Here is a 248,905-nt window from a genome sequence, read left to right as displayed (position 1 = left end):
TAAAATAAGACACTATCTTATTTTTGGGGAAACAGGGTAATTCTTCTAACTCATGAACACTGCTACCCAAATTTTACTCTTGAACAAAACCTGGATAGTTGCTACTAATTTAAACTGAGAAAGACAATTATAAACTCTAATCCACTCCAAAGAAAATGAAGAACAGAACTTGAAAGTATTCCTTCAGGAGATACTGGCTTGGGTCACAAGAAGTCTTGATTTTGCATACTGTACCCAGATACATTTCTAAAAGTGAATATAGATAAAAGGAAAAAAAATCATCTTAACATACAGTCTACTTTGAGTTTACAAAGTCTTTGAAACATAATTCAGATGACCTTTGCTTACCTACTTGTTTCTTTACTACTGGGTGATGACCAGGAACTAGCCCTTAATATTAAAATATTCATTGTTTCAACATTTCAACATTTTCTTTCTATTTTTTGTACCCTTTCCGAAGATACTGCCTGGACCAACTCCCCATATTTGTACTCTCTGGTCTCACTTGTTTTCTAAAAATTGATTCCTGAGTGGCCAGAGAGTAAATAAAATAAGAAAAAAGAAAGGCATTGTAATCATGAGTGTTATGTCTAACTTCCTTCCTCCTTCCTCACCTTTCCACTCATCTCCCCTAGCACATGCACTACCAGTCTGCCTCAGAAGTCATAATGCTGAACCTCTTTCTTTCATTACATTCCCATCACAAATCCTCCTAATTTTACTTTTTGTATCATCAAATGTCACCAAGAAAATCCTGATTGCTTTCTAAAATATCTGACCTTATTTCCTGTGTATATCTCTTACTCTTTTGTAGGCTTACGGAAGTAGTTGTCACCCCTCCTGTGACTCATGAAAGTAATGATAATAGGTGAGTTGACGTGACTGAAGTAAGTGGTAAAAGGTTTTATGAGTGTCCATGGCAATACCAGGTTTCTATCATATTTATAAGTTTCTCTGCGCAAATTTCTTTCTTCTTGGACCAAAGCGGAAAATAAGACCAGATCAGGTGAGGAACACATCTTACTCATATACTGTTTGTCACTAGTGAACCAAACCCTGATAAAATCAGAATGATTGCCTGTGTAGGAGCCAAAACCCTTAGGAACCTAACTAAACACCTAGGTGGGATGTAAGAGAGGAGAAAATCCTACTAGGAAGACAGGATGTGGCAGCAGTAGACAGGGAGCAAAGAAGCCCTCAGAGCAAAGATAGGAGCTAAGAGACCCTATGTCTCTGGCTTACTACCCAGAGTTATTTCTCTGTGATCATATGAGTCTGGTATCCTAAACCCAAACCCACCATCACTTAAGATGGAACTCCTACCTCAAGCTTGCAATAACTTGATTCTATTTGAGTGGGAGGAAAGATATCTATGACTCATGAAGACCTTGAAGGTGAAAGAGGGACTTGAGAATTAGGAAATTAAATGGAAAACAAATGATTATCTAAAAACTGAACTTGAATTTGGAGAATAATGAAGCTCAAAATGCTCTTTTATGTTATAATTAGACATAATTAGGTTCAGAAATTTTTAAGTAATATTAAAATCATGATCTATTCAACTTTTTTACAGGACTGATATTTTTCATTACACATGTATAAAGACTTCTTTCGGGGGAAATATGAAATATCAGCTTCCAAATAACTGATTTATATAAGATGTTTTAAGGGAAAATAAATGTGTTATTTATAGATTAATGTTAGGCAGTTAGGCAGTCCAAAATAATTAAGTGTATGAATTTACATTATTCCTAATTATGTATGTATTAAAACTTTAGCATGTATCCAAATAAATTGTTATCAGAAGTATCTGATGGAATCCACAATGAAAGGTGATGTATATATACACATGAATGAAAGGAGAGAAGGGGTGGCAAGACTGAGATTTATGATATTGAATCTCAGAATTATTCTTAGGAAAACAGATTCTTGGACACTGATTCTAACATTCATTTTAAAGAGGTAGAACTTCCAATGAGCTAAGTCGTACTTACTGTCTCTTTTAGCCTCCAAACAAGTTACTGTTCAAATACATTGGTCAGAATATGCCTTCCTGTGGAAAATCTCTAAGGATATACTTTGTATTTCCTCATGTTTATAGTGAAACAGAACAAGTCTCCACTTTTGAGAATCTTGATGAAGATGTTCAACATCTTGCTTCAAATGAGTAAGTCAGTTTGAAGTTTGGGGGGAGGGAGCCATTGATGTATCCTTTAACTTTGCAAAGACAGAGTTTGTACTGAGGCAAGAAGGAACAAGGAAAACTGTAGGAAAATATCACAACACATGTCAGGGAGAGTACACAATAATGACTCTAACTGAATTTGCACACAGGTGACATGTTTGCAAAAAGTGTCTCCACCTATTTGTTACTCAGCAATGGGCTCACTGTACAATTGGCACAGATGCCAATATTATGACTCCTATTTGGGGAAAAGAAAAAGCTTTATTGCTAGCTAAGTGGCAAGGAGGCAGAAAACCATGCTCAAATCTGTCTGTCCAGGCAGGTGTGAGGTCAGTTTTTGTAGGGATAGGGCAGCAATGAGAGAGAGAAGAAAATGCAAGGAGGCATGATGTGAATGGGTAATGCCAAGATGCACCCGGGGATCTTTGGCTCTTACACCCATATTGCAACTCAACAGTGTACTCTGCACATCTTAATTTTTCCCCTGTTCCCTGATCCAACCACTGACATCCACCTGTGATTCACTTTCTTTTACCTGCGTGCTCTGGAGTCACTTGTTCAGCAGGCATTGTTTATGTGTGTGTACTGATTTAACCTCACTTGTGTTTTGAGGGTGTGTTATACTTGAAAATAACTCATCATTTCCCTACATTTTTTTACTGACAAAATTGAACCAGACTGAACTATTGAACTGGTTCTGTGGTAACAAATGTCCACTTTTTGTTCTTCATTCTCTATTCTGGAGGGAAAACGCAGCAGAGACCACTGCAACTACTCCCTACTTATTAGGATCATGGATATCTGGAATGTAGGAATTAAATTGTTCAGTGTTCATGTACAGGACTTTCCTGTTAATACAAGGTATTAGCTCTGATTGATTACACAACTGACTTCTGAATGCTGATTGGCTGAGGTAGATGAGCTCTGATTCTTGGTTCAGCACAATCTTTGGAGACGTGTTAAAACAGGCCTGAGCAATTTTACCTTTTTGAGCCAGGTACAATAAAGTTTATTAATAAGTAATCTCTCCTTGTAAAGAGCCCATAAAATATTTTCGATTCATATTCTACTATTCATTTATGAATTTTTTATTTCCCTCTTCATTTAAATGCTTTCAAATTTCTATTTCTAAGTTATTATGGGGGTACAAGTATTTTGTGTTACATGGATCATTTATGTGTTGACTAAATCATTGTGTCATAAGTGTGCCTGGCACCCAGACAAGCTTCATTATATTTTTCTTGTCTTTCTGTCACAAGGACATTTTATTTATTTATTCTTCTATTTTTTTTTTAATTAAATCGTAGCTGTGTACATTAATGCAATCATGGAACATCATACACTGGTGTACATTTCATATACTATTTGAAATATTTTCATCAATCTGGTTAACCTCAGGTGCTTAATGGAGGCTGGGGCGGTTCACTCAATTCCAGCCCTGCCCCGATTGATGTTGCTGACAGAACGGAACAATTTCGCAGAATTTGTATCTATCCCAGCTATATTTCCCTGTGGATCAGATGCTGTTTGAGTTCACAGAAACTGTGACTCAGCCCCGGTCTGTGCTGTTGCCTGGAACTGGCATGTCTGTCTCGGCTGCAGTCTGTGTTGGGGTGGAGGTGGTTAGAGCTCCCACTCAGCTTTTGGTTTCCCACCTGCCTTTGTCTCAGCTATGATCCCCTGAGGGCTAGGTGCATCTTAGGCTCACTAAAGCAGTCCTTCTGCTTATCCCCACCCTGGGAGTATGCCATCTCTGTGCACACGTCTTCTATTCTCTGTTCCCACTGCACCTCACCCAGGTACCACCTCAGGCATACCCTTTACTCATGGGGCATGTTTCCATCCCAGATATGTTCCACCAGTGGCTGCCATCAGAGAAGATGCCCATCTTCCTCTGGGTACCCAGAGAGTCAGGGAGTATCTCTTCAAAATATCCCCAGGGGTGTGAGCCCTATTGTTCCTTCTGCTGCTGCTGTTACTCTGTGCCTCAGGGCACTGCCTCTCCTTCTCCCATAGGGTTCCCACAGCCTCAGTTCACCATCTTCTCCTTACTCCCGTGCCATAGAATCAGCACAGACCAGCTACAGCCCATGCTCTGTACACACCTCTTGAGAAAATGCCCAAGAATTTGGACTCCATGGGGGCAGGCTTCCAGACCTCAGGGTGAGAGTGGAGGGGATTGCTGGGAGTTCAGAATTGCAGGTAGAGAATATATACAGTTTTATACCTGGCAGAAGAGTGCCATGGCACATTTGTGAGTCCTCCCTAGGGAAGGAGTTCCAGTTTTTAGAGGGTCTCTCCCATGGGATAACATAGGAGGGGATCTGAACTCTGCTCACTTATTTGTATAGAGTATACTGTGAGCCATTCTCATGGGGGAGGGGACTCCTATCCCCTTGGCCTTGGATTTTTTACCTATTGTATGTTTCCTTGGGGTCACAGCTTGCCTCAGCAGGGTTGATGTGCATTCTTCAACCTTCTCTCTTGGCTCAGCTCCAAACTTCTGTCCTTTAAGTCTCCTTCTGGACGGGAGTCTCTGTGGAAAGCTGACTTCGATCAGCCAACTTGCCTCCATGCGCGCATGCACACACACACACACACACACACACACACCCCGAATCAGTTTTCATATACTTTGCAGTCTGTATTAGCTTCCTTGGGCTGCATAGCAAAACTGGGTGGCTTAAAATAGAAACTTCTTGTCTCTTTGGGTTGGAAATCTGAAATTAAGGGGTTGGCAGAGCCATGCTCCCTCAGAAACCTGCAAGGAAATTTTTCCTTGGCACTTCCTCACTTTAGCTGGTGGCTTACAATCCTTGGCCTTCCACAGCTTGTAGCTACATCACTCCTGTCTCTGTTTCCCTCATCACAGGTGTTCTCTCTGTGTCTCTGTGCACTGTGTATCACACATGTCCGTCTGCTCTCCCTAATATTTTTCTTTAGTCTTCTCACTAGCATCTTCAACTGGTTGAGTGGTCTTCGATTTGTCTCATACACACATCTTTATAAACTGCTAAGAGTTTTAAGTATTTTGAACAGTCTTTTAGATGCACATGTAATTTTATATTTTTACTAAAATCACTGAGGAGCTGTTTTTGACCTACCTATGAGAACCTAAAGACTGAATATTAAACTTCCAGTATATACCTGCCTAATAATTCCTTATACTTGTAGCTTAGAAATAGCCAGTCTTGGATGTGAATTGAGAAATGTTTTCTTCTTTAGCATTTTGCAGTAGTACCTAACAATTTGATTGAAGAGGAAATGAAGACATTTCCATAAGGTCAAGGAACAGCATAGTGGTTAAGAGTGCAGGCTGCTTCAAATTCCACTTTAGAATCAATGCAGTGTGACTTTGAACCAGGCACTTAACCTGCATGTGCTTCAAAGTCCTCATCTTAACACAAGGAATTAATAACAGTAACTACCTCAAGGGTTGTAATGAGGACCAACTAAGGTCATATATGTGAAGTATTGCGATGATTACTGGCACTAAGTAAATCTCATTTAAATGTTACAAGAAATATCAGTTCTATGAAATTCTTTAATTCTGAGAAATTAATCTTTATACATTAAAACAGATTTTGTCTTCCCCATTTTCACTTTTCATTTCTTATAGTTTCATAAACTAGATGTTAGAGTTCTATTTCTAACCTTTGTATCACTAGGTATTTCTTTTTTTTTTTTTCATTTTTTCTGCTTTTATTGATTTGAAAGATGTTTTTATGCACATTCCTATACATGTCTTCTGATGCACACAAATTTAATGGTATACACATAAGAGTATCAGGTTCACAGAATATATGCATATATAAATTTACTGTGTAATGTCAAAGTATTTTCCAAAGCGATTATACCAATATAATTTCTCTACTTTTTAAAATTTATTTATTATTAAACCATAGTTGTGTACATTAATGCAATCACTAGGTATTTCTTTGATATGTACTCACTCTTTATTAATTTCAAGTATTTTGGGGGGTACAATTTATTGAAGACCCTGTCATTTCCCAATGTGTGTTTTTGACATCTCTGTGGATAATCAGTTGGCTATAGGTATGCAACTTTATTTCGTGGTTGTGTATTGTTTTCCATTGATCTATGTGCCTCTTCTATGCTGGTACTATGCTGTTTTGATTACTATAGATTTGCAGTATATTTAGAAATCAGGTAGTGTTGTGTCTCCAGCTTTGCTCTCTCTGCTGATGACTGCCTTGGCTATTTAAGGTCTTTTGTGTTTCCATGTGAAATTTAGAATTGTATTTTCTATTTCTGTGAAGGATGTCATTGGTTTTTGATAGGCATGGCAATGAATCTGTAGATTCGCCCTGGGTATTATGGTCATTTTAATATTAATTCTTCTAACTCTTGAAAACTGCTACTCCAATTTTACACTAACAACACCTGACTAATTGCCACTAATTTAAACTGAGAGATGCAGTGATGGGCCCCAGTCCACTCCAGAGAAAAGGAATAACAGAACTCCTATCCCCCAGGAGATAGTGGTTTGGGTCACAGGAAGTCTTGATTTTGCATACTATACACAGATATCTTTCTAAAAGTAAATACAAATAAAACAAAAAAATTTTTCTTAACATATCATTTACTTTGAGTTTACAGAATCTTTGAAACTTCATTCAGACCACCCTTGCTTACCTACTTGTTTCTTTTTTACTGGTGATGACCAGTAGAAACTAGCCCTTAATATTAAAATATTTATTGTTTTGACATTTCTTTATATTTTTTATACCCTTTCAGAAGCTACTACCTAGACCAACTCCCATACTTCTACTCTCAGGCCTTGCTTGTTTTCTCCAAATTGATTCCAGAGTGGCCAGAGAATAAATAAAAAGAGAAAAAAGAAAGGTGGTGTAATCATGAGTGTTATGCCTAACTTCCCTCCTCCTTCCTCACCCTTTCACTGATCACACAAACACATGGACAGCCAAGTCTCCCTCAGAAGTCTCTATGCTGAAACTGTTTCTTTAATTTCTTTAATTCCCAACACAATTCCTCATAATTTAACTTTTTGTGTCACCAAATGATGTCAAGAAGAGCATCCTTATTGCCTTCCAAAATATCTGAGCTTATTTCCATACATATTGTTTACTCTTTTGTAGACCTGCACAAGTCCTTATCACGTCTCCAGTGACTCATGAAAATAATGACAATAGGTGAGTTGACTGAAATAAGTGGTAAAAGGTTTTATGAGAATCCATGGCAATACCAGGTTTCTATCACAGTTATAAGTTTCTCTCTGTAAATTGCATTTTCTATGGAGCAAAAGGGAAATAATAAGAACAGGTCAGAAGAACAATATGTCTTATTCATAAATTGTTTATAACCCTAAGACAGCTGTCAGAATGATTGCTGCTGCAGGAACCAAAACTCTTAGGAACCTGTCCGAATGCCTATGTGAGCGTCAAGAGAGGAAAACAGCCTACTGGGCAGACAGGATTTAGTGGCACTGGACAGGGAGCAGAGAAACCCTCAGAGCAAAGACAGGAGCTGAGAGAACCTATATCTGTGGCTCAAAACCCAGAGTTCTGTGCGATCATATGAGGCTGGTACCCTAAACCCAAAACCACCATCACTTTGGATGGAGCCCCTATCTCAACCTTGCAGTAACTTGATCCTTTATGAGTGGGAAGAAACATATCCATGACTCGTGGACAGCTGGAAGGTGAAAGAGGGGCTTGAGAGTTAGGAAATTAAATGAGAAACAGAACTGATTATCTACAAACTGAACTTGAATTTAGAGAATAATGAAGCTCAAAATTCTCTTATATGTGATGATTAGGTTCAGAAATTTTTAAAATAGTATTGAAATCTTGATCCATTCAACTTTTTACAGGACTGACAATTTTCATTACACACATAATAAGACTTAATTCTGGGGAAAAATGAAATATCAGGCTCTAAAAAACTGGTTTACATCAGATTTTTTTTCAGGGATGACAAATGTGTAATTTGTAGAGTAATGTTAGGCAGTTTGATTCAAAATAATTAAGCATATGAATTACCATTATTCCTAATTATGTACAGATTAAAACTTTACCACATATCCAAATAAATTGGCTTCAGAAGTATCTGAAGGAGTCAACAATTAAAAGTGATGTATATATAAATATGTATGAAAGGACCAAAGGGGTGGCAAGCCTGAGATTTATGGTACTAAGTCTCAGAATTATTCTTGTCAAAACAGATTCTTGGACACTGATTCTAATATTCATCTAAAATGGTAGACCTTCCAATGAGGTAAATCATGGTTACTGTCTCTTTAGTGTCCAAGCAAGTTACTGTTCAAATACATTGGTCAGAATATGCCTTCCCGTGGAAAGTCTCTAAGGATATACTTTTGTATTTCTTCATGTTTATAGTGAAACAGAACAAGTCTCCACTTTTCAGTATCTTGATGAAGATATTCAACATCTTCCTTCAAATGAGTAAGTCAGTTTGAGGTTTGGGGTAAGGAAGCCATTGATGTATCCTTCAACTGTGCAAAGACAGAGTTTGTGCTGAGGCAGGAAGCAACAAGGAGAACTGTAGGAAAATATCACACGCATGGCAGGGAGAGTACACGATAATGACTCTAACTGAATTTGCACACAGGTGACATGCTTGCAAAAAGTGTCTCCATTTGTTACCCATCAGTGGGTTCACTGTACAATTAGCACAGTTGCCAATATTATGACCCCTCTTTGGGGAAAAGAAAAAGCTTTTCCCCTGACCAACTGGCAGAAAGAGGGCATCACTCAAATCTGTCTGTCCATGGAGGTGGGAGGTCAGGTTTATTAGGGATGGAGCAGCAATGAGGAAGAGAAGAAAATGCAAGGAGGAATGATGTGAATGGGTGGTGCCAAAGTGCACCCAGGAATCCTTGGCCTTTAGACCCATACTGCAACACAACAGTGTACTCTGCGCATCTTATTTTTGCCCTGTTCCCTGATCAACCACTGAGATTACACGTGTGACTGACTTTTTCTTACCTGCTTCCTCCTTCCTCCAGCACACACATTGCTGATGTGTGTGCACTGATTGAATCTAACTTGAACTTTGCGGATGTGTTGTACTGAGAAACAACTCATCATTTCACTACATTTTTTCTTACTGACAAAGTTGAACCAGACTGAACTATTGAACTGCTTCTGTGGTAACAAATGTCCACATTTTGTTCTTCATTCCCCAGTCTGGAGGGAAGTGCTGTAAAGACAGTCTAACATCTCCCTAGTCATTAGGGTCATGGATATCTGGAATGTAGGAATTAAACTGTTCAGTGTTCAGGTACAGGACCTTTCTACTAATACAAGGTATTTAGCTCTGATTAGTTGACACAACTGACTTCTGATAGATGACGTAGCTGAACGCACCCCGGCTGAGGTAGGGAAGCTCTGTTTCTTGGTTCAGCACACTCTATGCAGACATGTGTTAAAATAGGCCTGAGCAATTATACTTTTTGGTGAAATATATAATAAAGTTTATTACTTAGAATATCTGCCAGTAAAGACTCATAAATCTTTTAAATTCATATTCAGAATTTACTTTCAAATATGTTTGTTTGTTTTTTTGTGTCTTACCTTTAATATTTTGAAAAAAATTTTTTTTTCAAAAAGTGTTATGTGGGTACAAATATGTTGGGTTACATGGATCATTGTTATAATGCCTGAATCACAGTTATCAGTGTGCCTGGCACCCCAATAGTCTTCCTTGCACCTTTCAGGTCTCTGTCACAAGAACATTTTAAATCCTGTCTGATGGTCAACAGAAAAATAACTGTTAGCATGTTTTTTTATGTACTGGAAACTTTTTCATTTGTTAGGTTAACCCATAGCTATATTGTAGCCTCTTCCCCGTTTTATGATAGAAGCGAGAGAAATATTTTTTTATTAGCAATTTCACTACCTTCTTCGAATAGTTCAGTGACCTTTGATTTCTCTCATACATACGTCTCATAAAGGGCTACGAGTTCTATGTATTTGAATAGTCCATTGGATGTACATGAAATTTTATGTGTTTACTGAAACAGCAGAGGAACTGCTTTGTATTTACCTGTGACTAAACTATGAACTGAATATTAAACTACCAGTTTTCATCTGCCTAGTAATTGCTTATACTTGGACTTAAATTGTGAAGTGTGGTTGTACTTGTGGATAAGACACATTTATGTGCTATAGGATTGAGTCAGTAGATGCTGTAAAGGCCTGTGTTAATTGACTCCCATGTCAGTAAGAGGCACTTTCAGAAGGAACAAGCACAGTGTTGTTACAGGGATCCTTGGTCAGCTCTGCCCCTCAGGGGAAGCACATCTGAATGCCCAGGTAGTGTGTGTGGTGCTGGAACTTTCAGGCCAGTCCTCATTCTCTGTCCTAGCAGAGGTGAATGGGGTGGTGAGGCTGGGCAGAGCAATCTTTGGTGAGCTTGCCTGCAGTTTGGGACTATAAGCATCCTCCACAATGCCTGGCTAGTTTTTTCTGTTTAGTAGAGATGAGGTCACACTATTGCTCAGGCTGGTCTCAAACTTCTGAGCTCAGGCAACCCTTCCACCTTGGCAGGAGGCTCTACAACAGCTTGTAAGGAATCTTTTTTAGCTGGTTTCAAATGTGTGCTCCTAGTTTCTAGGAAAAACCGCCATGGAGGTCTGGAAGGCCTCCAGCTCAAGAGCTTGCTGGTGGTGGGTGAGAACTGGGCATCTGTGATTCACAATGTGGCTGTCAAGAGAGCATCTGGGTCTTCCCCAACCCCACTCCCCTGTATCCCTCCAGTGTCTCTCAAAATACCTCCAGAGTGGCCTGAATGTTAAATAAATTGAAAGGCCAAAGAAAGGCTCTATAATCATAACTGTTATGCCTAACTCCCTTCCTCCTTCCTCACCTTTCCACTCATCACACAAACACGTGCACAGCCCAGTCTCCCTCAGAATTCTCTATGCCAAAACTGTTCCTTTAATTCCCAACACAATTCCTCATAATTTAATTTTTTGTGTCACCAAATGATGTCAAGAAGAGCATCCTGATTGCCTTCCAAAATATCTGAGCTTATTTCCATACATATATTTTACTCTTTTATAGACTTGCAGAGGTCGTCGTCACGTCTCCAGTGACTCATGAAAATAATAATAGGTGAGTTGAATTGACTGAAATAATTGGTAAAAGGTTTTATGAGTATCCATGGCAATACCAGGTTTCTAACACAGTTAGAAGCTTTTCTCTGTAAATTTCATTTTTTTGGAACAAAAGGGAAATAATAAGAACAGGTCAGTAGTTTATCCATAAACTGTTTATTCATAAAGTGGTCAGAAGCTTATTCATAAACTGTTTGTAACCCTTGTACTAGTGGCCAAAATCCTGAGACGACTATCAGAATGAGTGCCTGTGTATGAGCCAAAAGCCTTAAGAGCCTATCCAAATGCGTATGTGGGAGGCAAGAGAGGAGAAAATCCTATTGGGAAGATGGGATGTGGTGGCATAGACTGAAAGCAGAGAAGCCCTCGGCACAAATAAAGGGGCTGAGAGACAGTACATCTGTGGCTCACGACCTAGAGTTCTATGTAATCATATGAGGTATCTTAATCCAAACCCGCCATCGCTTTGGATGGAGCTCCTACCTCACGCTTGTAGTAACTTGATCCTATATGAGTGACAGGAGGATATCTATGACTTATCAAGAGCTCAAGAGTAAAGGAGGGACCAGAAATTAGGAAATTAAATGGGAAACAGAAATGATTATCTACAAACTGAACTTGAATTTGGACAACAATGAAGCTCAAAATTCTCTTATACGTGATGATTAGGTTGAGAAATTTTTAAAATAGTATTGAAATCTTGCCCATTCAACTTTTTTTATAGGACTGACAATTTTCATTACATACATAATAAGACTTAATTCTGGGAAAAATGAAATATCAGGCTCTAAATAACTGGTTTACATGAGATGTTTTTTTCAGGGATGACAAATGTGTAATTTGTAGAGTAATGTTAGGCAGTTTGATTCAAAATAATTAAGCGTATGAATTACCATTATTCCTAATTATGTACAGATTAAAACTTTACCACATATCCAAATAAATTGGCTATAGAAGTATCTGAAGGAGTCAACAATGAAAAATGATGTATATATAAATATGTATGAAAGGACGAAAAAGGTGGCAAGCCTGAGATTTATGGTACTAAGTCTCAGAGTTATTCTTGCGAAAGCAGATTCTTGGACACTGATTCTAATATTCATCTAAAATGGTAGACCTTCCAATGAGGTAAATCATGGTTACTGTCTCTTTTAATCTCCAAGCAAGTTACTGTTCAAATACATTGGTCAGAATATGCCTTCCCGTGGAAAGTCTCTAAGGATATACTTTTGTATTTCTTCATGTTTATAGTGAAACAGAACAAGTCTCCACTTTTCAGAATCTTGATGAAGATATTCAACATCTTGCTTCCAAGGAGTAAGTCAGTTTGATGTTCGAGGGGAGGGAGCCATTGATTTATCCTTCACCTTTGCAAAGACAGAGTTTGTGCTGAGGCAAAAAGGAACAAAGAGAATTGTAGGAAAATATCACAACACACGGCAGGGAGAGTACACGATAATGACACTAACTGAATTTGCACACAGGTGACATGTTTGCAAAAAGTGTCTCCATCTATTTGTTACCCAGAAATAGGCTGAGTGTACTATTACCACAGACAGCAATATTATGGCACCTGTTTGGTGGTGGGGGGAGCTTTTTTGCTGGCCACGTGTTTGCTCTGGAGTCACTTGTCCAGCCGGCATTGTTTGTATGGGAGCACTGATTTAACCTGATTTATACTTTGAGGGTGTGTTGTATTAAAAAACAACTCATCATTTCACTACATTTTTTTACTGACAAAGTTGAACCAGACTGAACTATTGAACTGGTTCTGTGGTAACAAATGTCCACATTTTGTTCTTCATTCCCCAGTCTGGAGGGAAGTGCCCCAAAGACCACTCTACTCCCTGCTGATTAGGGTCATGAATATCTAGGATATAGGAATTAAACTGTTCAGTGTTCAGGTACAGGACTTTCCTACTAATACAAGATGTTTAGCTCTGATTAATTACACAACTGAGTTCTGATAGGTGATATAGCTGAACACTGATTGGCTGAGGTAGATGATCTATGATTCTTGTTTCTGCACAATCTTTGAAGACATGGGTTAAAATAGGCCTGAGCAATTTTACTTTTTTGGGCCAGGTACAATAAGGTTTATTGATAAGTAATCCCTCCTAGTAAAGAGACCATAAAATCTTTTTAATTCACATTTTAGTTTTTCTTTTATTTTCTTTCTTTCTTTCTTTTCTTTTCTTTTCTTTCTTTCTTTTCTTTTTGTAGTTTTTGGCTGGGGCTGCATGCCACCTCTGCCATATGGGGCCAGCGTCCTACTCCTTTGAGCCACAGGAGCCACCCTTTATTTTCTAATATATTTATACTGAACATTAAACTTCCACTATATATCTGCCTAATAATTGCTTATGCTTGCAGCTTAGAAATGGCTAATCTTGGGCTTAAATTGTGAAATGTTTTCTTCTTAATATTTGACACTAGTACTTAACAATTTGATCAAAATACAAATGATGACAATCTTGTAAGGTCAAGGAAAACATAGCATTTAAAAGTACTGACTGGTTCAAATTCCAGTTCAGCAAAGTCCTCAACGTGACCTTGGGCATGGCACTTAACTGCCTGAGCTTCAATGTCCTCATCTAAAATGGGGAATTAGTAATAGTAGCTATGTCAAAGGTTATAATAAGGACAAACTGAGGTCATATGTGTGAAGCATTTGGACAATGACTGGCATTAAATAAATACCATTTAAACATTATAGGAAATATCACGTCTGTGAAATAATTTAATTGTGAGAAATTAATTTTTATATTTTAAAACATAGTCTCTCTTCTCCATTTTCATTTTTCACTTCTTAGAGTTCCATAATCCAGATGTTGGATTTCTTTTTCTATCGTTCACATCACTTAGTTTTTCTTTAATAGCTTCTCTCGTTATTCTGTTCAACTAGTTTGAAAGCACCATTTTTTGACAGCCAATTTGCATTACAGGAATCTGTGGAAAATTAGTCAGCTATAGTTGTATGATGTTATTTCTTGGCTGTCTATTATTTTCCATTGATCTATGCACCTGCTTTTATGCTAGTACTATGCTGTTTTGATTACTGTAGCTTTGTAATATATTTAGAAATAAGGTAGTGTGATGTCTCTAGCTTTGCTCTCTCTACTGAGGATTGCCTTGGCTATTTGAGGTATTTTGTGCTTCCATGTGAAATTCAGAATTGTTTTTTCAATTAATGTGAAAGGTGTCATTGGCTTTTGATAGGGATTGCAGTGAATTTATAGATCACTTTGGGTAGTATGGCCATTTTAATAATATTATCCTGTTTCCCCGAAAATAAGAGATCCTCCGAAAATAAGACCTACTTACAGGAAAGATAAGACGTCCCCTGAAAATAAGACCTAGCGCATCTTTGGGAGTACGCCTTAAAATAAGACACTATCTTATTTTTGGGGAAACAGGGTAATTCTTCTAACTCATGAACACTGCTACCCAAATTTTACTCTTGAACAAAACCTGGATAGTTGCTACTAATTTAAACTGAGAAAGACAATTATAAACTCTAATCCACTCCAAAGAAAATGAAGAACAGAACTTGAAAGTATTCCTTCAGGAGATACTGGCTTGGGTCACAAGAAGTCTTGATTTTGCATACTGTACCCAGATACATTTCTAAAAGTGAATATAGATAAAAGGAAAAAAAATCATCTTAACATACAGTCTACTTTGAGTTTACAAAGTCTTTGAAACATAATTCAGATGACCTTTGCTTACCTACTTGTTTCTTTACTACTGGGTGATGACCAGGAACTAGCCCTTAATATTAAAATATTCATTGTTTCAACATTTCAACATTTTCTTTCTATTTTTTGTACCCTTTCCGAAGATACTGCCTGGACCAACTCCCCATATTTGTACTCTCTGGTCTCACTTGTTTTCTAAAAATTGATTCCTGAGTGGCCAGAGAGTAAATAAAATAAGAAAAAAGAAAGGCATTGTAATCATGAGTGTTATGTCTAACTTCCTTCCTCCTTCCTCACCTTTCCACTCATCTCCCCTAGCACATGCACTACCAGTCTGCCTCAGAAGTCATAATGCTGAACCTCTTTCTTTCATTACATTCCCATCACAAATCCTCCTAATTTTACTTTTTGTATCATCAAATGTCACCAAGAAAATCCTGATTGCTTTCTAAAATATCTGACCTTATTTCCTGTGTATATCTCTTACTCTTTTGTAGGCTTACGGAAGTAGTTGTCACCCCTCCTGTGACTCATGAAAGTAATGATAATAGGTGAGTTGACGTGACTGAAGTAAGTGGTAAAAGGTTTTATGAGTGTCCATGGCAATACCAGGTTTCTATCATATTTATAAGTTTCTCTGCGCAAATTTCTTTCTTCTTGGACCAAAGCGGAAAATAAGACCAGATCAGGTGAGGAACACATCTTACTCATATACTGTTTGTCACTAGTGAACCAAACCCTGATAAAATCAGAATGATTGCCTGTGTAGGAGCCAAAACCCTTAGGAACCTAACTAAACACCTAGGTGGGATGTAAGAGAGGAGAAAATCCTACTAGGAAGACAGGATGTGGCAGCAGTAGACAGGGAGCAAAGAAGCCCTCAGAGCAAAGATAGGAGCTAAGAGACCCTATGTCTCTGGCTCACTACCCAGTGTTATTTCTCTGTGATCATATGAGTCTGGTATCCTAAACCCAAACCCACCATCACTTAAGATGGAACTCCTACCTCAAGCTTGCAATAACTTGATTCTATTTGAGTGGGAGGAAAGATATCTATGACTCATGAAGACCTTGAAGGTGAAAGAGGGACTTGAGAATTAGGAAATTAAATGGAAAACAAATGATTATCTAAAAACTGAACTTGAATTTGGAGAATAATGAAGCTCAAAATGCTCTTTTATGTTATAATTAGACATAATTAGGTTCAGAAATTTTTAAGTAATATTAAAATCATGATCTATTCAACTTTTTTACAGGACTGATATTTTTCATTACACATGTATAAAGACTTCTTTTGGGGGAAATATGAAATATCAGCTTCCAAATAACTGATTTATATAAGATGTTTTAAGGGAAAATAAATGTGTTATTTATAGATTAATGTTAGGCAGTTAGGCAGTCCAAAATAATTAAGTGTATGAATTTACATTATTCCTAATTATGTATGTATTAAAACTTTAGCATGTATCCAAATAAATTGTTATCAGAAGTATCTGATGGAATCCACAATGAAAGGTGATGTATATATACACATGAATGAAAGGAGAGAAGGGGTGGCAAGACTGAGATTTATGATATTGAATCTCAGAATTATTCTTAGGAAAACAGATTCTTGGACACTGATTCTAACATTCATTTTAAAGAGGTAGAACTTCCAATGAGCTAAGTCGTACTTACTGTCTCTTTTAGCCTCCAAACAAGTTACTGTTCAAATACATTGGTCAGAATATGCCTTCCTGTGGAAAATCTCTAAGGATATACTTTGTATTTCCTCATGTTTATAGTGAAACAGAACAAGTCTCCACTTTTGAGAATCTTGATGAAGATGTTCAACATCTTGCTTCAAATGAGTAAGTCAGTTTGAAGTTTGGGGGGAGGGAGCCATTGATGTATCCTTTAACTTTGCAAAGACAGAGTTTGTACTGAGGCAAGAAGGAACAAGGAAAACTGTAGGAAAATATCACAACACATGTCAGGGAGAGTACACAATAATGACTCTAACTGAATTTGCACACAGGTGACATGTTTGCAAAAAGTGTCTCCACCTATTTGTTACTCAGCAATGGGCTCACTGTACAATTGGCACAGATGCCAATATTATGACTCCTATTTGGGGAAAAGAAAAAGCTTTATTGCTAGCTAAGTGGCAAGGAGGCAGAAAACCATGCTCAAATCTGTCTGTCCAGGCAGGTGTGAGGTCAGTTTTTGTAGGGATAGGGCAGCAATGAGAGAGAGAAGAAAATGCAAGGAGGCATGATGTGAATGGGTAATGCCAAGATGCACCCGGGGATCTTTGGCTCTTACACCCATATTGCAACTCAACAGTGTACTCTGCACATCTTAATTTTTCCCCTGTTCCCTGATCCAACCACTGACATCCACCTGTGATTCACTTTCTTTTACCTGCGTGCTCTGGAGTCACTTGTTCAGCAGGCATTGTTTATGTGTGTGTACTGATTTAACCTCACTTGTGTTTTGAGGGTGTGTTATACTTGAAAATAACTCATCATTTCCCTACATTTTTTTACTGACAAAATTGAACCAGACTGAACTATTGAACTGGTTCTGTGGTAACAAATGTCCACTTTTTGTTCTTCATTCTCTATTCTGGAGGGAAAACGCAGCAGAGACCACTGCAACTACTCCCTACTTATTAGGATCATGGATATCTGGAATGTAGGAATTAAATTGTTCAGTGTTCATGTACAGGACTTTCCTGTTAATACAAGGTATTAGCTCTGATTGATTACACAACTGACTTCTGAATGCTGATTGGCTGAGGTAGATGAGCTCTGATTCTTGGTTCAGCACAATCTTTGGAGACGTGTTAAAACAGGCCTGAGCAATTTTACCTTTTTGAGCCAGGTACAATAAAGTTTATTAATAAGTAATCTCTCCTTGTAAAGAGCCCATAAAATATTTTCAATTCATATTCTACTATTCATTTATGAATTTTTTATTTCCCTCTTCATTTAAATGCTTTCAAATTTCTATTTCTAAGTTATTATGGGGGTACAAGTATTTTGTGTTACATGGATCATTTATGTGTTGACTAAATCATTGTGTCATAAGTGTGCCTGGCACCCAGACAAGCTTCATTATATTTTTCTTGTCTTTCTGTCACAAGGACATTTTATTTATTTATTCTTCTATTTTTTTTTAATTAAATCGTAGCTGTGTACATTAATGCAATCATGGAACATCATACACTGGTGTACATTTCATATACTATTTGAAATATTTTCATCAATCTGGTTAACCTCAGGTGCTTAATGGAGGCTGGGGCGGTTCACTCAATTCCAGCCCTGCCCCGATTGATGTTGCTGACAGAACGGAACAATTTCGCAGAATTTGTATCTATCCCAGCTATATTTCCCTGTGGATCAGATGCTGTTTGAGTTCACAGAAACTGTGACTCAGCCCCGGTCTGTGCTGTTGCCTGGAACTGGCATGTCTGTCTCGGCTGCAGTCTGTGTTGGGGTGGAGGTGGTTAGAGCTCCCACTCAGCTTTTGGTTTCCCACCTGCCTTTGTCTCAGCTATGATCCCCTGAGGGCTAGGTGCATCTTAGGCTCACTAAAGCAGTCCTTCTGCTTATCCCCACCCTGGGAGTATGCCATCTCTGTGCACACGTCTTCTATTCTCTGTTCCCACTGCACCTCACCCAGGTACCACCTCAGGCATACCCTTTACTCATGGGGCATGTTTCCATCCCAGATATGTTCCACCAGTGGCTGCCATCAGAGAAGATGCCCATCTTCCTCTGGGTACCCAGAGAGTCAGGGAGTATCTCTTCAAAATATCCCCAGGGGTGTGAGCCCTATTGTTCCTTCTGCTGCTGCTGTTACTCTGTGCCTCAGGGCACTGCCTCTCCTTCTCCCATAGGGTTCCCACAGCCTCAGTTCACCATCTTCTCCTTACTCCCGTGCCATAGAATCAGCACAGACCAGCTACAGCCCATGCTCTGTACACACCTCTTGAGAAAATGCCCAAGAATTTGGACTCCATGGGGGCAGGCTTCCAGACCTCAGGGTGAGAGTGGAGGGGATTGCTGGGAGTTCAGAATTGCAGGTAGAGAATATATACAGTTTTATACCTGGCAGAAGAGTGCCATGGCACATTTGTGAGTCCTCCCTAGGGAAGGAGTTCCAGTTTTTAGAGGGTCTCTCCCATGGGATAACATAGGAGGGGATCTGAACTCTGCTCACTTATTTGTATAGAGTATACTGTGAGCCATTCTCATGGGGGAGGGGACTCCTATCCCCTTGGCCTTGGATTTTTTACCTATTGTATGTTTCCTTGGGGTCACAGCTTGCCTCAGCAGGGTTGATGTGCATTCTTCAACCTTCTCTCTTGGCTCAGCTCCAAACTTCTGTCCTTTAAGTCTCCTTCTGGACGGGAGTCTCTGTGGAAAGCTGACTTCGATCAGCCAACTTGCCTCCATGCGCGCATGCACACACACACACACACACACACACACACACCCCGAATCAGTTTTCATATACTTTGCAGTCTGTATTAGCTTCCTTGGGCTGCATAGCAAAACTGGGTGGCTTAAAATAGAAACTTCTTGTCTCTTTGGGTTGGAAATCTGAAATTAAGGGGTTGGCAGAGCCATGCTCCCTCAGAAACCTGCAAGGAAATTTTTCCTTGGCACTTCCTCACTTTAGCTGGTGGCTTACAATCCTTGGCCTTCCACAGCTTGTAGCTACATCACTCCTGTCTCTGTTTCCCTCATCACAGGTGTTCTCTCTGTGTCTCTGTGCACTGTGTATCACACATGTCCGTCTGCTCTCCCTAATATTTTTCTTTAGTCTTCTCACTAGCATCTTCAACTGGTTGAGTGGTCTTCGATTTGTCTCATACACACATCTTTATAAACTGCTAAGAGTTTTAAGTATTTTGAACAGTCTTTTAGATGCACATGTAATTTTATATTTTTACTAAAATCACTGAGGAGCTGTTTTTGACCTACCTATGAGAACCTAAAGACTGAATATTAAACTTCCAGTATATACCTGCCTAATAATTCCTTATACTTGTAGCTTAGAAATAGCCAGTCTTGGATGTGAATTGAGAAATGTTTTCTTCTTTAGCATTTTGCAGTAGTACCTAACAATTTGATTGAAGAGGAAATGAAGACATTTCCATAAGGTCAAGGAACAGCATAGTGGTTAAGAGTGCAGGCTGCTTCAAATTCCACTTTAGAATCAATGCAGTGTGACTTTGAACCAGGCACTTAACCTGCATGTGCTTCAAAGTCCTCATCTTAACACAAGGAATTAATAACAGTAACTACCTCAAGGGTTGTAATGAGGACCAACTAAGGTCATATATGTGAAGTATTGCGATGATTACTGGCACTAAGTAAATCTCATTTAAATGTTACAAGAAATATCAGTTCTATGAAATTCTTTAATTCTGAGAAATTAATCTTTATACATTAAAACAGATTTTGTCTTCCCCATTTTCACTTTTCATTTCTTATAGTTTCATAAACTAGATGTTAGAGTTCTATTTCTAACCTTTGTATCACTAGGTATTTCTTTTTTTTTTTTCATTTTTTCTGCTTTTATTGATTTGAAAGATGTTTTTATGCACATTCCTATACATGTCTTCTGATGCACACAAATTTAATGGTATACACATAAGAGTATCAGGTTCACAGAATATATGCATATATAAATTTACTGTGTAATGTCAAAGTATTTTCCAAAGCGATTATACCAATATAATTTCTCTACTTTTTAAAATTTATTTATTATTAAACCATAGTTGTGTACATTAATGCAATCACTAGGTATTTCTTTGATATGTACTCACTCTTTATTAATTTCAAGTATTTTGGGGGGTACAATTTATTGAAGACCCTGTCATTTCCCAATGTGTGTTTTTGACATCTCTGTGGATAATCAGTTGGCTATAGGTATGCAACTTTATTTCGTGGTTGTGTATTGTTTTCCATTGATCTATGTGCCTCTTCTATGCTGGTACTATGCTGTTTTGATTACTATAGATTTGCAGTATATTTAGAAATCAGGTAGTGTTGTGTCTCCAGCTTTGCTCTCTCTGCTGATGACTGCCTTGGCTATTTAAGGTCTTTTGTGTTTCCATGTGAAATTTAGAATTGTATTTTCTATTTCTGTGAAGGATGTCATTGGTTTTTGATAGGCATGGCAATGAATCTGTAGATTCGCCCTGGGTATTATGGTCATTTTAATATTAATTCTTCTAACTCTTGAAAACTGCTACTCCAATTTTACACTAACAACACCTGACTAATTGCCACTAATTTAAACTGAGAGATGCAGTGATGGGCCCCAGTCCACTCCAGAGAAAAGGAATAACAGAACTCCTATCCCCCAGGAGATAGTGGTTTGGGTCACAGGAAGTCTTGATTTTGCATACTATACACAGATATCTTTCTAAAAGTAAATACAAATAAAACAAAAAAATTTTTCTTAACATATCATTTACTTTGAGTTTACAGAATCTTTGAAACTTCATTCAGACCACCCTTCCTTACCTACTTGTTTCTTTTTTACTGGTGATGACCAGTAGAAACTAGCCCTTAATATTAAAATATTTATTGTTTTGACATTTCTTTATATTTTTTATACCCTTTCAGAAGCTACTACCTAGACCAACTCCCATACTTCTACTCTCAGACCTTGCTTGTTTTCTCCAAATTGATTCCAGAGTGGCCAGAGAATAAATAAAAAGAGAAAAAAGAAAGGTGTTGTAATCATGAGTGTTATGCCTAACTTCCCTCCTCCTTCCTCACCCTTTCACTGATCACACAAACACATGGACAGCCAAGTCTCCCTCAGAAGTCTCTATGCTGAAACTGTTTCTTTAATTTCTTTAATTCCCAACACAATTCCTCATAATTTAACTTTTTGTGTCACCAAATGATGTCAAGAAGAGCATCCTTATTGCCTTCCAAAATATCTGAGCTTATTTCCATACATATTGTTTACTCTTTTGTAGACCTGCACAAGTCCTTATCACGTCTCCAGTGACTCATGAAAATAATGACAATAGGTGAGTTGACTGAAATAAGTGGTAAAAGGTTTTATGAGAATCCATGGCAATACCAGGTTTCTATCACAGTTATAAGTTTCTCTCTGTAAATTGCATTTTCTATGGAGCAAAAGGGAAATAATAAGAACAGGTCAGAAGAACAATATGTCTTATTCATAAATTGTTTATAACCCTAAGACAGCTGTCAGAATGATTGCTGCTGCAGGAACCAAAACTCTTAGGAACCTGTCCGAATGCCTATGTGAGCGTCAAGAGAGGAAAACAGCCTACTGGGCAGACAGGATTTAGTGGCACTGGACAGGGAGCAGAGAAACCCTCAGAGCAAAGACAGGAGCTGAGAGAACCTATATCTGTGGCTCAAAACCCAGAGTTCTGTGCGATCATATGAGGCTGGTACCCTAAACCCAAAACCACCATCACTTTGGATGGAGCCCCTATCTCAACCTTGCAGTAACTTGATCCTTTATGAGTGGGAAGAAACATATCCATGACTCGTGGACAGCTGGAAGGTGAAAGAGGGGCTTGAGAGTTAGGAAATTAAATGAGAAACAGAACTGATTATCTACAAACTGAACTTGAATTTAGAGAATAATGAAGCTCAAAATTCTCTTATATGTGATGATTAGGTTCAGAAATTTTTAAAATAGTATTGAAATCTTGATCCATTCAACTTTTTACAGGACTGACAATTTTCATTACACACATAATAAGACTTAATTCTGGGGAAAAATGAAATATCAGGCTCTAAAAAACTGGTTTACATCAGATTTTTTTTCAGGGATGACAAATGTGTAATTTGTAGAGTAATGTTAGGCAGTTTGATTCAAAATAATTAAGCATATGAATTACCATTATTCCTAATTATGTACAGATTAAAACTTTACCACATATCCAAATAAATTGGCTTCAGAAGTATCTGAAGGAGTCAACAATGAAATGTGATGTATATATAAATATGTATGAAAGGACCAAAGGAGTGGCAAGCCTGAGATTTATGGTACTAAGTCTCAGAATTATTCTTGCGAAAACAGATTCTTGGACACTGATTCTAATATTCATCTAAAATGGTAGACCTTCCAATGAGCTAAGTCATGGTTACTGTCTCTTTTAGTCTCCAAGCAAGTTACTGTTCAAATACATTGTTCAGAATATGCCTTCCCGTGGAAAGTCTCTAAGGATGTACTTTTGTATTTCGTCATGTTTATAGTGAAACAGAACAAGTCTCCACTATTCAGAATCTTGATGAAAATATTCAACATCTTGCTTCAAATGAGTAAGTCAGTTTGAAGTTTAAGGGGAGGGAGCCATTGATGTATCCTTCAACTTTGCAAAGACAGAGTTTGTGCTGAGGCAAGAAGGAACAAGGAGAACTGTAGGAAAATATCACAACGCACGGCAGGGAGAGTACACGATAATGACTCTAACTGAATTTGCACACAGGTGACATGCTTGCAAAAAGTGTCTCCATTTGTTACCCAGCAGTGGGTTCACTGTACAATTAGCACAGTTACCAATATTATCACCCCTCTTTGGGGAAAAGAAAAAACTTTTCCACTGACCAACTGGCAGAAAGAGGGCATCACTCAAATCTGTCTGTCCATGGAGGTGGGAGGTCAGGTTTATTAGGGATGGAGCAGCAATGAGGAAGAGAAGAAAATGCAAGGAGGCATGATGTGAATGGGTGGTGCCAAAGTGCACCCAGGAATCCTTGGCCTTTAGACCCATACTGCAACACAACAGTGTACTCTGTGCATCTTATTTTTGCCCTGTTCCCTGATCAACCACTGAGATTACACGTGTGACTGACTTTTTCTTACCTGCTTGCTCTGGAGTCACTCGTCCAGCACACACATTGTTGATGTGTGTGCACTGATTGAACCTAACTCAAACTTTCCGGATGTGTTGTACTGAGAAACAACTCATCGTTTCACTACATTTTTTCTTACTGACAAAGTTGAACCAGACTGAACTATTGACTGGTTCTGTGGTAACAAATGTCCACATTTTGTTCTTCATTCCCCAGTCTGGAGGGAAGTGCTGCAAAGACCACTCTAACTACTCCCTAGTGATTAGGGTCATGGATATCTGGAATGTAGGAATTAAACTGTTCAGTGTTCAGGTACAGGACGTTTCTACTAATACAAGGTATTTAGCTCTGATTAGTTGACACAACTGACTTCTGATAGATGATGTAGCTGAACGCACCCCGGCTGAGGTAGGTGAGCTCTGTTTCTTGGTTCAGCACACTCTTTGCAGACATGTGTTAAAATAGGCCAGAGCAATTTTACTTTTTGGTGAAATGTACAATAAAGTTTATTAATACCTGCCCGTAAAGACTCATAAATCTTTTAAATTCATATTCAACTTTTAATTTCTAATATATTTGTTTCTTTTGTGTGTCTTACCATCAATATTTTAAAAAAATTTTTTCAGATAGTGTTGTGCGGGTACAAAAATGTTGTGTTACATGGATTGTTGTTATCATACCTGAATCACAGTTATCAGTGTGCCTGGCACCCCAATAGTCTTCCTTGCACCTTTCAGGTCTCTGTTACAAGAACATTTTAAATCCTGTCTGATGGTCAACAGAAAAATAACTGTTAGAGTGCTTTTTTATGTACTGGAAACTTTTTCATTTGTTAGGATTAACCCATAGCTATATTGTAGCCTCTTCCCCCTTTTATGATAGAAGCGAGAGAAATATGTTTTTATTAGCAATTTCACTACCTTCTTTGAATAGTTCAGTGACCTTTGATTTCTCTCGTACATACATCTCATAAAGGGCTACAAGTTCTATGTATTTGAATAGTCCATTGGATGTACATGAAATTTTATCTGTTTACTTAAACAGCTGAGGAACTGCTTTGTATTTACCTGTGAATAAACTATGAAGTGAATATTAAACTCCCAGTTTTAATCTACCTAGTAATTGCTCATACTTGCAGCTTAGAAATGCCTTATCTTGGACTTAAATTGTGAAATGTGGTTGTTCTTGTGGATAAGACAAATTTATGTGCTATCGGATTGAGTCAATAGATGCTGTAAAGGCCTGTGTTAATTGACTTCCACGTCAGTAAGAGGCACTTTCAGAAGGAACAAGCACAATGTTGTTACAGGGATCCTTTGTCAGCTCTGCCCCTCAGGGGAAGCACATCTGAATGCCCAGGTAGTGTGTGTGGTGCTGGAACTTTGAGGCCAGTCCTCAGAGGTGAATGGGATGGTGAGGCTGGGCAGGGCAATCTTTGGTGAGCTTGCCTGCAGGCTGGGACTATAAGCATCCACCACAATGCCTGGCTAGTTTTTTCTATTTTTAGTAGAGATGAGGTCTCACTCTTGCTCAGGCTGGTTTCAAACTTCTGAGCTCAGGCAACCCTTCTGCCTTGGCAGGAAGCTCTACAACAGCTTGTAAGGAATCTTTTTTAGCTGGTGTCAAATGTGTGCTCCTAGTTTCTAGGAAAAACCGCCATGGAGAAGGTCTGGAAGGCCTCCAGCTCAAGAGCTTGCTGTTGGGGGGTGAGAACTGGGCATCTGTGATTCACAATGTGGCTGTCAAGAGAGCATCTGGGTTTTCCCGAACCCCACTCCCCTGTCTCTGTCCAGTGTCTCTCAGCAGGCAGTGCCTCAAATAGACTGAGCTCCCCCACAATGGTCTTGTGGGATGAGTGTTTTCCTGTCCAAGTTCCCTTCCTGACTACGCCTGGCCTTCCTGTGGGGGGAGAAGTGCTGTACGAGTGTCTTGTGGCCAGAAATCACACTGCACTCTTTTCCATTCAACACATGTGTGTTCCTTCATTTCCTAAGAGCAGTTCACCATTCTCACCTCAGTGCCCCGAAGCAACACTATCCAGTACCCGAGTTATGGGGTCTGGCCTGTGGGCCTGTCCCCAGGTCCCTGAAGATCAGTTCCTGACCTTGCCTGGGAGAAACATGCTGGTCCCACATTGGCCATGGTCTGGTCCCAAGCAGGCGTAAGGTTCCTCCACTCAGGGTGTGTCCTGCTCTGAATGAGCAGCTGGATAACAGTGCTGGGAGGGCTGGTGAACAGGGAGCTCACACTCCAAGCACCCCTCACTTCTCTACAGAACTTTAGGAGGAAGGTTTGAGCCCCCCCACCCCGGAAGTCCTAGTGTGGGGTGTGCCCCAGCAGAGAAGAAGCTGCCGCTCCGAGGGCTCTGGCTCAGTTGCCTCTCTTGGCAGCCCTGGGAAGGATAGACAGAGGAAAGAGAAAGAGTCTGAATAGGGGAAATCTAGGACTCTGGTCATCTCTGTCCTTTTCTTCAGAAGGCAGCCTGCCCAGAAGTCCAGGCTCTTGGGTCATGCAGATCCCCCCAAGCTTATGAGCCCCCTGTGGCTCCCACAGTCTGGGCTGGAGTCAGGAAATAATTATGTGAGAATGAGCAAGATGAAGACTGAAAACTGAGCTGAGGAAGCCCGTGGAGGGTGGGGACAAAGGTACACAGTGGGTGGACAGCCAATGGTGTCTGTCATCTAAACCAGAGTCTGTGGGAAGGAGGAGCATCCTGAGGGGAGCTGGCAGGCTGGTACTTTGTCCTCAAGCATCTCTCAGGTCACTCATCGCAGCAGCTGTTTGGTCATGAAGGTAGAAAGAATGGCAGAGAACACTGGAGGGAAGGACCTTCATCATCGTTACTGCTTCTCCCTTGCTTCCTTCCTTTTATTTCTAGGGAACACATTCAACCACACTCACATACACATGCACATGTGCTCACACACACACACAAACACATGCACACACACACAGAGACACATGCATTCCCCAGAGGCTGGCTTACAAGTGTCACTACACTAACCTGCAGCTGTTCTTCAGCTCCCGTCATATCCTCTCAGAATTTGACATTTGTGACTTACATTTTGTGCCTTGAAATTCCTATCGGGAAAGATGATTTTGTCTACATTGTCTGACCGTATTCTTTGTGTATATTTTGTTTGTTGACAGAAATAAAAATGATTCATTAAACTTACCATCATCCTAGGAGGTCAACAATAGGGGAGTTGATTTTCTATCAACCGAGTTGAGAAACCATTTTGGCGTGATCATGACAATACGGACTAACACGACAGCCTGGAATCCTCTGTATGTCTCCTATTTCAGCTTTGGATGTAGATGGGAAAAGGAGAAACAGGTCAAAAAACACTTATTCCTCATGGTCTGTTTGTGTACGTTAGAGACCAGCAGCAACTGCCTGTAGGAAATTATCAAAGTACATGTGCATGAGACTCAGAGTGGGCCAAGGAGGGAGAGAGTCCTATGTGGAAGTAAACAGGTCATGACAGTGAGCAGGGAGTAGATGAGCCCTCAGCAGAAAGAAAGGAGTATCTGTATCTGTCCTGTATCTGTCCCTCACTCCGCAGAGCTCTGACATCATGTGAGCCTTTTGCCCCAAAGCGAAACCCACCATCACACTGGAAGGAGCAATCACTTCTAGCCTTCAGCTGCTTCAAGCTGTCTGGAAGGCAAGAAGGACAATCATGATGTGTGAATGTAAAGAGGTGACGGAGGGACTTATAAAGCAGGAAACCAGATGGGAAAACAGGGCTGGTCTGGCAAAAACATACTCAAATTCAACATGCTTTTTCTATTCTCTCAACAACAATCATGTCAGGAGACTTGTGTAAGCAAATCCATAGATGTTTCTCCCCACAAACCAAGCTAATAGTCACTTCTGCAGTGGACACCAGTACACATTCTCCAGTTCAATTCTGACACTACCTGGACATGGTGTCCAGATCTCACAGGGTGAGGGCTCAATTCCACAAGACTGTCTTCCAACCAGCTATAAGTTGGGTCTCCAGAAGTTCTGACTCAGCAGCTTCAAGTTGGGATTGCCATGATTCCAGTTTAGGTTTGGTAATTTACTAGAGTAGCTCACAGAACTCAGGTAACCACTTATTGTGCTTATCAATTTATTTTAAAGATATTCTTACAAAGGATACAGATGAAGAGATGTATAGGATGAGGTATGAGGAAAGGAACAGGATCTTGCGTGAGTGCCATGCAGATGCCTCCCTGCAGGAACCTGCACAGCTTCAGCTACCCAGAAGCTCTCCAAACCACGTGCTCTGATGCCTTTTATAGAGATTTCATGGGATCGGCAATAGTGAAGCATAGACAACCACGCCAAAATGTGATTGGATAAAAAAGACATCTCCTAATGTACTGAGTGGGAAACCAGTAGGGCCTGTCCATTCAGATTCTTCCTGGTCTCTCTGTGCTGCATTCTTTTGTCCAGGGTGTGGAGCAGGACCCTCTATGCAATGACCCTCCTGTGACCCACAATCAGATTAGAGTCCTGGATTGGGCAGGTGAAAGGAGGGCAGGAGAAGATCAGAAAGTGAGAGAGAGGTATTCTGATTGCCAAGGCCTGATTCTGAGACCTGAAGGACCCCAGTATAACAGAAGCTTATAAGAAGGGCAATGGGACTTATGTTTATGTGAACACATATGTCATATATATGTACTTATGGTATATATACACATGTATTTATATGTCATAATATCACAGATGGGTACCTACAAACTGAGGTGATTTAGAAATAAACTTCACCACAAAAGGCTGTTATACATTCAGGTTAGATTTAGTGGCAGAAATGTTCTTAAATCACGATTCATTTAGATTTTCTTTATAGGCCTGAGAAATTCATTTTTACAAAGAAGGTCATTTTGACAAAGTCTCATTTCTTTCTTTTTTCTTTTTTTTACTATTAAATCTTAGCTGTGTACATTAATGCGATCATCGGGGACCATACACTGGTTTTATAGACCATTTGACACATTTTCATCACACTGGTGAACATAGCCTTCCTGGCATTTTCTTACTTATTGTGTTAAGACATATACATTCTACATTTACTAAGTTTCACATATACCCTTGTAAGATGCACTGCAGGTGTAATCCCACCAATCACCCTCCATACACCCACCTCCCCCCACTCTCCCTCCCTTTCCCCCTTCCTCCTATTCTTAGGTTATAACTGGGTTATAGCTTTCATGTGAAAGCCATAAATTAGTTTCATACTAAGGGTGAGTACATTGGATACTTTTTCTTCCATTCTTGAGATACTTTACTAAGAAGAATATGTTCCAACTCCATCCATGTAAACATGAAAGAGGTAAAGTCTCCATCTTTCTTTAAGGCTGCATAATATTCCATGGTGTACGTATACCGCAGTTCATTAATCCATTCGTGGATCGATGGGCACTTGGGCTTTTTCCATGACTTAGCAATTATGAATTGGGCTGCAATAAACATTCTGGTACAAATATCTTTGTTATGATGTGACTTTTGGTCTTCTGGGTATATGCCTAGTAGAGGAATTATAGGATTCAATGGCAGATTTATTTTTAGATCTCTAAGTGTTCTCCAAACATCTTTCCAAAAAAAAAAAGTATTAATTTGCATTCCCACTAGCAGTGTAGAAGTGTTCTCTTTTCCATGCCAACATCTCTGGTCTTGGGATTTTGTGATATGGGCTAATCTTACTGGAGTTAGATGATATCTCAAAGTAGTTTTGATTTGCGTTTCTCTGATGATTAAAGATGATGAGCATTTTTTCATATGTCTGAAGGCCTTGTGCCTGTCTTCTTCAGAGAAGTTTCTCTTCAAGTCCCTTGCCCATGCAATGGGATCCCTTGTTCTTTTCTTGCTTATATGTTTGAGTTCTCTATGGATTCTGGTTATAAAACCTTTGTCAGAGACATAACCTGCAAATATCTTCTCCCATTCTGAGGGCTGTCTGCTTGATTTACTTACTGTGTTCTTGGCTATGCAGAAGATTTTTAGTTTGATCAGGTCCCAGTAGTGTATTTTTGAAACTCCTTCAATTGCCCAGGGGGTCCTCCTCATAAAATACTTGCCCAGACTGATTTCTTCAGGGTTTTCAATGCACTCTCTTCTAGTATTTTATGGTTTCATGTCTTACATTTAAATCTTTAATCCAGTGAGAGTCTATCTTAGTTAATGGTGAAAGGTATGGGTCCAGTTTCACTCTTCTACAGGTTGCCAGCCAGTTCACCCAGCACCATTTGTTAAATAGGGAATCTTTTCCCCATAAATGTTTTTAGTTGACTTGTCAAAGATCAAATAATGGTAAGTACCTGGGTTCATCTCTTGGTTCTCTATTCTGTTCCAGACATCTACTTCTCTGTTTTTGTGCCAGTACCATGCTGTTTTGATCACTATCAATTTATAGTATACTCTGAGGTCTGGTACCATGATTCCTCCTGCTTTGTTTTTATTTCTGAGTAATGTCTTGGCTATTCGAGGTTTTCTCTGATTCCATATAAAACGAAGTATTAATTTTTCAAGATCTTTAAAGTATGACAGTGGAGCTTTAATAGGGATTGCATTAAAATTGTACATTGCTTTGGGTAGTATGGACATTTTAACAATGTTGATTCTTCCCAGCCATGAGCATGGTATGTTTTTCCACTTGTTAACATTGTCAGCTATTTCTTTTCTCAGAGTTTCATAGTTCTCTTTATAGAGATCTTTTACATCCTTTGTTAGATAAACTCCCAAATATTTCACGTTCTTTGGCACTATTGTGAATGGAATGGAGTCCTTAACTTTTTTTTCAGCTTGACTATTGTTGGTATATATAAAGGCTACCGATTTATGAATGTTGATTTTGTAACCTGAGACAATGCTATATTCCTTGATCACTTCTAAGAGTTTTGTAGTAGAAACCCTGGTGTTTTCCAGATATACAATCATATCATCTGTGAAGAGCGAAAGTTTGATCTCTTCTGACCCTATATGGATACCCTTGATCGTCTTTTCTTCCCTAATTGTGGTGGCTAAAATTTCCATTACAATGTTAAAGAGCAATGGAGACAATGGGCAGCCCTGTCTGGTTCCTGATCTGAGTGGAAATGATTTCAATTTAATTCCATTCAACATGATATTGGCTGTGGGTTTGCTATAGATGGCCTCTATCAGTTTAAGAACTGTCCCTTCTATACCAATTTTCTTAAGTGTTCTGATCATGAAGGGATGCTGGATATTATCAAAAGTGTTTTCTGCATCAATTGAGAGAATCATATCGTCTCTGGTTTCTAATTTGTTTATGTGCTGAATTATACTTATAGATTTACATATATTGAACCAGCCTTGAGACCTTGGGATAAAATGAACTTGGTCATGATGTACGGTGGTATGGCCTGAGAAACTGGGGGCCAGTTTGGTGTGGTGAGGCTAAGTGGTTCTGTCTTGTTTTCAGCTGGTCTCTGTTTGACCCTAGTGAAACAGTTACTCTTGATTGAAGTCTCAGCTATGGAGAAATACCAGCAATTAAGTCACCCAGCCCAGCACAGGCAACAATTGGAAAAGGAAAATCAAACCTTCCTACAACCACACACCAGGGCACCACCTGAATAGTCCTCGGGCGATTGGCACAGTTAAAAAGGTCCAAATCAATTCTCAGTCAGCACCTGTCTCAGGTGGGAGAGTTTTAAAGGTCTGGCAACTGGATCACAGGGGTCTGGTGACTACTCAGATATGGCTTGCTCTGGTGCTCCGTGGAGTCAGGAGGACCCACCCAGCAAATAGATCAGTCTGGGAAGGTTGATGCCTTTTTCCCCACCTTGCACCTCTGTCACACCCAGTTGCTGACAGCCCCGCAGGGCTGTGACCCTGTTGCCTGTAGTGAATAGATACTCCAGGGGTTTGCACCTGCCTGATTCACAAGGAAATCTATTCCTGCTCAGCCAGGCCATGGCACTCTGCCTCTATCTAGCAGGAGGAAGTGAGGCCTGACAACCTCGGGTGCTTAATGGAGGCTGGGGGGTGTTCACTCAGTTCCAGCCCCACCCCTGATTGATGTTACTGACAGGACAGGACAGAACAGAACAATTTTGCAGGAATTTGTTTCTGTCCCTGCTAAATTCCCCTGCAGAAGAGAAGCTGTTTTGAGTTCCCAGAGCCTGCACCTCAGGCCCTGTCTTTGCTCCTGCAGGTTTGTATTCGGTTACCTGTCAGTTCTAGCCTCCTGAATTCCTTTTCTATAGACTGACAATCCCCTGAGGGCCGGATGTATCTTAGGCTCAGTAAAGCAGTCCTCAGGGTCAGCCCCACCCTGGGAACTTCCTGGCTCTGCGCGTGCGTTTCTAGTCCCCACACTCCACCCAGGCCGGTACCGCCTCAGGGAAACCCTTTACTCACGGGGCCTGCGTTTTCATCCCAGGTCTGTTCCATGGTGGTTGCCACCTGAGTTGATGCCCGGCCTCCTCTGGTTGCCAAGGAGACAGGGGGTGTGTCTTCGGAATATCCGGGTGTGAGCCCTATTGTTGCCAAAAGACAGCTGCTGATCTGCACCTCGGGGCACCGCCGCTCTGGTGTGGTTCCCTCTCAGCCGATGTCCTCTCTTCACTCCCGTCCTGCAGAGTGAGAACTGACCAGTTGCAGTTTAGGCCCTGTCCACACCCCTCGAGAAATCACTCAAGAATCTGGACTCCAGGGGGACAGGCCTCCATACCTCAGAGTGCAAGTGAAGGGGAGTGCTGGGAGCTCAGAGTTGCAGGTAGAGAATATATACAGTTTTATGCCTGGCAGGAGAATGCCGTGGCACGATAGTAGGGGAGGTAGTTCCAGTTTTTAGAGGGTCTCTCCCATGGAGTGTAGTGGGAGGAACTTTGAACTCTGCTCATTTGTTTGTGTGGCACTTTGAGCCGTTGTCATTGGGGAGGGGACTCCTCTCCGCTTGGTGATGGATTTTGTACCTTTTGTTTGTATCCTTGGGGCCACAGCTCGCCTCAGCAGAGTTGATGTGCGTTCTTCAACCTTCTCTCTTGTTGCAGCTCTAATCCACCAGGTTACTTGCTAAATTTCTGTCCTTTAACTCTCCTTCTGGATGGGAGCCTTTGTGGAAAGCTGGCTTCATTCAGCCATCTTGTCCAAAGTCTCATTTCTAAGCAAAAAGTGAACTACCTGTTTTCAAATATCTAAATTACATGTGAAAGTTTTTTAGGATTCATCTACTCTATAAATTTCAGGGGTAATGTAGCTAATTTGAATGAAAAAGTCTGTGAATCAGAAAGTGTTTGACTATATACAATTTACTTCTTCAGGGATGAACAAATTAATATCACCCACCTATGATGGAAATACAGGCTTTAAATCCACCAGTTAATGCCTAGAGTAACTAACTATGTATCCAAAAGAAGTAAATTTAGAATATTTAGAATTATGTCTCTTTTCTGACTGTATTCTTTTAGAATCTCTTGGTGAACATGACAATGATTTATAGAAAGTAATATCAGAAACATCCACAAAGGAAAGGTGAGATATATGGATCAATATGTACACATACACACACACTTATATAAATACAGTATATAAATATCTATACACCTTTATAAATATAAGTATATATGTAAATATATAATGATATGTACATATTAGAATAGCCTTTCTTGGGGACTCTTTCTAAAGTATTGGCAACATAAACTTCTGAATGTGACATCCTTTCCTTTGTGGATCTAATTGATTAAAAGAGGTACAACAGTTCTGATGAAGCAGACCATTTTGTCCTATGCAAGTGACAAGTAGCCAAAACTTTTAGAAAACTGTCAGATTTCCTCTTCATGTGGCTCACCTTGACGGGGCTGTAATGATTTCTAGGGCTGCTGTAACAAAGTGTCTCAAAGTGAGTGGCTTTAACACCAGAAATTTATGATCTCACAGCCCTCAAAGCAGGAAGCCTGAAATCAAAGTATCATCAGGGCTGGCTTTTCATGAGGGCTGTAGGGAAGAGCTGGTCCATGCTAGCTTTCACTGGTTGCTGGCAATCTTTGGTATTCCGTGGCATGTTGACATATAACTCTGCCTCCTTCTTACCATGACATTTTCCTAGGTGTGCCTCTGTGTTTACATTTTCCCTTTCTATGAGAATACTAATCATATTGGATTAGAGGCGCACACTTGACCAGTGTGACCTCAATCTCAACTACACATTTACACTTACTCTATTTCAGAATAAGGTCACATCATGAGTAACTGGGATTAGAACTTCAATAATTGAATTTGGGGGAACTGTATTCAATCTTTAATAAGGACTAAGTGAGGAGAAATCCTATTTGGAATTAAGAAAGCCTCAGATGGCTGAAGCAACATGAACATTGTAATCAACTTGCCCAAAGTCCAAATGAAGGCGAAAATTCACAAGCATTAATCATAAGCAGAAGCTCTCCTATGAGGATTTTCGGGTGACAATGGAGCTTTCAGTGAAGACACTACAAGCCAGAAGAGAATGGGCATCCATATTTAATCTCAAACAAAACAACTGCTAGTGGAGGATTCTGTATCTATCACTTTCATTGATTTAAGACAATTTTGGGCTTCTTTTACCACTTTTTCCTCAATTCTATTCTTCTTATTTGCCATCCATATTCTGAATTCCATTTCTGACATTTCAGTAACTTAATGGGTGCAACTTTCTTCTGTAGCTTCACCTTGGGGGAGTTGATCTGCACTGATTTTTTATGTTGCCATGGTTGTCTTTTTTGCTGGTTCCACCCCACGTGTATTTTCTATTTATTTTCTTACTCTAAACTATAGTGTTAGGGTATCCCTAAATTGTTGTCAAGAGATATTCTGGTTGGGTTTGATTAGCCATTTCCCAAGAGGCAATGGAGGGCAGAGTCTGGGCCAAGCAAATGACACTCTGTTCTGTTTGATTTGGTGACATTCAGCAGGGTCTAGGGCCATTTGGATGCTCCATCAAGTAGGATGGGATGCTGTGGGCACCAGCTTCTCCAGAATGCAGAGCTCTTTACACCCTTTCTAGGAGCTGCCAAAGTGAAGTGTCACCTTCTCGTTCCACCTGCTGCCCAGCAGAAGTTCAGGCTTCTTAACAGCCAGATCCATTAGGTTGATGTCGGTTTCAGAGGCCCCAGAGACACCAGAGTCCACCATGCCCCTTCCCCACCTGAAAATGCAAAGTAGAAGTTCCCTGTTCTCTCGGCCCATCCAATGGGCTTTAGGACCAGCCAGATGCCAGTCCCATGGGCCAGTGTTAGTTGTACAGGTCCTGAGGACACAGAGTTCACCAGCCCCTTTCTAGACCTGCCAAGAACAAAGCAGTACTTCACTGCTCTGCCAGCTGCCAGTGGTCTTCAGGATCCTTCTGCTGCCAAGGCTGGTGGGCTGGTGTCAGTTTCAGAGGTCCACTTCATCTTTGGCAGTGTTTCTAGTCTGCTCACTGTAGCAGCTGTAGTTGACTTTTCACCTTTTACATTCTGTTGGATGTAGGAGAAATAGATTATAGATGAATGCTTCCTCTTATTAGTGTGCTTCCACCCTTAGTTACTAGCAGAAAATACTTAGTAAACACAGATTTTCTGTGTGCAAGACTCTACTATCATGGAACAGGAAAGACAGAATCCTATTTGGAGCAATGAAGAGGCAGCAGTAGAGTCCTCAGCAGGGAAAAATGGAGCCGATAGCCCTGAAAGTGTCCCTAACCCCCAGAGTTCTGCCACCATGAGACGCTGGTGCCCTAAACCCAAACTCTTATCACTTTGGATGGAGCCCCTGCCCCTGCCTCAGGCCTGACTATACGTAAAAGCAGGGAAGACATTTACAATTATGAAAGTAAGGAGTTGATGGAGAGACTTGAGAATCCAGAAACTAGATTGAGTAAAAGGAAATTGTGCCCAGAAACTGCAGTTGAATTTAAAATAAATCCCAAATTGTGTTCACATTGTGGTTACCCTCAATAGTAAAAACCCGATATTAAATATTTAGTCATTAAATGTTTTCACAGGCTTAAGACATTCATTACAAACATGCAAAGATGCATTGCTATGGAGAAGGACATGTAAGTTTCCAGATAACTGATTGCATGTGAATTAAGGATAAACCATTTTATAAGTTGCATGGTAATTTAAGCTACTATGAACAATAAAGTTATGTCTAGGGAGTAACATGTTGTCTTCCTGTGGCCCTTTTAATTCTTTAGAGCTATTCAAAGTAAATTGAAAGGCATATCCACTAAAACAAGGTAAGATATTTGAAAATAAGCATATAATGTATATCCACATCTATAAACCCATGCATTCATTCACACATGAATGCATACACATATACACCACAGAGAAATTTTGATGGGGTGATATTCCCTCTGAGCAGTATTCATGGGAATACAGAGTTCCCTCAGTGAGTGTTTCTTACGTTCTCTCATGGTAAGCTTCTGTATGGAGTATTATTTGTCTTTTAAATAGAGGTAGGAAAAGGAAGTCAAGGTAGGAAAAGGAAGTCAAGGAAAAGGAAAACAAGTCATAGAGGAGGAAGTCTTTTATACCTAGTGTGTGACACCCTAGGTTACTGTGTATGAGACTATACCAATGTGGGCCGCAGAAAGAGAATCCTATCTGAAGGAAAGAAGAGCCAGCAGTGGACAATGAGCAAAGGGGCTTTCAGCAGACAAGAAAGGAGCTAGCAGACCCTAGAATTGTCCCTCGCACTCCAGAGCTCTGCAGCCATGTGAGGCTGGTGCCCTAAAATCACACCCGCATCACCTTGGATGGAACTCTGTGTCAGGCCTGCAGTTACCTGACCATATGTGAAAGCAGGGAACGCCTTTACATTGTGACACTGAGGAGTTGATGAGGGACTAGAGCAGGGGTTCTCAACCTGTGGGTCGCCACCCACAGGAACTGTATTAAAGGGTTGTGGCATTAGGAAGGTTGAGAACCCCTAGACTAGAGAATCAGGTAAAAAAGGATTTGTACCTACAAAATACAGCTGAATTTGAAATAAATTAAAATGCAAATGTGTTGGCATTGTGTTAGCTTCAATAGTCAAACCCTGAACTTACATCATGAGTACTTAAACACTTTTTTTACAGACTTAAGATATTCATTACAAACATGTAAAGATAAATTTCTTGGGCAAAGACATACCAGTTTCTTAATAACAGATTCCATGTAAATTAAGGGTTAACTACTTTGTAACTTACACGGAAGTTTTAGCTGATTTGAGCCAAAGACTTAAGTGTGGGGAGTAACATGCTATCTTATTCTGTATCATTTTCATTCTTTAGTGCTGTCTCAAATGAATTAAAAACAATATCCTGGGGTGGATTCACCAATGTAACACAGGATAGGAATAAACATACAAAATATATAACAAGTAAGGAGTTGATGGAAGGACTTGAGAATCAGGAATTTATTTAGATATACTTGTTAATACTTGTACTGTATAATATTTAATATATAACAAGTAAGGAGATGATGGAAGGACTTGAGAATCAGGAATTTATTTAGATATACTTGTTAATACTTGTACTGTATAATATTTAATATATAACAAGTAAGGAGATGATGGAAGGACTTGAGAATCAGGAGTTTATTTAGATGAGCTAAAAAGGGTCTGTACCTATCAATTACATTTGAATTTGAAATTCATTTACCAAATCCTTTCATATGTGATTAGGTTAAATAAAAACTGAATTTAAATCTTCAGTCTTTAAATCAATCACAGGCCTAAGATTTTCATTACAAACATAGAATCATTTCTGTGGATAAATTTTATAAAAGTTTCCCAAAAGCTTTGAGTGCCTGTGGCTCAAAGGAGTAGGGTGCCGGCCCCATATACTGGAGGTGGTGGGTTCAAACCCAGCCCCGGCCAAAAACTGCAAAAAAAAAAAGTTCCCCAAAACTAACTTACATATGATTAAAGATCAACCAGTTTAGAAGATGTTAAATAATTATACGTAATTTGAGGCAGAAAGTTAAATCTAGAAAGTAACATGTTGCTGATTTTTATTCTTAATTCCTATAGCTCTGCCTCCCATGAATATACACCAGCACCCCTTGAGGAATCTATTTTGTCAGAGAACTATGAGATACTATTAAACCAATATAGATATATTAGTAGATTATATAGGCATCTATATCAATAGGTATACTATTTTATAGATGTGTTCACACTCATATGTGAATCAACTTGTGCACACACACAATTAAACACAGAGAAAGAAAAAGATTGAGACTTAGAAGTTCATCATCAGGAGTATCCATGGCAATGCAGACTGTCTTTAATGCTCTTTCTTTGGTGTGACACTGTAGAATGTATAACTGCCTTTCTATTTTTCATGGATCTCTTTTGTAAAAGAGAACCAGATAATTAGAGGAATGCTTCCTCCTCTTAGTATGTGTTGGACACCCTGAGTAACCAGCAGCCAAAATCCTTGGGAAATTTTCAGAATACCTGTATATGAGACTTTACTAGAGTGAGCGGAGGCAGGAGATAATTCTATCTGAAGCAAGGAGGAGGAAGCAGGAGGCAGAGAATAGGTGAGACGTCAGCAGAATTTAACATAGCTAACAGAGATTGGATATGTCCCACACCTCGCAGATCTCTGCCACCATGGAAGTTGTTGCCCCAAACCCAAAAGCAACATCGTATTGGAGGGAGCACTGATGTAGACCTACAGCTACTTGACCCTATCTGAGGGATAGGAAAGACAACCATGTTGGACAAAAGAAAAGAGAATATGGAGAGACTTAAGAAAGAAGAAGCTGGATGGAATAAGAGGAACGGGTTCCTATAAGCTGAAGTTAGATTTAAAATAAATTTCACCATAAAAGCCTTTCATGCATTGGTTCAGGTTCATTACTAAGAAACTATTTCAAATCTTGAGTCATTAACTCCTTGGAGAGGTATAAAATACTTTGTACAAACATATGAATTATCATTTCTTGGGACTACGACATAGACTGACTTACATGTGAAACTTTTAAGAGTCAGTATACAAGATGAAGAATAACTAAAACTAATTTGAATTAAAACAGGAAGTCATGTGATGTCTCATTATATATCTTCTTAATCCTTTAGTAACCTCTCTTATGAAATAACGTCAGAGAGCTCGAGTGAAATCACCACTATAAGGTAAGATATAAATGAACTAATACATGTGTATGTCTTCTTTTCTTTTTTTTTGACAATTTAGCTCAATTTTAATAAAAATGTTTCCCAAGCATTATTTTGACCAGATACCCAGGTTTAAGTTAACATTGACAGTGTCCATTTATATAACCACACTTGAAGTTGTTAAGTACTTAGCCATTTTCTAATATTAGCCTATTTTCTATACTGCTTATTCACATATATGCCCATTGACAAATGGAATGTCTGTTTACATTTATTGGTTTGTGAGTGTTTCTGGAAAACTGCAGTAAGTGTGAAGACCAATTTCCATGCTGGCATTGCATGCATCCAAATATTAATAATGCACAGAGGCACAGAATTAGAGCAACAAGAGAGCATATTCAAACACTAGCACACCCCATTCCCCTTTTTATTGCTTGTTTTGCTTAGTACTTTTTAAAACAAAAGAATCCCGAATTCAACGTTCAACTGCCAAAGGAAGAGTAACAGCAGGGCACATACTTAGGGCTGGAATGAAATTTTAAGCACTAGCTGGCGCAAAACAGTAGACATTGGTTTATATATATATTTATATATGTATGTATATTATGATCTTAACTCTTCTCAACCAGGGACTTTCAAACAAATTGATAACTCACATCAACATGATTTAGATTGAAATACACACAAGAAAAACAATGTGTTCTTTGGGAATTTAAGAACTCAAGAATACCCAAATTTGAATTCAGGTCTTTAAGTGAGAAGCTTGTACTAAGCAACTATGCTACATTTCTGCTGCAGTAATTTATTTTAAACGATTATACCTGGACTATTCTTGGTTTCCTCCAGCAAAATGTATAGGGTACAAACCGGAAGCATGCCAGCCAGTTAAGGGTATTATTAATAATGCATGACTTTTATACTCTGAGTGCATGTATTAAAAAAATCGAACCAAGGAAAATAAGATATTAAGGGCCTCTTGTGCTTTTAAATTAAAGAAAAAAAGGTACCCACTAATTTCCTGAGATATAGCAGGCTTAGTGGTCCTCTATTATGTAAGATTTTTAACACTGGAGAGAGAAGGGAAAAATTATCCACTACCCCTTTCCAGAATTTAAATAGATGGCAGCAGACATTCTTTAACCCCAAAACTATGGCAGCAGTTCAAATGTGACCAAGGTGAGTGTAGAATGAAGATGTTCTAAACACAGCTAGGGCTCAGCAATTCTAACACACTAAAATCATGATTACATTTTGGAAGAAAATGCACAAAAACCAAATAGGAATTTTGAGATTTTCATTTGATGGTAATCTTAAAGCTATTAAATTCACAAATACGCTAATTTAAATACCAATCCTATTTATCTAAAACACACATTGCAAACATACAAATATCTATTCTCTCCACATGTCAGCGCCCATTCATATGGTTTGGAAACGGGGAGAATAGGTTCCCCTTAAGTTGCAAGTCAGCAGGTGTTTCTTTACAGTTAACTTTAGCAAAATTCATACAAAATAGTAATTAACAATGATCTTCTTGTTAACTCACAAGGAAACACCTTCAAAACTGCATTTTGTTAAAGTTTCTAAAATGTACTAAATGTAGATTAAAAATGTAGAAAAATTGAACTACACAAATATTGAAAAGTTAAAAATTCCTGGTATTTTTTATTCCTGGTACCACTGCCACAATTTACAGGGCAATATACCTGATGTAATGAAAAGAAAAAGAAAAAGACAAAGCTACAACAGATAAAAGACCTCAGGAATGTACATCTAATTGACACTACATTGCATTAATCAATAGCTGCACTTTTTGCAAACTGTGGCTATGACAGTCCTGAACAAGAAGGGTTTCCTGTTTAAGCTGCAGTAACTTTTCTGACTATGGATCATCGTTCCTTCTGTGGCAGATTTTTACAGTTCCTCTAATGCATTTGGGACGACTGTCTCAAAGTAACCTGCAGCTTTCCTGACAACTCCTCGCTCTCTCTCCTGCTAAGAACTGTAGCCCTTTTATGTTGTTTTTAGAACCTTCTGCTACCCTAGCCACCACTTCCACCACCAGATCCATAACCACCACCATATGGACTGCCCGAGCTTCTTCCACCAAAACTGCCCCCTTTCATGGGTCCATAATTTGATTGCTGTTGTCCACTATAATTTCCAAAATCATTATAGTTCCCACCACCACCATAGTTACCACCTCCAAAATTTCCTCCTTCATTGTAACCATCATATCCTCCTCCACCACCATATCCGCCACTTTGGTTTCCATATCCTGGTCCACCACCACCATAGCCCCCTCTACTACTGTAACCAGGACCACCGCCATAGTTCCCACCGTCACCTCCAAATCCATTGTATCCACCATCACCTCCTCCATAACTACCTCTGCTGCCACCACCTCCACCACCATATCCTCCTCTTCCACCAAAGTTTCCACCACGGCCAAAATTACCTCCACCACCTCCAAAGTTTCCTCCCCGACCCATAAAGTTGCCAGATCCACCTCCACGACCTCTTTGCCATCCAGCAGACTGCATCTCTTGTTTAGAAAGGGCCTTTTTCACTTCACAATTATGCCCATTAATAGTGTGGTATTTCTGAACAACAATTTTATCGACAGTATCATGATCATCAAAAGTTACAAAAGCAAATCCTCTCTTTTTTCCACTCTGCCTGTCTTCCATAACTTCTATGGTTTCAATCTTGCCATACTTTTCAAAGTAGTCTCTCAAATTATATTCTTCTGTATCTTCTTTAATACCACCAACAAAAATTTTCTTCACTGTGAGATGGGCACCAGGCTTTACAGAATCCTCCCTAGAAACAGGTGTCTTTGGTTCCACAACAGCCCATCAACCTTGTGTGGTCGAGCACGCATTGCTGCATCCACCTCTTCCACACAAGAGTAAGTCACAAAACCAAGGCCCCCGGGACGTTTTGTTTGGGGATCTCTCATTACCACACAATCTGTGAGTCTGCCCCATTTCTCAAAATGTTCACTTAAACGATCGTCTGTAGTTTCAAAGCTCAGACCACCAATAAACAGTTTTCTCAACTGCTCTGGTTCCTTTGGATCATGGCCCTCCTCCCCGGCGGCGGCGGCGACGGCCGGAGTCGGGCTGGGCGCCACCGGGCGGCGGTTTTACCTCCGTTTTGAGACCGGACTCGCCTCTTCCAACTCGAGTTCAATATGGGACGGAGAGGAAGAGCACATGTGTATGTCTTCTATATGCCCATATATCCTTGCGTTCATACACACACAACCTACAAGAGATTGAGATTTGGGATGTTCACCGTTAGAAACATTGAAATACAGTGTTTCTTGCTAGCTGTTTCTAGTGTCCTGTCACGGTAAACTTCTGTGTCTTTCAAATCTTGATATGAAGATTCTCTGTCTTTTGAATCTTGGTCTAAAGAAGAATAAGCAGTCAAAGAGGGAGCCTTCTTACTCCTAGTCTTCATCCTCAGTTACCAGCAACCAAAACCCTTAGAAAAGTATCCGAATGTCAGTGTATGACACCCTAGGAGAGCTAAGGGTGGGGAGAAATCCATTTGGAGAAGAGAAGAAGGTTCAAGTACATAGGGGACAGGGAGAGTCCTAAGAAGCAAAGATTGAAGCTAATAGACCCTGGATGCATCCACCACTCAGTAAAGCTCTTGCTGGTGACCCCAACCCAAGCCCACTAGCACACTGGATGGAACCCTTATCTCAGGTGTGTAGTTACTTCGCCCTCCCTGAAGGGTAGGAAAGACATCCATGGTTTGTGAAGATGTAGATATGGTGGATCCCCTGGAGACATGAAATTAGATGGCTCAGGAGAAATGAGTATCTACAGACTGAAGTTCAGTTGTGAAATACTGTTACACATTGAGATTAGATTAGATTGTGTCGTAAAGGAGTGTACCTGAAGTATGAGGCATTAACTTTTAGATAAGTCTAAATTTTTCAGTGAATTCTTAAAAATTTAGTTAGTCCACTAGTTTATTAGTTAAAGAGTAATCGTAGTTGATTTGAACCAAGAATTATATCTGGGAAATCATGTGACGTGTATATACCATTTAATTATGTTAGCATTGCCTTCAATGAAATGACCCCAATAACTTAACAAAACCATTTGGGAAAGAGGACATGTAAATAAACAAATACAGATACAGTGAAACATCCCTAGTTGAGCACTTACCTACATTGACCACCTCCTTAAGGTGACCTAATTTTCATAGACCAGACATGCACCACATGTACATATCAGTACAGAAGGCCACGTTTCTTATGTTGGCCGCATCCATGTATTGAAGAGTTGGTTATAGTCCCTGGGGTAGTCAACTTACAGAGGTTCTACTGTATGTATAAACACATGTATCCATGTAAATGCACATATAGACACACACGAAGTCTTCATGAAGAAAAAAGAGATTCATATTTGTGAAATTCATTGCCAGGAACATCCATAACAATACACAGTGTCTTAGAAAATGTTTCCTAACATCAACTTACATCAGAGAATAGTATAAACATAATTTTTATATATACAGGGACCAAAACAATTGTGTGACTTGCTTTATTGTGATGTTAGCTTCACTGTGGTGGTCTGGATCCAAACCCACAACATCTATAAGGGTTTCCAATATTTTCTCATAGCAGCCGAATTAACTGAAGAGAAATCACCTTTCTTTTTCTTTTCCTTTTCAAGTATAGTGTAAATACAATTATTTCAAGGTCTGCCTCCTGATTTATACATTATTTTTAAATTTTAATTCATTGTTTAGGCAAAGCGCCATCCGTAACCTATAACAATTCTATGTCTTAAAAGATTTAGAAATTTTCTAATAACTCATTTATATATAAATTTAGGATCACCAGTTAGAAATGGTAGAATAATTTGAACCTGAAAGTTAAGCCTAGGAAGCCACATTGTGTGTGATTGCATTTATTCCCAAGTCCTGTAGCACTGTCATGTATGAAAGTCACATTGTGTTTAACTATATTTTTTTGATTTAAATCCTATAGCACTTTCACATATGACACCATATCAACAATGTATGATGGAACAACCAGTGAAACGTGAGCTATATTTTATTAAATAATTATAGATGTATGAATAAATAGATTATATAGGTAGATAACTCAATAGATGTACTAGGTATAAACATATTTACACTCTTATCAACACATGCACATGTACATTTAAACACAGACAAAGAGGAACATTGAGATGAAACAGTTGTCTGGAGCCTCCATGGCAATACAGAGTGTCTTTGACACTGTTTCTTAGGTGTCACCCTGTAGAATGTATAACTGCCTTTCTATATTCCACGGATGGATTTGGTAAAAGAGGACCCAATAACAAAAGGAGTGCTTCTTCCTAGTGTGTGCCTGATACACTGAGTAACCACCAGCCAAAATCCTTGGGAAATTTTCAGAATGGTTGTATATGAGACTTTACTAGATTGGGTCAAGGGCAGAGATAATCCTATTTGGGGCTTAGTGGAAGTAGCAGAAGACAGAGTATAGTTAAGACTTCAGCAGAACTTAACATAGCTTATAGAGCCTGGATGTGTCCCACAACCCCCAGATCTCTGCCACGAGGGAAGCTGTTGCCCCAAACCCAAAATCAAAATCATTTTGGAGAGTACCCAGACACCCTACAGCTTCTTGACTATTAGCTGAGTGGCAGGAAAGACAACTGTGGTAGGAAAAGAAAAGAGATGACGGAGGGAGTTAGGAAAAAAGAAACTGGATGGAAGAAGAGTTATGGGGTCCTATGAGCTGAAGTTAAATTTAAAATGAATTTCACCATAAAATCCTTTCATACTTTGGCTCAGGTTCCTTACTAAAAACTATATTTAAATCTTTAGTCATTAAATTAACACTTTGGAGAGGTTATTACTTATTATAAACATGTGAAGTATCATTTCTGGGGAATATGACATAGTAGATTCCAAATACCTGACTTACATATGAAGCTTTTAAGGATTGTGGAAATCAGGAAATCATGGGATGTCTTACTGTATACCTTTTTAATTCTTCAGCACTGGTGATTGTCAGTGGAAATCAGATCCAAGCAAATTCATCGAAGCAAGGTAAGATATCAGTGAATTAATACATGTATATTTGTTCTATATACCCACACACACATGCATTCATACACCCAATTTAAGAGATTGACATTTGGGATGTTGACTTGGATGAAGCATTGAGGATACAAAGTGTTTTTATCTGTTTCTAATGGTAGCTTTTTTTGGTGTAATATTCTTTGTCTTTTGAACCTTGGTATAAAGAAAAAGAAGAGGTCAAAGAGGAAGTCTGCTTACTCCTGGTCTTCATCTTTTAGTTGCCAGCAACCAAAACCCTTTGGAAAGTGTCAGAATGTCTGTTTATGACACTCTAGCAGAGCAAGCCACGGGCAGTGGAGAAAATCCATTAGGTTGAGTAAGAAACAACTATACTGACATCGGAAAACTTTGATAAGTTTTTTGATAACTCTAAAGTTTTAGATTAAATTCCTTTTTTGTTAAAGCCTCTTTCTCTTGCCCAGACTGGAGCTCAGTGGTACAATCATAGCTCATAGTAACCTCAGACTCCTGGGCTTAAGCAAATGCTCCTGTTTCAGTCTCTCAGGTAGCTGGGGCTAGAGGTACATGCTACCACATCTAGCCATTTCCTTTTTTAAAATTTTTTAGAGCCAGGGTCTTGCTATAAAAGCCAGAATGGTCTTGAACTCCTGGTCTCAAGTCATCCTTCTATTGTAGCCTTCCAAGAAGCTAGGATTCCAGCCAAGAGCCACTGTGCCCTACTTTTATACATTGAATTTTTAAAGGCCAGTTTATAAGTTAAAGAGTGATTGTAGCTGGTTTGAACCAAAATCTAATGTAGGAAATCATGCAATACACACACACACACACATATATATATATTTTACTTCATTAGCACTGCCTTCAGTGAAATGACATTAGCAAATCAAAGGAAACACCTATGAAATGTGAGATCTAAATAAAAAAGTATAAACAGATATATCCATGTAAATAAACACACACACAAAGCATACATATACACACAGAAAAGAGAGATCAAGATTTGGGGAATTCATTGTCAGGAGCAGCCACAACAACACAGAGTGTCTTAGACCCTGTTTTTTAAAGTCTTCTTTTGTGCTATACTATCTATAAATATCTTTCTATCTTTTTTGGATATAGTCGGATAAAAAAGATACAGGTTGTAAGAAGGATGCTTCTCATTCATAATTTGTTGGTCACCATTAGTCACCAGTAGCCAGGAACCTTGGGAAAGTATGAGAATGATGCCCTGAGAGAGGGGGCCAAGACAGAGGAGAGTCCTGTGTGTAGCAAGGAGAAACAAGCAGTAGACAGGGAGCACAGGAGACCTCTGCAGAAAGGAAAGGGAATAGTAGACCCTGGAACTGTCTCTCTGCCACCATGTGAGGCTGCTGCCCCAAAGGCAAAACCACCGTTACATTCTATGGAGCCCCTGTCTCAGGTCTGCAGTTACTGGGCTCTATCGGAGGGACAGGGAAGATGCCCACCACAGGTGAGGGACTGATTAATGGTAGGTGGTGTTGGGATTTGGGAAGGCACCGGGCAGGCAAGATGTGTTCCCACAAACTGAAGTTGAATTAGGTATAAATATTATCACAAATAGTGTTACAATTGGGGTTAGGGTAAAGAGTAAAGACATGTATGTCAACTTGAATCACAAAGATTTTCACAAGCCTGAGATTTTATCAGTCACATAAAGCTTCATTTCTGGAAAAAAAAATACCAAGTTTCAAAAACTAATATTAATTTTAAGGCAACTAAATTATAAATTATATGATGGTTATAGCTACTTTGTATTAGAAAAATAAGTCTAAGAAGACATGTGGAAGTCATTTTGTAACCTGTTAGCTATGACCCAATTGAATTATAAAAGAGTAATCTGCGGTAGAGTCATCAGTGATGGGTGAATATCAATATATTTATAGAGGGAGAGGAAGGGAAGATAATGAGATTTATAAAATTTATTTACAAATGACATACTAATTAACCACAGTAATAAAGAATTGAAATTCAATTTTTATTTTTATTCACTAGGCTCTTTTGCAAGTCCTGAGATAATCTTTGCATAATACATATGAGGGTTAATGTTAATTTGGAAACCAGTATATCATAAAAATTATGTAATTAATTGACATACATATTTAGAATTCAGCCACTTTTTAGAGAAGTAGGTCTTTGAAAGTGCTTGGCTCTGACATGTTTTTAAGTTTGTTTTGGGTTTGTTTGTTTTTGTTTGTTTGTTTGTTTGTTTGAGACGGAGTCTTGCTCTGTTGCCTGGGCTAGAGTGCACTGGTGTCACCATAGGTCATAGCAACCTCAAACTCCTGGTTGCCTGGGCTAGAATGCACTGGTGTCACCATAGGTCATAGCAACCTCAAACTCCTGGTTCAAGCAATCCTTCTGCCTCAGCTTCCTGAGTTGGTATAAGCATGGACCACCATGCTCAGCTAATTTTATTCTTCCTTTTTTTGTTTAGAGACTGGGTCTCACTATGTTATTCGAGCTGGTATGGAACTCCTGCCCTCAGGTGACCTTTCTGTGTTGGCTTCGCAATGTGCTAGGATTACAGTCCATGAGCCACCATGCCCAGCCTCACATGTACCTTTCTTTTTTTTTTTTCATTTCCTTCTCAAGGGAGGTGATGACATGTATATTTTTGAATCTGTATAAACAAATAAGGCATTTCAAAAGAACACAAAATTATTAAAGCTGTAAGTAGAGCAATAAAACTATATTTTAATTGGTTGAAGCACAGTAAAATATAAAGAAAATGAAAGAAATAAAAAACAGACTCTAAGTGATCTTTGGTCACTCAGCAATCAACCTGTCTCATATTTGTGCACTTGGGAGTTCTTATGCAAAAGGAGTGTATGGAAATAGAAAAAAGTAATGAAATAATGGGCTGAAAATATTCGTCATTTGATTAAAGTTATAAATGTATGAGTGAAAATAAGGGGTTCGCTCAGTGCCCACAGCACAGCGGTTACAGCGCCAGCCATATGCACAGAGGCTGGAGGGTTCGAGCTGGGCACCTAGGCCAGATAACCAACAATGACAACTGCAACCAAAAAAATAGCTGGGCATTGTGGTGGATGCCTGTAGTCCCAGCTAATTTGGAGGCTGAAGCAAGAGAGTCACTTAAGTCCAAGAGTTTGAGGTTGCTGTGAGCTGTGACACTACAGCACTCTATTGAGGGCAACATAGTGAGACTCTGTCTCAAAAAAATAAATAAATAAGGGGTTGATAAACCCCAAGCTGCATAAGTCAAACACCAAACAAATAAAAACACATCAGGGTATAGTATACTCAAATTACTTAAAACAGCTCATAAAGAGAAACTTAAAAGCAACCAGAGTGGGAAAAGGCATATGACATAAAAATATAAGCAGGCATGAGATTTCCCTTTAGAATCTATGAAATGCAGAAGATAGTGATGAAACACCTTTAAGGTGCTGAAAGAAAAAAAGGGTTAACCTAGAAATCTTTTATACATGAAGCTCAAATGAAACTTTATTTTTTAGATGAAGCAAAGAGAAAATTTGTCACTGGGAAGCCTGCATTGTAAAAAATATATATAAAAGGAAAGTTTTATTTTTAAGTTCACATTGATATGAGAGTACAAATAATAGGTGCCTAATTTGTATTTCTTAGGTCAAGTTCACGTTGTATTTGAGCTCTTCACCCAGGGGGTGTGCTGTAATACCATTACATTGTGCACCGTAGGTGACAGCCTACCAATCCACCTCTCTCCTCCCCTTTCACTTTACTATTGAATACACTGGAAACCTGCTTTTCCCTTCTTGTGATACCTTACTAAGACAAATGTACTTCAACTCCACGTAGATAATTACAAAAGATGTAAAATCTCCATCTTTTTATGACTAAATAATATTTCATGGTATACATATACCAGTTTATCAATCTGTTAAAGGGTTGATGGGCAGTTGGGCTTGATTCCACATCTTAGTGATTATGAATTGAGCTGCAATAGACATTCTAAATGTTTATCTATAAATGTCCTTTTGATTAAATGATTTTTTTTCTTCTGGGTGGTTACCAGTAATGGATTGATCCTGCAATCCCATTACTAAGGATCAGGCGTCCTCAGACTTTTTAAACAGGGGGTCAATTCACTGTCCCTCAGACCGTTGGAGGGCCGGACTATAGTTTAAAAAAAAAAAAAAAAAACCATGAACAAATTCCTACGCACACTGCACATATCTTATTTTGAAGTAAAAAACAAAATGGGAACAAATACAATTCACACCGCTTCATGTGGCCACAGTTTGAGGACCCCTGATCTAGATATACTTTTAGCTCTTTGAGGATTCTACATACTTCTTTCCATGCAGGTATATTAGTTTGCAATCCTACCAGCAGGGTAAAAGTGTTTCATTCTCTCCACACCAGCATCTGCAGCTTTTGGATTTGTGTCATGGGCTATTTTCACTGGAGTTAGGTGATATTTCAGAGTGGCATTGATTTGCATTTCTCTAATGATTAGGGGCAATGTTTTTCATGTGTTTTATTGTGCTGGTTAGCCACATATAGAAGACTGAAACTGGACCTGGACCTCTCACCACTTACACAAATTGACTCTCACTGGATAAAAGATTTAAATGTAATACATGAAACAATAAAAATTCTAGAAGAAAGTGTGGGACAAACTCTTGACAAAATAAGCCTGGAAAAAGATTTTGTGAAGACCCCCTTGGAAATTGCAGCAATACCAAAAATAAATAAATAGGATATGATTAAGCTAAAAAGCTTCTACACAGCCAATGGTACAAGAAGTAAAGCAAACAGACAGCCTTCAGAATGGGAGAATATATTTTCATGCTAGTAATCTGACAAAGATCTAATAACCAGAATCTACAGAAAACTCAAACTAATCAACAAGAAAAAAGCAAACAATCCCATTTAGAAGTTGGCAAGAGACATGTACATTTTTAATCCTACCACTGACTTGAATAAAATGACATCAGTGGTGCAACTACTTTGATATATCTTTGATCTATCTCACCTTTAAGTGATAGTGTTATAAAGGACTAGTGATGTCATTTACTTGGGTCAGTGCTAAAGGATGACTATTCATGATATATAAAAAGATAGATAGATAATAGACAGATAACAATATACAGAGTATATGTACAGGCAATCCTTGCTTTGTTTGCTCTTTCACTTTGCAGATCTTATGTTTTCTATAGATAGGCTTTTTGGCAATCCTGTATTGAACAAATCCCTTAGTGCCATTTTTCCAACAGCGTGTACTCACTTGGGGTCCCTGTGTCACTTTCTGGTAATTCTCATACTATTTTAATCTTTATCATTTTTATGTCTATTATGGTGATCTGTGTTAAGTGATTTTTATAATTGTTTCTATTGTAATTGTTTTGGAGCACCGTGAACCATGCCAGGATAAGATGGTGAACTTAATCGATCCATGTTGTGTGGGTTCTGACTGTTCCACTGACCAGCTGTCCCCTTGTATCTCCAATTCTCCTTGGAACTCTGTATTTGAACATTGTAATTAGGCCATGTAATAAGCCTATGATGTCCTGTAGGTTTTCAAGGGAAAACAGTCACACGTCTCTGACTTTAAGCCAAAAGCAATAAGTGATTGTGACGAAGGCATGTCAAAAGCCAAGATAGGCCAAAATCTAGACCTCTTGTGCCAGTCAGCTAATTTGTGTATACAAAAGAAAAGTCCTTTAAGGAAATTAAAAGTGTTACTCCAGTGAATATATAAATGATAATAAAGCAAAATGGCCTTATTGCTGATATGAGGAAAGTTTTAGCAGTGTGGAGAGATGATCCAATGAGCCATAAGGTTTCCTGAAGCCAAAGCTTGATCCAGGACAAAATCCTAACTCTAATTTTATTAAGGCTGAAAGTGGTGAGGAAACTTCAGAAGAAAAGCTTGGAGCTAGCAAAGGTTGGTTCATGAGGTTTAAGGGGAGAAGCTCTCTCCCATAGCATAAAAGTATGAAGTGAAGTGAAACAACTAGCACTGGTGGAGAGGTAGCAGTAAGTAATCCAGAAAATATAGTGAAGATAATTGATGAAGGTGGCCACATAAAACAACAGATTTTCAATGTAACTGAAATGACCTTCTACTGAAAGAGGACTACATCTTTCCTGGCCAGAGAGGAGACGTTAATGTCAGGCTTCAAAACTTCAAAAAATATGCTGACACTTTTTGTTAGGGTCTAATGTAGCTGGTGACATTAAGTGGAAGCCAATGCTTTTTGACCATTCAGAAAACCCTAGTACCCTTAAGAATTATGCCCAAACTCTTCTGTTTCAGCTCTTTAATGGAAAATCAAATACTTAAAATGGTTTACTGAACATTTTAAGCCCACTATTGAAACTTACTGCTCACAAAAAAAGTTTCCTTTCAAAATGTCAAAATATCACTGTTCATTGCATCTTGTCCCCAGCAGCCCTCAGGGAGATGTACAAGGAGATTAATGTTGATTTCGTGGCTATTAATACAATATCCACTGTGTAGCCTATGGATCAAAAAGTGGTTTTGACTTTTGTGAAATACATTTTCTAAGGCTGTAACTGTCAAGGTAATGATTCCTCTGATTGATCAGGGCAAAATTTAAAAATTTACTATGAAGATTTTATTTAAAAATTTACTGTGAAGATTTTCAAATTTATTCTATTTGAATATTGAAAATCTGTTGTACAGTTTACCATGGTAGATGCCATTAAGAACATTGGTGATCCATAGGAGGAGGTCAAAATATCAACATTAAGAGGAGTTCAGAAGAAATTGATTGCAGTCCTCATGTAGAGCTCCAGAGGATTCGAGATTTCAGTAGGGGAAATCACTGCAAATGTGGTAGAAGTAACAGAACATGATTAGAAGTGGAGCCTGAAGATGTGACTTAATGGCTGCATTGTCCTGATAAAACTTGAGCAGAGGCAGAGAAATGAAACCAGTGCTGGTGGAGAGGTAGCAGTTGCTCTTGCTGCTTCTGGATGAGCAAAGAAAGTGTTTTCTTGAGATGGAATCTACTCTTGGTGAAGATGCTGTGAACGGTTTTGAAATGACAACAAAGACTGTAGGATATTTCATAAACTGTGCTGATAACGCAGCAGCAGGGCTTGAGAGGACTAACTCCAATTTGGATAGAGGTTCTACTGTGGACAAAATGCTACCAAACAGCATCACATCACATACTACAGAGAAATCTTTTATGATGTGAAGAGTCAATCAGTGAAGCATACTTTATTGTTTGTCTTCAGCAAATACCACCCTGATCAGTTAATAACCAACCAGTAACATCAAATCAGTGCTCTCCACCAGCTAAAAGATTATGGCTCACTAAATTGTCAAATGATCCTTAGCCGTTTTTTAGCAATAAATTACTTTTTGTTGTTGTTGTTGTTGCAGTTCCACTGGGGCCGAGTTTGAACCCACCACCCTCGGTGTATGGGGCCAGCGCCCTGCTCACGGAGCCACAGGTGCTGCCCTAAATTCCTTTTTTTTGAGACAGAGTCTCACTCTGTTGCCCCAGGATAGAGTGCTGTGGTATCATAACTCACAGCAACCTCAAACTCTTGGCCTCAAGCAATCCTCTTGCCTCAGCCTCTCTGGGTAGGTGGGACTGAAGGGGTGTGCCACCACATCCAGCTACTTTTTCTATTTTTAGTAGAGACAGGGTCTTGCTCTTGCTCAGACTGGTATCAAACTCCTGAGCTCAAGCAATACACCCTCCTTGGCCTCCCAGAGTGCTAGGATTACAGGCATGAGCCACTGTGCCCAGCCTATAAAATCCTTTAAATTAAAGTATATACATTATTTCCTTAGACGTAATCCTGTTGTACTCTTAATAAACTGTTGTATTGCTTAAATTTAACTTTTGTATGCACGGGTAAAAAAAAATTTTGTGGGACTCTCTTAATGTGATATTTATCTGTGTTCTGTAATTGAACCTCCAGTATCTTGAGATATGCCCGCATATGCATTCTTTATATATTCCTTATATATAATTTTACATTATATTCTCTCTCTCACACACACACAGAAGGAGAGATTAAGAAGAAGAGAGAAATATAAAAATTCAGTGTTGAAATTATCCATGAGGAAAGAGTTTTCTGGTTAATAATTCTAAAATTCTCTCTTAAAAAAATAGATTTTCTAGGGAGCTAAGTTATGTATTTTATATTTTTTAGATTCAGGGAGTTCCTGTTGCTCAAATAAATTGATCACATCACTATTTCAGGTAGCAAACATCTAATGATATATTTTTGCATTTGTTTGTGGTTAAAGTATATCAGAGGGACTCACCGGACCCGATGAGAATGAAGCTGGTAGCCAAGACAAGGCAGATGAGTAAGTCAATTTGAAATTTGCAAACAGAGAACCTTTGATAGATCTCTTTGGGATGCCAGGACTCATATTAAGACAAGAAGGAAAAAAGACTATGGAAAGATATCAAAATTTATGGGAGGGTGGGCACACAATATTTACTTCAATTGAATTTTCAGACAATTGCTATGTTGAAAAAAATGTTCCATCTTTTCAGAAGTCAATGTTCTACTTGAAAATTTGAAAAAGGTCCATAAAATAGAGTAATTTTATTGAACGTTTCTTTCTTAACAGATGAATGTAGAATGCTACTTACTCTTAATTCATACTGGTCTTTTCTCATTTTCCCTGGATAGCCTCTGATTCCCTGTAGATTTGTAGATTTTGCTATGAGCACATGAGACTCAGAGAAAAGGTGAAAATGTTTAGCTAACTAAAAGCCTCTTCATGCTCATTGGGAATTTGTTAATGTTGATTGGTTTCTAAGTATTCTTACCTGAAGTAATTCCTGCTGCACTGTTCTGAAGGCATTTTAGCATAGATTCATTATAGTGAAACAATTCATTCTTAAAATCACTTGCATCTGAACTGCACAAATATTCAGGAGATTTTTCTTCTCCCTCTCTCTTGTCCCATTCCATAACCATTCATCAGCTTTGCCAATGTTGGAGAGAGAGAGCACTACCAAAGGGGAAATTAACTGGAACACTGTTGCAATTTGTTGGTGTCTACACAAAGATGACATAGGAAACAAAGGGGGGCAACTTAGTGAATACAAACAGTTCTTCAAATGACCCTGAATTTCCATTTTCTAGAACATTTTCATCATGAATAATCAATGAATAGTTCATTCTGCTACTTAATTAAATTTTATGACTGAATATTAGCTGAATAGTTCTGTAACAGAGCTGCCCGGGGATAGGACAAAATTTAGACAGATTGAGAAAGGGAACAATTACTTTCCTCTTCCTCTACTCCAAAAAAAAAAATAAAATAGGTTTTCTTATGTTTTATTTCCTATTCAAATTACAAAACTTCATTGCATGGATCTAGGACACATTTGCAGTAGTCCCCATGAGAAATGTTGGTGTTTCAGCCCAGGGGGATGATCTTGGCTTTGGCATCTGATCGTCTCTTGACACTCCGCAAGTCAAGTTTAAACCTCTTTAAACTTCAGATGATTCAACTGTAAACTGGCGATAATTCTAGCTATGATGTCCGTTTGCTGGGTGTTGTTTTGTAACAAATTCATAAGACAAGTAAAATTAACATCTGTATAAAATATAATAACAAAGCATAAAGTGCTTTGAAAATCATCTAAAACTTAGTGTTTTATTCACATATATTCTAGATAGAAAAGTGAAAAGAACCTTATGAAACAAAAAGGTAAAAATAATAGTTATTGGTGAAAAGTATTTTTAAATACACTTTTGAAGAATTTTTTGTTAAAATTATATTGACGAAGACCTTAGTGTTCTGTATTCCTATATGTGTTAGAGGAAATCTGTGATGAATTTTATTTTTATTTCTTTTTGCAGGGGGAAGATGAAGAAACTCTTGCGATTAATTATGTCATCTTACGCATTTGGGTATGTGAGACTCTAGAAAAGGACATATGTTAAACACATAGGGCATTTAATGTCAGTATTATTAGTGAGAAAGGATTTGAAAACAATAAAGCCGAAAGCATTTCCTCTGGTAGTATGTTGCCAAATGACCCATGTGCCCCGTTTAAGGTAATTTCATTTATCTTGGAATTTTGTTTTAAGTGGGACATTAAGACTTGCAAAGATATGGCATTTGCCTAAGACTAATAGTCACATATTAATGTGGGGTTTTTTTGCCTCTTAAAGTAAAACTAATGAAGCAATCGGGGTTCAAATTCTGTAAGTGTTTTATTAAATATTCACCTGGAATCACTTAAATTCTAGAAACATTGTATTCAAACTTCTTCTCAACATGAGAGTAAGATTTCATGCCACGCTGCAGATTTGCACAGTATAATCACTTTCTTTTGAATTCATAATATTTTTTATTAAATCATAGCTGTGTACAATAATGCAATCATGAGGTACAATGTGATAATTTTATATACAGTTTGAAATATTTTTATCGACTGGTTAACATAGCCTTCATGGCTTTTTCTTAAATATTGTGTTCAGACTTTTATATTCTACATTTAGTAAATTTCACCTTTACCCTTCTGAGATGCACCATAGGTGTGGACCCATTAATTACCCTTCATCCACCCATCCTCTCCTCTCCCCTCGCCTCCCTTGCCCCTTTCCCCATATTCTTGTGCTGAGATTGGGTTATAGTTTTCATATGAAAGCCATAAATTAGTTTCATATTAAGGCTGAGTACATTGGGTACTTTTCCTTCCATTCTTGAGATACCTTGCTAAGAAGAATATTTTCCAGCTCCATCCATGTAAACATGAAAGTGGTATAGTCCCCATCTTTCTTTACGGCTACATAATATTCCATGGTGTACATATACCACAATTTATTAATCCATTCATGAATAGATGGGCACTTGGGCTTTTTCCATGACTTAGCAATTATGAATTGGGCTGCAATAAAACATTCTAATACAAATATCTTTGTTATACTTTGATTTTTGGTCTTCTGGATATATACCTAGTAGAGGAATTATAGGATCAAATGGCAGGTCTATTTTTACATCTCTAAGTATTCTCCAAATCTCTTTCCAAAAGGAACGTATGAGTTTGTATTCCCACCAGCAATGTAGAAGTGTTCCCTTTTCTCCACATCTATGCTAACATCTCTGGTTTGGGGATTTTGTGATATGGGCTAATCTTACTGCAGTTAGATGATATCTCAAAGTAGTTTTGATTTGCATTTCTCTGATGATTAAGGATGATGAGCATTTTTTCATATGTCTGTAGGCCCTGCGCCTGTCTTCAGAGAAGTTTCTCTTCAAGTTCCTTGCCCAGCCTGAGATGGGATCACTTGCTCTATTCTTGCTAATACGTTTGAGTTCTCTGTGGATTCTGTTTATTAAAGCTTTGTCGGAGACATATCCTGCAAATATCGTCTCCCATTCTAAGGCCTGTCTGCTTGCTTTACTTACTGTGTTCTTGGCTGTGCAGAAGCTTTTTAGTTTGATCAGGTCCCAGTAGTGTATTTTTGATGCTGCTTCAATTGCATGGGGGTCCTCCTCATGAAATATTTGGCAGATCACTTCAAGATTTTTCCCTGAACTTTATTCTGGTATTTTGAGAGTTTCATGTCTTAAGTTGAAATCTTTGATCCAGTGAGAGTCTATCACAGTTAATGATGGAAGGTGTGGGTCCAGTGTCAGTCTTCTACAGGTTGCCCGCCAGTTCACCCAACACCATTTGTTAAATAGGGAATCTTTTCCCCATTGAATGTTTTTAACTGGCTTGTCAAAGATCAGATAACGGTAAGTAGCTGGGTTTATTTCTTGGTTCTCTATTCTGTTCCATACGTCTACCTCTCTGTTTTTGTGCCAATACCATGCTGTTTTGATCACTATCAAATTATAGTATACTGTGAGGTCTGGTAGCGTGATTCCTCCTGCTTTGTTTTTATTTCTGAGTAATGTCCTGGCTATTCGAGGTTTTTTTCTGACTCCATATAAAACAATGTATTATTTTTTTGAGATCTTTAAAGTATGACAAAGGATATTCCATAGGGATTGCATTAAAGTTGTATATTGCTTTGGGTAGTATAGACATTTTGACAATGTAGATTGTTCCCTGCTATGAGCATGGTATGTTTTCCCATTTCTTAACATCTTCAGCTATCTCTTTTCTTTGATTTTCATAGTTGTCTTTATAGAGATCTTTCACGTCCTTTGTCAGGTAAACTTCCAAATATTTCATCTTTGGTGCTACTGTGAATGGAATAGAGTCCTTGACTGTTTTTTTTGTTTGTTCGTTTTTGCTTTTGTAGAGACAGAGTCTCACTTTATGGCCCTCGGTAGAGTGCCGTGGCCTCACACAGCTCACAGCAACCTCCAACTCCTGGGCTTAAGCGATTCTCTTGCCTCAGCCTCCCGAGTAGCTGGGACTACAGGCGCTCGCCACAATGCCCGGCTATTTTTTGGTTACAGTTTGACCAGGGCCGGGCTTGAACCTGCCACCTTCAGTATATGGGGCCGGCGCCCTACCGACCGAGCCACAGGCGCTGCCCCCTTGACTGTTTTTTCAGGTTGGCTATTGTTGCTATATATAAAGGCTACAGATTTTTGAGTGTTGATTTTGTAACCTGAGACATTGCTGTATTCCTTGATCACTTCTAAGAGTTTTGTAGTAGAATCCCTGGTATATTCCAGATATACAATCATATCATCTGCGAAGAGTGGAAGTTTGATCTCTTCTGACCCTATATGGATACCCTTGATTGCCTTTTCTTCCCTAATTGCAATGGCTAAAACTTCCATCATAATGTTAAAGAGCAGTGAAGACAATGGACAACATTGCCTGGGTCCTGATCTGAATGGAAATTATTTCAGTTTAACTCCATTCAATACCATATTAGCTGTGGGTTTGCTGTAGATGGCCTCTATCAACTTAAGAAATGTCCCTTCTATACCAATTTTCTTAAGAGTTCTGATCATGAAGGGATGCTGGATATTATCAAAAGCTTTTTCTGCATCAATTGAGAGAATCGTATGGTCATTGCTTTTTGTTTATGTGCTGAATTATATTTATAGATTTACGTATATTGAACCAGCCTTGAGACTGTGGGATAAAACCCACTTGGTCATGGTGTATTATTTGTTTCACTCTGGATTCTGTTTGCTAGGATCTTGTTGAATATTTTGCATCAATATTCATTAGTGATATTGGTCTATAATTTTCTTTTCTTGTTGGGTCTTTTCCTGGTTTAGGGATCAAGGTGATGTTTGCTTCATAGAATGTGTTGCGTAGTATTCCTTCTTTTTCTGTATTTTGGAAAAGTTTGAGCAATATAGGTACTAGTTCCTCTTTAAAGGTTTGGTAGAATTCTGATGTGAAGCCATCTGGTCCCGGGCTCCTCTTTATAGGGAGATTTTGTATGGTTGATGCTATTTCAGAACTTGATATAGATCTGTTCAACATTTCCACTTTATTCTGGCTAAGTGTTGGGAGGTGGCATGCTTCCAGTTATTCATTGATTTCCTTTAGATTTTCTTATTTCTGAGAACAAAATTTCTTGTAGTATTCATTAGGGATTTTTTGAATTTCTGAGGAGTCTGTTGTTATTTTGTCTTTACCATTTGTGATTGATGAAATTAGAGATTTTACTCTTTTTTTTTTTCCTGGTTAGGTTAGCCAAAGGTTTATCTATTTTATTGACCTTTTCAAAAAACCAACTTTTTGATTTATTGATCTGTTGTATAATTCTTATGTTTTCAATTTTATTTAATTCTGCTCTGATTTTGGTCATTTCTTTTCTTGTACTGGGTTTGGGATTGGCATGTTCTTCCTTTTCATTTGCTTGAGATGTCCCATTAAGTTGTTAACTTCCTCTCTTTCCATTCTCTTAAGGAAGGCTTGCAGTACTATAAATTTCCCTCTTAGGACTGCCTTTGTGGTATCCCAGAGGTTCTGATAATTCATGTCTTCATTGTCGTTTTCTTCCAAAAATTTGTTAATTTCATTCTTAATCTCATCTATGACCTAGCTATCATTCAGCATGAGGTTATTTAGTTTCCATGTTTTTGTATGAGTATACAGATTCTTCTTGTTTCTGAGTTCCACTTTTATTCCATGATGGTCCAAGAAGATGTAAGGAATAATTTCTACTCTTTTAAATTTGCTGAGGTTAGATTTGTGACCTAAAATGTGATTGATTTTGGAGTATGTTCCATAGGCTGATGAGAAGAATGTGCATTCAGTCTTGTTAGGATGAATTATTCTGTAGATGTCTGTTAAATCCAAACATTGAATAGTTAAATTTAGATCTAAAATTTCTTTGCTTAGCTTCTTATTGGAGGATCTATCCAAAACCACTAAAGGGGTGTTAAAATCTCTGACTACTATGGAGCTTATAGGGATGGAGCTGGATGGAAATCAACTTGCTCATGTCCGTTAGAGTTTCTCTTATAAATTGAGGTGCATTTTGGTCGGGTGGATAAATATTAATAATTGAAATCTCATCATATTGAGTATTGCCCTTAACAAATATGTAGTGACCATCCTTATCTTTCCTTACTTTTGTTGGTTTAAAGACTATTGTATCTGCAAATACAATTGCAACACCTGCCTTTTTCTGTTTTCCATCTGCCTGGAATATAGATGACCATCCCTTCACCCTGAGTCTATATTTATCTTTTAAGATAAGAGGAGATTCTTGTATGCAGCAGATATCTGGTCTGAGTTAATGTATCCAGTCAGCCAACCTGTGCCTCTTTAGAGGACAATTTAAGCCATTCACATTAATTGAGAGTATCGATAGGCCTGGTAGAATTTTGGGTATCAAGTTTTTCGAAAGACCAGTGGACATTTTTAATCCTTTTGCCACTGTGCAAGTTGGAATTTGATCAGAAGTTTCAGAGTGAGTTTACTTTTATGGTGGAGAATGGTGCTGGTCATTATGGAGGATATGTCTGAAGATATCCTGGAGAGCTGGTTTAGTTATGGCAAATTGCTTCAACATGTGAATGTCACTAAAATATTTAATTTCTCCATCGTAAATGAAACTCAGTTTAGCTGGATTCAGGATCCTGAGTTTGTTTTAGGAGATTAAAATTTGATGACCACCCTCTTCTAGCTTGAAAGGTTTCAGCAGAGAGATCTGCAGTCATTCTAATATTCTTCCCCTTGTAGGTTATTGTACTTTTATGTCTGGCTGCCTTCAGGATTTTCTCCTTCCTATTAACTTTAGTGAAGTTAATTATGCTGTGCCTGGGGGATGTCTTATTCGGGTAGAGTCATGCTGGGTTCTGAAACTGCCTGCTATCTGGATTTCAGGATCTCTTGGCATGTCTGGAAAGTTCTCTTTCATAATCTCCTGAGGAAGAGCCTCTGTGCTTTGTGAAGCTACTTCATCACCTTCAGGGATCCCTATAAGGCAAATATTAGTTGTCTTTGAATTATCCCAGAGCTCTCTGAGAGAATGATCTGTTTTTGCTGTCCACTTCTCTTCCTCTTTGAGCATTTGGGATTGTTCAAAAGCTTTGTGTTCAATGTTGGAAATCCTTTCTTCTGCCTGTTCCATTCTGTTCCTGAGGGATTCTACCATATTTCTCATATCATGTAAGGCTGCAACTTCTTTTCTCAATGTGTCTAAATCTTTGATAATTTTGTCTTTGAATTCATTGAATTCTTGAGACATCTTCTGAATTAATCCTACAATTTCTAAATCCATATTTACTTCCATTCTGTTGATCTTATTTGCAATCCAAATTCTAAATTTGATTTTGGACATCTCAGCCATTTGTTTGTGAGTGGGATCCTCTGGTTTGGCTGGTTTGTCATTCCTTCGGGGAGTTGAACTGTTCTGGTTATTCATGTTGCCAGAGGTTTTTTGCTGATTCTGCCGCATGATTGTTTTTCAGTGTTTACCTAGATAAGCAGGTAAGGTGAAATTGGATTGGAGACTTCTGGGGTGGTGGTTGACCAGCCCTTCACCTAGGAACTGGGACTGTTCACTGCAGCTTTTCCTCTATAACTTTGCAAAAGGCTTGTACAGTACTACAGTCTGTGACTTTAGAGGCCTGCTTGGTGTGGTGGGGGTAGGTGGTTCTGTCTTGTATTCAGCCGATCTCTGTCCAGTCCTAGTGAATAAATGACTCTGGATTGCAGTCTCAGATTTGGAGAAACACAAGCAACTAGGTCATCACTTCCCCCACCAGTAATACCTGGAAGAGGACAATAAAACCTTCCCACTACAGAAAAACTGGGTACCACCTTGGCAGGTCCTCAGGTGATTTGTCCAGTTCAAGAATTCCAAACCAATTGTCCCAAACAGCACCCACTCTCTAGCTGGAGAGTTCAAAGATCTCCAGCAACTAGACATTAGGTGAGTACTGGTAGCTCAAGTGTGGTTTGAGTGCCTCTGGTGCTCCAAGGAGTCAGAAAGGTCCATCCAGTAGGATATTTGGAGCAAGGGGGTTGATGCCTCTTTCCCCACCTTGCTCACCCTTCACCACCAGACTCTGGTCACCCCAGTCTCTGGTAGCCCCACCAGTAGTCTCTGTTAACCCAGTTTTGATGGCCCAGTTTTGTCCAAAAAGCAAATGTGCCAAGGCTATGTGCCTGCCAGAGTCAAAATAAGGACACTGCCTCCTCCTTCGCATGGATACCACAGTCTGTCACCATACAGCAGGGGAAACTGAGGTCCGCCTGCCTCAGATGCTCAATGGCAGCTGAAGAAAGTTCCACCTGAGCTCAATCTAAACTTGAGGATATCCAGACAGCAAAAGAATTTCTCCCTCAGCAAGTGCACCTTTGTTGCCACTGTTCTGCAGCTCTGGTATCCCTACAGGGTGAAGTCTGGTTCCCTCTGGCAGGCAATAGAGTTGGGGAGATGACTTTCCAGAATTATACCCCAGCAGGATCACTCTATTAATGCTGATGTTGGGTGGGAGGTGTCTACTCTTGGGTTCATGCACCTCAGGAGTTTCCGAGCCTCCACCGGCAGTGCAGAAACCCAAGCCTCTGTCTGCTGCTGAGATACACTTTACCTGGGCCAAGTCAGTCACCTTTCCCTCTATGTCTTTCTGTACAGTTACTGGATTCACAGATGCAGCACAGCTGTACTGCTTCTGTCTATGCAATGCCCGATCCTAGCCAAGAAGTGCAGACAATCTGTTTTCTGCAGGGGTTGGACTTCTAGACTGCCAGGCCAGCGGGGAGGGGTAGGCAGGAAGTTCAAGGTGGCAGGGAAAATATTTGTTCAAACTTCCTACCAGACAAGGGAATTTCTGGGCTTACAGCAGGGGCTCGCTGGACAAGGAGTCCCAACTTCCAGCAATTCCCTCCTGTGGGGTGAGGAAGTAGAGCCTCAGTTCATCGCTCATTAGCAGAAATCACACAGCAAGCAAGCAACTCTCTTAGGTGACGGGATAGCCACACAACCTCTTTGGGATAAGATCTGTACCCGAAATTAGTTTCTTTGGAGTCGAGACTTGCCCCAGCAGGGAAGATGAGCAATTATCTATCTCATCTCTCAGCTTGGCTCCCTTCCTTCAGCTTTGTTGGGTTCTTTCTGGCAGTTATCTCTCCCTCTGGACTGGAGCTTCTGTTGAGAGATGGCTCCAGCCAGCCATCACCCCCATTCTCCCTTGTTCTTATTGAATGTGAAAATTGGAGTTAGGGAAAGTAGCTGACCTGAAGATTTAGCAAAACCCAAAACACACTGAAACCAAATGAGCAAATAAACAGATAAAAAGGCTACCATACACACAAGCCCACAGATGCATGAACAATCAGAAACACAAATATACAGACAAAAACTACAACAAAAATAATGATATAAAATAATTGGAAAAAAACTCTAAAAATCTGATCTAGCACTCTAAGCAACTATAAGAAGAGAAGAATAGGAAGAAAGAAAGGAAAGAAATAGTATTAATAAAAAATTTTAAAAAGAGGAAAAAAATTAACAATAATTCCTCCAATAAAAGGATGAAAAAAAGAGAGAAAAAAAAAGAAATAAAAAGGCACCAACTAAAAAAATATTATTCTTGTGTGTATATATATGTATGGTGTAGGGGTCAAGTTTAGTAGGAATGTATTTATATTGCAATATATTTTCTGGACATCAGGTAGTGCTGTGAGTTGGTCCCAGGCTTATACCTGATTCATAGTTTACATTGTTACCACGGTAACCACCATACCTGGCCTGTAGCCATTTTTAAGTTTCAATATATGTCTGTTTCCTAACTGTTGCCTAACTTCAGCTGTTCTGTTCCAGATGGCCCCCCTATCTGACCTCAAAACTCTGTGCAGGATTCCATGCTTCACAAATCTTTCCACTCAGCTCCCAGATTCTCCGGGAACTGGGAACTGGTATTGTCTGTGTGGGAGGGGCTGTTTGCCAATGGCTGCTGCTTCAGTGGCGCTAGTGCTGAGACCTTTCAGTATGTTTCCGTGGCTCAGAATCTCATTTTTGAGTCCAGCAACCCGCCAGTTCACTGCACACCCCAAACTGCTAATCCACACCAATATTCCCTGCCTGGAATGGTCCGGTCTATTCAATCACACCTGTTGTTCCTAGAAAAGGTGTCCGCCATTTCTGACATTCAAAATGTATGTTTCCTGTGGGATCCTTTCCCCTTAATTTTCTATCAGGCTGCCTAGCCCCTGCAGCTCTGAACGGCTCCCCTTTCTGGTCACCAAACTCCGCTCAGAAATCCACACTGCATTGAAATTTTCATCAAATACCTAGGTTTCCCCATGAAATGGGAACTGCAGACCTCTGTGGGAGAGGGGCTGGCTGCCACCACCAGCCGCTGGCACAGTAGGGGAAATTTCTACAGCAGAGTCCATGGCCTTGGATTAGACCTCAAAAACAGCAATCCACCAATTCGCTGCACAACTCTAGCTGCCTATCCGCATGAATATTCCACAAGGGTAAAATATCTAGAGCCGCCTCGCTCTCACCTGATGATTTGAGAGAGATAGGCTAAGCATCCATCCTGTCTGCCATCATGCTCTGTCTCCGATTCACAATATTTTAATTTCAGTTGCAATTATAAAAAAGTACTTGGAAGACTGATACATCTTTATAGATTATGCAAAGAGATAAGCAATTTATGAAGAATGTGTTTAGACTATGTAAGAGAAAGCCTCAGGAGGCACTTTAGAGTTTAATAATGTAACTATTTAAGACACTGAGGTCTTTCTCATGTGCCCATGACTTTGCCAGACACACCTATGAATTTGCTCACATACTTGTTGAAAATCTCACTCATGAAAAGATCTTACTGATCAAAGTGGTCTTTTAAGGGCTTATGTTAGTCATGCCCTCTTTTGTTTCTTATTATTAAATTGTTAAGAATTATCCAGATTAATGAGGTTTTCTTTATTATGAGAAATTGGTATAAACTCCTCCTGAAATTCTCAAATCTTAAGAAGCATTTACAAACAGGCATATGAAATTCTAATTCAGATTTCCTGTTCTATCTTGGAGTGTTAGTCAGATGTGACTGCTATTAAAGAGTATGATAACGTATTTGGAAGTGGTTTGATGGGACTTTGATTTGCTAACAACTGCTGCTTCTGTTGGGTGAAAACTGAATGATTTTTCTGTGATTCTAAGGCAATACAGTTTTTTCCAGCCACTGAAAAGTTTAATGCTAAATGACATTTTGGTAGCTGCTCATTGGCCTAAATATATTCTAACAATAGGGGCAAAAGCACCTTTATCTTTATTCTCACTCTTTATTTATTGCAGACTATTTGGAGCTCTGCTTATCTTATTGGATGTGGCTCTCGTACTTACAGACCTAATGTTTAAGAATCAAGTTTCCATCCCTATGGAATGTCGCTTTGTTTCTATGGGCATTGCTGTATTTTTTTTTGTCGACTTATTAGCTCGAACATTCGTAGAAGGGTAAGTTTGAATACTTTTCAACACACAAAGACATTTTGTACTGTTATAAAAAGCATCTCAAAATGACCTGCTAATTGCAGGTCAACCCAGCCAAATGTGTCCCTCTATCAAAATAATTTTCTGTGGTTGGGCACAGTGGCTCATGCCTGTAATCCCAGCACTCTGGGAGGCCGAGGCAGGTGAATTGCCTGAGCTTATGAGCTTGAGACCAGATCTAAGCTAGAGCAAGACCTTGTCTCTAAAAGTAGCTGGGCCTTGTGGTGGGCACCTGTAGTCCCAGTTACTCGGGTGGCTGAAGCAAGAGAATCACTTGAGCCCAAGAGTCTGAGGTTGCTGTGAACTATGACACCATGACACTCGACCAGGGGCAACAAAGTGAAACTCTGTCTCAAAATAAATAAATGTTCCTCAAAAGTGTGGTCCACGGTAAGCAATAATTCAAATCCCAATTTTTCCTAGACTGTGCTTTCATAGTATAATTGTTGCAAATGTCCCTCAAGTCTCTAACAGTGTATGTGTATTCTTGGTGGTTCCTCTGATACATGAAGTTTCAAGGGATTTCACAAAGAGGCCAGGATGCCGATGTGTCTACATGCACATCATGATGAGGAACATGCATGAATTAATTACTTGATGAATTAATACGTTCACTAAGAATAATCATCCCCTCCTCAGTGCAAATTGAAACTTGCATTAAGGAGCAGACATCTGAGGCAAGCTCACACCATCAGTGAGACTTGACAAGGAGGCAGCAGCTGATTTCCTCTGCTTGCCAACTTTCTGAGAAAGTGGGGGGTGGCAAACCCTGGGGCTGGACAGCTGTGGGAGTCAGGAGCTAGGTTCCCCAGCCTCACTTCCTCCAAGGCACCTCAGAAGGCAGTTTGTTTCCTTTCCTACTGATTTTCTGTCCTCTTGCCATGAGCCAAGGACAGTTACCCACTGTCAGCTCACAGCCTGAAAGGGGTTGCTCTAGACTTGGAAGCAGCATTTCCTGAAGGCCTAGTGCCTATATCTAAAGGAGCCAGTGTTGGAGGAGGGCATGGTGGATAAAAGTCCACCTCTGCCCAGGGAAGGCTATATCAAACTATCAGAATTCCATTATGGGTACAAAGCCAAACCGTGAATTTGCTGGCTAAAATAGTGGTCCTTTCTCCCTCTCATAAACTCCCTTAAACAATGCTCTGCTCCAGCTGCTGTAGGGCTGTGACATAGTTGGCTTCCATTACCCAGTAGTACTGCCCAACATCCCATCTACATGAGGACAAGATCTGCCTCTTGCTCAGTGGTTTGGCTGTATGTCTTACTATAATTTCTAGATGGATGCTTTTGTCATTAACTATATGTATCAAATGCTGAATACAAATTTACTATTTGAAAACTTTCTGTTAATGTTACATTATTTCTTTTAGCTTAATCTGGAAAATGCATTTTTAATTATTCATTAAAGTAGAATTCTTACTGGAGATGAGTCGAGTAATTAATGGTCTTAAAAATATTTCTATTTCTTCTTGGGGGGGATGAACTTATATTTACTTTTTATGTTACAGAAAACAGCGTTATTTTACTGACCTCTTTAAAATCTTGGATGGTTTCATTATAGTCACGATTCTCGTAATTGACATCTTTTACATTGCTCAGGACACCAAATCCATCAGATACATCCCCAGGTATGAAACATGTAACTTAACTCTCCACGTTTTTCTCTTTTTTGCATTTGCCATGGCTTTTACTCTACAGAATATTTTTAATCGAATATTCTCATTCTGATTCTATACCAGATAGGCTACTTTTTCATGGCTTTTATTCTATAGAATCTTTTTGGTTGAATATTCCAATTATGTACCAAATAGGCTACTTAAAAACGAAATGTTTGGATCAATTTCCACATACTTTGAAACTAAAAGACTGTGGTGTTTAAGGGGCAGTGGGGAATTTATATAAAAGTTATGGTTAGTTGGATAGAAAATGAAGTATACAAAGAGGTATACAAAGGTGGGCACTTCACCTCTTCTACTAACTTATACAAAATTTCCATTGGTGATTCAATCACAAATTCCTTACACATGAAGTTCTATCTGAGTGTTTCCTGTAGCCAAGAGAGTATTAATTTGAGCATATACAAAATTTCAGTGATTCAGTCATGATTTTCAAAAACATACCAAATAGAAAACCAGGTGGTGACATGGATATCAATGTAGCAGTAGAGTTTTACAGTCTACTTGTGGTAAAATTGAAGAAAGTCAAGGCAAAGTTAGAACTCTTAGGGATCAGGAAACTAAAAGGTGTAGGAGACAGTGATGGCATTCTCTCCCTCTCTTATTCTTTTTTACTATGAAAATGAGGAAAACTGAAGACAAAACCGAAACTGGGATATAAATGTTGGGTGGCTCATTGACCTTATTCATGAGTCAAATAGCTGGATTCTCTGTACCTTCATTTCCCAGGACCACAATTCAGGTCCTCAACTAAACATTTTAGGTAATAAGTTTGGGGGGTTGTTTGAAAATAACTTAAGCCAATATAGTATGCTGACCAGCAACCTCAGCATTACTTGAAAGTTTTCTAAAAATGTAACAAGAAAAATGCCCCAGGTTCAACCCCAGACCCACTGAATCAATATCTCTGAGACCTAGCAATCTAGAGTGTATTAACCTTTTCCAGATGACTCTTATTTTGGCATGCTGAAGTTAGAGAAGCACTAGTCCAGTCCATCAGTTCTCTGCTGTGGAATTTCTGATGGTAGGACAGACACCAGCTAGCCCACTTGGGAAGTATCTCAATCTGCTGCCTACCTGAAATGCATTAGCAGCTGTAGTGACCCTGTTACTAATCATTGTAAAGCTGAACAAGGACCTTCCATTTATTTTGATGGGGACAAATTACAAATGCTGGTCTTACACCAGAAAAGGCAGATTTATACATTCCAAGTGTCTATTGTATTACTATTTCTCTAGACTAGAACTTTTCAATTTTAGCATTATTGACATTTTAGGCCAGATAATTCTTTCTTATGAAGTTGTGTGGAAGAGGACTATTTATTGTATGTTGTTTAGCAGCATTCCTGGCTACTGTCCTCTAGATGTAAATAGCACCACCCTCCTCATACACCCAGACAGCAGTTGTGATAACCAACATGCCTCTGGATGTTGCCATATATCCCCTAGTCAGAAGAAGCAGGGATCATTGCCCCTGGTTAGCAACCACTGCTTTAGACTTAGTCCATATTGAAAAAAATCTCATTTCTCAAGCAAAAACAGATCTCTTAAATTTTCTGTTAGGTGGCCAGTTCTATTACGACCACTGTGGATTGTAGTTATGATACGAGCATTTTATCAAACTTGGAAAAAGAAACCTGAAGAGAAGCTGGTCAAAAGGACAGTAAGTAGTCAAAATATGTTTATAGTTCAGAAAAATGTTTTATGTTTTGTAACATACTGTCAAGTGTTGATATATATGCCAAATATCTTTTTATTTTTATCTTGATTTATGTTTTACAAATAAATGTTTTTAACTGTCAGATATCAGGAAACAAAACTCAACATACAAAAGAAGAATTCGACCTCGATCTGACTTATATTACTGGTATGTGAAGCTAAATACTCATTTACTTGTATCAACTTCATTTTTTACTTGTAATTGTATTTTGACTTCATTTTTTGACTTGTATAAGCAATGTTCTTTCAAGGTATGTTTTATGCCAGAAGATATATATATGTATAGATATATAGATATAGATATAGATATATACCACTATGGCAGTGAGACATACTTTTAGCTTAACTGTTGCAATGGAAAATATTCATGTCATCTCAAATCAGGGGTACTTGGTCTTAGCACCGGAAGTAGAATGGATTTTTGGCTGATCATTTGAGTTCATAAAGTATTACCTTCTTCCAGTACTGATCCTGCATCACAAGGATATCGGAGAGATCTCTTCTCTTATTACAAGCCCAGAGAATGAGGTTACTACTTTGCAGATTGCAGATTCCCTGAGTCAGGGGTCCTGTGTGGAGTCAGAGTGCTGAGAAGCACCCTGGATGTGCCCACCATCATTTGTGCTTAAAACTCTCAGATGCTCTTTGGCATTTAAGATATGAAATAAAGGGCGGCGCTTGTGGCTGAAAGGAGTAGGGTGCTGGCCCCATATGCTAGAGGTGGTGGGTTCAAACCCAACACTGGCCAAAAATTATAAAAAAAAAAAAAAGTACAGAAAAAGATATGAAATAAATTACAACCACAGGAGATATTTATACTGATGCCAACCTTATACTGATGCCAACCCAATTATGTGGCACATGGCTGCAACCAATTGAGTTTTTAAAACATCATAATGAGGGTGGGCAGAGGCAAGATGGCCAACTAGAGCCAGTTTTCCACAGAGGCTCCCATCCAGAAAGAGAATTAAAGGACAGACGTTTAGCAAGTAAGCTGATGGTTTGGAGCTGAGCCAAGAGAGAAGGTTGAAGAATGCACATCGACCCTGCTGAGGCAAGCTGCAACCCCAAGGATACAACCAATACAAAATCTATCTCCAAGTGACGGGTGTCCCTTCCCCTGAGAACAGCTCACAGTATACTTTCTACAAACAAACAAGCAGCAAACATCCTCCCATTTTATCCCATGGGAGAGACCCTCTAAAATCTGGACCTCCTTCCCCTACTAGGGTGCCATGGCCCTCTCCTTCCAGGCATAAAACTATATAAAACCGTACATATTCTCTTATCTGCAATTCTTAAGTCTCAGTACTCCCCTCCACTCTCACCCGGAGGTCTGGAAGCCTGTCCCCAATGGAGTCTGGAATTTTGGGAATTTTCTCCAGAGGTGTGGACAGGGCATAGGCTGTTGCAGGTGTGTGCTGATTCTGTGGGATGGGTTGAGGAGAAGATGGTGGACTGAAGGAACTGTGTGGGACAGGAAGAGGTGGTGCCCCATGGCACAGAGCAGCAGCAGCAGGAACAATAGGGCTCACACCCCTGGCGATATTTTGGAGAAACACTCCCTGTCTCTCTGGGCAACCAGAGAAAGCCAGGCATCTTCTTTGGTGGCAGACACTGGTGAAATAGATCTAGGATGGTAATGCAGGCCCCATGAGTAAAGGGTATGCCTGAGGCAGTACCGGCCTGGGTGGGGTATGGTGGGGACAGAGAATAGAAGATGTGTGCGCAGAGATGGCATACTCCCAGGTTGGGGCTGAGCCGAGACTGTTTAAGTGAGCCTAAGAAGGACCTGGCCCTCAGGGGATCAGAGATGAGACAAAGGGAGGTGGGCAGAAGCTGGAACTCAGAGCTGAGTGTGAGCTCTAACTGCACCAGCCCCAACACAGACTGAAGCAGAGACAGACACACCAGCTCCAGGGACTGGCACACACTGGGGCTAAGTTGCAGTTTCAGTGAACTCAAACAGCACCTGGTCCACAGGGGAATATAGCCAGGACAGAATCATAAATTTGGCAAAAATATAAGTTTCAGCAACATCATTCAGAAGTGGGGCTGGAACTGAGTGAAGTGCCCCAGCTTCCATTAACCACCTGAGGTCGTCAGGCCTCAGTTCCCCCTGTCAGATGGTGGCAGAGTGTGGAGGCCTGGCCAAGAAGACATAGATCTCCCTGTAACTCAGCAGGTGTAAATGCCTGGAGCATCTGCTCTTTGGAGGGAACTGGGTCACAGCCATGCAGGGCTACCAGTGACTGGGAGTGACAGAGCTGCAAGGTGGGAAAAGAGGCATTAAACTTCCCAGACTAATACACTTGCCATGGGTCCTTCTGACTCCATGGAGCACCATAATAAATCATACTTGAGCTGCCAGCAGATGCCTGCTATCTAGCTGCCGGAGACATTTTGAACTCTCCCACTTGAGACGGAGTGCTGACTGGACCAATCACCCAAGAACTATATGCAAAGTTGTACCCTGGGTGTGTGGTTGTGGGAAGGTTTGATTTTCCTTTTCCAGTTGTTGCCCATGAGAGGCAGGATGACTTAATTGCTGATATTTCTCCACAGTTGAGACTTCAACCCAGAGTAACTGATTCACTAGGGTAGTACAGAGACCAGCTGAAAAAAAGACAGAGCCACTTAGCCCCACCACACCAAATTACGTCCCCAGTGTCTCAGGCCATAGCACTGTATGGGTCTTTTGCAAAGTTCTAGGGAAAGATGTACAGACACGAGTCCTAGCTCTGGGGAAAATGGCTGGTTAATCACTACTCCAGGAGACCATCAACCCAACATCACCTTATCTGCTCATCTAGCCAAATGGTGTAAAATAATCATGGGGTGGAATCAGCAGAAAAACTCCAGTAACATGAATAACCAGGGTAGATCAACACCCCCAACAAATTATACAACTGAAGATCCCATTCATAAACAAATGGCTGAGATGTCAGAAATCAAATTCAGAATCTGGGTTGCAAATAAGATTACTAGAATGGAGGTAAAGTTGGAATTAGAAATTCAAGGAACATTTCAAAAGTTGTCTCAAGAATTCAATGAATTCAAGGACAAAATCACCAAAGATTTTGCACATTGAGATAAGAATTTGCAGCCCTCAAAGATCTGAGAAATACAGTGGAATCCCTCAGAAACAGAATGGAGCAAGCAAAAGAAAGGATTTCTGACACTGAAGACAAAGCTTCTGAACACTCCGGATCATCCTCTCAGAGAGCTCTGGGATGATTTGAAGAAAACTAATATTCACCTTATAGAAATCCCCGAAGGTGACTAAGTTGCTTCATAAGGCACAGAGGCTCTTCTTTATGAGATTATGAAGGAGAACTTTCCAGATAGGCCAAGAGATTCTGAAATTCAGATAGCAGACTATTTCAGAATACTGGCACAATTCAACTGAAATAAGACACCATCCAGGCACGTCATAATTAACTTCACTAAAGTTAACATGAAGAAATTCTGAAAACAGCAAGATGTAAGAAGACCATTAACTACAAGGGGAAGAATACTAGAATGACTGCAGATCTCTCTGCTGAAACCTTTTCAAGCTAGAAGAGGGTGGTCATCAACTTTTAATCTCCCTAAAACAAAAAAACACTTTCAACCCAGGATCCTGTACCCTGAAAAACTGAGTCATTTATGATGGAGGAATTACTTTAATGAAATTCACATGTTGAAGAAATTTGACATGACTAAACCAGCTCTCCAGGATATTCTCAGACCTATACTCCATAATAACCAGCACAATCTTCCACCACAAAAGTAAACTCACTCAGAAATTTTTGATCAAATTTCAACTTCCACAATGGCAAAAGGATTAAAAATGTCCACTGGACTTTCAAAAAACTCAATACCCCAGATTCTACCAGGCTTATCAATATTCTCAATTAATGTGAATGGCTTAAATTGCCTTCTAAGAGGCACAGGTTGGCTGACTGAATACACAAATAGGCCAGATATCTGCTGCATACAAGAATCTCCTCTTACCTTAAAAGATAAATATAGACTTAGGGTGAAGGGATGGTCATCTATATTTCAGGCAAATGTAAAGCAGGAAAAAGCAGTGTTGCAATTTTCTTTGCAGATACAAGAGGCTTTAAACCAACATAAGTAAGGAAAGATAAGGATGGTCACTTCATATTTGATAAGGGTAGAACTTAACATGATGAGACTTCAATTATTAACATTTATGCACCCAAACAAGATGTGTCTCAATTTATAAGACTCTAACAAACATGAACAACTTGATTTTCCCCATCATCATAATAGTCAGAGATTTTAACAATTCCTTGGCAGTGTTGGAAAGATCCTCCAAAACGAAGCTAAGCAAAGAAATTTTGTACTTAAACTTAACCGTTCAAAATTTGGATTTAACAGACATCTACAGAACATTTCATCCTAATAAAACTGAGTACACATTCTTCTAATCAGCCCACAGAATGTACTCCAAAATTGATCACATCTTAGGTCACAAATCTAACCTCAGCAAATTTAAAGGAATACAAATTATTCCTAGTATCATCTCAGACCATCATGGAACAAAAGTTGAACTAAATAACAAAAGGAATCAGCATACTCATACAAAAATATGGAAGCTAAATAACCTTATGCTGAATGATAGCTTGGTTGTAGATGAGAATAAGAAGGAAATTACCAAAATTTTGGAAGAAAAACGATAATGAATACATAAATTATCAGAACCTCAGGGGTATTGCAAAGGCAGTCCTAGGAGGGAAATTTATATTACTGCAAGCCTTCCTCGAGGAAGAGAATGGACAGAGAGGAAGTTAACAACTTAATGGGACATCTCAGGCAACTGGAAAAGGAAGAATATTCCAATCCCAAACACAGCAGAAGAAAAGAAATCACCAAAATTAGAGGAGAATTAAATGAAATTGAAAACAAAAGGATTATACAACAGATCAATAAATTGAAAAGTTGGTTTTTTGAAAAGGTCAATAAAATAGATAAACCTTTGGCTAACCTCACCAGGAAAAAAGTGTAAAATCTCTAATTTCATCAATCACAAATGGTAAAGACGAAATAACAACAGACTACTGAGAAATTAAAATAATCCTTAATATTATAAAAAGCTCTATTTTCAGAAATACAAAAATCTGAATGAAAGAGACAAATACTTGGAAGCATGCCTAGACTTAGCCAGAATGAAGTGGAAATGTTGAACAGGCCTATATCAAGTTCTGAAATAGCGTCGACCATACAAAATCTCCCTAAAAAGAGGAGCCCGGGACCACATGGCTTCACATCAGAATTCTACCAAACCTTTAAAGAGGAATTAGTACCTATATTACTCAACCTTTTCCAAAATATGGAAAAATAAGGAATATTACCCAACACATTCTATGAAGCAAACATCACCTTGATCCCCAAACCAGGAAAAGACCCAACAAGAAAAAAAATCACAAACCAATATCACTAAAGAATATTGATGCGAAAATATTCAACAAGATCCTAGCAAACAGAATCCAGAGTGAAACAAATAATGCACCATGACCAAGTGAGTTTTATTTCACAGTCTCAAGGCTGGTTCAATATACGTAAATCTATAAATATAATTCAGCACATAAACAAAAAGCAATGACCATATGATTCTCTCAATTGATGCAGAAAAAGCTTTTGATAACATCCAGCATCCTTTCATGATCAGAACACTTGAGAAAATTGGTATAGAAGGGACATTTCTTAAACTGATAGAGGCCATCTACAGCAAACCCACAGCCAATATCATATTGAATTGAGTTAAATTGAAATAATTTCCACTCAGATCAGGAACCAGCCAAGGTTGCCCAATGTCTCCACTGCTTTTTAACATATATGGAATATATATGGTATATATTTAGCATATAATGGAAGTCTTAGCCATCACAATTAGGCGAGAAAATGTGATCAAGGGTATTCATATAGGGTCACTCTTTGCAGATGATATGATTGTATATCTGGAAAACACCAGGAATTCTACTATAAAACTCGTAGAAGTGATTAACGAATATAGCAGTGTCTCAAGTTACAAAATCAACACTCATAAATATGTAGCCTTTATTATATGCCAACAATAGTCAAGCTGAAAAAACAGTCAAAGACTCTATTACATTCACAGAATTGCCAAAGAAGATGAAATATTTGGGAGTTTCTATAACGAAGAATGTGAAAGATTTTTATAAGGAGAACTATGAAACTCTATGAAATGAAATAGCTAAAGATGTTAACAAATGGGAAAACATACCATGCCCATGACTGGGAAGAATTAACATTGTTAAAATGTTCATATTACTCAAAGCAATATACAATTTTAATGCAATCCCTATTAAGGGTCCACTGTCATACTTTAAAGATATTGAAAAAATAATACTTCATTTTATATGAAATCAGAAAAAAAAACCTCAAATAACCAAGATAGTACTCAGAAACAAAAACAAAGCAAGAGGAATTATGGTACCAGAATTCAGACTATACTATAAATCGATAGTGATCGAAACAGCATGGTATTGGCACAAGAATAGAAAGGGAGATGTATGAAATAGAATAGAGAACCAAGAGATGAACCCAGCTGCTTACCATTATTTGATCTTTGACAAGCCAATTAAAAACATTCAGTGGAGAAAAGATTCCCTATTTAACAAATGGTGCTGGGTGAACTGGCTGGCAACCTGTAGAAGACTGAAACTGGACCCACACATTTCACCATTGACTAAGATAGACTCTGACTGGATTAAAGATTTAAACTTAAGACATAAAACTATAAAAATACTAGAAGAAAGTGCAGGGGAAACACTTGAAGAAATCAGTCTGGGCAAATATTTTCTGAGGAGGACTCTACCCCCCCCCCCCCGCCAACCCGGCAATTGAAGCAGCATCAAAAATGCACTACTGGGATCCGATCAAACTAAAATGCTTATGCACAGCCAAGAACACAGTAAGTAAAGCAGGCAGACAGCTCTCAGAATGGGAGAAGATATTTGTAGGTTATGTCTCTGACAAAGGTTTAATAACCAGAATCCACAGAGAACTCAAACATATTATCAAAAAAAGAACAAGTGATCCCGTCTCAGGCTGGGCAAGGGACTTGAAGAGAAACTTCTCTGAAGACAGGCGCAGGGCCTACAGACATGAAAAAATGCTCATCATCCTTAATCATCAGACAAATGCAAATCAAAACTACTTTGAGATATCTTCTCACTCCACTAAGGTTAGCCCACATCACAAAATCCCAAAACCAGAGATGTAGGCATGGATTTGGAGAAAAGGGAACACTTCTACATTGCTGGTGGAAATGCAAACTAATCTGTTCCTTTTGGAAAGATGTTTGGAAAACACTTAGGGATCTTAAAATAACCTGCCATTCAACCCTACAATTCCTCTACTAGGTATATATCCAGAAGACCAGAAATCATATTATAACAAAGATATTTGTACCAGAATGTTTATTATAGCCCAGTTCATAATTGCTAAGTCATGGAAGAAGCCCAAGTGCCTATCAACTCATGAATGGATTAATAAATTTTGGTATATGTACACCATGGAATATTATGCCACCTTAAAGAAAGATGGAGACTTTACCTCTTACATGTTTACATGGATGGAGCTGGAACCTAGTCTTCTTAGCAAAGTGTCTCAAGAATGGAAGAAAAAGTATCCAATGTATTCCACCCTACCATGAATCTAATTTATAAGCACCCATACTTCCATATGAAAGCTATAACCCAACTACAGCCCAAGATGAAGGGGAAAGAGGAAGAGCAGGGGAGGGGAGGAGTGAGGATGGGTGGAGACAGGGTAATTGGTGAGACCACATCTACGATGCATCTTACAGTGGTACATGTGCAATTTACTAGGTGTAGAATATAAATGTCTTAATACAATAACTAAGAAAATGCCGTGAAGGCTATGTTTAACCAGTTTGATGAAAATATTTCAAATTGTATATAAAAACCAGCACATTCTACCCCATGATTGCATTAATGTATACAGCTATAATTTAATATAATTAATTCATTAAATATTTTTAAAAACAACATGCAAGGTTTCTGGTCAAATATTAAACAACTTAATATTTGATCTTGATTATCCTGAATGTGTATTAACTGGGTTTCTGTCAACTTCAATTTTTAAAGTTCTTTTCTATGAAAAAAGAGATTGATTATATATCAATTTTATGTTTCTATATTGTTTTACCTCTAATGACATTTGTGACAGTGTTAGCTTTGACTTTCAGATCATATTATTGCCATGTCGTACCCAGCCGCAGGAAAGCATTCTTTATACAGGAATAAAATGACGGTAAGGATATTTATTTCTAAGTGAATGCACACTATTTAGTTTAAGGTGTTTTTTGTTTTAGCCAGAATCTTGTTCTGTTGACCAGGTTTGAGGGTACTGAGGTTGTTATAGCTCACTGCAACCTCAAACTCCTGAGCTCAGGTGATTATCTTGCATAAGCACTGAAGGCCAGACTGCCTGGCACCCACTTCTGCCTTTGATCCCATACATTAACCAGCAAAGTTGCCACTTGCCACACATACTTCTGCGGATCTGAAGACCAGCCTACCTGGTTCTCACTTAGCCAGTGACGCTACCCCCATGACTAGTGGAGACACCACGCTCAGTATATGACCCCAGCCTGGAATCCAGCTGACATGGTATCTGTGGCCCTCAGCTAAGCCACACCACTGCCTCCATGAACATCCACAGTTTAGGACACTGATACTTATAGAAACTGATAATGTTAATTACAACTGAAGAAATCACATGAACACTGTACACACCTACAGCCAAGGCAAAGGCACCCTACCCATATAGGACAAAACTGAAGGCAAAAAAATCCTCATCTATGAAAACTAATTGATAAAATTGGAGGAGGCAACTGTTTCACCAGATGTGCGAAATTAATGGGGATACAAGGAACATGAAATGCAATGAAATATTACACCTCCAAAGAAACACAATACTTCCCCTATAATAGATTCATAGTAACAAACTAAATTGCCTGAGAAGGAATTTTTAAAAGTGACTTTAAGGAAACTCACTGACATACAGGAGAATACAGATAGATAATATATTACAAAATTAGGGAAACAATTCATGATCTGAATAACAAATTCAACAAAGATAGAGATATTATTGAAAAAGAACCAAACAAATGTTGGCACTGAATAATTCAAGGAATTAAATAAAAAAAAAAAAATTACCATCAAGAGCTTCAAAATCAGCTATACCAAGCAGCAGGAAGAAGTTCGAAACATCAAGACATGTCTTTAAAATAACCTAGGTATCACAAAAACAGAAAAGAATAAGAAAGAATGAAGAAAGCCAATGGGAATTATGGTACACTATTAGTCAAACAAATATTTGCCTTTGGGGGAATTCAGAAGGACAAGAAATGAGAAAAGAGATAGAAAATTCTCTCCAATAAAGTAATAACCAAAATATCCCAAGTCTTGGGAGACATATTGACATCCAGATTGAGGAAGCACAAAGTTTCCCAAATAGATGTAATCCCACAAGTTCCTTTCTGAGGCACACAATAGTCAAATAGTCAAAATCAAAGACAAAGATTTCTAAAAAAAAAAAAAAAAAAAGCAAGACAAAAGCGTCAAGTTGGGCGGCACCTGTGGCTCAGTGAGTACGGCGCCGGCCCCATATGCCGAAGGTGGCGGGTTCAAACCCAGCCCCAGTCAAACTGCAACAAAAAAATAGCTGGTTGTTGTGGCAGGCGCCTGTAGTCCCAGCTGCTCGGGAGGCTGAGGCAAGAGAATCGCATAAGCCCAAGAGTTAGAGGTTGCTGTGAGCCATGTGACGCCACGGCACTCTACCAAGGGCGGTACAGTGAGACTCTGTCTCTACAAAAAAAAAAAAAAAAAAAAAGAAAGAAAAAAAAAGTGTCGAGTCATATATAAGGGAATATCTATTGGACCAGCAGTAGATGAATCACAGGAAACCTTACAGGCCAGGAGAAAATAGAATAATGCAAAGTACTGACAGAAAAAAACATCTAGCCATAATCCAGAAAATACTATTTCCAGGAAAGCCATCCTTCAGTAATGAAGAAAGAAAAGTATTTTCCAGAGAAGGAAAAACTGAGGGAACTTATCACCATTGGACTATTTAATGGTGTCCTACATCTGGAAACAAAAGAATGATTACCATCATGAAAACATGTAAAAGTATAAAACTCACTGAGCAGATATACAAATGAGAAAAAGAAAGGAATCAAACTTTATCACTACAGAAACCCACTAAACTGCAAAGATAAATGATAGTAATTGAAGAAAGAAATAAAGGATATACAATACAACCACAAAGCCAAGGAATGACAGGAGTAAGTCTTTACCTATCAGTAATAACTGTTTTTTTTTTTTTTTTTTATTGTTGGGGATTCATTGAGGGTACAATAAGCCAGGTTACACTGAGTGCAATTGTTAGGTAAAGTCCCTCTTGCAATCATGTCTTGCCTCCATAAAGTGTGACACACACCAAGGCCCCACCCCCCATCCCTCTTTCTGCTTCCCCCCCATAAACTTAATTGTTATTAATTGTCCTCACATCAAAATTGAGTACATAGGATTCATGCTTCTCCATTCTCGTGATGCTTTACTAAGAATAATGTCTTCCACTTCCATCCAGGTTAATACGAAGGATGTAAAGTCTCCATTTTTTTTTAATGGCTGAATAGTATTCCATGGTATACATATACCACAGCTTGTTAATCCATTCCTGGGTTGGTGGGCATTTAGGCTGTTTCCACATTTTGGCGATTGTAAATTGAGCTGCAATAAACAGTCTAGTACAAGTGTCCTTAAGATAAAAGGATTTTTTTCCTTCTGGGTAGATGCCCAGTAATGGGATTGCAGGATCGAATGGGAGGTCTAGGTTGAGTGCTTTGAGGTTTCTCCATACTTCCTTCCAGAAAGGTTGTACTAGTTTGCAGTCCCACCAGCAGTGTAAAAGTGTTCCCTTCTCTCCACATCTATGCCAGCATCTGCAGTTTTGAGATTTTGAGATGTGGGCCATTCTCACTGGGGTTAGATGATATCTCAGGGTTGTTTTGATTTGCATTTCTCTAATATATAGAGATGATGAACATTTTTTCATGTGTTTGTTAGCCATTCGTCTGTCATCTTTAGAGAAAGTTCTATTCATGTCTCTTGCCCATTGATATATGGGATTGTTGGCTTTTTTCATGTGGATTAATTTGAGTTCTCTATAGATCCTAGTTATCAAGCTTTTGTCTGATTGAAAATATGCAAATATCCTTTCCCATTGTGTAGGTTGTCTCTTTGCTTTGGTTATTGTCTCCTTAGCTGTACAGAAGCTTTTCAGTTTAATGAAGTCCCATTTGTTTATTTTTGTTGTTGTTGCAATTGCCATGGCAGTCTTCTTCATGAAGTTTTCCCCAGGCCAATATCTTCCAGTGTTCTTCCTATGCTTTCTTTGAGGATTTTTATTGTTTCACGCCTTAAATTTAAGTCATTTATCCATCTTGAATCAATTTTTGTGAGTGGGGAAAGATGTGGGTCCAGTTTCAGTCTTTTACATGTAGACATCCAGTTCTCCCAACACCATTTATTGAATAGGGAGTCTTTCCCCCAAGGTATGTTCTTGTTTGGTTTATCGAAGATTAGGTGGTTATAAGATGTTAGTTTCATTTCTTGGTTTTCAATTCGATTCTAAGTGTCTATGTCTCTGTTTTTGTGCCTGTACCATGCTGTCTTGACCACTATGGCTGTGTAGTACAGACTAAAATCTGGTATGCTGATGCCCCCAGCTTTATTTTTATTCCTAAGAACTTCCTTAGCTATACGGGGTTTTTTCCGGTTCCATACAAAACGCAGAATCATTTTTTCCAAATCTTGAAAGTACAATGTTGGTATTTTGATAGGAATGGCATTGAATAGGTAGATTGCTTTGGGAAGTATAGACATTTTAACAATGATGATTATTCCCATCCATGAGCATGGTATGCTCTTCCATTTGTTAATATCCTCTGCTATTTCCTTTCTGAGGATTTCATAGTTTTCTTTATAGAGGTCCTTCACCTCCTTCGTTAGGTATATTCCTAGGTATTTCATTTTCTTTGAAACTATGGTGAAGGGAGTTGTGTACTTAATTAGCTTCTCATCTTGACTGTTATTGGTATATACAAAGGCTACTGACTTGTGGACATTGATTTTATATCCTGAAACATTACTGTATTTTTTGATGACTTCCAGGAGTCTTGTGGTTGAGTCTTTGGGGTTCTCTAAGTATAAGATCATGTTGTCAGCAAAGAGAGAGAGTTTGACCTCCTCTGCTCCCATTTGGATTCCCTTTATTTCCTTGTCTTGCCTATTTGTATTGGCTAGAACTTCCAGCACTATGTTGAATAGTAAAGGAGTAATCACTTTTAATGGAAGCAGACTAAATTCCCAATTAGAAGACCTAGGCTTGGCTGAAAGTATTTTTTTCAACGACAAAACTATATGTTGCCTACAAGAAACTCATCTGACATGTAAAGACAAACATAGATGGAAAAAGATATTCCAAGCAAACATGAAGCAAAAGTAAGCAGTAGCAGCCATACTTACATGAGATAAAATAGATTCTAAGTCAAAAACTGTAAAACGTGACAAAGAAGGTTATTATATAATGTTAAGGGGAAAACTTAGCAAGAAAATATAATAATTGTGAATACTGGGTGGTGCCTGTGGCTCAAAGGAGTAGGGCACTGGCCCCATATGTTGGAGGTGGCAGGTTCAAACCCAGCCCCAGCCAAAACTGAAAAAAGTAAATAAATAAAATAAAATAAAATAATTGTGAATACTATGTATATATGGCTCCAACACTAGAGTAGCCAGATATATAATAAAACAAACATTATTAGATGAAGAGGAAAGAGATATTTCATTCAAGAGTAGTTGAGGCTTTTAACACTCATTCTCAGCATTGGGAAGATGATCTAGGCAGAAAATCAACAGAGACACAACAGATTTATTTACAGTGTAGACCAAATGGACCTAACAGACATACAGAACATTTCATCCAATAGCTACAGAGTGCATGTTCTTCTCATCAGCATACGGAACATTCTCCAAGATAAACCATGTGTTAGGTAATAAGACAAGTATCAACAATTTTTTACAAATTTGATTCATATCAGTTATCTTTCCTGACCATGATGAAATAAAACCACATGTAGAAATAATAATGAAAGGAACTTTGGAAGTTATACAGATACATGAAAATTAAGCAATATGCTCCTGAATAACCAATAGGTGAATGAAGAAATGAAGAAAGAAATTTAAAAACTCAAATTAATCAACAAAAAAGAGCAAACAATCACATTTATAAGTGGACAAGAGACTTGAACAGAAATTTCTCTAAAGAAGACAGGAAAATAGCCAAGAAACAAATGAAAAAATTGCTCCTCATCCCTAATCATCAGAGAAATGCAAATCAAAACCACTCTGAGATGTTACCTAACCCCAGTGAGAATAGCCCTGATCACAAAATCCCAAAGCTGGGTGGTGCCCGTGGCTCAGTGGGTAAGGCACCAGCCCCATATACCGAGGGTAACGGATTCAAACCCAGCCCCAGTTGAACTGCAACAAAAAAAATTGCTGGGCATTGTCGCAGGCACCTGTAGTCCCAGCTACTTGGGAGGCTGAGGTAAGAGAATTGCCTAAACCCAGAAGTTGGAGGTTGTTGTGAGCTGTGTGGTGCCATGGCACTCTACTGAGGGCAATAAAATGAGACTCTGTCTCTACAAAAAAACAAACAAACAAAAAAATCCCAAAGCTGCAGATGCTAGCATAGATATGGAGAGAAGTGAACACTTTAACACTGCCGGTGGGATCACAAACTAATACAACCTCTATGGAAAGAAGTATGGGCAATCCTCAAAGAGCTTAAAAGTAGACCTTCTATTTGATCCCACAATACCATTACTAAGTATCTACCCAGAAGAAAAAATATCATTTCCTACAAGGACATTTGCACCCGAGTGTTACTGCAGTTCAATTCACAGTTGCTAAGACATAGAAGAAACCCATGTGCCCATCAACCCGTGAATGGATTAATAAACTGAGCTATACATATACCATGAAATATTATCCAGCCATAAAAAGATAGTTACTCTAAATCTTTTGTATTAACCTTGATAGAGTTGGAGCACATCCTTCTTAGTAAAGTATCACAAGAATAGAAAAGCAAGTATCCAGTGTACCAACTCCTAATATTAAACCAAAAGAAAAATAACTACACACCCATACAAGAGAAAAACACAAGTATATTCATGTGTGGGGAAGGAGGGAAGAGGAAAAGGGGAAAGGAGAGGAGAGCGGGGATGGGTAAGATCTCACCTAATGTGCACAATGTGAGGGACTACAGCATACCCCCTGGATAAAGGGTTTAATTACAACTTGAACTTTTCCCTGGAAATGCTAACAATGGACCCTAATTATTTGCACCCTCATATTAATGTGAAACAAACAAACGAAAAATAAATAAAAATAGAAACTCATGGGCGGCGCCTGTGGCTCAGTGGGTAGGGCGCCGGCCCCATATGCCGAGGGTGGCGGGTTCAAACCCAGCCCCGGCCAAAGTGCAGCAAAGAAAATAGCTGGACGTTGTGGTGGGCGCCTGTAGTCCCAGCTGCTCGGGAGGCTGAGGCAGGAGAATCACCTAAACCCAAGAGTTAGAGGTTGCTGTGAGCCGTGTGACGCCACGGCACTCTACCCAAGGGCGGTACAGTGAGACTCTGTCTCTAAAAAAAAAAAAAAAAATAGAAACTCATGATGCCGTGGAATGCAGCAAAAGCTGTACTAAGAGGTGTTTTTCTTTTTTTTTTTGTAGAGACTGAGTCTCACTTTATGGCCCTCGGTAGAGTGCCATGGCATCACACAGCTCACAGCAACCTCCAACTCCTGGGCTTAGGCGATTCTCTTGCCTCAGTCTCCCGAGTAGCTGGGACTACAGGCGCCTGCCACAACGCCCAGCTATTTTTTGGTTGCAGTTCAGCTGGGGCCGGGTTTGAACCCGCCACCCTCGGTATATGGGGCCAGCGCCTTACCGACTGAGCCACAGGCACCGCCCCTAAGAGGTGTTTATAGCACTAAACACCTACACCAAAAAAGTAGAAAAATTAAATAAACAACCTTACAATGCACTTCGTGGAACTAGAAAACAAGAACAAACAAAACTAAAATTAATGGAGAAAAGAAATAGGAAAGATTAGAGCAAAAATAAGTGAAATTGAGATTAAAACAATACAAAAGATGAACAAAATGAAAAATTTGTTTCTTGAAAAGTTAAACAACATAGATAAACCAATGTTTAGACTAAGAAGGAAAAAAAAGATAAGACCCAAATCAATAAAATCAGAAATGAAAAATGAGGTCTTTCAGCTGATAATACAGAAATATAAAGGATCAGGCCAGGCACAGTGGCTCATGCCTATAATCCCAGCACTCTGGGAGGCCAAAGTAGGTGGATTGCCTGAGATCACGGGTTCAAGACCAGCCTGAGCAAGAGGAGACCCTGTCTCTAAAAATAGCCAGGCACTGTGGCAGGTGCCTGTAGTCCCAGCTACTCAGGAGGCTGATGACAAGAGGATCACTTTAGCCCAGGATTTTGAGGTTGCTATTAACTATGATGCAATGGCACTCTACCAAGGGTAATAAAGTGAGACTATCTCTCTCTCTCTCTCTCTCTCTCTCTATATATATATATATATATATATATACATATATAAATATATATATATATTTAGAGTACATATGTGTATGTTTATCCACATATATACACATATATATACACACACATATATAAAGAATTATTAAAGACTATTAGAAACAACTACAGGAAAACAAATTGGACAACCTAGAGGAAATGGATAAATTTCCTACCAAGACTGAACCAAGCAAAAAGAGAATATCTGAACAGGCCAATAATGAGTAACAAGATTGAATCAGTAATAAAATCTTTTATAAGCAAAGAGGAGCCCAGGACTAGATGGCTTCACCACTAAATTCTGCCAAACTTTTAAAGAAGAACTAACACTGATTCTTTTCAAACTAACCGCCCCCCCCCCAAAAAAAAAAAAAGTCAAAGGGCAGGTAATTCTTCCAAACTCAAATCTACAAGTTTACCATTAATCTGATTCCACAACCAATGAAAAACACAACAAAAAAAGAGAGACTAGAGGTCAGTATCACTGATGAACATGGATGCAGTAATTCTCAATAAAATACTAAGAAACCAAATCCAACAGCACATCAAAAAGCATGATTAAATGTTATTTATCCCAAGGATGCAAGGGTGATATGATATATTCAAATCAATAAATGTGATACACTGCATCATCAGAATGAAGGACAAACACCACATGATCACCTCCATAGATGCAGAAATGGCACTAGGTAAAATTCAGTATCCATTCATGATAAAAGCCATCAACAAATTAGGTATAGAAGGAACATACCTTGATTGATACAGTAAAAGCCTTATATGCAAACCCACCAGTAGCATCACACTGAATGGAGAAAAGCTGAAAGCTTTTCATCTAAGAACTGGAACAAGACAGGACGGGCACTTCCTCCAATTTTTTTTTTTTCAATGTAGTACTGAAAGTTCTACCAGAGAAATCAGGCAACAGAAATAAATAAAGAACATCCAAGTTGGAGGTAAAATAGTCTCTGTTTGCAGATGATATAATCCTCTGCATAGTAAAACCTGAAGATGCCACCAAAACAAAACAAATGATCAACTTAAAATGTTTACGCACATCTAAGGATGCAATCAACAAAGCAAAGAGACAAACTTCAGAATAGGAGAAGATATCTGCAGCATGTTACAACTCCCAGAAATCACTAACAAGCAGAATCTCAAATCATTAATTTATCAGATACTTTTTCTGCATCTATGAAGAATATCAAAATGTTTTTCTCCGGCTACCCTGGCTGTGTTTCAAGGCTATGGCAAAAGGCAAAGTCTAGAATAGAATCTCACAGGTGTTTTTGCAACCTCTGCTTTGTGTCATCCCATTGAACAATTCAACTCACATGCTGGAGCTCAAAATGAGAGAGGGAAAAATAAGGTGAAGAGCAAGGGCTTGGGTGTAGGGAAAAGTGAAGAACTGAAACTATTGATGGAATCATTCTCCCTTATTCTCAGGAAGGGACATATTTCTATTCATGAAACGACTTTACAAACTATAACTAATATACAGAGACTCAGGAGTTGAGCAGCTGTATAAAAATCCATTTGCAATTTGACTGAGGTCCATTAGATGGATCATTCTACTTCAGGGCAGCCATCCCCAAATTTCCAGAATCCATCTTTTATGAGTTAAGCATTTTTTGATTGCTAATATTGGTTTTTAGTAGACTGAGATGTCAGTTAATGACAGCTTATCTAAATTGAGCGAATTTTCTTTGGTTAGGTTTTGTGGTGACAATTATCAATTTAGCAACAACACTTGATATTAGATGGGATGTTTTGTTAAAAGCCAAAAAATGTCATGTGTATGTAAATCAAAATGAAGACATTCGTCTTGGCTTCTGGGGTGAGGGAGTACTACTTAAGTTGTTGCTAATGAGTTATTTTGTTTCTTATACTATCCATAGTTCTTATTTCGTTAACTTTACTGACAACTATTTTCCCCTTTTGGTCAATTGTTGAGGCATTTTATAAACAGAAATTTCAAATTTTTAGGAAGTCAAATCCAAACCTATTGTCTGTATCTTGATTCAACACTTCTTCCTCATCTAAAAGCTTCAGTCATGTTCACTTAACTTTCTTAGAGATATTTATAGTTCTAATACTTGATTTTTAAATACATATGAATGCTGTGTAAGAGATTCCATGAATTTTTGAATTGTATAAGACTTTTTATCCTTTCCCCACTCCACATGCTATGTACAGGCAGTGTTCATCTTTTTTACTTTCCTCGTGATAGGGATAACCACTTTAACAAATTGATCACTTTAATACCTTAAATTTTTCTCAATAGTAAGCCAGTAATCATTGCTGTGATGGTACTATACTAATCAGTTTTTAAATTTTGTAAGTCACTTTTGTGGTTGTACTGAGGTATATATGTATGTGTGCGTATTTCATATGGATAAATTTTCTGAAAATATTGTTGGATGAGTATGGCGATACTTACTGTATTTTAAATAATAATCACTATTTCTCATTTTGAAGAGATATAAAGAGATATATCTTTGCATATATGTTCTTTGCACAGATATATGTGTATACATATACAGAGACAGGTATACATTCGTTTTAGAAAATGAGAAAACACAGATGAGCCAAAAGACTCTCCATATTGTTAACACTTATCTAAAATTTGATGTTTATCTTTTTCTATCATGCATACACGCACACATAATCATACCAATATTTTTTGCATTTATGTATTTGCATAATGTTTAGATATACCGTAATATCCAGATTGTTACATAAAAGACATATCTGTGCAGACTTAGATTTAAGTAAGAACCATATCTTACTGTGAATTAATAATTCCAAACAAATTTACTTAAATTTGCTAGTTGACCACCCAATTTCCTTCTCTGGTAACGTTAAAACAGTGCATCTTGAGAGTACAGGCTAATCTAAGTAGCCAAGCACACTTTGTGGTCTGAAAAACACTGTGGGTTAGGTATGACTTGGAAATAACATAACTTCATAGTCCTTGAATCTCCTCTAGAAGATGCCAATGAGAGACAAATGAGTAGAAAGTAATAATCATTTTAGATTATTCCTAGGAAATGTCTTCTGTTGGTGCCATGTGGATATGTAAGATATGCATCCATCTTTTTTAGGAAGTTGTGCGGTTCCTGGACATGAAGCATCCAAATCACTATCAAGTCTACAATCTGTGTAGTATGTACCTGACTTGATGTTTTGCCACTGTAGATAGAAAACAGGTTGCTGCCTGTAAGAAGATATTATTTTTCCATTGCTTTTAATCATAAGTATTTGGTGCTGTTGGCAAGTGAGTTCAAATATTCCCATCTTGCACAAGCCCCATTTAGAAGGAAGAGTTGGCCCAATAGCACCAAGTACCCTATGAGGGAGGGAGGCCTTGTGGGACCAAAGAGTCTGAAGGGGAGGTGAACCATTTTAGGGAAGATCTACTCTAGTGATATTAGGCTTAGGAAAATCTTGCTGTTGTTCCCGTCAGATTTCTTTATGAGGACATAGAGAATTTAACAAATGTGTACCCTAACCCAGTAGAAGTGGACTGTGATGAGAGACTCTGGATGGCAGAAAAATACGAAAAAACAAAAAGCCCAGTAGAAAACAGATTGCCTCCTAGTTTACCACTCTGTCTCTCATGATTTTTTCCCTCTACCTGTATATTATTACTACATAGACATTTTCAGGGTGGTGGGGGTGGGGCAGCAATTTTGGTCAGCTATCCTGGCTTCTTTCCTTGGTTTCTAATTACCTGTGGAGTGAGTAGTATGCTGGAAAATTAAAAGTAAGTCCTATTAAGAAAACAAGTTGGACTTAGGTAACCTGAGACAAACTACTACTATTCTTATGTTTTTGAGGTCTTTGTATTTGTTTTAGAGCAGCAGAAACCACTCAGAAATTTCCTTTCAAGGTAGATAAGAAATTTCTAATAAAAAAATTTTAAGTATTCGTAACTTCTTCATTTACTATTTTATTAGGTATGGAGATACAACATAACATATGTATTATTTATTTTAGGTGAACGAGGTTATAACCCTAAACACTTCCATCATAGGGTTTGTAGACTCATGATCGACGACCATAATGTCCCCACTCTGCGGTAAGTGCTAAGTCAAATTGACTATCAGAAGAGGGCTAAATACACTGGGCTTGACTTTGTGGAAATATTTTAACTTACCTAAAAATCTTCTATTTGAAATCAGTGAGATGTTGGTGTTCTCCCAGGAAGTTGAGAAGTGGTTGGCCCAAGATGAAGAAAATGTTATCGTGCTCCATAGTAAAAAAGGCAAAGGTAATATTTTTTTTCATCTCTGTCTTTCTAAAGACATTAAAGAGCTATATGAAAGTACAAAAATGAGGAACATATTACTATTAATAAGTGTTAATAGTTTTAGCATTTGAAAATATTAGTGTCATTATGAAAGGAAGGGAAAGAGAAAGGAAAGGAAAGAGAGAGAAGGGACGGGAGGAGGAAAGGAGGAAGAAAAGAACAGTGTGAGGAAGGGAAGATGGTAGAAAAGGATAAAAGGAACCAAAGAAAGTTTAGCATATTTTCTCTTGTTGATCAACTATTTGGGTTTCCTATTTATTGATTTTCAAGTTCATATCACTAAAAATACAAATTGTATTTAAGTGTCAATGCAGATTATTTTAGTTAAGGTTCTTTGATTTTTCATTAATAAAATTGTATGTATTTATAGCATACAACATGGTGTGTTGATGCATGTATACATTGTGGAATGGCTAAGAAAGCTAATTTACATACACTGATTATTTTTTTGTGGTGAAAACATTTAAAGCAAATTTTTTCTTAAAAGTTTTCAAGTATATAATACATCAACTATGGTTACCCTATCGTACCATCAATTTACGGAATATATATGCTTCTTGTCTAGCTGAAAATTTGTATCCTTTAACCAATATCTCCATAATTCTCCATTTTACCCCCAGCCACTAGTAATCACCATTCTTTTTTCTGCTTCTATAAATTAGGTTTTTTAGATTCCACACACAAGTGAGAGCATGCAGCATTTGTCTTTCTGTGCCTAGCTTAGTTCACTCAGCATAATGTCCTTCAGGTTGATCTGTGTTGTCTCAAATGACAGAATTTCCTCCCCTAAGATTGAATAATATTTTCTTGTATATATGCACCTCATTTTCTTCATCCATTCACCCATTGATGGACACTTAGGCTGATTCCATATCTAGCTATGGTGACTAATTCTGCAGTGAACATGGGAGTGCAGATGTCTCTTCAACATGCTGATTTCATTTCCTTTGGATATATACCCAGAAGTGGAATTTCTGAATTGTATAGTTGCAGGCAGAATGGAGACCAAAGACTCCATTTTTGGCAAGGGAAAACACCCCCAGAAAAAGGCAAAAACAGAGAAATAAGCTGAGCAAGGAGGAATAAAAACAGGTCTGCTAAACCAGCTGCTAAATTCTGAGCAATTTCCTGCTTTTCCTAGAAGCCTGGCCTACAGGGGGATACAGCTTGCAAACACTCCTCCTGAATCTGTGAACACTCTAAAGAAACGATGGCCACAGAGGAAGCTGCATGCAAGTCCTGGCAAGAAACATTCACCAGGCCATCTTCTGCCCAGTCAGTAGCCAAACCAAATACACATTGTAGGGATTTGATCTCTGCCAGGCAGAGATCAAGGGAACAGCTTGAGCCCTGAAATATGGGTAGGAGAGCTTATATTCCTTGTCACAGAGGAAGATGCCTCTGGGTGAAGAACAAAAAAATTCTTCTGTCCCATGGATTCTTCAGAGGAGACAGATGCCACTGGTGGCGTTTTACTTCACAGTGAACTAGTAGGGATTAACCCCCCACCCCCCAAGGAATCTGTGTGTGTGACCACAGACAGGAGGCTGCCCCCACACAAAGGCTCAGGTTTCGGATTTCTCAAGTCCGCTCAGACCCTTAAAGTTAATGTTTGTAGAAACAATAGGAGCTGATGTATTTATTCAGAGAAAATGCTGCTGTTTTTGTTCTCTTCCTCAGTTTACCTTCTGGGATAATGAGGAAATAGCCTTCTATAAAAGCTGAGAGAAGCAAACACTGAAGACCATTTGCTGCAACCCCACTAACAGGCGATCCCCCCGCCGTGTCTCCCACCTTTAAAAATTCTATTTTGTATGGCCTGTCTTTGTCTCTTGCTGCAAACATCCACTTATGTACAACTTGCAATAATGAGTGGAGGCTATTACAGACAATAGAAAAATATACCTATTCTGACTTACATACAAATTCAACTTAAGAGCAAACCTACAAGACCTATCTTGTAAATAACCTGGGGACTGACTGCATAAGTGTTCCTTTTTCTCTGCATCTATTGTTTTTTGGACTTTTCAATAAAAGCCATTCTAACTGGCATAAGGTGATAACACATTTTGATTTGCATTTGCATTTCCCTGATGATTACTGATTGAACATTGGACATTTTCCATATGTTTATTTGCCACATGTCTATCTTCTTTTGAAAAGCTTCTATTCATGTCTTCATGCACTTTTTAAAGGGATTGTTTTTTTCCTTGCTGATTAGCTTGAATTTTTTGTAGATCCTGGTTATTAGCCCTTGATTTGATGTATAGATTCCAAATACTTTTTCCCATTCTGTAGGTGGTCTACTTGTTTGGTTGATTATTTCCTTGGCTGTGCAGAGGCTTTTCTTTTCTCTCCCACCCACCCCTGCCCCCAGTGGTAAGAATTACATTTGACAGAAAGGAGTACAGAAGGAGTGAAAAGTACCACAGCTTCTGGCAAAGGGGAAGACCCAAGTCAGAAGTCTTCCATGCAGAAACTTTTTAATTTAATGAAGTCTCATTGGATTGCTTTTGTTGTTGCTGTGATTGCCTTTGGGGCCTTCTTCATAAATTCTTTGCCTAGGCTAATATTTAGAAGAGTATTTCCAATATTTTCTTCTAGAATTCTTGTGGTTTCATGCCTCACATTTTATTTATCCTGAATTAATCTTTGTGAGTGGTGAGAGATATGGATCCTGTTTCATTATTCTGCAGTGGCTATCCAATTTTCCCAGAACCATTTATTGAATAGAGTTTCTTTTCCCCAGCTGCCTTGTTATCTGCCCTGTTAAAGATGTTGCAGTATGTAAATGGTTTCACATCTTGGTTCTCTGTTCTGTTCCACTGGTCTATGTCTCTGTTTTGTACTAATTCCATGGTGTTTTGGTTAGACCCTTAAAGTTAATGTTTGTAGAACAGTTTGAAACCTGGTCATGTGATGCCTCCAGATTTGGTCTTTTTGCATAAGATTGCTTTGGCTCTTCGGGCTCTTTTGGGCTCTTTTGGGCTCTTTTCTATTTCCAAAATCACAATGTTGACATTTTGATGGGAATTGCAGTGAATTTGTAAATTATTTGGGGTAGTGTGGACATTTTCACAATTTTGATTCTACCAATTCTTGAGCATGATATGTTTTTCCATTTGTTTGTGTGATATCCAATTGTTTTCTTTGGTGTTTTAGAATTGTCTTTGTAGAGAACTTCATTTCCTTGGTTAAGTAGATTCTTAGGTATTTTATTTCCTTTGTGACTATGATGAATAGTATTGAGTCTTTGATTTGATTCTCAGCATGACTGTTATTGGTGTATAGAAGTACTAATGATTTATATATACTAACTTTGTAAGCTGAGACTTTGCTGAATTTATCAATTTCGGAGCCTCTTATTGGAGTAAGATCTTATTGACCATAAGATCATATGGTCAGCTGTTCTTTGCAATTCATTATTTTTTTATCCACCCTAGCACTAGCTAGAAACTTTGATATGGTGCAGAATTAGAAATGGCAATAGCAGGCATGTATATTCATGCTGTTCTGTTCTCCAAGGAAAAGCTATCATTGTCTCTTCAGCTGTTTTAGGTTGTGCTTGTCTGCACACACATGCTACCCTTTTCTTTCAGTGTGCTGCGGTTTTTTAATTACAAGTAAGTGTTGACTGCTATAAGAAGATTTTTCTAAATCTTTGTGATAAAACAATTTTTCTTCTTTTTTCTATTGATATAGTTAATTTCATTGATTGACAATTAAGGGGTAAGCCAACTTACATTCCTGGAATGAATGCAGTTTATTATTTACTTATTTACTAGAATTAGTAAATACTGAACTCTTATTTATTTTAGTATTAATTGTTATATATTTGTTATATTTTCCTTTTAATAAATGGCTGGATTCTGTTAATATTTTGGTTAGGATTTTTTATTTATGACATCAGTGTGATTGGCTATGATTTTCATTCCTCATAATTTTAAATTTTGGCTTCCTAAAATGAGTTATATTATTTCCTCACTTTTAATTCTCTGGCTGAGTTAGCATATGTTGATTTTTCTTTCTAGTCTCATTTGTTTGTTTATTTATTTCTTTTTATTAAATCATAGCTGTGTACATTAATACGATCATGGGGCACCATACACTGGTTTTATATACCATTTGACATATTTTCATCACACTGGTTAACATAGCCTTCCTGGCATTTTCTTAGTTATTGTGTTAAGACATTTATATTCTACATTTACTAAGTTTCACATGTACTCTTGTAAGATGGACTGCAGGTGTAGCCCCACCAATCACTCACCCTCGGCCTATCCTCCCTCTTCCCCATATTCTTAGGTTATAATGGGGTTATAGCTTTCATATGAAAGCCATAAATTAGTTTCATAGTAGGTCTGAGTACATTGGATGCTTTTTCCTCCATTCTTGAGATGCTTCACTTAGAAGAATATGTTCCAGCTCCATCCATGTAAACATGAAAGAGGTAAAGTCTGTATCTTTCTTTAAGGCTGCATAATATTCCATGGTGTACATATATCACAATTTATCATTCCATTTGTGGGCACTTGGGCTTTTTCCATGACTTAGCAATTATGAATTGGGCTGCAATAAACATTCCGGTACAAATATCTTTGGTATAATGTGATTTTTGTTCTTCTAAAACATTCAGTGGGAAAAAGATTCCCTATTTAACAAATGGTGCTGGGTGAACTAGCTGGCAACCTGTAGAAGACTGAAACCGGACCCACACCTTTCACCATTAACAAAGATAGACTCTCCCTGGATTAAAGATTTAAACTTAAGACATGAAACTATAAAAATACTAGAAGAAAGTACAGGGAAAACTCTTGAAGAAATTGGTCTGGGTGAATATTTTATGAGGAGGATATCCCGGGCAATTGGTCTGGGTGAATATTTTATGAGGAGGATATCCCGGGCAATTGAAACAGCTTCAAAAATACACTACTGGGACGTGATCAAACTAAAAAACTTCTGCACAGCCAACAGCACAGTAAGTAAAGCAAGCAGATGGCCCTCAGAATGGGAGAAGATATTTTCAGGTTATGTCTGTGACAAAAGTTTAATAACCAGAATCCACAGAGAACTCAAACATATAAGCAAGATAAGAATAAGTGATCCCATCACAGGCTGGGCAAGGTATTCGAAGAGAAACTTCTCTGAAAAAGACAGGCGCACGGCCTACAGACATATGAAAAAATGCTCATCATCCTTAATCATCAGAGAAATGCAAATCAAAACTACTTTGAGATATCCTCTAACTCCAGTAAGATTAGCCCGTATCACAAAATCCCAAGACCAGAGATGTTGGTGTGGATGTGGAGAAAAGGGAACACTTCTGCACTGCTGGTAGGAACACTTCTGCACTGCTGGTGGGAATGCAAATGAATACATTCCTTTGAAAAGATGTTTGGAGAACACTTAGACATCTAAAAATAGACCTGCCATTCAATCCTATAATTCTTCTCATTTGTTTATTTTTATTTGGTCACCTCTGTCTCTGAGGTTTTATTCATAAAGTCTTTTCCCAGACCAATATCTAGAAACATCACTCCTATTGTTTTTTTCAAGGAATTTTATAGTTTCAAGTCTTTGATCAGTTTGATTTGATTTTTGTGCAGGGTGAGAGGTGTGGGTCTAGTTTCATTCCTCTGTACGTGGATATTCCATTTTCCCAGCATCATTTATTAAAGAAACTGTCTTTCCCCCAGTAAGCATTTTGGCACTGTGTCAAACATCAGCTGGCTGTAGATCTATGGACTTATTTCTGAGTCACTTATTCTGTTCCATTGGTCTGTGTCTGTCTTTATGCCAGTGCCACACTGTTCCATTGGTCTGTGTCTGTCTTTATGCCAGTGCCACACTGTTTTATTCAATATTACGTTGTTATGTATTTTGAAGTCTGTATCTTAGTCTATTTCTGTTACTGTAAAGAAATACTTGAGGCTGGGTAATTTATAAAGAAAAGATGTTTACTCGACTCGTGGTTCTGCAGAGTATACTAGAAGTATAGTGCTGGCATTTGTATCTGGTGAGGGCCACAGCTGCTTCCACTTATGCCAGAATGAGAAGGGAAACCAGCATAGCCAAACATCATGTGAGAATGGGGGGCAAGAGCCAGGGGAAGCTTTCAGGCTCCTTAATAGCCAGATCTCTGGGAAACCCTTGTGGGAACTAACAAAATGTGAAATGTGATCTAACTCAGTTCCTCCTACCTGCCAGGAGGCTATTAAACTAGTCATGAGGGATCCACCCTTACGATGCAAATACCTCCCATTATGGCAAACTTCCAACACTGGGGGAAAATTTTCAATATAAAATTTGGAGAGGATGAATAAACCAAACTATAGAGGTCTGGTCATGTGATGCCTCCAGCTTTGTTCTTTTTTGTTCAGGATTGCTGTAGCTATTGAGGGTCTTTTGTGGTTCCATACAAATTTTAAGATTTTTTTATTTCTATGAAGAATATCATGGAATTTTGATAAGGATTGCAGTAGTGTATCTGTAGATTTCTTTGAGAAGTTTGTAAATGTAATTTTAATTCAATTTTCTGGACTTATTAAAGCTTTCTCTTTAATCTTTTTTATCTTTTTTAATTTAATATTTTCCATTTAAGTTTTTATAAATTATTGACTACAGTTATTGTCACCTTGTTTTAAAATGTCTACTATTTTGGTCATTTTCTCCCCCTTTTTATTCTGAATATTTGTGCTTCTCCTTTTAAAAGTCAATATTAAGCTTTTACACAGTGAGTACAACAAAGGGACCCAGAAGCAGCAAAGGGGATGCCATTGGCAATGTTTAAGCAAGGCTGTTCTGTCCAGCACACATGGAGATATATCAAGAAGTGAAGTGAAAAAGAGTGAAAGGAGTGGTTCTAGGACTGGACATCATGAAGGATTGAAAGGGCAGATATATTCCTTCATTCATGCATTGATCACCAGATACGGTCTAGTTCCAAGAGTTGTAACACTATGCAGAGAAGTTTACTTCCCCCATGAAAAACACAGTTTATTGCTTATGAAGAAAAAATAATGCATATTTTGGGTGTATACACATACACACACACACACATATAGTGTATGTGTGTCTTTCTAAAAAATAAGACAGTAAGGAGACCATACAGTCAGAAGGGGGTTGCTAATTAATCTGTAGATGGTTAAGGAAGGTATCAGCAGTAAAGTGACATTTGCACTGAGATATAATACAAAAATTATAATGAGAATGTATGTGTATTGAGACTAGAGAAAATAAAGGGTATTATAAGTACCATACCAAAGAAATACAGGAAAGAATCTACCATGAAATAGAAAATTCATGTTGGACCTGAATGATTATGCTTCTTCATCTGTGTGCACGTGACCAATCTTTTTAATTATATCTCTGTTGTATTTTCTCCTTTAATTAACCCCCAGGGTAGTGGCTTATAGTTGGGGGCATCTACCACTTCCTAACTTTCAGAGTTAGAAATTACATTATTTCTAGGCTATCAGAACCTCTTATGTTCTCCACCAAGGGGAATAGCCAATGACATTGAGTTATCCTTTTTAGAATTTTGTCCTGCTAGGGATTGTAAATTGGGGGGATTATAAGAGGAATCTTAAAAAAAGAAACATTGAATGTTAATTCCACTAAGTTGAGAAGCAAATGCCTTGAGCATCCCAAATAGTGTTCTTGACATTGGTTCTTCACCAGTCCAGTTTTGCTTTGACTGGATCACTTACACCCTTTGGTAGCCATATCTTTGATTGCAATTTGTCTTCAATATTGCAGTGGTAGAGTTATGCCTCATCTCATTTTATAATTCTTTTTAAAAAATGCTTCAATGCCTTTATTCCACTTGTTCAAAATTTCTTCTGAAAGGTTTGCTCTTCTCTGCAGCTGCTAAGGGTGCAATAATATTGGTACCCACTGAGCAACAAGCTTGCTCAATATTAGTATTTTTGTCAGACTCATGAATCTAGAGTATACGTTCTGAATTGTGGATGAGTTATGGACACAGCTTGATTAATAGAGTACTTTAAAATTGTTCATATAACCCGGTATAGGAGAGGTGAAATTTTACCTTTACCCTTTTAGAGATTTTGGGTGAGCTTGAGAATTAAATTCACATAAGACAAATCAATAGCAGAAAACCACATTCGGCAGTGGCTACCCCACCTCTGACAGAGCACCTGTAACAATAAGGCTGCCTAAATCTCTTTCTGACAGGGGGCGATTTCAAAGGGGACCATTAGGCCAGGGCACCTAGGAGCAGCTGCCCTGCCTTAGACAGAGAATCTACCCCACCCAGGCTTCCATGGAGCATAGGGACTCACTTCCTTTCTACTAAAACAACCAAGTAAGAAAGATCCTCAAGAACAAAAGCTACTTCTGCCCTGATGGAAGGTGAAACTAGCAGTCATCTCTCCAAGCTGCAAGCTGCCTGTCAATTCTTATAGAAACCTACTTTCCATGGAGGGAACACCCTGACAAAATCATACCTCCCCTACTATAGCCAGTCATCCACAGCCCACACCAGTCTGGTGGCTCAACATACAGCAGATTTCACTGCCTCCACCACATCTGCTGCAGCTAGGACAGGGTGGAATCTAAAAATTTAGTTTATTTTATACTCCTGAAGTACAGAGACAAATGCCATTGCCAAGCAAGGGAAGAGTGAGCAGCTCATATGTCCCACAGCTGCCCACCTATGTTAAACTCATCAAGACAACCCAATCCCTACTATCACATGCTCATAGAACATCTGCTCTTATCCTTCCTGAGCATTCTTCTGGAGCAGGAGAGCACCCCACCTCACACCATCACAGCCAACACATGAACACAGAGAGGCTTAAAAGCAAGTATTCTAGCTTGGTCTCAGTCTGGTGTCCCTAGTTCTCAAACACACCATTCGGAGGACTGGAAACTGGGAATTTCCTAGCCTTATTCACCACTACTGGGGCTCTCACAGGGTCTGAGGTGCAACTAACTCAAACTGCAAGAAATACCATAGTGGACACCTACCTGCAGGCACTGAAAGGCAGCATACCTCTATCTGTCTACACTGCACAGCAGAGTTCCTAGGAAAACAGACTAGTTGAACTGCAAAGGTATCTCTTTTGAGCTAAGGGTAGAGATTCCAGATGAGAAGAAACCAGCATAACTCTGGAAATATGAAAACAGCAGGCTATTTCATCACTCCAAAAGTTTCATACCAACTTTCTAGCAATGGACTCCACCCCCCCCAAATGATTTAAATTTGAATGTGTAATTCACAATATGGATTGCAAGTAAGATCAATGAGATAGATGAGAAAGTTGAAAACCAACACAAACTGAAGAGACATAGATAGTTTAAGAAAAACCTAATAGACTTCTGGAAATTAAAGAATCATTTAGGGAAGTGCAAAATCCCAGGGAAAGTTTTAACAATAGAACAGACCAGGGACAAGAAAGAATTTTAGAGCTTGAAAAGAAGACATATGAATTAACCCAGTCAGTGAAAGATGAAGAAAAAAGTCAGGAAGACTGAACAAAGTCTTCAAGAATTATGAGACTGTGTAAGACACCCAAACATAGCAATTATAGGTGTCCCTAAGGGAGAAGAGGAAAAAAAAAATGCACAAAAAACCTATTTAAGGGAATAAGAAGGAAAACATCCTTGACTTCCCAGAGATTTAGACATCCAAATATAAGTAGACCATCAAACTCCTGGAAGATTCACTGTGAACAGGAATTCTATAAAGCACCGAGTCATCAGACTGGCAAAAGTCATAGCAAGGAGAAAATGCTACAAGCTTTCAGGTGAAAGCATTAACTAACTTGAAAGGAAAACCCATCAGAACAAAAAAAGATTTCTCAGAAGAAATCTTACAAGCAAAAAGGGCATTGGGTTCTATTTTCAGTTTCCTCTAACAGAATAGTTGTTAGCCAATAATTTTGTATCCTGCAAAACAACAACGACAAAGCTTCATAAATGAAGGAAAAATAATGTCTTTCCCAGACAAACAAAGACTATGGGATTTGTTACCACTAGACTTAACCTATAAGTGACCCTTAAAAATGCCCTGTTCATCAACCAGAACCATCAATATCCCCCAGTGTAAAAACAACCCAAAGCAAAAATGCACAGCTGTTATAAAACAGTAACACAAAGGAGAAAACAAAGAAATTAGGTACTAATCAACATAAATAGTACAGTATGTCACATATTAATGTTAACATTGGCTGTAAATGGTTTAGATGTCCTAATTAATAAATAATGATTGGCAGAATGGATAAAAAACATGTCTCAAATATATCATGTCTCCAAGAAACCCACTTATATTCTGTTCATTCACATACATGCAAAATAAAAGGGCAAAAGAATATTCCATGCAAATGAAACAAAACAAGCAGTAAAAGTTATTCTTATATCTGATAAAATAGATTTAAATCAACAAAAGTAAAAAAAAAAAAAGACAAATATAGCCAATATATAATGATAAAGGTAGCAATTCAACAAGAAGATGTAACAATCCTAAAAATACGCACACCTAACCTGGGAGCTCCCAGATTCATAAAACAAAAGCTGCTAGACTTAGGGAAAAAAAGAAACAGCAGCATCCTAATATCTGGGCACTATAACACAACATTGATGGAACTAGAAAGATGATGGAGACAGAAAATCAACAAAGAAACACTGGAGTTAAACGGGACCCGATGACAAATGGATATAACAGACGTTTATAGAACATTCTAACAAAAAACATAGAATATACATTCTGCTTATCAGGACCTGGGACATATCCCAAGATAGATCGTATGTTAGTCTCAGCAAATGTTAAAAAATCTAAATCATACTATGCATCATTAAAGACCACAGCAGAATGACATTAGAAATCCCTCAAGAGGAATTCCCAAAATGACACAAACACATGGAAATGAAACAACTTGTTGCTGAACAATCCTTGGATCGGTGACAAAATAAAGATTGATAGCAAAAGTTTTTGAATCAAAGGATGAAAGTGACACATATGAATAAAATCTCTGGGATACAAAAAAATAGTGCTAAGCAGGAAGATCATAGCATTAAATGCCTACACCAAAAGATGGAAGGATCACAGATTAACACCCTAATTTTAGTTATCAAGGAACTAGAAAAAGAACAAACCCAACTTAAAGTTAGAAAAGAAAGAGAAGTAACAAAACTCAGAGGAGAACCAAATGAAACTGAAACTAAAATAGCAAGACAAAGGGTCACTAAAACAAAAAGTTGCTTTTTGAAAAGATAAAAAAGATAAAATAGGTTCAGCACTAGGTAGATTAACCAGGAAAAGAAGAGAAATTATTCAAATATGATTAGTTAGAAATGAAGGAGTCGTCATAACTACTGATACCACAGAAATACAAAGCACTATCCAAGACCACTATGAAAAGCTCTATGCCTACAAACTAGAAAATTTGTAGGAAATTGATGAATTTTTAGAAACGTGTACAATCTCTAAAGCTTGAATCAGGATGAAAAATAGAAATCCTGAACAGATACATATCAAGTAGGAGCTGAAATAGTAATAGAAAATCTCCCAACATAAAAAAGCACATGACTAGTCTAATTCACAGCTGAATTCTATGAGACCTACAAAGAAGAATTGCTACCCATCTACTGAAACTATTCCATAACATTGAGAAGGAGGGCGTCCTCCCTAACTCATTCTAAGAAGCCACTATCACCTGTAACCAAAGCCAGAAAAGATCACATACAAAAAAGAAAACTATGGACCAAAAACATTCATGAATGCAGAAGGAAAAATCAACAAAATGCTAGCCAATCAAATCCAACAGCACTCCCAAAACATAATTCACAACAATCAAGTGGGTTTCAACCCAGGGATGCAAGGATGGCTTGTTGACATAGCAAATTCATAAATGTGATTCACAATAAGAACTGAATTAAAAACAAAAACCTGGGGATCATCTCAATTGATGTAGAAAAAGCATTTGATAAAATCCACCACTTCTTTCTGATAAAAATCCAGAAGAAACTACACATAGGAGGAATATTACTCAAAATATCAAAAGCCATATATGATGCATCAACAGCCAACATCACAGTGAATGCAGAAAAGTCAAAAGCATCTCTCCTAAGAACTGGAACAAGACAACGATGCCCACTGTCACCACTATCATTGAAGTCCTAGCCAGAGCAATTAGGCAAGAGAAAGAAACAGGGTCCATATTGGAAAAGAGGAGGTCAAATTATCTGTTTGCCTCTGACATGATCTTATATCTAGAAAATCCTAAAGATCACTTTGAAATAATCCTAGAACTGATAAATAAATCCAGCAAACCCTCACATTATACAATTAATGTACAGAAATCAGTGGCATTGATATATACTAATAACAGTCTTTGGTACTCAAAGAACTCAGTACCATTAACAATTGCTTCAAGAAATGAAATGAAATGCCTAAGGATATACTTCACTAAGGAGGCCAAAAAATCTCTGCAATGAAAACTATGAAACACTGATGAAAGGAATTATTGACGACATAAACAAATGAAAGAACATCTCATATTTATGGATTAGAAGAATCAGTATTAAAATTTCATGGGGGAGGGGCAAGATGGTCAACTGGAGCCAACCTCTGACAGAAGCTCCCATCCAGAGAGACGGATAATGTCCAGAAAGTACCCAAGTAAGCTAAAGACTAGGAGCTGAGCTGAGAGAGAAGAGTTATAACTGTAGGTCACCTCTGCTGAGGCAAGCCGTGACTCCAAGAAAGCAAACTTCAGGTACAAAATTCATCCCAAAGGAAAAGTGGCCATCCCCTCTCACAAGAAAGCTGTGTGGTTGGTTGGTTTGTTTTTCTTTTACTCTTTGTTTTTTCCTGTAGGTTTTCTACAGGTGAGCAGTGAACTGAGGACCTCTTCTCTCACCCCACATGTGAGAGCTGTAGGAAGTGGGGTCTACTTCCCCAGACAGAGCATGTTGTGACCCTGAGCACTCTCTTGCCAGGCAGCAAAATTGAACTAATATTTTCCCTGCCATTCTGAAATTCCAGTCCACCTTCCCCCCTTGTCTGATGAACCAGAAGCCTAACCCCTGCAGATTGCAGGAGGAGGCTCATGAGGAGTGGCCCCCGCCCTGCTAGACCAAGTAACCTTCCCCCACCTGGCCAGAGCCCCCCTTCAGCCCTGCTAGATCTGTGTATCCTGTGCCCCGCCCCCCCCCCAGCCTTTATGAGCCTCCTGGTCACATCCTGCCTGGCCAGAGTCATGAGCCCACCACTCTCCTTGCCAAAGTCACCAGGAGCCAGGAACTGCCAGAACTGTGTGCAGCATCCCCTGCCCTGCTACTGGATCTGTGTGTCCCATGCTCCCAGAGATGTCCCTACAACCAGAAATCCCTGGCTGTGGCAGTTGCCTGGGAGCTGTGCAGGGTCACTTTCCACAAAGATCCAGCAACAATAGAGTGATTCTGCTGGGGTCTAATCTTGGAGTGACACCTCCCCAACTCTGAGGACTACCAGAGGAAACCAGAACTCGCTCTATAGGGATACTGGTGCTGCAGAGTGGCAGGGGCAAAGGCGTGGTGGCTGAAGGAGAAAAGCATTTGCTGACTTGTTACACTCAAGATTAGACTGAGTACAAGTGGAACACATGCCAGTGGCTATTGAGTACCCGAGACAGGTAGGCCTCAGATTCCCCAGCCGGCTGGTGGCAGAGATAGTGGCCAGGCCATGGAGGCATTGACCTTCCTTTGACTCTGACAGGCAAAGCCCTGGCACATCTGCTTAGTAGAGGGAGCAGGACCTCAGCCCTGTGGGGTCACCAGTGACTGGGCATGAAAAAGGAGCAAAGTGGAGAAAGAGATACAGCCCCCTGGTCCAACTCTGCTACTGGGCAGGCTTTTCTGACTCCACGGAGCACTGGAGTGAGCCAAATTTGAGCAGCTAGTAGACCTTCGCTATCTAGTTGATGGAGACCTTTTGAACTCTCCCACCTGAGAGTTTGTACTGACTGGGTCAATTGGTTTGGAACTCCTAAGCTGGGCCAATCACCCAAAGACCCTCTTAGGTGTTACTCTGTGTGGTAATGAGAAGGGTTGATTTTCCTCTTCCAGTTGTTGTCCATGGACAGTGGGTTGTCTTAGTTGCTTGTATTTCTCCACAGTTAAGATTTCATCAGAGTCACTGATCCACTAGGGTCAGACAAGAACCAGCTGAATGCAAGACAGAGCCACCTGGGTGGCGCCTGTGGTTCAGTGAGTAGGGCGCCGGCCCCATATACAAAGGGTGGTGGGTTCAAACCAAGCCCCGGCCAATCTGCAACCAAAAAATAGCCAGGTGTTGTGGCGGGTGCCTGTAGTCCCAGCTACTCGGGGGTGCTGAGGCAAGAGAATCACATAAGCCCAATAGCTGGAGGTTGCTGTGAGCCGTGTGATGCCATGGCACTCTACCGAGGGCAGTAAAGTGAGACTCTGTCTCTACAAAAAAAAAAAAAAAAAAAGACAGAGCCACCTAACCCCACCACACCAAGCAGGTTTCCTCCGTCTCAGGCTGTAATACTGTACGGGTCCTTTGCAAAGCTATAGGGGAAAAAGCTGCTGCAGTCATCAGTCCAAGATACTTGACAAAGGTCTGGTTAACCACAACTCTGGGAACTCCCAATCCAATTTCACCTTACCTACCCATCTAGCCAACCGTGAAAAACAATCATGAGGAAGAATCAGAGGAAAAACTCTGCCAATGTGAATAATCAGAGTAGATCAACTCCCTAGGAACCATGTGGCAGACACACCACAAGATCCCATTCATAAACAAAGGGCTGAGATGTCAGAAATTGAGTTCAGAATTTGGATAGCAAATAAGATCAACAGAATGGAGATAAAGATGGAATTACAATTTCAAGGAGTAATTCAAAAGATGTCTGAAGAATTCAATGAATTCACAGACAAAATCAACAAAGATTTTGACACATTGAGGCAAAAGCTTTCAGCCTCTAAGTACTGAGAAATACAGTAAAATCCCTCAGTAACAGAATGGAGCAGGCAGAAGAAAGGATCTTGAAATTGAAGACAAAGCTTTTGAATGCTCCCAAATGCTCAAAGAAGAAAAAAAGTGGAGAACAAAAACGGATCATTCTCTCAGTGAGCTCTAGGATAATTCAAAGAGATCTAATATTCAGCTCATGGGAATACTTGAAGGTGATAAGGTTGCTGTGAAGGATACAGATGCTTTACTTTGTGAAATAATCAAAGATAATTTTCCAGACATGCTAAGAGATTCTGAAATTCAGATAGCAGACAGTTTCAGAACACCAGCATGACTCAATCCAAATAAAAATTCTCATAGACACATTATAACTAGCTTCACCAAAGTTAATATGAAGGAGAAAGTTCTGCAAGCAGCCAGATGTAAGAAAACCATAACCTACAAGGGGAAGAACATTGGAATGACTGCAGATCTCTCTGCTGAAATCTTTCAAGCTAGAAGAGGATGGTCATCAATCTTTCATCACCTTAAACAAAATAACTTTCAACCCAGGATCCTGTATCTGGCTAAACTGAGTTTCATCTATGATGGAGAAATTAATACTTTAATGACATTCACATGTTGAAGAAATTTGCCATAACTAAACCAGCTCTCCAGGATATTCACAGGCCTATCCTCCATTATAACCAGCACAATCCTCCACCACAAAAGTAAACTCATTCAGAAACTTTTGATCAAATTCCAACTTACACAGTGGTGAAAGAATTAAAAATGACCACTGGACTTTAAAAAATCTCAGTACCCAAAATACTATCTGGCTTATCAATACTCCCAATTAATGTGAATGGCTTAAATTGCCTTCTAAAGAGGCACAGGTTGGATGACTGGATACAAAAACTCAGGCCAGACCTTTGCTGCATTCAAGAATCTCACCTTACCTTAAAAGATAAACATAGACTCAGGGGTGAAGGGATGGTCATCTCTATTTCAGGCAAATAGAAATCAGAAAAAAAGCAGATGATGCAATTTTATTGGCAGATACAATAGGTTTTAAACCAACAAAAGTAAGGAAAGATAAAAATGATCACTTCATATTCATTAATGGAAACACTCAACATGATGAGATTTCAATTATTAACATTTATACACCCAAGCAAAATGTGCCTCAATTTATAAGAGAGACTCTAACAGACATCAGATTGATTGATTTCTGCTTGATTTCTTCCAGCACCATAATAGTTGGAGATTTTAACACTCCTTTGGCAGTGTTGGATAGATCCTCCAAAAAGAAGCTAAGCAAATGAATTTTAGACTTAAACTTAACCATTCGACATTTGGATTTAACACACATCTACGGAACATTTCATCCTAACAAACCCGAGTACACATTCTTTTCATCAGCCCTGGATCATCCTCCAAAATTGATCATATCTTAGGTCATAAGTCTAACCTCAGCAAATTTAAAAGAATAGAAATCATTCATTGTATTTTCTTGGACCATCATGGAATGAAAGTTGAAATCAGTAACAACAGGAATCTGCATACCCATACAAAAACGGACACTAAATAACCTCATGCTGAATGATAGCTGGGTCATAGATGAGATTAAGAAGAAAATTACCAAATTTTTGAGACGAAAGGATAATGAAGACATGAACTAGCAGAACCTCTGGGATACCAAAAAGGCAGTCTTAAGAGGAAAATTTATAGTGTTGCAAGATGAAACCCGCACATTGTGCCCCTTGATTTCACTATGTACACAGCTATGACTTACCAATAAAAATAAAAAAAAAAAAAAGAATGGAAAGAGAGGAAGTCAACAACTTACTGGGACATGTCAAGCAACTGGAAAAGGAAGAACATTCCAACCCTAAACTCAGCAGAAGAAAAGAAATAACTAAAATTAAGCAGAACTATATGAAATTGAAAACAAAAGGATCATCAACAGATCAACCAATCAAAAAGCTGTTTTTTTGAAAAGGTCAATAATATATAAAACTTTGGTTAACCTAACCAGAAGTAGACGAGTAAAATCCCTAATTTCATTAATCAGAAATGATAAAGGCCAAATAACAGACTCCTCAGAAATTCAACAAATCCTTAATGAATATTACATAAAATTCTATTCTCAGAAGTATGAAAATATGAAGGAAACAGATCAATACTTGGAAACATACCACCCTCCTAGACGTATCCAGAAAGAAGTGGAAGTGTTGTACAAGCCTAGAACATGTTCTGAAATAGCATCAACTATAAGAAATCTCCCCAAAAAGAAAAGCCCAGGACCAGATGGCTTCACATCAGAATTCTACCAAACCTTTAAAGAGGAACTAATACCTATATTACTTAACGTTTTCCAAAACATAGAAAAAGAAGGAATATTTCCCAACACGTTCTATGAAGCAAATATCATTCTCATACCCAAAGCAGGAAAAGACCCAACTGGAAAAGAAAATTATAGATCAATATCTCTAATGAATATTGATGTAAAAATATTCAATAAGATCCTAGCAAACAGAATCCAACAACACATCAAACAAATTATACATGACAACCAGGTGGGTTTCATCCCAGGGTCCCAAGGACAGTTCAATATACATAAATCCATAAATATAATACATCACATAAACAAATTAAAAAAACAAACCATATGATTCTCTCAATAGATGCAGAAAAAGCATTTGATAATATCCAGCATCCTTTCTTGATCAGAATGCTTAAGAAAATAGGTATAGATGGCACATTTCTTAAACTGATAGAGGGCATCTACAGCAAACCCATCTACAGCAAATCCATTAAATATCGTATTTAATGGAATAAATGTGAAATCATTTCCACTCAGATCAGGAACCAGGCATGGATGCCCACTGTCTCTGCTGCTTTTTAACATTATAATGGAAGTGTTAGACACCACAATCAGGCAAGAGAAGGCAATCAAGAGGATTCAGATAGGACCAGAGGAGATCGAACTGTCACTCTTCACAGACGATATGATTATATATCTAGAAAACCCCAGAGAATCAACTGCAAAACTCCTAGAAGTTATCAAGGAATACAGCAACATCCCCGGATACAAAATTAACACTCACAAATCTGTAGCCTTTATATATACAAACAATATTCAAGGGGAGAAAACAATCAAGGACTCTATTCCCTTTACAATAGTGCAAAAGAAGATGAAATATCTGGGAGTGGCCCACATCACAAAATCTCAAAACTGAAGATGCTGGCGTGGATGTGGAGAGAAGGGAACACTTTTACACTGCTGGTGGGACTGCAAACTAGTACAACCTTTCTGGAAGGAAGTATGGAGAAACCTCAAAGCACTCAACCTAGACCTCCCATTCAATCCTGCAATCCCATTACTGGGCATCTACCCAGAAGGAAAAAAATCCTTTTATCATAAGGACACTTGTACTAGACTGTTTATGGCAGCTCAATTTACCATTGCCAAAATGTGGAAACAGCCTAAATGCCCACCAACCCAGGAATGGATTAACAAGCTGTGGTATATGTATACCATGGAATACTATTCAGCTATTAAAAAAAATGGAGACTTTACGTCCTTCGTATTAACCTGGATGGAAGTGGAAGACATTATTCTTAGTAAAGCATCACAAAAATGGAGAAGCATGAATCCTATGTACTCAATCTTGATATGAGGACAATTAATGACAATTAAGTTTATGGGGGGGGAAGCAGAAAGAGGGATGGAGGGAGGAGGGTGGGGCCTTAGTGTGTGTCACACTTTATGGGGTCAAGACATGATTGCAAGAGGGACTTTACCTAACAATTGCAATCAGTGTAACTGGCTTATTGTACCCTCCATGAATCCCCAACAATAATAAAAAAAAAAAAAAGAAATATCTGGGAGTGTACCTAATTAAAAATGTGAAAGATCTCTGTAAAGAGAACTATGAAACTCTGAGGAAAGAAATAGCTGAAGATGTTAACAAATGGAAAAATATACCATGCTCATGGCTGGGAAGAATCAACATTGTTAAAATGTCTATACTACCTAAAGCAATCTACAGAGTTAAGGCAATCCCTATTAAAGTACCTCTGTCATACTTTAAAGACCTGGAAAAATTAGTACTTCATTTATATGGAAACAGAAAAAAACCTCAAATAGCCAAGACATTACTCAGAAATAAAAACAAATTGGGAGGAATCATGTTTCCAGACTTCAGACTATACTACAAATCGATAGTGATCAAAATAGCATGGTACTGGCACAAAAATAGAGAGGTAGATGTATGGAACAGAATTGAAGACCAAGAGGTGAACCCACTCACTTATCATCACTTGATTTTTGATAAGTCTATGAAAAATATAAATTTGGGGAAAGATTTCCTATTTAATAAATGGTGCTGGGTGAATTGGCTGGCAACTTGTAGAAGACTGAAACTGGACCCACACCTTTCTCCTCTAACAAAAATGAACTCTCACTGGTTAAAGGACTTAAACTTAAGACATGAAGCTATAAAATTTCTTATAGAGAGTGCAGGGGAAACACTTGAAAAAATTGGCCTGAGAGAATACTCTATGAGGAGGACACTCCAGGCAATTGAAGCAACATCAAAAATACATTACTGGGATCTGATCAAATTAAAAAGCTTCTGCACTGCCAAGAACCCACTAAGTAAAGCAAATAGACAGCCCTGAGAATGGGAGAGGAGTTTTGCAAGCTGTATTTCTGACAAAGGTCTAATAACCTCTCTGTGGTCTAATATCCACAGAGAACTCAAAGTAAAAAAAAAACAAGTGATCCCATTTTATTGTGGGCAAGAGACATGAACAGAAGCATGCATGGTCTATAGACACATGAAAAAATGCTCATCATCTTTAATCATCAGAGAAATGCAAACCAAAACCACTCTGAGATACCATCTAACTCCAGTAAGAGTAGCCCACATCACAAAATCCCAAAACTACAGATGCTGGCATGGATGAGGAGAAAAGGGAACACTTCTGCCCTGCTGGTGGGAACTCAAACTAGTGCATTCCTTTTGTAAGGAAATTTGGAGAACACTCAGGGATCTAAATGAAGACCTGCCATTTGATCCTGCAATTCCCCTTCTAGGTGTATATCCAAAGGACCAAAAATCATTTGGCAATAAAGATATTTGCATCAGATTATTCATTGCAGCTCAATTCATAATTGCCAAGGCATGGAAGAAGCCCAAGTGCCCATTGACCCATAAATGGATTAATAAATTGTGGTATATGTATACCATGAAGCATTAAAAAAAAAAAAATGGAGACTTTGCCTCTATTTTTTTTCATTTTTTTTTTTTTTGGCTGGGGCTGAACCCACCACCTCCAGCATATGGGGCTGGCGCCTTACTCCTTTGAGCCACAGGGCCGCCTGAGACTTTACCTCTTTTGTGTTTACATGTATGGAGCTGGAAAATATTCTTCTTAGTAAAGTATCTCAGGAATGGAAAAATATATATCCAATGTACTCAGTAATAATATGAAACCAATTTATAATCACTCATACTTGCATATGAAAAATGAAACACAACTACAGCCTAGGATGAAGGAGGGAAGGGGAGGATAAGGGGAATGGAGGGGGATAGGTTGATAAAGGGAGGGTTAGTAGGGGGACCACACCCATGGAGCATATTGCAAGTACAAGTTGGATCTATCAGGTATAGAACACAAAGTCTTAATGCTGTAATTGGGTAAATGAGGTGAAGGCTATGTTGATTAGTAGGATGTAAGCACTCCAATTTTTACAAATAATCAACACATTGAATCCCATAATAACATAAATGTATTCATGATCTATGTACAAATGACTTAATAAAAATAAATAAAATAATCCTACCAAAAAAAAATTTCATACTGCTCTAAGTGACTTATACATCCAACATAATTCCATCATAATACCAATGTCATTTGTCACAAAACTTGACAAAGAAATTCTACATTTCATTTGGAATGAGAAAAGAGCCCAAATATTGCATGTAATGAATCTGACAAAGGGTTCATAACCAGAATCTACATAGAACTCAAATTAATCAATAGAACCTTCCCTGAAGAAGACAGATGGATGGCTAAACAAGCATATTAAAAAATGCTCATCATCCCCATGCATCAGAGAAATGCAAATCAAAGCCAACCTAACTCCAGAAGAATAGACCATATCACAAGGTCCCAAAGCTGCAGATGTTTCTGTGCATGTGGAGACAAGGGAACATTCTTCTACTATTGGTGAGAGTGCAGACTAATATAACCTCTATGGAAGTATGGAGAATCCTCAAAGAACCAAAAACAGACCTTTCATTTGATCCTGCAATCCCATTCATAGGCATCTATTCCAGAAGAAAAAGAATCATTTTATCATTAGGACATTTGTACGAGACTATTTATTGCAGCTAAATTTACAATTGCCAAGATGTGGAATCAGCCCATGTGTCCATTGACCCATGAATGGATTGGCAAACTGTGGTATATGTATACCATGGGATACTATTCAGCCATAAAAAGAATGGAAACTTTACCTGGATAGAGTTGGAGAACACTCTGTTTAGTAAAGTATCACAAGAATGAAAAAGCAAGTATCCAATGTATGCAATACTAATATAACGGCAGCAGACAAACTAATACTTACCCACATGATAAAAACTCAATTTTATTCAAGTCGATGGGTGCAGCAAGGAGGAAAGGGGCAGAGGGGAGGTTGGAGGGGGATTGGTGTTCTCCCAACTACTGGACACAATGTAAGGGTATATGGCGCACCTCCTGGACACAACTATAACAGGGACCTTACCTGACAAATGCAAACATTGTCACTTCATCATTTGTTGGTTCCTCATAGTATTCTAGAAAAGCAATTGGGTACTTAAAATTTTTAAAAGAGTCCAAATAGCCCAAGCAGTCCTAATCAGAAGAAGCAATCCGAAGACATCACATGACACAACTTCAAATCATACTAAAATACCATAGTGACTAAAGCATACGGCACAGACATAAAGATAAACATAGAGATCAGTGAAACACACTAGAGACCCAAAAAGAACCATATAGCTACAACCATCTGATTTTTAATAATACAGACAACAACACGCTTGGAGGACGGGTTGGCCCAGTCAGTAAATGGTGCAGAGAATATTAGGGATCCACATACAGAAGAATGAAACTTACCTTGGGGGAAAGACTCCCTATTCAATAAATGGTGTTGGGAGAACTGGATGTCTGCGTGTAAAAGACTGAAACTGGACCCACACCTTTCCCCACTCACAAAAATTGATTCAAGATGGATAAAGGACTTAAATTTAAGGCACGAAACAATAAAAATCCTCAAAGAAAGCATAGGAAAAACACTGGAAGATATTGGCCTGGGGGAAGACTTCATGAAGAAGACTGCCATGGCAATTGCAACAACAACAAAAATAAACAAATGGGACTTCATTAAACTGAAAAGCTTCTGTACAGCTAAGGTGACGATAACCAAAGCAAAGAGACAACCCACACAATGGGAAAGGATATTTGCATATTTTCAATCAGACAAAAGCTTGATAACCAGGATCTATAGAGAACTCAAATTAATCCACATGAAAAAAGCCAACAATCCCTTATATCAATGGGCAAGAGACATGAATAGAACTTTCTCTAAAGACGACAGACGAATGGCTAACAAACACATGAAAAAATGTTCATCATCTCTATATATTAGAGAAATGCAAATCAAAACATCCCTGAGATACCATCTAACCCCAGAGAGAATGGCCCACATCACAAAATCTCAAAACTGCAGATGCTGGCGTGGATGTGGAGAGAAGGGAACACTTTTACACTGCTGGTGGGACTGCAAACTAGTACAACCTTTCTGGAAGGAAGTATGGAGAAACCTCAAAGCACTCAACCTAGACCTCCCATTCGATCCTGCAATCCCATTACTGGGCATCTACCCAGAAGGAAAAAAATCCTTTTATCATAAGGACACTTGTACTAGACTGTTTATTGCAGCTCAATTTACAATCGCCAAAATGTGGAAACAGCCTAAATGCCCACCAACCCAGGAATGGATTAACAAGCTGTGGTATATGTATACCATGGAATACTATTCAGCCATTAAAAAAAATGGAGACTTTACATCCTTCGTATTAACCTGGATGGAAGTGGAAGACATTATTCTTAGTAAAGCATCACAAGAATGGAGAAGCATGAATCCTATGTACTCAATCTTGATATGAGGACAATTAATGACAATTAAGGTTATGGGGGGGTGCAGAAAGAGGGATGGAGGGAGGGGGGTGGGGCCTTAGTGTGTGTCACACTTTATGGGGGCAAGACATGATTGCAAGAGGGACTTTACCTAACAATTGCAATCAGTGTAACTGGCTTATTGTACCCTCAATGAATCCCCAACAATAAAAAAAAAAAAAAAAAAAAAAAAAAAAGAACTCCATTTGGGGGAATATAAACATAAAAAGTCAAAGCCTTTGTTGAATGTCTGAAGGTTAGAGAATGAATGTTTACGTTTGATGTTACAATAAAATATTTAAGGTGTGTGTATATAATTTTTACGATTCCCTGCTTGAAAGGATGAGAAGGCTTCTACTATGTCAACAGTACAATTATCCCACAGCCACAAGAATCTACTCATGATATGCCCTTAATTGATAAAGAAACTTTTCAGAAGTTTCTTCCAACTGGGAAAAGAGACTCAGAGATGTCCTCCAAAATCCAAATGTTAACAGTAAATGGATCACTTGAACCCAGGAGGGTGAAGTTCCTGTGATTGAGGCTAATGCCATGGTACATGAGCCTGGGCAGCAGAGTGAGACACTATCTGGAAAAAAAAAAAAGTAGCTTTTCTATATTACAGCGAGGGATGGTACAAACTCCTTTCTGCAGTTCATTAAAGATTTTTAAAAGGATAGAACATAAAATTTTTTGTACATCTGGTAAAAAGTGTAAGTTTGGAATTATATAAAATGATTAAGTCCATTGTGTACTGGCTAAGACAAAACCTACAGATCATTGTAGAAATAAAAACGACAATGTTATTTATTCTTCTTTATTGTTGGGGATTCATTGAGGGTACAATAAACCAGGTTACACTGATTGCATTTGTTAGGCAAAGTCCCTCTTGCAATCTTGTCTTGCCCCCAAAAGGTGTGGCACGCACCAAGGTCCCACCCCCCACCCTCCTTCCCTCTCTCTATTTTTCCTTTCTCCACCCCTCCCTCCTTCTTTCTCTCTCTGCTCTTCCCTTCCCCCATCCCCACCATGATCTTAATTGTCATTAATTGTTCTCTTATCAAAATTGAGTACATAGGATTCATGCTTCTCCATTCTTGTGGAGAATTCTAAGAATAATGTGTTCCACTTCCATCCAGGTTAATACAAAAGATGTAAAGTCTCCATTTTTTTTTAATGGTTAATAGTAGTCCATGGTGTACATATACCACAGCTTGTTAATCCATTCCTGGGTTGGTGGGCATTTAGGCCATTTCCACATTTTGGCGATTGTAAATTGAGCTGCAATAAACAGTGTAGTGTAAGGGTCCTTATGATAAAAGGATTTTTTTCCTTCTGGGTATATGCCCAGTAATGGGATTGCAGGATAAAAGGGGAGGTCTAGCTTGAGTGCTTTGAGGTTACCCCATACTTCCTTCCAAAATGGTTGTGCTAGTTTCTAGTCCCACCAGCAGTGCAAAAGTGTTCCCTTCTCTCCACATCCACACCAGCATCTGCAGTTTTGAGATTTTGTGATGTGGGCCATTCTTGCTAGGGATAGATGATATTTCAGGGTGGTTTTGATTTGAATTTCTCTGATAGGGATGATGAACATTTTTTCATATGTTTGTTAGCCATTCATCTGTCTTCTTTAGAGAACGTTCTATTCATGTCTCTTGCCCATTGATATATGGGATTGTTGGCTTTTTTCATGTGGAGTTATTTGAGTTCTCTATAGATCCTAGTTATCAAGCTTTTGTCTGATTCAAAATATGCAAATATCCTTTCCCACTGTGTAGGTTGTCTATTTTCTTTGGTTGTTGTCTCCTTAGCTATACAGAAGCTTTTCAATTTAATTAAGTCCCATTTGTTTATTTTTTTTGTTGTTGCAATTGCCATGGCAGTCTTCTTCATGAAGTCTTTCCCCAGGCCAGTATCTTCCAGTGTTTTTCCTATGCTTTCTTTGAGGATTTTTATTGTTTCATGCCTTAATTTAAGTCTTTTATCCATCTTGAATCAATTTTTGTGAGTGGAGAAAAGTGTGGGTCCAGTTTCAGTCTTTTACATATGGATATCCAGTTCTCCCAACATCATTTATTGAATAGGGAGTCTTTCCCCCAAGGTATGTTCTTGTTTGGTTTAACAAAGATAAGCTGGTTGTAAGTTATTGGTTTCATTTCCTGGTTTTCCATTTGATTCCAAGTGTCTATGTCTCTATTTTTGTGCCAGTTACCATGCTGTCTTGACCACTATGGCTTTGTAGTACAGCCTAAAATCTGGTATGGTGATGCCCCAGCTTTATTTTTATTACTAAGAACTGCCTTAGCTATACAGGGTTTTTTTCTGGTTCCATACAGAACGCAGAATCATTTTTTCCAAGTCTTGAAAGTACGATGTTGGTATTTTAATAGGAATGGCATTGAATAGGTAGATTGCTTTGGGAAGTATAGACATTTTAACAATGTTGATTCCTCCCAGACATGAGCATGGGATGTTCTTCCATTTGTTAATATCCTCTGCTATTTCCTTTCTGAGGATTTCATAATTTTCTTTTCTTTTTTTTTTTTTCTTTTTGTAGAGACATAGTTTCACTTTATGGCCCTAGGTAGAGTGCCATGGCATCACATAGCTCACAGCAACCTCCAACTCTTGAGCTTGAGCGATTCTCTTGCCTCAGACTCCCAAGTAGCTGGGACTACAGGTGCCCGCCACAACACCCGGCTACATAATTTTCTTTATAGAGGTCCTTCACCTCCTTTGTTAGGTATATTCCTAGGTATTTCATTTTCCTTGAAACTATGGTGAAGGGAGTTGTGTCCTTAATTAGCTTCTCATCTTGACTGTTATTGGCATATACAAAGGCTACTGACTTGTGGACATTGATTTTATATCCTGAAACATTACTGTATTTTTTGATGACTTCCAGGATTCTTATAGTTGAGTCTTTGGGATTCTCTAAGTGTAAGATCATGTTGTCAGCAAAGAGGGAGAGTTTGACCTCCTTTGCTCCCATTTGGATTACCTTTGTTTCCTTGTCTTGCCTAATTGTATTGGCTAGAACTTCCAGCACTATGTTGAATAGTAAAGGTGACAGAGGACAACCTTGTCTGGTTCCAGTTCTAAGAAGAAAAGCTTTCAGTTTTACTCCATTCAGTAAAATATTAGCTGTAGGTTTGTCATAGATAGCTTTGGCCAGCTTAAGAAATATGCCACCTATGCCTATACTCTTCAGTGTTCTAATTAGAAAAGGATGCTGGATTTTATTGAATGCTTTTTCTGCATCTGTTGAGAGGATCATGTGGTCTTTATTTTTGCTCTGTTAATATGGTGGATAACATTTATGGACTTGTGTATGTTAAACCAGTCTTGCATCCCTGGGATGAAACCTACTTGATCATGATGTATGACTTTTTTGGTGATAAGCTGTAATCTATTGGCTAGGATTTTGTTGATAATTTTGTGTCTATATTCATGAGTGAAATTGGTCTGAAATTCTCCTTTTTAGTAGGGTCTTTTCTTGGTTTTGGTATCAGTGTGATGTTTGCTTTGTAGAATGTGTTAGGGAAGATTCCTTCCTCCTCAATTTTTTGGAATAATTTCTGCAGTACAGAAATAATCTCTTCCTTGAAGGTTTGATAGAACTATGGTGTGCAGCCATCTGGACCAGGGCATTTTTTGATCGGAAGCTTTTTTATTGTTTCTTTAATCTCAGTGCTTAAAATTGGTCTGTTCAGGAGCTCTATTTCTTCCCAGCTAAGTCTAGGTAGAGGGTGTGATTCCAAATATTGATCCATTTTCTTCACATTGTCAAATTTCTGGGCATAGAGTTTCTGATAGTATTCAGAGATGATCTCTTGTATCTCTGTACGATCAGTTGTTATTTCCCCTTTATCATTTCTGACTGAGGTTACTAGAGATTTTACTTTTCTATTTCTAGTTAGTCTGGCCAAAGGTTTATCTATTTTATTTATTTTTTCAAAGAAACCAACTCCTTGTTTCATTAATTTTCTGAATGATTCTTTTGTTTTCAATTTCATTGATCTCTGATTTAATTTTGGATATTTCTTTTCTTCTACTGGTTTAGGCTTAGATTGTTCTTCTTTTTCCAATTCCATCAGATGGCTTGTGAGTTTGTCGAGGTGCTCTCTTTCTGTTTTTTGAATGTAGGCAACTAAAGTGATAAATTTTCCTCTCAAAACTGCTTTTGCAGTATCCCAAAGGTTTTGGTAGCTTGTGCCTTGATTGTTGTTGTGGAAATGTTATTTTTCAAAAACTCAAATTTTGTAATGCAGGACAAAAGATGAATTATATTTGAGGATGGAATGACATGAAGCAGGAAATCAAGGGTTTGCTTTCAAACACTACAATGGAAAAGAAAAAAGAGAGAGAGCGCAAAGAAAGGAGCGAAAAGAAGAGAGAAATTCAATACATAAAGCACAATCCTGATAATTATAGGAATAGGAATATAGGAATAAATATAGGAATAGATATGAGAATTAATATATTGTTCTCTACTTTCATATGTTTGGAAACTTTTGTAACACAATTAAAAACTCAGAAGTGGGAGGAATGAGGGTTATTGAAAATCCGAGATGGTGTTTGGAGCTCCAATCCTGTGTTATCTTCCATAGGTACTACTTTTATTTCTATTATTTAGAGAAATAGGGTGTATAATTAGTGTTTAATAAGTAGTGATTTAGCTATACAGTCCTAGAACAAAGCTGGTTGCGTTTTCCCATTATTGTAATCTTTAGCAATAGAGAATCAAGAGAAATGCAACAAAGTGAAACTCTGTCTCAAAAAAGAAAGAAAGAAAGATACACACATGCACACATATATCATGCCAATAGTTAAAACACCAGATTCCACGTATGACCACAAAGTAGTGAATCTTGGGCATTTCTGAATTGAAATATTTTGGACAAGTACTTTCAAGGTGAAAGAATATGGATCTAAAATGCACTCTTTGAATATGTCTGAGTGTATTTTTATACCAAGTAGTATCATGAACAATGGTTCCTTGACCCAACTTCTTTGTTTTCTAGGAAGAACTGGAATTATGGCTTGTGCCTACCTCATTGCAAGAGGAATATGTGTAAATGAAGAGGTATGAAGGATGTTACTGCACTCTGTGTCTTATGCTGTTTGAATTTGTCAGTTCTGAAACATCACTGGTAGGATGTTAAGATGTTTTCTTTAAGTCACGGTGCTTAAGTGAAATAGTAGCTGGGAAAGCAGTTTTGGAAAAGTCTGGTTTTGATACTTCCCTGTTAGCATGCACTAGTTCTTAATAGTAACTGACTCAAGAACCTCTTGCGTTGGGCCAGGACTAAGGTGTGATTGGTGAGGCAGAACATTAAAGGGAATGTCAAAATTCGTAACAATTAAGATAAATAATATTTTAGTGTAGTATTGTAAATATAAAAATTAATGCCAAAAAACACTCTTATGTCTACAGTGTTAACACTTTAAATAAGGACAGCTCTCAGTAGGGCAGGATTATGGTGAAATGAAGAAAGCCACGTTATGCAAGTAAAAAAAAAAAAAAAAAAACGCATCTCGGTAGTCAAGATGCTTCACTTGCCTCACCCTAGTCCTAGTCTGCTCTTACTGCCAGTAAATTGACTTTTTCTTCCTCATGAGAATAACACCAAGATTCATTAGAACAAAGTCTCTCCTGAATTAGCTTTGCATAGTCAACATACATGGGATCTGTGATCTTTGGAAATTTCTGAAAGGACAAGGTGGGCTATTTCTTCTTCTTAAATCAGGGTTTCAGTCCTCTTTCTGCCATTAGCTTGCTGAGAAGTTACCACTTCCAGGACACACCACTAGCAGCTCTGTTCAAGTTGCTTAACCTCAGTTATGGAGATGAGGAGAAGATTTGGTGTGATGCCCAGCACTCTAATTCCACCTCCTTCAGCTCTTCTAATCAGAGACACAGGGGCCTTTAAATTGGGTGTTTTTCAAACTATTGGTCATGATCTATCAGAGAGTTGTAAAATTAACTCACTAGGTTGCAGCTACCATATTTTAAGTAAAATGGAATAGAGAAGAATATGAAATATTAAAAAGTACATGTGGATGTGTGTGTGTTCTAGGTTATTTATCTTTTAGAACTGCAGCTGAAAAAAAATACAAAGAGTTCCAAAGCCACTGATCCAGAACCCTAGCTCCCTCTAACGGCTGTGCCGTCTTCACGACAAGCTGCTTGGTTATCATTAGGTCTCAGTCTTCGTGTCCATAAGATGGAAAGATGGGAAGAAGGGTTGGAGCAGATGATCTCTAAAGTTTTTAGAGATCTCCAAGTACCATGTTTTATGCCTGTTTGAATGAGAGAATCCCTGGATGTAATTTTGCTTTGTTATTTTGGGCAGCCTCTGCCCAGAGACCACTATTTAAGGAAATCATGTGCCCTTAGAAACTTTAAGAATGCCTAATATAGAGGAAAAAAGAGTCACGATGAACCATGGTTGAATTGTCCCCTTTTATTACAGGACAGCCTTCGTTTTTTTCAAGAACGACGAACAAGTGCATCAAACACCAGTAAATCTGGGAGCTTCGAAACCCCTTCACAGGTAAGTTTTCTTTTTAAAAATGTAGGTTTTGTTAAGGGCATGGACTAAGAATTGCACCTGTTACTTGGTTTTGTTTTGGACTCTTCTCCTGTGGTGATCAGCAGTAGCTCTTAGGCCTCCATCTGTCCCGGGTGCCAAGACCTGCACCTCAGGTGCTGCCCAAGCCTTGCACTCTGGGTTCTCAGAGCGTCCCATTTATTATTTTTTACTGATGATTGTTTACAGAGTTCAGGAGTTGATTCCCTTCCCAAAGAAGGAAGGCCCAATACCTAAGGCTCCAGACCCCTCAGGATTATCTAAAGTCACCAGCCCTGGGTTTCTCTGTAAAGAGGAATTGCGGCTTTCACAAACCCTTCCAGGGCAAGTCATCCTTGGAGAGCATCACAAGGACTGTTTGGGGATGCTTCCCTTGTGTGTTTGTGTATGTGTTGGAGAGAGGTTGCATTTTTGAAAGAGAATGAAAAAGAGAAACAAGCACTTTTCAAAAACTCTATTATACCTTCTGAACATGTTTTTTAAAAATCTATTATACCAGATAATGTTGTACTTTATAAATACTTCATTTAATATTCATAACAGCTTTGTAAAATATATGCTGTTCCCCTAAGTTTTCTTATTGAAATATTTTATTGTGAAGTTTAAAAACATATGCAATGGTCAAGAGAATCATTAATAAACTCCTTGAAGTCATCACACCTCTTGAACAATCAGTCTGGCCTGCAACCAGCCACATTTCATCCATTCCTGTCCCACTCCACTCACACCCCCTAACCTTACCCTCCACGCTTTCATTCCTTAAACCTGGATTATTTTGAAATAATTTCCATCATCAGATCACTTTATCCCAAAAGTATTTTACTGTGACATTTAACATACATATAAATACTCTTAAAAAACCCCAAACTTTAATAAATAGTATACCTGAAAAATATTTTAGTAATAGCAAATTTCTGGTCCATGATTTTCTGACATGAAAATTTAACTTGTTATGTCTTGAAGTCTTTTGAAATGTAGTTTGTTTCAATCAGGATCAAAACAAGGTCCACATATTTCACCTGGTTGCTATGTCTTGTATCTCTTCTAGTTTATGGATTTCCTACCTCTGTTTCATTCCTTGTGATTTTTTTATTGAGGAAACCAGGACATTTATCCTATAGACTCTACCACATTGTAGACTTTGTCAAATCATTCTCGGGGTTATTTTATTTATTATCTCATTTAGATTCTCAGTAACTCTGTAAGTACTCCACTATGATTTACATTTACAAACTGGGAAACTGAGGTTCATAGAAATTAATTTCTTGAACTAAGCACTCAAATCCAAATCTGTCAGACTCTGAAGCCCTTGATTTCCCATGCTGTTCTCAGCTTCTCCTCTGTACTGCACCTGAAATCAAAATGAGAACTGGTTGGGAATTCTTAAGTAGATTTGGAAATAGCTGTGAATGAGTTTTTCTTGAAGTGAAGTGTTGGGAGATAAATAAGCCCCTTAGCCCTGTTAGAATAACACTGTAATTACTTGCCATAGACCTTTAAAAATAAGTCCACTTTTCTCCCCCACCCACGACAAAAGTAACACAAAGATAGCTGTAGACCCTAAGCTAAAAGTATCACATGAAGTTACAAAAGCATAGCTTGGATAGTGCCATTTCCATGCTCCAAATCCATAATGTCTCCCAACTACCAATGGCAACTAAGTATCTCAACCTGGCTCTGAACATCTTCTACAGTGTGATGATTCCAACCTTTCTTCCACTTTGTGCATTGACGTTTCCCACACTCTGACATGTCTAGACTGTTTGCTGTTTCCTAGCCTCTGGACACTTTGCACCCTGATGCCGTTGCTCACATGGGCCTTTCTCCTGGAGTCTCTTTCCCTTCCCAGTCTGAAATAGTCTCTTGCTATTTTTTTTCTTTAGTTCCTATAGCCCTTCGTGTTTCTTTTAGGGACTAAGTCACTTTACTCTCTTTTGTAGATATTTGCTGTGGTGACTTCTGTATCCCCTTTAAAATCCAGGCCCCATATCTATCCCCTTTTCCACTTGCATCCCAAAGTGCCTTGCCACTGTTCATAATATTGTTTGTAGTGAGTGCTTACTATCTGTCAATTGTATTAATTTTTGTTAAGAGCCCTTGTTGTCTTGAGCTATAAGAGAAAGCAGTGTGGGAGCTAAAGCAGCTGGAGGTCCTCGGGGCATCTGGTGGCCACCACGGGCGTGTTAGATGTAGCTCACCCAGCACTTCTCCCTTTCTCTGTTTTTATGCAGTTGTGCATACTTTCCATAACTTTAGGCCAGAACTGGAACACCATCGGCTGCAATTGAATCTCTTCTGACCCACTGAGTTAGTATTGCAAGGACTGCATTGCTGCAGGTTGGAGAGCTATATTAGCAGGGCCCAGGACACAGTGCCCTCTGTGGCAGGGGGTGATTCTCAGCTGTCACCACATTCAGACCCTGCATTGTGTGTGTCCTACTGATTACTGTTTATCCATCTCTAAGTTAAGAACTTACATGAGTCTTCCTCTGGACTGGCCCTTGCTAGGGGAAAGTATGGCAGTTAATTTTATTAACACTTCTCAGTGGGTAGGGAAGACTCTGAGAACTTCTGAGCCCAGTCAATTCAGTACCAGGACTCTTCAACTCCTTTAAGAAAGATTCAAAGGCAGCCATTGTCAACATTCAGCCACGGGAAAAAGCCAAGGCTAAAAGAACTCCAGGGCTTCCTTGTGAAAACAGAATTGAGGAAATGGCAAGTGAAGAAAGTCTAGCTAGCATGAACAAAAGGAGAATGACCTGAGAATGCTGAGTTTTCACATGTATCATTCTCCCAGGCCCAGAGAGCTACTCTCCACAGAACCACAGACCTTCTCTATCTTGACACAGCTAAGCTCCTACCCCATACGGGTAATGCTGTGGCTGAATTCTTGCTGACTCTGATCAGTTGCCCTTTCAGTCATGAGCAGCCTGTAAGCCAAACGTGGCTCCGTCATTGTTACTTCCGCACAGTACTGACCTTTTTGGGTTTTAGCCCCCAAGTTCCATCATCACTCATGAGGCAGCCTCCATAAAAATCCTGACTTCTATAATGGTACCCAGTAAATGTTTCCTTAACTACTTACTGCCTTTACAAAAAGAAAAAAGTTAGGAATGGTGACTTCAGACTTTTCATCTACACTGACACTGAGGCCTCTTTTTCTTTGCAGCGTAGATACATTGCATATTTTGCACAACTGAAAAATATTTACCAACTTAATCTGCCACCACAAAAAACGCTACGTATTAAAAAAATCATCATTTATTCCATTCATGGTAAGTGCTTTTATGCATAATTGAAGAATTGAGTGGGAGGGCCAATGTTTCCACTACCTGGAGGGTTTTGCTCATAGTTGTATATACAGATGATCCTCAGTCACAGGTGTTTTTTGGTATATCTTCACACGGCAATCCTTGCCCATATTGCTAACTCTTAGATGTCCTTTGTCTTCTTTTTTCCATCACCAAATTTGGGGGCTTGATTTCTGTTCTGTCTTCATTGCTCAGGCCAGGCTGGACCTTTCAGGGTGTAGCCTCTGATGGAGGAGAGGGGAAGGGCCTAGGTGCCCTTCAGACTCCTTGTTTCTCATAACCACCTCCAGGTCAGGGTTCCTCTTGGTGGAGGTGTCCCCTATCATTTTCTTACCCACTCCTTTCATCACCCTGGGCTTCCTCTTCCCTCTCTCCTCCATCTGTAACCCTCTCACCACCACCCCCCCACACCAACTCCATCAAGATTTGTTGAATGCCCAAATAGCAAATTAACTTTATTCTATTTGTTGCCACATAAACCATTTTATTCTATTGTTTGCCTCATACAAATGCTTGCTTTGGGCCAGGGCCTGTGCTGGTCTTTCCCTGCAGAGAGGAGAACTAGGGACATAGATAAAAACCCATGGCAGCAAGCTGGGATCCACAGTGCTGGGATCAAGGAAAGCCTCCTAAGAGGCAGCACTTAGTTTCTCTGAGCCTGACTCTACACAAATGGAAAGACTCTACACCCCCTTCCACGCTCACCAGGCCCAGCAAAACGAGGTAGGAGGGGGCTCTATGGAGGTGTCTCTCAGCCCCCTAGTGGTTACCAAGTTTTACCAGTAGTAACATTTTCAGTAAACTTCTAAAGAGCTAACTATTCGCCTGCTTCCAGTCAGGAGGCAAGAAACTTAGTCAAGTTATTTAACCCTGGGCCTTGGGTGAGCAGTGAGAGGGACTGTCCCTCCAGCCCCACATCTACTTCCCCTTCACCTGCCTCACTGACCCTGCACATCCACTCTCTGGGGAGGTGAGAAAGCAGGGACGTCTCCGTCCGTGTGGAGAGGATGGGGCTTCGCCACTCTCACTGCCAGCAAGGGACTAAGGGGGCTATACTTTTGAACCCTTCAAAGCAAACTTCTTGGAACAGCCGGACTGTGGACAATGAAGAAGTACCAGGACACTGGAGTCCACCCAGACAGCCCAGTACTTTTAGCCTTCTATGAGGGCTAAAATGTGTAGTAAGATCCACACATATTTTCTTAACATTTTGTCCAACTATTCAGAAATAAAAGAAGTTTCTGTTTTTTGTTTTTTGAAGTTTTTGGCCAGGGCTGAGTTTGAACCTGCCACCTCCGGCATATGGGGCCGGCGCCCTACCCCTTTGAGCCACAGGCGCCACCCCTGAATAAAAGAAGCTTTTAAAAGATAAATTAAAACTTCTTTGTCAAAAAAACGCACTTGTTCATTAAAATGTAAAATGCTTTCAAAAATAATTAAATATGTTTATTTTCCCCCACACAACTGTCATGACTTCTGGATGTAGTGAGGAATTTTATTGGATTCCACAAACAGATTGCATCGGTTTCTGACTTCTAAGATCAACTTCACCCAGTAGCATTGTTTCTATGGAATATTTTGGTCTGGAACTCCCAAGCGGCATTGTGCAGGAAGACCCTTGAAAACCAGCCTGCTCTGGCAGGAGACTGCCTGCGTATATAAATGAGCAGCTATTCTTGAAAAGGTTTTGCAGACTGGAACGTCCTGTGCAAAGTCCATTAGGAGAGCTTTATGGGAAATGGATGGATTCTGATGTATAGGGTCATAGTGGAGCCTAGTGGCTGACCTCACTGGGAATCCCAACTGTTGTTGGACCTCCCAAGGGTAGAGGTGCCGGACTTGTGCAACAGGTGGTAGAAAGTGGGGACAGCAGAACTTGCACCCCTCCCCTTCCACACCCTTCTGCAATGTGAGTGGCAACACAGTCTGCTGTTGGAGCAGCTTCTCCCATGAAGAAACTGTAACCCAACTATAAATCCAACATGGAGGCATGACATCCTGTATGTACCTGACTATATACTCTGCCTCTTTCCTCTTGGTTAATGATAGGAGTGACAGTATCTAAACAAACCTTTGTGAATATTTAACTATTCTATGCAGGCAAAAAGGCATTTAAACTAGAGAAGTTTTAATGCCTTTCTCTAATATGAACAATGAGAACAGAATTAGTGTTTCAAAATTTCAACCTTAAAACTGTGCTTAATGAGTTCTACAATTATATACGTTGTCTCAGTTTGATATTATATCCTAAGACTGTGATGTTTCTCTTAATGGTATTGTGAATTTTATTTAAATCCTGTAGAGACATTGTTCATTCAAAAACTGTAAGGTGCAGACCTGAAGAACAGAGGAACTACCCCAAATTTATAAGCAGTCCAGATGAAATCCAGTAGAGGGTTGCACGGACTTGATTTCTCAGCCTCGGGCTAATGTAAAATAGAAGATTGTAATAGTCCGATCTGACATTCCTCAGGAAGACTTGCAGACAGAACATTGAGCTTGTGGCCTTAGCTGTTCAGTACTGTGCAGGTCTTGTCTTACAGAGACTTCATAAGGCATATACAGCAAGTTAAAATTCCTCGTGCACCCATACAGATAATCAGGCCAAACCTAATGAGACTAGTCTTACCTGGAAATAAAAATACTCTTCCTTTGACATTGTCATCACAACTCAGAGAGAACGTGAAGACCACCAGGCAAAAGTGTGAAGGACTCGGAAGTGGGTGGTATCTCGTTTAGTGCAGCCTTCCAGGTTGGTCCCCGGTTTCCACCTTTAATTGTCTTTGAGCTGTGTAATAATTCTGGAAGTTGTACGAAACTGATATATGATAGTCCTTCCACATCTGATGTTTTGCTTTCTGGGGCTTCAGTTACTCATGGTCAAGTACAATCCCAAAATAGATGAGAACACAAAACACTAAGATATTTTTTGAGAGAGGTCACATTCATATAACTTTTATATCATTATAATTTTGCTTTTCTATTGAATATTGTTGCTAATTTCTAAATGTACCTTATTTATACATTAAGCTTTATCATAGACATGTCTACATAAGAAAAAATATAGCATACAGAGGATTCAATACTGTCTATGCTTTTAGGTATTCACAGGGGATCATAAAATGTATTCCCTGTAGATAAAGGAGGCTTCCATAATTTTCATTAGTAGAAATGCCAATTATATATGTCAAGTGGAATACAATTGATTATAGACCCATTTTTAGCACATGCTTTAAAAATGCAAGCTACAAGGCAATGCTATGGCATGCAACTATGTCTATAAAACAAAAGGGGAATTATATGTATTTATTGTGTTTTTACAGATGTAAACCTCTTGGAGGATATATATACATATTTGATTACACACATAAATATAAAGAGAAAATCGGCTATATATTCAGAGCTGAGGAACTAAACAGGTGGAAAGCTAGGGAGATGGAGCCTTTTTCTTCATGGTTTTTAGTTTTAAATCATGTAAATATATTTAAATGATTTTAAAATGCTGACATGTGTAGAAATTTAAGCTTATAAATCAAAGCTCTTTTCCTGTCATGTGGTAAGTGTTCAGGTAGGTGAGATCTGCATCTCACTGCTCTCATGTAGAGCTCGGCAGTAAATAGTTTTGCACCTGGAGTGGGACAGAGGGAACTGAGGAGGCAGGAGACTGTGATTCCCAATAGTGAATTAATAACATAGCATTAGAGAAAACAAAATGAAATAAAAAGAAAATGAGCAGGACATGAGACTCACAACCAAGATTGATCAATATACTATGTTATTAGAATATTTTTTAAAAGCCTTAGTTTTGTGAATTAAGTGAAATGTACAGAGTTGAAAGGAAAGCAATAAAAATTCATTGGAGGCTTGAGAGATCAGTTCATTGAGGAAATGCTAAAGGATCATTTGAATTGAAAAAAAGGACAACAGACCATTTTTCTGGAAATACAGGCTGACCACCACAAAAATACTTGGAGATAACAATTCTATATTTGGGTAGAGATTGCATTAGGATCCAAACATAAAGTAGGGCAAGAAGAATTTAGACCACTGCATTTATTATTAAGAATCATCATGGTTAGGCCAGATGTAGTGGCTCGCTCCTATAATCCTAACTGTCTCGGAGGCTGAGGTGGGAGGATCACTGTTGGGCCCTGCCATATGCCTGAGGCCTAGTGCAACTTCCTGATCTTGACTAGAAGTAGATCCATCCAGCTACTTCCGCATAGCAATGACTCAGCAAGGCCCGGCCTGAAACTGCCTCTACCTAGATACAGCCAACGTGGCATCATGCCATTGGTCCAACCCTGTTACCACCCATCACACCACCTCAGTCCCCGCCCCTTCCACATGCCCTATATAAGCAGCTGCTTGTCGCAATAAAGTTGAGTTCCTGTTTCGACAGACTCCCGGCTCTGTGTGTTCCTGATCCGGCCGTCGTGGCTCACCATCCCGCTCAGCCCCGGGGACTAGATTGGGCTGGCCCCGATCTTCCCTCAACTGCGACTGCCGGAGAATCCGGCAGATCACTTGAACTCAAGAGTTGGAGACCAGCCGCATCAAGAGTGAGACCACATCTTGACAAGAACAAAAAATAGGACAACAAATTGGCCGGGTTTGGTGGTACACACCCGTAGTCCCAGCTACTCAGGAAGCTGAGCCAAGAGATTTGCTTGGACCCTGGAGTTTCAGGTCTTGATGAGCTAAGATGATGCTACTGCACTCTAGCCTGGGTGACAGAAAGAGATTCTGACTCAAAAACAAAGAAACAAAAAAAAAATGAAGAATCATCATGACTAAAAGTCTTAAGAAAGTAGCACATTAGCAAGAAAGATTACAAGTCACCTTCTCTCTATTTTTTTTTCTAGAAAGGTGAAGGGATGCCATTTTTTTTTCTTCTCTCTCTAGTCTTATCAATTCACCTTTAGGAGACAGGATTGATTTTTGAAGTCTGTGTCTTAAAGAGAAAAATCTATAGAAGATCAAATGATTAAATATTAACATACTAATAGCTGTGATAATGTTTCTGTCTTTATTTCATAATGTTAGCTGTTGAGATGTTTTGATCTTTTTTCTAACCAGCCTAACTGTGAATTCATTTAGGTGTTGGACAAGGCAATGGCAATGATTTAAAATTGCAAATACTAATGCAGAGGAAGATCATCTTAGCATCAAAAAACTATAAGGTAAGAGAAAACATGAGCTGAAAATTCTGGTGTTTGTTTTAAAGCTCTTTGCCAAATCAGTATTTTGACCTCCACACCCCTTTACTCATCATAATGAGATGCCCTGTTGCTTCCTGGTTATCATCAACTTAGTGTCACTGGGGTTTGTATGCAAACCAGAGATATATCGACCTCATTGCTCAAAACAGTTTTGTCAGGGTATTTTCCAAAAGTATGTTTCAGGTCAGACTTTCGCCTTGCCTTTTACTTTCTTACAAATGCTGAGCGCGTTCCCAGGAGACCATCAAGGTTTTAAATTCACACGTCTGGCCACTTTTAGGCATATTCTCTTCTTCTGGGTCATTTTATATTTTTTTATATATAGCACAGACTCTAAAATTCCACTGTGCGTGAAGACCACTTAGGAGCTTGTAAAGATGCACATCCCTAGGTCGTACCACCAAAGTGTGATTCAGAAAACTAGAATGGGGCCCGGCGACCTGTAGACTTAGAAATGTCCCAAGTGATTCTGACTCAGGTTCTCTGGGACGGCACTATGAGAAACAATGCGGGGTGAAGGGGGAGGTGCGGGGAAGGTGGAGGGTCTCTTTATTCAAAGCAATGTTTTGCTAAAATGAAGAAATGCCTAAAACTACAGATGTTTTCTAAAAGAAAAAGAAAGCTTCCTTCTTAGGTCTAAGAACCACAGACATTCATAATTTCTTCCTAGGCTTTTTGCCTCAAATTCTCCCCTGACCAACCCTATTCTCTCCCCTTCCTTTCTTGGCTTCTGCATATTGAAAGCATTCACCCAGGCCAGATCCTGGGTTTTCTTTTCTTATTGTAGCAAACACTCCATTCTTGCCTATTCTCACCCATCTCACTCGTCTAAATTATTTGCTCTCTCATTTTCTGAGCAGACATTTATGAATACCCACTGAGTTGTAGATGCAGGAGCTACATGGACAGTGTCCATTCCAACAATTTAGACACATTACATGATCCAAATGTATCAAATGAGCCTTTCCTCTGATTCTGTAAATGTCACCAGCATTCCTTCAATGGGGTCTTCAAATTTTTTGGTACCTTTGATTCTTTCTTTGGCCCCTATTATGTAGTTAGTCACCAATTCTTGTTGAATATATTTTTGAAATTTTTCTTCACTCTCCCTACCTTTCTGTTCCCACTGCCACTACCTAGCCCAAGACCTCATTTTCTCAGGCCTAGTTTTCTTTGAAACATGCATCCTGAAATGTTGCTTACATTGTGAAAAGCTGTAGGTAGAGCAAAAGACACACTGTGTGCTGTGGTCAAAGAACCAGCACATCTCAAGAGTTATGAGAATAAATTAGATAATATGTATGAATTTGCTTTATGAACTATCAATCAATAAATAAACATTGTATGTGATAAACATCAGGCCACTTTGTCACATAAGAAATGCCCCAGTATGTTCTTCACCAACTTCACTCTTACTTCCCTGGCTTTCCAGCTCTCCAGATATAATAGCCCTATGATTCTTCTGATTATTTTCATCAGTAACTTGACCTGCAGACTCCATTCCAAATGGACTGGCTCATCCAGAGTGTTGGAACGCAACTCTTTAATTTTCTTTGGGCTTCTTTGTTTGTTTGTTTTGGTCTTTTCCTCTCTTTTAACTAGAGTCTATTTTCAGGGCTCCTCTATCATGCCCAACTCAACTTCTATCTCCCTGATGAAGCTTTCAGATTGAACACTTCCTATTAATCACACACACATACACGCACACACACCACTACATAACAGCACACCCAGTCTTGAACATATAACTTGCCAATTGTACACCACTCTACTATTGTTCCTTATGTGCACAGCTCCCTGAAGGGACCAACTAAATCTGCACCTTCTTATATGTTTTTCACAGGGCCTAGCATGGACCTTCCTCACTGTAGGTGCCATTATTATTTAATCAATATTTTCCCAAATTAGGCCTCAACATATAAAAAGTAGGTGACATTTATAATAACAGCACTAAGCCATAAAATTTAATTGGCTAAACTCTAGTAGAATATTAAATACTTAACTTTTCAAAAGATTCTTCAGATTATTTTCATCAGTAACCATTAAACATGTTGGCCTTTACAAATTATGAACAATAGTATTTCAACTTTATAGAAAAGATTATTAATAATTATTTATACATGTAGTAAATGGGCTGTGAGATCAAAAGTACTTGATAAGTATAGGTGAAAATGATAAGTGAAAATGGACTTCACTGATATCATCAGTAGGTTTATACTTCTGAATTCTATGGTTTTATTCACAGATACTTTATGACATGGAATCCAACAGAGTAGTAATACATTTATTCCACTGTCCACCTCTCTCTGATGATGTTAAAGTTCAGTTTTTCTCCTCTTCTGTGAGTAATCAAGAAACAGCCTTTGCCTTTGTTGTTGTCTGATGTTTTGACTGATTTGGGTTTGGGATTTCCTTTGCTACAGTTTCCAAAAAGGGAAATAACAGATGTCAACCCCTTGCCAGGGAGGGGTAGTAAAAAAACAAATTAGATCCAGAACAAAATTTTTATAAAGAAGAATGTATTTAATTAGAAAAATCAATTTATGTGTGTTAATATCCAAAAAGAAAAAATACAAAATTCATCTTTATAACAACTTGCTACCCATAATTTATAAACTACTTTAAAGTAAGAGAGATTTGACTATCCTCTTAGTTGATATGACAGTGTTGTAAGTAGTATTAATTAATGCCATATTTACTCTATGAAAAATGAGAATGTCTTTGATTGTCCTTACTCTGAATATAATTGTATAATATATACTCACCAGTCATAAAATTTATACCTGAACATTCTTCTGTATATAACAGATTTCTAAGCCTTAAGAGTTTAATTTCTTTGCTATCTGTATTAAAATGTCAGCCAGAACTGCCAACAGGTAACTATGTTGATCAATTTAAAAAGAATTTCCTATGCCTTCCTTCATCCTCTGTATGGTGGCTGCTGAAGGATAATCTATCATGTATGAAGTGGTCAGCATAGTGAAGCAAGTGACCTGGATGGTTCCCTCATCACATGTTTCCCTTGAAGATTGCAGTCACTGAATTCTTGCTTGAACAGTGGCCTCTTAGCAAAAGCAATGGTGTAAAGGTCACTGGCCGCGAGGCCCTTGGTCGTATTCAGGCTTTGTGATTATCAAGGGCTATGAGGTGAAAGCACTTTAAAATTTTTTTAGGTGTTTCTGTCATCACCAATAATGTTGGTTAATTATTAGGTGTAACGGCTCCTTGTAGAAATAGATGATAAGTATTGTGTGTTCTTCTAATTTGGTCATGAGGTCTCTCTCTGGACAATGACTCTACGATCTTGCCCTGTTCAATGTGGCTCCTGGTCAGGTAGTCGTGGGTGTTCACAGTGTGCTTTTCATGGGATACTTTTTATCCTGGCGGGAGGTTCACTGCCTAGTGTCTGGCCCTTAACCACGCGTCCCTCTCACAGAAATTTGTTCATGAAAGCCACCCTGCGGCTCTCGGTCTGGCTCATGTTCAGTTTAGTCCTACCGAGACAGCCACTGACTAGGAGGAGAGTTGGGTGTAGGTGTGTGGGTCAGATGAAACAGCAGGCAGCACAACAAAAGACGTGAACTAACAGAAGCGGTTTTTATTACTTACAGACCCCAGAGAGAAGAAGGCTGCACACCTTCCAGGGCCAACTAGCAGGGTGGAGCCATCCGGGACAGCTGAGCTTGGCTAGTGCACAGGGGGCAATGGAGAGAGAGGGACCTGAGTGGTGAAGCCTTTATTGGGGTCTAAGATGTTACCTGAGCGGGTTTCCTGTGTGGAAGGGTCTAATTGGTGGGTTTAAGGCAGGCAGGCCCAATTACGTGGAGTCACACTGTGACTGAGAGGGGCTCACTGTGACACATCCACATAGCCCATGTGGAGTCTTGGGGGTCTGTGGGGTAGGGCAAGTAGGTTGTACTAGTTCTCCCACAGGGAGGTGATCACCAGGACGTGGATGTATAAGGCAAATATCTTGATAAATCCCATTGAGGAAATGGGATAAGGTAGAGATCAAGGGCAACTGACCCTGGCTTCTACTATGAGAAACTTGGATAGATTTAAAATAGATGCTGAGGCAACAAAAATCAGAAAAATTTGAAACAATTATGTTGTGGCATATAGAGAGAGACATATTGTAGATTCTGTTTAGCACTATCTGAACCAGATTAAAAGATGAATGTCTAGATGTATAAATATCTATCATAGAAAACTACATTTCCTTGAAAATGTTGATAAAAACAAGAGAAATCAACCGCTTGTCTTAAAGCTATATTTGTGACTTGATTGTATTGTTATAAGCTGCAGAGTGCTCCATATATAATTGCTATAATTGTTTGACAAATTTATGAAGGAATAAAGAATGTAATTTTAATCCTTTTAGAATGGTTAGTTCTCAGTATTGATGTTCTTATGAAAATAACCGTTCTTAATCACATCTTTCTAGAATCTTCCTAAATGCTACGACAATTGTGCATTCTTCTTTTGGTTCCACACATCTTTCATAAAAAAGAACAGGTATGGATATAATATAATTCAGTAGACACAATCTCATCTTGAATATCTGTGTATAAGGCATAAGGGCATGTCTTTGACTGGTGGTCATAAGCTCAATTCATAGAAAAGGTCAAATCCTTGAGTTCCCACTCTCCATTGCCTTACTCCTCTTACTCGAGTTATTTTAAAATACAATTGTTCTGACTGAGGCAAGAGAATCGCTGAAGCCCAAGAGTTGGAGGTTGCTGTGAGCCGTGTGAAGTCATGGCACTCTACCGAAGGCGGTAAAGTGAGACTCTGTCTCTACAAAAAAAAGAAAAAAATACAATTGTTCTGAAACCAAGATAGGCTGCATTGTCCTCAGGGTCCATAGCATAGTATTATAATCAGGCTGGGCATGGTGGCTCATGCCTATAATCCGAGCACTCTGTGGAGCCAAGGCAGGAGGATCACTGGAGCTCAGGAGTTCCACACCAGCCTGAGCAAGAGCAAGAGCCGGTAAAGTGAAAACAGAAAAATTAGTCAGGAGGGGCAGTGCTTGCCTGTAGTTTCAGCTACTGGGAAGGCAGAGGTAAGAGGATCATTTGAGCCCAGAGTTTGTGTTATTTGAGCTTTAGCCTAAGCAAGAGAGTGAGAGACTGTCCTAAAAAAATAAATAAAATAAAAATATATATATGTAAAAAACATATATGTTTATATATGTTAATAAATATATGTAATATATAACGTATGTTTATATGTGTGTTACTAAATATATATAATATTAAACATATATGTTTATGTATGTTAATAAATATATATATATATACACACATACATACATACGAACACACACACATATGTATAATAATCAGATCTCAAGTGTGATAAATTCTTCCCATGAAAGTTTAATATGAGTCTGCTTAGTACCTTGAATGTGGCAAGCCCCCAGTAGGTGTTGAGTTACTGATGACTGACCACCACCAAACTCTATGCTGAAGTAAGGCAGGATCTAGGGAGACTTCAGCTTTCTTAAAAGCTCATCTGAGGCAGAAGTTACAAGACACAATAGGCATTAAGGATGACTGCAGAAAAAATCATTAAGTGATGGTCTCCCACTTAAACATGATTTTCTAATAATTATATTATGAAACCTTTTTTTTTTTAAGTACTCACTAGGAGCAGTGGCTCCTGCCTATATTCTTAGCACTTTTGGAGGGTGAAGTAAGAGGACTGCTTGAGGCTAGGAGTTCGAGATGACAATATAGTAAGACCCTATTTGTACAAAATGTAAAAAACTTGGCTAAGCATGATGGTGTGTGCCTGTAGTCCCAACTACTCAGGAGGCTGAGGTGGGAAGATTGCCTGAGCCCAGCTGTTGGAGGTTGCATGACTGTGCCAGTGATCTGGGTAGAAGCGCAAGACCCTCTCTCTAAAATGAACAAACAAAAACTAATTATTAATTGTATTTGAAGAGTTTTATTCCAAAGGACCTTCTGCCACATCTGGAAACTCATTCCTAAGTCTGCAAGTTCTCTACTTTAAAGAGCATTTGTACTGTGATGGTGAAAATTGAGATTTTTGGCATCACCACACAATCTGATGCAAAAGGAAAAAAAATTAAAGTTTAAAAATTATTTACTTGAAGAAGTGGCTGTGATTGTATGTGGCATGAATTAATGGTTGTTGTTACATCCAAACCTGGTTATTTTCTTCAAGTCTGATTTTGATTTAATAACCTCCTGCATCAATTGAGGCAACAGTAAATTACATCTGGGCTCCCTACATGAAAATCACATACACTTAATGGACTTTCATAGAGTAACCTTTGTATTTCATGACAAATTTTGACTAATTTTGTTCCTGGATGCATATAACAATAAACTTTGACTTACAACATGAGCAAAGCTCAGCAAATCCGTAGTGAGAGTAGATTTGTTGCTGTACTTTAAAAGTGGTCCTTACTAAAGTATATATATTTTTTCCTTTAAAATACTATGGTCATGATTATGGATGTAGAGGCTCACCCCTTTAATCCCACAACTTTGGGAGGCTGAGGCAGAAAGATCACTTGATCCAAGGAATTTGAGGATGCAGTGAGCTATGATGAGGTCACTGTGCTCTAGCCTGGGCAAGAGTGAGATTCTGTCTCAAAGCAAACAAAAAAAAAAAACACCGTGTCCCTGGCTCAGCGCCTGCAGCATGGTAGTTATAGCACCAGCCGGTGCCACATACACTGAGGGTGGCAGATTCGAACCCAGCCTGGGTCAGCTAAACAACTGCAACCAAAAAATAGTTGGGCGTTGTGGCAGCACCTATAGTCCCAGCTACCTGGGAGGCTGAGACAAGAGAATCGCTTAAGCCCAAGAGTTGGAGGTTGCTGTGAGCTGTGACGCCACGGTGTTCTAACCAGGGTGACATAGTGAGATTCTATCTCAAAAAGAAAAAAACATGTTCCTATTGGAGAAGCAACAAGTTAGATCATTTTTATATGAGTTTCTAAATTTATATTCTACTTGGTAAAACTGTATTTGTTAGTCATGAGATTGTTGTTTAAACAAAACTGCCAACTTCCATCATTTAAAAGTGACACAGTACTTTATTCCTGGGTTTTAATACACATCTACTTTCTGAATGACTTCTGTCACATATAGAAATTTAGATATTTTATTAAACCAGAATGTCCTTAATTTCATAAAAGACAATGTTAAAAGAATCCATAACATGTGTTACTGACCATAAGATACTCTGCATCTCACCAGAAAGGTGGAAGGCGCCAACTGGGACACCAAAAAAAGGGGCTGCGGCTCTCTGGTCATGGCGAACAAGTCCTTTTTTTTAAAGCTGTAACAAGGGTGTCCCACTGCATGGCTTTTCAGTTAGCCTAAAATAGAATGTGTAATTTCTTTTTTCTATTCGTAGGCTTTATCTACCAAGAGAGCAACTGGATAACCCACACAAACCAAAAACATGGACTGTTTACCAGCCGAACTTTGCGGTTGAAGTATATTTTGAGGACGTCTGATGCAAAGTTATATTCTATGGATTTTATTTTAGTTAAATATTCTAAACAAATTTCTATAAATTATTAGGCCAATTTTTCCTGATGTTTACAATAGAATATATACATTAAATAATTTCTCTTCCCTTCTTGAAATTGTTATACTGGTCTTTTCATAGATCTTTTTGTTTATAATTATGTTTACTTTGATCAGTGGTTTGGGAAAGAATTCTTAATAATTTTACCTGTAGGAAGTTTACAAAGATAGAAAAAAAATCACTGAGTTCATATTTTCACACCATTGCAAGATTAATGTGATTATGTTCAGAGAATTCTAAGGGAGTGAGGTTGCACATTTATTAATGGTTATGTGAAAGAGGGGCTACAAAAATGCAAAGCTACAACAGTGACATTAGAAATCACTGAAATATGAACATTCAAGCAAGGGATAGGCATTTCCATTGCTTTCCAAGCCTCAGAGGCAGTAGTACTTTTGCTGCTAGGCTGCCAGATATAATGGGTGCATCTGTGCTGGAGCCAGGCCTTGCTGTGCCATCCTCTCTCTGTCTTCTGTTGCCTAAGGTAGATTACTCTTGGAAAGTAAGATAGCCTGTGTGTCTCAGTTTTCTCATGGGTAAGGTGGGGATTATGATGTTGTGACTGAAGTAGGTTAAGGCACATAAAAGTGTGGAACAGCATAGGACACACAGTAAGCATTCACTGGGCGTTGGCTATCATTTTCATGATAGTTATGTTGCTAGAATTAGACTGGAGAAAAAAATATATAATAGCAACTAATTGTCTCCATCCACCAGGTAAGTGCCTGATATAATCAGAAAAGTTCTAGATGAAGAACAAGGACATCTGGGATCCAGTCCACATTTGACTTTTATTAGACTTGTGACCTTACTGTGTATTTTGAAATTTGGTTTCCTGTCACTAAAACAAGGGGCTGTACAGGAAGCTCCCTGCCCCCATTCACTTTTCAGTCTATGGTCTTGCCCGAGTGGCTCACAAATCCCTAATAGCCTAGTTTTTGTTTTGTTTTGTTTTAATGCAATACTATAGTATTACATTACCTAGTTTTTGTTTTGTTTTGTTTTTTTGATGCTTTATAGGAAACTATTTTTTGAAAAAGCCATTTTCCTACCCCAAGACACACTGGATGTGTTTTCCCTGATTCTAACAGGGCAAGGAATGTAGCTGAGAGATTGGGTGGACTGGGCTCGGGCACCCTCTTCCCTGCCCAGGCCACCCTCTCCTCGTTCCCATAGCACCTTGTCTGCCTGACTGCCCGCCCACTTGCCCACCCACAAGCATTTTGCAGCCCACTCTGGCCTCCACCTAGGGGCTGAGACCACCTTCTTCCTGCCTTAAGAACGCCTTTTTAGTATCATCATCCCAGTCTGAGGGTGTGCTGGAGTGGGGAAGGGAGTCTTACCCCACAGAACATGGAAGACTCTGAGAGATCATCTAGTGCAGCCTCCTGATGTTACAGAGCAGAAGACAGATGCCCAAAGAGGGACTTGCTCAAAGTCATACACCCAAAGAGGGGACTTGTCTGAGGTCATACAGCTGCGGCAAAACTGGGACTGCAGCCCTGTCCTCAGCATGCCTCACTGCCACTCCCAGGGCAGGGGGCCCCATAAAAACACAGGTCATATCTTAAGTGTGCATCTGGCTCCCTGACCAGCAATCACCTTTGGGGGCCACCATGTAGGAGGAGAACTTCTGCCTGACTCCATGCCTTAGGACGACAAACACCCTGCCCACACACAATGGCCCCATTCAAGGATGGAGGTCCTTTACTGGCCCCTGACCCCTTCCTGGCCTGGGAGCCTGGGAAAAGGGGTGGCCTTGGGAGGAGCTATAAGAGCATCACCTCTTTCTGCTGCTTCCCCCCACCTCTTTTTAATGTATTACCTTTTTTAATGTAATACTATAGTATTACATGTTAATACAATACCAAAAAGAAAAAAAGTCATCTAGAATCCAACTAAAGTGAAAGCTGGAAGTTTTCTAAAAGAATTCTTTCAGAGATACTTCACAAAGATTTTCTTAGGCAAAATTCTGATCAACAAAAAGCTGGGAAAATATGACTACATTTACCAAGCTAAAGAAAAGAACTGCAAGAGAATAGTGATATCAGCTCTTCTAATGTTTGGCTTTGCTTCTAGGAATTATTAGATGAAAAACAGGGCAAAGGAGGGAGGAGGAGGCAGTGGAAGGGGACAAGACAAAAAAAGTACAACTTGTATGTTATGTGTGGTTGTTATTAAAATAAAAGGAAATGTAATCACCAGCTTTATTGAAGGAATAATCCAACAAATACCCAGAAGAAATCTGCCCCAAGATTTTTTTTTATTTCCAATATAGACTTAATCAAAATAATCATGTTGTATCAAAAAAATTTCCAGTGAGATGGCTGCCTCTATATCCTCCACTGTTAGTGTTAGATATTAGCCCCTCTGATCTGCACGGTCCCCTGGCTTGGTAATGTTAACTAAATATTAAAACTGTACACTTTTCCCTTGAGAAAATGAAAGGGAGAGAGCACATAGGAAAAGATGTCACAAGTGTTTGTCAGCCCTACTGTAAATATTTTATGAATGAATCAGAGAAATTGAAGATGAAAGATGATCCAGTTTGCCAGTACCCTGATGTCTACTGCTATATACCTTGGAGCGGTTTGTCTGGTCTAGTATTTCATGACTCATATTGTAAGGAATTTATCACTTCTGTCAAAGCTACTTTCCAGGTGGAGACTCTTAGCTGCTAGGAAAATTTGTCAAATTCCTCTTGCTTTGTTTAATTTTCTCATTAGTCTCACTTGATTTCACTTATTTAATTGCTTATCTTTACTGTCTTTTGATATTTTATTGATTTACTGTCTTCGGATTCTTCATTGATTTCTACGTCTTTCCTATTTTTTTCTGTTCAACCAGCTCTTCTTTCTTTAGTTGTTGCTGGGAAGAAAACAAAAAACAAACAAAAAACTCCACCAATTTTGACTCATGGATAGGTAAGAAGTGACCATTTGTTCCATCACCAAATTAACAACGGCAGCAGCAACAAAGGCATGAAGTGAACACTTACTCTGTCAGGTGTTGTGCTGAGTACTTTCCATACATTATCTCATGTAGTAAGCACCTACTGTTTGCCAGACAGTGGAGATACAAGTTAAATATGATCCTGCAGTTGGTGTCAAGGAGCTTACAATGGACTGGGAGAGATAATGTCAACACAGCATACCTCACACAGGGAGCCGTCTTCAGAGTCGTACCAGAGTGTGAAGGATGGGGGTCCACCCCAGCAGTGAATAGAAAGGGCAGGGAAGTGGTCATTGGCAGGGAGGGTGATACCCCCAATGAGATGACCTCTAGGCTGAATCCTATAAGAGTTAACAAGGTTAAAAGGAGTGTAGAGCTGGACGGATGGTTACTCAGGAAACTACATAAAGTCTAGTATTTCTAAGTTGAAAATTATGAGAATTGTTGGGAGATGAGGTAGACAGGACAGAAACTGGAAAGTTTGACATTACCTGGTAGAAAACTGGAAATTTGTTCTGGATTTTAAGCAGTGGATAACAAGATTGCTGTGTGGAGAGCACATGGGAGTGGGGACAGAGGGACTGTGATGTCTTACCTGCGGAGAGGATTAGTGATGGAATTCCAGGATCACATTACCTCTTCTTGGCTGCAATATCTTTAAGGCCATCTGTCTCCTGTGGTCCTAAGTTATTAGGAAATTACTCACAAACTATCTTCTGAATCTCTGAGTAGATTTTCCAGTTACCTTGATACAAAAGTGGGTAGCAAGGAATGTAGGTTTGCTGCAGCCCAGTGGTGTTATATTCAGTGATGGAAGTGATGGTTACTTATTGACAACTACTACATTTGGGGGCAAGGCTTATATGCTCCTAACTGCATATGTGGGAGAGAAATAAGAACTACCGTTTACTGAACCTCCACCCTGTGCAAATCCCAGGGCATTAACGTTCATTGTATCTACAAGATGGCAGCAGAGAGTCGACCTTCTGTGACTTAGGCAATACCAATGTCCCAATCAACATCCAACAGCAAATAACCACTTGCAGAAGTGATCCTATCTGAGAAAAGAATTATTTATATTTTCCCACCCAACCTAAAAGTAATACAAAATAAAAGAGGGTTAAACCTGAGGTCAGTTCTGGCTCAGGTCTATCAGGTGGTGATTGTCACCTGAAGTCTCAACTGAGTCAGGAGGCCCCATTGCTGGTGAGGCTCACTCACAACAGCTGGTATGTTGGTCTGGCCATTGGTCCTTCGCTGTGGGCCTCTGCACGGCCCCTCAGAGCCCTGTGACACTGAGAGCACTTGCCATGTAATGCCTGACTTCCTCAGGAGAGTGCAATCCAAGAGAAAACCAGGAGCGGGGCAATGTCTTTTACCCTCCTAGGAAGCACATGGTAGCACTTTCACCCCACTTCGTTCATTAGAATTGAGTCTCTAAGTCTGATTCAAATTAAGGGAATAGGGAAAGTTTACTCACTTTTTGAAGAGAGGAGTTTCCAAAAATTTTGCATGAAAATTCAAATCAGTGGTTCTCAATCTTCCTAAATGCCTTTAATATAGTTCCTCATGTTGTGGTGACCCCCCAACCATAAAATTATTTTCATTGCTTTCATAACTGTAGTTTTGCTACTGTTATGAATCATAATGTAAATATATGATACGCAGGATGTATTTTCATTGGTTGCAACCCACAGGGTGAGAACTGCTGCTTTAAATCATCATACCATGAACTGGAGCAACTTATTTAAAGTCCTTGTGATCCAGGTTCTTCATCAATAAAATAGAAATCTTATTAGTATGTGCCTAATAGAATAAGATGAATTTAACATAGAGACTTAAAATAGTGCAGGGTATATGGTATGTGCTTAAAAAATATTAGCAATCATGATGCTGATTAATACTGTACTGTATTTTGCTGTATAAAATGTGCTCCCAATTATAATGTGCACCCATGTTGTTGATGTAAACTTTAGGAAAACTTTCCTCAAGAAAGGAGCCAGCTCTCACCTGGGAGAGACACAACTGAGGAGGGCTGTTATTAGTTTACATTTCAGTTGCCCAAACTAGACTCTGTGATTCTTAAGATCCAAGACTATGTCTTAGTTTTCTTTCATTCTCAGCATCAACCCTAGTGCTGGGCATATAGAAAGCATTCAATAAATAGTATCTTAACCTGTGCAGGCCACTCTAACAAAATACCATAGACTGATGCTTAATAAACAGAAATTTATCTCCTCATTATTCCAGAGGCTAGAAGTCTAATATCAAGGTACCTGCATGGTCAGTTTGTAGTGAGGACTCCCTTCCTGGTTTGTAGGTGGCCACCTTACTGCTATATCTTCACAGGGCAGATGGGGGTGGAGGCCTTGAAGAGAGAGCAGCTCTGTGGTGTTTCTTCTCATCAGGGTGCTAATCCCATCATGAGAGCACCACCTCATTGTCTAATCTAACACTAATTACCTTCCACAGGTCCCATTCCCAAATTCTGTCACACTGGAGGTTTGGGAATCAACATGTCAATTTGGGGAGGACATAAAAAATTAGTCCATAACAAATGGGTATTGAATACAGGAAAAACACTGTATGTGTCTAGAGGCAAAACATACAATAACTAAATTGAAATATTCACTAGAGAGATTTGACAGTGGACTCAAACAGGCAGAAGAAGAAATCAACAAACATGAAGACAAATCATTTGAAATTATTGAGTTTGAGGAGCAAAAAGAAAAAAAAGAATGAAGAAAAATGAACAGAGCCAGAGAGACTAAGGGGTACCATGAAATAAGTCAATATATGCATTATAAGAATTGCAGAAGGAGAAAGAGAGAGAAAGGGCCAGAGAGATTATTCACAGAAGTAATGGCTGAAAACTTCTCAAATTAGAAGAAAGGTATGAATATATTATACAAATCCAAGAAGCTCAGTGTACACTAAGTGGGATAAACAAATAGAACCACATTGAAACACATCATAATCAAATCGTCAAAAGCCAAATACAGAGTACCTTGAAAGCATCAAGAGAAAAGTGACTCATCCTATGCAAGAAAGCCTCAATAAGTAGATTTCCTAGCCACAAGGAAGGAGGTGATATATTCAAAGTGAAAGAAAGAAAGAAAGAAAGAAAGAAAGAAAGAAAGAAAGAAAGAAAGAAAGAAAGAAAGAAAGAAAGAAAGAAAGAAAGAAAGAAAGAAAGAAAGAAAACTATCAAACAGCAAATTTTTATATGACAAAACTGTCTTTTGAAATGGAAAAATCAACAGATTCCTAAACAAAAACTGAGGGAGTTCATTACCATAGAATTTTGCAACAAGAAAAGCTAATATGAGCTCTTTAAGTTGAAGTGAAAACACACTAGACAGAAACTCTAAGCCATTTATAAATATAAAGTTACCTAATAAATAAATATACGGATAAATACAAAAAACATATTAAAATTTTGATTTGTAACTCCCCTTTTAATTTTTACAGAATTCAAAAGACATACACATACTAAGTCGTTATAAATCTGTTAATCAGCAAAGAGTATTATTATAAAAATGGAATTTGTGCTATCAAGTAACAAAGTGAGAGGTAGAGCTATAAATTAGTAGAGTTTTTGTGTGTGGTTAAATTTATATCAGTTAGCATTCTCCAGAGAAACAGAACCAAGAGAAGATTATAGATTAGATAGGTAGATGATAGAGATAAATATTTTAAAAGGAGATGTATTATGAGGAATTGGCTCTCATGATAATAGAGGCTGAGAAGTACCACAACCTGCCATCTGAAAACTTGTGGTATAATACTGGCCCGTGTCCAAAGGCCTGAGAATCAGGGGAGTTGATGGTGTAAACCTCAGTCTGAGCTCAAAAGAAGACTGATGTCCAAACTCAAGCAAGCAGACAGGAAGAAAAGGGAGCAAATTCAACCTTCCTCCACCTTTTGTGCTATTCAAGTCCTCAACAGATGAGATGATGCCCACCCACACTAAGGAAGGCAGTCTACTTTGCTGAGTTTACCAATTCAAGTGTTGATCTTACCCAGAAATATCCGCACAGACACACCCAGAGATAATGGTGTTGGTCTCCTTGGGACTTCCCCTGTTTGCTTTTCTGGGTCTGCTCTTTCTCATTTTCCTCCCACCCTTAGGAAAAGACACAGGTAGGAAGGAAGACCTTAAAGAGTAATTTCCTGCATACCCATACAAAAACATGGAAGCTAAACAACCTTATGCTGAAGGATACATGGGTTATAGATGAGATTAAGAAGGAAATCACCATATTTTGGGAACAAAACAACAATCAAGACATGAAAAAAAAAAAAAAACAATCAAGACATGAACTATCAGAACCTCTGGGATACTGCAAATCAGTCCTAAGAGGGAAATTTATAGCAATGCAAGCCTTCTTCAAGAAAACGGAAAGAGAGGAAGTCAATAACTTAATGGAACATCTCAAGCAACTGGAGAAAGAAGAACACTTCAACCCCAAACGCAGCAGAAGAAAAGAAATAACCAAAATCAGAGCAGAATTAAATGAAATTGAAAACAAAAGAACTACACAACAGATCAATAAATCCAAAAGCTGGTTTTTTGAAAAATCAATAACATAGATAAACCTTTGGCCAACCTAACCAGGAAAAAAAGAGTAAAATCTCTAATTTCATCAATCAGAAATGGTAATGATGAAATAACAACAGACCCCTCAGAAATTCAAAAAATCCTTAACGAATACTACAAGAAACTCTACTCTCACAAATATGAAAATCTGAAAGAAATCGACCAATACCTGGAAGCACACCACCTACCAAGACTTAGCCAGAACGAAGTGGAAATGTTGAACAGTCCTATATCAAGTTCTGAAATAGCATCAACTATACAAAATCTCCCTAAAAAGAAAAGCCTGGGACCAGATGGCTTTACGTCAGAATTCTACCAAACATTTAAAAAAGAACTAGTACCCATACTACTAAACCTCTTCCAAAATATAGAAAAAGAAGGAATATTACCCAGCACATTCTATGAAGCAAACATCGCCTTGATCCCCAAACCAGGGAAACACCCAACAAGAGAAGAAAAATATAGACCAATATCACTAATGAATATAGATGCTAAAATACTCAATAAGATCCTAACAAACAGAATCCAACAACACATCAAAAAAATTATACACCATGACCAAGTTGGACTTTTCCTGGGTCTCAAGGCTGGTTCAATATACATAAATCTATAAATGTAATTCAACACATAAACAAACTTAAAAATAAAGACTATATGATTCTTTCAATTGATACCGAAAAAGCTTTTGATAATATCCAGCATCCCTTCATGATCAGAACACTTAAGAAAATTGGTATAGAAGGGACATTTCTTAAACTAATAGAGGCCATCTACACCAAACCCACAGCCAATATCGTATTGAATGGAGTTCAACTGAAATCATTTCCACTCAGATCAGGAACCAGGCAAGGTTGCCCATTGTCTCCATTGCTCTTTAACATTGTAATGGAAGTTTTAGCCATTGCAATTAGGGAAGAAAAGGCAATCAAGGGGATCCACATAGGGTCAGAAGAGATCAAACTTTCACTCTTCGCAGATGATATGATCGTATATCTGGAAAACACTAGGGATTCTACTACAAAACTCTTAGAAGTGATCAAGGAATATAGCAATGTCTCAGGCTACAAAATCAACACCATAAATCTGTAGCCTTTATATATACCAAGAATAACCAAGCCGAACAAACAGTCAAGGACTCTATTCCTTTCACAGTAGTGCCAAAGAAGATGAAATATTTGGGAGTGTACCTAACAAAGGACGTGAAAGATCTCTACAAAGAGAACTATGAAACTCTAAGAAAAGAAATAGCCGAAGACGTTAACAGATGAAAAAACATACCATGCTCATGGCTGGGAAGAATCAACATTGTTAAAATGGCCATACTGCCCAAAGCAATATATAACTTCAATGCAATTTCTATTAAAGCTCCATTGTCATACTTTAAAGATCTTGAAAAAACACTTCATTTTATATGGAATCAGAAAAAACCTCGAATAGCCAAAACATTACTGAGCAATAAAAACAAAGCAGGAGGAATCATGCTACCAGACCTGAGACTGTACTATAAATCCATAGTGATCAAAACAGCATGGTACTGGCACAAAAGCAGAGAAGTAGATGTCTGGAACAGAATAGAGAACCAAGAGATGGATCCAGCTACTTACCGTTATTTGATCTTTGACAAGCCAATTAAAAACATTCAGTGGGGAAAAGATTCCCTATTTAACAAATGGTGCTGGGTAAACTGGCTGGCAACCTGTAGAAGATTGAAACTGGACCCACACTTTTCACCATTAACTAAGATAGACTCTCACTGGATTAAAGATTTAAACATAAGACATGAAACTATAAAAATACTTGAAGAAAGTGCAGGGAAAACTCTTGAAGGAATCGGCCTGGGTGAATATTTTATGAGGAGGACACCCCAGGCAATTGAAGCAGTATCAAAAATACACTACTGGGACCTGATCAAACTAAAAAGCTTCTGCACAGCCAAGAACACAGTAAGTAAAGCAAGCAGACAGCCCTCAGAATGGGAGAAAATATTTGCAGGTTATACCTCTGAGAAAGGTCTAATAACCAGAATCCACAGAGAACTCAAACATATTAACAAGAAAAGAACACGTGACCCCATCTCAGGGTGGGCAAGGGACTTCAAGAGAAACTTCTCTAAAGAAGACCGACGCAAGATCTACAAACACATGAAGAAAAGCTCATCATCCTTAATCATCAGAGAAATGCAAATCAAAACTACTCTGAGATATCACCTAACCCCAGTAAGAGTAGCCCCCATAACAAAATCCCCAAACCAGAAATGTTGGCATGGATGTGGAGGAAAGGGCACACTTCTACACTGCTGGTGGGAATGCCCACTAATACATTCCTTCTGGAAGGATGTTTGGAGAATACTTAGAGACCTAAAAATAGACCTGCCGTTCGATCCTATAATTCCTTTACTAGGTTTATACCCAGAAGACCAAAAGTCACAATATAACAAAGACATCTGTACCAGAATGTTTACTGCAGCCCTATTCATAATTGCTAAGTCATGGAAGAAGCCCAAGTGCCCATCGACCCATGAATGGACTAGCAAATTGTGGTACATGTATACCATGGAATATTATGCAGCCTTAAAGAAAGATGGAGACTTTACCTCTTTCATGTTTACATGGATGGAGCTGGAATACATTCTTCTTAGCAAAGTATCTCAGGAATGGATGAAAAAGTATCCAATGTACTCAGCCCTACTCTGAAGCTAAATTATAGCTTTCACATGAAGACTATAACCCAACTATAGCACAAGAGTATGGGGAAAGGGCCAAGGAAGGGGAAGGGAGGGTGGAGGTTTCGGTGGAGGGAGGGTAATGGGTGGGGCCACATCTATGGTGCATCTTAGAATTGGTACAGGCGATTGTACTAATGTACACAGCTATGATTTAACAATAAAAAAAAAAGAAAAAGAAAAGAGTAGTTTAAGAGACCCTGTTGGGCTTTGAAGAAGCTCTTGACAAGTGGTCAAATAAATGGGACAGACTCACCAACCCAGGAATGGATTAACAAGCTGTGGTATATGTGTACCATGGAATACTATTCAGCCATTAAAAAAAATGGAGACTTTACATCCTTCGTATTAACGTGGATAGAAGTGGAAGACATTATTCTTAGTAAGCATCACAAGAATGGAGAAGCATGAATCCTATGTACTCAATTTTGATATGAGGACAATTAATGACAATTAAGGTTATGGAGGGGGAGGAAAAGCAGAAAGAGGGACAGAGGAAGGGGGGTGGGGCCTTGGTGTGTGTCACACTTTATGGGAGCAAGACATGATGGCAAGAGGGACTTTGCCTAACAATTGCAATCAGTGTAACCTGGCTTATTGTACCCGCAATGAATCCCCAACAATAAAAAATAAATAAATAAAAAATAAATGGGGCAGACTGCAAAACTGATGGCAAGGTGGGATGGAAAGAAAAGAAGGGAGGCAGCAGCCAGAGAAAAGAAAAGAGAGAGAGAGAGAGGAGGGAAGGAGGCAGGGGAAGAGCAAGAGCGAGGCAGAGAGAGAGACCTTGAAAAAGGTTTCCAAAGAAGGCGTCTCTATTTGATGTCTTTTCTGAGAAAAAACTGGTTTTGATTTTGCCTCTGGAGTTGATGTCTTTTTTTTTTCTGACTTTAGCACTAGTCCCTTTGGCAGTTTAGAGCTGGATTCCGTACATGGTTGCGGGAGTATCAACTGAAGGCACTATTTTAAGAGGCAGGCCGTCTGGGAATAACAGTTTTTGAAGTAAGATGCTTTCCCAGATACAGATTTTGTAGTGTGCATTTTTAGAGTAGCTGAAAGTAATAAATGGGTAGGTATATATTTTACACTAAATTTTCAAATTGCGCATTTTAATGAGTCACGTGATGGCTTACCATTTTTTGCACAACCTTAGCTGGAGATGTTTTTCCATTATCAATCTGAAAGACATTTAGGGATTTGTTCTAACTCTCTGAGATCATAGACCTTTTCAAGAATATAATAAAATTGACGCGCCTACCAGGAAAAAAAATGCACAGACATCCTGTGTACCAGGCATTATCACAGTGGTTCTCAAGGAGAAGAGAGAATATGCCCCCAGGAGACATTTGGCAAGGTCTGGAGATACTTTTCACTATCATAACCCATGACTGGGAGATGTTACTGGCATCTAGTGAGGACACATCAGGGATCCTGCTGAACACAGTGCACAGGACCATCCCCAGAATGATCTGGCCCCAAATATCAAGAGTGCCAAGGTCAAGAAAATCTGTTTCAATGAAATGACAGGTGGTTTTCTATATCCCGAAGCCCATTCATAAATCTCGCATTCAGAATCCCCAATTTAAAAGTTTTTTTGTTTTTTAACTTCAGTTGTTTTAGTTTTTCTTGTATAAATCACTGGTTATTGGGCTCCATGGAAGCATAATAATGACTGGTCTGACTTCCATTTAGATGCCAAACCCTTAGTGCCACACAAACCCATCATATCTTTATAATGTGACAGTAGAAGATATCATATAAAGACAAAATGATAGTAGTGTGATTTAACCTCACTTTCACACATCCGACTCTGGACATTGGTCTAGAACACTTTCTCAAGTTTAGAGGAGCTGTAAGCACTAGAGAAAGATGACTGGAGAGACATTAATGACCAACATGGGTACCACAGAGAGAACCCTTGCTGTGTACTAGGACACAGAAGTTTCTAAATAGATTACCTATATAGTCTCAAAAAAGGAAAAAGAAAGCTATGAAGAAGATACAGTTATTATTTTACAGAGAGATTAAGTAGTTCTCCGAAGAATTTAGCTCTTGTATTATCTTCAGATTTTCTCTTAGACTAAGACTGATAACCCTTCCCTGTGTAAGTCACTGTAATTACCTGCCAAACTATTCCTACTAAGTAGTCTTTTGCCATCAAGGAGTGAGACCCACAGCAAAACAGATCTCAGAGACCTTATGCAGAGCTGAGGGGAATCCATTCTCAAGTAGACTGTGGATGTGCAGGCTTGCATTGTCTAAACAGTGTATTATAGAAGATGGACCATCCTTCAGTGTGGAAATAGAGACAGGTAGACCTACGAAAATAGATTATGAAAACTCTCTTCTTAAAGCGTTTTGTTAGTTTTGTTTTAGAGACAAGGTCCTACTCTGTTGCACAGGCTAGAGGACAGTGGTGCAAATATAGCTCACTGCAACCTCCAACTGCTGGACTTAAGCGATCCTTCTGTCTTGGCCTCCCTGATCTTTGGAATTACAGGTGTGAGCCATGCACTGAGTCTTCTTTTTTAAAGTCTAAACTTTGAGCAATTCAAAGAGACAGAAATTCTCAGTATTATAAAATGGACTGGTAGAAAAACATTCCCCTTCTATGTACAAACCAGTAAGAGTGATATAAAAAGGTGGGAAATAACAGCAGAGAACTAGTAGACAACAAAAGCAGACTCTAAACGGGGCCAGGGAAGAGATATTTCCCTTAACTTCTGGCTGTGGAACTCATCAGTCCTTAATCAAGGAAAGAATGTATCATTTGTTCCTTTAAAAAGTGCTGTAGGGTGGCACCCGTGGCTCAGTGGGTGGGGTGCTGGCCCCATATACCAATGTGGATTCAAACCCAGCCCGGGCCAAGCTGCAACAAAAAAATAGCTGGGTGTTGTGGGGGGTGCCTGTAGTCCCAGCTACTAGAGAGACTGAGGCAAGAGAATCGCCTAAGCCCAGGAATTGGAGGTTGCTGTGAGCTGTGTGATGCCACGGCACTCTACCAAGAGTGGTAAAGTGAGACTCTGTCTCTACAAAAAAAAAAAAAAAATGCTTTGAAAATCTCAAGAAATGCTTGACCAGCTGAAAAGCTATAATCACAGTTTTCGATATAGATGCAGTGGTAAAGGTTTAAAATAAGTAGTTGGAGAGTTGGAGCTCATGGTAAATTCCTCTTTATTGGCCATTTTCTTCCTTCCTTCATTCCTAAACTCCCCTTTCCCTTCACAAATCCTATCCTAAAACTACTTTAAAAAGTCATTGCTCTGATATTTTACTGTGTTGTGTGCATTTTATACATAAGTAAAAAATAAATCTCTGTGGACAAATGATCTCTCAGGAGTCCCAGTCTTCATTTCAAGTAGTCTAAAAAAAATGTCGTCTTCCTAAAGGGATTTGGATATGTGTCTTTTTCAAGGATTCACTGGCTCAAACTTCAGTCTGCTCTTTAAAAATATAAAATGAGACCGGCACGATGGCTCATGCCAATAATCCTAGCTCTCTGGGAGACTGATGCAAAGGATCCCCTCAGGAGTTTGAGCCCAGCCTAAGCAAGAGCAAGACCCCATCTAAACTAACAATAGAAAAACTAGCCAGGTGTTGTGAAAGGTGCCTGTGGCCCCAGTTACTCAGGAGGCTGAGGCAGGAGGATCACTTGAACCCGGGAGTCTGAGGTTGTTGTAAGCTAGGCTGACATCATGACACCGTAACCCAGGCAACGACAAGAGTCTGTCTCACAAAACAACAAATAAACTAACGAACAATAAAATAGATATTTAAAATATATTATTTGACTATGTTCCAAAGAAATCTTCTTTACAAACAGCAATTTTTCATCTTTTTAGCATGAGTTCTATATCATGAAGAGAACTTGGAGCTAAAATCCTAAAATAAAAAGCCTACCTAACCACTGGTCTAGGAAACAGACATACAGTGCACTGCTTCACTGTCTTCGGAGAGGTTATTTTTTCCAAGAGGAGTCTGGAAATTGGCTGCAGCCATTATAATCAAATTTCACAGTGTTCATCAGCAAAAAGACCCCTACATGGAGGAGTCAAAGACCTGAGTTTAAATTCAAGGCTTAAATCTCAAACATATTATTACTCAGACATCACTTCTTTTATAACCTGTTTACACTTGGAAGTGTCTCTATGTAATCAAATTATTCATCGTCACACCTGATCACTTGCCTGAGATGACATGAATCAATTCCCTATTCTAACAAGAGGTAGAGCTTGAAAGGATGATAGTGCTTAGATTAGAATGTGATTTTTCCTGAATGTTAACTATTCCTTTCTTTATACCAGAAGCCACCTAGTGGCAGAAATGCATCAAAAAGGAGATTAGATCTTCAGAATTTTTCTTTTAGGTATAACAATTTACATCAGAGCCCAGCTTAATTTTGTCTGACCTTTTTGTTAATAAAGACTACTTAACATGAGAAATTAACATAAACTAAACCATAGCAGTTTGGTTTTTTCATTTTAAGAAAAAAGGTGATATTAGCATAATTAGGGATTCAAAAAAGTTGACATCGCTTTCTAAAGTTGAACAGGTATAGGTACATCTATTTAATGACCTTGAAGCAAATTCTTAATTAAAAATTCATCATCATAAATTTGTATCAGGCATGGCAAAATATGTAGAGACATACTTCATAAGTACTTTTTATTTTGATGTAATTTTCTGTCACAGGCAGGCAATTTATAAGCTTTTCATTATTAATAACATCAATAATGATGCTTATCCTTTACTCTATAAAAAAAATAGGAAATAGGTTTTAGACACGGAACTCTGGGAAGCCCACCTGGATTTGTGTAAGAGAGAAAGAGAGCATTTGTCTTTGTCCAATGCCACTCATCTGATACCACCTATGCTTTCTAGGCCAGAGGTCCCAAAGGGACGTGGGATCTGGTTTAGAAACTCTGCCAGGGTGACAAGATGTGGCCTCTTTCTGTTCTAGACATTTCTGAGACACATAAACTAGGATTTGAAATCCTCTCATCTTAAAGAGCTCCCCCACACCTTGAGGAAAGTGAAAATTTCCTCTACTTCAAGGTTATTAAAATATCCTGTTCTCACTCTAGCAGATGTAAACAGTAGGACTATGCTCAGTAACATGCTGTCTATATTTTGTCAGGCCTCTCGGGACAAGATCCTGAGACATCACGGAGGTTGCTGGGATGGGACCTCCCACTGTCACTTCTTCCTCTGCTCTTCTCTCCCCTGGTAGAAAGTGTCAGCTGGTTTGGGGGGCTCTGTTCCCTGACTTTAGGATGGAATTACTTGTTCAGAATGAACTACTCTGTCTCTGCCTCCAGGTAGCTCTTGGAACAGACTGGCTGCAAACTGCAAACCGAATAACCCTAAAGGTCAGCCATTCATTATGAGAGAGGTAATCATTCAGAATCATCTGCCTATTGCTGGAGAGTGAATCACATTTTGCTAACCAGTCGCCACTGACAACTTTGCTCTCAAATCTACCAGGATAGAGTCTCACCTGACTTAGGTCTTGCTGTTTCTGTGCAATTATTGCCTTACACTGACAAAAAATTACATGGCATTAATATCTAAAATTAATCAATGATTACTCCAGCATAGTGACAGAATCCTGCTTCAGAATGCCATTGGATTTCTCATTAATATTAATTTGCAGTTTGTAGATAAATGGCTTCACAACTGAGCTCCACACATCTGATTCAAATATTGATCAACTGAGCTGTAAATCTGTGTGCATGAAGGAAATTGCTTTCAACCATCTGTGTTTGCTTTTATGGTCTTTTTAGCATTTTCAAAAGTCATCTTATTTCAGTAATAACATATACTTCTTCTTAGTAGTTTGGCTATTATGCGAATATTTGCCAATTTGCTGATTAGCATAAATTTGTCTTTGTCTACCATGAATGACATAAATTTTCCAATGATTTCTTTATCTAAAGATATTATAAAGTTGATATCCATATTATCATCATCAACCATGATTTACTGATATATGTTAAGAACCTGGGACTGACTTAAGAATACAATTTTCCTTAAAATAGGAAAATGATGCATATTGATCAGAAATTAATAGGATACTTAATTTGAATTGTTTTTCTTGATTATGGTAATTAACTTTCACTATGTTTAAGATAGTAACACACCTGTCATGTTTTTAATATCACAGAAAAATGTAACACACAGCCCACATAGCAGTAAGATCCACCACTGCTAACTGGTTGTTTTGGTACTTTCAAAATGTAAAACTTGCTTTTTTACAAAGGAACAATTACTTTCACCATTAACAAATACTTATTAAACATAAAGCATTACACTAATCGCTGCTTTGGAGTATATAGACGAATAACACGTTCTTCGACCTCCCGCTGTCTCCCAATTAACAAGGAAAATAGGTGAGGCATGTGTGCAACAACCAGGATGCAAATTCCACTTTTTATTTATTTTCTTACAAATAAACATGCGATCGTATAAACCAGAGGGTGACAGAGAAAGCAAGCAAAGTTACTGTAGAGATAAGCTTCTTTTGGATGTTGTTATATTTGGATATTCCTTCACTGGCAAGCCCACTCCTTTCACATTACAGCAGAATGCAGACGTTAGTTTGTATCCGAGTCCTGTGGAGGATTTGTTAAAATATAGATTTGCTGGGGCTCACCCAGCCTCAGAGTTTCAGACTCACTGGGTAGGTGGGGTGAGGCCTGAGAATTAATATTTCTAACAAGTTTCCAGGTGATCTTAAGTTCCCTGCCCAGGGACACCCACTTTAAAACCCATTAGAGACTCTCAAAATTGCTCAGTAGTGACAAATTACACAGAGTGTGTTTCCTTATCTTTTTAAAACTTTTTCTTCCCTTCTTCTCTTCCTCCTTCTCTCCTCCCTTGCTCCCTCCGTACCTTCCCCCTTTCTTTCTTTACTTCTTTCTTCCTTCATCCCTCCCTTCTTCTTTCCTTCTGCTCTCCCTTCCTCCTTCCTTTCTTCTGTCCTTCTTTCCTCTCTTTTTTTCTTGCCCTTCTCTTCCTCTTTCTTTTCTTTGTGACATAAGGGAATTTTCTCTTCCTCATTCTTAAAACTCTCAATGGCTCTGTGCCTACAATTAAATCCTAATATCAGGGAGGTGCTTGTAGCTCAGTGGGTAGGGCTCTGGCCACATACACCCAGGCTGGCGGGCTCAAACCCACCTGGGCCAGCTCAACAACAACGGCAACTGCAAAAAAAAAAAAATAGCCAGGTGTTGTGGGGGGCATCTGTAGTCCCAGCTACTTGGGAGGCTGAGGCAAGAGAATCGCTTAAGCCCATGAGTTGGAGGTTGCTGTGAGCTGTGACGCCATGGCACTCTACCCAGGGTAACAGCTTGAAACTCTGTCTCAATAAATAAATAAATAAATAAATAAATATAAGATAAATGTATTGATTAGATAAAGTGGAAAATGAGTTTATACTCTTTCATTTGATTCACTTACGGACATAAGAACTCCCCTCCATGTACACACCAGGTGAGCTTCATCAGATATCCAAAGGAAGCAGGGTTTAGAACACTATTGAAGGCTGCTTCTGACAGAGCCAAAGCTCACTGGGAGCTATGGATGGCTGGAGAGGGGCTGGCACAAGGCATGACCCTGAGTTACTGTGACCTGTGTTCCTCTCTCCACATTGTGGATCTTTTCTTATTTTTTTTTTTAATTTTTATTTTTTATTGTTGGGGATTCATTGAGGGTACAATAAGCCAGGTTACACTGATTGCAATTGTTAGGTAAAGTCCCTCTTAAGCAATTTCAACACCGTATGCCATTTTTCACTCTCACTATCCATAATTAATACTCCTTTGTGTTTCCCTAATTGGAATGGGAGAACACCACAAATAAGTATGAAGCACCTTCCAGCAATATTGGTTTTAACTAAAGTATGCATTGTCACATTATTTCTCCGAAAGACACTAATGCTGAGTGTGTCAAGACACTCATGGCAGAGTATGAGAGTGTGTTTTATACTTTTGTGTTGGTAGGATATGAATAGTCCTAGTTACAAATAATGTTTGCAACTATTTTTCTGATTGTCGAATGGGGAAAACTTGGTGTGGAAAATGGTAAAACCTGTCTTTCAATAAATTACATAACTTTTATTGCCGAAATTCCCCCAACTATTCATACCAATGGAGGATGGCTGGAGGATTTCCCACTAAGTTAATGAGTTTAACATTTCTTACTGTGAGCAGAACAACTTCCTCTAAAGTAAACTTGTACATAATCAATTACTGAGCTAGTTCCTATGTAAAAGGATGACCAACCCTATCAAAATCTTAAACCTAGCAACACTGAAAATTGTTTTTCATTTTTAAAATGGTTTATAGGCTTTAGAGTCATGGTGTTTCACTGCACCAAGTCATAGACTTATGCTCTCAAAAGGAGTTTTACTTTGATGTTCTATCAAAAGGAGAAGCCTCTTCCTCCACGTCTCCAGCTGGCTCCTGCTTTACTTCTTCTAGTGAGAGGGAATTTATGGTCATTCCAGTATTGGGAAGCTCTAAATGATAGAAAATCCTTGCTTTCTGAAGATTTCACAATAATGCTCATTTTTCTGCCATGAGTCATGTCTCTCCGAGTGCAAAACCCAAGTTGTTTCATTATATCGCACTGCCTCCCAGTGAATACCTACCGTATGCCTAAATGTTTACAAGGTTATTGTTGGTCACAGTAAAATTAATGAGATCCAGTGCCTCTCTTAAGATATTCATAATCTTCTGGGCACAGTGGTTCACAGCTGTATTCCAAGAACTCTGGGAGGCCAACGTGTGTGGATTACCTGAGCTCAGGAGTTCCAGACCAGCCTGTGCAAGAGCAAGACCCCATCTCTTAAAAAAAAAAAATAGCCAGGGATTGTGGTGGGTGCCTATAGTCCCAGCTACATGGGAGGCTGAGTTAAGAGGATATCTTATGCACAGGAGTTTGATGTTGCTGTCAGCTATGACATCACAGCACAAGAGCAACAGAATGAGACTGTGCCTCAAAAAAAGAAAAAAAAAAGATGTTCTCCTAGATGAAATAATACATGTGCATAATATTTCTAATTCAAGTGTGAAATAAAACCTAAGTTTTATGAAGCTTTTTTCAGATGAAGTAAAAAGAATGATACCCAGGTGCAAGGAAGCTTCATTTAGGAGAAATTAGTAGCTGGCAATACAGATGTAAAGGGGACAGACCGGGAACATTCCAGGTAGAAGAGAGGGCATGTGCTATGCTTAAAAATCTGGGTTAAAACTCCCTGGAGTAGGGCAGAAGATAAACAGGGCAGCAGTGAGAGCTGTACTTCTCAGATGGGTTTGGGCTAAGTTATGGAGCACCTGGGATCTAGAGACAGCAGTATGGATTTGATTCACTACACTAGCAGAGTTAAACAGTCCACCCGTTAGAGACAATATGACTTTTGAACTCTCTCTACTTGAGTTTCCCCAGACACCGCAATATATCTTGATGTGTATGTGTGTCATTTTACCTGGGTCAGTTAATTTGTGCAAAAGCAAACATTTACTGGGACCCAAAGTGCACCAGGCACAGTGCTGAGGGCTTGGCCTTGATGCTTAAGGAAATGGACATTTGCTTTCCAAGCCAACAGGTGAGTAAACAAATAAATTCATTGCACCATGTGTTCTATCTACTCCTCTCATTAAAAACAACACATACATGAAAAATATTCTCCCAAAGTCTGTTGTCTAGGTTTTGTTCATGTTCTTTAGATTAAAAAAAATTAACATCAAATTTCAGAAGTTTGTAGTATAACTGAAAAGGTTAAATGCATATAAACAATTTCTTCACTCATTGGATCACATTATTTGATAACTTGTCTCAAATAGGATTTCTTTTCTTTACATATATATGTTATATATATAATTGTTCTTTTCTTTACATATATACACATGCACACATATTTTATATATATATATATATATACATATATAATTGTTCTGAGAGATGTTCTTTCTATTGTGTATCTTAGATCTAAAGCAGATTGGAACAACACTTAAGTTATCAATCCATGCAGGTTTCCCTTCCTCCAGGTCTAGTCTGCATTTGGGCTTCCCACAAGTGCCGTCCTCTGGTTTTCCTCCCCTGTGTCTGGTTTTCCTTCCTGGCTATGATCTCTGCCCAGCACTGGTCGTCACTCTCCCAGACTCTACTGCATTTTATAGACACTCAGCCCTTGTCCTCATGCCTCTCAGGAATGATTTCAGAAGTTCTCCTCCCACTTTTATTCCCTGGTACCAGGCATCCTTCACGTTGCCCTTAGCCTCCTTAATTCACCCTGTTTTTCTGCCCGAGTAAACTCAGAGATGCAGCCCTCGACGAACACCAGGCCTCCCATCCCTCATACTAAGATATCTGAATTATTATTATAATAATTAATGTCTTTCATAAATAAGAATGGGGAATTAAAGTCCATTCACTGTGATGTAAATTGTTCTAGGATGAGGAAAGAGCTACAGGAATCTTTTCTCTTATTTAGTTAGTTGTTTTTTTTTTAATTTTTTTATAATAAAAATCTTTTCTCTTAATGAATGATTCAAAACCTTTGCAACACTGCAAGTGAGGCCAACAGACACCAGGGGGCGGGAGAGACTTCTTTTTCCCTCTGGAAAAAAGACCAGCACCAGCATTCCCATTGCTCCTACCTATTTCTTCTACCAATGACATCTGTAATTGTTTTTTCATAGTTTATGTATCTTTCTCTTGTGATTCTTGATTTTCTCCCCTGCACTGTGAAGAAATCAAATTGGTCATGCATTTGCTGAGAATAAAACATCTAGGCCAACAGAAGAGTATTCGTTTTGGTTTTCGAGACAGAGTCTTACTCTGTTTCCCAGCCTAGCTCACAGCGACCTCAAACTCCTGGGCTCAAGCCATCCTCCTGCCTCAGCCTCCTCAGTAGCTGGGACTACAGGCACCCACCACAATGCCCAGCTTGTTTTTTTCTATTTTTTAGAGACCTGGTCTTGAACTTCTGAGCTCAAGGGATCTGCAGGCCTCAGCCTCCCAGAGTGCTGGGATCAGACATGAGACATCACACCAGGCTTGAAGAATATTTGTTACACATGCTCCCAAGGCAGGGGCTGACACCTGCTGCACTGCAGCACCCTGGTACTTCAGAATATTAGAACATGTTTAATAGGCTCTTTAGGATCCATAGCATTCAACATTTTTAAACCACATATACTTAACGATTAAAAACATTGAATGTGCATCTACATGCTGTCTTTTTCACTGTTCCCCAAGCCTGGGCTTAGGACCCTCTGGTTTCCACAGGATAGCAGGCCATGATATTCTGCTTTGCTGCAGGTGTCAAGCATACTGGGTGGGATTTTAAAGTCTTTATCTGGTCCTCCATTCAAATTCTCAGAACAAAATTAATTTATGAGAAACTTTCCTTCTTGTGATGATGGAAAAAAGTTTCCAGAGAGCAACGTGGTGAATAGAACTTAACTGCATACTGTCCACAATTAATTCTTTTGGCTTAATTTTAGTGACTGTTAAGGAATATAAAAAAGATTGACAGGCTTTTCTTTCATCCCCAACCTCCTGCTTCTTAATTCTCCCCTCTTGAGGATTAATTAACTCAATGGGGGTTTGGGGGAACTGAATTTTCCTGGTGACAGGGACTATTGCAGCACCAATAGAAATATAATTTGAGCCACCATGTTTATAATCTCTAAGTAGCCGTGTTAAAATTAATCATTCCAACATGTACTCATTATAAAAATCGTCACCTAGGCCAGAGTGCAGTGGTGCGATCATAGCTCACTTTAATCTCAAACTCCGGAGCTCAACAGATCCTCCCAGCTCAGCCTCCAAAGTAGCTGAGACTATAGGCACACACCACCACACTTGCTTAATTTTTGTCTTCATTCTTATTTTTTGGTGTGTGTTCTATACTTACAGCACATCTCAATTAGGGCTGGCCACATTTCAAATGCTTACTAGCCCGTTTTGCAGGTAACCACTGTATTGGGCCTAGAAGTCACGGTGACAGCCTTGCAGATCCCCCTGCGTATTCAACCAACAAACCATCTAGGCCGCATTCTTAGGAACACAGGACAAACAGTGGATGGAGTTCAGAATGGGTCCAGAGGCAGAGCTTACGGCTGGGTTTTGCTGATGAGGGTAAGTGGAAAGCCCCGTGTTAGGCCCGGGAGGTGGGAAGAGGCCATCTGCAGGATGCAGGACAACTTGGTGGAGAGGAGGATTTGATCCAGGGCGACGGTGACCTTTGGCTGACTGTTGCTCCTTTTTTGTCTTCTCTCTTCCTTCCCGTCTTGACTTCCAACCCCTACCTCCCAGCGGTGGTCCTCGGCCTGCCCAGCACCCAGGCCGCGGGCGCCTGCAGCAGTGCTGACCACGGCTGCTCGGTGCGCTGTGACCGCACCGAGCAGGTGCCAGGTGAGTTCCCGTGCAAGGCGGTGTCCATCGACCTGGACAGGAATGGCCTGTGGGAGCTAAAAAAGTTAATCTCAAAGAAGTAGAGAGTAGAATAATGGTTATAGAAGCCTGGGAAGGATGGGTGGGGGAATAAAATGAGATTGACCAATGGGTACCAAAATATAGCTAGATAAAGAAATAAATCCTAGCGTTTGATAGCACAGTAGGGTAACCATAATGATCAATAATTTATCATATGTTTCAAAATAGCTGGTAGAGAAGATTTGGGATGTTCTCAACACAAAGAAATGATAAATATTTGAGATGATGGATATCCTAATTACCTTAATTTGATCATTACACATTGTATACATACATGTACCTGTATACATTCACCGTGTAACTATGTACTGTTATTATGGATCAATACAAAATAAAGTATGGCTAGATTAATGGAATGATCCATGGATAAACTTTTCTTCATGCTAAGGGTCTTAAACAATAAAAAATAAACAATTGGCAGGTTTTAACTGAGCCTTTCAAACTCTTTTTATGGAGAACAATGAACTTGAGGGGGAGAATACAGACCTGAGAAATCACTTAAATTTGTCATGTCTATTGTAAAAGGAACTTTTGATCTCCATTCTATATTTCATAGAGTATTCCTGAATACAAGTAGATAATTCACTCAAGTCAAACAGCCAGCAAGGAGCACCCCTTTCCTAGGGTCTGCAGGGCTCATTTCCATCTTCTAATTCCACAATCTTTTAAATATCTAACAGCTAAATTTCTCTCTCTCTTTCTCTCTTTGAGTCTCACTCTATTGACCAGGCTAGAGTGTGGTAGCATCACCCTAGCTCCCAGCAACCTCAAACTCCTGGGTTTGAGTGATCTTACTGCCTCAGCCTCCTAAGTAGCTGGGAATACAGATGCCTGCCACAAAGCCTGGGTAATTTTTTTTTTCTCTTAGTAGAGATGGGATCTCATTCCTACTCAGGCTGGGTCTCAAACTCCTATGCTCAAGTCATCCTCCTTCCTTGGCCTCCCAGAGTGGTAGGATTACAGATGTGAACCACTGTGCCCACCCCTGAAAGCTAAATTTCTTGATACCCATTTTAAAAATAACTTTAAAACAATTAACTAAAAATTCTAATATAGAGAGTAAAATTGTATCACATTTTCTCACATATTTTTCCCTTGTGTGTGCCATTCCTCAACTTCAAGGGAAAAAAATATTTGGAACATAATCCACTACCCAATCCCCTCTCACATACTCTTTTCTTGTCCAGTTTTAAAATAGCAACTCCAGCTGCTGGTAAACAATCTTCGGGGATTTTAAGGCCACTAATCAATTTCACAGCTGGAGGCAAAGCACTCTGCTTGGAAATATTTTTCACATGACATACAAGGTGCTCCAACCTCATCAGGGCAGCCAGAGGAGGAGCAGGGGCGGCTGCCCGCCCAGCCCCAGAAAGTGAGAAGCCCACAGGTTGTCAGTGGCTGGTCACCACTGGCCACTGGCGCCAGTCTCAGTTGCTCCTGCCACCTCAATTGCTCACTGCCTTTTCCCACTCTTCACTTTCTCCTTCCTGCCTTTTCCCACTCTTCCTTTCTCCTCATTTTTAACAAACTGAGACAGGGAACAGGGAAACTCCAACTGTTCCAGGAACACCTGGGAAGAGAGAGATGGGAAGCTTCCTTGTGCCTCCTTTCTGTACATAGAGCAAGCCTCAAACATAATGCATAGAAAGAAGAAAACTCAAAGTTCCTCCTTTGGAATGACACTTTCTTTTGCCTAGTTCTCCTCCACCTTCATGAGAAGGGTATGCTAGAATACATATTGCTGGGCCTGGAGTCCAGAGCTCTGGCTCAGCAGGTCTGGAGCAAGGCCTGAGAATCTGCATTTCTAACCAGTTTCCAGGCGCTGCAGATACTGCTGGTCCTGACACCACTTTGGGAACCACTGACTTTCTCTCATTCACATCCTTACACGACAGGTCGCCTCTTTGGTGCTTCTCTACAAACACACCACTGCACTCCCCGGCCCTTTCCCTTCTAGTGGCAGCTTGGTCTAAACTGGGGAGGGTGGCCCACTAGGACTTCCCACGGCCAGATTATGGCTTTTGCCTAATTGTAGAGCAAATTGTGTCAGGACAGTAGCAGAAAGGGCTGTATTATAAAATCATAATTTTAAGAGATTCTCTTTCTTTAAGCTGGGGAACACATATCATTGATATGTTTCATTAATTCCGTAAGCTTTTATTGAGCATCTGTGTGCCAGCGTGTTATGGGATTATAACCTTCCTGCCTTTCAGACTATTTTTCTAGAAAATAAAGTTTTTAATACTGTATAAACATAGCAGTTTTCAAATGGAAGCTTCTTCTTCATTTCTTACCCAAAATAAAATGTCCATCATGCCAGAATGACTTTGCCATTCTTGCAGGAGCTCATCCCAGAGATGTAGCATAGTGATTAAAAACATGGTTCTGGAGTGAGATGGACCCCAGTCTGGGCCTGAAGAAGCTCCAAGCCCTCATGAGCCTCAGTTCTTTCCTCACAGAGATGAACCAAACCCACACTTTGGCTCCTTCTAGATGTCCAGGAGGTAAAGTTACTGAGGCCAAACCCAAATGTCATAACATGGATTTCTGGAATAAAATAATAAACCTGATGTTGTTATTAAAAAGTGTTCATTAACTATATCAGTTATCTATTGACACAGTAATGCTATGTAACCAGAAACAACAAATTTCAGAGGTATATCTAAACATTTATTCTTTGCCATTCTATAAGTCAGTGGGGTGGTTCTGCCCATCTATGCCTGATCTGTTAGGCTCTCTCAGCTCCTGTGGCCACAGTCACTTGGCAGGTGGGCTTGGAGCTGGCTCACATAGGATGTCATCAGCTGCACCACTCAACTCTGCTGTGTGAGGTCTCTCAACCTCGAGCAGATAACCAAGCTTGCCCTCATGGCATGAGAGGGTTCAAAGAGTGAACAGAAGCATGCAAGAACTTTTGAGAATTGGGTTCAGCATGAGGATATGGGTCATTTTTGTTGCATTCTTTTAGCTAAAATAAGTCACAAAGCAGCCCAGATTTGAAGTGTGGAAAAATAAATCCCATCTCTTGATTGGTGGGCCTCCAAAGTCATGTTACAAAGGCCTCAAATGCATGGAGGCATACAGAATTAGAGCCATTTTTGCAGTCAACCAATCATATTAACATGCTTTTATCATTAAAGTTTTATTATTAATTATTAATCAAATATTATAAGTTCAATACCATGGACAAGAGAGATTAATTTCTCCACCTGTCAGCTGCTAGATTTCTCATTCAGTAGCTACCTACTATACATAATAGTAGAGCCCACTTTCAACTTGGATTGGTAGAGAATTGAGGTACTAGAGTAGCTCACTTTGAAATAAATATTCTACTCTTCTCTCTTTAGACTTTATTACGTACAAATCAAATAGGATTTATCATGGACCATCTTATAGAATGACTTGGGAAATTTTCCTCCTTGTTGAATTTTTAAAAATTTTAAAATTTATTTTTTATTATTTTATTTATTTTATTTTTTATTTCATTTGAGACAGAATCTTGCCTTGTTACTTGGGCTAGAATGCATTGGCATCATCATAGCTCACTGCAACCTCAAACTCCTGGGCTCAAGTGATCCTCCTCCCTTAGCCTCCCAAGTAACTGGGACAACAGGTGTATGCTACCATACCTGGCTAATTTTTCCATTTGTAGTAGTGATGGTGTTTCATTCTTGTTCAGTCTGGTCTCAGAATCCCAAGCTCAAGCAATTCACCCACCTCAGCCTCCCAGAGTCCTAGGATTACAGGCATGAGCCACCACACCCAGCCCATCTTGTGAAATAAGTGTCATGATTAACATGCTGATTTTAAAGCAACCATAGATTAAGCAACATAATACTTTTAGAAGATTATAACTTAAATAAAATTAAAACAATAAATATAGCTTTGAAATATGACTTTATTTAATGTTAAGAATCCTAGTACACCAAAACAATTCCACGTAGTCTAGAATTATAAGTTATTCTACTAATATTTATTATTCTGCCATATATTACCATTTAAATTTGCACAAATATTTGTTAACTCAAAAAAGGATATTTATCCTAAAGCTGACATGCTTTCTTTTATATAAAACGAAAGGCTTCCACACTCACTAGCATTATGATAATAAACATGATTCATTTTCAAACAGACTGATAGAATTCCAATATCTAAACACTTAAAGCAGATTTTTCACTCCAGTTTCATGTAGAATACTTGCCTGTATTTGAAAGCAAATGCTGCATTTTAATATTTACAGCAAATACAAATGTCACACCATGTTTGCATGACTGATGTTATGATGAATAAATACAATGCAAGCAGATGACCACTGATCATACACAAGTTTAGGGATACCAGAAATATCACTGAAACAGATTTCCAAAGTGGAAGCCAAAAGCAAATAGCAGGATTTCAGCTCAACACTCAGGCCAAAGCTGAGCTCCAGGTGTCCCTATGACCCTGAATGGTGGTTAGAAGATTAATTGGGGCAGTATATGTAGAGAATACACAACACACAGTGCTCTTTGATAAACACTACATATTATTTTTCACTCTTTTGCCTTTGGTCAGAATGAGTTATGAATATTGTATTTTGACTCCTAGTGAAACTTATTAGCAAGGCTTCTTGAATCAGAGCAGAGATGAGGTTAAAGACAGGGAAGGCCTGAGCAAAAAAAGGATGCCTGGTGCCGTGGAGACTGAAAGTTGTATAGGCTTTTTGTCTTAGTTATCCAAAACCTACACATTTCACTCAGTTGAAATTCTCGATACCACAGCATCATGACAACTAATTCACCTCTTTTCAGGTGTATGTTGTAAATATGATTAAACTCAGGACAGGACAAAATGTGTGGAATCTGTAGATGGAATCTTAGGATTATTTATTATGATGTTTTAAAACAAAAATGATAACTATTAATTTGGAATATAAAGTATATGCTCTTGTATGGCCCATTCTAGGCCTGGAATATTAGGATTTTAAATAGATAATGTTTTTCTACAAATAGGTTCGATTTCGGGATCAAGTTGAAAACCATGACTACAAGGACAGATGTGTATTATTTTGGCTACTGAAAAGCTATTAGTTTCTAGATATATTACTATTGTATACTATAATTTATTACATTATATTTGTGGGGGGGGTTGTTTGTTTGTTTTGAGACAGAATGTCATTCTGTCACCATGGGTAGAGTACCAAGGTGTCCTAACTCACAGTAACCTCCAACTTTTGGGCTGAAGAGATCCTCTTGCCTCAGCCTCCTGAGTAGCTGGGACTATAGGCACCCATCAAGACACGTGCCTAGTTTTGCTGTTTTTAGTATAGACAGGGTCTTACTCTTGCTCAGGCTGGTCTTGAACTCCTGAGCTCAAGCAAGCTACCCACTTCAGCTTCCCACAGTGCTAGGATTACAGGCGTGAGCCACACCATGCCTGGCTTATATTTCCGATTAAGTTGTAAAGAGTATAAAGCAAAACATGTACATTAGCAGCTCATTCTGAATAAGAAACTGTGTGGTCTGTGCATGATACAAGGATAAATTAGACTAAATTCTTGCTGTCAAGAAGCCTGTATCTCAGAGGTGGCAAATTGAGAAAGGCTACCTGAAATGGAGAGTATAATCCCAATAATCAGACTGCTGCTGCCTATGAATGATCCCATCTCCTCCGCCTTCACCCCCAGCTTTTTGTCCCTTGCCTCCATCACCTGTCCATAAATCTTGACCTGCTGGCATTTCAGGTAAGCAGAGGATGTCATTCTAACTTTGTGGTCTTCTTCCTTCTGATCTCATGCATTGCTTTTCTTCTATGGACATAGTACATATTCACTGGTATAATGTCAATGCCTTTCTTTTGTTTCAATCTAGTGCCCTGAAGGCTCTAGCTGATGTAATTGATTGTAACAATTGATTTGCTCAATTTAAACATGTCATGTCTCACTACCAACTTTTAGCCAGAAGATGGAGTGCAAGAGCCAAAGCTAGGAAATCTTGGGAAGTTTATGACTTATTTATTTTCCTCTGTATTTAAAAAAGGGCTAAAATTTTATTCTTCAATTTAACATCCCAAGTTCAGCTTCCTAAATATGTGAAGTTATCCAAGACATTAGGAGTGGGCTACCCAAATAAACATATGATTTAGATTAAATAATTTGTTGAAAACAAGGCAAAAGCATAAATCAATTAATGACCCGTACAAGAAGATGGGTTTGAGTTCTGTTCTATTAAACAATGTACAAATGTATAATTAGTAACACTGATGATTCTATCAGCATGTCTGTATGACAGAGTCCCAAATCAGTCCCAAATTGAGCAAAGTTAATTCAATTTTATGAGTTACTATGGGCATAAAATAGATTGCCAAAAATGTTAAAAATTAGTAAATCTAGTAAATGGGTTTGGTATATATGAGTTATTTGTACTATTTCTTTTTGCAACTTTTTTTTGAAATTATTCAAAAGTAGAAAGTAAACACCAAAATCAGATTTTCTAGTTCATTTTAGTCAATCAGACATGGCATGATTTTTATCATGTGGCAAAACTAGAGCCTTTAAACTGCCCTTTACCTACTTCTTAGAGGGGAAAAACAAGTGTTGAAATTTGCTGAGGTCCATAGCCACTCGTGAAATTAAACTCAATTGGCACATCAATGATCAGAATTCCAAATTTTCTTTTTCTTAGGAATCCTAGAATCCCCCATGAGTTGGAGACAAGGCAAACAATGTCAAAGAATTTCCAAAGTGGGGTGGCCTTTACCTACTGTGACACTGAGGAGGCTAATCTGGATCTGCTCTTGGACTTCCCTGGTAGTCTTTTAGAAAGATTTCCAGTTTCCTCAGCTTGCTTCCTGTTCATGACTCAGCCGCTATGATGCTAAACCTCAACAATTGGAAGGCTTTAAAGTACACCAAGCCCCCATCTTCAGCTTCACCTTCAAGACTATGAAAACAGGACCCACCAAAATGAATAAAACAGTTTAGTAGTTAGTGCTGTGCCATGGAGCTGGTCACCATTCGTTACTGGGAGTTGGAACCATCATCCTCTTCCTATCAAGCAACATATAGACTATATCTTCTCAAAAACAAAGCTAAGTTTGGCAGCCCCACGCAGAGTCTGGAAACGTATGAGTGAGTTCAAAAGGAAAAGTTTTTGTTTTTGTATTTTGGGTTTTTTTTTCTCTTGGCTTGTTTAGTTGTGTGGTTTTTGTTTATTTGCTTGCTTCTTACCATCTTTTATGCATTCCTTACTGTGGGATATTGAATGCTCAAGTGCCTCTGAAATAGAACTATAGACATTGGAAGTTCAGTCTCATGAGCTGAGTTTGCCACTCCTGTGGTTTCAGCCCCCAATATCATGACTGACTGCATTGAATCCAATTGGCAAGATTTCTCCAAGTCAGAAGAGATAGGGATTTTACTGCAGCCTGTAAATATGACCGTTTATTAATACAAACATAGTTATGTTCCTATTCATTCAGTGCTCATATAAACTGTCCCATTTGCTTTACCCACTCTATTTAATGTAAATTGCCCACATCTGAAACTAACTCTGGCAGCATTTCAGTGTGCAGGAGCTGGAATTGCATTACTCCTACAGATTCACCTGGTCTCCTTCACCCCCCTGTTTCTCACCCTCTTAAAGTGAATATTTAAAATGCATACTATTCCAGAGTTTTAATTAAAATGCTATTGGAAGCCAGGTGTAGAAGCTCACACTTGTAATCCCAGAACTTGGGGAGGCTGATCTGGCAGGATCACTTAAGACCAGGATTTCCAGACTAGCTTGGGCAACATAGAGAGATCCCATTTCTACAAAAGAATTAAAAATAGTTAGGTGTGTGGCACACACTTTTAGGCCCAGGAACTAAGGAGGCTGAGGATGGAGGATTGCTTGAGCCCAGGAGTTTGAGGCTGCAGTAAGCCATGTGGATCAGGCCACTGCACTCCAGCCTGGGTGACAAAGTCAGACTCTACCTCAAAAAATAAATAAACACAAAAGATGTAAAGCCTCCATCTTTTCTTATGGCTTACTCCCTGGTATACACATACAACAGTTTGTAAATCTGTTCATGGGTTGATGGGCATTTGGGTTGCTTCCATGACTTGGCAATTGTGAGTTGAGCTGCAATAAACATTGTGTTGCAAAAGTCCTTGTAATACAATGCTTTTTGTTCTTCTGGATAAATACCTAGTAATAGGATTGTAGAATCAAATAGAAGATTTACTTATAGTTCTTTAAAAATTTCCATACTTCTTTTCATAAAGGTTGTATTAATTTGCAATCACACCAGCAGTGTAGAAGGATTCCCTTCTCTCCACATCCACACAAGCATCTGCAAATTTGGACTTTGTGGTGTGAATTAATCTCACTGGAATTAAGTGATATCTCAGAATAGTTTTGATTTGCATTTCTCTGACAACTAGAGGTGATGAGCATTTTTTCATGTGTTTTTTGGCCATTTGTCTGTCATCTTCGGAGCAGATGTTTAAGTCTCTTGCCTACTTATAAATGGGGTTGTTTGCTCTTTGCTTGTTGATTAATTTGAGTTCTGTCTAGATTCTAGTTATCAATCCTTTTTCAGATTCATAGCATGTGAATATCTTCTCCCAGTCTGAAGGCTGTCTGTGTGCTTAAGTTGTGATACCCTAACTGTGCAGAAGCTTTTTAGATTGATCATGTGATCATGTCTCATTTATTTATTTTTAGTGATGCTGCAATTTCCAAGGGGGTCTTTTTCCTAAAATCTTTCCCAGGCCAATTTTTTAAAGCATTTTCCCTACATTCTCTTCAAGAATTTTTATTATCTCATGTCTTAAATTTAAAGCTTTTATCCAACAAGAGTCAATTTTTCTTAAGGGTGAGAGGTGCGGGTCCAGTGTCAGTCTCTACATGTGGCTAAGCAGTTCTCCCAGCACCATTTATTAAATAAGGATTCTTTTCCCCAGTGCATGCTTTTGTTTGGTTTATTGAAGATCAAATGGAGACATGTGGCTGCGTTTATTTCTAGGTTCTCTATTCTATTTTTTAGATCCATATCTCTATTTTTATGCCAGTACCATGCTGCTTTGATCACTGTAGACTTGCAGTATAATCTGAAATCTGGTAATGTGATGCCTCCAGATTTGTTTTTATGATGCAGTTGAAACACATTCTGAAGAATGGTGAAAAATGTATCCAATGTACTCAATATTAATAAGTATGTAAACAATATGTAAACAACATTAATCAATATGTAAACAACTACATGCTCACACAAAAGATAAAACACAAATAAAGTGTAGCAAAGGGGAGGGGAGAGAAGGGACAGGGGAGGAGGGAAGCAGGAGGGCTCAACTACCACTTAAAACTTTACCTTAGAATTGAAAACAATGTAACTTAAACATTCATCCCTCATATTAATTTGAAATAATTAATTTATATAATATATAAACATATATAATACATTTTAAAAATAAAAATAATAAATAAATGAATGAATGAAAATAACCAAACAAACAAACAAACAAAAAACTACTGGAATTGGTTACTAAATACATTGAACAGAAGTAAAAATTCTACCTTGTTTAAAAATCTTTTTACTTGTTTGAGGAAGTCAGGAAGCTTGATCCAGGTCAAAAGAACAAATATAAAACATATTTGCTATTTTTCTTATGCCTAAAAATGTTACTAGCAAACAATTGTACAGTAAGATTCCAGGAACACTACTAAGGAATCTCAAGAACTTAACTAGTCCTAATCCTTTCTACTGGCATAGTTATATATCCTAAGCCTCTAGCTCTCCCTCCAAAGCTAGAAGTTATTTAAGGAACACAGAGGTCGGGAGATTTCTGCACCTCTCTAGTCATCCACATTACTTCTTCTTCTCCACTGGTTCTTTAAACATCATTTTCTATAATTGAACTCCACTTCCTCTAGTCTATCTTATCTGTAGTGGCTGAAAGGCAGCTCAGGGCCCTCCTAAAATATTCTTTCACATTTCTGTTTTGGAAGCAGCCTCTCTCTTCTCACTACTTTTATTTTCTTTATGCATAATAATAATCATGTTAAACTTTCCAATGCTTTTCTGCTTTCCATTTTTCTAATTTTTCTTCTGAGCCTCATGTCTGCAAAATAAATTGTTTCATTTCCAAGAATGAAATAACTAAAAATATGTGCACCTTATAAAAGTCAAACCACTGCACACCAAAGAGGAAATTGGTAACAGAAGTTACGAATGCTGGTAATTTGTATATTTTTCTCTGACAAGACATCTTGTCTCATTTGTGTAACATTAGTAAAAAGTTCATTGACAGTAAAAACTAGGAAAGGAATACTAGCAATACTTGTGTTAAAAATACTTGAATGACATTTTGCATAGGCTGGATATTTCTTTTTAATTTAGTAGGAAATTTCAAGAGAGTAGATGGATTTAAAACTCTGTTAGTTCATTTAATAACATGTTTATTAGAAGAGACACTATAATGATGTCAAAGAATTTAGTACAATGTCTGGCACATACCAGGTGCTCAATAAATTGCGGTTAATAGCTAATTGAGCTTCAGTCTATTCAAAAACATTTTCTAACATTAAAAAAAAAAACCTTCCTTCTAATTAGGTTAATAATGAAGCCTAGTTAGTTGGAGACTCTCCAGATAACTGTAACATTATATAAGAATTTACAATACAGCCAGGCACAGTGACTCTCACCTGTAATCCTACCATTCTGAAAGGCTGAGGTAGGTAGATTGCCTAAGCTCAAGAGTTCAGGACTAGCCTGAGCAAGAGTGAGACCCTGTTTCTACTAAAAACAGAAAAAGTAGCCAGGTGTCATGGCGGGTACCTGTAGTCTCAGCTACTGGGGAGGCTGAGGCAAGAGGATCACTTGAGTCCAAGCGTTTGAGATTCCCGTGAGCTATGATGATGCTATGACACTCTACCTAGTTGGACAGAGTGAGACTCTGTCTCGAAAAACTAAAAAAAAAAAAGAAGAAGAAGACACTCAGCATTTGTAGTTCCGTGGATAAGGCGCCAGCCACATACATTAAGCTGATGGGTTCAAATCCAGCCCAGGCCTGCCAAACAACAATGACAACTACAACAACAACAACAACAACAGCAACAAATAGCCAGGCATTGTGGCGGGTGCCTGTAGTCCCAGCTACGCGGGATGCTGAGGCAAAAGAATCACTTAAGCCTAAGAGTTTGAGGTTACTGTGAGCACGGCATTCTACCGAGGGTGACATAGTGAGACCCTGTCAAGAAGGGGAAGGGGCAGGGGAAGGGGAAGATTTCTTGGAAGCAAGAAGTGTCATGAATGCTGTAAAGCTGAAAAATCTTCTAAAATACTTAATAGGTCTTAAGGTGTTGTTGGGATGGTAACATTTCAGAATATGAAACTTGTTATATATTTCCTGATCACTTGAATACTATGCAATGCAGAACCTTCTTTATTCTTTCAATGGAGACATTTGGAAGAAATACAGACATGAGGAAGACTCCAAAGGACTCTAGACAACCATGAAGCTTAATTCAATTGTTTCCTGGGAGATTGACTTTCTGCAAAGCCAAAGAAAATCTTTCGCTAATCCAAAAGGTACAAAAATAAGGTTGAAACCATAAAACAGACTTAGTTTGGAAAAGTTAACGTATTTGAACAGGGATAATTATGACCACTGTGAGGCTGCCCCGTGATTTCCATCATTTTGTTTCTGCTAAAATAAGCAGCACAAGGATTCTTTTATCCTTTTATGTTTTTACCAGGAGACTGATAAGGCAGCTTTGATAAAGGAAATTTGTATTTATATCAAATCTAAACATCAAGGATAAATGGGACTTTTTCCCCTATGATTTGGTTACATAAAAACAGTGATCTAATCCTGAGAAATATTAAGGAACCTATGATCCAAAAATGCCTTCTAAATTATTTTAATTTAAAAAATGTGAAATCATATTCAAGCAATCTAGTTTCTCTGCCCAAATGTAAAACAACTTAATTTCATACTGTGCAATGATATTAGACATTTTCCCACCTCCTCTTGCCAGCAGGGGTCTCCAGCCTTTTTTCTTATCAGCCACACATTAGAAGAAGAGTTGTCTTGGGCCACACAGTAAACACACAAACACTAATGAAAGCTGAAAAAAAAAAAGTCCATGCATAAATTTCTCAATATTCAACACCACAAATAAACAAAACAGTCCTTAAATAATCTGCATGCACCCCACAGGCCACAGGTTGGACACTCCTGCTATAGGGACCAACTCTATTCCAACCAGAAATTTTTCTCAGTTGTTGGAATCCCAGTGCTTCTCCAACTCATCCTCCTGGTGACCACAAACCTGGAGCAGTTTCCTTATTCCACCTCTAGTTCTCAAAGGTGCCTCTTATGCCTAGGGCAGAAGCTCAAGGGACTTGGTCAGTGCCTGCCTGGGGTGATGTTCATGCCTTTGCTACAAGGCAACTGTGATCAAAGAGAAGATGGCCCATGACAGCACGGAGGAATAATCTGCCATGGAGGAAGCTGCTCACGTTTCCTGTTCACCTAGTGATGTCCAGGAAGCAGCTTCTTCCTTTTTCACATCTTCTTTCACTGCAGCTATCCTACGAATTGCCATCCCTCTAAAGCCTCTGTCCAAGGATTTCTTCCTAAGCATCAGGTTTTGTGTTTGGGTTTTTTTCCTCCGTAGTCTTACCAGATATCTTATATCCAAACTGCTCTACAATATTCAGAATGGGCTTTAGTACTTAGGTAATTTTATTGATTTCAAAGTCTTTGAAACTATTCAATCCAAAACTGAATAATTTGGGGTCTGACATGTAGTACATGCTCAGTAAATATTTATTGGGTTTCTAAACTGAGCCTACCCTATGTCCAGTACCATTAGGACTTAAAGATGATCCAGATTCATTTCCTACCTTCATGAAGCTAATCATTTGGATGGAGAGACAAAGGAATCAAAGGAAGCCTAATTCCACAGGGATATGAGTAAAATGTCCTGGGGAAATTATCCCTGGGTATGTACAATATTCAACTCTGAGCAGCCAATTTACTTCACTCCATTCTCCAACCAATTCAAGTAAGTTTACTACCTCTTATTCTAGACCAAGATTTAGTTTTCTCAAACTATTTCTGGCACAAGCTCCTGTCACTTTTATGGCCCATAGGTAGTGCTAAGGTGCCTCAGATCTTCGGACCATGTGAAGGAAGACCGTATAGTTGGCTTAGTGGCTTTCATCACTGTTCAGGGTGAGGAGAGAAGTGGGGGGTGGTGGTGATTATAAGTCAGCTTAGGCTGCTGTAGTAAAATTCCACAGGCTGGGTGGCTTCAACAGCTGAAATATTTTTCTCAAAGTTCTGCAGGCTGGAAGTTTAAGATCAAGGTACTGAAGATGTGCTTTCTCCTAAGACCTCTCCTAGGCTTGTAAACACCTACCTACTCATCCTGTCCTCACAGGGGCTTTCCTTGGTGCTGGCAAATGGCTAGGGTTTCTTCCTCTTCTCCATGGATATCAGTCCTTTGGATTATGGCCCCACTCTTATGACTTTATTTAACCTTAAAACCTCTTCAGAAACACTAACTCAAGTCACATTGGAGACTAAGGTTTTAACATGAATTTTGAGGAGATGCAATTCAATCTGCAACAGAGGGTTTGAAGCATTTAGCTAAAGAGTTTGCATTATGCTCAGAGGAATCTAGCCCCTTAATCAATTATATTTCTGGACCATTTATTGTTAAAGGAATAGAGCCTCTCAAAATTGGTGCACCTTCAGATAACTTTGGGGGCAGATGACTGGTTTCACAGCTGCAGCCTTTTATTTATTTATTTTAGATGCTTCTTTTTTATTATGGTAAAATACACATAAAACTTACCTTTAGTGACATTTAGTATGTTCACAATGTGGACAACTATCACCACTCTAATTGTGGAACATTTTCAACCCCAAAGGAAACCATATACCTCTTAAGCAGTCTCTTCCCTTTCTTCATCCCCCGCCTCCCCCCCACCCCCCAGCTGACAACCACTGATGAGCTTTCTATCTCTGTAGATTACTTACTGTGGACATTTCATATAAATGAACTCAGACAATACCTGCCTTTTTTGTCTGTCTTTGTTCACATAGCACAAGGTTTTCAAAGTTCATCCATATTGTAGCATGTATTTGTGCTTTTTCTCTTTTCATGGCCAAGTAATATTCCAACTGTGTCCATTCCATCAGTTGTCAAACATTTTAGTTGTTTGTATAGAAGTTTTTGTATGGACATATGTTTTCAACTCTGGGATATTTATAACTGGGAGTGGAATTGCAGGGTCATATGGAAATTTTATGCCTATTTGAGGAATTGTCAAATTGTTTTGCATAGTGGCTAAACCATTTTATATCCCATCAACAACATTTAAGTGTTCCAATTCCTCCCTATCCTCATAAATATTATTTATTCATTCATTTGTTTGTTTGTTTGTTCATAGAAACACAATCTTGGTCTGTTACCCTGACTAGAGGGCAGTGATGTCATTGTACTTCACAACAACCTCAAACTCCTGGGCTCAAGCAATCCTCTTGTCTCAGATTCCCAAGTAGCTTGGACTACAGGAACCCACTGCCAACCCTGGCTAATTTTCTTTTTCTATTTTTAATAGAAATGGGGTCTCATTCTTGCTCAGGCTAGATCCCTTTACTATTATTTCTGTTGCCATCTGAGTGAGAGTAAAGTGGCACCAGATGGTTTTGATTTGAAATTCTCTATGACTAATTAATTCTGGATTTTTAAAATGTGCTTTTGGTTCTTTGTATATATTGTTTGGAGAAATGTTTATTTGAGCTGTTTTTAAATTGAGGTTTTTTTTTAGTTATAATGGTTCATATATATTCTGGATACTAGACTCTTACTATTTACATGATTTGCAAATTCAAACAAGCCCTCCATGGTTGTTAACTCCATATCTCCAAGATGAAAATATAACCATAGGAAACACCAATATTAAAATATAAAGGAGCTCAGTAAAACCATGGGGTGAGGAGTGGGAATGAAAGCAAGGAATGTCAAATGTTTAAAGTTAATGGCAGATGAGATGAAAAAGGATATAAAATATGGAAATTACATTTTGGAAATCAGTATATTAATTATAAGAAAAAAATGAGAATGAAAGATAAAAAAATTAAAGCAACAAGAAAGCCTTTCTCCCCCAAATTTATGACCATTGCTATTTTCAGATAAGTTCAGGGAATCACAATAAAAAAAATTAAAGGAAATATAAATTAACAAATTTGTTTGGGCTTGAGATTTCATTTGCTAACACAAATATTTAAACTTAAATGAACTTTTGGTAAATAAAATATGAATTTTCAGTACTACTTCCATTTATGAAAAAGAAAGGGAAAAATGAATGAACCTAGTGAAAGTCATTCTCCCTAAATAGACTGCTGATAGGTGTGCAGACGGCAAGAACCTTCAGCTCTTGCTGAAACTTGCAGGAAAAACAATGGAGATCTTGAAGCTTTTAGAACCGCCAGCCAAATGAAATAGGATTACCTCCATATGATTTGCATCAACTCCAGTTAGCAAAGCTATAAGTAATCATTTCTTTAGTTATATAACTTTCTACTTGTTCCAGTGAAGATATGGCAGAAGTTTGATTTTAAATAAGTTATATTTTATTCATAGACATACATAGGCACATACTGAAATGTAAAATAACCTGAAAATATACTTTTGTAGTTAACATTCACGGAGTTCAACTTTTTAAAGGGGGGCACCCTTTCATATGTGTTTGAATATATTTTTGCAGACTGCCTGACATTTAGGTTTGATTATAATAAATTATTATTATTACTACCAAGATGTTATGATTGCTAGTTATAGTTTCTCAGAAGAGACTAGTAAAATAGTTTAGGCTGCCTGTTAAGGATGGCAAGGGAATTTCTTTTTAATTCCCAGGACAGGGCCAAGACCATCTTAGTATATCTCCTTACAGTATCTCCCATGGAGAAGCTCACTAAGTACTTGACAACTCATGTTATAAAATTTCAGTACAACAAAGAAAAGATAAATAAGGGATATATACATAAATACAGAGTGATATAAAGGCCCTTTGAGCATTGAAGACAATCAACCACCACAAAAAGTACTTACGAAACAGGTCTCTACTTAATTTTTAAGGAATATAGGAAACACAACAGTAAAACAGAGGAAAAATTTACTCAAAGCTTCACATTTCCAAGTTCACCAGTTATAAAGTAACTCATAGACTACTTGGAGAAAACATTATGTTTAAACAGTGGCACTACCCAATCACAGAATCCATTTTAACATGAAATATTCAAAATTCCTTTCTTCATAATAAACGCTGACAAATTGTGGATGTTTTAAGAAAGAATGAGGAGTGGAAGGAGGGTATGATATAGGTACTTTCACCCGCTTTTTTTCTTTCCAAAAGAAGAAAATGTAAACTATCAACCCTCTGAACAACACTCAAATCTATGTATTCTGCCAGAGGAAAATGACACCGAATCAGCTAGTACATAGCTCCCAGTTTATCTTGGGCTTTCTGTAGTGTAGGATGTGGTGACCAGCAGTATGGTGGGTGGGCTTTGGAGACAGGTAGAACTGGATGCTACCCAAGCAAACAGAAACTCCATCTGTAGAGATCAAGCAAGTGGCCTCTTTATTTTAGAGGACTGCCATGAGGGTTACATGAAACAATGTATGTGAAACTCTCAGCATGCTTCTAGGCACATAGTAAGCCCTCAATAAAAATATAGTAGTATCTTCTAAAAAAAATGACTCAGTCTGAAACACTGTCTTTGGCTGGCTACTTCTGGTCTAAACTTAAGTGCCATTCCTTTGCTGATCTTTCGGACCTCCCTCTGCTGATCTTTCGGACCTCCCTCTGCATCCTAACTCCAGATTATGTGAAGCACAGGGCCCAGCCTAAAATATATGGTTTTATGTAGCTAAAAGTAACAAACAAAAAATCTGCAAGGAAAAGAAGGAAAGTACTTGGAGAAATAAAGTGTTTGGGGGGGGGGAAGTGGGAAATAGGGCAACAAGGTAAAAGAATAAGGTGTTTTTTGGGGGGGATTGGGAAATAGGGGAGAGGTATTTTTTAAATCTAACTTTGTTGGGGTGAGTAGAGTGTCTTTGCTGTTAATAAAATTGTCTGTGTTGAGCCAGGTGCCGTGGCTCACATCTGTAAACCTAGCACTCTGGGAGGACTATGCTGGTGGGTTGGTTGAGCTAAGGAATTTGAGACCAGCCTGAGCAAGAGTGAGATCCTGTCTCTCCTAAAAATAGAAAAAACAGCCCAGCATCTTGGCAGGTACCTGTAGTTCTAGCTACTCAGGAGGCTAAGGCAGGAGGATCTCTTGAGCCCAAGAGTTTGAGGTTGCTGTGAGCTAGGATGCCACTGCACTACCAAGGGCAACAGAGCTTGTGATTCTGTCTCCAAAACAAACAAACGTGTGTTCTGTAGTGGTAGACTTGAAAGGGACCTTAGTGGTCATTACATCCTATGTCCCACTTTACAGATGAAGAAACTGAGACGGGCAAAACGTAAAGAGTCTCTGCCAGTAGGACTAGGTCTAGAACTCAGGCCTGTTGACTCCCAGACCATGTGGGAAGAGACATTAGTTCATTTAAAAACTAATCACTGCTGCTTTCATAACATCAGCACCTGTTGTTTCAGCTTCCGCAAGGGAGAAGCTATTAATTTCTCCTTCATCAAAGCTGAATTTCTGAACCTTGTTTTCTTCCTGATTGCAGCTATCTAAACCACTAAGGCCGAAGGTTGGATGGAAACACCTTTCTGCTACAATACAATAAGTCACCCCACCCAAAGAAAGAAAAAGTGAAACGATCACCCAGAAAAGGGCCAAATTTGTTAAATCTTTGCTGAACTCCATTCCACCTTGGGGTGGAAGCCTGGAGCCCGTCAGACACAGCCGCAGGCGTGTGAGCACTGACTGCCACAATCATGGGGGTTCTTCCTTGCCTGGGCAGGAGACCAACCGTGCAGCAACTTGAGAGATAGTTCAACTGAGCGGTGATTTTATGACCTGTAAAATGGACAGTAATTATAATCCTTTGGGAAGTTCTGAGAAACTAACCGAAAGTTGAATACCAAAGATCTTCGCTAAGCAAGTTTAGTTTGCTCTCATTATTACTGCAGTTGCATTTGCAAGGCCAGGATTGCCTATGTTTTTAACCGCGCCCCCATTGGTGTCCCAAAGTGCGGGGCTGTCGGGCGTCTTGGGAGCCCGCGCAGCACGCATGCGCGCCGGGGGAGCCGCGGCCCCTCATAAGAGCTCCGAGCAGCGCGGCCGAGAGCCGACTCGGAGCTGGCCCGGCGCGGCGCTCCGCTGCTCCAGTAGACTGCGGGACTGAAACTTCTGTGGGAGGCTCTCCCGGGGGCACACCCCCAGCGGGCGCAACGGCGAAGGGGAGAGGCGGACCGCGGTTGCCGGGCGCCCGTAAGACCACGCTGCAGCCGGGAGGAAGGAAGGGGAGCCTGAGCGAGCCGCTTGCCTGGATCCTCGTCCAGCAGCAGCCGCGGCTGCCGCCAGCCGGGCAGGCTCCCGGGAGTACGGCTGGGGGCGTCCCCACCCTCGTCCGCGTCCGGGACGCTCCCAGGGTCGGAACCGCTCCCGCGGCGACGTGCGCCGGGAACCTTGGCCGTCGGCCCGGCCGACCGGAGCGTCGGGGCTGCAGCCCGAGGGCTGCCCGGCAGCGCGGCTGGAACCATGCGGACCGAGTTCGCGGCTGAGGAGGCTGAGCGCGGCCGGCCGCTGCACTTGCTGCCCAGAGCCCTGCACGCGCTGCCTGCTTTCCTCGCCCCTTCTCGCCGCTGGAGAGAATAAAGTAGGCAAGACTCGCACCCACTGTCGCGTGGGACCCAGGGCTTAAACCCTGCCACGGAGACCTGCCCCTACGTCCTCAGCGCCGTGCCCAGCGGTCAGCCGGCTCAGGTAAGCGTCCCCTCCGGGATGCGCGAGGAGGGCTGTGCCCGGGGGTGACGCTTCCTGGGGCTGCGGGAAGGCTGCCCTCGGGGCTCTCTGAGTCTGCACCCCGAAAATTCCGTGCACGACTGCCACTCTTAAGGCAAGCCCTATCGGGGACGAGGCCACCCGGCTGAAGAAGGGAATGGCTTAGGAGCCTCAAGCCCTGTAGAAGGGAGTTGCCGGAGCGGAAAGCATTTTCAGACAGCGAGGAGGCCCGGGGTCGCCGGGGCCGCAACTTTTGGAAGACTGCTCAGCGCCCTCTGGAGACGCGCCGCCCGCGCCCAGGGTGGTGCCATGTGGGGCGGACGCCGTTCGTTCGCCGCCTCCTCCCGGAACCCGGCTTGGCTCCTGCAGCTGCTGCTGGCCGCGCTGCTGGCTCTGGGGACGTGGGCCAGCGGCGAGTACTGCCACGGCTGGCTGGACGCGCAGGGCGTCTGGCGCATCGGCTTCCAGTGCCCCGAGCGCTTCGACGGCGGCGACGCCACCATCTGCTGTGGCAGCTGTGCGTTGCGCTACTGCTGCTCCAGCGGCGAGGCACGTCTGGACCAGGGCGGCTGCGATAACGACCGTCAGCAGGGCGCGGGCGAGCCTGGCCGAGCAGACCAAGATGGCCCTGACGGCTCAGCAGGTAGGGCGGCCTTGCGACCACAGGGAGGACCTGGGAGCTTGGAGAGGGGAAAGGAATTAGAAGCACTGACATTTTAGGAAAAGGCCTCAGACTAGGAGGCGGAGCCTGCGTTCTAGCCCATTTATTAATTTGTGCATGGGTTACCACCAATTCAACCTCCCTGGGTCTCAGTTTCTCCTGTCCGCTAAAGGTTGGGTTGGCGCGGGTTTTCCAAAGAAAATCACACATCTAAGGCAGGGTGGGCCACAAACATTCCCCACATGCAATCTGGCCAGGGTCCTCTGCCCCTCCAGTGTCTCTTATCTCCATTGGGGTTAATGTCTTGGGGGTACCCAAGGAGCGGGGGTATCCAAGAGGACCTGGGAGGGGTGCTTCCTTAAAGGTTACTGAGAAGGAAAACAGCTTCTCAGGGCTGTCCCATGGGTGATGCCCCGTACCATGCTGGGGGGGAGGGGGGAGGGAGTCAAACCCTCCCAGACTCGGATTTGGGGCAGCACCTTTCCCCTGCCACAGCCAGGTCCTTACCATGGGAGGCTTAGTAGGTGTAATGTCCAAACTGTGCCCAACCTTGTTCTTTGTGGCTTTGATTTTTTTTTTCAATTATATATACTTTTTCAAATTGCCAAAGCTGAACATAAATCCATGAAAGAATTTGGTAGATTGCACTTCTGCCACACCTAAGAAACCTTTCCAGACTGCCTCCCTGGAGGGTCTGCAAATTGTGTGTGTGTGTGTGTGTGTGTATTTAGTTCTGGGATGGATAGGGGTAGGAGGTAAGAAGTAAAATGCAAACATGTCCCAGAGGGGGCGTCTCCTTTTTCTGCAGCCTTGTTGTGTTGTGTTAACTAGAGGACTTTCACCAGCACCTTGCTGCCCAGAATTGAACTGCCTGGGTTTTGGCCTGGTGCATTTGCTGAGCTGCCTCCAGGGGCCTGGGGAGAGACAGCTCTTTTCAGCGCCTTTCCCTTTGCAGTGAAGCATTTTATTAGCATGCTACTCCTATTGTTCCACTGCCTTGAATCTGAAGAGAGGAGAACTGAGGATAATTCCAGAAGAGGTACCTTCTTAAAACGTAGGCTTAGCCCTGCAGAGTGTGTGGCTGCAGAATAAAGCCTTGAAAAATGAGCCAAAGTCTGAACTGCTACAATGCAGTGTCTGTTAAGTGGGGCTCATTAGTGGTCTTCTAAAAGGTTAGGATGGCTTTGGACAAATCAGTAGCCAGCAGACATCTCATGATGCTGTGCATAGTGACATGGTGCCTTCTTCATTCCACTTACGAACTTTTCCCCCTGAAACTCTATTCCTTTCAATTCTCTTCAGCAGTGCAGAAAGACAGCATGCCTAATTAGTCCTGGGGTCTTCTAGCAGTACTGCATTCTTTACCCCTGTGTGGTTATTTACACTTCTAATTAAAAATCCTGGAAAGAGAACAGTTATTTCTCCAGAAAACTCATTATATGGACTAATACTGATTTCAGCTATTTTCTGCTAAAATGTTTGGTACTTTTTTCTGTTTTTTTTTTTTATTATTATTATTATTTTTTACCTCTTGGTAACAGATGTAGGGCTGGTGTCATAATTTAGAGAATTAAATATTTATGGCATGCATAGGAAAAAGTCCTGCATCCACTTCTCCGGTGAGCCATAATTAGCCGGAAGTGATGGTGTAATTAGAGCAGTGCTGCTGCTGGGAACCAACCCTGCTAAAAGATGCTGTATATAGAACTCACTCTCTTCAGCATTGAAACTCCAGGAAATCTTGCACTGTCGGCCTTTATTTAAATACCTGTAAAGTATGTTTTACTAATAAGGCATTATTTCTCCATGATACCATGTGGTACTCTATTTTAAATCTGCTGCCTCCAGAAATGCCAGAATAGTCAGGAGGAGCATAATTAGAAAGCCTCCTGCTCTACTGGACAATCAAAGAGTATTCACAAATCTGACCTCAAATCCGTGGAGCTCCTTCCTAAAAATGCTGCTCTGCCCAAGTCTTCACTGGCACGGTGCTTTGCCATGACCTCCAGTAAGACCCAGTCTAGCCCTATCCTCATGTATTTTCCCAAAACGTAGTGAGGGAGATGAGCCAAGAACACACCAGAAAACACTGGGATCTTCGTAACCCAGGGAGGAATTCCACAGAAGTGGCTCAGAGGCATACAACCTGCCCCCTTTTCTCACCTGACTCCACCCCATCAGCCTGTGTGTTACATTTCTAAAGCCTTGGGCTGGCATTCCCATAGCTCTCAAAGATTTTTTTTAAAGAAAATAATTTTAAAATGGAGTTTGCTACTAGTTTAAGTGAAGTTTTTCACTTTTCTTCCTGCCTAAGAATCCATCTCGTGATAAAGTCATACTTAATAAAACACTGAAACACTGAAAGCTTTTTCTTTAAGTGTGGAAGTAAGATAAAGAGGCTTATGATTATTGCCTCTCCTCAGCATTGCATTGGAGTTTTTAATTCATGTGATAAGACAAGAAAATAAAACAAGAGGTATAGTTGTCCCTCTGTGTCCATGGGGGATTGGATATTAAAATCCATGGAGGCTCAAGTCCCTGTAACTTGTGCATATCCTGTCATATAGTCTAAATCATCTCTAGCTTACTTATGATAATTATTTGTAATTTACTAAGATAATTTTAATGCTATTTAAACAGTTATTACAGATAATCCCTGAGTTACAAATATCTGGCTGGCATATGATTCATGCTTCCTAATGGAGGCTATTACAGGTAATAGATAAATGTACCATTTTAGCTTACATATAGATTAAACCTAAGAACAATCCTACAAAACCTATGTCATTCATAACCCAGGGACTGCTTGTTTTGTTAAGAGAATAATGACAAGAAAAAAGTCTATACACGTTCAGTACTGATGCAACTATCCTTTTTCTTTTTTTCCAAATATTATTGAAACATGGCAAGTTGAATTTATAGATGTGGACCCACAAATAAAGAAGGTTGATTTTATTTATTCTCTCTGGAAAGAAAAAAAAAATCAGTTTTAAATCCTAGATGACATGAGTGTATCCATAGACAATTTTAAAAATTCCATTTTTAAAATATTATGTTAACAAAGAAAATTTTTAGTTTGCTTCTACTGTTATTTTAAAAATAAATAGATTTAGAAAATATGAAAAGATCATTTTATAATCATATCAGACATATTAAAACACTTGAATCAATCTAACCAGTAATGTATCAAAGTCTTTCTCAAAGACTTTTTGAGAAAAATTATAATACTTTATTGAAGATATGAAGAATCTCTAAATAGAGAAATATAACATGCTCATTGAGAGGAAGAGTAAATACTGTAAGGAAGTCAACTCTCCTCAAATTGATTTATAGATTTATTGTAACCCCCAAGCAAAAGCATAAGAGGCTTGTTAAGCTATTTCTAAAATATATACAGAAATACAAAAGGCCAAGAATACTGACGACACTCTTTGATTTATAGTGGTTTCAATTTATCCTGCTCAACTGAATTTTTTATAAATAACCTCTGGATTTCTAGGCAGAATCAAATCTTCTATGGAATCTACAAAGAATGAAAATATAAAAGCTTGTGGCTCATGCTTGTAGTCTAGTATTCTGGGAGGATGATGCAGGTGGATTGTGTGAGTTCATGATTTTGATATCAGCCTGAGCAAGAGCAAAACCCTGTCTCTACAAAAAATAGAAAAAGTAGCCCAGCTTTGTGGTGGGCACATGTAGTCCCAGCTAATGGGGAGGCTAAGGCAGGAGGATCACTTGAGCCCAGGAGTTTGAGATTTCAGCTATGCTGACACCATAGCACTCTACTCAGGGCTACAGAGTGGGAAAGAAAAAAAAAGTGTTTGTGGTATAAGCACTCATTTTAGTTATATGTTAAGGAGTTTCTAAACATGGAGCATTTATTGACAAAGACTGTATTTTCCTCGGAACTAAAACCTAGCACAATACTTAGAAACTTAGTGACATCAGAGTCCATCAGACATGGAGTAGAACTGGAGCGGAGAGTCAGAAAAGGAGTGGGGAGATATGGATTGTAATAGAAATTTTAATACCTTTTTCCAATTTCCTTCCATTTCTCATCTCTCCTTGCATAGTATATAGTTGTTACCGTGTGTCTGAAAGCTAGGTTGGAGACACTGTCTTGGAATAAAGTGATTATTCTTTAGGATTTGTCCTCAATCCTGTATAGTTGTTCATATGCTGATTTACCTTTAAGCTTTAGAAAACTAATAAGCATTTTTTCTCATTTCCATATTTTACTCTCTTTTGTTTTGCATATTTGAATGATAATTTAAAGTATCTGGTGACTTTAGGATATTTCTTTTTCTGCCTTACATTTGAAATAGATCCATTGTAACATGGTATTAATTGATATCTTTCCTTTACTATTGTTATCTCAATACAGAATTATAACAGAAAATTAAAATATAGGAAAAGGAGGAAGTACATATAGTCAATGACTTTTAATGTTAATGATACAGACATTTTACTGGTTATTCTTTCAGTTTCTGTTCTATAGATGCTTTTTCTTTTTTCATAAAAATAGAACCATAAAGGACCTAGTATTTCATAACTTAATGTTTTTCACTTAATTGATCCTTAATCTTTCTCCAATATCTTTAATTTTTATACCTTAATAAACGACTATCATTGGGCGGCGCCTGTGGCACAAGGAGTAGGGCACCGGTCCCATATGCCAGAGGTGGCGGGTTCAAACCCAGCCCTGGCCAAAAACCACATAAAAAAATAAAAAATAAACAAATGACTATCATATTTCATCACACAAATGCTTATTATTCACATTTACTTTTAGACTTAATGTTTTAACTTTTGTTATTATAAATAACATACAACCAATATTGTTATGAACATCTGTGTAATGTGTATTTATAGACATGAATAATACTTTCCTTAGATTGTTATAAGAATGGAACTTCTGGTTAGTTATATGAGTTTTATATTTTATGAAGTTAATAATTTAAGGGAATACGTATATATGCATACATTCACAGCTAGGGATGAGTTGTTTTTCAGCTTATACTCAAAAAGCTTATGAGAAAAAATAAATTTGTATTAGCTTGTCACCTTTGAAGAATTTTAGTATATCAGATATTATTTTCTCTGATGCTTAGAGTTCTGACTCCTGCCATCTGCCCAACATCAACTTAGTCGGGACTGTGGACTTTTAACAAAAAGATTTTATTAGTAATTCGTAAGGCACACTAATTTTAAGTGTATGAATGTGACATAAAAATAGAAACAAGTATTTTCTATAATTTAAAAGAAAGAAAACTATTTTTCCCTTTTATTATTGTTATATTATCATTTTTCAGTAAGAGTGATTTTTAGATCCATAATCATTTATCATAACTCTTATTTACTTATATGTTTCTTTGTTTGTTTATTTCAAGTTCAAAGCCAACTTAGCCAAAAAGCAGAGGTATCCTTCCTGGCTCAGGATGTACCAGGCCTCTTCCCTCCAGCACCCAGTGTGTTAAGAAGGATCCCAGGAGAAGGAAAGAAGCCACTGGTTTTCACTTTTGCTTTTCTATTACTCTGCCCAGAGGGTATGATGGAGAAGGCATTCCTATGCTTTTCCATTAGGGAAGAGGAGGATGTAGACAATCACTGCTTAAGTGCCAGGTATAAGTCCAGGCAGAGAGATAACAAAATACCTCTCAGAGCAGCACAGGAGCTGGCCAATACCCCAAAGGGTATAGTCCTGACAGAACCAGCATGGAAAGACTCTTTGAACCATACAGAAATGCCTAACATTGCAGCCATTGCATTGATGTCAACCATAAGGAACAGTTACATGAAAATACATTGAAGCTTTGAAAGTTTAAGGTTCCCAGTTTTGAGCTGATTCCTTTCTTCAGTATCTCCTGCATGATCCCAGGAGACCTTCCACATTCCCTTGGCTCCCCAACCCCCAGACAGAGGAATCATTTGACTAACAAGTTACTTTTAAGGAGCTTGGAGGATTGCCATAGACACATATCAAAAAAATACCTTAAGAATGCAGTCCCTAACCTTTAGTGTATGAGTTTGTCCTCGGCCTATAAGAAACTGGGCCACACAGCAGGAATGAGCCAAGCTTCATCTGTATTTACAGTTGCTTCCCAGCACTAGTCACTGGCTGAGCTCCACCTCCATCAAGGGCAGCATTCGATTATGGTAGGAGCAGAAACCCTACTGGGAGGTGCATGTGTGAGGGATCTAGGTTGCGTACTCCTAATGGAATCTAATGCCTCCCCCTCACCTCACCCCACTTCTCCCATCTGTAGAAAAATTGTCTTACACAAAACTGGTCTCTGGTGCCAAAGAGATTGGTTACTACTGCCTTGAGAAATAGTAATTTGGGGGTGGAGGCAAGATGGCTGACTGGAGCCAGCTTTCCTCAGAGGCCCCCATCCAGAAGGAGAGTTAAAGGACAGAAGTTTAGCAAGTAAGCTGATGGTTTGGAGCGGAGCCAAGAGAGAAGGTTGAAGAATGTACATCAACCCTGCTGAGGCGAGCTGCCAGCCCAAAGAAATAAATACTAGGTACAAAATCCATTACCAAGCAGATGAGAGTCTCCTCTCCCATGAGAATGGCTCATAGTATACTTTCTACAAAAAAGCGAGCAGAGTTCAGATCTCTAAATATTTTATCCCACAGGAGAGACCCTCTGAAAACCAGAACTCCTTCCCCAGACAATACCCACTAGTGTGTCATGGCACTCTCTTTCCAGGCATACAACTGTATATATTCTCTACCTGCAATTCTGCACTCCCAGCAGACCCCTCCACTCTCACCCCAAGGTCTGAAAGCCTGTCCCGCATACAGTCCAGATTCTTGGGCATTTTCTTGAGAGGTATGGACAAGGCATGGGCTGTTGCAGGTCTTTGCTGATTCTGCAGCACATGTGTGAGGAGAGGACTGTGGACTGAGGGAGCCATATAGCAAAGGGAGAAGTGGTGCCTCATGGCACAGAGCAGCAACGGCAGTAGCAGTGGAAGTAACAATAGGGCTCACACCCCTGGGGATTTTTTAGAGAGACACTCCCCTCATCTCTTGACAACCAGAGGAAGCCATGCCTCTACTCTGGTGGCAGCCACTGGCAGAACAGATCTGGGATGGAAATGCAGGCCCTGTGAGTAAAGGGTATGCCTGAGACAGTACCGGCCCAGGCAGGGCATGGTTGGACAGAGACTAGAATATGCATGCACAGAAATGGCATACTCCCAGGGCAGGACTGAATCAAAAGTGCTGCTTTAGTGAGCCTAAGATGCACCCGGCCCCCAGAGTGGAATGGGGGAATTCCCCAGGGGAACATAGCTGAGACAAAAGCAGCTGGGGCAATAGCACCAGCCCAGGGAGAGGCAGGAACAGAGAGCTGAGTGTGAGCTCTAACCATGCCCACTCCAACACAGAGTGCAATAGAGACAGAGATGCCAGCTCCAGGAGAAGTGGCATAATGGCAGGGCACAGGGCAGGTTCAAGTCACAGTTTATGTGAACTCAAACAGAGCCTGGCCCACAGGGAATATAGGCAGGACAGAAATACTAATTCTACAAGAATATAAGTGGTAGCTACATCAATCTGGGGAGGACTGGAACTGAGTGAACCACCCCAGCTTCCATTAAGCACCCGAGTTTGTCAGGCTTCAGCTCTCCCTACCGGCTGGTGGCAGAGTGCAACGGTCTGGCTGAGGAGACATAGATCTCTCTCGGACACAGGCAGGTGCAAACCCCTAGAGCATCTGCTCATTGAAGGGAACTGGATCACACCCCTGGGGGGTTATCAGTGACTGGGTGTGACAGAGATGTAAGGCGGGGAAGGAGGCATCAACCTTCTCAGACTAATTTATTTGCTAGGTGGGTCCATCTGACTCCTCAGAGCACCGGACTGAGTCAAACTTGAGCTGCCAGCAGACCCCTCCTATCTAGTTACTGGAGACCTTTTGAACACTCCCACTTGAGACTGGGTGCTGACTGGGACAGCTGATTTGGAACTCTTGACTTGGGCCAATCACAAGAGGACTATCCAAAGTGGTACCCTGGGTGTGTGGTTGTGGGAAGGTTTGATTTTCCTTTTCCATTTGTTGCCCATGGGGTGGTGGGGTGACTTAGTTGTTGGTATTTTTCCACAGCTGAGACGTTAATACAGAGTTACTGATTCACCAGGATTTGACAGAGACCAGCTGAAAATAATATAGAGCCACTTAGCCCCACCACACCAAGCAGGTCCCCAGTGTCTCAGGCTGTAGCACTATACAGGTCCTTGGCAAAGCTCTAGGGGAAAAGGTACAGACACCAGTCCCAGCTCTTTGGTAAATGGCTGGTTAATCCCTACTCCAGGAGCCCCCAACTAAACTTCACCTTAACTGCTCATCTAGCCAAATGGTGTAAAATAATCATCTGGTGGAATCAGTGGAAAAACTCTGGCAACATGAATAATCAGAGTAGATCAACTCTCCCAAGGAACAACATGGTGGACACACCAGAAGATCCCATTCATAAACAGATGGCTGAGATGTCAGAAATAGAATTCAGAATTTAGATTGCAAATAAGATTAATAGAATGGAGATAAATTTGGAAGTAGAAATTCAAAAAGCATTTCAAAATTTGCCACAAGAATTCAATGAATTCAAAGACAAAAATCACCAAATATTTTGACACATTGAGACAAGAACTTGCAGGGCTCAAAGATCTGACAAATACAATAGAATCCCTCAGTAACAGAATAAACCAGGCAGAAGAAAGAATTTCTGACACTGAAAACAAAGATTTTGAATGCCCAAATGCTCAAGGAGGAAGACAAGTGGAGAGCAAAAGTGGATTATTCTCTCAGAGAGCTCTGGTATAATTCATAGAAAAGTAATATTCATCTTATAGGAATTCCTAAAGGTGATGTGGTTGCTTTGAAAGTCCCAGATGCTCTACTCCATGAAATAATCAAGGAGAACTTCCCAGACATGCTAAGAGATTCTGAAATACAGATAGCAGAACACCAGCACTATTCAAACTAGATAAGGCTTCTCCCAGACCCATTATAATTAACTTCGCCAAAGTTAATATGAAGGAGAAATCCTGCAAGCAGCCAGACATAAGAAAACCATAACCTACCAGGGAAAGAAATATTAGAGTGACTAGAGATCTCTCTGCTAAAACCTTTTAAGCAAGAGGATAGTGCTCATTGACTTTTAATCTCCTAAAACAAAATAATTTTCAAACCAAGATCCTATATCCAGCTAAACTGAGTTTCATTTATGATGGAGAAATTAAATACTTTAATGACATTCACATGTTGAAGAAATTTTCCATAACTAAACCACCTCTCCAGGATATTCTCTGACCTATCCTCTAGTATGACCAGTGCAATAATCTACCACCAAAGTAAACTCACTCAGAAATTTTTGATCAAATTTCAACTTCAACAGTGGCGAAAGGATTAAAAATGTCCACTAGACTTTCAAAAAACTTGATAACCAAAATTCTACCAGGCTTATCAATATTTACAATTAATGTGAATGATTGAAATTGTCCTATAAGAAGGAACAGGCTGGATGACTAGACACAAAACTCCGGCCAGATATCTGCTGCATACAAGAATCTCATCTTATCTTAAAAGATAAAGTTAGAATCAGGGTGAAGGGATGGTCATCTATATTTCAGATAAATAGAAATCAGAAAAAACAGGTGTTGCAGTTTTATTCGCAGATATAGTAGGATTTAAACCAACAAAATTAAGGAAAGATAAGGATGGTCACATCATATTTGTTAAGGGCAACATTCAACATGATGAGATTTCAATTATTAACATTTATACACCCAACCTGAATACACCTCAGTTTTTAAGAGAGACTCTAACAGACCTGAGCAACTTGATTTCCTACAACACTGTAACATCAGAGATTTAATACTCCTTGGCAGTGTTGGATAGATCCTCCAATAAGAAGATGAGCAAAGAAATTTTAGACTTAATCTTAACCATACAACATTTGGATTCAACAGACATCTACAGAACATTTCATTCTAACAAAACTGAATACACATTCTTCTCATCAGCCCATAGAACATACTCCAAAGTTGATTGCATCATAGGTCACAAGTTTCCTCAAATTTCCTAACCTCAGCAAATTTAAAAGAATAGAAATCATTCCTTGAATCTTTCGGATCATGATGGAATGAAAATTGAACTCAGTAACAATAGGAATCTCCATACTCATACAAAAACATGGTAGCTAAATAACTTTATGCTGAATGATAGCTGGGTCATGAAGACACAAATTATTCACAACTTCTGGGATCCTGCAAAGGCAGTTGTAAGAGGGAAATTTATAGCACTGCAAGCCTTCCTCCTGAGAATAGAAAGAGAGGAAGTTAAAAACTTTAATGGGACATCTCAAGCAACTGGAAAAGGAAAAACATTCCAATCTCAAAACCAATGGAAGAACAGAAATAACCAAAATTAGAGCAGAATTAAATGAAATTGAAAACAAAAGGATTATACAACAGATCAATATATTTAAAAAGTTGGTTTTTTGAAAAGGTTAATAAAATAGATAAACCTTTGCTACACTAACCAGGACAAAAACAGTAAAATCTCTAATTTCATCAATCAGAGATGGTAAAGGCAAAATAACAACAAACTCCTCAGAAATTCAAAAAATTCTTAATGAATATTACAAGAAACTCTATTCTCAGAAATACAAAAATTTGCAGGAAATAGACCAATACCTGGAAGCACACCAGAATGAAGTAGAAACATTAAACAGGCCTATAGCAAGTTCTGAAATAGCATCAACTATACAAAATCTCCCTAAAAAGAAAAGCTCAGGACCAGATGGCTTCACAAACCTTCAAACAGGAACTAGAACCTATATTACTCAACCTTTTCCAAAACATAGAAAAAGAAGAAATACTACCCAACACATTCTATGAAGCAAACATCACCTTGATCCCAAAACCAGGAAAAGACTCAATAAGAAAAGAAAATCATAGACCAATATCACTAATGAATATTGATGCAAAAATATTCAACAAAATCCTAGCAAACAGAATCCAGCAACACATCAAACAAATTATACACCATGACCAAGTGGGTTTAATCCTAGGGTCGCAAAGCTGGTTCAATATACATAAATCTATAAATATAATTCATCACATAAACAAATTAAAAAACAAAGACCATATGATTCTCTCAGTTGATGCTGAAAAAGCTTTTGATAATATGCATCATCCTTTCATGATCAGAACACCTAAGAAAATGGGTATGGAAGGGACATTTCTTAAACTGATAGAGGCCATCTACAGCAAATCCACAGCCAATGGATGGAGTTAAATTGAAATCATTTCCACTCAGATCAGGAACTAGGCAAGGTTGCCCATTGTTTCCACTGCTTTTTAACATTGTAATGGAAGTCTTAGCCATCGCAATTAGACAAGAAAAGGTGATCAAGCATATCCATATAGGGTCAGAGTAGATCAAACTTTCACTCTTCACAGATGATATGGTTGTATATCTGAAAAACACCAGGGATTCTACTACAAAACTCTTATAAGTGATCAAGAAATATAGCAGTGTCTCAAGTTAGAAAATCAATACACATGAATCTGTAGCCATAATATATACCAACAATAGTCAAGCTGAAAAAACAGTCAAGGACTCTATTCTTTCACAGTAGTACCAAAGAAGATGAAATACTTGGGAGTTTACCTAACAAAGTACATGAAAGATCTCTATAAAGAGAATGATGAAACTCTAAGAAAAGAAATAGCTGAAGACGTTAACAAATGGAAAATCATACCATGCTCCTGGCTGAGAAGAATCAACATTGTTAAAATGTCCATAGTACCCAAAGCAATATACAATTTTAATGCAATCTCTAGTAAAGCTCCACTGTCATACTTTAAAGGTCTTGAAAAAATAATACTTCGTTTTATATGGAATCAGAAAAAATGTTGAATAGCCAAGACATTACTCAGAAATAATAACAAAGCAGGAAGAATCACACTACCAGACCTCAGACTATGCTAGAAATCAATAGTGATCAAAACAGCATGGTACTGGTAGATCAATAATGATCAAAACAGAGAAGTAGATGTATGAAGCAGAATAGAGACTCAAGAGATGAACCCAACTACTTACCGTTATTTGACCTTTGACAAGCCAATTAAAAACATTCAATGGGGAAAAGATTCCCTATTTAACAAATGGTGCTGGGTCAACTGGCTGGTCATCTGTAGAAGACTGAAACTGGACCCACAACTTTCTCACCTTTAACTAGGACAGACTCTCACCGGATTAAAGATTTAAATTTAAGACATGAGACTATAAAAATAGTAGAACAAAGTGCAGGGAAAACTCTTGAAGAAATTGGCCTGGGCAAATATTTTATGAGGAGGGCCCCCCCCCACAAGAACAATTGAAGCACCACCAAAAATATATTACTGGGACCTGATCAAACTAAAAAGCTTCTGCACAGCCAAGAACACAGTAAGTAAAGCAAGCAGACAGCCCTCAGAATTGGAGAAGATATTTGCAGGTTATGTCTCTGACAAAGGTTTAATAACCAGAATCCACAGAGAACTCAAACATATTAGCAAGAAAAGAACAAGTTATCCTATCTCAGGCTGGGCAAGGGACTTGAAGAGAAACTTCTCTGAAGAAGACAGGTGCACGGCCTACAGACATATCAAAAAATGCTCATCATCCTTAATCATCAGAGAAATGCAAATCAAAACCACTTGGAGATATCATCTAGCTCTAGTAAGATTGCCCACATCACAAAATCCCCAAACCAGAGATGTTGGTATGGATATGGAGAAAAGGGAACACTTCTCCACTGCTGGTGGGAATGCAAACTAATATGTTCCTTTGGGGAAGATATTTAGAGATCACTTATGGATCTAAAAATAGACCTGCATTTTTATCCTTCAATTCCTTTACAGAAGGCCAAAAATAACTTTATAACAAAGATATTTGCACCAGAATGTTTATTGCAGCCCAATACATAATTGCTAAGTCATGGAAGAAGCCCAAGTGCCCATCAACTCATGAATGGATTAATAAATTGTGGTATATGTACACCATGGAATATTATGTAGCCTTAAAAAAGATGGAGACTTTAACTCTTTCATGTTTACATGGATGGAGCTGGAACATATTCTTCTTAGCAAAGCATCTCAAGAATGGAAGAAAAAGTATCCAATGTACTCAGCCCTACTATGAAACCAATTTATAGCTTTCATATATAGCCGAGGAAGAAGGGGAAAGGGAAGAGGGAGGGGACGGGAGGAGCAGAGGATGGGTGGAGGGAGGCTAATATATGGAACAACACCTATGGTGCATTTTACAAGGGTACATGTTAAATTTACTAAGTGTAGAATGTGAATGTCTTAACACAATAACTAAGAAAATGCAGTGAAGGCTATGTTACTTTTTTAAAATCTTAAAAAAAAAAAGAAATACTAATTTGTTTTTTTCTCTTAATAATGTAGTTGTTCACACATAAGTAATGAGCAGCCTAGTAGTCTGAGGTCACTGGAGCCATTATGAAATAATCTAGTCTAGCTAACTGCTTTAGTGCATATTGATAATAAATCTGTAGCCAGTATGGCCAGAAGTTTAATACAGATGCCTCCTAGGCATTTCCTTACTCTTCCTCTGCATTAACACAAGCTGTGCTAATGCAAATTAACAGATAAGATAAACAGAAATTACCTTGGTATTTACCATTACAGGATTGGGCACAAATTCCCAGACCCGGAAATAGGCAATGATTTTTCAGCCAAAGTCTCTACCAGGCTCATATGCATAGTTCAGTCAACCTAAGAATCACGATTTATGTCATTGTTTCAGAACTATGTCTTTACACAGAACAAATAGTTATGGTCATATTTTTCTCTGTGTCAGTGATTTCTATTCAAAACTTTTTCCTGAAGAGAACTTTGTATTTACAAGTATGTAGTCTCATTAAATAGTTCACTAACTGTATGAACCACTTCTGTTTGAGAGTGGACTGTTATCCCTGAAGGCACTGAATGCCACCACAAGGAATGGGTGACCAGGGTCCATTGTTTGAGTGGTTTCTTTAGTTCACAGGACAATATTCTGAGGAGCATATTAGAAAGAAAGTCTCAACCTCAAGTAATTAAATATCTTCACATGAGAATAAACATGGACAAATATACTTTGTTAGTTGATAGAGTTAAATGAATATTTCTTCTCCTTGTAAATAAAAAAGACTGAAGTGTTTCTATGATATTCTTTTTTTTTTTCCTTGCAGTTTAGTCATCTGGCAATTTGGGGAAGCATAATTAGCTGGCTGCTGTTTTTTGCAATTTACTCTTACGTCTGGCCTATCCTTCCTATTGCTCCCGAAATGACAAGACAGGTTAGTTCTCCTGACCATGAGTGTGATTTATATTCCTCATGAAAACTTATGTTCAGTAACAATAAAAGCTGATGTTACGTATTTTCAAAATAATTTGGGAAGAAAATATAAAGTACATACAATGAGAAGTAGTAGCTAATCCAATTAAATTCTAGAGTAGTTATAATGAGATTGCTGCACCTAAGAGCTCGTTACTTTAAACTAACTGAACTAGAATAATTACTGTTTCCAAAATGTGTATGTTTTGCATATAACTGAAAATTTATAATAATGTCTTAATCATTTAAAACAACTAATGTTGTAATTATACTTCTCAAGTAAGTGTGCTATATGCTCAAATTATTTGGTATTTGCTAATGCTCCCATGGTAATCAAGAAAACATTTTTGCCAAGTGCATTGGGACATGCTTGTAATCCCTGCTACTGCAAAGGTTGAGGCAGGAATATACCTTGAGCCAGGGAATTCAATGTTGAAGTGCTCTATGATTGCCCCTGTGCATTCCAGGCAGGGCAACATAGTAAGATGCCATCTCTAAAAAAATAAAATGAAATGAAATGAAGTTAGATTAAAATATAATAATAAAATAACAATCATTTTAATTTAAAATGTTTAATAATTGGAATAGCCATTCTTCAGTGCTCCAGATAGACTACATTGTATAAGCTCCCACATATTTTAAAGTTACATGGAAGCTATTATTTCACTTATGTTAAACCTCAAGGTAAATATTTTATAGGTTTTTATGAGTATCTATACATTTTAAAATTCTACTTTCTTTATGCTTATTGTGGGGGATTAGATTTTCAGTGCTTTCAAAATGCATCAGAGAATTGCACTGTACTAGAACTAGAGGCAACTGTGCTACAAAGGCATTCTGTTACTAACTGAGGAAACACAGGTCCAGTGTTCTTCAGCTCAATCCCTGTGGTCTGTCCATTGAACTTCCACCCTCACCCTTTATACCCCCACTCTGTTCTGTGGAAGTGGGAAATGGTTCTGTACTTCAAGCCTAGGGTAGCCCACCGTCAGTAAATAAAAATTGTGAGATTCCTGTTTTAGCCACAAACAAGTGGCCAGTATTGAAATAGGCTGACAAAAGCAACTATGAAAACTGAACAAAATAATAAGAAAATAATTCCCTAAAGGGATTAGCATGGCATGCAAGAAATCCTTCATTTTCTTATCCAGTGTAACAAACAGACTTCCTGCACTCAACTCCATTCATACTGAAGTTACCCCAGTTGGCTTACTTTTATTTTCCATATAAAACTCAAAGGTTTCAGTATTCTTTAATTTTGATTCAAGATACTTGAGATTGTATTTGAGTGACAAGAGGACTCTTGGCTTTGTGAAGTGCATTAGATGGAACTAGTAACACAAATCCATGCACAGATGACAGGTCAGGAAATCAATCTATGTTTTAATTTGGGTCAATAATAAATTTAATGGATTGAAACAGAAAGAAGAGATGTTTTCATTTGCTCTGATTATTCATTGAGAAAATCATTATTCTACTGAACTCTGGAGCTCAGCTGAACTCTGTTATTCTACTGAACACTTCAGGATATCGTATGCTCTCAAGATTTCCTGACCATGCTCCAGTTAGTCTTCTAAAGGAGTTGTAAGGATAAGTGAACCAACCAATGAATAAAGATGAACAAGAGCTCTGGCGAAGATCACCTGAGTTTGTTTTTGATAATTTGATTTGTGACAAAAAGATAGATGAATGAGCCCTCACAGGTGCCATGGAATTCAGGGTCCATGGATGTGAAAACCACAGTTTGAGAACTGAATTACAAATACTGATTGGAAAGGTGGAGTTATAATTTCAGAATATTTTAAAGTTAGGCCTAAGTGCCAAACCATTAATTGTCTTTACATAAACAAGATCATAACAATTTGACCTTATCCAAAATGTAGATAAGGTAGAAATTGTCATCATTTTGTAGATAATTGACACTGAGGAGATAAGCAATTGGGACAATCCAAATTAGGACTTTAATGTCTCTTTACTGGTGGTTTATCAAGTGTTTCTAATCCAAAAACAAATGCCTAAGGCAAAGGAGAAACGGTGACTTGACCTGCTGTATTTTCTACCTAACATCCCATAGTTGTCCCTACATTTTCTACTAAATATTTTAAAAGAAGCATCTGCTCACTATCCTTACTTCTCAAGTCCTCTTCCTTTCTAAACCACTAAGATCTAGTTTTTGCCTCTATTGTTTTTCTAAAATTGCTTTTTCAAATGTTTTAATTAATTACTTACAGTCAAATCCAATACAAACTGGACCTGTCAGTTTGAGCTTGTATCTACTTTTTCAGGACTTCGCCTCCCTATTTTATTAGGATTTTTGTTATTCTCTTTGTTGTTCTTATCAAACCCATGACTAGTCTTTATTCATTACAGAATTGTTCCTTAATTATTGATGTACTTTGTAACTTTCAATAACATGGACCCTAGCAGAAATGAGCATACATACTAAAAACACATGTGGATAAGACATTTTACAATGACTTTTTTACACATAAGTGATCTTGACATAGAAAGGATTCCCAAAGTCCTCCAAATAAAGGGGGGAGGAACTCAATGGCAGAGTAGAAAACTTGAGCTGACACTGCCAGTCCAGACTGTATAAGATACTGACATGGTGCTGAAAGACAAGGAGCTGAAGTTTAGCAATATCTTTTGGGTAGAATGTATGTCTTTTGCATTCATAAGGAAAGGAGGAGGAAGTGAGACAGCTACAGTAATCCAGAAGCCACAGAGTGTTCTAATCTTGAAAGGAGAGAAGAAAATCACCATTCACTCTATTCAAAAGCATCAGAAAACTTGTCCTTTGAGTTCAGGTGCTAAGTCTCTGTGAGAAACAAAAGGGCTATCCTCCAAGCTTTACCACATACAGCCTCAAATTAAGCATTGTACATGCTTCAAGAATTCCAAGAAAATACAATAAAACTAAAATTAATCCAGGTTTTGTTGAAATGTCTTGAACCCTTTCCCCCAAAATATTATAATTATAAAAACCACCCACAGGGGCTTTACTTTATCAGGTACAAAGTATTCCCACAGAAGAATAAAACCTCTACTGAAGATCTGAGGATTCTTGCAAGAATCATAATAAAAAGCATAGTAGAAGAACTTATTCCCCAAGAACTGGGGATAAGGCAATAAAAAGCTATCTGAAAAATAATTAAAATAATTTAAAAGAGAAAAGAAAAAAATGCAAACTCAAATTTGAAAAACAAAACAAAAGCAACTAAAGGACAGAAAAACAAGTACCTTTGACAAAGAACCAAAGACAAGCTATTTAAATAAAAATATACAGTCATCTAGTGGTATCCAGCTAAATCATTTCTCAAAGACAAATTATAGCCTTAAATGCATGAATTAGAAAAGAAGAGAGTTTGAAGAAAAAAAATCTATGACTTGAGCTTCCAGCTCAAAAAATTAAACAAAGAATAGAGATGCAAACATTAGAAAAAGGAAATGATAAAAAACCACTGAGACAGGAAACAGTTGTACAGTGGGGAAAATCAATGAAGAGCAGAGTTGGTTCTTTGAAATGTTTAATGAAATTGATAAACATCTAGCAAGACTATTAAGGAAGTACAAAGGAAAAGCATAACTACCATTACCAATATTAGACACCGTGACAGTCATGAGGAGCTTCCAGCCCTTCTGGACTCACCCCTGTATCCATAACAATGCCTGATTCCCATAGGCTACTCTGAGGCAATGGCTGAGCATGGGGCACTAAGCCAAGTCACTTCCAGTGATACAAACTTCTCCTTCCATGGGTGACTTTGGGGACTCCCTATAAGATTAGCTAAACATGTCCTGGCACTGTGCTACAATCCACTATTCCTCCTACCCTGGCCTTCTTCCATCCCTCTCCTTTTGCCCAGATGTCAGACTAGCAACAGAGTTGAAGGCTTTTTCCACCTTCTCCTACTCCTTTCCTCAGTGAATCTCTTGTTCATGTAAACCTGTCTTGACATCTTCTTCTTGGCTGACCCAAATTAACACAAATATCAAAAATACAATGAGAGGACATTATGAACACATTTCCACAACAAATTAATACATTTTTATAAATAGAAAAATTCCATAAAAAATACAATTTAACACAACTGACAGAGGAGAAGACCCTGCAGAGTTTTTGGCAGATATTTGGAGGACCTCAGGGACTTAGCCTATTCTCCCCTGAGTTCACTTGGCAAATTCTGGAGCACCATGAGGAAAGAAGCTGAAACATCAGAGAAAAATCCTCCAAATAGCAAGATAGAGTATTGAGCAGACTTAGGAGACAAATATTAGAGTTTAGGACCCATTAGGAGCTCAGCTTCAACAACACCTTAGGCAATTAGTTGGAAAAAACCCTGAAGAGTCAAAGGCAAATGAGAGGTAGAGGGAAACTTACTGAGTTTCCAATCAGTATGGTCCCTAATTAAACTAAAGTGATCAGCCAGCCATCAACTATTCTGATAGGCCAAGTGAAAAGTGAATTATCTAAGGAGAATATAATGGTCTAATTGTTTTTAACACAAGGTAGAGCAGTTAAAGTTGTATTGTTATGTAACAAAATATTGAACCATCCTTGCATTCCTGGAACAAAAATGTATTTATTTGGTTGGTTATTTATAGATTATACTATTAAATTAAGACAGCTAATAAAGTTCCACATTCATGGATTCAACAGATTGCAAATCAAAAAATTTGGAAAAAAAAATTCCACAATGTTCCAAAAGGCAAAATTTAAATTTGCTACACAGCAAGCACTATGTTGAATCCACATAAATGAAGAGTGATGTGTAGGCATTGTGTGGAGTATTGTAAGTCATCTAGGGAGTATTTAAAGTATATGACAGATGTGTGTAGGTCATATGCAAATACTTTTCCATTTTATATAAGGAACTTCAGCACCTGAGGATTGGGATATCTGTAGGCAGGGCAGTGCAGATACCAAGGAATGACTGTACTACATTCAGGTTCCACGCAACTATGTTGATTTAGTAGCTCGGTTTTCATATGACTACCTCCATGTCTTCTCTGGTATTTTGGTGGAGGGGAAGAAACTGACAGCTGAACTAATACTATATGTATCAACAAACTGAAAGGTTCTTTAAATACTCTTTATTTTTGTTTTTTTGTAGGGCAATATGGTCCTCATTTGTCCAGTCTTCTGGCTGGGTTTTGTCATAGTCCCCATTGCATGCCTGATGCAAAATATAATGTGGAAATCGTAAGTTGAAAAACGAAGTGGTAACCAAATAATATGTTGTCCGGTTTAGCTATCTATTGGCAATGATGTGCCTTTCAAATTAAAGTGAGAGGCACTTTATGAATATGGAATATTATGGGACTTGTATAGGAATTAAATGTCTTCTACTTTTGCCACTGGAAACCTACTAACAGTCAATTTAGAAAGGAAAAAATGAAATCAAAATGCATGGAAATATATATGAGACTTGATAGAGATATTACCTAGTTCATGATATTTTTTTTTCCTGAAAGCAGCTCCATTTCTTCTAAAATTGTGATGTATATAACTTTTATCTGCTTTGTAGGACCCAATACCTAATGCTAGAGGATCTCAGATTAAAAACTAATAACAAACTGAAGAATAGGACAGAGATGTTCAATAGAAAAGGATTCTTTACTTTTTAAAAAAATTCGGTGTAAGAATTTCTCGAATGTAGTTCTTCTAAAATATTTAAACATTGGATTAGAAGATCTCAATTTTTTATTACTAAGTTCAGCAGAAAAAGAAAAGCTTTAAGTTAAAGTGTTAGAAAATTCTCAACTTTCTAAAATATAAAAGGTAAAGAACCCATTAAAATATAAGTTTTTAAATAAAAAATAATTCATTTATGATATGAATTATTAAACATATACTGTAACAAAAACAACAAAACTCTAAAACATAAATTTCAGACTAACTAATGAATAGAGAAAGGCATATACAGGAAAGGAAAGTGTTAATTTTGCTTTTTAATGTCCAATTCTTCTTTAATTTCTCTACATATCGGGCCAAACATAATTACTAGTAGGCTCCAAAGTGGAGAAGTGAATCTTTTCCAGAGTTTCCTGACAAATACTTCAGTTTTTCTTCCTTGTCCTTCTTCCCTTCCCTGGCTTTTCTCCCCTCTTGTTCCCTATGAGTGTGTTGCAGGGAGAGTTCTTTCTATTCTTTCTATTTTCAATAAAAATTGTCTTGCTTGGCTCAGCACCTGTGGCTCAAGTGGCTAAGGCACCAGCCACATACACCCAAGCTGGCGGGTGTGAATCCAGCCCGGGCCTGCCAAACAACAATGATGGCTGCAACCAAAAAATTGCTGGGCATTGTGGTGGGCACCTGTAGTCCCAGCTACTTGGGAGGCTGAGGCAGGAGAATCACTTGAGACCAGGAGTTGGAGGTTGCTGTGAACTGTGATGCCCTGGCACTCTACCCAGGGCAACAGCTTGAGGCTCTGTCTCAAAAAAAACAAAAAACAAAAAACAAATTGTCTTGCCTGAGAATTTAATAAGCCTTTTAAATAACTCTTCATGTTAGTATTAATTTATCAACCAAAGTTAACAATAAGTTATGAGGCAAAAGGACTGATAAGTTCATGTTATACCCATCTTTATATGTATTATCCTGAAAGAATTAGATGTGAGGTTTCAGAGGCAAAAAAAAAAAAAAAGACTATTATTAACCACATCAATAGCCACAATGGTGCCCCTCACTCCAATCTTTCCCCCTTTCTAGGGTGATAAAATGAGGAATGGACAGACAGGCCTAAAGTAACAAGGTTGTACAGCAGAAACGGATCTCAAAAACATATGACCCTGAGAGTTTGTATTGGAGAGTGGTTGCTGCCCCCTTCCCCTTCTGAGAAAGGAGGAAAACTTAGCTCCTTAATGTAAAATAATAATAATAATAATAATAGTAATAGTAATTCTCCATGGGAAATGAAGGAATAAGGATGATGGGTTTGTACCCTTTGGAATGTAAATTCAAATCTCAAATCTTGGGGAGAGCTCTAATACCCATCTGTCTCTAATGTTACAATTCCTTGTCTTCATTGGCTCTAGGCATCATCCCCATTTCTTTCCTGGGATACAATTGTTTTCTTTATTTGGTAATTCTTCCATTTGGGAAGTAAAAATCCTTTAATTTAAAGGACAGTTATGAATTCAGTTTTGTATTAATAGATCTGTAATTGTGTTCATTAAAAACAATTGCAACAAAAAAGAAAATCCTCAAACAAGCCGGTTTCCATTGTTTGGGCACCTTCAAGTTTGGTGCTAAAAATGTACAGCCAGGAAGGCATTTACTCAATATCAAGGTTTTCCTAACTTCAGGGCAAGAACTTTGGGAAGGCAGAGATTCTACTGACCTAGCATAGTCGAAGACTCCCAATTTAAAATAAGCATTTCATGTCTAAACCAAGCATAGATTTCCATATTAAATTAAGTATTGGTGTTAAATGTCTGTACTTTTTCTCCAACTTTCTTTCCATAACACAAAATGTAATGGTTGTCATCTCAACCCAATGTGGGTTGAGAGCCAAAAGGGGAAATCTGGGGGAAATGACAAAAATCTACACAAGCTTAAGACATACAGTCTGAGAATGCCTGAAGAAAGGTGTACATTTCCCATGCTGAGTGGCAGATTGGGACGATACAGCAATTCTCTGGTTTCTTCAGAAGGCTTTATTGGTCTTTAACACAAAATGTGTATGCAAAATGCAAAGATGCCAAAAAGTAAGGTTAAAAGAGTCCCTAGGAACTCCAGATAGAGGGAAAGGATGTGTAAACAGCAACATAGGGTAGGCAGTATTTAGAAAGGGGAGGGGAAAACCAGTTTCACCACAGCAGGAAGCAATCCATGTGCCCTAATCTACCTAGCAGATCAGGAGTTCAAAGGATTTAGCTCTGCTGAATGGCTCAGTCCTGCCCTACCTGTTGACTCTCAATGCACAGGGATAGCTGTAGTGACTTCAGCCTGTGGGGAAGCCTCCAGGCTCCTTCATCTTTGGTAGTCTTTTTTTTTTTTTTTTTTGTAGGGACACAGTCTCACTTTATGGCCCTCATTAGAGTGCCGTGGCATCACACAGCTCACAGCAACCTCCAACTCCTGGGCTTAAGCAATTCTCTTGCCTCAGCCTCCCAAGTAGCTGGGACTACAGGTGCCTGCCATAATGCTCGGCTATTATTTGGTTTCAGTTTGGCCGGGGCCGGGTTTGAACCCACCACCCTCGGCATATGGGGCTGGCGCCCTACGGACTGAGCCACAGGCACCACCCCATCTTTGGTAGTCTTGATAAGCCCCCAGGGATGGCACATCTATGTGCTTTCACCTGGATTGAGGTGGAGCACATCCCCAGTGAGAAATCCCACTATCTATAGCCCATAACAAAAACAATTCATTTTAGATAACAGCAAATATATCCTGTGCCTCTACTTCAGCAGCTCTGCAAAATGTTCTCCTTTGTTATTCTTGACCTTTCTTTGGGCTGTGCAGTCCAAAAGTGCCCTTAGATGAACATACAATTCAGAGAGATTTATCATAGTTATCATAAATTTTCAAACTTTTAAAATAAATCTGGATTTTTTCCAAGACTTAAACCATATACAGTTATCTCTCTTTCTTTCCTTATTGTTTTGTGAAATTATTTCCCATCAGTAATCCCCTAATTAGTCTTGATGTATGGAAATGTTGTAATCAATTGTGAGAAGAGTTTGATAAAAGATTAATTTGTTTATATTTATGTTTACATATTTGCTCATTATTATACTTCAGCCAGAGAGGATTTCAAAAGATAAATATAATGCAAACAGAGTGATTTCATAAGCTTTAAGTTAAAATACTGATTGCAGATGGAGGCAGAGAGGATGATAGCTTCCTTATTTTATGTAGCAGCTTAGACAGTTTCTTAAACTGAAGCACAACACTTAGATACACAGGACTGGTTTTCTTCAGTTGTTACATTAGCATTTAGGTTTGCTCTTTTCTTTTCCATTTTTCTCCCCTTAAAACAGGGTCTTGCTCTGCAGCCAGGGTTGGGGTGCTGTGGCATCATCATAGACCACTGCAGCCTGAAACTCCTGGGGTCAAGCAATCCTCCTGTCTCAGCCTCCTAAAGTGCTGGAATCACAGACAGTCACCATTGTGCTTGGCCTCTCGTTCATCATTTTACAATGTTATCTTGAAGTACATGGTATTTCTTTTTGCTCTACGAGTTGACCATTGACTTCTTTAATTGGTCCCAATCCAATCCACCAACCCTCACTGTTATCCTCATGACCTTTCATTTTAGCCAGCATAATGTCCACCAACAATTGTGTCTTATTAAGATCCTGAACTCTTTTTGTAGTTTTTGGTGGTACTAGCCTGAGAATGAGAGCACCATGGCAAAGCCAAAAGTCCATGAACTGTCCTTAATAGATTCCTCTGCTGTGCTTCCTCTCAGGGCCAAGGCCAAATCTGTGGCAAAGCTATGGCTGGCCTGCTCCATGCCCATTATTCCTGCCTTCCCTTTCTCCATCTATGCTTACTATACCTTATCCACCGTGATATTTTCATGTATGATGCTTCCTCTACCTGGTTACCCCTTCTCTACTAGTTACCCCTTGTTTGGACCCCACTTTCAATCCACTTCCCCAGAGCAGCCTTTGTAGACAGCCTCAACAAGCTCCAACCTCTGCCATATGCTATCATAGTAACCCATGGGTTCCTTCCCATTGCACCCATTGTACACGTTTGAACCTTGTAAACTTGTCTACTTGTCTATTCTCTGTCTCTCCTTGTACATTGAAAATTCTGTGAAAGGAGAAAAACAGAGACGATGTCTGTTTTTGCTTTGGCATCTAATGGCAGCTTAAAGTATATTTAAGGAATGCATGAGTGGATGAATGATGAATGCTTGAATATAGATATAGACCCCAGTAAAAACAAATTGCCAAAGAAAGGGTGAGCATCTATCTGGGTTACCTTATATGTTACAAGTCAAGATCCTACAGGCCTAGTACCTGACTACTGACACTACCACTCTGCCCTTATCATTGCTATAAATGGCACCACTAGCCCTAGGGCTGTCTGCCTGAACTGAAGGCAGGAGTCAGCACACAACTGAAGGAGAACTTAAGCATCAAGATTTCCAAAACAGATAGTTCAGGAAGCACAACAAGCAGGTGGTGCGCTGGATACAGCATATGAACTGGAGTGGTGGAAATACGGTGAATTAGGCAAGTGATTTCAACTGGCTGGGATCAGGTGGCTACCCACAGAGGTCCAGGATGGGAAGAAGCCTTTCCAGAGTTAAGTTCTTGGGGGAAGCTGCTCATTGAATGGAAGCTTGGAAGAGTGCATAAACTTGAACAGTATATAGCAACCAGATTCGAATGTCAGTTGGAGTCAATGGGCCATAGGTTTGGTGGCTGGCCAGGCAGCCCACAGAGAAGGTCTCAGTGGCCAGAGGGCTGCCATTGCGGGAAGATTGTGAGAAGGACTTAGCAAGAGCATAAAGCATTCTGGGATCAGAACTCTACTCTTGAGACAGGCTGAGGGACTCCTACACTCCACAGGAACTGAAGTCAGGGGGCACTGTGAGACCTGCCTCTGAAGGATTCTTGTGAGCTTTAAGATCCTAAGCTAGTAGGGTCTAAATGCTGAGGAAACAATCAGGTGATCAACAAAGCAACTAAGTTTGGAATAAGGACCATGGAAGTTCCAGGCTGTGCTCTCTGTCTCCTAAAAAACTACAGCACCACCTGGTGTCCTGGCAACATATTGCATCATACTGTCATCAAGAACAAGGAACTATGTTTGAAATAAAGGAGGAAGTGAGAAGGAAAAAGGAGAACAAGGAGGTGAACAAGAAGAAAAAACACATGAGGAGGAACTAACAGAAAAATTAAGGCAATATGAAAAACCAAAACAGAGGAACTCCCCCAAGGGACAATGAGGCAGCTACTGGAGAAGACTCCACTGATAAAGAAGTAATAGACTTGATGGAAAGGGAATTTAAAATATGGATGATGAAGACAATGAAAGGAATGGATGAGAAAATGGAAAGACAGAACCAAAAGTCAGGTGAGATATGTAGAATATAGAAAGGATATGGCAGAGCTTAAGGAAATGAAGGAGACAATCAGGGAATGTAAAGATGCAGTGGAACGTATCAAAAATAGGTTAGACCATGTTGAAGAAAGAACCTCAGAACTAGAGGATAAAGTTTTTGAGTTAGCCTAGGTAGTTAAACAGGTAGGAAGGAAGAGAAAGAAAGCAAAACAGGCACTTAACGAACTATGAGACGCCATGAAGCATTCAAACATATGAATAATAGGGATTCCTAACAGGGGAAAAGATTGTCCCAAGGGAATGGAAGCCCTACTGGAGATTATCACAAAAGAAAACTTTCAAAGTTTTACTAAAGACCCCGATACACTCCTCTCAGATGGATATTGAACACTGGGTCATCTCAACTCAAACAGAGCCTCTTCAAGATACATTGTAATGAAAGTGTCCAAAGTCAAGATGAAAGAATAAATTCTGCAAGCAGCCAGGAGGAAGCACCAACAGACCTACAGAGGCAGAGCCACTAGGATGACAGCAGACTTTTCAGCTTAACTCTTCCAAGCCAGAAGAGAATGGTTATCCACCTTGAAATGTTTTAAAAAAATAATTTTTAGCCCAGAATTCTGTATCCTGCTACAATAAGCTTCAAAATTGATGAAGTAATCAAATCTTTTGCAGATATACAAGCACTGAGGAAATTTGCCACACAAGAACAGCTCTATGGGAAATACTTAAACCTTTTCACCACAGTGAACTACAAGCAAAGTAAACAACCAGAAGCTAAAGGTCAAAACATAGCTTCCACAATGGCACAAAGGATACAACTACACATTGGACTTTCACAAAATAAGATGAATAGAACTCCACCCCACTTACCAATTCTCTCATTAAATGTCAGTGGACTGAATTCACCACTGAAGAGGCCCAGGCTGGATGATTGGATAAAAAAGCACAAGCCATCCAAATGCTGTCTCCAGGATACATATCTAGCCTTCAAGAACAAACCTAAGACTAAGGGTTAAGGGATGGAAAACAGTGTTTCAAGCAAATGGAAATCAAAAGAAAAGAGGATTTGCAATCATATTTTCACGTACAAGCAGATTTAAAGCAATTAAAGTTAAGAAAGACAAAGATGGACACTTTATACTGTTCAAGGGAACAATACAACAAGAAGAGATTTTAATTTTAAATATTTATGCACCCAACTTAAATGCTCCCAGATTTATGAAACAGACCTTGATGGGTCTGAGCGATATGATAGCCCATACCTCCCTAATAGTCATGGACCTCAACACCCCTCTGACAAAACTGGACAGATCCTCTAAGCAGAAACTAAACAAAGATGAAAAAGAATTAAATGTGACTCTAGAACAAATGGGATTCATAGACATATACAGAACACACCATGCCAAAGCATATACATTTTTCTTATCAGCTCATGGTATGTACTCCAACATCGACTACATCCTAGGATATAAATCAAACTTAGACAAAGTTAAAAGAATAGAAATTATACCTTGTATATACTCAGACCACAAAGCAATAAGGGTGGAACTAAATTCCAAAAAAAACGTTCATCCCCACACAAAGACCTGGACATTTAACAACCTTGTGCTGAATGATAGTTGGGCTGAGAAAGAGATAAAAGAAGAAAGTCATTACACTCTTCAAACATAAGAACAATGAAGACGCAAGTTACCAAAACCTGTGGGATACAGCAAAAGGAATCTTAAGAGGGAAATTTCTTGCATTAGATGCCTATATTTGAAAAACAGAAACAGAGCACATCAGCAAACTCATGAACCATCTATGGAATTGAAAAAAGAAGAACAACAATCTAATCCCAAACCCAGCATAAAAAATAATCAAAATTAAATCAGAGATGAATGAAATTGAAAATGAAAGAATCATTCAGAAAATTAATGAAACAAAAAGTAGATTTTTCAAAAAAATTAATATAATTGATAAATCTTTGGCCAGATTAACTAGAAGCAGGAAAGTAAAATCTCTAACAACCTTAATTAGAAAGTATAAAGGGAAAATTACAACAGATGCCACGGAGATACAAGAGATCATCTCTGAGCAGTACAGGAAAATCTATGTCCAGAAAATGAACAACATGGAGGAAATGGATCAATACCTGGAAACACACCCTCTTCCTAGACTTAATCAAGAAGAAATACATACCTTGAATAGACCAATATTAAGAGCTGAGATCGAAGAAAAAAATAAATCTCCCAACAAAAAAAGCCCTGTTCCAGATAACTTCACTCCAGAATTCTATAAAACCTTCAAAGAAGAGCTTATACCCATACTGCAGAAATTATTCCAAACACTTGAGAAGGAAGGAATCTTCCCCCAACACATTCTATGAAGCAAACATCACCCTGATAGCAAAACCAGGAAAAGACCCAACTAAAAAGGACAATTTCAGACTAATTTCACTAATAAATGTAGATGCAAAAATTCTCAATAAATTCTAGCCAATAGATTACAGCTGCACATTTAAAAAATCATTCCTCACAATCAAGGAGGTTTCATCCCAGGGATGCAAGGCTGGTTTAACATAGACAATTCCATAAACGTAATTCACCATATCAACAGAACCAAAGACAAAGATCATATGATCTTCTCAATAGATGCAGAAAAAGCATTCCATAAAATTCAACATCCTTGTCTAATTAGAACACTTAAGAATTTAGGAATAGGTGGTACATTTCTGAACTTGATTAAAGCCTTCCATGACAAACCTGTAGCTAATATTATACTAAATGGAGTAAAACTGAAAGCTTTTCCACTTAGAACTGGAACCAGACAACATTGTCCTCTATCACCACTACTATTCACCACAGTGCTGGAATTCTAGCCAATACAATCAGGCAAGAGAAGAAAATAATTGGCATCCAAATGGGTGCACAGAAGGTCAAACTCTTGCTCTTTGCCTACAATATAATCTTATACTTAGAGAACCCCCAAAGACTCAACCACAAAACTCCTGGAAGTGATCAAAAGTAAAGCAATATATCAGAATACAAAACCAATGTCCACAAATAAGTAGCCTTTTTAAATGCCAAAAACAGACAAGATGAGAAGCTAATCAAGGACACAATTCCCTTCAGAGTAACTTTAAAAAAAATTAAATACCTAGGAATATATATAACAAAAGAGGTGAAGGAACAAAACCCTAAGAAAGGAAATAGAAGATATTAACAAATGGAAGAACATACCATGTTCAGAGCTGAGATGAACCAACATTGTCGAAATGTCTATACTTCCCAAAGCAATCTACAGATTCAGTATAATCCCCATTAAAATACCATCATCATCATACTTTTAAGAACTGGAAAAAATAATTCTTCATTTTGTATGAAACCAGAAGAAACCCCATATAGCTAAAGCAATTATTAATAATAAAAACAAAGGCAGGGGTCTCACCCTACCAGGCTTTTGGTTAATAAGGCCATAGTGATCAAAACAGCATGGAATTGGCACAAAAATAGAAACATTGACATGTGGAACAGAATAGAAAACCATGACACGAAACTAAGTTCTTATAGCCACTGATCTTTGATAAACCAAACAAGAACATTCACTGGGGAAAAGAACCCCTATTCAATAAATGGTGGTGGGAAACCTGGATAATCACATGTAAAGGAATGTAAAGGACTGAAACTGGACCCACACCTCTCACTACTTACAAAAATTGATTCAAATTGGTAAATGTAGAATGTAAATGTTTTGGCACAGTAACTGAGATAACGCCAGAAAGGCTATGTTAACCACTGTGATAAAAATGTGTCAAATGGTTTATGAAGCGAGTGTATGATGCCCCATGATCATATCAATGTATACAGTTATGATTTAATAAACAAAAAAAAATAAAAAAAAAACAAGATGGTTAAAAGATTTAAATCGAAGGCATTAAACAATAAAAATCCTTGAAGAAAGTGTGGGGAAAACACTTGAAGTATTGGCCCACACAAAGATTTCATGAAGAAGACTTTCTTGGCAATTGCAATAATAAGAATAAACAAATGGGACTTAATTAAACTGAAAAGCTTCTGTACAGCTAAGGAAATAACAACCAAAGCAAAGAGACAACCTTCAGAATGGGAAAAGATATTTGCATGTTATGAATTGAATAAAAACTTGATAACTAGGACCTATAGAGAACTCAAATTAACCAACAAAAAAGACCCAACAATTCCATATATCACTGGACAAGAGACATGAACAGAACCTTCTCTAAAGAAGACAGACATTCATTGTACCCCACAAATGCATAAATGTATTCATGGAAAAAAAAAAAGAAGACAAAGGGCTAACTAACATATAAAAAAATGCTCATCATCCCTAATCATCAGAGAAATGCAAATCACAACTACCCTGAGATATCATCTGACCCCAATGAGAACAGCCCACATCACTAAGTCTCAAAGCTGCAGATGCTGGCGTGGATGTGAAGAGAAGGGAACACTTTTATACTGCTGGTGTGACTACAAACTAATATAGCCTTTTTGGAAGGAAGAATGGAGAATTCTCAAAGAACTCAAATTTGACCTCCCATTTGATCCTGCAATCCTATTACTAGTCATCTACCCAGAAGAAAAAAAATCCTTTTATCATACGGACATTTGCACTAGACTGCTTACCACAGCTAAATTTACAATCACCAAAACGTGGAAACAGCCTAAATGACCACTAACCCAAGAATGGATTAACAAGCTGTGGTATATGTATATCATGGAATAATATTAATTCATTTAAAAAGATGAAGACTTTATATCTTTTGTATTGACCTGGATGGAGTTGGAACACATTCTTCTTAGTAAAGAATCATAATAATGTGGCTTGGTGCCTGTATCTCTGTGGCTAGGGCACTGGCCACATACACTTGGGCTGGTAGGGTCAAACCAGACCCGGGCTTGCCAAACAACAATAACAACTACACCAAAAAAATAGCTGGGCATTGTGTCAGGCACCTATAGTCCCAGCTACGTGGGAGGTAGAGGTAAGAGGATTGCTTGAGCCCAAGAGTTGGAGGTTGCTCTGAGCTATGATGCAACAGCACTCTACCCAGGATGATAGCTTGAGACTCTGTCTCAAAAAAAAAAAGAATCATAAGAGTGGAGAAGCAAGAATCCAATGTACTCAATTCTAATATGAAGGCAGTAGATGAGCTAATACAAGTGAGGAAGGGGATTGAGCAACTGGGGAAGAGGGAAGGGGGGAGGAGGATGGTGAGTCATGGTGTATGGCACACTTCTTGGGGCAGTACACAATTATAAGAAGGACTTTATCTAACAAATGCAATCAGTGTAACCTAACTCTTTCTACCCTCAATGAAACCCAAACAATAACAAAAGAAAATCTCAGTGAAAAAAAAAAAAAAAAAAGATTTCCAAAAAGTGACAGTGGTAGAACAGACCATACAGAATCATGTCCTGGTCCTATGAATTTTCAATTACCCTACCTTCTGGAGTGAGGGCCCCCCTGCCATCTAAACACACAGAAGATGCATCTGTAGGCTTGCATGGGAAGGCCATGGTGTTTGGGACAGCTCTGCCCTGCACTGCCCTGACAATGATATCAGCTACTAGGAAAAGAGTACCTGGGCTGTGCATGGAGGCTGTGCACATTAGGTTACCTTCCACCACATCGCCTATAGCCAAAGGATGCCCAGCTGTCACCTAGCAGGGGAGAAAGGAGTCATTACAGCATGTAAAGCTCATGTGTTAAGTTCTTTTTATCTTTCCCACTTGATATAGGATAAGAAATTCCTACAACAAGACTTTTCTAGAGGAGGTTCGGGAGCTGGAAAGAAACAAAGTTACAGGATTTGATATTTCCAAACTGTTGGAAAGGAGGTAAGGCTGTTGTCTTTATTGCAATTTTGGTTAGGAACCCATCCATTCTCCTTGTTCTTTTTCCCACCTTCCCCTCCCAGGTCCTTTCATACTCCCAGTGATGCAACTTGACTTTCACTTGCCTTGAGGTGTGGTTCCCTTCTCCTCAGGCAGGTCCTGAGGCTTCCCTGCAGGGGACGGCAACTCCATTCTCCTGGTTCCTCTGCCCCAAATCTTAGACTCTGTCTCATGTTCTCCCTTGTATTCCACACTAATCACTCAGAAAATCCTGCTCAATTTACCTTCACAGAAAATTAAGAAGACCACAACTTACGGATTCTACAATGTTCCCCAGGTCTAAGCCACCCCTTTCTCTCTCTGGGGTTATTGGAGCAATCTATTCACAGGTCTTCCTGTGATGGGCAGAGGGAGGTGGTTTTGTAAAGTGGATCATGTCTCTTCCTGCGCTTCACCTCCCCAGGTCTCTCTTCTCTCCTCCCCAAAAGAATCCTTTCTGTGACCTACAGTGCCCTACCCTCTGCGTGCCCTCCCACCCCCACCCCCACCCCAACCTGCGCAAACAAATGTTTTGAGTTCTCCATGCATTGTCTGGTTATTACCAAAGGGGGCTTCTTATGCCTCCTTTTGAAAAATCATGTTTTCATTTCACCTCAAACAGTTTTTAAAGAAAGCTTAGTCTTTTTTCACAGCTCCCTCTTACCATGATCCTCACAGAAGGTGCCTTAAGCTTAGGCACACTGGCTTTATTTCAACCTCTGGTGGTTGGGGAACACATAGGCATATGTATTTGGGGGCAGACAATCAGCCACTTCCCCTGCAGGTTTTTGCACACAGGTGTGGACATGCCAGGAAAGCAGCCCCTCTCTCTCTCCTACCCCTGCATGAGGCTGTGGATATAGGAAGACAGGGAGCTATATGGCAAGACAAAAGGAGCAGGGTTTCCTTCATTGTCTGAATTGTTCCCATTCTCCTATTGCCTAGGAGAAAGAAGAAAAAAAAATCACACATTTTGCCTTTCACACCTGCTGCCTACTCCCACTGGTCCATATTTGATAGCATCAAGAAAACAAACCATCTGTGTAGATGCCCAGTAATGGGATTGCAGGATCAAATGGGAGGTCTAGCTTGAGTGCTTTGAGGTTTCTCCATACTTCCTTCCAGAAAGGTTGTACTAGTTTGCAGTCCCACCAGCAGTGTAAAAGTGTTCTCTTCTCTCCACATCCACGCCAGCATCTGCAGTTTTGAGATATTGTGATGTGGGCCATTCTCACTGGGGTTAGAACACTTGTACTAGACTGTTTATTGCAGCTCAATTTACAATCGCCAAAATGCCTAAATGCCCACCAACCCAGGAATGGATTAACAAGCTGTGGTATATGTATACCATGGAATACTATTCAGCCATTAAAAAAATGGAGACTTTACAGCCTTTGTATTAACCTGGGTGGAAGTGGAAGACATTATTCTTAGTAAAGCATCACAAGAATGCAGAAGCATGAATCCTATGTACTCAATCTTGATATGAGGACAATTAATGACAATTAAGGTCATGGAGGGGGGGAAGGAAAAGCAGAGAGAGGGAAGGAGGGAGATGGGTGGGGCCCTGGTGTGTGCCCCACCTTCTGGAGGCAAGACATGATTGCAAGAGGGACTTTACCTAACAAATGCAACCAGTGTAACCTGGCTTATTGTACCCTCAATGAATTCCCAACAATAAAAAAAAAAAAAATGCTAGAAATGTCAGGAGGTTTATAGGAATGAAATGTGCAATAACAGTTTTAATCTCTATACCCACACTATCTCTAGAGTTGTCTGAACGACCTGGATCTTCTAAGCAGAAGTACCTTGTTCCTTCCTATCAGTAGTAACAACAGACTTCCGTGCTGGGCTTGGATGTGAGCCTGGGCATAAACTTGAGTTTGATTTTAAGTGGGCTTGCTCTACATTTGTAATATGTAAACAGGGATTATGAGGAAAACGGTCAATCTATGGACTATCCTAAAATATTGCTACATTTTGTGCACTGTGTGAGGCATAAAGGAAAGGATCAAAAGCAAACTCATGACATGTCCTGGTTAAAGAGGGAAAAGTGCACATTTGAAGATATTTAGGAAGCAGTCAGGTGTAAGTGCAGACAAATGTAACGCAAATGAATGATCACCTACTCCTTGCTCAGTCCTGACAGAACCAGGTATTGATGAGAGTGTAAAGCAGTCAGAAGTCTTTTGATTGGTTGGTATAATTAGCCAATTCCAATCAGTTTAAACAAACACATATCCTCTGAACCAAGAGTTCCATTTCTGGGTATTTGCCCAAGAAAAATTGTAATATATGCCCACAAAAGACTTGTGTGTTGTTGAAATTTTTTTTTACAACAGCCCCAAACTGGAAACTGTTTGGAAACTGGAATCCCAAACTGGATTATCCATCAACATAGGAATGAGTAATGCAAATCAGATAATTCATACATTGGAATATTACTAAACACAAAACAATTATAAACTCTTGGTTTACTTAAAACGTGAGCAAATCTCAAAAGCACTTTATTCAGAGAAAGAAGCCAAATACTATATTGTATTATTTCCTTTACATAAATTTTAAAGCAGTCAAAACTAATCAACAGTGATAGAAATCAGAACAATTGTTACTTATTGAGGCTTTGACTAGAAAGTTTTGAGAGAAAGATTTCAAACTTAAAGAAAATGTTCTACATCTTGATTTTAGAAATGGGTACACAGTAAATACCTTTTCCAAAAATCACTGTACTTACCTTTTGAAGGCAGACTCACTTTGTTACCCTCAGTAGAGTGCTATGACATTATAGCTCACAGCAACCTCCAATTCTTGGGCTCAAGTGATTCTCTTGCTTTGGGCTCCAAGTAGGTGGGACTATAGGCACCTGTCACAACACCTGGCTATTTTTTAGAGACGGGGTCTTGTTCTTGCTCAGGCTGGTCTCAAGCTTGTGAGCTCAGACCAATCTACTCACCTCTGCTAGGACATATGCACTTTATTATATGCATGAACGTCATAGCTGACATGGTGGTATGCACCTGTAGTCCTCTCTACTCAGGAGGCTGAGGCAGGAGGATCACACATCACTTTAGGCCAAGAGTTTGAGGCTTGCCTAGGCAACATAGGGAAACCTTGTCTCAAAAATAATAAAAAGGAACTACAATAGAAGGAACTAAAATAAAAATGTAAACACAATATAAGTATACTCAGAAAAATTCACATTAAAAAATGTCTAATATCTCAAGTAGACAAACTGTTTGCAGAAATTAGCAAGAGAAAGACTACCAAGCAATAGAAAGATAGGTACATATTTATATAAACAAACAGTTCATAGTAAAAGAAACACAAATAATTCTTAAACCTATAAAAAATTGCTTCACTTTAATCATAATAAAAGTGAAAATGATAAGTCCATGGGAAAGACAATTTTCATTTACCATATAGTTGGCAACCCTTGGTTGAGGAAGATGTTGGGAAAGAAAGACTGATGGCGATTAATTTGGTTCTATTTTGCTATTTATCAGAAAAACAAATGCACATAGCCTGTGACTCAGAAATGCCATTTCTGGGAATTTCCCCCATAAACTTGCATATATCGCAATGTTTAAGATTGCAGGAATATTTGGAATAGCAAATATTTAGAGGCAACCATACCTGTGTGGTATATAACCACATACTGAAATACTCTCCAGCCACAAACAGGAATGAAGAAGTTCTCTGTGTACTGATATGAAAATAAGTCTAAGATGTATTAACGGAAGGAATCAAATGCAGACACCATGTATGATACTAACCTTTTGTGCAAAGGATGGGGATAATAAGAATACATAACCACTTTTATTTACATAAGCAGCCCTGCAAAATTACCTAAGAAACTAATGCTAGTGATTACCAGTGAGGACTGGAAGTAAGGCACCAGGCAGAGAAGAAGCAAGGAAGGTAGAGTGTTAGCATTCTACCTTTATTTATTTTCTTTTTAATATTTTGAATCATGTACACGTTTTATTTGTGGCAAATATGAGAGAGAAAGAGAGAGAGAAAAAGGAGGAGGAGGAGAAAATGTAAATGAATAAATACATACTAGAAAGCCCAGAGCCAAATGCACTTCAGCTCCTATATGTATCAGCAAAAATAAAATCCTAATTTGATTCTTTTAACTACTATGAAAGGTTTCAATTCTTCTCTCACCAGATAATCTCTAGAAACCTTTCTCTAAACAGGAAGGGAAGAATTCCAGCTTGGCAACAGGGACGGGCTGTGGACATGAGGATGAAGCTTTAGCAATAGGAACCAAGTCACAGGGGCAGCTAGCTTTGGGGAGACCCTCTTCCTGCAGGAGGCCATGGTGGGGGGGTGCAGCTGTGTTTTCTGATGGCAGCTGTAATTTGCCACATAACTTCGAGCCTCTCAACTCCCTGGAAGTACCAGAGTATATGGCAAGTCTGACATAGCAGAAGGCTCCCATGACCTGGTGATATCCAAGAAGTGAGAAAACAGAACAGGCTGAATTATATGGGTTTTTTTTGAAAACCCATCTTTCGGCTTATAGGGAAAAAATAAATAAAAAGAAAACCATGAACTTCCTTAACTATACCCACAGATGTGGCAGCCTTGGAGGGGACAAGTTCATAAAATTACCCTACTATTTGGAATTTAGAAAGTCTCACACTGGGACTTCCACTGTGGTAAGCTCTGTGAACTGCAGAAGGAGGTCGCTTCATGCCTATGACTGACCTTTCCTGACACAGATTGCAAAGTCTTAACCAGTGTGGTTTACTACACTTTGCCTTTAGGAAAGGAAGTGGAGATAGAGGTTTGTAAGATACACACCATAAGCTCTAAGTGATGTAGGAAACCAGAGGGCTAATATTCATTTATTGCTCAGTTTCACTATTTGGAAAGGACATTGGGAGAGCTGTACCTAACAAATGCTCACAGCAAAACACTATTTTAGAAACAATACCTTGCTGAGAGTGTCCTAATAATGATGATTTTATTTTCAATACATGGATGTTCTCCAAAATGTGAGTAGTTTTTTACCTTCACTTTGTAACTCGATTTTTTTCCCAGCAAATTCATCTGAGATCTGTTCCAATGAACTAAAAAGTCAGTCCATGTTTTATTCACTCCTAGGGCACAAGCAACAAATCGCCAAATGTCTACAAGTACCCAGCCCAGTGAGGTCATCTTCCAGGACACTTCTGTTGATCTAAGTATCCCACTTAAGTAATATACTGTGAAGTGGGTCATGACATTGAAAGATGAGTAATTAAAAGCAGGTTGTTCAACTTAGGGATATTGTGCTAAGGGAAATAAGCAAGACACAAAAGGACAAATACATATGACTCCATTTATATGAGATCCTTAGAACAGTCAATCTCCTATATACAGAAAGCAGCAGAGTGTCTGCCAGGGGCTGAGAGAAGGGAGGAATATAGTGTGTTCTATGGGTGCAAGTTTCACTTTTGCATGGTGTAAAGAGCTCTGGAGATGGACAGGGATAATGGTTGCACAGCAATATGAATGTACGTAAAGCCACTCTACTATATACTCAAAAATGGTTAAGATCATAAACTTTATGTTATGTGTATTTACTACAATTATAAAAAATAATTAGATTAGAGAAGTCCTCTAATCAGTTAGATTAGAAAAATTAATGTGCTTGGCCAAAGCAAGGTTAATTTGGAAGAAAGCTATTTCTGGTCTCCTGTTCCTAAAATCATAAAATCCTTAAATGTAAAATCCTGATATTTTTAAGATCCTCTAAAGGACTCCAGACCTATCACTTTCAAGGCAAAAGTGGTATTTGGCTCCAAATAATTTTTACCCAAAGACAATTTACACACTCTTTTTTTTTGGTATAGAGTTAACATTACCCAGTGAGGCATGAAAACATTTAAAAGTCATTTCATTTCCCCCTCCTTTAATAAGCAATATATCTAAGAAATGCCTAGATGGAAGAAGGCTTAAGTACTCTGAGTGCTGAATGCTTTATTGGGAAAGGAAAGAAGTCAAACAAAAAAGTAGTGACAATGGAGGAACAGATTATATTTGTTGGAAATGAGACCTCCTTGCCCCCCACTACTTCTTCTTCTTTTCTTAGCCTTCTCCTTCTTTGCCAAAGTATTCACTAAAAGTTGTAGAATTTTAAAATTCCAAGTTCTCTTACATCACTTCTTAGCCTTTTGCCTAAGATGAAGGGTAGTACCTAAGTTCTCTTATTGACAATTTTTTCTTTGTATTACTGAGACTTAGACCTCTTTGGATGGATCACTGTTTGGGGCACATATGCACACAAATATGCACATACAAACACATACACACTGCTTCTGCAGCCTATACTGGGTCCACCTCCCCAGAAAAATATAGAAAGAAATGGCTGAATTAACAGATGGAGATAAACCAGCACAAGAAAACAAAGCAGAGCAGACATCTTAAGGGTCTGAGTTAGTATCTCTCCCAACTCATGCCCTGATTTCTACTTTCCTGAGAAAATGGAAGGAGAAATGAACTTCCTCAGCCCTCACCCTGCCAGCTATGCCCACCCATGTACTCTGACTTTCCACTTGTTTCCAAAGTTTGGCTCTCCACACCTGTCTGATGCCCACTCTATTTGTGCAGTTGGAGCCATCTGCTCTTGCTTACCCAAGAATTTTGCCCCAGCAATTCTCTCCTGAAGTTTCCATTTCATCTTTTTCGTTGTTGTTGTTCTCTACTGAATCATTCTCACCAGCATGCAGGACAGGTTGTCCTAGAAATAAGACCTTTCTCTCAACCACACATTACCCATTAGATTTTGCTTTATTTCATTGTACTCCCTTGTAGCAGCAGTTTTTGATAAAAGTATGTATGCCCATTGCTTCCAATGGCTCTTCTCCCATTCTCTTTTAAACTCACTCCATTCAGGTTTTCACTCCCACTGCTCAGCTGACATTGCTCTAGTCAAGACCACCTGCACCGTTCATGTTACTACATCTAATGCTCCATTCTCCCTCTGACCCTAATTGGTCTTTCTGTAGCAGATGGCACAGTGGGTGGCTTCCTCCTCCTTGATGCATTTCTTTATCTGGTTTCCAGTACACCACACTCTCTGAGTTTCCTTCTACCTTGCAGAACACTCCTTTTTCATTTTGAATGATTTCTTTTTTTCTCCCCAATCTCTTAATATTTTAATTTCCCATTGTTGCATTCTTAATTTTTTTCTCTTTTCTCTTTCTACACTCAGTCCACTGACAATCTCATCTAGTCTCAGGGTTCTAAATACCAGCCATATGTTGATAACCTCCAAATATATTTGTCCAGTCCACATCTCTCTCTCTCTCAAATCCGAAATCCAAACATCCCGAGTTGGTCATTAATGGACATTTCAATATCCAATTGACATGTCCAAAACTGAGTTCCAGGTTTCCTTTTGCACCAAACCTGTTCCAACTAAAGCACTGCCCGTCTCAGCTGATAACAACTCCATACTTACAGATGCTCAGGCCAAAATCCTCAGGGTCATTACTAATTCCACTTTTCCTTTCACACATTATGCCATTGCATTGGTTCTCCTGTCACATTATATATTGTCTGTCCACTTCTCACTCTCTCCATTGCTCTCACCCTGGTCTGAACTTTCTGTCTCCCCTACAGCAACAACCTCCTGACAAGTCTTCCAGCTTCTGTCCTAGCTCTTCATGCAGCAGTCAAAGTGGTCCAGTTATACAACATCAGAGCAAACAAATCAATCTTTTGCTAAAAGCCCTGCAATTGCTGTCCATCACACTTAATGTAGAAGCCAAATTCCTTAGAGTGGCCAGCAAAGTCTCATTTGATCTAGAACCCATTACTTCCCTGGGGTTATCTCCTCCTCCCTCATTCAATGCTACCCTCTGTGCTCTTCTCCTAAGGTGTCAGCAGTGCTCTTGCCCTGGGGCCTTTGCATTGGACCTATCTTCTGCCTATATTGCTAATCCCTCATGTATCTGCATGACACACCACTTCACTTCCTTCAGTCCTTACCCAAATATCTCCTTCTCAATGAAGCCCATTCTGACTTATCTGTTTCTACCCAACCATCTTGTCTCTAGTTTGCTTTTTCTTTGGTGTGTAGCTCATTATTACCCTCTTAGGTACTATATGATTAACTTTTTATGGTATCTTTCCCTATTACATTGCTTGAATGTAACCTCCATAAGAGCAAGGATTTTTGTTTTCTTCACTAGCTTATTCCAAGCATAAAGAAGAATACCCCATACATAGTGTGTCCTCAACAAACATTTTGTTGAAGGAACGTTGTTGTTAACAGTCCAGGCTAAATTACGTAAGCCCACCAAATGATTCCTTCTCTTATTCCTTCTTTCATCTTTCCAATGCAAACTATAAATATGGGCAAAATGGACCCAATATTTATTGAACACATACAGCGAGCTTGTGCATCTTTTAAACACCTGACCTCTTTATTCCACTACATCATTGAAGACACTATGTGGAGATAGGTATTAGATACTTGTTAAGTAAAAGAAAAGCTGATGGATGTGCATTTACAGAAAAAAAACATGGTGGCTCAGCAAGTTTAAGTCACTTTTCTTAGATTCCATCACTATTTACTGGTGAAGAACAGACTTGAACTTCAATCTTCCCCACTCCAAAATGCTACGTTGTTCAGTCCAAGAGCATAGGTGTGGGATTCGATAGATGGGAAGCTGCATCCCAGTTCTGCTACTCAACCAGCTATGACACATGAGACAAGTTAGTTATCATGTCTGAGCTTCAGTGCCTCTACTCACTTGGTTTTCCCTGTTACTGTGATCATTTTAGGCAGCATAAAGGGCAAAAGGCTATATGTATCTGTATTCAGTTAGAGGAATCAGTGCTTTATGCAGGAATTTCACGGGAATCCTAAAACCAGTACAAAACCTTTTATAATATGGATAACATGAAGGACCTCAAGATAGCATTGAATGCTCATGGCAAAAAGAAAAAAATATATTTTAGTTAATTTTTTGTTTTTTTGAGACAGAGTCTCAAGCTGTCCCCCTGGTAGAGCGCTGTGGTGTCACAGCTCACAGCAACCTCAAACACATGGGCTTAAGTGATTCTCTTGCCTCAGCCTCCCAAGTAGCTGGATCTATAGCCTCCCACCACAATGCCCGGCTATCATTCTGTTGTTGTTGTCATTGTCATTTAGCAGGCCTGGGCTGTGTTCGAGCCCAGCAGCCTCAGTGTATGTGGCCGGCGCCCTACCCACTGAGCTCCTAGCACTACACTTCAGTTACTTTTTTAAAAGTATTCATTATGTAAGAAACAATCACTGTCATGGCTCACTATTTTTAAGTATTAAAATAGAAAATACTATTGAATGGCTAGACATTTTATTGGATTACAGAAGATCCTAAGGTGTTACTCACATTATCTCCTGTTGCTTGTGAAGTCTCTCAGCAGGTTTGCTGCTTTGTAGGTTCTGAGTAGTCTTCTGCTGTAGACTACAATATAATGGCAGATTCAGGTTTTGTGAGGCCATATCTTTATATAGTTTGGGAGACCCTCTTTTGGAAAGGAATACAAAACATCAAATACAAAATTAGGTTTAAAAGCAAATATATATTTCGAATGAGAAAGAAATTACAATATAATGATACTGTATAAAAGCTGACAAATTTCAAAACATTACCCAGGTCCTTGATGATGTGATATAAGAGACAACTGGGCCTTCATCAGCTCCTGGAATTTCCACTTGGTTCATGACTGAGGAGAAACATTCCCAATGGGCCAAATCCACAAATCAATCCTATACCCTGAAGATTTAGGTCAAAAATTTAAAACACAGAAATGAGCATCTGAAAAAGAAAGGTTTTGCTTCTCCATTTGAGTAAGGAGGAGATCATTTAAAAGGTTGACAGTTTCCACGAAGAGGGCATGAGGATTCTTTTTCATCTCTTCATTTATGTCATCCTCCATTCTTCTAGGATTAGAATATTTAAAATTTTTTCCATCTGGGGTTGTTTTCATGGCTGACTTAGTGTGACCCTCTGTTCACAAAGGGAAGCTGCAGAAAGTTCAGGAAATCTTCTGCAGGGGTTATGGGTCACACCCAGGCATGTTCAGTCCCTTTTCTTGAAGGGAATTATTTCATTGTTCCTTAGAACCACCTGGCACTGTAAGGTTTAAAAGTTTTCATGAGAAACACCTGTTGTTTTTTTTTTTTACACTCTGAGGTTCTACATGAGTTTCTATTTGAACATACCCGAAGCAAAAAGGAAGGCAGAAGGGAAGAAAGAGAAGAGGAAATCCCAAGGGGTTGGAAAGTACTGATACTGGTGTCCATCCAGAGACTGTCATGAACTAACCTGAAACAGCAGTGTTTGGTGCTAGGCCAGCAGCAGAAGCACTACTGGGAAGTTATTTGAAGTGCCAGTTCTTAGACCCCACACTGACTCAATAAATAAAATCTCTGGATGTGAGGCAGAGACATCAACCAGCCAAATTCTGGTGCACACTCAATTTGGAGAACCCTAGTCTAGCATTTCTGTTGGGTTCCTGGGAGTGTCCCAGCTCCCCGGGTGATTCTGGTGCACAAAGAAGGCTGTGGTCCACGTGTCCTTCCTTCCACATAGGAGCATTTCATTTAATTAATACTTTGGTAGATGACATGTAGATTTAAATGCCATTTATAGTTTTTCTTCTTTCAAAGAGCATGGCTGCTCATAGTAAATCCATTGTCATTCAGGAACCAAGTGCTAAGCCTTAGATATTTTGGTATGGAAATAGTGATTGCCTAGATCTGTGTGTTGTTATTTTAATCTGAATGTTATTCAAGGGTGACCTCTCTATGGTCGAACCTTTCAAGGTCAAGTTAGAGTAGGATGGAAATACTTGTTAGTGCTCTATAATGAGTGCCCTGAGCTGCTTTCAGAAACGATTATAAAATTAATCCTCCCAGGGTATACAGAGTTGATCAATGAATGCATTTCTCTGGGAATTTCTACTTCTATCCTTGTTATTTATTTACACGTGAGTAAAACACTTTGAAAACCTATCTAAATTAGCCAAGTTTTAAAAGAGAAATGTGTCCACTGCTATGAAGTCTTTACCAAATTTAATGTGAATATTACGTGGTGTTCCCCAGCATAGTTCCAGCTTCATAAATTACTTTTCTATGCTTGTTGCAGGTGTCACTTTCAAGGTGTCACTTTTCTATGCAGTTGCAGGTGTCACTTTCAAGATTCAGATATTTTTAGAGCCTCTCTTCTTGAACATGGAGGAAAGGAAGTCAGGGAGCCATGAGGCCGTTGTTTGAGCTTTTCAGACCAGCTCAGAGCAACTGCTTGCTCACAACCTTGGCAAGTGCCAAAGGTGGTCCAGATAGTAAGGGTGACACAGCACTGGCCAAGTTGCATTCTATAGGAGTTGTTTTCACATAGGCCATGATGCACATTAGCATCCTCAGGAGGGCTGTGAAAAGCACACACTGGCATCTGGCTCCCCACAGAGCAACTGTGGACCCAGAGTGGGCATGTCTAAACCTACTCCCAAATAATTCCAGTACAGCCTGGCTCAGAAGCTGCTCCATCACCATGCCCTCATCGTATCTGCCACCTTCCTTGCCCTAATTACTGGTCTGGCTGACATAGCCTTTGTGTACCATTCCAGCCAGAGTCTCAATTTCTGTCACCAGCGTGGTCGCTGAATATTAGTGCTCCTAACAGGTTCCTCTGTGCTTTGCTCTTCCAGGTGGGTATGCGTTTTCTCAAACAGAACAATCTGTGATCACTCAGGAAGAACTAGTCCGTTGTTATGACACTACTAAAAGTGAAAAGCATATGGAAAGTGAAAGAAAGACTTGAAATGCTGCCTTTACTGGTTTCGTCTTTGACTAAGATACAGATCATTGTATCCTATATGCTCCTCTCCTTCACTAAGACTGGTATGGTCTGGCATGCCCACTCACTGTCTTCTGTGGCCTTGGCCAGCCAGTCTATTATTTGTATATTGACTGAGTCTTGATCCCTGGGTATAAATAACAGGGGAAACTTATTTACTTTTTTTTATTTTGTCTTCAATGTTTTACCAAATGTATTTCTTTTTTTGTGACTATTAGATAATTTGTTCATCAGCTCAGTCTGAAGTATGAAATTAAAAGCATATGTTTCACCAAAATTTAAACTTTGCTACAAGTTGTTTTGGGAAAAAAAGATAAAGGATATCATGCTGCATAACAAAGCTATCTTGCCTAACAGGAAAGGGGTCCCTCAGAAACTTTGTGTTTTTAAAACTCACAGACAACATATAAAACATATCTTTAAGTAGGATGTTATGTCACTCTGAGTCACATTTTGTGTGAAATTTGTATGATATGCTTGATTTTAGTCAACTCATAGTGAGTTTGTAATCTCAGGCCTCAAGCTCACATGTGTAAGAATCAACATCTCCTTATTTTCTATAAATCAATTTAATCTCTATTATTATTTTCATATCCAAAAGGACTGTTAGGAAGTTCAAGCTCAATAATTCTTGGGGCTCCGCTCCAGGCTATACAAACTTTCCAGGGTTTTTACACAGTGAAGAGCATTGGAGCACCTCATTTTTCTATCATCTGCCCGCACAAGTCACCACTAAGACACATGCTCCCTTTTGGCCTGGCAGCTTTATGAGACTTCTGTGTCAGGAAATTGGAACTGGAACCTTTGGGAAGGATACACATCCCCACACCCAGGGTTTCACACCCCAAGGAAAGCCACTCCTGTGCTGGAACACGTCCTCTCACGGCATTTCCTTTCAAATCCCTCTGCAAGTCTAGGACACAGCTACATCTCTCAGACCCTTTTCTATTTAGTGAGTTTTTAGAAGCAAAGACTAGGAATTCTTTCTTGAAGTCTACATCTATTTTCTGTCCTGACAAAATGACACCTCTGAAGAAATGAACCAATATTCTTATATCTGTTTGAAGGAAGATAAAGGAATAAGACAAAACCCTGGGACAAAAAAACAATTAGAATTTTATAAAAAGTATCCATGAATGGATAAATAAAATGCAGTCTATCCATACAATGAGAAATTATTCAGCCATGAAAAGGAATAAAGTACTGATAAATGCTCCTCCATAAATTAAATATGGAAACATTCTGCTACTCAAAAAAAGCCAGTCACAAAAGGCCACATACAATATGATTCCATTCATATGAAATGTCCAGAACAAGCAAATATCTATAGTGATATCAAGTAGATTAGTGGTTTCTCAGGTCAGGAGGGAAGATGAGTGCATAAAGTGTTAGTATTTAAAGTCTACAGGGTTTCTTTCTAAGGTGATAAAAGTGTTCTAAAACTGTGGTGATGGTTGCATATATCTGAATATACTAACAACCACTGAATTGTATACTTTGAATGGATGGCTTGGTTATTTAATAAAGCTGTGTTTAAAAATTATCCAACAGGGCACAGTGTCACTTACAGGAGGCTGAGGTGGGAGGATTGCTTCAGCTGTGGCTTTTGAAACAAACCTGGGCAAAAAAGCAAGAGCCTCAATTAAAAAATATTTTTTTTTAAATAAATAAATAAAATAGATTATCTGGGGGGACTCCACTTGCAATCATAAAATGGTAACTAATACTGCTTTCCTGATTTAAACTATTAGAAAACTGGAAAAAAAAATAAAAGAACTATTTGCAGACATTGGACAAAGGGCAGCACAGGTTTATAATCCTTACAGGAAAGGAAATAATCAAAGTGGCTTTCTCATTGCCACCCTTTCGTTAGGCAGTTTATAGATCATAGTGCAAGGAAGAAGAACACAAGTAGTTTAATCCTCCCGTTAAGTTGAGGAGACTGAGATAGAAGTTTGAGGAGGCTGAAGCAACTGGAATTTGCTGCAATAGAGTACTGTTGAGAAAGATGCTGTACACAGAAAAGCTCCTGAATTTCTATAGGGATAACATAACACGACTAGCTAGATGCTAAGCTACACATGTATAGAGTAAAACACAACAAAATTTAGCAAAGAGAAACTACTAGAGAGATACAAACTGAACAATTAACTCCCAGAATGCCCACAGGACTCATGTTCTAGTCAAACGGGGTATAAAGACTTGATGAACATTTGAGATATTCCATTGAGGCTTCAAAAGGGCCATATCTTGAGAGCAGAGCTAAAGTCTAGAGAAAGAACTACTCTGGACTTTTAATCTTATGTTAACAAAATTTATCTTAATCTTTATCTTTTTTTTTATTAAATCATAGCTGTGTACATTGATATGATCATGGGGCATCATACACTAGCTTCATAGAGCGTTTGACACATTTTCATCACAATGGTTAACGTAGCCTTCCTGGTATTATCTCAGTTACTGTGCCAAGATATTTACATTCCACATTTACCAAGTTTTGCATATACCCCTGTAAAATGCACAGCTGGTGTAATCCCACCAATCCCCCTCCCTGTACCCATCACCCCCCTCCCTCCCCTCCCTTTCCTCCTTCCCCCTATTCTTAGATTGTAACGGGTTATAGCTTTAATGTGAAAGCTGTATTAGTTTCATAGTAGGGCTGAGTACATTGGGTACTTTTTCTTCCATTCTTGAGATACTTTACTAAGAAGAATATGTTCCAGCTCCATCCATGTAAACATGAAAGAGGTAAAATCTCCATCTTTCTTTAAGGCTGCATAATATTCCATGGTGTACATATACCACAATTTATTAATCTATTCGTGGATCGATGGGCACTTGGGCTTTTTCCATGACTTAGCAATTATGAATTGGGCTGCAATAAACATTCTGGTACAAATATCTTTGTTATGATGTGATTTTTGGCCTTATGCGTATATGCCCAGCAGAGGAATTACAGGATTGAATGGCAGATCTATTTTTAGATCTCTAAGTGTTCTCCATATCTCTTTCCAAAAGGAATGTATTAATTTGCATTCCCACCAGCAGTGCAGAAGTGTTACCTTTTCTCCACATCTATGCCAACATCTCTGGTCTTGAGATTTTGTGATATAGGCTAGTCTCACTGGAGTTAGATGATATCTCAAAGTAGTTTTGATTTGCATTTCTCTGATGATTAAAGATGATGAGCATTTTTTCATATGTCTGAAAGCCGTGCGCCTGTCTTCTTCAGAGAAGTTTCTCTTCAAATCCCTTGCCCAGCCTGCGATGGGATCCCTTGTTTTTTTCTTGCTGATGCGTTTGGGTTCTCTGTGGATTCTCGTTATTAAACCTTTGTTTAATATTTAATATTTGCAGGAGATACAACCTGCAAATATCTTCTCCCATTCTGAGGGCTGTTTGCTTGCTTTACTTACTGTGTTCTTGGCTGTGCAGAAGCTTTTTTGTTTGATCAAGTCCCAGTAGTGTATTTTTGAAGTTGCTTCAATTGCCCGGGGGGTCCTCCTCATAAAATACTCGCCCAGACCGATTTCTTCAAGGGTTTTCCCTGCATTCTCCTTTAGTATTTTTATAGTTTCATGCCTTAAGTTTAAATCTTTAATCCAATGAGAGTCTATCTTAGTTAATGGTGAAAGGTGTGGGTCCAATTTCAGTCTTCTGCAGGTTGCCAGCCAGTTCACCCAGCACCATTTGTTAAATAGGGAATCTTTTCCCCACTGAATATTTTTAATTGGCTTGTCAAAGATTAAATAATGGTAAGTAGCTGGATTCATCTCTTGGTTCTCTATTCTGTTCCAGACATCTACTTCTCTGTTTTTGTGCCAGTACCATGCTGTTTTGATCACTATCAATTTGTAGTATACTCTGAGGTCCTCCTGCTTTGTTTTTATTTCTGAGTAATTTCTTGGCTATTTGAGGTTTTTTCTGATTCCATATAAAACGAAGTATTGTTTTTTCAAGATCTTTAAAGTATGACAGTGGAGCTTTAATAGGGATTGCATTAAAATTATATATTGCTTTGGGTAGTATGGACATTTTAACAATGTTGATTCTTCCCAGCCATGAGCATGGTATGTTTTTCCATTTGTTAACATTTTCAGCTATTTCTTATCTTAGAGTTTCATAGTTCTCTTTATAGAGGTTTTTCACATATTTTGTTAGGTAAATTCCCAAATATTTCATCTTCTTTGGCACTACTGTGAATGGGATAGAGTCCTTAACTGCTTTTTCAGCTTGACTATTGTTGGTGTATATAAAGGCTACCGATTTATGAATGTTGATTTTGTAACCTGAGACGCTGCTATATTCCTTCATCACTTCTAGGAGTTTTGTAGTAGAGTCCCTAATGTTTTCCAGGCACACAATCATATCATCTGCGAAGAGCAAAAGTTTGATCTCTTCTGACCCTATATGGATACCCTTGATTGCCTTTTCTTCCCTAATTGCGGTGGCTAAAACTTCCATTACAATGTTAAAAAGCAATGGAGACAATGGGCAGCGTTGTCTGGTTCCTGATTTGAGTAGAAATGATTCCAATTTAACTCCATTCAATATGATGTTGGCTGTGGGTTTGCTGTAGATGGCCTCTATCGGTTTAAGAAAAATCCCTTCTGTACCAATTTTCTTAAGTGTTCTGATCATGAAGGGATGCTGAATATTATCAAAAGCTTTTTCTGCATTGATTGAGAGAATCATGTGGTCTTTGTTTTTTAATTTGTTTATGTGCGGTATTACATTTATAGATTTATGTATATTGAAGCAGCCTTGAGACCCTGGGATAAAACCAACTTGGTCATGATGTATAATTTGTTTGATGTGTCACTGGATTCTGTTTGTTAGGAGCTTGTTGAATATTTTTGCATCTATATTCATTAGTGATATCGGTGTATAATTTTCTTTTCTTGTTGGGTCTTTTCCTGGTTTGGGGATCAGGGTGATGTTTGCTTCATAGAACGTGTTGGGTAGTCTTCTTTCTTTTTCCACTTTTTGGAACAGGTTGAGTAATATAGGTACTAATTCCTCTTTAAAGGTTTGGTAGAATTCTGACGTGAAACCATCTGGTCCCAGGCTTTTCTTTTTATGGAGGTTTTGTATAGTTGATGCTATTTCGAAACTTGATATGGGCCTGTTCAGTATTTCCACTTGATTGTGGCTAAGACTTGGAAGGTGAAGTGCTTCCAAGTATCAGTCAATTTCCTTCAGATTTTCATATTTCTGAGAATAAAGTTTCTTGTAATATTCATTAAGGATTTTTTGGATTTCTGATGAGTCTGTTGTTATTTTGTCTTTGTCGTTTCTGATTGATGAGATTAGATATTTTACTCTTTTTTTTCTGATTAGGTTGGCCAGAGGTTTATCTATTTTATTGACCTTTTCAAAAAACCAGCTTTTTGATTTATTGATCTGTGTATTATTCGTTTTCAATTTCATTTAATTCTGCTCTAATTTGGATTATGTCTTTTCTTCTACTGGGTTTAGGGTTGAAATGTTCTTCCTTTTCCAGTTGCTTGAGATGTCCCATTAAGTTGTTAACTTCCTCTCTTCCCATTCTCTTGAGGAAGGGTTGCAGTGCTATAAATTTCCCTCTTAGAACTGCCTTTGCGGTGTCCCAGAGGTTCTGATAGTTTGTGTCTTCATTGTCGTTTTGTTCCAAAAAATTGGCAATTTCTTTCTTAATCCCGTCTCTGATCCAACTATCATTCAGCATAAGGTTATTTAACTTCCATGTTTTTGTATGAGTATGCAGATTCCTGTTGTTACTGAGCTCAAGTTTTATTCCATGGTCGTCCGAGAAGATGCAAGGAATAATTTCTATTCCTTTAAATTTCCTGAGGTTAGACTTGTAACCTAAGATGTGGTTGATTTTGGAGTAAGTTCCGTGGGCTGATGAGAAATATGTATATTCAGTTTTGTTGGGATGACATGTTCTGTAGAGTCTGCTAAATCTAAATATTGGATGGTTAGTTTAAATCTAAAATTTCTGTGCTCAGCTTCTTGCTGGAGGATCGATCCAACATTGCCAAAGGAGTGTTGAAATCTCCGACTATTATGGAGCTGGTGGAAATCAAGTTGCTCATGTCAGTTAGAGTTTCTCTCATAAATTGAGGTGCATTCTGGTTGGGTGCATAGATATTAATAATTGAAATCTCACCATATTGAGTATTACCCTTAACAAATATGAAGTGACCATTCTTGTTCTTTCTTACCTTTGTTGGTTTAAAGCCTATTGTATCTGCAAATAAAATTGCAACATCTGCTTTTTTCTGATTTCCATTTGTCTGAAATATGGATGACTATCCTTTCACCCTGAGTCTGTATTTGTCTTTTAAGTTAAGATGTGACTCTGATATGCAACAAATATCTGGCCTGAGTTTTTGTATCCAGTCCGCTAACCTATGCCTCTTTAGAGGACAGTTTAAGCCGTTCACATTAATGGAGAATATTGATAAGTCTGGTGGAATTTTGAGTATCGAGTTTTTCAAAGGCCCAGTGGAGATTTTTAATCTTTTTGCCAGTGTGAAAGTTGGAGTTTGATCCAAAGATTCTGAGTGAGTTTACTTTTGTGGTATAGGATTCGGTTGGTCATTATGGAGGATAGGTCTTAGAATATCCTGAAAAGCCAGTTTGGTTATGGCAAATTTCTTCAATAAATGAATGTCATTAAAGAATTTAATTTCTCCATCGTAAATCAAACTCAGTTTAGCTGGATACAAGATCCGGGGTTGAAAGTTATTTTGCTTGAGGAGATTAAAAGTCAATGACCACCCTCTTCTGGCTTGAAAAGTTTCAGCAGAGAGATCTGCAATTATTCTAATATTCTTCCCTTTGTATGTAATGGTTTTCTTTCACCAGGCTGCTTTGAGAATCTTCTCCTTCATATAACTTTAGTGAAGCTAATTATGATATGCCTGGGGGATGACTTATTGGGGTTGAATCATGCTGGGGTTCTGAAGCTGTCTGATATCTGAATTTGAGAATCTCTAGGCATGTCTGGAAATTTTTCTTTCATAATTTCATGCAGAAAGGCCTCTATGCCCATTGAGGCCACTTCATCATTTTCAGAATTCCAATTATTGGTATATTACTCCTCTTTGAATTATCCCAGAGTTCTCTAAGGGAATGATCCGTTTTTGCTCTCCATTTGTCTTTCTCTTTGAGAGTTTGGGTGCGTTCAAAGGCATTATCTTCCATGTCAGAAATCCTTTCTTCTGCTTGCTCCATTCTGTTGCTGAGGGATTCCACTGTATTTTTCATATCTTTGAGGGCTGTAAATTCTTGCTTCAGTGTGTCTTAGTCTTTGGTGGTTTTGTCTTTAAATTCGTCAAATTCTTGAGAGAACTTTTAAATTTCTCCTCAAATTCCTAATTCCATTTTATTAATCTTGTCTGCAATCCAAATTCTGAATTCGATTTCTGACATCTCAGCCAGTTGTTTATGAATGGGATCTTCAATTACATCTGCCGTATCTTTTCTTGGGGGGGTTGATCTATTCTGGTTATTCATGTTACCAGAGTTTTTCCGCTGATTCCACCCCATGGTCATTTTACTCCCTGTGATTTTTCCCCTGGGGCTTTATTGAGGGCCCATACAGTGTTGTGGCCTGAGAAACTGGGGCCCTGTCTGGTGTGGTGGGGCTAAGTGGTTCTGTCTTGTTTTCAGCTGGTTTCTTTTCGACCCTAGTGTAACATTTACTCTGGGTTGAAGTCTCAGCTGTGTGAAAGAACCAGCAATTAAGTCACCCCACCCGCCCACCTCTGGCACCAATTGAAAAAGGAGAATCAAATCTTCATACAACCACACACCTAGGGCGCCTCCTGAAAAGTCCTCAGTCTATTGGTTCAGTTCAGAAGGTCCAAATCAATTGTCTCAATCGGCACCTGTCTCGGGTGGGAGAGTTCAAGAAGTCTCTGGGAACTGGAACACAGGGGTCTGGTGACTACTCTGATATGGCTTACTCCAGTGCTGTGTGGAGTCAGGAGGAGCCACCTAGCAAATAGATCAGTCTGGGAAGGTTGATGTCTCCTTACCCACTTTGCCCCTCCATAGAACCCAGTCACTGGTATCTCTGCAGATGGCTGACCCAGTTGCCTGTAGTGAACAGATACTCCAGGGGTTTGCCCCTGCCTAAATCGCAAGGAAATCTGCCAGGCCTCTGCAGTCTGCCTATCTAGCGGGAGGAGGTGAGGCGTGACATCCTTGGGTGCTTGATGCACCTGTCTCGATGCAGGGAATAATTTCTCTTGCAGGTGGGGAGGCGGGTGTTCACTCAGGCTTAGCTGTACCCCTGATTGATGTTGCTAATGGAACAGAACAGAACAGACAACTTTGCAGGATTCTGTCTCTGTTTCTGCTAAAATCATCAGCAGAAGACAGGCTGTTCTGAGTTCAAATGTCTTTGCTGCTGGAGGTTTGCGTCCGATCACCTCTCTGAGTCGGCCCTGGCCTGGAAGCTTCCCAGGTCTGTGAGCAGTGTCAGGCAAATCCTTTACTCACTGGTGGCCTCCTCTGGTTGCCCAGGGAGACAGGGGGTGTGGCTTCAGAATATCCAGAAGTGAGCCGTTTTGCTGTTAAAAAAACAAAATGGCTGTTGATCCACCTCTAGGAACTGCCGCTCTGGTGTGGGCACCCAGCCGACCCTTTTCTCCTCAGTCTTGCGCCCCAGAGTCAGCACTGACCAGCCACCATTTATGCTCTGTCCACACCCCTCAAGAGATCACCGAAAAATCTGTACTCCTGGGGGTCAGGCCTCCAGGTCTGAGAGTGGGGACGAAGGAGAGTGCTGAGGCCCAGAGCTGTAGGTATTGAGAACACAGAGTTCCACACAGTTTTATGCCTGGCCTCACCACTGCCAGAAGACAGCCACAGCTCCGTGGTCTCAGGGAACTGCAGGTCTGGAGCGTTCCCTTCTAGCCGACCATCCTCTCCTCGCTTCCGCCCCCAGAGATAGCACAGCTCAGGGACTGTCCACACCCCACGAGAAATCACCCAAGAATCTAGACTCCTGGGGGGCAGGCCCCCAGACTCCCGAGTGAGAGTGGGGGGGAGTGCTGGGAGCTCAGCGCTAGAAATGGGGAAGCTGCAGTTTCAGTGAGTTTTATGCCTGGCTGTATTGTTGCCCAAGGAGGGCTGCTGCACCACGCCACAGGGAAGTGCCCACGAGGCACGACTCCCCCTCAGCCGAGTACCCTCTCCTCGCTCGCATGCCTCAGAGTCGGCACCGACCAGTCGTAGCTCAGGCACTGTCCACACCCCTCAAGAAATCACCCAAGAATCTGAACTCCTGGGGGACAGGCCCCCAGACCCCCGAGTGAGAGTGGGGGGGAGTGCTGGGAGCTCAGTGCTGGAAATGGGGAAGGTACAGTTTCACTCAGTTTTATGCCTGGCCGTATTGTTGCCCAAGGAGGGCTGCTGCACCGTGCAGCAGGGAAGTGCCGCCGAGGCGTGACTCCCCCTCAGCCGGGTGCCCTCTCCTCACTCGCGTGCCTCAGAGTCAGCGCTGACCAGTCACAGCTTGGGCACTGTGCACTCCACTTGAGAAATCACCCAAGAATCTGAACTCCTGGGGGACAGGCCTCTAGACATCAGTGTGAGTTGGGGGGAATGTTGGGAGTTCAGGGTTTCTGGCAAAGGATATTTAAAGTTTGATACAGTTTTATGCCTGGCAGGAGAATGCCATGGCACCCTAGTAGGGGAGGTAGGTCCAGTTTTTAGAAGGCATCTCCCGTGGAGTTTAGTGGGAGGGCCTTTAATTTCTGCCCGTTTGTTTGTTTGTGGGGCTCTTGAGCTGGTCTCATGAGGGAGGGGGGACTCCCGTCCACTTGGTGATGGATTTTGCACCTTTTATTTGCATCCTTGTGGTCTCAGCTTGCCTCAGCAGTGTTGATGTGCGTTCTTCACCTTCTCTCTTGATGCAGCTCAAATCCACCAGGTTACTTACTAAATTTTTGTCCCTTAACTCTCCTTCTGGATGGAAGCCTCTGTGGAAAGCTGGCTTCCATCACCATCTTATCTCTGCTCTCCCTCCTTAATCTTTATCTTATCAAATCATGAAAACAAGACCTTAAAGCATTAAGGGGCTCCATAACTCTATTTTATCTCTCTGCAGAAAACAAAGCAAAACAAAACAAAATACTTCAATGGAAGAAAATGAAATCCAGATATTTATCAATAAATAGTTACTGATGTCTAATATTCAGTGAAAAATACTAGATATTCAGAGCAGGAAAATAAAATCCATAACCAAGATAAAAGTAAATCAATGAAAACAGGGCCAGAAGTGCCAGAGATGATGGAATTAACATGCAAGAACTTTAAAAACAGCTATTATAAATATGTTTCAGGTACTCAAAGGTAGGATGGTCTCGATGGCTGTAGGAGTAGGTGAAGGCAAAGATGGAGGCAGTTGAGCTTCTGAACTGATTCATGGAGGTTTCCTTTGGCCAGGCAGAAAGCAGCGAAAAGTCCCATACTGAAGACATAACATCTAGAGATTAGTACTTTCACTCCTATGCCCACTTTGGCATCCATGAGCAGATTCTGAAGGATGAGATGTGCACCTCAGGTACCATAACTCCATGTTTCACAATTGGCACCTCTTCAAGGACAAGGTGGTGCTGGACATGGGCTCAGGCAGAAAGATCTTCTGCATGTTCACTGCCAAGACCAAGGTCCATAAGATCATTGACACACATTATTCCAGTATCTCTGATTATGTGGTAAAGATCGTCAAAGCCAACAAGTTAGACCACGTGGTAACCACCATCAAGGGGAAGGTGGAGGAGGTGGAGCTGCTGGTGGAGAAGTTAGACATCATTGTTAACAAGTGGATGGGCTACTGCCTGTTCTACTAGTCCATGCTCAACACTGTGCTGTAAGCCAAAGACTAGTGGCTGGTGCCTGATGGCCTCATCTTCCCAGACCAAGTCACTTTGTATGTGATGACCATCAAGGACCAACAGTACAAAGCCTACAAGATCTGCTTATGAAAGAATGTGTGCTACTTTGACATTCCTGCATGAAAGATGTGGCCATCAAGGAGCCCATGGTGAAGATGGTGGACCTGAAGCATCTTGTCACCAATGCCTACTTCATAAAGGAGGTTGGACATCTACACTGTTAAGGTGAAAGACCTGACCTTCACTTCTTCCTTCTGCCTGCAGTTAAAGCAAAATGACTATATGCATACCCTGGTGGCCTACTTCAACATGAAGTCCACATACTACTGCAAGAGGACCAGCTTCTCCACCAGCTCCAAGTCCCCATACATGTATGGGAAGCATATGGTGTTCTACATGGAGGGACTACCTGATGGTGAAGATGCACAAGGATATCTTTTGTACTATAGGCATGTGGTCCAACGCCAAGAACAACCTTGAACTTGGACTTCACCATCAACCTAGACTACAAGGGCCAGCCATCTGAGCTGTCCTGTTCCATCAACTACGGGATGTCCTGAGGCAGTGCCCAGCTCTGCAGGTGGCCCTGCAGGGCCCTGGGGCTGCTGTATTCTTAGGCAGTTTAGGGGCTGCCCCTTCCTCTCTCTCCTTCCCACAGAAGGGGGCTTCAGGGAACTGGACTCAAGGGTTGGAAGGGAACAGTGTGACTGTGTTTTTTATAACTTATGTTTTTATAAGTTTACATTTACACCAATAAATCAGCTGGGGGAAAAGTATGTTTAAGGTCTTAAAGACAACAGATGAAGGAGAGATATGGAAACCATAATAAAAAAATAAATAAAACTTCTGGCGCCTAAACATAATGAAAACCTCACTGGATAGACTTAGAAGCAGATTAGACATTGAAGAATAAAGAATAAAAACTTGAAGACATAACAATAGAAACTATTCAAATAGTTTCAAATATTTGAAGGCTGAACAAAAAATTGAAAAGAGATTCAGTTACCTCTGAGATATATCAAGTAGTCTTACATGCTTTATAAGCTGCTTCAAAATTGCAAGTAGTGAAAGGGACAAAGTGGTTGAATAAATAAAGGCAGAACATTTTCCAGACATCATGATTCAGGAAGCATACTAACCCAAAGCTGACTAAAAAGACACACACCACACACATGCACACCCTCCCCCAAATGAATTTACTGACTATCAAGGCAAAAAAAAAATGTTAAATTCAGTCAAAAGTGAAAAAGCACGTTATAGATTTAACAAAGGGAAACCAAATAGAAGATGCCCATGAATCTCAGAAAATCCAAAGGCAATTTTCTAACAGATAAATGATTGTCAACCTAAAACTATGGTTAGTGAAAATAGCCTCCAAAATGAAGGGTGTAGAAAAGAAAATTTCAGAGAAAAAGTGAGAGATTTTATCACTAATAAACCTGAACAAAAAGAAGTGATAAAGGAAGTTGTTTAGGCAGAAGGAGCATGAGAGATGAATACTCTGATCTACCCAAAGCAATAAAGGATTCCAGAAATAGTAATTCTGGGATCAGTATTTTTTTTTCTCATTTCACAAATTTCTTATTTCTATTGAAGGCAAAACTAATAACAATGTGTTGCAAGATTTATAATGAGGAGAAGTAAAATATATGTTAACAACAGCGGAAAGGAAGGAAAGGAAAAATGAAAGTATACTGTTAAACAGTTTTTACACTATTCATTATATAGTATGATATTATTTAAAAGTAGACTGTGATAACTTAAAGATATGCACTGTAAATCCTAGAATAACCACTAAAATTTTAAAACAAAATGGTATATCTAATGAATCAGTAGATGAAATAAAATGGCATATCAAAAGTACTTTATCAGAAAGGAGGCAGGAAAATAGAAATAAATAGAAAGAGAAGAAACAAAAAATAAATAGAAATCTGGAGATTTTCAACTATACTGGTAATTACATTAAATATAAATGACTTAAATACTTAAAAGTCAGAGACTGTCATACTGAATAAAGAACTAAGAACCAAATATTTAGTGGTGAGAAGAAATAAACTTTAAATATACATACGTAAGATAAAAATGTTTTAGAGATCTCTTGCACAACAATGTGACTATATTAATATATATTTTCAAATGTATTGATATTTAACATTAGCAAACTGTCCACTTAAAAATGGTTAGATGGTAAATTAATGTTTTGCTTTTCACCATAATAAAATACACATGTAAATACATAGTATAAACATGATAATGTATGTGGATAATTTAAGAACATGGAAAGATAGATAAGCCATGCAGACACTAATAATAAAAAGGTGGACTACCTATACTAACATGGAAAAAGGTCAACTTAAGGTTAATTAATAGTATTGGAGATAACAAGGTATATCTCATAATGACAAAAGAGCCCATTTTAATCAAGGTATACCAATCCTAAAAGCAGATGCACATAATTACAAGCTTTCAAAATACGTGAAGTAAAAATTTATAGAACTTAAAGGAAAAATAGGCCGATTCACAATTTTAGTTGGAAACTTCAGCACTCCTCTCTCAGTAATGGATAGAATAAGTAGACAGAAATCAGTAAGGGCATAGTAGACTTGAACAACACTATCAACTAAGCTCATTAATAAAAACAGAACATTACTTATGCCAACTACAGGATGCATATATTCTTTACAAGTGCATGTGGAATTTTCATCAATGTAAAATATAAGCAGAACTGTAAAACAAACAGTTGATAAATCTGAAAGCTTGAAATTAGATAGAGTATATTCTCTGACCATAAAGGAATGAAATAGCAATTACAGTTGAAAGAAAGCTAGCTGTAAAACTCTGGGATACTTGGAAGTTAAAAAATGCACATAGTGGGGCTACCAAGGGAGGAGGAAGATGGCAGCGAGAGGGTGACGGGAGGTGCTGGCAGCGAAAAGGGGTTCAGTGTGGGGACCCGGGGGCGGGTAGGAAGATTTTGGGACCTGGGTGTAGACAGGAAGGAGGTGAGGGTGCCCGAGCGCCAGAAAAGCATGATGGTGCTGCAAGCACTGCTCCGCCTGCACCCTGCAGCGCACTCTCCAGCCCTGGATCCCCCTTCCTTGGGCACCTGGTACTCCATCTGGAAGTGCTGCTGCTGAGCTGGTTCTGCAGCGGTCCTAGCGCCCCTCTGCTTCCTGCTCTGCAAGCCACGAGCTGTTGGCAAGAATTGCCATCACCAACCGCACAGGCCATGGAGTGCCAGGCTGGCCATCACCATCCCGGACTGTGCTGGTGCTAGACCATGGTCCCTGGAGGAGCTGTCTAGGCTTGAGGAGGAATGGGACATCGCAAGCCTCATGGTGTGGTCTATGGCCTGGGTATCTCCTACATTAATGTCTATAACCACCAAGGTATTTTCAACAGAAATAATTCCAGATCAATGTGCAAAATTTTAGATGAGGTATATATTAACCAGTGTGATGTAAGCGTTCCTAATTCTATATGAAATAAGGACATTGTACCCCATAAATACATTAATGTATAGATGATTTATGTGTTTATGATTTAATAAAAAAAATAATAAAGCAACAAGAGGAGCTTCTGGGGCCAGATTGTTTGAAATACTCACCAGAGTTTGCAAATAGTGATAAAAGTAATGACAGAGTTTTAAATTGTCATTCAGCACTCAAGGTGCTGTCCCCAAAAGATGGAAAAGCAGATATTCCAAGAGCTTTTCAGTACTTTTGCAAGTTGGCAGCCAGAATTAAAAGAGACCTGTAGCTAATTTAGACTGTTTGCATAGTTCAAATACTTTCCCTGATCCTGATTTGGTATTGAAGTTTGGTCCTATGGACAGCTCATTAGGCTGTCTTCCCAGGCACAAAGACTGAGGCTATCTCTCTGCCTTCTCACCTAAACATCAGTTATGAGAGCTTTTTCTCTGTCCTTCCTCAACATACAGCTTGTGATAGTGTGTGGGAAAGTAATAATCCTTGGTTGTATAACTTGATTTTAGGCTTTTGAAGAAAAGGACCCAAGTGATTAAGGTGTTTACAAAGTACATATGAAGCCCTGTATACACCTAGCTCATAATTCTCATAATTTATCAACAAACATAAAAAAGTGGTTTACTTGAGAGTGTGTGTGCATATGTGTATGTATAGAAATGAACTTATAAATAGGAGAAGTATTAGAGAAGGAAATATAAAGACCTACAACCTTGAGCAAATAGCATTGTTTTGAGAACTGACATTTCATATTTAAAGTCTTCAGCCCCAACTACTTCTCTATTTTTTGTGGGGAGAAGGGCTGATTAGAACTGTTCTGGTCATTGTTGGGAATGAGGATAATTTTTGTGCAGTCCTTTCTAGTGACTAAACTTTAATTTTTAGGAATAATATATTGACTTATTAAATGGAAGCATCCTGGATTTGAGGGAGCTTGAGAGAAATGGAATTCTGTGTTGCTCATATATTGAAAGCTTGCTCACTTTCAGAGCAGAGCAAATACTTGTCTTCAGATATCTATTTTCCTCTCTTACTTCATTATAGGCAAACAATGTGACTTGATTTGGTGTTAATGTTCTGGGTTGTGAAGATCACTTGAAAAAGAACTCTTCCTACATTGAAATGCAGAATTTTAGACATTTAAATGTTGGATTAGACCATATTAAAACAAAAAAAAACAACTTTGCCCAGGAATTCCGCCTACCTCTGTGCAAGAGATATGAAGAGAACTTTCTCCATTAAAGACAGAAGAATGGCTAACAAACATTTGAAAAAATGCTCATTGTCCCTGATCATCAGAGAAATGAAAATCTAAACCACCCTCAGATATTACCTAACCCCAGTGAGCATAGCCCTCATCACAAACTCTCAAAGCTGCAGAAGCTGGTGTGGATGTGGAGAGAAGGTAAAACTTTCACACTGCTGGTGGGACTGCAAACTAATATAACCTTTTTGGAATGAAGTATGAAGAATCCTCAAAGAATTCAAATTAGACCTCACATTTGATGCTGCAATCCCATTACGAGGTATCTACCCAGAAGAAAAGAATCCTTTTATAATAAGGATGTTTGCACTGGACTATTTATTGCAGCTCAATTACAATTGCCAAAACGTGGAAACAGCTTAAATGCCCACCAACCCAGGAATGGATTAATAAGCTGTGGCATATGTACACGATGGAATACTATTCAGCCATTAAAAAAGATGGAGACTTTACATCCTTTGTATTAACCTGGATGGAGGTGAAACTCATTTGTCTTTGTCAAATACCACAAGAATCTAGAAGCGAGAATCCAATGTACTGTATTCTAATATAAAGGCAGTAGATGAGCAAATACAAGGGGGTGGGAGTAGGGAAATGAGGGAGTGGAGAGGGGAAGGAGGGAGGTGGATGGGAGGGTCACAGTGTATGGCACATGTCTTGGGGGTGGGACACAGCTACAAGAGGGACTTTGCTTAACAATTGCAGTCATTGTAACCCAATTCTTTGTACCCTCAATGAACCCCAAACAATAATAATAAAAAAAAATCTAAAAGTTAATCAGTTGTAATTTTAAAAGTAAAGGTGGCAGATTTCTGATAAAAGGAAAGAATGTTTTTTGACTTCCCTTTATGTTTGGTGGGCAGTATACTACATCATACCCAAAGCTGGTTTTAAAAATATTTTCAGAAGATGGCTGACTGAAGCCAGCTTTCCACACAGGCTCCCGCCCAGAAGAAGAGTTAAAGGACAAAAATTTAGCAAGTAATCTGGTGAATTTGAGCTGCACCAAGAAAGAAGGTTGAAGAACGCACATCAACCCTGCTGAGGTGAGCTGGGACCACAAGGATACAAACAAAAGGTACAAAATCCATCACCAAGCAAATGGGAGTCCCCTTCCCCATGAGAATGGCTCAGAGTGCCCCACAAACAAACAGGCAGAGTTCAAAGGTCCTCCCGCTACACTCCACAGGAGAGACCCTCTAAAAACTGGACCTGCCTCCCCTAATAGGGTGCCATGGTGTTCACCTGCCAGGCATAAAAATGTATAAAACTGTATATATTCTCTACCTGCAACTCTGAGCTCCCAGCATTCCCTTCCACTCTCACTCTGAGAACTGGAGGCCTGTTCCCCAGGAGTTCAGATTCTTGGGTGATTTCTCGAGGGTGTGGATAGTGCCTGAACTGCAGCTGGTCAGTGCTGACTCTGGGGCACGGGATCGAGGAGAGGATGGTCGGCTGGGAGGAAACCACACCAGAGGGGCGGTTCCCTGAGGCATGGAGCGGCAACGGTCTTTTACCAGCAATATGACCAGGCATAAAACTGTGTAAAACTGTAGATATTCTCTACCTGTAACTCTGAGCTCCCAGCATTCCCCTCCACTCTAAGTCTGAGGTCTGGAAAGCTGTCCCCCAAGAGTCCAGATTCTTGGGTGATTTTTCAAGGGGTGTCGACAGTGCCTACACTGCAACTGGTCAGTGCTGACTCTGGGGCACAGGAGCAAGGAGAGGATGGTTGGCTGAGCGGGAACCACACCAATATGGCTCACTCACGGATATTCTGAAGCCACACTCCCTGTCTCCCTGGGCAACCAGAGGAGGCCGGCAACAAACCGTGAGTAAAGGATTTGCCTGAGGCGGTACCGATTCACAGACCCAAGAAGCTCCCAGGTCAGGGCTGATCCGGAGGAATGCTTTACTGAGCCTAAGATGCACCTGGCTCTCAGGGGATTGTCAGCCTATAGACAAAGGAAGGCAGCAGGATAGAATTGACAGGTAACCTAATACAAACTTGTAGGAGCAAAGACAGGGCTTTGGAACTCAAAACAGCTTCTCTTCTGAAGGGGAATTTAGCATTTCTGTTCTATTCTGTCAGTAACATCAATCAGGGGTGGAGCTGGAACTGAGTGCACAACCCCCAACCTTCACCAAGTGCCCGGGGCTGTCAGGCTAGATAGAGGTAGAGGCCTGTCAGATTTCCTTGTCATCAGGCAGGTGCAAACCCCTGGAGTATCAGTTCACTACAGGCAACTGGGTCAGCCAACTGCAGGGCTATCAGAGACTGGGCGTGACAGAGGTGCAAGGTGGAAAAGAAGGCATCAAACTTCCCAGAATTATCTATTTCCTGAGTGGCTCCTCCTGACTCCATGTAGCACTGGAGTAACCCATATCAGAGTAGTGACCAGACACCTGTGATCCAGTTCCCAGAGACATCTTAAACTATCCCACCCGACAGGTGCTGACTAAGACAATTGATTTGGACCTTTTGAACTGAGCCAATCACCTGAGGACTATTCAGGTGGTTGTAGGAAGGTTTGATTTTCCTTTTCCAATTGTTGACTGTGGTGGGTGGGGTGACTTAATTGCTGGCATTTCTCCACAGCTGAGACTTCAACACAGACTAACTATTTCACTAGGGTCAAACAGAAACCAGCTGAAAACAAGACAGAAGCACTTAGCCCCACCACACCAAACAGGGCCCCAGTTTCTCAGGCCACAGCACTGTATGGGTCCTCGACAAAGATCCAGGGGAAAAATCAAAGGGAGTAGAACAATCATCGGGTGGAATCAGTGGAAAAATTCAGGTAACATGAATAACAAGAATAGATCAACACCCCCCCCCAAGAAAAGATATGGCAGATGTAATTGAAGATCCCATTCATAAACAACTGGCTGAGATGTCAGAAATCGAATTCAGAATTTGGATTTCAAATAAGATTAATAAAGTGGAGGAAAATTTGGAATTAGAACTTTGAGCATCATTTCAAAAGTCAGAATTAGGAATTTGAGGAGAAATTCAAAAGTTGTCTCAAGAATTTAATGAATTTAAGACAAAACCACCAAAGACTTAGGCGCACTGAAGCAAGAATTTGCAGCCCTCAAAAGATCTGAAAAATACAGTAGAATCCCTCAGTAACAGAGTGGAGTAAGCAGAAGAAAGGATTTCTGACATTGAAGACAAAGCCTTTGAATGCTCCCAAACTCTCAAAGAGAAAGACAAATGGAGAGCAAACACAGACCATTCTCTCAGAGAGCTCTGGGATAATTCAAAGAAGGCTAATATCTGACTCTTTGGAATTCCTGAAACCAATGAAGTGGCCTTGCTAGGCACAGAGGCATTTCTCCATGAAATTACGAAAGAGAATTTTCCAGACATGCCTAGAGATTCTGAAATTCAGGTAGCAGATGACTTCAGAACCCCAGCACAACTGAACCCCAATAAGACATCCCCCAGGCATATCATAATTAACGTTACTAAACTTAATTTGAAGGAGAAAATTCTCAAAGCAGCCAGATTGAAAAAAGCCATTACCTACAAAGGGAAGAATATTAGAGTGACTGCAGATATCTCTGCTGACACTTTTCAAGCCAGAAGAGGGTGGTCATCGACTTTTAATCTCCTAAAGCAAAATAACTTTCAACACCGGATCTTGTATCCAGCTAAACTGAGTTTGATTTATGATGGAGAAAATAAATACTTTAATGACATTCATATGTTGAAGAAATTTGCCAGAACCAAACCAGCTCTTCAGGATATTCTCAGACCTATCATCCATAATGACCAATTTGTGGTCTGTACAAATGACTTTTGTGTTAGGATTGGTAAATCTTAACACAAAAGTAAACTCACTCAGAAACTTTTGATCAAACTCCAACATCCACACTGGCGAAAGGATTAAAAATGTCCACTGGAATTTTGAAAAACTCGATACCCAAAATTTTACCAGACTTATCAATATTCTCCAATAATGTGAACAGCGTGAACTGTCCTCTAAAGAGACATAGGTTAGCACACTGGATACAAAAATTCAGGCCAGATATTTTGTGCATACAAGAGTCACATCTTACCTTAAAGACAAATATAGACTCAGGGGAAAGGATGGTCATCCATATTTCAGGCAAATGGTAACCAGAAAAAAGCAGTTGTTGAAATTTTATTTGCAGATACAATAGGCTTTAAACCAACAAAAGTAAGGAAGGATAAGAATGGTCACTTCATATTTGTTAAGGGTAATGCTCAATATGATGAAATTTCAATCATTAATATCTATGCACCCAACCAGAATGCACCTCAATTTATAAGAGAAACTCTAACAGACATGAGCAACTTGATTTCCTCCAGCTCCACAATAGTTGAAGATTTCAACACTCCTTTGGCAGTGTTGGATCAATCCTTCAATAAGAAGCTGAGCAAAGAAATCTTAGATTTAAACCTAACCATCCAACATTTGGATTTAGCAGACATCTACCGAACATTTCATCCCCCAAAAACTGAATACACATACTTCTAATCAGCCCATGGAACTTACTCGAAAATCGATCACATCTTAGGTCACAAGTCTAACCTCAGTAAATTTAAAGGAATAGAAATTATTCCTTGCATCATCTCAGACCAGCATGGAATAAAATTTGAGCTGAGTAACAACAGAAATCTGCATACTCATACAAAAACATGGAAGTTAAATAACCTTATGCTGAATGATAACTGGGTCAGAGAAGACATTAGGAAGGAAATTGCCAAAGCTTTGGAACAAAACGACAATGAAGACACAAATTATCAGAACCACTGGGATACCACAAAGGCAATCCTAAGAGAGAAATTTATACCACTGCAAGCCTGAAGTTAACAATGGGAGATCTCAAGCAACTTGAAAAGGAAGAACATTCCAACCCCAAATCCAGTGGAAGAAAAGAAATAACCAAATTTAGAGCAGAATTAAATGAAATTGAAAACAAAAGAATTATACAACAGATCAATAAATCAAAAAAGCTGGTTTTTTGAAAAGGTCAATAAAATAGATAAAACTTGGCCAACTTAATCAGGAAAAAAAAGAGTAAAATCTCTAATCTCATCAATCAGAAATGACATAGACAAAATAACAACAGACTCCTCAGAAATTCAAAAAAATCCTTAATAAATATTACAAAAAATTTATTCTCAGAAATATGAAAACCTGAAGGAAATTTACCAATACTTAGAAGCATGTCACGTTCCAAGACTTAGCCAGAAGCAAGTGAAAGAATTGAACGGGCCCATATCAAGTTCGGAAATAGCATCAACCATACAAAACCTCCCTAAAAAGAAAAGCCTGGCACCAGACGGTTTCACGTCAGAATTCTACCAAACCTTTAAAGAGGAATTAGTACCTACATTACTCAACCTGTTCCAAAAGGTAGAAAAAGAAGGAAGACTACCCAACACATTCTATGAAGCAAACAACACCCTGATCCCCAACCCAGGAAAAGAACCAACAAGAAAAGAAAATTATAGACCAATAACACTAATGAATATAGATGCAAAAATTTTCAACAAGATCCTAACAAACAGAATCCAGCAACACATCAAGTAAATTATACATCATGACAAAGTCGGTTTTATGCCAGGGTCTCAAGGCTGGTTCAATATATGTAAATCTATAAGTATAATTTAGCACACAAACAAATTAAAAAGCAAAGAACATCTGATTCTCTCAATCGATGTAGAAAAAGCTTATGATAATATCCAGCATCTCTTCATGATCAGAACACTTAAGAAAATTGGTATAGAAGGGACATTTCTTGAACTGATAGAGACCATCTACAGCAAACCCACAGCCAATATCATATTGAATGGAGTTAAATTGAAATCATTTCCACTCAGATCAGGAACCAGACAAGGCTGCCCATTGTCTCCATTGCTTTTTAACATTGTAATGGAAGTTTTAGCCAACGCAATTAGGGAAGAAAAGGCAATCAAGGATATCCATATAGGGTCAGAAGAGATCAAACTTTCGCTCTTCGCAGATGATATGATTGTATATCTGGAAAACATAATGGATTCTCAAAAACTCTTAGAAGTAATCAAGGAATATAGCTGCATCTCAGGTTACAAAATCAACATTCATAAATAGGTAGTCTTTATATACACTAACAATAGTAAAGTTGAAAAAACAGTTAAGGACTCTATCCCATTCACAGTGATGCCAAAGAAGATGAATATTTGGGAGTTTATCTGACAAAGGACGTGAAAGATCTCTATAAAGAGAACTATGAAACTCTAAGAAAAGAAATAGCTGGCAATGTTAATAAATGGAAAAACATACCATGCTCATGGCTGGGAAGAATCAATATCATTAAAATGTCCATACTACCAAAAGCAATATATAATTTCAACGCAATCCCTATTAAAGCTCCACTGTCATACTTTAAAGATCTTGAAAAAACAATAGTTCATTTTATATGGAATCAGAAAAAAACTCAAATAGCCAAGGCACTACTCAGAAATAAAACAAAGCAGGAGGAATCACGCTACCAGACCTCAGACTATACTACAAATCGATAGTGATCAAAACAGCATGGTACTGGAACAAAAACAGAGAAGTAGAAGTCTGGAACAGAACAGAGAACCAAGAGATAAATCCAGCTACTTACCATTATTTAATCTTTGACAAGCCAATTAAAAACCTTCACTGGGGAAAAGATTTCCTATGCAACAAATGGTGCTGGGTGAACTGGCTGGCAACCTGCAGAAGACTGAAACTGGAACCACACCTTTCAACATTAACTAAGATACACTCTCACTGGATTAAATATTTAAATGTAAGATATGAAAGTATAAAAATACTAGAAGAGAGTGCAGGGAAAATCCTTGAAAAAATCGGTCTGTGCGAGTATTTTATGAGGAGGACCCCCCGGGCAATTGAAGCAGCTTCAAAAATACACTACTAGGACTTGATCAAACTAAAAAGCTTCTGCACTCGGCGGCGCCTGTGGCTCAGTCAGTAAGGCACCGGCCCCATATACCGAGGGTGGCGGGTTCAAACCCGGCTCCGGCCAAACTGCAACCAAAAAATAGCTGGGCGTTGTGGCAGGTGCCTGTAGTCCCAGCTACTCGGGAGGCTGAGGCAAGAGAATCACTTAAGCCCAGGAGTTGGTGGTTGCTGTGAGTTGTGTGAGGCCACGGCACTCTACCGAGGGCCATAAAGTGAGACTCTGTGTCTACAACAAAAAAAAAAATGCCTCTGCACTGCCAAGAACACAGTAAGTAAAACAAGCAAACAGCCCTCAGAATGAGAGAAGATATTTGCAGATTATGTCTCTGACAAAGGTTTCATAACCACAATCCATAGAGAACTCAAACGTATAAGCAAGAAAAGAACATCGCAGGCTGGGCAAGGGATTTGAAGAGAAACTTCTCTGAAGAAGCAAGCATGCTGCCTACAGACATATGAAAAAATGCTCATCATCTTTAATCATCAAAGAAATGCAAATCAAAACTACTTTGAGATATCATCTAACTCCGGTAAGACTAGCCTATATCACAAAATCCCAAGACCAGAGATGTTGGCGTGGATGTGGAGGAAACAGAACATTTCTACACAGCTGGTGGGAATGCAAATTAATACATTCATTTTTTTTTTATTTTTAAATCATAGCTGTGTACATTGATATGATCATGGGGCATCATTCACTAGATTCACAGACCGTTTACACACTTTCATCACACTGGTTAACATAGCCTTCCTGGCATTCTCTCAGTTACTGTGCCAAGACACTTAACATTCCACATTTACCAAGTTTCATATATATCCTTGTAAGATGCACCGCTCGTGCAATCCCACCAATCCCCTTCCCTCTAACCACCTACGCCCCCTCCCTTTCCCCCTTCCCCTATTCTTAGGTTGTAACTGGGTTATAGCTTTCATGTGAAATCCCTAAATTAGTTTCATAATAGGGCTGAGTACATTGGGTACTTTTTCTTCCATTCTTGTGATACTTTATAAGAAGAATATGTTCTAGCTCCATCCATGTAAACATGAAAGAGGTAAAGTCTCCATCTTTCTTTAAGGCTGCATAATATTCCATGGTGTACATATACCACAATTTATTAATCCATTCATGGATCGATGGGCACTTGGGCTTTTTCCATGACTTAGCAATTATGAATAGGGCTGCAATAAACATTCTGGTACAAATGTCTTTGCTATGATGTGATTTTTGGTCTTCTGGGTATATGCCCAGTAGAGGGATTACAGGATTGAATGGCAGATCTATTTTTAGATCTCTACGTGTTCTCCATATCTCTTTCCAAAAAGAATATATTAATTTCCCACCAGCAATGCAAAAGTGTTCCCTTTTCTCCACATCCACGCCAACATCTCTGGTCTTGGGATTTTGTGATATAGGCTAGTCTCACTGGAATTAGATGATATCTCAAAGTAGTTTTGATTTGCATTTCTCTGATGATTAAAGATGATGAGCATGTTTTCATATGTCTGAAGGCCACGTGCCTGTCTTCTTCAGAGAAGATTTTTTTCAAATCCCTTGCCCAGCCTGCGATGGGATCTCTTGTTCTATTCTTGCTAATGCATTAGAGTTCTCTGTGGATTGTGTTTATTAAACCTTTTTCGGAGACATAACCTGCAAATGTCTTCTCCCATTCTGAGGGCTGTTTGCTTGCTTTACTTACTGTGTTCTTGGCAGTGCACAAGCTTTTTAGTTTGATCAAGTCGCAGTAGTGTATTGTTGAAGCTGCTTCAATTACCCGGGGGGTGGGGGGTCCTACTCATAAAATACTTGCCCAGACTGATTTATTCAAGAAATTTCTCTGCACTCTCCTCTAGTATTTTTATAGCTTCATGTCTTAAGTTTAAATCTTTAACCCAGTGAGAGTCTATCTTAGTTGATGGTGAAAGGTGTGGTTCCAGTTTCAGTCTTCTGCAGGTTGCCAGCCAGTTCACCCAGCACCAATTGTTACATAGGGAATCTTTTCCCCACTGAATGTTTTTTATTGGCTTGTCAAAGATTAAATAATGGTAAGTAGCTGGATTCATCTCTTGGTTCTCTATTCTGTTCTAAACATCTACTTCTCTATTTTTCTGCCAGTACCATGATGTTGTGATCACTATCGATTTGTAGTATACTCTGAGGTCTGGTAGCGTGATTCCTCCTGCTTTGTTTTTATTTCTGAGTAATGTCTTGGCTATTTGAGTTTTTTTCTGATTCAATATAAAATGAAGTATTGTTTTTTCAAAATCTTTGAAGTATGACAGTGGAGCTTTAATAGGGATTGAGTTGAAATTATATATTTCTTTGGGTAGTATGGGCATTTTAATGATATTGATTCCTCCCAGCCATGAGCATGGTATGTTTTTCCATTTGTTAACATTGTCAGCTATTTCTTTTCTCATAGTTCTCTTTATAGAGATCTTTCATGTCCTTTGTTAGATAAACTCCCAAATATTTTATCTTCTTTGACACTACTGTGAATGGGATAGAGTCCTTAACTGTTTTTTCAACTTGACTATTGTTGATATATGTAAAGGCTACCAATTTATGAATGTTGATTTTGTACCCTGAGACGCTGATGTATTCCTTGATCACTTCTAAGAGTTTTGTAGTGGAATCCCTGGTGTTTTCCAGATATACAATCATATCATCTGCGAAGAGTGAAAGTTTGATCTCTTCTGACCCTATATGGATACCATTGATTGCCTTTTCTTCACTAATAGTGATGGCTAAAACTTCCATTACAATGTCAAAGAGCAGTGCAGACAATGGGCAGTCTTGTCTGGTTCCTGATCTGAGTGGAAATGATTTCACTTTAACTCCATTCAGTATGATACTGGGTGTGGGTTTACTGTAGGTGGCCTCTATCAGTTTAAAAAAGGTCCCTTCTGTACAAATTTTCTTAAGTGTTCTGATCATGAAGGGATGCTGGAGATTATCAAAAGCTTTTTCTGCGTGGATTGAGAGAATCATATGTTCTTTGTTTTTTAATTTGTTTATGTGCTGGATTGCATTTATAGATTTACGTATATTGAACCAGCCTTGAGACCCTAGGATAAAACTGACTTGGTCATGATGTATAATTTGTTTGATGTGTTGCTGGATTCTGTTTGTTAGGATGTTGTTGAAGCCAGAAGCTTTTTCTGGCTTGAAAAGTTTCAGCAGAGAGATCTGCAGTCATTCTAATATTCTTCCCTTTGAATGTAATGGTTTTCTTTCTCCTGGCAGCTTTGAGGATTTTCTCCTTCATATTAACTTTAGTGAAGTTAATTATGATATGCCTGGGGGATGTCTTATTGGGGTTGAGTCGTGCTGGGGTTCTGAAGCTGTCTGCTATCTGAATTTCAGAATCTCTAGGCATGGGTGCAATATTCTCTTTCATAATTTCATGCAGAAGGGCCTCTGTGCCCAGAGAGGCCATTTTGTCTATTTCAGGAACTCCAGTGATTCAGATATAAGCCTTTTTCAAATTATCGCAGAGCTCTCTGAGAGAATGATCCGTTTTTGCTCTCCATTTGTCTTCTTCTTTGAGAGTTTGGGAGCATTCAAAGGCTTTATCTTCCATGTCAGAAATCCTTTTTTCTGCTTGCTGCATTCTGTTGCTGAGGGATTCTACTGTATTTTTCATATCTTTGAGGGCTGCAAATTCTTGCTTCAGTGTGTCTAAGTCTTTGATGCTTTTGTCTTTAAATTCTTTAAATTCTTGAGACAACTTTTAATTTCTCCTTGAATTCCTAATTCCACTTTATTAATCTTGTCTGCCATCCAAATTCTGAATTCAATTTCTGACATCTCAGCCAGTTGTTTATGGATGGGATCTTCAATTATATCTGCCATACCTTTCCCTGGGGTGGGGGGGTTTGATCTATTCTGGTTATTGATTTTGCCAGAGTTTTTCCACTAATTCTGCCCCATGGTTGTTTTACTCCCTTTGATTTTTTGCCCTGGGGCTTTGTTGAGGGCCTGTACAGTGTTGTGGCCTGAGAAACTGGGGCCCTGTCTGGTGTGGTGGGGCTAAGTGGTTCTGTCTTGTTTTCAGCTGGTTTTTGTTCTACCCTAATGAAACAGATACTCTGGATTGAAGTCTCAGCTGTGGAGAAATATCAGCAATTAAGTCACCTCACCCACCACATGCAACAATTGGAAAAGGAAAACCAAACCTTCCTACAACCGCGCACCCAGGGCACCACCTGATTTGTCCTCAGGTGATTGATTCAGTTCAAAAGGTCCAAATCAATTGTCTAAGTCTGCACCTGTCTCAGGTGAGAGAGTTTAAGAGGTCTCTGGGAACTGGATCACAGGGGTGTGGTGACTATTCTGGTGTGGCTTTCTCCAGTGTCGCGTGGAGTCAGGAGGAGCCACCCAGCCAATAGATCAGTCTGGGAAGATTGATGCCTCCTTCCCCAACTTGCACCACTGTCACACCCTGTCACTGATAGCCCTGCAGTTGGCTGACCCAGTTGCCTGTAGTGAACCAATACTCCAGGAGTTTGCACCTGAATCACAAGAAGTCTGCCAGGCCACTGAGCTCTGCCTCTCTCTAGCAGGAGGAGGTGAGGCCTGATAACTTCGGGCACTTGATGAAAGTTGTGGGGTTTTCACTCAGGTCCAGTCTCACCCCTGATTAATGTTACTGACAGAACAGAATAGAACAACTTTGCAGTTCCCCTGCAGAAGAGAAGCTGAATTGAGTTCCAAATCAGCTTGTCTTTGCTCTTGTATTGTCTATAGGTTGACGATCCCCTGAGGGCCAGGTGGTCTTAGGTTCAGTAAAGTGGACCTCTGGGTCAGCCCCACCTTGGGAGTTTCCCTGGTTTGCCAGTTGGTGTTGCCTCAGGCAAATCCTTTACTCATAGTCTCTGGTTGCCAAGGGAGACAGGGGGTGTAGCTTCAGAATATCCGGTAGTGAGCTCTATTGCTGTCAAAAGAGGGTACTGTTTTATGCCTCAGGGAACCACTGCTCTGGTGTGTCTCCCTCCCATCTAACCGTTCTCTCTTCGTTACCGCGCCCCAGAGTCTGCATCGACTGGCTTCAGCCCCGGCACTGTCCACACCCCTCGAGCAATCGCCCAAGAGTCTGGACTCCTGGGGACAGGCCCCCAGATCTCAGAGTGAGAGCTGAGGGGAGCGCTGGGAGCCCAGGTTTGCAGGCAGAGAATACACACAGTTCCACACAGTTTTATGCCTGGCTGTATTGTCGCCAAAAATGGCTGCCGCACTGTGCCTCAGGGAACCACCACTCTGGTGCAGCTCCCTCTCAGCCGCCCATCCTCTCCTCACTCCCACACCCCAGAGCCAGCACTTACTGGCTGAAGACCAGGCACTGTCCACACCACCCCCTCAAGAAATCACCCAAGAGTCTGGACTCCTGGGGACAGGCCTCCAGACCTTGGAGTGAGAGCAGACGGGAGCATTGGGAGCCCAGGGTTGCGGGCAGAGAACACACACAGTTTTAAACAGTTTTATGCCTGGCCGTATTGTCGCCAAATATGGCTGCTGCACTCTGCCTCAAGGAACCGCCGCTCTGGTGCGGTCCCCTCTCAGCTAACTCTCCTCTCCTCGCTCCCGAGCCCCCTCAGGGGCCGACCAGCTGCAGTCCAGGCACCATCCACACCCCTAGAGAAATCACCCAAGACTCTGAACTCTGGGGGCACTGGCCACCAGACCTCAGTGTGAGTGGAGGGGAGTGCTGGGAGCTCAGAATTCCAGGTAGAGACTATACACAATTTTATACAGTTTTATGCCTGGCAGGAGAAGGCTGTGGCACCCTAGTATGGGAGGTAGGTCCAGTATTTAGAGGGTCTCTCCCATGGAGTGTAGTGGGAGGACATTTGAACTCTGCCTGATTGTTTGTGTGGCACTCTGAGCCATTCTCATGGGGGAGGGGACTCCCGTCCGCTTGGTGATGGATTTTGTACCTTTTGTTTTTATTCTGGTGGTCGCAGCTCGCCTCAGCGAGATTGAAGTGCATTCTTCAACCTTCTCTCTTAGTGCAGCTCAAATCCACGAGGTTACTTGCTAAATTTTTGTCTTTTAACTCTCCTTCTGGACGGGAGCCTCTGTGGAAAGCTGGCTTCAGTCAGCCATTTGTCTACTCCCTCCAATACATTCCTTTTGGAAAGATGTATGGAGAACACTTAGAGATCAAAAATAGATCTGCCATTCAATCCTGTAATTCCTCTACTAGGCATATACCCAGAAGACCAAAAATCACATCACAACAAAGATATTTGTACTGGAATGTTTATTTCAGCCCTATTCATAAGTGCTAAGTCATGGAAAAAGCCCAAGTGCCCATCGATCCACGAATGAATTAATAAATTGTGGTATATGTACACCATGGAATATCATACAGCCTTAAAGAAATATGGAGACTTTACCTCTTTTGTGTTTATATGGATGGAGGTGGAGCGTATTCTTCTTAGTAAAGTATCCTAAGAATGGAAGAAAAAGTATCCAATGTACTCAGCCCTACTATGTAACTAATTTACGGCTTTCACATGAAAGCTATAACCCAGTTACAACCTAAGAATAGGGGGAAC

General features: G+C 39.2%; 1 protein-coding gene and 2 pseudogenes across 2 annotated transcripts; 2 read left to right on the top strand and 1 right to left on the bottom strand.

Annotated features, from left to right (window-relative positions):
• The first annotated feature begins 35,860 nt into the window (after window positions 1-35,860).
• Window positions 35,861-134,116, top strand: LOC128566398 (phosphatidylinositol 3,4,5-trisphosphate 3-phosphatase TPTE2-like). The gene is made up of 21 exons (XM_053563298.1): window positions 35,861-36,065; window positions 38,903-38,956; window positions 43,953-44,006; window positions 44,975-45,025; window positions 53,283-53,345; window positions 54,860-54,910; window positions 64,694-64,852; window positions 66,400-66,519; window positions 68,131-68,230; window positions 68,371-68,434; window positions 76,529-76,593; window positions 87,120-87,180; window positions 88,015-88,096; window positions 88,200-88,288; window positions 116,507-116,568; window positions 117,959-118,039; window positions 121,245-121,350; window positions 126,487-126,569; window positions 128,854-128,949; window positions 131,053-131,123; window positions 134,004-134,116. Exons 3-21 carry the CDS (start codon window positions 43,981-43,983, stop codon window positions 134,104-134,106), a joined length of 1,533 nt encoding a protein of 510 aa, XP_053419273.1. The 5' UTR covers window positions 35,861-36,065; window positions 38,903-38,956; window positions 43,953-43,980; the 3' UTR covers window positions 134,107-134,116.
• LOC128566493 (heterogeneous nuclear ribonucleoprotein A3-like) lies at window positions 40,616-42,406 on the bottom strand (annotated as a pseudogene). The gene is made up of 2 exons (XR_008374571.1): window positions 42,259-42,406; window positions 40,616-42,122 (listed from the first exon to the last, which is right to left on the bottom strand). The product of XR_008374571.1 is annotated as a heterogeneous nuclear ribonucleoprotein A3-like (transcript).
• A 96,041-nt stretch (window positions 134,117-230,157) lies between the features above and the next one.
• Window positions 230,158-231,190, top strand: LOC128566492 (protein arginine N-methyltransferase 1-like; annotated as a pseudogene).
• Window positions 231,191-248,905: the final 17,715 nt, after the last annotated feature.

Source organism: Nycticebus coucang, chromosome 15 (assembly GCF_027406575.1).
Source record: "Nycticebus coucang isolate mNycCou1 chromosome 15, mNycCou1.pri, whole genome shotgun sequence".
NCBI classification, from domain to species: domain Eukaryota; kingdom Metazoa; phylum Chordata; class Mammalia; order Primates; family Lorisidae; genus Nycticebus; species Nycticebus coucang.
This window is presented reverse-complemented; position numbering and strand designations above follow the sequence as displayed.

What these genes read in the sequence shown, in the direction of transcription:
- LOC128566398 (XM_053563298.1), top strand. Translation starts at nt 43,981, where the DNA reads ATGTATGATGGAACAACCAGTGAAAC. An exon ending in GCTCGAACATTCGTAGAAGG is followed by an intron (nt 64,853 to 66,399) that starts GTAAGTTTGAAT and finishes TTTATGTTACAG; the next exon opens with AAAACAGCGTTATTTTACTG. An exon ending in TCAAGTCTACAATCTGTGTA is followed by an intron (nt 87,181 to 88,014) that starts GTATGTACCTGA and finishes TATTTATTTTAG; the next exon opens with GTGAACGAGGTTATAACCCT.